This window comes from Erythrolamprus reginae, chromosome 2 (assembly GCF_031021105.1).
Source record: "Erythrolamprus reginae isolate rEryReg1 chromosome 2, rEryReg1.hap1, whole genome shotgun sequence".
Lineage (NCBI taxonomy): Eukaryota > Metazoa > Chordata > Lepidosauria > Squamata > Dipsadidae > Erythrolamprus > Erythrolamprus reginae.
The window spans coordinates 183,587,275-183,797,653 of record NC_091951.1 but is presented as its reverse complement, the minus strand read 5'-3'; the positions used below and the strand labels follow the sequence as shown (position 1 = coordinate 183,797,653).

The following is a 210,379-nucleotide window of genomic DNA, read 5'->3' as shown; positions in this document are numbered from 1 at the left end:
AAGCATGGCACCCTGGCATATTTTCCACCGTTGGCATATTTACTACGTCACATTTTCCATTCCATTGTTATGTGCAACCCAGATTAGCACCTTAAGTCAATCAATACAATATAATATATATGACAAATCAATACTGATTTGAATTATCATGAAGATTAGATTGATCAATGAGCTGACACTTTGAAATCTATCCTGGTTTCCATTCATGATAAAAAGGGGCTGAGTATACAATACCACAACAACCTATCACCGAACAACAAAACGTCCGTATGCATAGGTGTCATATGTAGGCAGAGCGATAAATTATAGACTGCCTATCATAATTCTTGCAGTATGCAATATACATGTAAAGCAATACAAATACAAATAATGCAAAATGCAGACATCCAGAAATATAACACAGAATCCTCACAAAGCAACTATAGGTAGTCCTTGACTTATAGCAGTTCATTTAGTGACCATTCAAAGTGATAACAGCACTGAAAAATGTGACTTACGGCCATTTTCCACAACCTTTGCAGCATCTCCATATTCCTATGATCAAAATTCAGATGCTTGGCAACTGCTTCACAGGATTTATAAGAGGATAATGATATTAATTGAAATATAAAATAACAGAATAACATAGTGGGAAGGGACCTTATTCTGCCCCAGCACCAAGCACCAAGCACCAGCACCAAATAATTACACAATAAGTTGTCTTGGGTGACATCTTTGAAAAAAAATCAGGCGCTCAGGCATGAAAATGTATCTATCTATCTATCTATCTATCTATCTATCTATCTATCTATCTATCTATCTATCTATCTATCTATTTAGACTTCTATGCCACCCAGTCCCGAAGGGACTTCCACTCAGACATTATACTTTTCTGCCCACACCGGAAAAAAATTAGAGCGAGCATTGGTCCCAGTATGTTTTTGCTTCTGCACATGCACAGGGAGCAAAGTTTCATGAGGAGATGCATGCACGCATGAGATTTTGTCAATTTTTTGCTTCTGCGTATGCATGGAAGCAAAAAAAAAAGGCTGAAATCTCACGCATGGACGCATCCCCTCGCGAGATTTTGCTTCCTGTGCATGCATAGAAGCAAAAACATGCTGGAATGCATGCGCAGGCCAGAGATTTGACTCTGTGTGTGAAGCGCACCAGTAGCAGCAGTAACTGCAATCCACCCCTGCCCTATACCCGTGATGGTGAACTTATAGCATGCGTCCCAGAGGTGACATGCAAAGCCCTCTGTCAGCACATGCGCTATCACTGGTTGCTCTTCTGGTTTCCGGCATGTGCATGCATGCCAGACAGCTGATCTTTATAGAGCCCCAGAAACCCGAAGACCAGTGCACACACATGCACACTAGTTTTCAGGTTTCCAGTGCTCCAACACACATGAAGATCAGCAGGCCAGCAAGCATACATGTGCTGGAAATCTGAAGACTAGCTGGCCTGCGCACATACGCATGCCGGAAACTACCGTTTTCCCGAAAATAAGACATACCCCGAAAGTAAGGCATGTCAGAGTTTTTGCAGAATTTGCTAATATAAGGCACCCCCCGAAAATAAGGCGTAGTCAAGTTTACATACAGTACGGTGGAAAAACATACGGTACCATTCAAAGCTGTTCATAGCAGTACCGTAATAATGTGGCGTCCCCTGCTGGCCCCTTCCATCGCTTTGTACCGTCCAGTACAGCAGACACAGTCTGCTGCGGTCTCACCGCCATTACAGTCTCCACTACAGTGCGTAGACTGTAGTTCCTCTGGTGGCCGGAAGCTGCAATAGCGGGAGTATACTGTTGTACCATATAAGTGCCGTCGTTTGTGTGTGTGGGTGCCATACTGGCAGGTACCGTACAGTAATCAGTGTACCGTATGGTACACTTTCTTTGGGGGTGTCAGCTTTTCTGCCTGTGAATTTTTCTTATTTGAGAAATATAAGGCACCCCCCGAAAATAAGACGTAGCACAACTTTTGGAGCAAAAATTAATATAAGACAGTGTCTTATTTTCGGGGAAACACGGTAGGTGGCTAATGCGTGCATATGCACCAACCACTTGCTCTTTGGGTTTCTAGCGCTCCTACATGGATACATTCCGGTTTGGACACTCGGTGCCAGAAAGATTTGCCATTATTGCCCTATGGCCTACACACCATTTCAGACAGGTGATTGTCATGTCTCTTCTTAAAAACATTCAGTGTTGGTGCATCCACAGCTTCTTCAGGAAAGCCATTCCACTGGTTAATTGTTCTCACTGTTAGGAAGTTTCTCCTTAGTGTTTAAACAGAAACTACAAAACTATTATTAAAGAAATTATAGGCATAAAATAATAAAACAGATAAGGTAGCCCCAATCAAAAAAACTGCATGGGTAGACCATGCTGTAATCCACGGTTAACTCAGCTGAATCCTCATTGACTGAATCAATATTACAGCCTTGATTTGCACAGCACAGCTGAATCAAAAATTAACTATACTCAATTAGGGTGGAGATGTTACCAAGGAATAAATAGAAGTAAATTCTTAGGAGTAGCAGTACCTTTGAATTGAACCTTAAACTGTAATATTTATTTTTCATGCTGATGTTAGCTAATTTGTTATATAAATTAGTGACATAGTGGTTTTTATTTTTATTTTTTACAACTAAGCTAAAAAAATTACTATTATAAAAGAGGGAACACCGAGACAAGGAAGTAAGATTTTCCTTCAGACTCTGACTCAGCAATTCTTGCAATTTCAGCAGTCATGAAACTAAAACATAGAACCACCCCAATTGACCCCAACATTTCTGTGGTTAAGCAAGGCAGTCCTTAAGTGAGTTTTAGCCCATTTTACCACCTTTCTTGCCGCAATTACTACAAGTGAATCACTGCAGTTGTTAAGTTAGTAACACGATTGTTATCTGAATGCATAGTTCCCTCTAAGCTGAGCAGTGAGCAATCGCTCACTTAAAAATCATCATCAACTCAGAGTTTTTCAAACCTGCCCAGAAGCTGAGAGGGGAAGAGTGAGAGGGAAGGAGAGAGAGAGGAAGAGAGGAAGAGAGAGAAAACGATAGAAAAAAGAGAGGAAGGAAAAGAGAAAGAAAAAGAATGGGAGTAAGGAAGAGAGAAAGAAAATCAAAATCTAGTTTGAAACTAGCTCAACTATTTAAGTGGCATTTTGATATTGATAGAGTTGCCCTATTATGAGCTCACTGTTATAGACACACAGTATAGTATTTTATTTTGAAATTCTCTGAGGCAAAACAGGGTGGGTTTTTTATTTGTTTGTTTGTTTGTTTGTTTGTTTGTTTATTATTTCTGTGCCGCCCAGTCCCGAAGGGACTGCCGCTCAGACACTATACTTTTACGCCCACCCCAAAAAAAATTTAGAGGGAACACTGTCTGAATGTGCCTTCCGTTGTTGACTTCGCTTGTCAGAAAAGGTGATCACATGAGTCTGGGACACTGCAACCATCATAAATAAGTACCAGTTGCCAATCATCTGAATTTTGATCATGTGACCATGATAATGTTACAACAGTCAAAAGGGCGAAACAAATTCTCTTAAGTCACTTTTTTTTAGTGCCATGTAACTTTGAATGGTCACTAAACAATTGGTTTTAAGTCAATGACTTCCTATGTACATGAACATGAGTTTGTGCTCTATCAGAGAGCAGACTAAAGGCTGCAGCATTTTCTGCAGCTTCGATTCATTTCACTAGGTTTAATGCAACCATTTTTGCATAAAGAATGGGACAGACATTTTGGGAGGGTGCTGAACATGCCATGACTTGTGTGCTGGCAATCTATGGTTGAATTATAGTAATTTTCTCTTTGTAGGCCCTCGAGGAATGTGCGGAAATTGCAGAATGCCCTCCCACCTCTCAAAATCATGGACTTCACTAGCTACAAAATGTTTCTTTGTTCTAACCCAGTGGTTCTCAACCTGGGGGCCGGGACCCCTTGGGGGGCCAAATGACCCTTTCAAAGGGGTTGCCTAAGAAGACCATGGGAAAAGACAAATTTCTCATGGTGTTAGGAACTAAAGCTTCTATTCTGGCGCCTTGGAACATATTTCTACAATCCAACCAATCAGGTGTTTACAGTGGGGGGTGTCCCTCTGACCTTCCTGCCAATCAGCTTAAAGCTCTGTTGGGAGAATTGGGGCTAGACTTATGGTTGGGGGTCACCACACCATGAGGAACTGAATTAAGAGGTCGCAGCATTAGAAAGGTTGAGAACCACTGTTCTAACCGTTCAAGTGAGTATGGATTCTATTATCTCGTCTTTATTGGCCCTGTTCCCACTCATTGCCATTCATCTGATTTCCTTCCAATGTAATAGGTAAGAGAGAGGAACAGATTTTACCTATCTAGAAACCGCCCTTGAATGATGTTGGAATATGAAAGAAAATACAATTTTAATACTGGAACGGCTGGGAACGGCTTAAGCTTGATTCACTCGAGGGGCTGCGGCAAAGATAAGGAGCTCAAACTATTTTCCAAACCACCTGAAGGCAAGAATAAGAAACAATGGATGGAAATTAATCAAGGAGAGAAGCGACTTAAAGCTAAAGAGAAATTCCTTAATGTTGAGAACAATCAACCAACGAAATGGCTTGCCTTCAGAAATTGTGGGTGACCCAATACTGGAAACTTTCAAGAAGAGACTGGACAATCATTTGTCTGAAATGGTATAAGGCAGTGATGACAAACCTTTTTTTGCTCAGGTGCCAAAAGGGTGCGCATGCCACACCCATAACCAGTAGTGGGTTGCTACCAGTACTGTAGAGGATGGCGCACTAGTAGCACACAGTGCACTGCGCATGTAACTTCGGTTCTCGTGTGTGTGCATGCACAGAAGCAAAAAAATGCTGGGATGGGCACACACGCACACAAGAGAACCAAAGCTGTGCATGCAGCACACTGGTGGTAATGGCAATCCGCCCCTGCCCATAATGCAATGCCATCCATCCCACACATGCACACACAAACTCTCTCCATGCTTCCCCACCCCACTGCACATGCCTCCAGACTTCTGGTAGGCCCACTAGGCTGTTTTACACCCTCCTCAGGCTTCAGGAAAGCCTCTGGAGCCTGTGGATGGTGAAAAACAAGCCCAATGGGCCTATCCACTGTCCTGAAGCCTGGGGAGAGTGAAAAAGGCCTCCTCCACCATCCAGGTGGTTGAAAATCAGTTGGCCAGCACACTGAGCAGACACAGGGCAACGCCTCAGGTGCCCTCAGATATGGCTTCACGGGGCACCTGTGGCACACATGCATAGGTTTGCCATCATAGGTATAGGGCCTCCTCCTCAAGCAGGGGGTTGGACTAGATGACCTCCAAGGTCCCTTCCAACCCTGTTATGTTGTTTTCTGTTAAGGAATTTAAATTTAATGGAAGGAGAGAAAGGAAAGAAAAGGGGAGGGAGGGAGAGAGAGACAGAGAAAGAAAGAAAGAAAGAAAGAAAGAAAGAAAGAAAGAAAGAAAGAAAGAAAGAAAGAAGTCAGTCAGTCAGTCAGTCAGTCAGTCAGTCAGTCAATCAGTCAGTCAGTCAATTTGGGTTGCGTGGCATCTTGCGTTCACGATGCCGAGAGGGCACATGGTTCCTTTCTCTTTCCGTAGCCGCTTCTTCTTCCGCCCGGAGTTGTCACGTGAGCTACCCGGGTGGCCGAGAACAGCTGCCCCGGAAGACCTTTCCTGTCTTTCGGCGGGCATGGCGGCGCCAATTCTGCTGCTGTCTGCCCGGGGTTGTTGCTGCCGCCCTGGCGGCTGCGGCGGCTTGCGTTTAGGACTTCGCCGACCTCCCGTACCCGTTGCATCCCTTCACCGGGCTTTACGCCCACCAGAGCCTCCCCCGAGGCCGGCCCTAAGGTGAGAATCTGGGCTGGGAGGCACGCCGGCTTCTGATACCGGGGAGGGAGAGCGAGAGCGGGAGGCATGGGGGCAGCCGCCGTTTGCATTCCCTTCCTTGCAGGTCTCCGTGTCTCTTCCCGGACTTCCACGCCCGGGGGTGGGGAGCTGCGGGAGCAGCCCTTTAGTGCTGGAGGCGAGGGGAGAGAATAGCCCTTGGAATGAACCCTTGCAGAAATAACCCGATTAAGTTCTCAGCCGGAGACAGTGGGTGGAAATGGTTCTGCTCCGCATCGCTTAATCTCCGCCTGGAGAAATTCGGCCCCGATTATCCTTTAAGGGGTTTCAAGAAAGAAGGAGGAGGGGGGTTGGAGGAGGAGGAGGGCAAGCCAGGGTGACCCTACGCAGAGCGAGAGTTAGTGGCTGTGCAGGTGCAGCCTGAAGGTAAGGTGGCTAAGGTGGCAGCCCATCACATCCTTGGGAGAGTCTTGATTGGGAGGAGTACAGGTAGTCCTCAACTTGGAACAGTTCGCTTAGTGACGGTTCCAAGTTGGAACGACACTGAGAAAATGTGATGGGGGACTGTCACTGCTACCACCTTTGCAGCATCCTTGTGTGATCACGTGATCAAAGTTCAGAGGCTTGGCAACTGGCTCGTATTCAGTGAAGGGCTACCAAAATTTTTACTACCACACTGTGTGCGTGGCTTATGCAGGACGCCCTGCATTTTCTTTCAACATTTTTCAGTGCAAATTGGGTGCTCTGGGGTGGAGCTCCATTTTTGCTACCCCACTGCATTCCCCCAGTCCGGGCAGTAGCCCACCCCGGCTCCTATTTATGGCTGTTGCTGTGTCTCAGGCTCATGTGATCTCTTTTTGTGGATTTTCCAATGAGCAAAGTCAACGGGGCAGCTCGATTCACTTTACAACCTGGTTGCTAACTTATCAACTGCGGTGACAAACAGTGGGGGCAAGGAAGATCATAAAATCAGGCAAACCTCAATTAACGGATGTCTTGCTTAGCAACAGAAATTTTGAGTTCAACAGTGATCGTAAGTCGAGGACTACTTATACTGTACAACATACAGAATTTTAAAGGAATTAAGTTGATTGTATGTTGAGAACTACTTATACAACATACAAAATTTAAAGGAGTTAAGTTAGAGGAAGGGAGATTCTGCTTGAACGTTGACGATGATTACTATCCAACAGGGGAAACAAATTCTTAGAAGGGAGGTGGGCTCCCTTTTTCTTGATGTGTTCAAAACAAAGGTTATGCAGTTTGGGTAGTTTCCGAAGTAATTTCTAGGACTGAGAGATGGTGACTGGCCCAAGGTCTCCCAGTTGACTTTGTGCCTAGGCAGAATTAAAACTCACTCTTCCAATCTATAGCCTGATTCCTTAATCGTTATACAGTACATCAAGTTCGTTCTTAGGCAGCTATTTTGGGATATTTTAATTTAGAGTTCTTCAGTTAGCACTGGGTTAAGGATGCTAACAGCCCCTTGCAAGTCTTGGATTCTATGAATATGCTGGTAGATGTAGTCCAGTCCACCTGGAAGACAAGTGTTAAAAGAAAGATGTTTGAACTATATGAACTCAAAACAGTCCAAAGTAAATACACCCTGGGTGAGCTATACATTTTGTTATGTCATGTTTTCTTTAACAGTTGTTTATTTAATATGTCATAATGACTGGATTTTTACCACATGCTATTTTCAAATTAAGCCAAGCCAAGTAAACACAATCTCTGCCTTCCCCTTCAGAACTCTGATTACTTCTTTAGTAGCAGTTAACCAAAAATAAGGTTTTATTTGGGGACATTTCAGATGGAGAGAATGTCAGTTTTGAATGCTTCATTTCACTGATGTGATTTTTGCCAGGAAAAGGAAAACATTTCTAAAATTGAAATGTTACTTATAACTAAGGATACTTTCACATTTTCTTTGTGATAACATGATAAGTTTTCCATGTTCAGAGATTTAAGGCAAAAGAAGATGGTTTTATATTTGCCTTGTATGTTACCTGCAGATAAAGTGCAACATTTCATGTCATTTTGCATAGTTATAAAATATCAACATATATTTACAATTTCGCTTTGGAAAGAATGCTTGATCTCTTACTTGGAAGAAAATCTGTTCTTCCTGCCAAGATTGCTTTAAGTACAAAATGTCTGTCTTGTTCCAAGGTTAGCTGAAAGTAGAATGGTTAGCATTGATTCTCTCATTGTTCTAGCACTTGTCACAAACATTTTTTAAAAGGAGGTTTACCACACTAGCCAATGACAGTAAAACTAATTGTTACCGGGTTGTTTTTTGGTAGCTGGACATGGTTTAGAATGATTTTTTTAATTTGAATTTTTTCCTGATAGCAAAATATTAAAACCATATTTAATGAACCACAGCATCTGAGTAACAAGATACACGTTTTGCATTTTTGTTGAACATAGATCTTAACCTTTGCAACTACATTTCAGTGTTATTTTGCTTTGGTAATAAAAATAGGTACATAAAACTAGGTATGTATAATTATGTATAAGTTCTATGAAAAGGTGTTGCAACCTTTTTTCATTGTGGGCATAAAGTACTAATATTAAGCTGTACTGTTTGAAACATCAGTCAGAGATAGTTGTTCTCCGTTATTCTGTTATAAGTCCTATATGAAAGTTGTTTCTATGTGAGCTAAACTGCATAAAAAGAGATACATGACAGTACAAGTGCTGAACTCGGATCTCCTTTCAGACTTCCAGTGTGCCATTTTTCTTCAAAAGCAAATTCAAACAAGATTACCTCTGCTTTGGTTTCAAAATTCAAATACCTGAATCAGAAGTATGAAAGTTGTTTGGAAAGGAAATTCCCACGTTTCTATCAGCTATATTCAACATTTTTAAAAGGTGGGTTTTCATTTAAAAGTATGGTTTATAATTTCAGTCAAAAGACAACCCAGGAACATGTCTTAATTTTGGTAGTATGTAAAATGTTTTAAATTAAAATTATCCTGTTTTGGGTTTGAAATGAATTGCACTGATGGAAATGTATCTAACAGAATTGTTTTGAAATGAGATGGGCGGCAAATAAATTTAATAATAAAAAGTTTTTTAAAGCTTTTTTTGAAGAATCTCAAAACTTAATTGAAATAATTTTTTGTATGTAAAACAACCATTTCAAACTGAAATTGGAGTGTTTCTGCATATTATTCTGTACACAAACAAGTGCGTATATTAATTATAACAATTGATCACATATGCGGAATTCCAGATAAATGTACCCAATTCTAGTATAATGAAAGGTCCTCATGCTTGTTCCTCCCCGTCCCAGTTCTTTTAAATTTACAAGGAAAATATTAAAAATGCATCCTTCCAATTTAAGTGGAATAGTTCATTATAATGTTTCAAGAGCCTTACAATTTGATCCTTACATGTTTAGGCTCAGAAGTCTTAGGTAATTGATGTTTGTTAATTCATAGAGGTAAGAACAATAGTTAATTGTTATTTATTAATTCCTAGAGGAAGAGGGAAATAGAGAAGAAAGAATAAATCCGTGGTTGATAAATCCACAGTAACTGAATTTAAACATGCCTGGGATAAACATATATCCATCCTAAGATAAAATACAGGAAATAGTATAAGGGCAGACTAGATGGATCATGAGGTCTTTTTCTGCTGTCAATCTTTTATGTTTCTATGTAATAAGTGAGTTTAAGGCTCCCAACAGTTTGTTCTTTTTTTTTTAATAAAGAAGTGTTTTCCATTAAATCTGAATTAGTCCAGAGTTTGATCTGAGGAGGAAGAGATTAACAAATGGGCTATATGCTGACATTCTGAATGAAGTTGTCTCTGTGTGTGTGTGTGTGTGTGTGTGTGTAAATCCCTTTTATGAAACCAGTGGATTTTGCAGAATGGTAAAAAGAAAAGGAAAAAAAACATGTATAGGAATAGGCAGCATAGCTGAATGTCTGCTTATTTCTCAACAGTTTTCTCCCATTCCCCCTAAGAGGGGCTGAAGAAGCTTATACTATGAAGACTGTTATCAATGCTACTATTCTATGGCATGCCATTTAATCAGGAGGGAAACAATTACATGACCAAGATTGTTTAGAAATTGGGCAAGACGGTCAAAGTGGGCCCTGAAATCAATGAACACAAGGAACTGTATGTCTTTGCTGATTCTCAGTCATCCAGGTCATGGTTGTCTCAAAGGTGCTTTTTTAAAAGGCAACTGGACTGTTTTGTTTTGTTTTTTTCCTTGAGGAAGTAGAAGAAACCATCCAAGAAGCTTCTAACGGATGAAGCTTCCCGGATGAAATGTGAAACATTTTCTTCTTTATCCTCAAGGGAAAAAACCCCTCAGTCCAGTTGCCTTTTGAAAAAGCACCTTTGGGACAAGGAACTGTAATTGAGAAGGGTAGTGGGTAGTGATATTTTCAGATGCACAATAAAAAAGTGGAAATGAAATCTGAAAATAATTATATGTTCTGTTCAGGCTTACAGGTTTTCTTTTCAGAAGCAAAAGAAATAAGAAGAATAAAGGCAGACATGTCAAATAAAAATATCCAGTTCCATCAACTTCCTTACAGGGAAATGGAGAGACTAAGACAGGTGGGTTTATATTCCATGCTCTCTCTTTCCTGTTGACTTTCTGAAGCTTAAATTGTGCTAGATGTTGAAATTAACAGGTTAATTTTAGGCAGTATCTAGTTCCTGTACATACACGAGGAATTATCTTACATATTACGGTACATACCGTTTTGCTTCTACGTTCAAGGATTTTAACAAAAATGATCTACTTGAGGTAATGAGAAATACATCTACGCTGGAAATATGTTTGTAGTTTGATACAATGTTGTTTTACGGATGATCCTCTTTGAAATGATCAGAAATGAGCATCCCTCCCCCTACATCTTTCTTCTTCTTCTTTTTTTTAATAAATTTTTTTATTGATTTTCAAAAGGGCAGACAAAGACAGACAACATTAAACATTTAAGGAGCTACCATTGCTCCGCTTATCATAGAAGTCTAACTATTACAGAATTATAAAAAACCTAACTGTAATCAGATCAAAGCAGAAATACCACACATGTACATTACATTCTTATTGAATTCAACTCTATTTTTATAATATTAAACTTATTATTTAAATTTCTTTATATTTTAAGATATTCTATACTTAAACAAAAAGAAGTTGTTAATAATACAGAAAAAAAGGAAAAATGAAAGAATATACATTTCTAAGTTAGTTATACTATATACTAATTCATTCTATCTTACAATTAACTATTAATACCATTTTTAAAATTCCACCAGTCATATACTTTATTCCATATCTTATAAAATTCTGTTTCAGTTTGATTATTTAAATGTTTAGTCATCATATCTAGTTCTGCACATTCTATAATTTTTTTAAATACTTCAGTATCTTTTGGTATTGTCTTTTCTTTCCATTTCTGTGCAAATACTATTCTTGCCGCAACCAATATATGTATTATTAAATAATAAATTTCTTTTTTATACTTTGTGTTTGAAATACCCATCCATCTTTCTAAGGCTTCATTCATTCAGCAATAATCTAGAGTTTGTTTTATGTTTAGAGGAAATGACAAGCAGGAGATGGGGCTAGAGTTAAAACAAATATAAAGCCACCCATTTTTCTAACAGTTATTTCCTGACACAATGTCACACTTTTCCAAAGCTGGGGGGAAATAACTGGCAATTCTTATCAGAGGCCTGGACTGATTTTTTTGCACAGAATTTTGAAATTAGGGCAAGGAATTCATGACCTACGGCCTCAGGGCTGACCTAGATTCTTGGCATAACCATCAGGCATAAAACTTTGACTTAGAACCCCACAGTGATTTACATTCACACAATGCACCAAGTGAAAATCCAGCCTACCATATAATCTTGTGTCCTAATCACCATTCGGATCATATATAGTGGAGCATATCTGTCATAAAATGTACAATGACCCTATCACCAGTGGTAACATTATTGCGATCTGGGTGCTTGGTAACCTGTTTGCACTTAAGTGCAAATGGAGAGGAGTTGAGCTCTTTTACTCCATGGGTTTAACAACCCAGGAGATCACTTGATGACTATAACTGGGAGTGCCGTGATTGCAGACATTGAGTGAAACAGTCATCTGGGCATCTCAATGTCCTCATCGTTGAACAATCGAGATTCCAGTCCCAATTGTCATTAACTTCCTGTATTGTGTGAATCCAAATATTTATGGCTTTTAAAATAAATCTTGGTTAAATTAATGATTTATTGTAATGAGTGAATAATTATGTGCCATGGACAATACTCATATACAGTGATCCCCCGGTTATTGCGTTCCCGACCATTGCGAACAGGCTAATTTGCGATTTTTCAACCCGGAAGTCAAAACACCATCTGCGCATGCGTGCCCTTTTTTCTATGGGCACGCATGCGTAGATGGCGCCGGGCAAATCAGCTGCTGGGCGGCTTCCCTGGGTCTTCCCCCTCTTGCTGGCGGGAGGGCGAAGCCCCCCCCAGCACCCGCTCGCCCGCCGTTCGCCCGGACACCCGCCGCTCGCCCGCCCTTCGCCCGGCCACCCGCCGTTTGCCCGCCGCTCGCCCGCCCTTCGCCCTTCGCCCGGGAAGTTCGCCAGGAGTCAGCGGAGAAGCCGCGCGCCTGTTTGAAAACGATCGGACTCGGCCTGGGGGGGCTTTCCAGCAACCCCCGAGCCCCCAACCCGGGCTCGGGGGTTGCTGGAAAGCCCCCCAGGCCGGCTGCGACGTTTTAAAACACGCGCGCCGCTTCGCAGCTGTCTCCTTAAGCCGAACGCTAACTTCCGCGTTCGGCTTCAGGAGACAGCTGCGAAGCGGCGCGCGTGTTTTAAAACGTCGCAGCCGGCCTGGAGGGCTCGGGGGCTTGTTGGAAAGCCCCCCCAGGCCGGCTCCGATCGTTTTAAAACAGGTGCGCCGCTTCTCCGCTGACTCCTAAAGCGGGGAAGTTCGCCAGGAGTCAGCGGAGAAGCCTCGCTGCTGCGGCGGAAGTAAAAACACCATCTGCACATGCGCAGATGGTGTTTTTACTTCCGCAGCGCTACTTCGCGAAAACCCGCTCGTTGCGGGGGGTCCTGGAACGGAACCCTCGCAATGATCGGGGGATCACTGTACAGTGGTACCTCTACTTAAGACCAGGTTGTTAAGTAGAAAAGTTTGTAAATAGAAGCAATTTTTCCTATAGGAATCAATGTAAAAGCAAATAATGTGTGCAAACCCATTAAGAAAGAAAGAAAAGCTTGGAATTTGGGTGGGAGGAAGAAGAGGAGGAGGACGCTGCTGAAGGAAGAAGGTGAGGTGAGGGGAATAAAAAAATCCAAAACTTTAAGTCTTAAAAAAAAAAGAGGGACTCTGAGGTGGCGAGGAGGAGCACCCACCTCCCATACACTCGGCGTGAGGCTGCCTCCCATACACTGTGCCAGAGAGAGAAACCCAGGCGGGCAAGAGGGGGGGGACCTCCCGCTCCTTTGACTGAAAGGCAGCTGCTGCTACCTGCTTCCTCTTCCTTCCCATACTGAAGGGCTTCCCTCTTCTCTTGCTCTCTCGCTTTGTAGCCTGTGCCTTTCCTTCACTGTGGTGACTCCTTGGTTTGGCTGAAGCCTAGTTGATCCGGCTGGGGCGAAGCACCTTTTGCCTTTTTTCCCACGAGGGAGGCAACTTCGTGCCGGGTATATGGGAGGCAGTGCGAAGGAGTCACCACAGCAAAGTGGTTTATTACCTCTGCTGCCCAGAACGAAAGGAGCATTTCTTTTCTCTGGGCGCTGGCAGAGGTTTATTCCCTCTCCAAGCGCCCAGAGAAAGGAAAATGCTTCATTCGCTCTGGACTGCCAAAGCCTTCTTAAGCGCCACCGAAAGGCTCCTCTGGCAGCCCAGAAAAGCCCAAGGTAGCCAGGGTTAAAGGGAGAATGGCAGGAAACTGGCCAAGCCTTCGTGCTGCTCTCAAATTTCCTGGGAAATTTTTCTGGGCTCAGGTTCCTAAGTAGAAAATGGTTCTTAAGAAGAGGCAAAAAAATATTGAACACCGGCTGAGGTTACAAGCGACGATCACATGACTCCCAGGGCGACTCTCATAAAATGCATTCCAGTTGCCAAGTGCCCAGATTTTGATTACGTGATTAATGAGTTTGCGGACTGCTAGCCTGTATGCTAAAAGAATTGACTGAAATTTGAGCTTTAACCGAAACTATATAACATCATGATATCAAGACTACTAAGAGTATGTTTTGAAAGACAAAAGTGAATATAACAGAGATAATTGGGGTAAAATTGTAGAATTTATGAAGTTAAAGTAGCTATTATGAAATACAAAATCACTGTCACTAAAATCTACAGGTAAGCTAATATCAATACTGTAACTATAGCCACTATAAGTGTAGTATAAAGTTTGTAAGGAATTATAACAACTTTAAAATGCTAAAGAACCAAAAATGACCAATTGTAATAAGTAGTTTCCTGCATTAAGGGGAAATTAATAATAATAGTAACTATGCATTGTTCCTCTAGTTTCGCAGGGACGTTATTAAAGCCATTCCTGTTGGGATTCTCTCTCTCCCACCCTTCGCCAACTATTTGGTTCTTTTGCTTATGTAAGTAGAAGTTTGGTCTTTATCTAGATCTTAAAGATTTACTGGAATACAGCCTTTTTGCCCTCTCTTGTCTTCCAATGTAATTGCTAAATGCCTTTAAAATGCTCACTTTTTTTAAAAAAAGGATAAATTTAAAGATTGGGAAATGTTTAACAGGGGGGGAAAAGTTGTGTGCGCAAAAACACTTATTTCAATTGGCATTTCTCCTGTCCTGTTTCTATAATAAAAGAAGGATAAAGAAGCATGAGTAAGGTGAATTTGTTCTTATTTTTACCGGCCCAATATTTCTGGATGGCAGAGCAGCTTGGCCTTGCCAAAACATTGTGGTTTTTCATTTCAGAAAAGGAAACAGGATATAAGGCCGATTAGCTATAGCAAATTTGAACTAAAATATGATTAAAGGCCACTCTTGTCTACTGATAAAGCCTGTGACTGCCAGCATAGAATATGGTATATATTGCACAAGAACAGAACTGGTGTATTTATTAAACCTTCTGCCCACTTTTCATGGGTGCAAGATGGCTTACAAAAAATATTAAAAGAAATGCATTGGAAAACAAACAGTAATAAAACTACAAAGAAGAAGAAGAGACAAATAAGAATCACATTTGCTATTAATGGAATCATCAAGGTAAATCTGGCCGGGCTCCTAAATTATGGCATCTGGGAAAAGAATTCCAAAGGCTAGAATTTTCCAAGACTGAAGAGCTAGATCTCAGAAGGTTATATGTATTTCCAGGTCAGATATTTTTTTTGACAGTATACATTTTATTAGATATATTGACAATATAAGTTATCATGTTTCTTTTTCTTAAGTACATTTTCAGCAGTCGTATGAAGATTGGCTTTTAACAAGACCTGGTTTAATTTCCAAAAGAATAAATCCATAGGATTTCAGGATGTCAGGGCCATGGTTACAATTGCCAGACTGCTGTTTTCTTCTTCCCTGAGTGGAAATTATCTTAAGTAAAAGCTTTCACCGTGGGTGGAAGCTGTAAAATCCATTTCCTCTTGCAACGTTTAGTTTTCCTTGGACAAAATTTGATTGTAAATGTATAATACAGTGATAACCTTGTCTTACAAACTTAATTGGTTCCAGGACGAGATTCTTAAGGTGAAAAGTTTGTAAGATGAAACAATGTTTCCCATAGGAATCAATGGAAAAGCGATTAATGCGTGCAAGACCAAAATTCACTCCTTTTGCCAGCTGAAGTGCCCATTTTTGCGCTGCTGGGATTCCCCTGAGGCTCCCCTCCATGGGAAACTCCACCTCCGGACTTCTGTGTTTTTGCGATGCTGCAGGGGAATCCCAGCAGGGGCATCCCAGCATCGCAAAAACAAGCGCTTCGCTGGCAACGGAATTCTGGAGGTGGGGTTTCCCAGAGAAGGGAGCATCAGTGAAATTGCAGCATTGCAAAAACACCGAAGTCCTCGAATCCCCACCTCCGGACCTCTGTGTTTTTGCGATGTTGCGATTTCACTGAGGCTCCCCTCACTGGGAAACCCCACCTCCGGACTTCCGTTGCCAGCAAAGCGCCCATTTTTGCGCTGCTGGATTCCCCTGCTGGGATTCCCCTGCAGCATCACAAAAACATGGAAGTCCGGAGGTGGGGTTTCCCATGGAGGGGAGCCTCAGGGGAATCCCAGCAGCGCAAAAACGGGTGCTTCGCTGGCAACAGAAGTCCAGAGGCGGGGCATCCCGGCAGCGGCGGTGGGTTTGTAAGGTGAAAATAGTTTGTAAGAAGAGGCAAAAAAATCTTAAACTCCGGGTTTGTATCTCGAAAAGTTTGTATGATGAGGCGTTTGTAAGACGAGGTATCACTGTATACGTATTCCTAAATTTGTGTTTGTTAGTTGTCTTGGTTTAGAAGTAAGTCATTTCTTCCAAACAATTTCTCCTTCCCAAGGTATTTATTCCCAAGACAGCTCTTAATACGCCACTTCTGGACTGCTAAACAACAAGCTGAGTTTCTGAACACGTATCACAATATGAGGAGAGAAGTATATACTGAAGTGATTGATGGTCTAATACATCTATCTCACTTCCCACATGAGCCTCAGCTTCACCAACGGATGCTACACCTCTGCAAAAAGGTACCTCTTTCTCCAATGACAAAGAAGCAATCCTGGATATTTTAAAACGTTATTCTTAAAAAAAAAAGACTTTTTGTTTTTTGCGAGCTACCTCTTAAAAGAAGTTTAACTTTAATTCTTTTTCTTGTCCTAGCTTAATTCACATACACTAAGCCACTCTTTCATATAAAATAGAGTAGTAATTTAGTAAAACATAAATCAGTTCTATTAAATTACAACTCTATAGTGCAATAACAGGTTGTCCTCGACTTACGCAAAATTTGTCTTTCTAAGTGAGGCCGTTAAGTGAGTTTTGTCCTGGTCTACTACCCTTTTGCCACAGTTGTTAAGCGAATCATGTGGTCATTAAGAGAATCTGGCTTCTCCATTAATTTTGTCGGAAGCCGGCTGAGGTTACAAGTGACGATCACATGACTCCCAGACAGGGCGACTCTCATAAAATGCATTCCAGTTCAATTCAATTCAATTAAATGTATTAGATTTGTATGCCGCCCCTCTCCGAAGACACGGGGCGGTTCACAACAATAATAAAAACAGTATAATAATGGAACAAATCTAATAATAAAATTATATTAAAAAACCCCAACAATTTAAAAACCATACAACACATACATACCAAACATAAAATACTGTATAAGAAAGCCTGGGGGAGATGTCTTAATTCCCCCATGCCTGGTGATATAGGTGGGTCTTGAGTAACTTGCAAAAGACAAGGAGGGTGGGGGCCGTTCTAATCTCCGGGGGGAGTTGATTCCAGAGGGCCGGGGCCGCCACAGAGAAGTCTCTTCCCCTGGGGCCCGCCAAACAACATTGTTTGGTCGACGGGACCCGGAGAAGGCCAACTCTGTGGGACCTTATCGGCTGCTGGGATTCGTGCGGTAGAAGGTGGTTCCGGAGGTATTCTGGTCCAATGCCATGAAGGGCTTTAAAGGTCATTACCAACACTTTGCATTGTGACCAGAAACCGATCGGCAGCCAGTTGTCAAGTGCCCAGATTTTGATCACGTGACTGTAGAGATTTGTTTAAATGCCATTCTAACTTGAAATGGTCATTAAACAAATAATTGAAAGTTGATGATTACTGTACCATCTTGCAATAGTTCGGTTCAGAAATTAGGAACATGTAGACCACATCTTGTACAATATATGAACAAAACTGGAGAATCAATGCTTGGCATCCTTTCTAAAGTAAGCTAATAAACACTTCCAGAAATTGCTGTTATATATGATACATTTTCCCATTAATATTCATGCAGGCGAGTCTATGATCAAGTTGCATAGAAAATCCTATATACTGTACTTTGTTTCCTCTAGGCAAAAGTGTAAGAATGTTTGTTCTTTAGTGGCTTGACACTGTTGAAAAGTCACTATGAAGATGTACTTATAATGCTTTATAAAATAATGTCAGCATACGTTATAATGGAAAGAAACAAATAAGCAAATCCTGGTAGCATGTAGGCTTACATACAAGGTACCAATTGACTGTTGTAGCAAGGTGTTGGGAAGACATTAATTTGACATTTTCTGATGCAGTAAGGTAAAATTTGGCATAAAGTAAAGAAAAGTCTGGTGGGAGAATGTATTAAACATTTGTGGTAGTTGCCTTAGTTTTGCAGGGGATCAGGTCCTACTTTATACTTGGGGAAAATTGCTTTTCTTTTTCTTCATCTTCAAGGTTCAGGAAGGATTTCATCCAGATGTAATGGAGCTTAAAGCTGTGAGGAGTTTATTTGTGGGGAACCCCTTTGGTATTCAACAGCTCACAGTTCAGCATGTGGTAGGTGCCTTTTTAGGAATAAAATTGGCTTTCATCAAAGAAAAGAATACATCTAACTTCGTTTGTACTTAGAAAGCATTTCTAAATTTTGTGCTTGAGACAGGAAAAAAAAACTTTGACTTTGGAATTTGCCAATTAGATAAATTTATTGGGTTTTTCCAAGTTTTTTATTTTATTTTACATATACATAAATGAGTGAACAGTGTGGCACCTGAATGTCATACATTTTAATATGGATAAAACTAGTAATAGTAATCATAGTTGTTACATTCATCCTGCTTATACAGTAATACCTTGTCTTACAAACCTAATTGGTTCCCGGAGGAGGTTCGTAAGGCGAAAAGTTCGTAAGACGAAACATTGTTTCCCATAGGAAACAATGTAAAATGAATTAATGCGTGCAGCAAAAAACCCGCCGCTGTCCGGCTGTCACCTTTTGAAACAGCCGTGCGCTTCTCAGCTTTCTCCCAATGCCGAACCCAGAAGTTCGCCAAAAGTTCGGGGTCGGCATTCAGGTTCAGGAGGACGCTGAGAAGCCCCGCCGCCCGGCTGTTAGCTTTTCAAAAGAGCCACGGAGCTGTCGGGCCGGTTAGGAGGCGGGAAAGGAGGTGGGGAATCCCAATAGGGAATTCCATGGGCGGAGCTTTGACGTCACAAAGACTTCCTTCCTGGCCGGCCATGTTATATTAAGTTATAGTGTCTTGTTATTAAATTATGCCATATTTTAATATATTGTCCTATTGCCAATTACCATATTGTTTAAACATACATAATACCACCATTCAATTTCTAAACTTCCCTTTTGTTATTGCTTTTATTTTATTTACATAAAATGTGTATACTAATATTGTTCCGTTCTTTTATTTCTGTCTCCATTCTGGCTTTCAATCATGTCAACCTGTTCTGCCAGCATGTCTCAACCGCCTGTAATTACAGGATAATTAGTCCAGAAGGACACACACCACACGATAGAAGGAAAACCCAAAAGTCTTTATCAACAGAAAAACAGAAACAGCTCCCTTTTTAAACGTCAAAGGGATTTTCTGGTACACACAAGGCACATGTTAAATGCAATCCAAATGCTCACCCAATAACTGGGAAATTGAGTCCAATTCTAAAGTCCAGAAAGTCCACACACAATCTTGAACAGCAAAAACCACGATCCTGATGAAACTATGAATCAGATAAACTTCCATGAGGCTAAAACAGCAGGCTGCTCTTTTATCTGTATCACTGATTACAGCAGCCCCACCCAACCACAGGTGGCCTCATTTATCTCCTATAATAATCCTTCAGTTGTTTTCTCCTATGCATCACTCTACGCATGCGTGGATGTGTCATACATTCTTGTTCCGAATCCAGGGATGATAAGGATGATTGATCTCCTCCTTGGCTGCCTGCCAAACTCCCCTCTTCCAAGTCACCCCCACCTTCTTCTTCTTCCGAGGAAACTTCACTCCCTGACTCTGTCGGCAATAAAACAGGCCTATGACATGTTGATGTTTCCCCTGCATCCACCTCCACATTCCTTGGGGCAGGAGCTGGGCCAGAGCCAACCACAACACCACCTTATATTAAAAGACGTTTTCTTGCTATCCAACATCTCTCTTTGGTGCTTTCAATCATGTTCATTTTTAACTTATGTCCCATATTTCACTCTTTGCATCTATTTGTATTAAGATCATGTCCCCCCCTTCCCTTCTGTCCTCCAGACTATACAGATTGAGTTCATTAAGTCTTTCCTGATACGTTTTATGCTTAAGAACTTCCACCATTTTTGTAGCCCGTCTTTGGACCCGTTCAATTTTATCAATATCTTTTTGTAGGTGAGTTCTCCAGAACTGAACACAGTATTCCAAACGTGGTCTCACCAGCGCTCTATACAGTGGGATCACAATCTCCCTCTTCCTGCTTGTATTACCTCTAGCTATGCAGCCAAGCATTCTCCTTTCTTTCCCTACTGCCTGACTGCGCTGTTCACCCATTTTGAGACTGTCAGAAATCATTACCCCTAAACCCTTCTCTTCTGAAGTTTTTGCTATCACAGAACTGCCAATACAATACTCATATTGAGAATTCCTTTTCCCCAAGTGCATTATTTTACATTTGGAAACATTAAACTGCAGTTTCCATTGCTTTGACCACTCATTTAGCAAAGCTAAATCATTTATCATATTACAGACGCCTCCAGGAATATCAACCCTATTGCACACTTTAGAGTCATCGGCAAATAGGCGAACCTTCCCTACCAAACCTTCCCCTATGTCACTCACAAACATATTAAAAAGAATAGAACCCAGAACAGACCCTTGTGGCACACCGCTTGTAACCAGGCTCTGCTCAGAATACTTTCCATTAACAACAACCCTCTGATATTTACGCTTCAGCCAGCTGCAAATCCATGATGGTACTTAAGAATACCATCATTCAGTCTCTAGTTTTCCCATTTTATTGTTTTTGTTTCATTATATAAACGTAGGTATACCAAATGAGGGAACATTGGTATACCTAACTTCTAATTGGTATACGTAACTTCTAATCATACACATTCTAAAAAAGAAGGGAAAGAAAAACAAAACAATACAACAAAAGAAACATTTTCCTTTCTATCCATTGTCTCTTGTCTGCTTCAGTACTTTGATTCTTATTCTTATTTTTGACTTGCCTCCCATATTTCTCTCTTGGATCTTTATCTCTATCCTGGCTATTCAAACTAAGTATTTCTCCCATCACTACCCTAATCCACTGTCTAACTTTCAAAATAGCTGCCCGATATTTGGGGTTCAGGCAGCTAGCAGAGGCTGTAATGTTTTTATTCTATTGCACTGAAAAGAGTTGGAAATTAATTCTTTTTTTTGGGGGGGGGGTCCTTAATCCCCACTTTTCTCTCTTCTTCCCCTTCTCTATTTTCCTATATTTTCACTTGTATATTTTTATAACTGTAATAAAATTATAATTAAAGGCATGAAATTGGATCACTGCTTAAAAGCCTTCTTTGTCTATGATGAATCTGTTAATTGACATTTCCTGTTTCTGCTCATGTGCTTTGTCTAAAAGGATTGGGGGGGGGGAACTAATTTCTTCCTACTTGCAAATCTTAAAACTCCATATTCAACAATGGGTTGGATTTAAATCAGGATGTGATTGCATCTGCCATCATTGTTCTTCCCTACTGCCTTGTCCATAGGCTAAAATGTTTCAGAAATGGAGATTCACAGTAAAGCATTTTGGTCTGAAAGCCTTTGGGCGCTTTACTGTTATCTTTGCCTTGTTTTCTTCAGAAAGTTCTCAGTCGTGTTTTGTTCCTGACGCCGCGCTTGCCCTCTTTCTTCCTGAGAAATCGCTTGAGGAGCCATCTCTCTGAGCTGCATTATCTGGACCAGGCAATGGTGAAACTCGGAGTAAGTCAACTGACGGATGAAGAGGTGCAAGTGGTAAGATAAATTCGTATGAAGGGGGATTATTGGGCCTTGTGGTTGACCCTGAACTAATTATTATTCATCTTCTGCCTTAACCCTCATAAGCGGTGGGCAGTTTACAAACACGTACTGTATTTTTCAGAATATAAGACGCATTTTTCAGAATATAAGTTCTGGGGAAGGAAAAAAAAAATTTCAGGGGGAATGTACCTACCAGTTATTCATCTGGCTAGCGTCCTTAGTCTGGTCAGCTTCAGCATATTATTTTACCCCCTGGTTAGAGCTGAAAAAGCCTTTTTCGGAAGGAGTAGGAATGAAAGAAAGCCTGCAAAGACTTAGGGCATGGAAAAAACCTACTTTGGAGGGAATAGGAATTAAAAAAAAAAAATCAGCAAGCCAGGAAGATCGTTACCACCGTGGTAGGGCTGAAAAGCACCATTTTTTCAAGGGGAGTAGGAATGAAAGCAAGCCTGCAAAGATTTAGGGCTTGAAAAAACCATATTTGGAGGGAATAGGAAGTCAGGAAGATCCTTAGCACCTAGTTAAGGCTGGGGGGAAAAGCTTCGAAAAAGTTACATATGCAGTATAAGACACACCCAAGTTTCCAGCCTCTTTTTGGGAAGAAAAAGATGCATCTTATACTCCGAAAAATACAGTAATAGTCAGAGCTACCAGTCTCGAAACTGATACAGACTTTCTATCACCTATAACAGTGATGGCGAATCTTTTTTGATTCGCCTGCCAAAATGGGGGGTGTCTGGGTGTGCTAGCGTGCGTGGCATGTGTCCACCCCCTTCCATCACTCCGCCTGTGTACCCCCCCAGGCTGCACATGGGCACAATTCTCCTCTGTCCCTGCGCATGCACACAGGCTTGGGATGGTGAAAAAAATGGGGAAATGGGCAAACCGGAAGTTTGGAAAATGCACTTCCGGTTTGCCCGTTGTACTGTTTTTTGCACTCTGGATGGTTCAGGAAAGCTTCCTGAAGCCCAAGTGCAAAAAACAGCCAATGGGCAAACCGGAAGCCCGTTTTCCAAAGTTCCAGTTTGCCCACTGGCTGGGGGGTTTTTTTGCACTTCCCTGAAGCATCCGGAGGGCGAAATGTCCTTCCCTAAGGCCAAATGTTAGCTGGCCAGTGTGCAAACAGGAATGTCTCGCGTGCCCTGATATGGCTCCATGTTCCACCTGTGGCACACGTGCCATAGGTTTGCCATCATGGACCTATAATGTGGTGACTTGTTCAACAAACCAGGTATAAATTAGTTTAGCATAGTGTGGGCAAAAGTTGGACAATTGTGTGCACTTACCTTGCTCCCCGTTGTACAGGAATGCTGTGGAATGGAGGGGGTGCCTCCCTATCTGTTTTTGAAGCTGAGAGGGGATACATTAATGCTCTAGATCAGGGGTAGGCAAAGTTGGCTCTTCTATGACATGTGGACTTCAACTCCCAGAATTCCTGAGCTAGCATGATTGGCTCAGGAATTCTGGGAGTTGAAGTCCACAAGTCATAGAAGAGCCAACTTTGCCTACTCCTGTTCTACACAAATACAAACATATAGAGGAATTAGCTCCTTTTCCCAATGGCCCTAAATGTATTGATTTTTAGCTCAATACCAGTAAAATTCAAAATGCTAAAGCCAATGCTCCAAATATTTGGGGCTGTTTGCAACTGCGGGTTATATGTCTCTTATATGTAACATCAAAACAGCTGTTTCTTGGATTTGATGATTCTTTGTGACACGAAGGCATCTTGCTGCATTCCAAGGGGGTCCTCTGATTTTTGCAGGCGTGCTATACCCGTGGCTTGAATTCCGTTCATCTTGATCCAGCTGATTGTAGGCTCTGGTTGAACCAGTGGCTATCACTCTCCTGTTCACTAAGAGGTAAGATTGGCTGAACTAATGGAAGGAGGATTAGTATTATAACTCTTCTCACATCAAAATGTATACCCACCCTTCTCTGCCTAACTGTCTGTAGAAATAAAACCTAAAACCGAGTTAACCATAGATAAGTGAAGAATATTAAAGCAGAATCTCTTAATAATTAAAATGATGAGCCGGGGTGGCGCAGTGGTTAGAGTGCAGCATTGCAGGCCACTTCAGCTAACTTCTAGCTGTAGTTCAGCCATTCAAATCTCACCACCGGCTCAAGGTTGACTCAGCCTTCCACCCTTCAGAGGTGGGTAAAATGAGGATCCAGATTTTGGGGGGCAGTAGGCTGATTCTGCAAACAGAGAGGGCTGTAAAAGCACTAGGAAGCAGTATATAAGACTAAATGCTGTTGTTAAAAAGTATTATTGCTAGGGTGAGTTATTGTGTCACAAACTGTACTGGTCATAAGCCATATGGTAGTTCTCAACAATGATACTTGAGATGGGAATATCCTTCTCTAAGTGATGTCATAAAGCAATGTCAGGTGACCACATTGCTTAACAGAGGCAATCCCAGCAATTCTGTTGGCATTAAGCAAGGACCTTCTCACAACCTCATGTGGGTTTCCAGCAACCAAAGTCAGTGGGAAAGCTGACAGGAAGTTCCAAGTAGGTTCACAAACAGTCCACTGGGCAGCTAAGTGGCAGCTGGGGAAGGTTGTGTGGGTGGCAAAAGTGGCTGCTGCCATGTGGAGAAGGAGTTGGCGCATGGGTGACCAGTAGAGTGCCAAACCAGGGCGGCTGGCTGCTGCCGAATCGGGGAGACTTATCCTGACAACTTGCAATCTTCCCTTCATTGACTTTGCTTGTGGGAAGCCACAGGGAAGGTTGCAAATGATCATGTGACCAGGGGTGCTACAACTATCATTAACATGGGATAGTTGCCAGCACCAAGTTTATAGTGAGAAGGTGCAGAGGTGCTGGGACAGCCAAAATACTGACAGGTTGTAAACTGACTCATTTCAGCACTTTTGTAACTTGGAATGGTTGCTGAATTAGTGGTTTTTAACCTGTAGAAAAAGCTTTAAGTAGAATTGTATGCCACACAGCAGAAGAGAATTCCTTTAGGATATTAACTTGGTAATATCTGGGATAGAAACCTTAATTTAAAGTCAGGAAAAACTACTCTGCAGTGGTAAATGTCAGGCATTGAACAAGCAACTCCGAAGGAAGTTGGAAAATCGTAGTGGAAAATGGGGATTCTCTTCTAACAATCCACAAATGTATAATTCTATAGGTAATGCAGGTAGTCCTTGATTTACAGCTACAACAGAGCCCACAGCTTTGGTTGCTAAGCATGAAAGTTGAATTGTGCCCTGTTTCATGACCTTTGTTTTGCCGTAGTTGTTAAGCAAATCACCTGGTCCTTAAGTGAATCTGGCTCCTTCCCCCAAATGACTTGTCTGTAGCCAGTTGGAAAAATGACAAATGATGACATGACCACAGCAGTTGTCAAGCACTTGAATTTTGATCGTGTGGTTGTGGGGGATGCTACAGCAGTCATGTGAAAACCGCTCATAAATCACTTTTTTCAGTGCCGCCATAACTTCAAATCATATCTGAATGAGTGGCTGTAAGTTTGAGGACTATTTGCATCCATATATACTATCAGATGAGTTCTTGGACTGCTTTATCACGTCTCCATTTAACTCTGTCAAATTTGTGTGTATAATATTTTAGGATGGATCACTGTAACATTTAGCTCTGGCTAGGTGATGTCCTGCACTTTTGAGTGCTCTTGCTGCTTTAGTTTATTAATGACACAAAATGAATATCTGTTTCCATTTTTAATAAAGGTTTTTAAGGCTTTTGGCCAGATGAAAGACTTCAAAGATCAAAATCCCAAGTGAAGAACCCACTTAAGCATTTCAGGGTCTTCTTATGCCCCTCCTTTCTCACTAATATGTTCTCTGATCATTTGTCCCTGATCTTTATTTTTCTCCATGTCTCATTTAAACTTATAATAGTGATTTTTTTTTTTAAAGGAAACTCAATATATTAAATAAATTAAATGTTTGAGTAGGTGATACCTCATGTGGCAAAACAAACTCGAAAAAGAGATGAATTCCAGTCATTTACAATTTTAAGGTTAATAAAGGGAAGGACTATACAAAACAAAAAATAAACGTTGGCTGAAAAATACACAACTGATACTTCTGTACGCTTAGTTATGCAGAGGATTGAAACGTGTCACATTTTAATTCTTGAAATACACTGTCCACAGCTACCTTGGGGCAACATGGGCCATTTCTCTGTGTATCGAGGATCAAATTGTGGGAATTTGTCATGTCAGAAGCTGTGACATTGCTACAAAAAGTTAATGGAAACAAGCAGACAGGTGCATTGCAAGGAGGGGCCACAGAGAAGATGGCTATAAATAGAAAAATGCTTAGACTGCAATACCAGGAAAGATTAGTGTTCTACCTGTAAAAATAATAAAGTTCTTAGCTAGAAAACCATAGCAAAAATAAAATTTGTGTTTAACCTTCTGAACCTGAAATAATTTATTTTTAAAATGAATGATTTATTGATGTGTAAGCCAGTGTTTTCCAAACTTGGCAATTTAAAGAGATCTGGACTTCAACTTCCAGAATTCCCCAGCCAGCATTTGCTGGCTGGGGAATTCTGGGAGTTGAAGTCCAGACCCCTTCAAATTGCCAAGTTTGGGAAACACTGCTGTAAGCGAATCAGGTAAGTCTTGTTCTTCCTAATCTTTCAGAAGGGATCAAGAATTGTCTCCTTCCTATTTCTGTATGTCAGAAAAAGCTCTTTGCAATCAAAGTCAATGTTAAAATGTTAGCAAATATAATCCATTGAAATAAAAAGGTGTTATCTTTTCAGACTCTGAGATTTCACTCTTGGCACACGCGATGGTCTTACTTTCTATCAACTTCACTCGTTCTTCTAAGAGCTAACCGAAAACAGCCCCTTCTGGATTATTGAATATATGATATATATTGACTGAAGAGTGAACCAGAAAAAGTGGTTCGGTTAGGAGGCAAGAATCCAGCAGAAGAAACGTCAGTGAATGTGTTAGTGTAGAGTTGGCACTAGATGAAGAGTTGCAATACGAATAAAATTCTCCCACTGGCTGTTTTGAGTGAAGACAATTGCTAAGACAGCACAACAAAATACCTCTGCTGTATATTTCACCAACTTTGCATTTAAGCCTGGTTCAGTTATGACCTCACAGGCCCTTTTCTTGGATCATCAGGGTATAACGGATGTCTGTTCAAACTTGTCAGTCCAAAGTCTTGCTAATAATGCTTGAGATGAATTCTTTTGTTGGAAAGATATTCTACTCCTTCAAATGGCTACAATGAAGTTTGTTTCATATTGGTCAGGAAGTGGTCCAAATGTATTTTCAAAAAATGAACAATTGCAGAAAACACATTGGTACAATGCGGCTTTTTTTTTTTTTTTTTACTAAATATACAGTCAGAGTCACATACCACTTTATGTGATTTCAGTCTTGCCAGATAAAGCTGTGTGTGGGTGAGTGAGAGAAAGATCCACATGTCTTAATATTTCTTTCATCCCATTTGTCTTGAAATGTTTTAGGGACTGTATTTCTCTCCAGCTGCAATTGTTAGCAGGTCTAGGATGGAAATGTTAGGTCAGTATTGAAGCTAAAGCCCTTCTCAAGACCCAAGGCACAGCTGAGATAGCACTTGTCTCTCTTATCTAGAGGGAAGAGTCAATCTTGGTCTCTCAGGAGCCATAAGATTTGCAGGAATTTTATTATTAAGTATAGCACACTTGAAAAACCCTTTAGTGGTGAGAAAAGAGGGGGATTAAATAGACTGCATGTGGTATACCAGAAGCTGGAATTCTGGACGGCATGTGTAAGTTGAAGTCTATATTTGAGCTAATCATAAAATGTGTGAGAAATGTATATATTGTATGTATTTTACTTGAAAGATAAATGTTTACCATTAAAGATGGCAAAATGGCTAACAAAAATGCATTGATCTTTTAATTGTGGAGTTTTGAATTAAGTATGTTAACATGTCACTATTGTGATTCCCCTTGAGTATCTGAGCGTGAGTCATAAATTACTGAGAACACTCAAACTATGAATAGTAGTTTCCTCCTATAGAATAACCAGTGAATACTAAGTTCATGACCCAAGTCTTTCTTGTGTGCGCCTTAGTCCAAGTAATATGATCAGTCTTTCTGAAATAAAATCTATGCAAGGGAATAAAAACCCTGGATGAGTGAAAAGTTTTTTCCCCATAAGGTTTCACTGTGAGATAAATTGAGAGGCTTGTCACAATTGAGCCAAACTGCAAAAACTACCCTGGAAGGTGATATCTACAATGATCCAATGCAGAATCTCTCCATTATGAAACATTGTACATACTTTGATATGGCTTCGTTCCTTTACACCAGGGGTAGGCAAAGTTGGGTCTTCTATGACTTGTGGACTTCAACTCCCAGAATTCCTGAGCCAATCATGCTAGCTCAGGAATTCTGGGAGTTGAAGTCCACATGTCATAGAAGAGCTAACTTTGCCTACCCCTGCTTTAGACAGAAAGGATTGTTTCACAAATGCGGACTCTGCAAGTATTAATCATATGTTGCACTTTGCTTAAAAGCACCTGTGAAAAATAACCAGAAAACATGCGCGCACGTTAGGTCTGTAACTGAATAGAAGGCAGCTGCCATTTTGAGAACAAAATTCGCTTCATGTAAGTTTATGCATTTATTTGCTTTTACACTTAAATATCCTCTTTAAATACAGCATTATCACAATGAAAAGAACATAAAGGCAAAACAAAATGTAAAGGACCTGACAAGCTTTGGATTCACATTGAAAATGCCACCTGTGTATTTCCTGCAGGAAAGCAGAGTTATGAAGTTATCAGTTGCAAGTGACAAAGAGGACAGGGCTAATACCAATTATGTCAGACCAGGGCTTCTGTTAATAGAAGTCTCTTCCAGGTAGTAAAAGGGCTGTCCTGTAAACAGTTCAGTAGCACCAAAAGAAGGGAAGGAGAAAGGGAAAACAGGCAAATGTACCACCACATCAGAGTAAAAAAGAGAGTTTTGTTATTAATAACAAAAGGGAGACAGTCAAGAGACTAGGCCTTTTTGCATTAAAGAACATTCTTTAAAACAAAAGCTTTCTAAGAAGCCTAGGCTCTAATGTGGGATTTAAACAGAAAATTCTGTCATTTGAGATCAGTGGCCTTTCTTTTTTCATAATGCTCAGGAGTGTTTCTCCCCCCCCCCCCCCAGATAGCTGTTGTTGTTTTTACAAATAGCTATTTAAGGTTGTCTTTTTCTGTCATAACTAAGCACTCTCGTGGAAAAGAAAGCCAGTGTAATATTTAATAGTTCAGGTGGCTATGTCGAGTTTGTTTTCTTCCCTGTTATCTACACCTTTGGGTAAGAATATAGTATTTTAGTACTTGGTTTCTACCAAGCCATTACATTAATCATTGCATTACGGAATGTCAGTCACGTGAATTGTTTCTGCAGTATAAAAATGGAATCCTGGTATTTTAAGTGTGAAGCTGCTTCCATTTTCAGAGAGTGTATTCCACCAAAGGATCTGAGAGCATTGGCAGGTGGCCAAGGGGTGCAACAGCTTAAGCACTCAACAGGAGATTCTTATACTGCCAGATCTGCAAGAATTGAGGAAAGCCCCATTGAAAAATCATGAGTCTAGGGCTGATTGTGCCCAATCCCCAGAATAACACCAATGCCATTAAAGGCAGCAGAGTCTCTGGCTTCAGTCATTACTTTAGAGCAGACCTACAACACAATGGTTGCCAATTCAGGGCTATAAAGACTATAGCTGGAACAAGAGAGGAATAATATAGGAAAAAGACAAGTGCATCTTGTCCTGAAACAAATCTACAGTTGCCCACAATTATGTTAGTGTAATTGTGTAAAAAAGCATTTACCGGTCAGTATTATAAATAGCCACAGTGCTTTCAAAGATTGAAAATATTTCTTTAACAGATGCCTTCGCTTTGACCTAGATACCTACAAAGCTATGCATTTGATGTAGGAGGAAAATTTTTCTATTCTGTTTGATTCAGATGTGAAGAGCACTAAACACATTTGCTACTGTGAAAGCTGCATCTGGGATCAGCTGCCTTGAAAATAAATCTAGCTTGTTATAGCACCACTTGTTTTGTAAACTACAAATGTTTAAAAGATTCCTCCTAAAGACATCAATGGAATGGACCCTCAAACCCAACAGTAGCCTGGGGATAAAACAGCGTGGAATAAAAGCCTAAACACCCCCGCAGGAATGAGACTAGTGTTTATATTTTAGTGTGTGTATGTCATGCAACATGTGTAGCTTTTTAAAGACAGGACAGTGGACATTTTTAAGGCTGCACCTTCATCCTGTTACATTTTAAAATGTACAAAGGAGACATTTGCCCACTGAACATAGCATTGCTCCTAAGCAATCCCCAGAAAGAGGTGGTGTGAAAGCAATTAAGTAGCTAGTAATCTGGCAAAAGTACAGGAACCCTGGCTGTATACTATATGCTAATCGGCACAAGGAGAGCTTGGGTGAAATAAGGTTTAAAAAAATTAAGAAAGTAATTTCGTATTGGAGTCTTTGCCTCTTATTCTGAAGCCTGGAATGGGTTGGAAGGATGTTATATGTCAATAGTTCTAGCCAGTTTTTCTCCACTGCCGCCTACACAGCATTTGCTTGTGTTTATCTTAGAGTGTGTCACTTTCAGGAGAATAGGCTTTTCTGGATGCACTAGCAGTGCCGATTGCTCATCACTGATGGTTAACAGCCAAGAATTAAGTTAGATTTGGCTACCCAGATTTCCCTTGTTCTGTCTACTCCCAAGCAGCTTTGCAATTAAAAGGCAAGCCTGTTAAATCTTTCCAGACTCAGCATCTACAAACATACGTGGCCCAGCATTTGCACAGATCTAGCGATAAGCCTGAAAAACACAAAACACCCACTTAAGTTCTGATGGTGCCTGTATTGTTTCTCAGCTGGGAGGTAGATTTTAATGAGGATACGTATCTTTGCAAAGCTACTTAAATCCCACCCTCTCTTACGCATAAGGAGTTATGGGTAACTGAATACCCAGTGTACCTTTCGTGCAACTCTTGAGCAGTCTGAAAAAAGAAGGATTCATAAATATAGGGAAACCAGTTCTTGCTAAGCCCCAGACCTTACACCACAGGGCTGTAACATGAGCTGGGTCAGAGCAGGTGATGACAGAGCAAGGCAATGATTATCTCTTGTTTACTACAAGGTAGATGGAGGAGGAAAGGAAGCTGGAAAGGGAAAAGTGCTTTTGTTATCCTAGAGTGGTCATAGAGGTGAGTGGCAGCTTTATAAAGGCGTCCTTTCTCCCTTTATTCCAAGACCAATTGGAACAATGTACACACTTCACCGGGAGGGGAATTGCAGGTGCCACCTTATTGCACATTTACTGACCCCTAAATGCTTGGGACCCAGCAGGTTGCAGTTTTACTGCACACAGACTCTGCGCCCTTTCAAGTCATCCAGAAGGCTAGGTTGCTAAGCAAGGAGCAAGGGGACAGAAAGCTTTCAATATCGTCTCCAAATTCTTGTGCAATCAGAATGGAAAAGACAAGAGACAATGAAAGGGAAAATTGATTCATAAAACTATGGGGCAAAGGGCTAATTTGTCAAATTCTCTGCCCACCCAAACTGACAGTTCTTTTCGGAAGGTGGATCCTACCCAATCCTAGGGTGTTCTGTGTTTACAGAATCAGATCCCCAAAGGGGCCCTAGCTGGAGGTGAAGCTCAGCATTAGAGTCAGTGACAAGTCTTGAGTCACATCATGTGCGTAAACATTTAGCGTTTTTTAAAAAGTTAATTTAAACTTAATCAGTCCCAGCAAAGGCCAGTCAGCAAAACGGGCCATGAACATGTTTGGGTGAAGCTATTGGCGGGGGCAGGACAGAAGCTCCAGGATGAAAATTATTATTTTTTTACGACAGTTGCATGCCAAACTGTAGGTGTAAGCTAGTCATGATCAAAGTTAATTCATAGTGAATTTAAAAAATATATGGGATTCTTCCAGGGAACGAAGGGCAGTAAATGTCACATAAATAAGAGGCTGCAGAGCTTAAGCTGTGTAACTGGTTAGAGCAGTTCAAGCAAGTAAGGTCACCGTTACCAAGACACAGCACTGAAAAGTAACAGAAAGGGACGGGTGGCGGTGGCGGCGGTGACGGCAGCTTCGCTTGGGATCAGCAACCGGAGGGGGAGATTCCACCACGCAGAGAGACTGATTGACGTCGTGAAGTAGCGACCGGCATTCCGTTCCACCTGCCCTCCAACCCATCCAGCGCATTAGAAAAGGCAGCTTTGCTCTATTGCTTCCGTGAGACACATTCACATTTGGTCCTTGTAGGATGGAGTCAAGGCCTCCCCTACAAAGTTCCATCGGCCTATGGGTCCAACCTCTTCAGAACCGGGAGGCCGCCCAACTAGTAGACACATCCTTTCCTCCTCTGAGGCAGCTATAAGTGCTCGTTTTAGGCCCTCATACGGTGGGGCCCACACAAAGCAGCCCCCCTCTTCTCTCTTCCCTCCCACACCCCAATATTAAACAATTCCCAATGGCCGTGGCCATTTGATAAAAACCTTTGTCAATAAATAAACCTCAAGGTGAAGGGCTGGGAACCGTCACACGGTCAGAGAAGGGCCCAAAGAGCATTCCTCAGAAGAGGGGAGCTCGCAGGCCCTCTCTGGAGACGACGGCGGCACCACACTCTGGGGCCGCAAACTGTCTTGTGGCACGTCTGTGTGGAGTGGCAAGCTTGGCAGAGGAACCTCAGGCTGGCAGCTCTCAGAAGACAGGGGCTCGAAAGGTGCCGCCGCCTTCTCTGTTTCTACACCGTTGGTGGCTGTGGCTCTGCCGCAAGTCACCAGTGAAGTCACAGGGACAGAGTAGATGCTCAGCTCCTTTTCCTCTGGGTAACGAGGGCCCCCCTCAGGCTCCTCTGCTCTATTTTCCCCCTTCACCCCCAGCACTGACCTTTGGTCAACCTGATAGTACACAACAGGCCCATTGTTCAAGTAGGGTTGGCTGCCCTCAGCTGAGCTGGCTTGCTCAGAACTGTCCGTGAAACACAGAACAGAGGAACCTGGCGGCAGCTGAGCTTGAATGAGGATTGGTGTGGCGAGGCTTGGGCACATCCCTTCGGAGACAGAAAGCGGCTCCTCCAAAATGCACACCCCCAAGCTTTCCATGCTGGAGCCGCTGCTAGAGTCTTCCTCCGCCTTCAGCCGCTCCAGCTCCTCGGCGGTCTGAAGATGCATGACGGCCGTTTCGTTCTCCGCCATGAACTCCTGAAAGTCCTGGGTCTCTGGGGACTGGCTTCCCAGCCAGTCACTGCCGGAGCTATGGGGGGCCTCTTCATCCAGAACCTGGGCCCGGCTCACCTGCCGTTTATTCTCTAGCTCTAGTTTCATAATGGTGTGCAGGTAGTGAGTCCTCACCCGGATGGGATTGAATTCAATTCTCCCAGCCATGTTCCCACAACCATCTCTGGAACAGCCGCATGGGAAGGACATTCGGTCCACCTGAGTGGGGGAAGCGAAGGACAATGAAAACTCGGCCTGGGTGAGAACCGAGGAAGTGATTGGAAGGATGGAAGCTTGGCTAAAATGAGAGTAAGCGAACAGATAGGAAATTAAGTCATGTGAAAAATGTGAAATCCATGTAAGCTGTTTATCAAAAAAGCAACCGGCTAGATAGCCCTCAAGCAACCCAGATTCCGTACACACACACACACACACACACACACACACACACACACACACTCAATTATTTCTCCCAGCTAACGAACCTATCAATCTTGTATTTCAAGGAGAAATCAAAAGGAATAAAGAATGGCCTGGAGTATGCCTGATTCGATCTATTGTGAAAGAGAGAATGTGCTCTTTGACACTTCATTTATCAAGCCATCCAATGGTTTCAGGATAAAAGCACTTTCAGGAAAGAGGACCTGGAATCCTTTACCAGAGAGCTAGGCATTTAGTGTGCAAAAGAGGCAGAGAGAGAGAGAATGTCTTTGCCAAGAAATTATTAAGAGCAGAAATACCAATGCACACATTCCACTGGAGGGAGAGGGGGGGCAAAGTGCTACAGATGAGAACAATGCATGAAATTTGGTCCTGGAGAGATTACCCAGCATCTTAGATGTTGGGAATCAAAAAGGAAGCAACTTAAGGCTTCCTGTACTTAAGGCCTCTGGATTCCAAACATCCCTTTCTCTCTTCGCTTTTGTCTATGAAGCATAACAGCATAAATCAAATACTATGAAAATGGGGTTAAAATTGCACAAACACTGCATAACGTTCGATCAGATTCTTTCAAGCACTCATTCCATATAGCGGCCAAGAGAAAGAGAGAAGTAGAAGAATACAGGATTCCCACATGCATAACTACAGTGACCTCACGTCATCCTAGTGCCATTTCCTCAAAGACCTTCTCATCCTTCTAGCTCCCTATCCCAGAGGCCGTCTGCATCTTGTCATTTGTTTTCTCTCCAGAAACTCAAGCAGGATCTTCCCACCTGAATTAAGATTCTTTTTAAAATTTCAGTCTTGGGAGCATCTAAGGCAGTGATGGCGAACCTTTTTTTCCTCGGGTGCTGAAAAAGCATGCATGTGTACCATCGCGCATGCGCGAATGCCCGCACCCATAATTCAATGCCTGGGGAAGATGAAAACAGCTTCTGCCACCCTCTGGAGGCCCTCTGGAAGCTGAAAACAGCCTGTTTCCCAACTTCTGGTGGACCCAGTAGGCTCATGTTTCGCCTTCCCCAGCTTCCCTGGAGCCGGGGGAAGGCAAAAATGACCTCCCACATCCCCCTGGAGGCTGTCTGGAAGCCAAAAACGCCCTTCCAGAGTCTCTGTGTGAGCCAATAATAAGCAAAAATCACACACATGCACATTGGAGCTGAGCTAGGGCAGCGGCTCGTGTGCCAGCAGATATGGCTCCGCGTACCACTTGTGCCATAGGTTTGCCATCACTGATCTAAGGGGACCATACATCCTATCCCCTCTTAAGACTTTGTAGAGGTTGGCCCTTCTTATAAGCTCAGACTCAACACATGAGACAAGGCTTGAGTGGACCCCGCTCCATATCAAAAAGACACGCAGGCAACAGGAGATACAGTTCAGGCCAAAGCCTAGCGGTTTCTTCCCCACTGACCTGGCATTTAATTCCAGCCTGGCTACAGGCACAGGCCTCAGGGTCACAGTACAGCCGGCAGTCGCACCCACATTCTTCTCGCGAGAGGCGGATGGCCCGAAGTTCTTGTTTTTCCTCCGCATCGATGCGATGAACACCAGAGGCGCGAAGTAGAGCTCGCCGCCGCTTGGTGGGCAACGGCTGCAAGAAGAAGTAGTCGTCCACCTCCACGTTCTCTACATCGAGGTCGTCATCAGAGACATCCTCAAGCGTCAAGCCATCAGCCTCTTCGGACTCCACGGTTCCATTCTTGGTCAGCTTAGGGGAGGGTGTGGGAAAGAACAGAGAACACAACAGACACAGACACCAGCAAAGTTAATCTTGAAATTGAAATCCCATCAGTTTTCAGTCTGGAAAAAAAAAGACAAATGATTTCCCTGAGTTTAACTGGGCTGCAAAGGTCACCCGTTTCCTCCAAGTACCGATTCCTCCCAGGCTGTGGGTTTTGACAATGATGTGGTTTTCTGCACTGTCAAAGCTGAAGTCAGCCCAAAAGTTTGCTTGACAGAGAGGGAGCACGTTCTAACAGTGATCTAGCTTTGATGGACAGGCCAGAGCACCGTTAGACCATGTTCTGGGCTTTTCATTCTCCTTTGCTAGCAGAGCCCAACATCCAGAGAGAATGGGGAATAAATTCTGACACTGACTCGCCTTTGCACATGCAGGTCTTTGAGCTACCACACAAGCCATAGCCTTGTTGGAAAAGATTATGGGCTTTGGCCAAACCAGATCTTGGCTTGTGCAGGCAGATCATGATCAATTAAGAGAGAGCAGTTTAGTTCTTTGCACATTCCTAAGCTCCGTTTCCACCCCTTCTGAACCTTTATTCAACCCATCAATCCTTAAAATTTGGCCTCAAACAGAAGGATATTAGAGGGAGATACAATGATACCTCCTCTTACGAACCCCTCTTCATACAAACTTTTTGTGATATGAACCCGGTGCTTAAGATTTTTTTGCAATCACTGAGCACATGTTATATGTTGTGTGTGTGTTTTATATTATAAAAATCAATAAAAATATTAATTTTTTAAAAAGATTTTTTTGCCTCTTCTTCTGAACTATTTTCACCTTATGTACCCAAACCGCCGCCGCTGGGATGCCCCGCCTCTGGACTTCTGTTGCCAGGCCAAAGTGCTGGGATTCTCCTGAGGCTCCCCCTTGCTGGAAAACCCCACCTCCGGACTTCCGTTGCCAGCCCAAACGTTGGGATTTCCCTGAGCCTCCTCTCACTGGGAAACCCCGCCTCTGGACTTCCGTTGCCAGCCCAAACGTTGGGATTTCCCTGAGCCTCCTCTCACTGGGAAACCCCGCCTCTGGACTTCCGTTGCCAGCCGAAGCGCTGGGATTCCCCTGAGGCTCCCCAAACAGAAGACGGATTCCCTTCATTTTTGCCGTCGCTGCTTTGAATCCCAGCGAGGGGAGCCTCAGGGGAATCTCAGCACTTTGGCTGGCAATGGAAGTCCGAAGGCAGGGATTCCCAGTGGCGCAAGGCAAAAGGGGTGACTTTTGGGATGGGGTTGCACGAATTATTTGCTTTTACATTGATTCTTATGGGGAAAATTGCTTCGTCTTACGAACTTTTCATCTTACAAACCTGGTCACGGAATGAATTAAGTTTGTAAGACGAGGTATCACTGTATGTATTTCATTTACCGGATTTTTTGGAGTATAAGACGCACCTTCTCCCACACACACACAAAAGGGGGTGAAATGTGGGTGTGTCTTATGCACTGAATGTAGCCCTGCCCAGCCTCTCAAACGGAGCTTTAAAAGGCTGAAAACAGCCTCTGAAATGGAGCTTTGCAAGGCTGAAAACATATATAGAGAGAGAGTAGCAAATTTTCCAAGCCAAAATTCTATATTTAAATTTGACATTTCTAGATAGTGGTATCTAAAAAGCAAGAATTCTTTCTTATCAGTATTGACCATTATACTCTATATTTTTCACTTTGACAAACTTTGTGTTATGTTATTTATACATAACTGGTCCTTGACTTACAACCATTCCTTTGGCAACCAATGAAAGTTACAATGGAATTGAAAAAAAAGTGACTTATGAACAGTCCTCACATTCATGACTGAAACATCCTATAGTTATGTGATCACATGACTTGGGCAACTAGCATGTATTTATGGCAGTTGCAACATCCCATTTGCGATCTTCTCAGCCAATGTCTGAGAAATCAAGTTGATAGGGGGAAGCAGATTTGCTTAATGACCGCCAGTTTCACTTAACAACTGCAGTGATTCACTGCAATGGCAAAAAAAATTTGTAAAATCAGGTTTATGTTTAGAAATAGAAATTCTGCTCCCGCTTCTAGTTGCTAGTTGAGGACTACCTGTACATTTTAAGAAGAAAAAAAGAAAATAAATACAGTGTCTGTTTTAACTGAGAAGCAAAAAAAGATCTGAACCATGGGCAACATGGAAGCAGTATTCACATCAAGTCAGAAGTTATTCTTTTTTGTAAATATTTCCCTCATTGACTGAAACTCAACCCTGATAAGATGGAGTGGCTGTGGGTTTTGCCTCCCAAGGACAATTCCATCTGTCCGTCCATTATCCTGGGGGGGGAATTATTGACCCCCTCGGAGAGGGTCCGCAACTTGGGCGTCCTCCTCGATCCACAGCTCACATTAGAGAAACACCTTTCGGCTGTGGCGAGGGGGCCGTTTGCCCAGGTCCGCCTGGTGCACCAGTTGCGGCCCTATTTGGACCGGGACTCACTGCTCACAGTCACTCATGCCCTCATCACCTCGAGGCTCGACTACTGTAATGCTCTCTACATGGGGCTACTTTTGAAGAGTGTTCGGAAACTTCAGAATGCAGCTGCGAGAGCTATCATGGGCTTTCCTAAATATGCCCATGTTACACCAACACTCCGCAGTCTGCATTGGTTGCTGATCGCTTTCCGGTCACAATTCAAAGTGTTGGTTATGACCTATAAAGCCCTTCATGGCATCGGGCCAGAATATCTCCAGGACCGTCTTCTGCCGCACGAATCCCTGCGACCAGTTAGGTCCCACAGAGTTGGCCTTCTCCGGATCCCTTCGACTAAACAATGTCATCTGGCGGGGCCCAGGGGAAGAGCCTTCTCTATGGTGGCCCCAACCCTCTGGAACCAACTCCCCCCAGATATCAGAGTTGCCCCCACCCTCCTTGCCTTTCGTAAGCTCCTTAAAACCCACCTGTGTCGTCAGGCATGGGGGAATTGAGATATTCCCTTCCCCCTAGGCTTACAAAAGTTATGCATGGTATGTTTGTATGTATGATTGGTTTCTTAAATTGGGGGGTTTTTTTAAACTACTTTTAATATTAATTTGTTTATATTGTTTTTTACTGTTGTTAGCCGCCCCGAGTCTACAGAGAGGGGCGGCATACAAATCTAATTAAATAAATAAATAAATAAATTGACAGCAGCCCTACATTTTCCCTCTCTTCTCCTATTTTTTTAATGTTTTATTTTGGTTATTACACATTCTTGGTAAAATGCAATAAAATTTTTAAAAAACAACAAAGCTGGTGACAAAAACAAAGCGAGTAGTCGTGTTTCATCAGGGTAGCCATGGTATTACAAAGGACCATTCCTGAGAGACATGATGCAACACAGCTGAGGGCTGAGGTGAGAGCTACACTCTGCTCGAGCTCTGCAATCCGGTCTCCTCCATTTTCTGAGGGAAGCAGCGTGACAGGTGGAGCTTGGATTTGGGAATTCTACAATCTTGGGGGTTGGGGTGGGGGGGGAGAGGGTTTGAGGGTGACCTTGATCCAATCATTACATCACGACTTTGCTGAGACACTAAACACATTGGCGGCTTGATGTTTCTTACACCAAACAGACGACGGACACTACCATTCGCACTGCTGGCCATGTGGAAAGCACAGTTAATATTTCTGCTGGCAGAGACAGCCTGTTCTCAAGGGCAAAAGCAGAAGGTACACTTGGCTGATTTGTGCCTCATACAAAAAAACAACAACAAACACACACACACAACCTCATTGTCTGCTTACAGAGTACAAATTGGTTTCACCTCCAATCTTGGGAGGGGAGAAGATTTGTGTGAGGGAGTTTTTTGGTGGGGGGGCAGAGACTTGGCAGCTAGAGGGGGGAAAACGATGCTGGAGATTGTTGTAAGGTAACAAATAAGCTCCATAAGGTGGCTGAATAAGGATCACGTATATGAGAAAGCAGAATTGACCTTAAAAACGAGAAGGAGTTGCATGACAAATGCAGGAATGAAACCTTTAAAAATGTAGCTGATAGGACCTTCAACATTTCTGTGCCACTAACAGACTTGAAAGGGGAAAACGGATTTTCAGAATGCCAAATTCTCTGTGGAATATACAAAACCCTCATGTATTAGGAAAAGCACTCTGCATGTTTCCCATCAGCTATAAGAGCACCATAGTCCTATTACCAAAGCTGCAACTACTTTTTTGGAGGTGGTAACGACACCAGTTACTCTCTCTCACGGGGTGGTTGTACTGGGGAAAACAGGAGGAGAAAGGTGTTTTAGTTATGTTTGCTGCCTGGAGTTATTTGTAAAAATAATAAAGGTGGGAAATAAATACATAAACAAATAAACAGGCTCCTTTTCAGACATACTCCAATATACAGTGGTACCTCATCTTACGAACGCCTCTTCTAACGAACGTTTCAAGATACGAACCCGGTGTTTAAGATTTTTTTGCCTCTTCTTCCGAACTATTTTCACCTTACGAACCCAAGCAGCTGCTGCTGGGATGAAGGGGTTTCTTTTTTTCCCCTTTTTTGAAGAAAGAAAAGGGAGGGGCTGTTTGGGGGAGGAAAATTTTTGCAGAGAACAGCGTGCTTGCAAAGGCACTGAAAGGGTGTCTTTTGAAGAAAGAAAAGGGAGGGGCGCCCCCTTGCCTTTCTTCCTTCCCACTCACCCTTTAGCCTAGCCTTGCTTCTTCCACCCGCCCCCTTTAGCTGCTCCTCCCTGCCCTCTGTTCGCTCCCTTCTAAAGTTTGGGATTTTCCTGAAGGATGTGCAGGCATTATTTGCTTTTACATTGATTCCTATGGGAAACATTGTTTCATCTTACGAACTTTTCACCTTACGAACCTCCTCCTGGAACCAATTAAGTTCGTATGATGAGGTACCACTGTATAAGGAGGATGGATTGGTATCCAGGACCTGATGGTCATTCCTACAACCGAAAACACCCAAAAACAGCTACCACAGAAAGCTAGCAAGCTAGCTAGCCAGTCACAACCTAGATCCTTCTCCTTTTTTTCACTTTCTGGAGAAGGTGGCATATGTACAAACAAGGATGGATCGTACCAGGACAAACCTGGACCTTGCAGTTCAGAAACTGGTTTTTCCTTTACCAACTATAAGAAGTAGGCCAGAGTTGCAGGACTACAGAGGGAATATTTGTCCTTTTGGCTAAGCTAGTTGTCATGGTAGCAAGAGAATGATTGGACCGTCTATGTTTTTTGACAGAAGTGTTCAATTCAGTAAGGGAAACCCAGTTGCTAGGCAACCTACAGGACACGCCAACCAGGCTGCCAGGAGGCACGATAAGGAGATGGACTGAAGGGGAAGCTTGCTAGAGGAAGCTAACAAGGGGAGGGGGCTTTCGCTGCAATGGCTGAGCCTTCCCATGAATCAAGCTGGCACAAAACGGAGGCTAGAAAACTGGTTGGCATGACTAGCAGTACTTGTCTCTTGGCTCCCAGGGCTCCCCTGCTGCTGGATGTGGGGAAATCCTCAGCTTCTCCTCAGAAAGCTCATCCCTGATCCTCCCTCACCAAGCCCCAGAGGGAAAGCTCCTGTCAACTTCACGTTTGTTCACTTCAAGAAAAAATTCTTCCAAAACTCATTTTCACATTACCAGCTGCAATTCTCATATTCCAATCCCGATGGGAGGGCTATACAGTGTTCCCTCGATTTTCGTGTGTTCGAACTTTGCGAATAGCCTACATTAATTAATTAATTAAAAAATGCTTTGCGGGGTTTTTTCCTATACCACGGTTTTTCCCCACCCGATGACATCATATGTCATCACCAAACTAATAATTTTTGCAAATAAATAACAAAATAAATAATTATTGTTAATAAATAAATTTGTTTATAAATATCAGGATCACTAAGTGTCTTATTCAATGGTGAGTACCAGTAATAATGGTGAGTAAATGGTTGTTAAGGGAATGGGAAATGGTAATTTAGGGGTTCAAAGTGTTATGGGATGGCTTGTGATACTGTCCATAGCCAAAAATGGTGTATTTACTTCCGCATCTCTACTTCGCGGAAATTCGACTTTCGCGAATTTCCATCCCCTGTGGAAATCAAGGGAACACTGTATGTGGTCTATGAAATATGAGGAAATCCAGGGGAAAATAGGCTTCGGTTTGGGGTGCAGAATTAACATAATGGGGTAGACAGGAAAGAAAACCAAAATGCAAATTAATCAGAAGTGAATATTTGAAATTTGGAGACAAATAAAAGAAGCCAGGCAAATGCACCAAAGGACCATATGATCGTCTAGTTCAGGGGTGCCAAACTGGTGTGTCCCACGGGCCAGATGTGCCACACCCACCCCAGCTCTGTGAAGGGAAAAAAGTTGTGATACGTCATGTGACAGTAACCTGATGTGGCAAGTTCGACACCCGTGGTCTAGATCTTCTCTACCACTTCCCACAGGTAGGCCTTTTATGAAGTCACCATATCAAACTGGGCCAAGGATTACAGGTACAGTGGTACCTCATCTTACGAACGCCTCTTCTAACGAACTTTTCAAGATACGAACACGGTGTTTAAGATTTTTTTGCCTCTTCTTCCGAACTATTTTCACCTTACGAACCCAAGCCGCTGCTGCTGGGATGAAGGGGTTTCTTTTTTTCCCCTTTTTTGAAGAAAGAAAAGGGAGGGGCGGCTTGGAGGGGGAAAGACTTTGCAGAGAACAGCATGCTTGCAGGGGCACTGAAAGGGTGTCTTTTGAAGAAAGAAAAGGGAGGGGCGGCTTGTAGGGGGAAAGACTTTGCAGAGAACAGCGTGCTTGCAGGGGCACTGAAAGGGTGTCTTTTGAAGAAAGAAAAGGGAGGGGCGGCTTGGAGGGGGAAAGACTTTGCAGAGAACAGCGTGCTTGCAGGGGCACTGAAAGGGTGTCTTTTGAAGAAAGGGAGAGGCGCCCCCCTTGCCTTTCTTCCTTCCAACTCACCCTGTAGCCTAGCCTTGCTTCTTCCACCCGCCCCCTTTAGCTGCTCCTCCCTGCCCTCTGTTCGCCTCCCTTCTAAAGTTTGGGATTTTCCTGAAGGATTTGCACCCATTATTTGCTTTTACATTGATTCCTATGAGAAACATTGTTTCGTCTTACGAACTTTTCACCTTACGAACCTCCTCCTGGAACTATCATGAGGTACCACTGTATTTAAAATCAATTCTCAACCTTGCTGTATTCTCTACATGTGCATCAAAATAAAGTCAAGCTGCAGCACCAAAATCTCAGCATGTGAGTGACCAGAAAGGACTTTTCGGACTGCCAAAAGCCTACCTTCATTTTCTTGGCGTGAAGCTTCTCCTCCTTCAGGTGTTCTCGAAGGATCTCACGATGATTCACTTCCTGCTCTTGGGCAAATTCGCCAAGGGTATACCTGCGGACGGAGTTATGCCGCTGGGCCATGCCCAGGGAACTTCCCCCTTGGCTAGGGACGCTGGTAAATCCCTGACGCCTTGCAAAGTAGTACACGGTCACCTGGTCGAAGCGCACGTTCTTTCTACGCAGCTGTTTCTGCCTTTTTAAGATGGAGGTTGCTGAGATGTAAAGGAAGCAAAACAGAAACACCGCTTGAAAATGGAAGCAAGGAGGGGTCTCCCGTCAATGCACCCCATTTAATGTTTTCTTCATTGTTACAGTGCACCCGTGGCAAATGTCGTTCGAAGAACGTGTCCTCTGCCATAGAAGCTTTCAAAATTTTTCACACTGACACATATCTGCCACTTAATTCTTAAGCTCTGGACAGGATTCTGAGCATGTTCCAGGATATAAAGAGCACTGGCCGAAGCCTGCAGGATTTTATTGCAGCTCTGAACAACCAAGAGTGGAGTCTGTAAGCTATTTAAAATTCTGGCTGTGTCCCACACAGGCGAATTAATAATGACAGGCAAGCTGTCTTTCCAGAAATCTGGGAAATACTGAGAAATCTTAAGGTTCTGTAGAATCAACGCAGCATCGCAATCTATTTTTTAACTGCCACTAAACAACAGGCATGGCACTGTTTTGTTGAGTCAGGTCCTTATCCAGCAAATCATCTTTTCACATCTAATTTCCTTCTCCAATCAGCAGTGACGTTAACATAGGCAAGTCTATCTGAGTAGGAATCACCAGGGCAGAATGTAAGCTATTTGAACTAACGGCTATTCTACTGAACTAAGACTAAAGTCCTGGAAAGACTAGCCTGATTAATTTCTTATAACTCTTCTTCGTGCTCCAAGAGTGGATAAAAGAGGGTAATCAATATGGTTAGGGAGAACAAGGAGAGCAGATACACGATCCTAGGAAAAAGCACAGCTGCTTCAGGGAATTTATTTATTTGACTAGGCTCATACACTATTCTAATCATGTCTGACTCTGAGCAGCTTACCGAGATCCAGAACGGTAATAAGGTTAAAAGCTAAACAGAAAAATGTAACCACCGTAAGAAATAACACCCAGCTCTGAGGAACAACCATAAAAGCGTGTATTTATTTATATTTCTATAACCGCCTTTCTCACAGGGACAATAGTAAAACTAGTATACTTTTTAAAAAAACACATTACCAATACCCAGACAAGTAAAGAAAGAGATGTTAAAAATAATGCAGCCATCTCCTTGAATCACCATTTCTGTGAGATTCCCCAGGCCTGCTGATAGAGCCATGTTTTGAGGGCCTTCTGGAAGGTTATCAGGACAGGGCCAATATCAACTGGGGGTGGGGTGGGGGGGAGAGATGATATTCCACAGGGCAGGTGCCATGGCAGAAAAGGCCCATCTCCTGGGTTCTGCCCAATATTATTATTATTATTATTATTATTATTATTATTATTATTATTATTATTATTATTATTATTTAGATTTGTATGCCGCCCTTCTCCGCAGACTCGGGGCGGCTCACAGCAACAATAGAAACAATATATTACAAAATAATTAAAAATCATTTAAAAAACCCTTATTAAAAAACAAAACATACACACAAACATACCATGCATAACTTGTATAGGCCTGGGGGAAAAGGAATATCTCAATTCCCCCATGCCTGACAACAGAGGTGGGTTTTAAGGAGCTTGCAAAAGGCAAGGAGGGTGGGAGCAATTCTAATCTCTGGGGGGAGCTGGTTCCAGAGGATCGGGGCTGCCACAGAGAAGGCTCTTCCCTTGGGTCCCGCCAGACAACATTGTTTAGTCGACGGGACCCGAAGGCCAACTCTGTGGGACCTAACCGGTCGCTGGGATTCGTGCGGCAGAAGATGGTCCCAGAGATATTCTGGCCCGATGCCATGAAGGGCTTTATAGGTCATAATCAACACTTTGAATTGTGACCGGAAACTGATCGGCAACCAATGCAGACTGCAGAGTGTTGGTGTAACATGGGCATACCTAGGGAAGCCCATGATTGCTCTCGCAGCTGCATTCTGCATGATCTGAAGTTTCCGAACACTTTTCAGAGGTAGCCCCACGTAGAGAGCGTTACAGTAGTCAAACCTCGAGGTGATGACATATACTGCTCAAGCAAATAAAGGGAACACTCAAATAACATATCCTAAATCTGAATGAATGAAATATTCTCGTTGAATATTTCATTTGCAGAACTATTCCATTTGCACAACAGCATGTGAAAATGACTGTCAATCAGTGTTGCTTCCTAAGTGGACAGTTTGATTTCACAGAAGTTTGATTTACTTGAAGTTACATTCTGTTTTTTAAGTGTTCCCTTAATTTTTTTTTTTTTTTGAGCAGTGTACATTCAGTTAGGGGAGACTGAAGTGGTTCCCTCAAGCCTTGCTGAAATAAGCCAGGTCTGGTAATAAGCTCACTGGATTGGCAGCTATCTGATACCAGGGGAGCACTGCTTCAGAAAAGGGGAGACGGGCAAAGAAGAGAGAGCAGCCTTCTCTTGCACATCTCACAAAAAAAAGCATTTCTCTGCCTTGAATCCTAAGTACTATATGGTCCTGCTAATCAAGGTATTGTGCACAACTGATCCAGTAGTCCTCAACTTTCCTGGGTTGGTGGCAAGGGGTGGGAGGAAAAGGAGTGGTTTTATACAAGCAGTGGGAGTGTGCGTGAGCAGCTCCATTTGTGCAAGTGAAGTAATGGCGTGCCCGCCAATCCCACAAATGGAGCTGCATCCGTGCATGCTTGTGACCTCTGCTCGTGCAAGTGGAGCTCTGTACACACACGCTCACCCACCAACTTCTGCGGCCCAGTTCCGAAAGGGAAGTTGGTCTGGCAATAGATTATTTGCTTAGGCCAAATAGGCCAAAAACAGCAAAAGTGGGGATATATATATTACTAGGATGAGATGAGACGGGGAAGACTACTATGGACACTGTTGTTAGAATTATTAACTCCATAAGATGGAACAGCCTCATAATATCTGCATGTTCATTATATGATCAATTTTAGTTAGATCTGTCCAGCTTATTGGATGGATCTGGATCAAAGAACACTGGCTGAAAGAAATTATAGGCCAGTGATGACAAACCCTTTTTTCCTCGGGTGCTGAAAGAGTGTGTGTGCATGTTATCACTCATCTGCGAGTGCCCACACCCAGTCTTCATACAAATCTAATAATAATAATAATAATAATAATAATAATAATAATAATAATAATAATAATAATAATAATAATAATTATTATTATTATTATTATTATTATTATTATCATCATCATCATCATTATCATCATTGTTCCTGCTTGCTTCTGACAAGCCAAATCAATAAGGGAAGTTGGATTGACTTAGTGACCACTTAATGATTGCGGCAAAAAATTAGGATGACTTAACAAACACATTAATTAGCCACTGAGGTTACGGCCATTGAGGGCCACCTGTACGGAGTTAACCGTCTTTCAAAAACCCTCTTCATGCCAACACTTACGAATGAAGCCCGAGGAGCTTGGAGGATTGACGCTGTCGCAGCTGTCTGCGCTGTCGCTGTTGGAGATCTCATCGTCGGAATTGGAAACGGGCGAGCCCACGTCCACATCGTCAAACTTCCTCTTGAGGCCGGCACTTGCGATGGCATCCATTTGTCCCTGGCTCGCATGGAGAGCCAAAGAGCAGAAGTGAGATTTGGATCAGCTGAAGATTTCTGAATCCAGGCCTACTGATGGGGTTTACCGGGTACCTAGTATGGACAAAGAGAGGGAAGGATTAGTGACTATCTCGGGTCACATCGGATGTTCGGGTATGGTAGTAAGTGAGCTCATACAGGTGCTGTACATTTCTTTCTCCTTAAGCTGCTCCCTATTATTATCCCCTCTCCCCCAGAGATGAATTAAATGGTTTCTAAGAAGAGCCACATATATCAGACTGGTTTCCCTTTCATATATTACAGATACATTATTAGTCCCTCTTCATACAATTGCATGAGCTGCTTTTCATCTGTTCAAAGCTGTCTATTATTGGAGGGCACCAGCAAACAGACAACAGCCTGGGAAGCGGAGCATCAGATGCTCACCTGCAGCTCTCAGAACCTTTTAAGCCAGGAGTGGGCCAAAAGTTGATAACCAAGGAATTGCCACCTTTTCATTATGGCGCGTTCTGCAGCAGCTTTGGAGGTGGCAAGTCTGGTTTAAACTGCTGCATTCTCAACAAACGTTTTCAGGTTTCTACAGGTGGTCTTCACAGCCATTCGTTTAGCAACCATTGAAAGATGCTGAAAACACGGCCAGTGTTCCCACACACGACCGTCGCAGCATCTCCACGGCCACAGGATCAAAATCCGGGCTCCTGGCAATTGGCATGAAACGTATGGCACTTGCTCTGTCCTGGGGTCAAGTGATCACTCTATGTCAGTGATGGCGAACCTATGGCATGTGTATCGCAGGTGGCACACAGAGCCATATCTGCCAGCACATGAGCCGTTGCCCAAGCTCAGCTCCAGCGCACATGTGCACGCCGGCCAGCTGATTTTTGGCTTGCACGGAGGCTCTGGGAGAGCATTTTCAGCTTCTGAAGGGCCTCCATGGGGGCAGGGAGGGCGTTTTTGGCTCCAGGGAATCCTCTGGAGCCTGAGAAGGGCAAAAACAGGCTTACCAGGCCCACCAGAAGTTGGGAAATGGGATGTTTCTGGCCGCTAGAGGGCCTTCAGGGGTTGGGGAGGTCATTGTCGCCTTCCCCAGGCATTGAATTACGGGTGTGGGCACTTGCGCATGCACAATAGTGCGCACACACGCACTTTCGGCACCTGTGGGAAAAAAGGTTCCCCATCACTGCTCTATGTAATCTTCCTAGCTGACTTCCAAGAAGCAAAGTCAATGGGGGAAAGCCAGATTCGCTTAATGACCACATGAGTCACTTAACAACTGCAGTGATTTGCTTAAGGGCAGCAAAAAGAAAATTGCAAAATAGGGAAAGACTCATTTAACAACTGCCTTGCTTAGCAACAGAAATGCTGGCCTCAGTTGTGGTCAGATGTACAGGTACTCCTCAACTTACAACAGTTTGTTTAGTGACCGTTCAAAGTTACAACGGCACTGACAAAAAATGACTTAAGACCATTTTTCACCAATGCAGCCTCCCATGATCATATGATCAGAATTCAGATTGCTTGGCCAATGGTTCATATTTATAACAATTGCCGTGTACCACGATGGTGTGATTTTGCAAACTTCTGACAAGCCAAGTCAATGCAGAAGCCAGAGTCACTTGACAACCCTGTTAGTAACTTAACAACTGCAACGATTAACAACTGTGGCAAGAAAGATTGTAAAAGAGGGCAAAACTCACTTAACAAATGTCTCGCTTATCAACAGAAATGTTGAGCTCAATTATGGTCATAAGTCAAGGACTACCTGGTATAATACTATCTGGTATTTTTATCTGGTATATTCATGCATTAATGAAAAACTCAGACCAGGCTGCTTTCTGCAGATGCCTTCTTGGCATCCAACTATCAAACACAGCTCCTCCCTCCCCAGCGAGCATAAAATGCACTAAAAGTGACTTTTTTCAGGGGAGCAGGGAGGGATGGGATTTTAAATCAGCGTTGATTCCTGGCAACTGCATGGACAAGTTTCTGCTGTTTTTTTGGCAAGATTTTCAGAAAGGATTTGCCAATTTCTTTCTTCCTAAGAACTGCTCAGTCGTTTGGTTTCCAGCCTGACGCCTTAATCATTACACCAAACTGGCTCTCACAAAAGTGGCCCAGCAAACGTATATGCAGAGCCTTGCAGGTCTTCCTCGTACCAAGGACACGTCCACCTTCTTATCCACCTAACAACAAACCTTGGTACGTTTCCTGACTGCCAATGAAGTTAAAACATTTTATATGCAGAGTACAAAAACTGGCTATAGTTTTTTCGTTTTGCAACAATTGCAGGTTTGCAGACTTTTATACAACACACAGGAAGGTATGGTAGGGATTCCGAAGCCAGTAATATCGTACAGCTGGGTTCAAAAATTCAACTTTCAAAATTTCTAAAACTCAGCAGTCTTCCTGCCACGGCTTCTCGAGAGCTGACCTACCTTCAAACCACTACAAAGGTTTATAGACCTCCACACAAGGGAGGGGGAAAGTGCTTAAAATTATGGTGATAACTTCTATCAAATTACCATGAAAGTTTTTTTTTAAAAAAATTGAAATGTGGGTTACCCTCCAGCATCCATAAAGTATCCTCGCTTAGCAACCGCAACTGAGGCCATTAACTCTATTTCTAAATGTTGTGGTTGCTGAGTGGAAAAAAAATCATATGACCACACAATGATTGTCTTATCTCACTTCCCTTTTGGCCATTAAAATACTGTATATATAACGTGACTGCAAGTTGTGTGGGTTTTTTTCATTGTTGTAGCTTTGAACAATTACTAAACAAGTTGGTAAGCAAGGACTATATCTATCTACTTTCTTATAACTACAGAAAAGATTTGCTTCTATTTGCTAGGATCAACCTGGGTCTTTTTTTTCCTTCTAAAAAAGCACATTGGTTTGTCAGGGGAAAAACTGCAAGTGTTGAATTTTGAAATTCTATTTTTCTGCCCCTTGCTTTGTTTACTAACAGCTAAAGGCTAGGCTCTTTGAACCTTAGAGAAGGACTTGATACCAAGAAGGTGGACACCTTGCTATTTTTCTGTTATATCTTTTAGACATAATGCCCATTATGAAATGCTAGCTAGGCATTCTACAATTAAAATTGAAGGCTCTGAAGGTACCAGTTGTTTTCAAATTCCTGACCAGGTTTACAAGTCAGACATGTGTGCTGTGTCTTCCATGTAGTTAAATCTATATTTATTTTCATCAAATAAATATACGTTATTGGAAGGTGCACAAACATTCCTGGTAAAAAGCAACAAGATAATCTGAATTAGCTTCAATACACTAGCAGCCAGTAGGGAAATACAACCATTTTACCATACAATGCACCAAGAGATACTTGTTTATGCCAATTATACTGGGGATAGTTACACAGCTATTTATTCAATAATATAAATATCAACACTGATATCTTTTAAACGTAGTCACTGATTATTATTATTTTTAAATAAAGGCACGACTGTGTCTTGGACCTATTTTGGTGTGATCTGCTGTCTGGCGAAGTCATAGCCAACACAACAGATGTTTCAAAGAAAGGTGTACCAGAAACCCAACGTTAGTCAGAAGCCTGATAATCCCATCTTGTGGCAGTCAAATCCTCATCTCCAACAGTGAGAGATGAAGCTAAGCCTTAGGAGACATGCGCAACAGGGTTTAATTTAGATGCAGCAGACCTGATGACCTATTTTGGCAAGGCTTAGCCTGCATGAGGGCGACGGAAACCGAGGCTCCATGGTGATAGTATTTTTACATACTTTAAAAAGAGTTAATGGGCAGCAAGATAAGCTGGGAAACTTTCATTTTCTGCAATGTGGCTTTTTTCACATTGACAAGCAGGACCCTGATAGAAAAAGAATGTCACACTCTTCCCCAGAAAGAAGCAACCAACAGCTGCCGCCAAAAGAAGGAGAATAAATCCTTCCAGCTGGAGCACAGGCAGCCCTTCCAAAGAAGCCCTTCCTTTTTTGAAACACCTCATTCTCTCCAGAGGGTAACAGCTACTAGCAGGGACTGCTCCAATTGGTTCTCCTGCTCCTAACTCGGGTGTCAAATTCAAGGCAGCTGTCCTGTTCTACTCAATGCAAAGAGGAAAGATTGGGCCAGTGTGGCTTCGGCCTGGTCTATTCAATGTGAAGAGGAAATACACCAGCGATTTGGGGAGTGGCATCAAGCTGGCCACACCCACCCAGTTGGCCATACCCACCGTTACCCAGGTTCCCTCCCCCAATGTCTATCACATGATGTGGCCCACAATAAAATTGAGTTTGACACCTCAGTCCTGAAGGCCAGAAGAGAAATGCTCACAAATGGTGATTGCTTGCTCCTCTAAAGCCCTGTTTGCCAGAAATTAAGGAAAAGAATGTGGAGCTAAATTTATCATACACTGTTGTAATGTTATGTTGTTTGTGTGCTGTCTGTGTGGGTGCCTTCAATTCAGTCTCAACTCCTGGCAACTACCTGACACGTCCCCGCAATTTTCCTGTCAAGATTTTAGAAGTGGTTTCCCTTTACTCCTTTCCTAGGGTTAAGAGAAATTGACTGGTCCCAGGTTACCCGACTAGCTTCATGCCTCAAGAGGGACTAGAATTCAGTGTCGCCCGGTTTCTAACCTGATGCATTAACCACATACCTGACTATACCTGACACATATCAGTCTAAAAAAAACCTAGTTTTAATGGTAGAGGAGATAAAAAAAGGGCAGCTCTATTTCAGAAGACAGCTAGAACACCATGTTGCCACAACTAGAAATATGAAAGAAAAACACCTAAGGTTTAGAGTATTTTGCCTCTAGCTTCTCCAATATATATGCATCTAAAAAGAACAGGAATTCTCTCAAGTATCACCTATATTTCATAGGTTTGTTTGTTATAGAAATGGCTAATTTATAATATAAAAGTAAAAAGTATTATTCTCTTGTACCGAAAGGAGTCGGAAGTCAACACATTTTTTTTCTTTTCCCCTCTATCCTACACTTTTCCTCCTTTCCCTCCCTTATTTTTTCCTTAATTTCTTTTTCCTTTTGTAATTTATTTATTAGTTTAATTTAATTTTATGCTTATACTTTGATAAAGTAATTAAAAAATTGAATTTATAAAGCTTGGCTGATGCCAAAAAGTTAAATAAGATCAGGTTTGGATCATTAGCTGCTTGGAAAGGTGAATAAATAAATAAATAAATAAATAAATAAATAAATAAATACATTATATGTAACTTTAAAAATAGAAACATAGAAGATTGATGGCAGAAAAAGATCTCTGGTCCATCTAGTCTGCCCTTATACTATTTCTTGTATTTTATCTTAGGATGGATCTATGTTTATCCCAGGCATGTTTACATTCAATTACTGTGGATTTACCAACCACGTCTGCTGGAAGTTTGTTCCAAGCATTTTCTACTCTTTCAGTAAAATAATATTTTCTCACGCTACTTCTAATCTTTCCCCCAATTAACCTCAGATTGTACCCCCTTGCTCTTGTGTTCACTTTCCTATTTAAAAAAATCAAAAAGGGGATCGCCTATATTTCTTCTACTCATTCAGACTAAAATATCTGGTCTACATCATCTTGAAAATAATCATATATCATAATAATAGTATATGTACCTACCATATCAAGTAAGGATAATATCAAAACAATTCTAAAGTGGTTCAGCATTGACGGAAAAACCACCTAATATATTTACGACATTTCGAAAAATAGAAGGGATATGAAAGAAGAGGGGAACCCTGAACCATGCTGCGAGTTTCTTTTCCTATCTCCACTTTTCTGCCGCAAGACATTCATTACGGAACAATGGCCTTTCCTTTACTCTGCTGGAAGACAGATTAGTCTGAGCACAGGCCTTGATTTTTAATTTTTTTAAAAAAATGTGCCTGACGACTGGGAACAAGCGAGAAATAATGCCATTTCCAAGAGAGAAAATAACTTTTTAAAAGCTGCCTTTTCCCTGCACAGAATGCTGTGGGAGGGGAAAAAAGGAAACAGCTCTTGGAAGAATCACAGGTCACCCTCAAATGACACGCTAGAGGGAGAATACGTGAAGCGAAAGGAGAAAGGTTCAGAAAATAAGAGCCCCGCAACGTATCAGCCCTGAGAACTGAACTCTGGTGGGAAAACAGCCTTGAAGTTAACACAGCAGCCTAGGAATCCACTGCAGAAACACAAAACCTCATCCATAAAAATCACTGCTTTCAAAGTTTGCACTCTGCAACTCTAACCCGCCGTCTTTTGTGGAATAAAACGCCAGCCTTTCATAAAATAAAAGACTCTGCAGAAGAAGAATTTGGTCAGCAGATCTCATGAATCTACTTCCCACAAACTGTGTGCATGTTGGTGCAACTCCATCACCACCCACCCCGAGCAGCCCTGCCCACTTCTGCCTCGCACTTGGTCTGTTCCCTTCCACATCCTAGCAACTGTCTCCATAGCAACAAAGCTGAACAAATAGGCTTGTGAAAGAAACATGCCAGCCAGATGTGGCATGCAGCAGCAAGATGAGCCCGAATGCCAGTCTCAGGCTTCTTTGGGAGAAAGGAGCTAGCAGATTGTGTCAGACTGACAGACAGACAGCACATACACACACAGGGAGGGAGAGAACAATCCATTCTCCACTGCTGAATGTTCAGCTCTGTTCAAAATCAAGGTTTTATGTTCCCTTCCATTGAGAAACAGGAGGGAATATAACAGCTTGATTTCTGAATCTGCTAAAGGAAAGTGACCGATTCTGGCAACTGAGGCAAATCAGGAAGCCAAGCATAGTAATGTCAACTTGGCAAGTCATTAATTACTCATCGCTGATTTCTCCACCTTTAGGTAGGTCAGCAATTTTGCATGTTTTCTTTTTAATATATTGTAGTTTCTTCTAAATGCTGTAAGTCATGAACTTGAGTTGCATGGCCAGATAGGATGGCCAAATTCAGAAGATGCTGGGACTTTTGGTGGTGTAAACCAATAATGAAGCGAAAGGGTTCCTGACACCACCAATTCCCGTGGAACTAAGTTTGCCACCCGTAAAATCTAGTCCTGGTTGAAATGCATTCACTCTCTTTGAGCATGCAACGCTAATGAAAAGAAAACCACAGCCTCATGTCTTTGCGATGATATGTGCCATTAGATTGAAAAGTTGCACATCTCATTTGGCACCGTTACCACCAACTGCTGTATAACTCTGCCATCATCAGTTTGTTTTTCTCTCTCTCTTTCTGCCCTTTATTAGCTTTCTAAATTCACTCTCTTTGAGGATGCAACGCTCAATGGCATTCGGACCAGGTTATCTGCGAGACCACCTTCTGCCGCACGAATCCCAACGACCGGTTAGGTCCCACAAAGTTGGCCTTCTGCGGGTCCCGTCGACTAAACAATGTCGTTTGGTGGGACCCAGGGGAAGAGCCCTCTCTGTGGCGGCCCCGACCCTTTGGAACCAACTCCCCCCAGATATCAGAGTTGCCCCCACCCTCCTTGCCTTTCGTAAGCTCCTTAAAACCCACCTCTGTCGCCAGGCATGGGGGAATTGAGACTTTCCTTCCCCCCCCCCCCAGGCTTATAAAATTTATGCATGGTATGTCAATATGTATAATTGGTTTCTTAAATTGGTTTTTTTAAAATTAACTTAGATTTGTTTACATTGTATTATTATTGCTGTTAGCCGCCCCGAGTCTACGGAGAGGGGCGGCATACAAATCTGATTAATAAATAAATAAATAAATAAGAGCCTTCTCTGTGGTGGCTCCGACCCTCTGGAACCAGCTCCCCCCAGAGATCAGGATTGCCCCCACCCTCCTTGCCTTTCGTAAACTTCTTAAAACCCACCTCTGCTGTCAGGCATGGGGGAATTGAAACATGTCCCCCTTGCCCATGTAGTTTTTTGTGTATGATTGTGTGTTGTTTTTTATATATATTGGGGTTTCTTTTTGAACTTTTTAATCTAAAACTATAATCTAGATCTTTAAATATTAGATTTGTTACTATGTACTGTTCTTCACCATTGTTGTGAGCCGCCCCGAGTCTGCGGAGAGGGGCGGCATATAAATCCAATAAATCTAATCTAAATCTAATCTAAATTACCGTACTTCCTTCTACTGTGTACAGGAAGCATGTGAAAAAACAAGCATAGTTTAAAGAGTCAAAGTGGTGCCGGCAAAGTGTTGAATTAGGAATGAGGAAGCCCACTGGGTACTTTGAGCACATATACTCAACCTACTTCACAGGACTGCTATTGTGAGGAAAAGAAGAAAGACCATATGTTACGGACACTACCCTGTATGAAGGACAGGATGAAAAATCAAGAAAGTACAAATAAGTACATTTTTGGGTGTCCGCCTTGTACGACGAGATATTTTAATGAAATTGTTGGCAACCTCCTTCTTGTATGGCTTGTTCTGTTTTGTCTGAAAACCATTTTGGACTGATTGTATTCTTGTAGTGGAATCCTGTATTGGGTATCAGATTAATATGTTACTTGGAATTCATTGCAGATTTCTTTCAAAGTTTAAAAGGAACCTTTGTTGAAATATGCACGCTTCTAGAGAAAACCAGATTCTGTTTTTAAAAGTTCACAGTATCAGGAAATCTCAAAACTTGTGGTTAATTCTTCTCAGCAACACATGTTTAACGGGATTGACCTCACCCTTGAAAGAACCTATTGCACTTCACTCTACAAGCTTCCTCCCAAACTTTTTTTTAAAAAAATCAACAGATCCAGAAGCATCCTATTTACTATTACTTGACAGAAGCAAGCTTAACGCTGCTATTTTCTGGATTCGGCAAAATCTTGCAATAACTTAAAAGGTTTTGATGTCCTCACTAAAACAATTGTTAGAACTCTTTATAAAAAAAAAAAGTTGGGGAAAAAACTTGAAGAGACCAAAGCATCAGACTCATGTTTCTTCTCCCCATCTGCCCACTGAACCACCCAGAGCAGCAACATGAAACCTGCTACGTGCAAGTGAGAAGAGCATCATTGATCAAAAGGAGCATCACCTGCTTTTCATTATGGCAAGGAATTCCAAACATCTTGAAAACATCCTACAGACTTTAGGAACGGAGGGGAAAGGCAGCAGGGTCCCCTTGGTGAAAAACCACTAACAAGTCAATTACAAAGGGAGGGGTGGCGGGGAGAACTGAAGGGGAGGGTGAAGGAGGAGGAGGAGGAAAACCTTCAAGGGAATTGTTTAGCTTAGAAAAGGAAGTAACAAGGAATCTGAAAGGAGGAATTCACAAATGGGAACACTCAGCTTCAAAAGGCAAACATCAACGGTGGGCACGAAGCCCAAAATTAGTTTTGCAGGTCTGCAAGTAGAGTCCTATTTGCCAGAGGGAGAGAGAGGATGCAATTTAATTCATTCCCCAGATTCACAAAACGGAAGTTTCATATGACTGGGCCGGCTCTGCTGACTGAACAAGGTTTTCTAATGCTCAGGACTACAGTGCCCAGTATAATGTTTTAATGCTCAGATGGCTTTATGAATGTTCACTCCTCAATCCTCACAGCAACACTGTGCAAATTGAACCTTATGTAAGCTAAAAATTGGGTTCATATTTCACCTTATGCTATATCTTTACTAGGGTTTGCGTGCATAGTTGGTTGAGTTTGTACCTACACTAAACCATGTTGTGATATGTGAACCTAGCCATCATCCTCTTGCCTCAAATACTAGATGGAAATGTAATGGGTTTTCAGAGTTAAAAAGACATAAATCTAACATATTTACTGCAGTACATCTCACTAAAAAGTAGTAGAAAATATAGGAACAGGGCATGGCTGCTAATTGTCTCTCCTTTCTTTCACCTATCTTATATATTCTCTTCCTTTCATATATCCTCTCCTCTAAGTTCACTTTCACCCTCTTTTATATTATCACATGTCTATTTTTCTTCCTATGTATCTGTGTATTGGACAAACGAATAAATAAATAAAATAAATAAATAAATAAATAAATAAATAAAATAATGCTTTATGACATAGTCCTAACTCAGTGTACTTATAGGGTCAATTGGAGTAGGAGAACTATACTGTTTTAGAAATCAAGGCAAGACTGCCTATTGGTGCCAGTTTTTCCTCTGCATGATAACAATTAGGATGTTGGGAGTATGAGGGCTCCCCCCCCTCCATAATTAATCTATTCTCTAAAAAGTAGTTTTTCACTTGAGATTAGGAAGTCACAAACTCAATGGAAAATCTGTGGGCTCTGTCGTGATTGTAGCTGTGGTATTTTTTACCAATGGGGACACTTTCAAAAAGAAACTAGCAATATATCTAATTAAATCTACATCACTCCGCAGATTCTAGCATGCTTTTGAATATTTCAATAATATTATTTACTGCACTGATGTCAAAATATATTTAAAATAAAGAGTATAAGGGTTACATGATAAAATGTTGGGCAGATTCTGCTACTAATAAGTAAACTGCAACATATATACAAAAGTTTTAGTGAAAAAGAATATTTGTGAATCAAACTTGATAATTAATAGAATGGATGGGAAAAATAGAATAGAATTTTATTGGCCAAGTGTGATTGGACACACAAGGAATTTGTCTTGGTGCATATGCTCTCAGCGTACATAAAAGAAAAAGATACATTTGCCAAGAATCATGTGGTACAACACTTAATGATTGTCATAGGGGTCAAATAAGCAATGAAGAAACAATCAATATATAAACAATCAAATACTATAGGAAACTGTGTGTTTGTTTGTTTATAAAATTCATTGGCCACCCATCTTACCATAAGGTAACTCTGGGCTTACAGATATAAAAATAGATCTATACTAAAACTAGATTAAATCAAGATTAAAATCAAACATACATGGGGGAAGGGGATGGAATGAGGGGAGGGGGATTAGTTGTTACTTGATCATCCACCTCCACACTGCTATTCCTCCATTGGGGCCTCAAGCCAACTGGCAGAGTCACGTCTTTAGGTCCTTACAAAAAGATTGGAGGATTGGGGCCTATGACAGCACTTAACAATAGCACTTAGACTTATATATTGCTTCACAGTACTGTACTTTGGCCCTCTCTTAGCGGTTTACAGTGTCAGCATATTGCCCCCAACAATCTGGGTCCTCATTTTACCCACCTCGGAAGGATGGAAGGCTTGAGCCAATCAGGATCGAACTCCTGGCAGTGGACAGAGTTAGGCTGCAATACTGCATTCTAACCACAGTGCAACCACAGCTCTTGTGATAACTTCATAAGAGATATTGTAAGAGTTATATAAACCAAATCCAATACCCATAAAATTTTGTTTCTCGGAAACTGGAATTGAGGGCTCTATTTTCCAGTTTTAGCTGTTTTGCTTCAGCTGCCTGGCACCTAACATCTCTTTATAGACTGCATGGAGGATGCTGAAATCTCACTAATGCTACCCTGTTTCTTAGACCAAAAAAAAAAATCAGTAAAAAGCAAGGCTTTGATGTGATTAACCAACCCCTGCTGGGGGAAAATAAATCACATTTCCCCATTGGAATTCCCTTTCAAACTTCATAAGGACTTTGTGTCTATTGTGTCTCCTCCCCTTCCACTCTCCCTGCCATTTTACTCTCAATTAAGGGATTGTACAGGCATTCTATTCTCAAGGCTGGGGAACATCTGAGTATGGACAATCTTCGGTACCCATCAGGCTTCCGTTCCCCTTGGCATGAATTTATTTTTAGATCCTTTTAAGAAAAATATTAAATGGGTTACCTGGCACACACACCGCAAAGCGAAGTTCCAATTGCAAATATTGGCTTTGTGTAAAAGAATGTCTCTGAGCCCCACAAAGGAGTTCTTAGAAAATAGAAATGGTTAACTGGATGCATCCTACGGCTTTTATCCGTTACTCTGCCAGGTGTCCAGGAAAACACCCAGAACCAAGATCAGATCAAACACGATCAGAGGATGGCTAAAGGGATTAGTGGAGACCAAAGTCAATCAACTTGTCTTCAGATAAACGGGTGTCTGCAACTGGCCAGACTAATCAGCCTAAGCATTTTCTGAACCGGGCAAGCTTTCCCATGGCAACCAATTTAAAATAATGGCTACAATGTACTACTCAAAATACCAAATCAGCTTACTACTGTCAAAAGGTTTCCTCCTCCTCCAAGATCACAAAAGCTAAAAGATGTGACCCACAAGAAGCAGAGAGGCAAGAGAAAAGAAATATGCTAAAGAGAAGGAATACTGAAGAGGCTTAATAATGCCTAAAAAGTAGGGAACTGCAGCCAGCTTTTTAATTAGCTCTTTTTAATGCCCTGGTGTTTGATGCAAGATGAATTCTGCTTTATTGCTAGGCATTAAGTGACCTAGTCGTGGTGGAAGGTAAGAAAATATGCTTGACTTTGGGAAGGGAACACAACATTTTTTTTAAAATAGAGGGGTTATTGAGAATTAAAATACAAATGCAAACAAGATAAAAATAAAAAGGAAAAAAGGTCCTAGTCTTACAACCACAATTGAGCCCAACATTTCGGTTGCTGAGAAAGTTGTAAAGTGAGTTTGCTCCATTTTATGACTTTTCTTTCCACGGTTGTTAAGTGAATCGCTGCAGTTGTTAAATTAGTAACAAGAATTGTAAAGCGAACCTGGTTCCCCACTATCTTTTGTCAGAAGGCCACAAAGTTAAGGGCACCTCAACCGTCATGAATCAGTTAGCACAGAAATTAAAGTAGAATTATTATGAAAGAAGAAAAAGGAGAATGAATGGTGATAGGCCTAGATGACAAAATTAGATTTTGGGGAGGCAGCGTTAGATAAATAGCATATACCCAGAATAAAGAATTGTATGTATGGAAATGGTTTTAAAATAACAAATGTAAGAAGTGCATGGGAATAAGCTATTTGTTAAACATGAGATGAATCAGGATAAGAATCACTCAGGGAAAGATAAAGAAGGAGAAAGAGGAAGTAGAAAGATGAAGGAAGAAGAGAGGGAGTGGAGGGAAGCAGGAAGGGGGAGAGGAAGAGGAAGAAGGTAGAGGGAAGAGATGGAGATAGGGGGAGGGGAGTGTAAAGAAGAAAAAGAGACTGATGAACAGTAATATATACATAGGTGCTAAATAGGATATTGATTTAACAATGATTGGATAAAATATATAATTGGGTATATTATTGATATATATAAAGGGATATATATATTCTTCTATTGATATATATAAAGGTATACAGTGTTCCCTCGATTTCCGCGGGGGATGCGTTCCGAGACCGCCCGCAGAAGTCGAATTTCCGCGAAGTAGAGATGCGGAAGTAAATACACCATTTTTGGCTATGGACAGTATCACAAGCCATCCCTTAACACTTTAAACTCCTAAATTACCATTTCCCATTCCCTTAACAACCATTTACTCACCATTATTACTGGTACTCACCATTGAATAGTGATCCTGATATTTATAAACATAATTATTTATTAACAATAATTATTATTATTTTTATTTATTTGCAAAAATTATTAGTTTGGCAATGACATATGACGTCATCGGATGGAAAAAACCGTGGTATAGGAAAAAAACCGCGAAGTATTTTTTAATTAATATTTTTTGAAAAACCGTGGTATAGGCTATCCGCGAAGGAGAAAAATTATTTAAAAAATGAGTGAGTTGCCAAGCATCTGAATTTTAAAGACATGACCATGGTCATGCAAAGAGCAGTCATAAGTTATTTTTTCCCAATGCTATTGTATTTACTAAACAAAGAGTTGTAAGTCAAAGACTACCTGATGTGAGTTATGACTTTTTCCAGTGCAGAAGAATACAAAAAAGGAACCTTCTTGAACCGAAATCCAAATCTAAGATACCTCACTACTCATCAAAGTGGTCCCCTATTTACATTATGTGCTAATTGGGATGGCTGAATGACTGGTTTTCTAGATCAGTCAAACCTAACTGCAGCCTGCTATTGTAATAAGTTTGGTCTTATCACCCAGCCAGATAGCAACATCTACTCAATCTTGATTTTCTTACAAAAAAATCCAACAACCACCCCAAAACCAACACCTAAGCAAAGATAAGCATGAATAAATATATAGATATAATTTTGCTGGCAGTCTCTATTATAGACTGGGAAATCAAACAAATCAATCAAAGGCGATAGCAAACCCTTTTTCTATTGTTAAGAAAACTGCAGGGTTCAAATTCAATTTGAAATAAATTGTATTTTTAATCTTCTATCATTTATTAGCTTGTTTCCTCCCGATCTCCCTAGCCACCCCAAACGTCCAATATTTGGCTTTGTTCCAACATGTACTTTATTAAGACAGAATTAAATGGAAAGCTACAAGAATATAAATTTGCATTGCCCTCAAGGATTTCCTAATGGGAAGAATTACATATCAAATGAAGAAAGCTGGCTGGGCATGTATGTCTGTGAGCCTGTTTGCAATTATATTACATGCCAGATCCAGCCCAGGGAAACAATTAATTTAGCTTATATTCTGCTCCAATCATGTCTGCTTTTGAGCAACTTACAAAGCAGTTTGTAATTTTCTTTCTTCACAGGAAGTTCCCTAGAATATGGAGCCTTCTCCCAAGCAGACAGACAGGTTACTCCCCTTGCCTTATGCTAATTTCCCCAAAAGCTACATTCATAACTACGGTATGACACCTATATTACAATAAAGTTACACTTCACAGTGGTAGCTACATCTTTTGTTTTCTTATTAGCATATTCTAAGAAATGGTTTTTTAAGGACAATACATCCAAGAGAATACTTATGTTGAGCAGCCAACATAGCAGCCTTGATAAGAGAAGTACAATTCTTTCTCTTGAAAGCTTTTTCACATCCAGTATTGTCTGACTATATAATCATCAATTCACTTCAGTGCAAAGGAAGTTTGCATAATCTTGCATAAATTCAAGAACTTTTAGTTCAAATTTGGCCTAAATGGAAAAAAAAATAGGAGATGTGATAAATATCAGCATTCTTTCCAACAGACTGTCCTACACACAATTGCTTAAGTGCCCCAGCAAATCATAGCACCTAGCCTAGCTTGATTATTGTTGAAAGTAATGTTGGTCCAGAGTTTGCACTTAGATGGGGGAATAACCTGGGAAATCCTAAACTGGGAAGAAGGGAAAAAAACGTTTGAAGTCAGCAAACTGATTCTGTATCTTTGCCAAGAAAACTGACTCTTCAAGAATGAGTTTGAATTAGGAACATCTTTATACTCACTCAACCTTCCAAAGATCAAAAATTACGCCCGTAGTGAGTATACAAAATGCTTAGAAACAAAATTCAGTTGTAGTATGGAAGTGAGAAACACATCAAGACATCTTTGGTCCAAAACAAACTCCGAATCTCATGGATTATTTGGATCTCATGGATCTCATTTTACTTGCTAGAGAGCAAGAAGTACTGTAGTGTCACATGACATTTAAAAGCAGATACAGTATAAGGAAATGAACACATTTTTAAATTCTCAAATTCCCATGTAAGATGTTCATAATTTATAATTTGTGAAGTATTGTGGCAGTCCATGACTGTAATAAAGACTGAAATCGAATATGAAATACATTTCATATTTTTTCCCTTGTGTCATAATTCCATTCACACAGAGATGGGGGAAAACAGGCAATTGAATGGCAGGGATAAAGTGGCAACAGCACAGATAGCCATGTGGGAGTAGCCAGGAATGTAGCGGAAAGGATTGAGCAACAAGTTTCAGCCAATGATTAAAAACAACCATAAGAAAGCAAAAGTTGCAGAGAGAAAAATACTGACTGCCTTTTAATAAGAGGCTTCCTTTAGGCAAGGAATCCTATCAACCGAGATACTTTGGGGAATTGCAGGGATGTAGCCACGATCTGATTCTACATCCCTCCTGACAAGTATCTGGTCCTTCTTTCAGGCAAGAGACAAATGCTCTTCTCTATAGAGCATCTTCTCTGTATTAAAAATAAAGGGAGTTTGGCCGTCCAGAGGGATTTTAACTTCAGTTTTTTCCTACGTTTAAGATGAATTTCAGTCACTTTTGAAAGACAAACTGATGCTAAGGGCACATGTGTATTGTACATCTATCACCCTGATCCTCATCATTGAAAAATCAGACAAATGGTAGATATGTTATGTCTAACACTGGTATTAAAAAAAAAACCTTTTCATACAATTAATCTTTCATGCACACTATTCAGATGCCAGTCAGTATAAGGGACACAATTTCTTGCTAGTAACACAGCTGCCTTTGTTTCTGGCTAAGTAAAGTTTGGTGCTGTGCAATTCAATAAGAACACTTTGTAATTACTGTATATTCAAGGATCTCTATCTCTCTCTTTCTTGCTCTCATTTTTGCACAAACCATACTCATTGTTGCTGCTTTTGTACCTTTGTCCACTGCAGGCTCTGCAGCTTGACTACTAGCCACTTCATTCTATTTTATCCTTTGTTCTTTTTGCTATCATTTGGCCACTGCTACTCCTACCTTGCGTACAAGCTTTTGCCTCTTTAGCAATTTTACAAATGTAACAGTAAGAGAATGGGAAATATTCCAGAAGCAATCATTCTTCTGAGCAGCTAACACCCAATCCACAAAAATATGCTTTCAATGTATCTATCCATGGCAAAATACAGAGTTAATCACAATGCAATAATCAAGGATTTGCATAACAAACTCATTTACTGGCTTCATCTCTTTTATTGTGTGTAGACAATTCGAAATAGTTCCCCAAAATTGTAATCTTTCTGCTAAATGTTCTTATTTGACTTGCGAGTAATTTCCACAGATATTGATAGAGCTAGTTCTCTGCTTACCAACTGCCTTGTTGAGAGACTATTTAATAAAGTTTTTATTTATTTTTATTTATTATTTAGATTTGTATGCCGCCCCTCTCCGCAGACAGTATAAAAAGAGCTTTGCAATCACTACATTTGCAAGAACCATTACACTGTCCCATAGTCACACACAGTTGGTGCGCTTCACAACTGGCTTGCAACAAGCAGAGTTAATTATGAAGACAGAAGCAAAATTGTTCATCAAGGTCACCTGATGTTTTCCTTAGCAACCATTGCACTTAGCAACAGAGTTGCTGTTCCCAATTGCTAAGCTAGAACAGCTTGTACTAGAAGATACTGAAATCATTGTGCTTGTACTCTATTTAGTGACATAAAAAGTTGTTATATAGAGACAAACTTTTGGAAACAATATCTTAACAAAAAATAAAAAAGGAGGAGGGGGGAAGGTGACTTTTAAAAAGAAACATTTGCTCACCAAAGTTGACAATATTAAAACTAAGGAACAAATAAAAATAAATGTGTTGCTCTACTGTAATTGATTTATTAAGAAAAAAAAGTATTTAAACTATGTGGAGGGCTACCTACTATATCTTTATTAGCTTCACTATTCCATTTCACTCTACACTGGAATAGCAGCTGTATGTAATGACTTTACTGTTAAAAAGCAATGATATACAGAACTCGAAAAATTAGAATATCGTGCAAAAGTTCTATTTATGCTATTCATTCTAGATATTCTGATTTTTTGAGTTTTACCTATATATAGCACTCAAATTGATATATCTAGAATATTTAGAATACAGTGTTCCCTCGATTTTCGTGGGTTCGAACTTCGCGAAAAGTCTATACCACGGTTTTTCAAAAATATTAATTAAAAAATAGTTCATGGGTTTTTTCCCTATACGATGGTTTTTCACGCCTGATGATGTCATATGTCATTGCCAAACTTTCATCTGCCTTTAATAAATATTTTTTTAAATAAACTTTAATAAATAAACATGGTGAGTAATAATATAAATGGTTGCTAAGGTAATGGGAAATTGCAATTTAGGGGGGTTTAAAGTGTTAGGGGAAGGCTTGTGATACTGTTCATAGCCAAAAATAGTGTATTTACTTCCGCATCGCTACTTCGCGGAAATTCGACTTTCGCGGGCAGTCTCAGAACGCACCCCCCACGAAAATCGAGGGAACTCTGCATCTTGTTTCTCCCAAACAATACGCTTTATTTGAATCAGTAAGTTCATGTAAATGCAGGTGATGTTTTACTCTGAAGGCAAGTATGCTTATAAATTCTAAACAGAAATCTTTAAAACTGAGTGAAAAGTTCCTTCAATTTTAATTCAGAAAAAAATTGGTTGCCACAGAGATCTTGATGTTCGAGGAACACTTCATTCTGTTGCATAAAAGCCATACCTTCATCAGCAAAATCACCAAACGCACAGCCACAGACGTGTCTGCCTTCCCCAAAAAATCACAGCAATGTGATAAGGTTTGATTTGGGGCTATGAGGCATCTCTAATGCCTTTGGGTAGGAAACAAAGCTGAAACTACAGATAATTCTTACATTAATTTGTCAAGTACAAAATGCTACTTATCTGTTAAAATACAAATAACAGACTATAAGTAGGAGGCACTGGTTCTACAGATCAAGTTCACAATCTATTCTTTCCTTTTTTGGATTGCTATTCTTTTTCAAATCAATAGAAACAGATAAGTGGCTAGGCTGGGCAGCCAATGTGATGTGGAGTTAAGAGTGTTGTACTAGGACAATATTATACAGTACTACGACAAGATATTTAACTCATGTTCCCATCCAGACAGATACCACTTTTAGCTAATTAGAATCTCTTTTTCTGTCAGTCAGACTCTCTGATGAAGTAAAAATAAGTGGGCACATGGAAAGAGAATTGCATGCTATCTTGACCTTCTTAAGTTATCAATGCAGCCTCCCCCCCCCCAAAAAAAACCCCTAGTCCCATGATGGTGAACCTATGGCATATGTGCCACAGGTGGCATGCAGAGCCGTATCTGCCAGCACACGAGCCGTTGCCCCAGCTCAGCTCCAGCGCACCGGGCAGCTGATTTTCGCTCATGGAGAGGCTCTGGGAGGGCATTTTTAGCCTCTGGAGGGTCTCTGGGGATGCAGAGAAGGCAGTTTTCTTCTTCTCCAGGCTCCAGGGAAACCTCTGGAGCCTGGGGAGAGCGAAAAATGGCCTACTGGGCCCACTGGAAGTCAGGAAATGGAGAGCGGGGATGGTGGAAGTTGTGTATGCATGCACAAGGGCGGAGACTGCGAAGGGAGGATCACACACATTATTATTATTATTATTATTATTATTATTATTATTATTATTATTATTTATTAGATTTGTATGCCCATCTCCGTAGATTCGAGACGGCTCACAGCAACAATAAAACAATGTAAAACAAATCTAATAATTTAAAAAACACTACAAACCACATTTTTTAAAGCAAACATACACACATATGTGCAGGGGATTGGGGCACAGGGGAGATTGAACTATAGGCATGGGCACACATGTACACATGATAGCATGTGTGCGGGCACTTTTGGCACCTGAGGGAAGAAAGGTTCGCCATCACTGCCTCACTTCATTACAGCTAAAATCATAAACTGGAATATTCCTAGCCCAAACCATGATATCAGTGTGGTCAAGCACCATTAATTCAAAGTCCATCTCTTGCATTCATTTATTTTATTAATCAAATGTGTACACTGCCAATTTCATTTCATGAGTTGGAGCAAAATTGCTCAGTTTAGACACATAAGGACTAGAACATAATTCTATATCTACTTGAATCAGATTTTTTTTTCTGAAGCTTTGGGAGAATCAAATTGCAAACAAACTGATCACATGCTGAAAACCTTTGCTTTTATATTCTTCTTATCACTGAAGGGAAGGGAAGGCAGCTAGATATAACATTGTTCCAAATAAAGATAAGAAATTCCCTAGACATAACTCCAGTTTATATCCACTGTAGCAAAATAATCAGGTTACAGAATTATTGAAGAAAATAATTTAACTTAGGCAAAAAATAGAGAACCATTTATTAGTAAAAGTCATCTTAAACCTGGAAATAGGGGACTTTTTAAAGGACTCTTGTTAGGATCCAAGAAAAACTAATTTGGAGGAGAACAGGCCACAGACTTTTGCCATGGTTCTGTGATCTTTTCTTTTAGAATTGTGGATTACCTAATTTTATTAAGTTATTACATACTTGTGAGCAGAAATGATGCATATGGAATGACATGGCACCTTCACTGCAGAGAAGCAAACTGTCCTTGAATAAGATGACATCATTAGAAGACTTAAACATCAGATGGATGCAAATGATCCAAGCCTGATCTTGTTTTTAAAAGGTTCACATCTGTTACATCTAGCATACAACACAGGGCATATTCCAAAACAATGTGTACTACAATGGTTTGAGTGAGTTTGAGTGAGGCCACCAGGATTGAAATAGCTTGGTACAACAGCAAAACTGATGTACTGTACTATCAAATAAGTACTAGCCAATATTTTACAAGAAGAGATCTATTATACCTCTCCACAAATAACACACTTGTTTTGTAAATTAGCATTAGAAAATCTTGTAATCACTTTAGTTTTATATTAGAATTTTTATACAAACAGGAAATACAAAATACATTTATGGACCGTATTGGCAAGAAAGAGTACAATCAAAGGAAAAAGTGTTGTCTGGTCAAATTATCAAAGTTAACTGAGCCAACAAATAGCCAAGAAATGCAACGAAAGAATTGGGATTCTATATAAAAGCTAAGCAATGGCCAATGTTTTCACTGAATAGCCCAACAGAATTTCTGATCAGTCACAGGCAGCTGAAATCTCATTTAATGCATGGGTGATGCCTGATATATAATACACACACATATATTTGATATATACAATTGATATATATCAATCTTGGTATGCCAATATATTTATTTAATTTATACCAAGATTGATCACTTGACTTTTATATTCAACTGCATTTACCATTCTGAAACCCGTGTATCCTATTTGAAGATAATCTTTTAGAGATTTGCACAATCCTTAATTTTACTATCCTGAATAATTTGGTATAATCTGTACTTGTGTCTATCACATTGCTCATGGATATACAAGCAAAACACTGCTCTGGTATCCAGAGGACTCCATTTTGCACACTATCAGTGTGAGAATTGCCTATTTATTCTTGTTTTCCAATTCCTGGTTTTTATTATCTGTCCTCTTAGTCGATGGCAGATGAATTTGCTCAAGAACATTTGGCGAATGACTTCTGTTATAGTGTTTTTTGAAAATCCAATTAGGTAGTATTTATTGGATCATTCTTGTCCACAAGCTTTGCCCATACTATCAAAATTGTCTACAAGGTTAGAGTGCCTTACATTTTAAAAAGCTATGCTCTCTTTTAATAGAGGAAGATCTGATCAATAGCTTACTAGACTCTCGGTCATTTTTAAAAGATTGTAGTCATATTGGCTTTTTTCTAGTGTTCTGTATAGAGGCAGGTATTAAAAATATATATTTTTCATGTTGAACATAAGAACTCTTGAGTATTATTATTATTATTATTATTATTATTATTATTATTATTTATTAGATTTGTATGCCGCCCCTCTCTGTGGTATCATCTGTATACAAAGGTTACTTATATTTGGTCAGGTTATCTTACAACATTACCTTTTACAGGCAGTTCTCACTTAATAACAGTAGTAATAACTTAATAACAGCAACAGGGAAATATTGTCACTAAGCAACAGGTCATGTGATGTTGCACTTTACAATCAAGTCACTTAGTGACAGACATTCTAGTCCACGTCGTTAATCAAACACTACTTATCTTTCTCTTAAAGCAATATTCCAAAATGAGAGCCTGTCCTAGTCTCAAAATTAGTTCCATTTCTAGATTTTCATATTCTCCATCAGCACACCTTAAAGCTCCCACTATCCTAAGATCATTAAGGTCACCTTAATATATTTCGCCATGCCCTCCACAGCATCATTATTTTTCCTTCACTGCTTCTTTGATTATTCTCCTCACTTGGATAAGATTTGCATCTTTGATCCTGCAGGTTAACCAGACTGATTCCCTTCTGGACTCCCATAGATGCTGATCTACTTAGATACCAGTGACCTAAGGCAGTGATTTTCAACCTGGGGGTCCATGATGTCATCACAGGGGGTCCTGCAAAGGCTTGAAGAAATGTCATACTTTAAATTTTGAGTTAAATCTTTGTGGTCCATAGCCACAAAAGATATTTAAAAGGGTGTGTGTGTGTGTACCATGGTGAAGAAAAGGCTGAGAACCACTGATCTAAGTTACCGGTATACATTTTACCTGACACTCTCCATTATAGCTTTCTATCTTCAAATATTGTGGGGACATTGGCTCTCTTTATTACCCTATTCAACTAGCCCCATCTTTATTTTTCAAAAACAAAGCATGACTGTGTACCCTATCCCAGCAACTATCCATTTATATTCACACCAAAGGTTTTGGCAAAATAATTACTTTGTAACTAGCCGAATTAAAAAATTGGGGATGCTATTTAATGTTAAGTCCAGTATCATAGATAGCTCCCTTGTCTAGCTACTCCAAGAAGTAATTATTTAGGGTTTCTAGAAATTAGATTTCCTCATTTACATATACTGTACATATTGTTCGTATTTATTTATTTATTTGATTTGTATGCCACCCCTCTCCGTAGACTCGTATTACAAGCTGTGAGCCGGTCCGGGTCCTCGGAGAAGGGTGGCATACAAGTCTAATAAATTGAATTGAATTTCTAGAACAAGATTTTCAAGTCAAAGTGAAGATAACTGATGTCTCCTACCAGTATTACTACTGTAATGAAACTTTATTTTTACAGACCATTTGAGGGAGGTGCTAGTTGCAGTTAAAGTTATTTCTTAAATATGAAAGCATATTGTTGTGGCAATTTATATCACTTGTGTGTAAGGATGTAAGTAAGAATATCACATAAATCATCACAGATGTTGTGTTAATTGCCTCATCAAGATTACTTTAGATGCAACTGACATCCATTATTCCAGGATCTGTCTCTGATCTGCTGCATCCACCAAAATAAATTAGTCTGTTAAATCAGTTTTTTTTCCATATGCCCTCTTTTCATTTTTCATTCTACAGTTCAATTTTAGTTTCTTGGTTCAAGAGGATAAGAATGATATACTCCTATTAACTTGCTTTTACACAGATAGGGAATCCTCTGTTGTTCGATAGAAAAGTCTGTCTCATTTATGCCTTCTAAATTTTATGGAATTCCATTAGTTCGACACACAAGGCAACTCTGTTCCCAGTATATCCTTCCTGAATGTATTTATAGCCAGAGATAATTGTACTCTATTATGCATCAACACTCAAACTGTTCTTTTGTGGCTTACAGATTTCTAGCATATACAAATAAATACATATGAAGTCTCACCTTGAATTTTCTATGCCATACACCTTTAACCTTGTGATTTTCTTGATGGATTATATTTATTTCCTAGCTATTCCTCACTAAGCAGACACAAAGGTTTATACTCAGGGGCGTTTTCCCTTCTAAACCAGATGTACTTCCCTTCTTGTCAGGTACCAATCTCCTGAGAATCAGTCTCTAGAAACAATGTATGAATAGCAGTACCAGTCTCCTTTATTAAATTTGCTACATTTTCATTTTAACCAAATTTATTCATTTAGATTACAACAGATTACTCCTCAGGTAAAAGGGAAAGATGTCAATCACTGGATTCTTGTGTCATCATATTGTAGGTGTGGTCAGCTATACACACACACACAGTTTGCTGAGTCCATCAATGAAATCAAAGGACAAACTTCAATGTTCTTGTTAGTAATTTAAGCAAGGGCTATCTAAGAAAGGGATTCAACTAAGCTTTGGGTGGCTGGAACATAGATACTGATTTACAGGGTGACCATGGGCCTTAACGAATTTCCACAATGATCATGAAAATAAAGTGGGGAAAGACAACCACGAAAACTATGGTACCATGGTTAGGAAAAAAAACAAGTTTATATAATTTTATGTACATATTTTAAACAGGTCCAATATTTGTTGACTTTAAAAAAAAATATGTATAGCCTCCACCTAATAGTAAGTGAAAGAAAAACAAGGCTTAAATTTACAACTTTAGGTCTGTTCTATGCTTTTGTTTTTATTGTAAAAATGTATCTTATGAATGAATAATTTATTTTGATAATAAAAGAAATTTAACTTTTTTCTATCATACACATCTGACCATAATACAGATACTCCCTACATTAGTAATATCTTGAAAGATAGCATTCTAAAATAGCTACTATTATGATATCACAGCTACTGATCAATATAGATTATACCGCTGGACAAATTGCAAAAGAAATTGCTTTGTTACTTATCTGGGACAATTTAATAAACAATTTAACCCTTATTGTTATACATAAGACAAATTTATAAAAATAAATATAACCCTACATAATACCATTGTTTAAATTATGAGTATACATCAAATTACCTAAAAAGCACAATACAAATCTTTATATGCTATATTTTTTCCTTCTAAGGTTTGACTGCTGAATTTTGAAACAAAATTTTGAGCTGGGTTAAATAATTTTCAAGTAATGAAATCATTTAAAAAGTTGATTATCAAGGGAAACTAGTCCAGCAACCTCCTTTATGCAAAAATAAGAATCTTTCCCACAGTTGTCCATATACAACTGTTATAAGCATGAATAAAGTATTAACTTACTTTAAATCTTTTCAACTCTCTTACCACCATTCCTTCAACTTCCTTACATATTCTAACAGTGATATTATTCCTGTTTCCACAATATGAACATCCTGGCTCTTATTATAAATTCTGGATGATTTGCACATTTTAACTGTTTGAAAAATTATCAGATCTTCCAGTCTCCTGAAATCCTGAACTGACTGACTCCTAGGTACAGGATTTTAAACTTCTATTTTTTTAAAAAAAAATTATTAGGCATGTAGAGGTGGGATGGAATCAAAGTCTTTCCTAGGATCACATGGCTGCTTTCCACAACCGCAGCAGAAAGAGGCATTTGATTTGGTAGCAGGGCTCCTGTGTACTCCCAAAACATATTTTTCTCTTTGAATTTTAAACCTTGCAAAGTCCTAATTCTCCTCTTCCTCCTAGCTTATAAAAATGGAAATCATTAATAATTCTCCTAGACTTTCAATGCTTCAGAAGAAAATTTTGCACTTCCTGAAAATTATCAAATGTAACATAATGCGGAAATAATCAAACCTTTGCTGCAAGAGGTATAAAGTTTGGAGGTACACTATGGCAAAATTGGGTATCTAAATAAGCATCTGCATTCATAATTTGGTTTATATATGAATATTTTAATGAAGTTATGGTTTGTATCTTTGATTTTTTGTTCTCACCATCTTTGGTTTGGAAAATCTCTGAAACTATATATAAATAACCTATTTCCAAGTCTATGTCACATCCATCACAAAATGTCTCTTACAATACACTAACAATTTCATATGAAAAATCCCTGTTTTAACAAAACATAATTACTATTTAAATTATCCTTTTTCAAGTTGGTTTTTATATTTCATTTAAATCTTTTCAGAATGAAGAGAAATTCTTTAGCATTAATAAATCAGTAAGACAAAACATTCATCACCTTATAATATACCGTATGTGCCCTCTAATTCCAAGGCCTAGCCATAAGTACTAGTAAAAGATTTTCTAGAATCTTCCAGAAAATTAAGCTTTTAATAGCATTTATATTTTTGTTAATACTCCTTTAAACACAACCTCAAGACCAAAGTCAATTTAAAATAAGCTATCCTTATCTTAAAATATCAGAGCCCGCTCTTATCCCAATGCATCACTTTCTGCCTATTTTTCAGGATTCTTGTCATACAAGATGATCCCTGATGTAGTAAACATAACTTTGAGTACATCGTAGTGTCTCCCCTGCCAGCTAATTTATAGGACAAATGTGGCAACCTTGTTTATTCCTTTCCCTAATAGTAGCAAACTGACTATAGACCTCACAGTTTATGGATTATAATTTTAGTAGTATTGACTTTGGAGTCTTCGGAGAGGGAGCGGCATACAAATCTAATAAATAATAATAATGTGGATTTTATCATGGATTTTATCTGTTATTTATCATTTTATCCTTCAACTTTTGGTTGTGCATTTACTGAGTGTTTTTATTTGTTTTGGTCTATGACTGTAGTAATAAATTTGATTTAATTAGATCCATGCTAAAATCCAAACAGTAGAGTGGGCAATGTCCCACAAATGTCACCCATATCTGTTTTAGTAAAACTGGTGTTTCACGATTTCACCATAAAGAATGAAACCTGGCAATATAGTTTGCGGTGGGGGAGACCTCTGCTTTTGCAAAAGTATCTATAAAAACCTAATGGGAACATCAACAATTCCCACAAAGTCGAACAACTAGCTAGACTTATCCATAGGTTTTTGTAGGGATACTTGATGCAGCCTCAGATAATGAATCCCCCCTTCAGTTTCGTATCTAAATTATTTGCACAAGGTGCCAGTGAGTGACACTTTGAAAAAATATCCCTCTCCTCTCTCCCCCAACCAAGCCCTCGATTTTAATAATCGCAGCAAGAGATAATTACTGACCTCGCCTTCAGGTAGCTAGCTACACACTTTAAGCATCAAGGGAGGGAGGGAGGGAGGGAAGGAAGGAATTCCAATTGAGGTTAACTGCAATCTCCCAATTTAGGCAAATCTTGAACTCCAGTTGACAGGCGGCCCCAAAGCCCACACACACGGAAGCCCCTCCGACCAGCACTCAAGAGAGGAAGGCAACCAGCTCCCAAATCATCCTTAAAGGGACACACCGTGGGTTCGATCCCGGGGATCGGCTGCGACAAAAAAACAAGACCTGGCCCGGGGATTCAAATGCCAACGCCAAAGGGAAGTTCGTCTCCTTCCATCCTGCAACGTAAAAGGGTGAGGCACGTTTTCCCTCCCCTCGCCCCCACCCTCCTCAAAACCTTATCCTTTGCCTGAACGAGGAGCGCCGCTTCTCCGCTCGCCTTCCGGGGAAGCATCGCCCCCAGCCTTCCGAAAGAAGGGCCACTCCGGGGAGGGGGGGGCCAGCGAGAATCAGCCCCGCCGAGGGAACCCACCCCGGGAGGCGAGGGTCTCCTGCCCTCCCACAACCGCCAATAGAGCCCGTATAGCCTGGCCCCTTCGCAAGGCACGCCCTCCTCCTCCTATTATTCACGCTAGCCGGCCAACACAGCTGAATCCAGCCACTCACCGGGTAGGGGTTCCTCCCGCCCGCCGGTCCCTCCTCCCTTCCCTCTACACAGGCCGGGGCTGCAGGGCAAAGCCCGAGATCCCCTCAAAAGGGGATGGTGCGGAAGTAGCAGCTCCGTGCCTTCGGAGGGGAGGGAGTGGGAAAGAGGCAAGCAAAGGGCGGCAGCGGGCGGCTCTGGCAAGAGGCGGCGGCGGCGGCCCAGACCGGGCAGACCACCAGCCACCAACTTCGTCGGTGATAACAATAGGACTGCCGGCGCAGCGTCGGCTTTTTATAGGGAGGGGGCACGTGACGCGGCGCGCTGCGCCTCCCTCCCGTACGCCGCGCGCCGCACTCGCGCGGTGGTATGGGAAACGTAGTCGCCCTCAGAAAGGCGGCGCTTGCGCAATAGAACGTTGCGGAGGGGGGGGCTAGGAGTGGTGGTGGTGACAGTTTGTCCAGGTAACGGCCGCATCTGAGGTGAGGATGAAGAGAACCACGTAACGCTTGGAACTCTGGGAAATGGAGCCCGTCGGCTTCTTCCAGTGCTTGCTAAAATTAGGTGCCAGAATGCAACCTGGCTGTTTTCGCTAAAAGTATTCCTTAAAGATAAATAAATAAAAGTGATTTTTTTTTAAAAAAAAAATCCGGAGAGGTTACCAACCTGTAAGTTCAAATTGCCATTTTATTCCGAGCGAGTCTAATTTTAAAAGCAAGACAATCTTGTATTCCAGATAGCGGAGGAGCACTTTTTCCTGCTTGAGTTTAGGCGGTTTGTGGGTGCGGAGAGTACTACACTGCTCAAAAAAAATAAAGGGAACACTTAATACAACACAATATAACTCCAAGTAAATGAAACTTCTGTGAAATCAAACTGTCCACTTGGGAAGTAGCATTGTTTGACATTCAATTTCACATGCTGTTGTGCACATTCAACTTTATACAGAACAAAGTATTCAATGAGAATATTTATTTTATTTATTTATTACATTTGTATGCCATCCCTCTCCGCAGACTCGGGGCGGCTCACAACAATAATAAAAAACGATGTATCACAAATCTAATATTAAAAAGTCTCTAAAAATCCCTTATTTAAAAAACAAGACGCACACACAAACATTCCATGCATAAATTATATTGGCCAGGGGGAGATGTCTCAATTCCCCCATGCCTGAGGGCAGAGGTGGGTTTTAAGAAGCTTGCGAAAGACAAGGAGGGTGGGGGCAATCATAATCTGGGGGGGGAGCTGGTTCCAGAGGGTCGGGGCTGCCACAGAGAAGGCTCTTCCCCTAGGTCCTGCCAGACGATATTGTTTAGTTGACGGAATATTTCATTCATTCAGATATAGGATGTATTATTTGAATGTTCCCTTTATTTTTTTTTGAGCAGTATATTTTATCACACTCTGCAATCGTGACACATCTGCAGAACTTGTGGGCCAGTTTCTTTTTTGGATTAACAAAAACAGAAAATAAAAATGTGATATCTGATATCTGAGAGAATCATTATACCAAGTAAACAACTGCAGGACTGTTTCAGGATTTAATAACTCCACTAGGCTAATTATATGTGGCTGTAATTGTAGTCTTAATTTAAAAACAAGTTTAGTTAACTTGATTCTGGTGTTCAGTTATAATAGATTCAGTCAGTATGTTACAACTGATTAGAAGTACTGTATCAGACTTGACACAATGAGAGAAGAATCTGAGTGGAAAATGTAGACACCATATGCATAAGCCTACAAAAAAATTGTATGAGAGAGGCACAGAAAGAGAGATTGGTTTTGTTATAAAACTAGAGGAGATAACATATAATTTAATCATCTCAGGCACACTGATTGTACTGTTTAAAAAATAAAATCAAAAACTGCCATTGTGAAAATAAAACAACCTATAAAAATGTACTGACTCTTTATAAAATATGCAAATTTCTAGACCTCCAAGATGTCCCCCCCCCAATTAATCAAAAAACCAGAAGGCTATATTGAACCATGAAGTCTGTCATTTAGTCATTTTCAAGCCATCCATTGCAACAAGACCATGTAACTTGGGTGATGACAAAAATTACAGTCATTTAAGTACAGTTTGGATTTACACTTTACAATTAACCAAATTTTGTTTTCTTGAGCACTGATTACATTCTTAGCCTGATTCTACAGAAAACACTAGCCCATAAATCATAGATGGATTTATTGTTAAGAAGCCAAGGCCAAAAACTGCATTATGATGGCTTAGCAGACCATGTGAATCCAATCACTGACACTCAAGTCCCATTACATGTTTGTTTTTTTAAAATACTGAATAGGCATTCACACTGAAAATACATTCCTCTTGTTGAAATTATAAATATGGATTCTTTTAACTTCTAAGTGAAAGTATACCATAAAGTTATTTCCTTGGATTCCAGGATAGAAGAAAGAACATTTGTATTACCCTGTAGTTCCATTTTTCAATTTTGATTGGTTCCTTCCACTCCCTTCAACTTAGTCTCAACATTAATGAATACTGCATTTTCATTGTATGCAGTCAGTGCCTAGATTTTAAATACTGCAACACTTTTGCTCACCACTGGATGGAGTGGCATGAAAGGAAAATACCGTACATTTGGAGAAACATGCCTATTGGCAAATTGAACAAGTACAAAATTCAGCCCTACCTCATAGAATAGATACTTGAATGAGAAATACCAATCTATTTCCATGTGGTAGAAAAGATCGGTTTTGGATTTAATAATCTGAGTCACAAATTGCTTTTATTTCGTAACCAACTCTTTTGTACATTACCAGACTTTAGGGTAAAATTAATGCCATCCAATAATAAGTGCACATGTACTTAAACGTGACATAAGATATTAAATCATATTCATGATATGTCAATGGCTTACCAATAGCTTAGGGTAGATGACAAAGTAAGCCACAGTTTGTTTTCTTTTCTGTTTTTAAAATGTCCCTTTTATATTTATCTTATTAAATTTATATGCCACCCGTTTCACCTAGAGGCAACTCTAGATGGGATACAACCAATAAAAGCAACAGGATAAAACATTAAAACAAATATTAACACTAAAATTGATTTAAAAATTAACAAAGATGGCAAGAAAGGAAGGGAGATGCACATGGAAAGGTGGTGAGATCTTATCTCAGTCCATTAACCACCAAGACTTGGCATAGCCAAGACTTCAAGCTCTTTTGAAAGGCTAAAATTATTTGAAAATTACAAAAATAATGAAACCAAGAGCATAACCATAAATTAACAAATAGGAAAACTCAGACTTGGTTTATGTATCATAATCACCATTATGGAGGAATATAAGTATTCCAAACACGCAAAAGTGTCTGTTAGTTTTTTTAAAAAGTGAACCAAAGCAAATCCTCTACAGAAGAATTTGGTTTGTATCACTACTTATTGTTGTCAATATTCTCAGCATAATGTTTGTAACTTCTACTATGTAAATTAATTTGATTCAGCCCAACAGTTCAGTTATGGATACATTAAAAAACTCTCTGGGAAAAAATAGTCTGAAATTAACTTTCAGATGATTGTCAGAAAGTTTAGCAGCAGCAGTATGCATCTTACAATTACAAAGAGTCTAAATTTGAGGTGCTTAATGTTTAAACATAATCAGATTTTGACTAAAAGCTAGGATCAAACTCTAGGTAGCACCATTAATAGATTCTCAATTACCAATTACTGTATACCATCTTCCCCCAATCTACTCTTTCCACAGATGCCAGAATACAACTCTATTCACTCCAAATAAGCATGGCCATGGGAAAGACCACTTTATATTATTTAACTAATTGCCAGCGATGGGCTTTAAGCTGGAACGCTAAATTGGGGGGCCAGTGTGATTTTGCTTCTGCACCTGTGGAGGTAGAAAAATTGCGCATGGAGCTGCAGGTGCGCCCGTGTTTTGGTGATTGTTTTTTGCTTTCGCGCATGCCAAAACATGGGCGCACCTACAGCTCTGTGTGCAATTTTGCTACCTCCACAGGTGCAGAAACAAAATTGCACTGGTCGCGCAAGGATGCACATGGACATTTGACACAGACCTCATATTTTTGACTGAAACTCGTCTAGTAAGCAAATCAGTACCTTTTTGCCAGTAGTATTTTACAATAAAAAAATTATAGCATCTTTTTGGCACTTCAGCAAAATATATTAGGCCTGCCTCTGCACTATAAAGTAATGCATGTATGGCTCAACTATCCCTGGCAGTGACATCCTGTGATATTGCTAAGATTTTAAGGTGTACAGATGCTTTCTATAACCTCCCACAATTGCTCTGTTATGGAACACAAATATAGTGTAATGACTATACAGACATTGTCTCCTAATAGGCAGAGCTCCTGCTGGTCTCATCTATATATTTAATTCAGAATGTTTTCAGGGTGATAAACACATTTTGGGCATAGTTATTTACTACAGTTAAGCGGCTGTGTTTCCACAAATGCTGCAGGTGTTATTTTCATGTTAGAGATTACTACTGCTGGCCTTTATATCTCTTGCTTTTAATTTTGTAACAGCTGATCTATATTTCTACCTCAAGGACTCTCCAGAACAAAATGTCTTCCATGTTAAAAATATTTTTTTTAAAACCAATCATGAAAAAATAAGTTTCTGCTAAAATTGCTAGAATTGTGTTTGCCTTGCTAAAACCATTATGCATCCAAAACGAAGCATTCAGTTATATAAAGGTACTTAAGATCAGTTGTATGTTTTGAAACTGAAATACAGAATGTTTATCATAACATGTTTGCTTCTCTTGCTTTTCCTCGCTTTTATTTTCATCACTATACTCAATGGGTTTTGACTTTTTCCAATGGTTTAGGTAAGCTGTGTTTCTAATCATTGCACACAAAAGCTTTATCCTTCAGAAAACATACCCAGTTTCCCCCAAAATAAGACATTCCCTAGTAATAAGCCCAATTGGGCTTTTGAATGCATGGCAATAAAGCCAAGAGCTTATTTCAGGATGCAAAATAATATAAAATAGGGTCTTATTTTCAGAGAAATACGGTAGTAGTTTAAATATTTGGGAGTTACCTTCCCTGTAATTTCTAAACAGCTTAATTAAGCTTGTAGACAAAAAGCAATATTAAAGAAATCTTAAGAGTACTCTAGGGATAAAAATGAAATGAACCAGTAAAAAACTAAGTATCGGTGCAAATGTGCAGTTCTTGAATTTTGAATCCAAAGTGTACTTTGGAGTGAGAATGTAGTGCCTATAGAAGTCAAAGACACTTAATTCTGAAATGTATTAAATTGTAACAAAAATTTAGAAATGCTAAGCTGGTATATAATTCTTTCATTGCCTTAGTTACCAGAGCAACATCTGGTGACTCAGTAGCTACAATCCTACTTTCTGGAAAACCCAATTTTTAAATAAAGTTTCAGGTGGTGGAAGACCAAATCCTTTCAGCCCATTTTTCCATTTATTTTGGATTTGGGAAGTAGTTTGCCTCAATAATGCTTATATTTCTATCTCTACTCTTAAAAACTGCTCCAAAATTGAGTTGCAGAAAATTGCCATTTGGTCATTGAAGATTCATGATGCAATCTTAATTCTCTGGGCTGGGGTTCTCAAGAGGAATCCAGGTTCTCATACCCCCATTTTAAAACCATGAAGAGAAGTTTATTTATTCTGCTACTAGGTAACTATTCTGTAGAGCAGTTTACTAATGTCCCAAAGAAAACAACTCCTCTCCACCTTCCTTCCCTACAGTCCCAGATCAAAGGAGAGTTTCTTTGCCTGTCAAGAAAATACTGTTCAGACCATATTCAAAAAGTGAAAGAAAACTATGACCAATTGCTCTGATTTACTTTGAAGTAAATGAAAACATGAGGAAAAATGTTCTGAAGAAAGGAATTTTTGACTTCACATGTGCTTTGTACTTGACAGTTAATGTTCCACCCATGTTAATGTAACTTCCAAAAAATCTGATAGATCAGCAAAGCAGTGACTCTGAAAGGTATTAACAAGCAGCTGGGTTGCCACCAGGCAGGCAAGCTGGGTTATTTATTTACCAAGTGTCAGACAAAACAGCAACAAAAAAGGAAAATGGAATTCCTCGTCCTTTATCCACTTTTTTAAAAAAGAAAAGTGTTTGGAGTTTAAGGGTTCTGGGAATGATTGCCTGTATTTATTCCTCACATAATGAACAGTCCCTCTGTATATGGTTATGACCTATAAAGCCCTTCATGGCATTGGACCAGAATACATCCGGGTCCGCCTTCTGCCGCACGAATCCCAGCGACCAGTTAGGTCCCACAGACTTGGTCTTCTTTGGGTCCCGTCAACTAAACAATGTCGTCTGGCGGGACCCAGGGGAAAAGCCTTCTCTGTGGCGGCCCCGACCCTCTGGAACCAGCTCCCCCTGGAGATCAGAATTGCCCCCACCCTCCTTGCCTTTCGTAAGCTCCTCAAAACCCACCTCTGTCGTCAGGCTTGGGGGAACTGAACTACCCTTTTCCCCCTAGGCCTATACAATTTATGCATGGTATGTTTGTGTGTATGTTTGGTTTTAATAAGGGTTTTTAAATTATTTTAAACATTAGATTTGTTACATGCTGTTTATTACTGTTGTTAGCCACCCCAAGTCTATGGAGAGGGGCGGCATACAAATCTAAGAAATAAATAAATAAATAAATAAATAAATAAATAAATAAATGCAAAAACCACTCAACACCATGATTATAAAATCTCCAGAACTGTAAAGCCTATAAACTTGAAATTTGACACATATGTTCCTGTTGGCTTCTAGGTGTTCACTATAGGATTTTTTTTAAATGACCACCAAATCATTAGTATTTCTTATACATTATTATTATTATTATTATTATTATTATTATTATTATTATTATTAACACGCTCTGATGCTAATTAGTTGACGTTCTACTCCCCTTTCCAATTTGAACATAACTGAAGAGGATCGGATAGCATAGGAGAGGCTTCTGTAGGGCAAGCCTAAGGGAGAGAAGGGACTAGAAAGCCTGAGGGATAGAAGGGGAGATAGAGCAATTGTAACTACTCATTAATTTTCAAGCTGCGTTGATTTATCAAGCCTGATCACATAGTTTTGTAGGGAGCATAGATATTCAGCTGGTATGGGTACAATATAATACTTCACCATGGAAGCACATTAGAAGTGAATATGTTCTTGCACACCAGAAACTAAAAGTATAATGAAATAAAGTGTAAAACAGGGATGCCACATTTGTCTCAGTATGTATATTGGTTAGAGAAAACAATAAAAGTACAACACACTCCTCCATACCCTCCTGTGTGTGTATGTGTATTTAGCATGAAGTAGTTCACTGCAGGATGAAAGGCTGAAATATGTTCACTTCAGGCTATGGAGTATAGTTCATCATACTGGACCAGTGCAGGTTGAGAGATATTTTTTGATTTTCCAATCCAAGACTGAGAGAGAATTGGTTGGTGAGGCAGCCCATTTCAGTGTCTAAATGAGGACTAAAATACAGTGTTTCCTCGATGTTCACGGGTTCGAACTTCGCGAATAGCCTATACCACGGTTTTTCAAAAAATATTAATTAAAAAATACTTCACGGGGTTTTTTTTATACCACGGTTTTTCCTCCCGAATGATATCATACGTCATCGCCAAACTAATAATTTTTGCAAATAAATAACAAAATAATAATTATTGTTAATAAATAATTATGTTTATAAATATCAGGATCACTAAGTGTCTTATTCAGCGGTGAGTATCAGTAATAAATGATTGTTAAGGAAATGGGAAATGGTAATTTAGGGGTTTAAAGTATTAAGGGATAGCTTGTGATACTGTCCATAGCCAAAAATGGTGTACAGTATTTACTTCCGCATCTCTACTTTGCGGAAATTTGACTTTCACGGGCGGTCTCGGAACGCATCCCCCACGAAAATCGAGGGAACACTGTACATGGTTTGCCAGCACTTATACACTATGTGGGGGTCTCTCATTCTCATACACAATTTCACTATACAGTGGTCCCTCGATTTTCGCGATCTCAATCTTCGCGAAACGCTATACCGCGATTTTTCAAAAAATAATAAATTAAAAATACGTCCACGGTTCTCTCTCTCTCTTTCCTTCTCTCTCCCCCCCTCCACTTGCCCACGAGAAGAAAAAAAGCAACCTCTGCCGGGCAGCTCCCCTTGTGCCCTCGCTTTGTGCCTGCCTCTTGTCCCTCTCTTTGGGGGATTTTTTTTTCTTTTCTTTTTTCGCCTTTGGTCTCCCATTACTGTAAACCTGCCGCTTGGCCGCCGCCGAGGAGAAGCAGAGGGGGTGGCTGAGGCGGCGGAGGCGGCGGCAGGTGAGCTTGGAGCCTTGCTTCAAGGGGGTCAGACACAGCCTCGGCGAGCCGAAGGTTTCCGCGGCTCTGACCCAGAGCAGGAAGGGCTGGTGGGGGCGGCGAATCCACCTCCCCAGCCACCGGCTCCACCATCTGCGCATGCGCGGCCATGGGGAAAAAGGGCGCGCATGCGCAGATGGTGTTTCCACTATATCGCGAAAAATCGATTATCGCGAGAGGTCTTGGAACGTAACCCTCGCGATAATCGAGAGATCACTGTATTCCCCTAATAGGCCACTTAGATAAAATTTTGTTCTGTCTACTGTGCAGCTTCTTCTTTTTTTACTGGTCTACAATTATCCACAATTTCAATATCCACAACCAAATTTAAAATAAATAATTCCACAGCCAATGTTTTATAGCTCATTGTTTCATTCAGTGGTTTACCAAAAACAAAAACACATAACAAATCATTACAGTTCCAGGAAGAATGTTTGGCAAACACTCTCATACATGCTCTTAGGAAAAAAAATATAACAAAATATCCCCAAGTGATTCAACACAGGCTTGAGAAAGGAAGTAAAAACAAGCTGTCATTTATGGAGTGTATGTACTGCTTGACAGACTGAGTATGAAGGATGATGGTCGGTTTAAAAATCATATCAATTTGATTCTAGTTTTACAGCTTGATATAAAAAGGGCTGAGACAGTTTCCTATGAGGTCTGAAGTGGGAAACTTTGGCTTAAGATGCAAAGCTATTTCCTCTGAAGATGGATACACAATGGAAAAAAGGAGGGACAATAATAAGTGACCAGGTTTGCTCGTGTTCTAATAAGCAACATTTTACTGTACTCAAATCACAAAGCCAGGTTGCTGTCTTATAAACACATACCATACAACTAAGAATACTACCAGCCTTGTCAGGGTGCAAGGCATGTCCTTAAAGACTGATCAGGGGACTCTATCAATCATCTGTTAACTACTATCACTATGCCTATGCACACAATCCATTAGGAAAAATGAACATCTGTAGGTCACCATTAATTTAGCTGTATCATGATATCCAGCCTGCTCAAGTATCCTGATGGACCACATGAGTTTCTGGTACAGAGTTAAAACAAACAACAACCTAATTTAGGTTGGTGATCATCCTGGGAGATGGAACAGGGGATGTGCCATAATATAAATAAGAGCTCCAAGGGCAATCTGAAAAAGCTGGGTTTAAAAAAAAAAAATCAATGCATCATGTATGAACTCTCAGATTCTATTTAAAAACAATAAAGCTACAGATCTCTTTTTAAAGTTTATTTCTCTTTTCTTAACCCAACAGGTGTTTTTTTATGAAACTTGTTTAAAATGAAAAATAACTCAAATAATCTGATATCACTAGGAAATCAATAACTTGGTTTCCATTTAATAAAAATGAAAGCCCTTTTCTCAAACTCTCAGCCTTAGGTTAATGTCAGCCTATATCAGCTTTCTAGCCTTTTGCTTACTGACTAGGCAGAGAACCTAGCTTATGCAAGAACACATTACACTCTGGTATGTGAAGCTTACAGCTCGCAGAGATTTTTCATTTTGCTAGGGGAACTGAAAAGGTTACGGAGAATCTGGCTTTGTTCATTAGACTTGCTGTCCACTTCTATTTTGAGGACAATATTTCCTGTAGCTAAAATAGTTTCCCCTTCTTTCCCTGCAAGACTCAAGAATGCATTCATTCTAAAATTTGAAAAAACTTTTAGTAAGAGACTGGTTGCTGCCCTGGAAACAAACACTCAGGGATTTTGTCACCAAAGCTTTTCAAAAAGGCATTATAAAATTCTTGCTGTATTCTTGGACAGTGAATTCCTGTAGGACAGTGATGGCGAACCTTTTCCCCCTCGGGTGCCAAAAGAGAGGGGATGCGCGCTATCACGCATGTGTGAATACCCACACCTATAATTCAATGCCTGGGGAGGGTGAAAACAGCTTCCCCCACCCCAGAGGAGTCCCTCTGGAGGCTGGAAACAGCCTGTTTCCTAACCTCTGGCGGGCCCAGTAAGCTCATGTTTCGCCCTCCCCAAGCTCCAAAGGTTTCCTTGGAGCCAGGGAGGGTAAAAACGTCTCCCCCATCCCTCCGGAGGCTTTCTAGAAGCCAAAACTGCCCTCCCAGAGCCTCTTGTATGTAGCTGAAAATCAGCTGGCCGGCACACATTCACGTTGGAGCTGAGCTAGGGCAACAGCTCGTGTGCCAGCAGATATGGCTCCGCATACCACCTGTGGCACCCGTGCCATAGGTTCACCATCACTGCTGTAGGATTTCATTCCAAAATATGTATCAGTTCAACATAATCTCAAATAAATCCTTCCAATGCTTTGTTGCTGGTTTTTCTAGCATGGTCTTTCCTCTCTTCCTTGGGAGTTGTGTTCTTTACATAAACAGCAGATAGCTCTGGATATTTAATTATTTTCTTTTGTCTCTGAATCCTCTTTAACAGGAGTGTTAGGTGAAGCCCCAAATAGGTAGTTAATGAATTCACGGCTTTCTCCTAAATTGTACTAGTACGAGAAATCATTCACATACTTATGTATATGAGCACCTTTTGATACACATATCTTTATCTCAAACAACTTCTGAAAAAGTCAGAACAAGAACAGGTTTTTTAAAATCCAGAATTTGCTTAAAATAGGCTTGTCATTATCAACTGAGTGATATAGGCCTTCAGGAGTTTCCCTGGAAGGGATGGACAATTCCTAGGGTGCCCAGATATCCATTACAACAATGTTTCGTCTATTGAAGTCCTAGGATTGTTGTCTGCAAACAGCCTCATACAACCCCTCTTTCTATTACATATAATTACAAAGTCCCATCACTGGATAGTCTGGCAGTTTTAACTAGCAAACAAGTGTAGTAATATTTCTGGACTACAGATAAGCAAATCTGTGCTTATGACTGGTATCTACTACAAGCCAGTAGTGGTAAATTCCACATTGTTTGCCTAATAGGTGACAACATGTTGTGGTAGCAAGATGGGTCTCTGCTGGTGTCCAGTTGCCAAAACTTATAACGAAGCTGTATATGCAGAGCAGATGCAAGAAGGTCAAGTCTTCATCTATTTTAAGATGATGTGGTAGCTATCATTGGTTTCAGCTGTAAAGAAAGCACATAATCAGACTCTGGATGAACAGGAGAAGAATCCCATTATTGTTCCTCACCCATCTCCCATTCTGAAAAGCAGAAGCTTTACAGATAGTACATTAATCTCCATGTTAATTTGATTTTGGTAAACTTGGGAGGGGGGGGCAGAGGTGTTAGGATTTTTAGTTTTTTCAGAAAAAATAAAGAACAGAGAAACATGCATTACTGTGCACTGAATGAATGAGTACCTTTCATTGTGTCCAAGACAAAACATGATTCATCTTGAAAGTTCTGTATCATCTAAAATAGGAATAAAACGTTAAGAACGTGGAAAAACCAGCCCACTATTTATTGTGTCTGTCTTAAGGAGCATATATATTAATGTACCTTGTCAACAGTTGGCATTCATCGTCCCTTGTAGACAAAGTATAAGGAAAGGCAAGCATGTACCCAGAACTATAAACTGACCCTTTTGCAGAGCAGCGTGGTTATAACCAGGGCAGGAAACCTCCATCTACCAATCATCTTAATTTTCATCATCTAAAGTTCAAGTTTTTAAAAAAGAAATGGTCTTTTAAAAGAAATGATCGACTACTGTAACGCTCTCTACATGGGGCTACCTTTGAAAAGTGTTCGGAAACTTCAGATCGTGCAGAATGCAGCTGCGAGAGCAATCATGGGTTTCCTTAAATATGCCCATTTTACATCAACACTCCGCAGTCTGCATTGGTTGCCAATCAGTTTCTGGTCACAATTCAAAGTGTTGGTTATGACCAACGGACCAGAATATCTCCGGGACCGCCTTCTGCCACATGAATCCCAGCGACCAGTTAGGTCCCACAGAATGGGCCTTCTCCGGGTCCCGTCAACTAAACAATGTCGTTTGACGGGACCCAGGGGAAGAGCCTTCTCTGTGGCAGCCCTGGCCCTATGGAACCAGCTCCCCCCAGAGATCAGAATTGCCCCCACCCTCCTCGCCTTTCGTAAGCTCCTTAAAACCCACCTCTGTTGTCAGGCATGGAGGAATTGAGATATTCCTTCCCCCTAGACCTATACAATTTATGAATGGTATGTTTGTGTGTATGTATGTTTGGTTTTTAATAAGGGTTTTTAGTTATTTTAAGTATTAGATTTGTTATATGCTGTTTTGTATTATTGTTGTTAGCTGCCTCGAGTCTACGGAGAGGGGCGGCATACAAATCAAATCAAATCAATCAATAAATAATAAAATAAATAATAAAATAAATAAATAAATTGGCACAGTTCACTTTTGTTCTGGGACAGGGGTTCCAACTTTAACAACTTTAAGACTTGTGGACTTCAATTCCCAGAGATCCTTAGCCAGCAAAGCAAAGCAAAGTCCACAAATCTTAAAGTTGCCAAGGTTGATCTAGGATGATCTAAGATTCCAAACCATCTGGCTTCTTATATCTGCCATGAATTTATTTCCTCTGATTAAAGGACAAAAAAACAAACAAACCAACAACAACCCAGGACTACAAAGCTGTAAAAAAAAAAATCCATTCCTGTTCTGAATATTTATTTATTTATTTATTTATTAGATTTGTATGCCGCCCCTCTCCGTAGACTCGGGGCGGCTATGCAGTGAGAATATGCAGTGAGAGCGTTCTCATATTAAAAATATTGGAGGGTGGGGTAGGGGGAATCATTTACTTAAATAGTGAAAAGCTATAAAAAGGAGTATTAAACAGAAGCAAATAATGATTTGGCAGGGAAGCATATTTCTTGGACCAAGAAAGCAGCGCTGTGTAAAATATCTGCTTTTATTGCATAGTGTTTTTCTAGATACAAGAAATGACAGAAGATGGGGTGCAGGGGGAAAATTGGCTTTTTTCTCGTGTTCAGGTTCCCAATATTGTCCATCCTTCTTTAATTCTTAAAAGTCATTAAGCCAAGAAAAAAGCTGGTATCATATTGAGCAATCCGGTGACTCACAAAAATTGTAATTTGTAAAATGCTGATCTCTGGATACATGCCTAAATGTTGCAGATCTGCATAATATATACATACCTAATTATCAATTAGCAAACATGTGAATTTATAGAATTTTAAAAGTTTGTGTTTTTGTGCACAGTAGATGAGCCGAGGTGGCGCAGCAGGTAGAGTGCTGTACTGCAGGCCACTGAAGCTGACTGTAGATCTATAGGTCAGCAGTTCAAATCTCGTCACCGGCTCAAGGTTGACTCAGCCTTCCATCCTTCCCGGGTGGGTAAAATGAGGACCTGGATTGTGGGGGCAATATGCTGGCTCTGTTAAAAAGTGCTATTGCTAACATGTTGTAAGCTGCCCTGAGTCTAAGAGTCTAACATGTTGTAAGCTGCCCTGAGTTCTTGCGGATTTAAATAGTAAGGATGTTGGAGATGTTAGCAAGGTCCCTCAGGCAGAGAATGAGGGGATGTTCAAAGGGGAAGTTGTCGTAAATGTCACCAAACCATCAAGTACAGTTAGTAGAAATAAAAAGAGGACACATTTTCTTGTGGGTGATTCGACCGTTAGAGGTGTTGATTTGGGACAGAGCAAGGATGTGGTTAAGGTGCTGAGGTGTCTCCCAGGGGCCACTGCCAGCAGGGACAGGAGGCGGATTACAAACATTGTTAAGACTGTGAGTAAAGGTAATAACGTTGATGTGGTGGTGCATCTTGGCACAAATGATTTGTCCCAGAGAAATGTTAATGTAGTAAAAAGAGATTTTCAATGTCTAAGTGTGGAGCTGGGTAAAATAACTGATTCAGTGACTTTCTCAGAGGTGTTACCGGTTTGTGGCCAAGAGGATAAAACAACGTGTATCAGAGAGTTTAATGTGTGGTTAAGGCAGTGGTGTAAAGCTGAAGGTTTTGGCTATGTAAGTCATGATGTCAGTAGGTGGTCTAATAGGGAGTTGTTTAAGAGGGATGGTTTGCATCCATCATACAGAGGTACCCAGGTGCTCGGTGAGGAATTCAGAACTTTTTTGGACAGGCATTTAAACTAGGTAAAGGGGACAGAGATGTAACTGATATGGGTGATTTCTGTCCCCGACCAATGAGGATAAAGCAGTTTTTGGAAGCTTATGAAAAGGGAGCTGCAAATAATATAGATGTAGTTGTTGATGATAAGGGGCAAACTAATAACGAAAATAATGTTCTTCGGGTAATGTGCACAAATGCTCGAAGCTTGAGCAACAAGCTCTGTGAATTAATGGCCATAATATCTAGAGATAATTTGGACCTGGTTGCCATAACTGAGACATGGTTTAAGGATTCTAATGAATGGGAAATATCCATACCAGGATATACACTGTATAGGAAGGATAGAATAGAGAGAAGGGGAGGTGGAGTAGCCATTTATATTAAAGAAAGTCTAAAAACAACACTAATTCAAAATACGTGTCAAGATCTAGAGACTCTCTGGATTTGCATGCAAAATAAAGAAGGTTCTGTCATTAGAATTGGGGTGATCTATAGGCCTCCAGGGCAATCCGAGGAATATGACAACAAGATGGTGGATGAAATTACCCAAATGGCAGTAAAGGGAGATATTGTGGTTATGGGTGATTTCAACATGCCTGATGTTGACTGGAATATCCCCAGTGCCCTTACATGCAAAAGTAAGAATATAGTAGAGGCCTTTACAGGAGCAGCTCTGGCACAGCTGGTTAAGACACCAACTAGAGGGGAGAATATTCTAGATTTAGTTTTTACGAATGGGAATTGGGTTTCAGATGTCAAGGTGGGAGAAAATTTAGGTTGCAGTGACCATCTATGTTTGTGGTTTGATGTAAAAACTCATTGTGAGCAATCCTATAATGCAACCAAAGTATTGGATTTCAGAAAAACAAATTTTAATGCAATGGGAGAATATTTAGATAATGAATTAAAGGGGAGGGATAAAATGGCAGGAGCGAGCATCCAGTGGACTGTATTAAAAAAGGCCATCTTAAAAGCCACTGGACTGTATGTAAGACAAATAACTAAAGGTAAAAGGAAGAAGAAACCGCTATGGTTTAGCAATGATGTAAGGGCTATAGTCAATGAAAAAAAGGCTGCCTATAGGAGGTATAAAGAGTCTGGAAGTATAGCTGATAGGGAGGTATATAAAATGAGACAGAAGGAGGCGAAACAGATAATATATGCTGCTAAAGCCTCAAAAGAGGAAGAAATTGCCAAATCTGTAAAGAAGGGGGATAAAACCTTCTTCAGATATATTAATGATAAGAAGAAGAAAAACTGCGGCATCACGAAGCTTAGTACCGGGAATAATACATGCATTAATGGGAATAAGGAGATCGCTGACCATTTCAATAGCTACTTCTGTTCAGTTTTCTCAAAAGACACCTTACAAAATAATACTATAGAGGGATATAGCATTGCTTCCAGCTGTACGGATTCAGCTCCAGTGATCTTAGAAGCCGATGTCTTAGAAGAACTTGAACGATTAAAGATAAATAAGGCAATGGGTCCAGATGGCATCCACCCCAGAGTTCTTAAAGAACTCAGATCTGTCATTGCTACCCCCCTGACTGATTTGTTTAACCAATCCTTGTTAACAGGAGAAGTTCCTGAGGATTGGAGAATGGCCAGTGTTGTGCCTATTCACAAGAAGGGCAGTAGAGAAGAAGCTGGTAACTACAGGCCAGTTAGCTTGACATCAGTTGTAGTTAAAATGATGGAGACTCTACTCAAAAAGAGGATAAATCAGCACCTAAAAAACAATAACTTATTAGACCCAAATCAGCATGGCTTTACTGAAGGCAAATCATGTCAGACTAATCTCATTGATTTCTTTGACTATGTCACAAAGGTGTTGGATGAAGGTGGTGCCGTGGATATTGCCTACCTGGACTTCAGCAAAGCCTTTGATACGGTTCCACATAAAGAGCTGATAGATAAATTAGTGAAGATTGGACTTAATCCCTGGATAGTTCAATGGATTTGCAGCTGGCTGAAGCGTAGACATCAGAGAGTTATTGTTAATGGCGAGTATTCTGAGCAGAGTCAGGTTACAAGCGGTGTGCCACAAGGATCTGTTCTGGGTCCTATTCTTTTTAATATATTTGTGAGTGACATAGGGGAAGGTTTGGTAGGAAAGGTTTGCCTATTTGCCGATGACTCTAAAGTGTGCAATAGGGTTGATATTCCTGGAGGCGTCTGTAATATGGTAAATGATTTAGCTTTACTAGATAAATGGTCTAAGCAATGGAAACTGCAGTTTAATGTTTCCAAATGTAAAATAATGCACTTGGGGAAAAGGAATCCTCAATCTGAGTATTGTATTGGCAGTTCAGTGTTGGCAAATACTTCAAAAGAAAAGGATTTAGGGGTAGTGATTTCTGACAGTCTCAAAATGGGTGAACAGTGCAGTCAGGCGGTAGGGAAAGCAAGTAGGATGCTTGGCTGCATAGCTAGAGGTATAACAAGCAGGAAGAGGGAGATTATGATCCCACTATATAGAATGCTGGTAAGACCACATTTGGAATACTGTGTTCAGTTCTGGAGACCTCACCTACAAAAAGATATTGACAAAATTGAACGGGTCCAAAGACGGGCTACAAGAATGGTGGAAGGTCTTAAGCATAAAACGTATCAAGAAAGACTTAATGAACTCAATCTGTATAGTCTGGAGGACAGAAGGAAAAGGGGGGACATGATCGAAACATTTAAATATATGAAAGGGTTAAATAAGGTCCAGGAGGGAAGTGTTTTTAATAGGAAAGTGAACACAAGAACAAGGGGACACAATCTGAAGTTAGTTGGGGGAAAGATCAAAAGCAACATGAGAAAATATTATTTTACTGAAAGAGTAGTAGATCCTTGGAACAAACTTCCAGCAGATGTGGTAGATAAATCCACAGTAACTGAATTTAAACATGCCTGGGATAAACATATATCCATCCTAAGATAAAATACAGAAAATAGTATAAGGGCAGACTAGATGGACCATGAGGTCTTTTTCTGCCGTCAGACTTCTATGTTTCTATGTTTCTATGTTTTCTAAGAAGAAGGGCAGCATAAAAATTGAATAAATAAATAAATATTCTAGCCCAAGGTACTGCAATTTCTAATAAAAAGACAGCCTAGATCTACTAGTAGGACTGAGAATGAAAATTCAGAACATGCTTAGTCCATACATCTCAGTGGAAATATTTGCATTGCAATATTCCAAATTCCTTTAAAAATTAGGGAAATATTAATACAAAAGTCCAATAAACAAGAGGAAAAAATGTATATAATTTTTAAAAACCAATGTATACAGAGGAAACTCGTGCGATTCCTCAGAGAGAAAGCAATATCAAAAACTGATTTATCAACAACAGTTGGGACCAGCCACTCCACTCCAATGTAGTATTAAAGTGAAAAATAGTTTGACCACACTCGATGTGCAACACCAAGTGCGACGTCGTATGGCCATGACTTTTAACTTCCTACTGGCCAGCTGTAAAGATTGCAAATAGTGATCACATGACTATGGTTGCCAGTTACCAAGTGCCAGAATTGGAATCATGTGACTTGCAGGGATACTGCAGTGGCAGCAAGTTCATGAAGAGGGCATACTTCTTCTTTTTTTAAGCACCGTTGTGGTTGCTGAACAATCAGTTGGTAAGAGAGAACCACCCGTATATGATTAACATTTTACAAAGCACACGCTCTAAAAAGTTCAGTTTATTTTTCAGTCCAACTTAATCAGGTAAGAGGGCTTAGGGGCAGGTAGTATTTTCCTCAATAATGTCCAAGAAGAATCAACAGACACATGAATAGTAGACTCAAGAGGGTCCTTGAATTCACCCATACATTTGATGAAAACCATAGTTTGCTTTAAAAAGCCCTATTTGTACTCATAAAATATGCTGAGCTACGGGTAGTCAATGAAGCTTCTGTGGACACCCAACGCATATCTTTTAATATCTACCCGGCTCCTCTTGTTTCTATGAGACTTGGGGTGGGGGTTGTCTTCCCTAGCCTTGCTGTTTTATTCACTTGATTTGTTTTTTCAAATTCTTTTTCTAAGCCAACTTGGCTCAATCCCGGCACGGGGCCACCCTAGAAATTTGAAACGAATGTTTTTTAATAGCTTTATCTGTTCACAGCAATGCCTTTAGATCTCACAAACATATTATTGAGAGAACAGAGAGGATTCTGAGAGGAAGACTAGCTTGCATTCTAATAAACAAAGTTTGTTTGTGGCAAAACGAATGACAATCATGTGAGTTGTTTAGTGAATAGATGGGTTTTTCCGTGGCATCAATTTTACTATGTGTGCCCATCATGTGATGTCAAGAATCCAAATGAATACAAACTACATTGTTGCTTACTGCAGTTTATAGTCTGGCAAATAAAGACAATTTCCATATTTTTTAAATAAGAAATCAGAGGGAGCCTGCAACATTATTAAGTCCTAAGCTTCTCCTAAGCAACTTCAGACCACCACTTTACTCTTACCTCATCACTGATGAGTACGTGAATCCCTGTAGGCCCTTGTTTGTAGATTTGGCTGATTTGTTGAGAGGAAATGCTGAAGAGTTGGGCTATTTTTTCTGTCAGCTCTACAGCAGTCAATTCTTCTAAGTAGATTGCATGGTAAACTGCAGAATTAATAAGAATGAATAAGTAGGGATAGTTTTAACTTGACCTTCACTAGGATGGAGGGAGAAAGTGCTTTAAAAAAAAGTAAATGGCAGTACTATCTTACTTTTATTTATCATTTTTCACAGATTTCACAACCAATTTTACTATACTGTAATCTTACTCTGTTGTTCAAAATAAATGTACCCATGTCCTGACTAATAATTAGCTGTTTGAGCATATCTCATCACTTTCAACAGGCATTGTAAATTCTGATATACCAAAGATAGAAAAACCTATATAATTGCAGTGGTATTTTAAAGGCAGTGTGCTCATATTAGAATTAAGCAGATGAATGGAAGTGGGAAATTTTGGAGCAACAGAATAAAAAATGAACTACAACTAAACTGCAACACTGATCACTGATCACTGATATATCTTATACTGTTAATGTATGAGCAGAGTAATACTTGTTTACCAAGGTTGTGCGTACACAGAAACCTTTAGATTGAGATTAGTTGTGAATAACTACTCAGCCACCACAGACATACTAACTTGAATTAAAGTTTACTTTGAGAAATAACATATTCCTATAAACAGTCTAAAGCCATACACATAATAAGTCAGAATAAATATTAACAAGCACATAGTCTTTCTTACCAGTTGTCTTTGTCATAATCAGCAAACAAAAATATCAAGCCTAAACACATTTACCTGATATACAAAACTACAATACAGAGAGATTGCAGAGCTAACGTAACAGTGAGTAGCCATTTAACAATGAGTAGCCAGACAAAGAAAAACAGAGAGTGTGACTCAGAGAAATAAGCTATAAACTCTCCCTCCCTCTTGTGGTAGTCTGCAACACCTGCAGCCAATATATTGCCAACCCAACAGTTATGGACAGAGTCATAACATATATCATTATTCCCATCACTACTGGTCCAACATTTCTTGAAGTGGCAATCCCATTACAAAATACTACAGATCCATCTGGTATATAGAATGCAAACTTTACCTTCCAAATGCCCTTACCGAAAAAAGTACCATTGGCTGCATCCCCATCTTCATGTTTCTGCTGATCTCTCAACTGTTGTGACTCTTGACAAACATAGATGGTCAACCTTGGCCGTACCATCCTACAGGGGGAGGAAAAAACCATGAGCTCTCCAGAATCAGCTGGAGTAAGAGTAATGACTCTTGAATGAAAGAGGGGGAAATTGATGTGTCACCAACTAACTATTTAGCTTCATTTGGACCTCATCTTGCACAAAAACATTTCAGAGGAAGTAATATTGTTAGTTAACTGCCAAAGGTTTAATAAGACGTCATTAAAACCATTAACATCAATAGCAACAAAGGAAACAACATGAAACACACCGCATTCCTTACAATCAGATCAATCATTCCTAAATGCCCAATGAAAGAATAATGTATTTATTTATTTATTGGACTTATATGCTGCCCCTCTCCGTGGACTCGGGACGGCTTACAACAATGCAATAAAAATACAATATATAAAACACTTCTAAATCCAATTAACAGAATAATTAATTTAAAATATTTTAGAAAACTAAACATTTAAAAGTCAAACATTCAAAACACACTACAACATTTACTGGCTAGATAATAAGTTCCACAATAAGATTGGCACCAGGCGAAAGGGAGGAATACGGTAACTGTTGTGAAAGCATTTTGCAGATCATCACAACTGATTAGTTCATACATTTAAGATAAGATAAAATAAGATACAAGGCTTCTCCTAGGATTATGTAAATAATGTAAATAAATATGGTAAATAAATAAATAAAGTTTAGGCAAAATCAACAGAATAATTTCTTACTATATTTCCCTAAATTTCCCTGCCTGATCTCTTGCCCTTCATTTGCAGAATTTATCCATAGAGGCTATTCAAAGTTCAGGGGACGCTGGAAAGATAAATATTAATGTTTTAATGTATTAAATATGAGCACCTACACAAGTTTGGTTCAGAAGATGACATGGTCATAATTTAAGACTAAAAATGGATATTGTATATTTTTCGCTATGGCTCACTAAACAAGCCATAATAGCAGATTTCCCACATTACACAAAGCCAAAATCACAGAGATCACATTATGGTTAATTCAATCTTTAAGTCTAACTAGGGTTGGGGTTTTGTTTTGTTTTTTGGTTCAGTAAAGCAGTGTTTTTCAACCAGTGTGCCGCGGTACACTAGTGTGCCGTCAGACATGGTCAGGTATGCCGTGGCGAAATTAAACATGGGTCCCCAAACTACGGCCCACTTGCCAGATACGGCCCACGGAGGCCATTTATCTGCCCCGCCGCCAGCTGCCTCCATTTGAACATAAACATTCCCCTCACAATCCCTCCAGGTATCAGTGACAGGAAGAGTGGAGGCACATGAAACGCTCACTAACCAATCACCTTCTAATATTCATCCCGACCACTAGCAATGAACCAATAGCAGGCCGCCTCTCATCCATACCCAGGAAGGTCCCCGCTCGGGTTGCCGCGCACTTGTCATTGTGTGGCCATAACGTATAGGCCATAACTATATTATTAACTATATGTATAATATGTATTGTGTTAGAGTGTCATTTTGGTTGGTGGTGTGCCCCAGGATTTTGTAAATGTAAAAAATGTGCCGTGGCTCAAAAAAGGTTGAAAATCACTGCAGTAAAGCATGATGTAGAGCAGTGTTTCTCAACCTTGGCAACTTGAAGATATTTGGACTTCAACTCCCAGAATTCCCCAGCCAGCGAATGCTTCAAGTTGCCAAGGTTGGGAAACATTGATGTAGAGGAATCTTGATTTAGCCTTATGGGCAAATGAAGTCATGTAGTCACTCAGCAGATCCAGATCATTTTGAATAATTGTGGGATAAATATTATTCAAAGATTAATACTTCACTGTACCCACTCCCTCATATAAACATTGTGTGTTTAAGGGCCTTTACTGTTCTATGCAAAAACATTTACCATAGTGATGAGATCCATGAAATAACTCTCCACGTTAAATTGGATGGCTATGATGGCAAAACACAGTCTTCCCCATTTTGCATCATCTTCTAATCACATTTCTGTGGCACAGTGGCATCATTTTTTTCCATTCTGCTGAGGCCCAATTGAGCTGCAGTGTTTACTACCATATTCTACTAAATTCAGTGAAGAGAAATCGGGAGAGGCATGGAAAAAAAACCCCCAAGAAATATAAAGGAAGAAAAATGGATACTAAAATGAGATGCAGAAAGACTGGTAGTAGTCACACAGTACTTCCACTGAATAGAAAGAAAAAAAGAGAAAATATTGTATACAGATGTAAACAGAAAGAGGAAAGACATGCTACTGCTAATTTTCAGCAGTAGACAAGAAATATGCAAATTATGAAAGAAAAATAAAGGCATCATAAAACGGAGAACAAAGAAAAAAGGGAGTTAACAAAATACAAAACTTTTTAGGAAACAAAAAGGGTTGCAAAAATGTCTGTGTGTTCTTAACATAGTGACACAAACTCTTAAGTACTGTAGAAAAATGGCCCATATTGAAATTGTATTGATGCTGTTGTTAATAAGATGCATTTGTAGAGGGGAATATTTCAATACAAGTAGTCTTTGCTTATTTATTTTTTCCAAAAAAGCTGCAAAAAGCAGCAGCTGTTTGAAGTTATTATGGTACTGAATGAGATCTAAAACTGGCCTTTGAAGGTGTGGCTGTGGCAGCATCTTCGTAGTCTCATGATCACCATTTGAGACCTTCACTCACAGCTTCTGACAAGCAAAATTAATGGGGAAGCTGGCAGGAAATTGTGAATAATGACCAGAGGAAGTCATGCGTATCAATCATATGGGATTTGCCAACGGGTGGGTTCTAACTTATGTTGCCACTGGTTTGCTTTCTCCCACGCAGCGTGGCTGTGCACACATGCACAGTGCTGAAAACTCAGTTTCTGTGCATGCGCAGAAGCAAAAAACAAGATGGCGGCACTGTAACTGGTTCAGAAGCATGGCCTGCCGATGATCGCAAGTGACTATTTTCAGTACTGTTTTTAACTTTGAGCAGTCACTAGAGGAACTGTTGTAAGTCAAGGACTATCTGTACTTATTTTTCTATGACTTTCTATCACTTTGAATTATATAAACAAAAACAATTACGTTAGCACAGTGTTTTTCAACCAGTGTGCCGTGAGACATGGTCAGATGTGCCGTGGGGAAATTAAACATGGGTCCCCAAACTACCATTCCTGCCTGGATATCCCTTTTGTGTTCATTGAAACAGGCCCAGATTTCACACTAAGTGAATATAAATATATTTAGAAATTACAGTATATTATTAACTATATGTACAATATGTACTGTGTTAGAGTGTCATTTTGTGTCATTTGGGTTGGTGGTGTACCCCAGGATTTTGTAAATGTAAAAAATGTGCCGTGGCTCAAAAAAGGTTGAAAATCACTGCATTAGCATCATGAAACATGTACATAGAGCAGCAACTGAAAGTTTCTTGCAAGATTTAAGGAAGGCTGTGACACATGACATGGTTAGAGGTCTCCAAGTTTATTTATTTATTTATTTATTTGTATGTTTGTTCATTTGTTTGTTTGTTTGTTTATTTGATTTTTATGCCGCCCTTCTCCTTAGACTCAGGGCAGCTTACAAACACGTTAGCAATAGCACTTTTTAACAGAGCCAGTCTATTGTCCCCACAATCCGAGTCCTCCTTTTACCCACCTCGGAAGGATGGAAGGCTGAGTCAATCTTCTTGCTTGTATTGGACTATTTTATAAGTCGAATCTATCTCCTCTCTCACTTTAACATAGCCGTGGGGAATACCTATTTTTCTCTGCAGCTTTCCTTGATCTTCCCCAAACTTTTACGCCGTTCTTCACTGCATCCTTCACCCTCATTTGCTTGTCTCTTCCTGTCTTTCATGTGCTTTGCACACATTCCCTTAACAGCAAGGGCAGGGAGCTTTCTGATGCAGAAGCAAGCAGTCCAACAATCCAGTGAAAAGCGTATCCATGGAGGGGAGGAAGGGGGAGAAACACATTTGCGTTTCTCTTCTCTTTTTTTGGAGTATTTGCTGTATGAAAGCAACAAAGCCTACAGCATTTCCCCCACCCCACCCCCTACTTTAGCCAGCCCTATCTGAACAATCAGAACTGGTACATTAACTTAGTGGTATGGGGTGATATTAGCAAACCTTTTTTTATTTTTGGCCAGAAGCTGCTATTCACCTGGAATATCTGTTTTTGCTTCACCTGAAGGACAACTAACAGTCCAAGAAACTTGCATAGTATTAAAGCCTGCTCTAGTCACATCTCAAATGTGGTCCGCAGGGAGGATAGCCAAAGTGTATTTTAAAAAGAAGGGAAATTAAGAAGCCCTTCTTTAATGAAAAAGGCATATACAGTAATACCTCGTCTTACGAACCTAATTGGTTCCCGGGGGAGGTTCGTAAGGCGAAAAGTTTGCAAGACGAAACATTGTTTCCCATAGGAAACAATGTAAAATGAATTAATGCGTGAAAGAAAAAAAAACGCAAAAAACCTGCTGCCGCCCGGCTGTCACCTTTTGAAACAGCCATGCGCTTCTTAGCGTTCTTCCAATGCCGAACCCGGAAGTTCGGCAAAAGTTCGGGTTCGGGTGGCCGCCGAGAAGCCCCGCCGCCCGGCTGTCACCTTTTGAAACAGACGGGGGCTTCTCGGCGTCCTCCCGAACCCGAACGCCAAACCCAAACTTTGCCGAACTTCTGGGTTCGGCGTTCGGGAGGCCGCCGAGAAGCCCCACCGCCCGGCTGTTGTCTTTTGAAACAGCCGGGGGGCTTCTCGGCGGCCTCCCGAATGCCGAGCCCGGAAGTTCGGGTTTGGCGTTCGGGTTCAGGAGGACGCTGAGAAGCCCCGCCGCCCGGCTGTTAGCTTTTCAAAAGAGCCACGGAGCTGTAGGGCCGGTCAGGAGGCTGGAAAGGAGGTGGGGAATCCCAATAGGGAATTCCATGGGCGGAGCTTTGACGTCACAAAGACGTCCTTCCTGGAGTCCACGTTTCGGCCAGCCAGGAAGGACGTCTTTGTGACGTCAAAGCTCCGCCCATGTAATTCCCTATTGGGATTCCCCACCTCCTTTCCAGCCTCCTGACTGGCCTGACAGCTCCGCGGCTCTTTTGAAAAGCTAACAGCCGGGTGGCGGGGCTTCTCAGCGTCCTCCCGACTCCGAATGCCGACCCCGAACTTTTGCCAAACTTCCGGGTTCGGCATTCAGGAGAACGCCGAGAAGCCCCCCGGCTGTTCCAAAAGGCGACAGCCAGGCGGCAGAGCTTCTCGGCGGCCTCCCGAACGCCGAACCCAGAAGTTCGGCAAAAGTTCGGGTTTGGCGTTCGGGTTCGGGAGGACGCCGAGAAGCCCCCCGCCTGTTTCAAAAAGCAACAGCCGGGTGGCGGGTTCGTAAGACGGAAAAAGTTCGGAAGAAGAGGCAAAAAATTCCGAACCCCGGGTTCATATCTCGGATTGTTCATATGGCATGGGGTTCGTATCACGAGGTACCACTGTATTATAATTTATTAATCCATTAATCAAATAAATAAATAAATGCTCACATTTGCCTATACTTGGCTACCCAAAGGAATGAAATGAAAATCTACATAATTAGAATTCTAAAATGCCCCCTCTTCCAAAAACATATATTTGTGATTTTCTCTAATTTGCCTCATCCCCTTTGACTACATTGAACATCCTGTAATTATCAAGTTTATTTAGTATCCTAGCATGATTTGTGCTCTCTCCTGTTTCACAGAAGTGCTCTCTAGAAGAGATGCTTTTCTGGAGTAATATATAAATACAGTGATCCCCCGATTATCGCGAGGGTTCCGTTCCAAGACCCCTCGCGATAATCGATATTTCGGGATGTAGTGGTGCGGAAGTAAAAACACCATCTGCGCATGCGCGCCCCTTTTTCCATGGCCGCACATGTGCAGATGGTGGAGTTTGCGTGTGGGTGGCGGGGAAGACCCAGGGAAGGTTCCTTCGGCCGCCCAACAGCTGATCTGCTCCGCAGCGCGGCAGCAGTGAGGAGCCAAAGATGGGGTTTCCCCGTTGCCCAGGCAACGGGGAAACCCCATCTTCGGCTCTTCGCTGCTGCCGCGCTGCGGAGTAGATCAGCTGTTGGGCGGCCGAAGGAACCTTCCCTGGGTCTTCCCGCCGCCCAGGCAAAGGGGAAACCCCAAGATCGCTTGCCGCTTGCCCGTTCGCCCGCCCGCCCAGCTGCTCGCTTGCCGCTCGAGAGCAAGAGGGGGAGAGATAGAGAAAGAGAGAGAAGGAAAGAAAGAGATGAGAGAGGGAGGAAGAGAGTGTGAGAGAGGAAGAAGCAAGATAGAGAAAGAGAGAGAGAAAGAAAGATGAGAAAGGAAGGGAGTGACGTCATCGGGTGGAAAAATCGCGATATAGCCTTTCGCAATGATCGGGATCGCGAAACTCGGGGGATCACTGTACTGATCATAAATAAGCAAAGTGTCACAGTCAAGTGCCAAAAAGAGATTAAAAGACAATTGGAGGGAAAAGGCATGTTTGTTTCAGTACTGCCCAGCACACATAAAGCCTCAACTGTGTAAAGTCCATTTGGCTGACACATACCGTCCTTTCAATGCGTTGAAGAGTCTGATGCCATCTGCAGGACCACATATTTGTATGACATCTTCTCTGGTTAATTTCAGTAAGTCTGACCCTAAGATTTTTTTTTAAATGAAAAGGGATAAGAAGCATTATTACTGTTGTTGTTATCGTTGTTGTTATAATATATTATTATTATTATTATTATTATTATTATTATTATTATTATTATTATTATGCTATTTGTTGACGGTTACAGTCCATTCAGTAAACTCTATGCTGCGCAGATTTTTTTAAAAAGACATAAAAACACCTAAAGGTGTTGAATCAATTGGCAGCCCAGACTAAAATACTCTAAAATACAAAATTCACGAAACAAAAAAAGAACACCAACCCTCAGACCTGAGACCAAAGTCAAATTTTCAAAGCTTTCCATAATCCTAGGAGAGAGGAAAGCTTATCTATGGGAGAGGGAGGTGTGCTTTTGCAGCAAATGGAAGCCACAACAGAGAAGGTCAGATAGGACAGTAATATTTACTTGGCTAGTGAGATGGGTGGCATATAAATTTAATAAATAATGAAGGGGACATAGAGTGCACCCACTCTGCTGGAAAATACTGGGTTGTAAGAAACGATTAGAGACAAGCACTCTTTGATAGCCAAGCTCTGTGTCATAGAGGCCTTTATGGGTAATAATTGCCAACTGAGAAGCCAAATGGCAGGCAATGCGGCTCACACAGAAGCATTAAAACATGGGCACACTGAGATGCATCTATCACTGCTCACACCATTGCATTTTGAGCCAGCTGCACCTTTCATGTGATCTTTAAGGACAGCCCTTGTAGGGAGCATTGCAATAATCCACTGAAAAAACCAGGGCAGGATTGACTATCGAAAGGGCTTCCTTATTGAGGAAAGGGTGCGATCACTGAACAAGATGAAAGTGATTTTAAAATGTTTTAACACAGCCTAACAGGTTATTTCACCCAATTTTCTTCATTAATGGGGGCAACTTAACAACCTACAATGCAAACTTCATTTCTGTTCTCCTTATTGCCAACAATTGCTTATTTTTCTCAATTCATTTATTCATGGCTTTTCTGCCCAAACTAAGGTCAAAACAAATGTACTGAGCTGCAGGCTACTTCAGTATTTTTTTTTAAAAAAAAATCCCTGCCATCTCCCCCTCCCACACACCAACCATATTCAAATGTGGCCATGCCCCCTCCAAACATCCCGCTATCTCGGCTCCTCATCATCTACAGCAGCGTTCCCCAACCGTGGCAACTTGAAGATATTTGGACTTCAACTCCCAGAATTCCCCAGCCAGTGAATGCTGGCTGGGGAATTCTGGGAGTTGAAGTCCAGATATCTTCAAGTTGCCAAGGTTGGGAAACACTGATCAACAGCACCTAAGAAAAAAGCAACAAAAATTATTTCCGCTTCAGAGCCCGCTGCATCTGAATATTAAGTAAAAAGATACATGATGTACAAAAAAGGAGATTACCACCCAGGTCATAAATGATTTATCACTGCTTTTTTGGCAGGGGGATGAAAAAGAGACGAGACCCGGGTCCTTTGCCTGTTTCAAATATGAAGAGATAGGGTACTTTTTTTCCCCAAATCTGAGCAGACTAAATGATGGGGGTTATAAGGTTTCATTTAAGCCTTCTCCCTCCAATCATTTATACAGCAGTATCTGCTCAGAGCACGCAGCTCATTTGTACTGCCATAACCGAAAGCCGACCGAGTTACAAAATGGTGGTCCTGTGTCATTTTGACAGGAAAGGTGGGATAATCCTCAAAGTGGAGAACTATTCTGAAGCATTAGCCTGAAGAGGTGTAGAAATCCAAATCTCAACCAGCAAATGCTCTGTCCTACACTTCGGCAAAAAGAATCAGAACTTCAAATACAAACTTAATAAACAAATTATCACACATAATCCCCACTCAGTCAAGGACCTCGGAATATTAATAACTAAAGATCTAAGTGCCAAAGCCCATTGCAACAACATAGCCAAGAAGGCTTCAAGAGTTGTAAACCTAATCCTACGTAGCTTCTGCTCTGGAAATTTCACACTACTTACCAGAGCTTACAAAACGTTCGCCTGGCCCATTCTCGAATACAGCTCATCTGTTTGGAACCCATATCACATCTCAGACATTAACACTTTGAAAATGTTCAAAGATACTTCACAAGAAGAGCCCTTCATTCCTCCACTCGAAACAGAATACCCTACGAAACTAGACTTACAATCGTGGGTCTTGAAAGCTTAGAACTACGATGCCTTAAACATGATCTAAGTATTGCCCACAAGATCATATGCTGCAATGTCCTGCCTGTCAAAGACTACTTCAGCTTCAACCACAACAACACAAGAGCACACAACAGATTCAAGCTTAACATTAACCACTCCAAACTTGACTGTAAAAAATATGACTTTAGTAATCGGGTTGTTGAAGCGTGGAACTCATTACCGGACTCTGTAGTATCATCCCCTAACCCCCAACATTTTACCCTTAGACTATCCATGATTGACCACTCCAGATTCCTAAGAGTAAGGGGCATATATAACCACACTAGAGTGCCTTCCGTCCCCTGTCCTATAGTCTCTCCTATATCTTGTATTTCTTCTCTACTATATCCTCTATAACCTTCATTGTGTATTATTGTGTATTGGACAAAATAAATAAATAAAAATAAAAATAGAAAGTAATTCTACAGAGAGGAGGTCACGAAGGGAGACGGTTAAAGAGAAGGTGGGAGGGAAACAAAAGGATGCAAATTTGGAAGGCCTCTCCTGGTTTATCAAAGGGTGAGGAGGGGGGAAAGCTTTGGTTTTACCTGAGAAGTTTGTGAAAAGCCGTGAGAAAGCTGAGAAGCGATTCCGGTGCAGCCACTGCTGAGCTTCCTGAGGTGTGGATGTTGGCAAGAGGTTCTAGGGGGGAAAAAAAGAAAGAAACCCAATTGCTTCTCTACAAGAAGGCTGCTTTGAATATCAGGTTGAGGATAGCCCTCCAAAAGTGGATGGAGGCAGGATCCGCCTGCTACCCCACGAATCCCAGCGACCGATAAGGTCCCACAGAGTTGGCCTTCTCTGGGTCCCGTCGACTAAACAATGTCGTTTGGCGGGCCCCAGGGGAAGAGCCTTCTCTGTGACAACCCCGGCCCTCTGGAACCAACTCCCCCCCGGAGATTAGAACTGCCCCCACCCTTCCTGTCTTTCGTAAACTACTCAAGACTCACTTATACCGCTAGGCATGGGGGAGTTGAGACACCTTTCCCCCAGGCTTTTTTTATACTTCATTTTATGTTTGGTATGAATGTGCTGTTTGGTTTTTTAAATAATGATAGGGTTTTATATGTTTTTAATATTAGATTTGTCCCACTGCTATATTGTTTTTATTACTGTTGTGAGCCGCCCCGAGTCTTCGGAGAGGGGCGGCATACAAATCTAATAAATAATAATAATAATAATAATAATAATAATAATAATAATAATAATAATAATCTATTCTAGGAAGGAGGTTCAATAATTTAAAGAAACAAAATAGCTATCATCCAGGAGCATCTGCAGAGTGAGTATAAGGCATCCAATTCCCCCTTAAATCTTCCCACATTTTGGCTCTACCCAGGTAGAAATGGCAGGTGGGCTCCATGATAACCTCAGGCTAATCATTTCTCCACCTTGATGACAAGACTCACATTGCAGCATTTTGCATCAGGAAGAGATAATTCAGGGGAAAGAACCCTTTGGTCAGCTAGATCAGATCATCCCGTGCCCACCTGCAGTCGGCAGCGGGGTAGAGAAGAGAAAGAAGCGGGAAATGTAAATTAAAACGTACATCTGCAATTGGAGCTGGAGGTTCAGGTTGATGGTTTGGAGACCCGTTCCTAGTTATAGAAAAACAAAACAGAAAAGGCCTCTGAATTTTGCTTTTCTCTTGTTGGCATCTTATTTAAATATTCCAAAGATCGACGGGCGTTTAACAGAATCATAGTTAAAAAGAACAACTGAAAAACCATGACCTTTCCACAGACTTTCCTTAAAGCATCACGGAGGTTCAAGCTTTTATCAGAATTAATCTTAATAACAATGATTAAGATGGAAAGTAATGGTAGCCTACACAATCATTAAAGGTTGTGCGAATGTAACCTTTCCCATTTTTTTGTGTTTTGGTTTTGAAGTACAGTGGTACCTCGACATATGAGTTTAATTCGTTCCAGACCCGAGCTCGTAAGTCGATCAACTCGCATCTCGAACGAATGCCTTTAGATTTTGTTTTTCGCGCCGAGATAACTGGAAGCAAGGAGATTCTTGCGCCACCCAGTGGAAACTCGGCTCGTATCCCGAATTTGAGCTTGGGCGTCGAACAGAAATTTTGCTCGTGTCATGGCTCGTAACTTGGAATACTCGCATGTGGAGCAGCTCGTATCTAGAGGTACTACTGTAGATATTTCAGGCTATTTAGTCCAACTCTCTGCTGGATGCAGGAAATCTTAAACTAAAAGATTCCCTGAATTAAGTCTTGGCTCAAAAATCTCCAGCCAACAAGGAAAGTTAGAATTTTGCTCAAAAGCAGATAGAGCAACCACTTTCCTTTCTTCTATTTTTATATGAAGACAGAGTAAAAAGTTATTTTGTGTTTGCTCTTTCTGCTGGTGCTCAAGATTAATCCCCTCCTCATCTTCTACCTGATTTATATAAGTCAGGCAGCCTCAGAGACATTTGGGAAAATAATTTTAAGAAGAAGTAAGTTAGTTTCAGCAGAACCTCTCTCCCTGCAAGGTAATACATCTTCTTCCCAAAAATAGTGAAAAATATCCATTATCTTGGACATTCACCCTTTTTTACCCTACACTTCTTTTATTTTCTTTTTCTTAGAGGAAGGGGTGTACTAATGCAAAGGAATGAGAAGGTGACCAGGGCCACAAAAAACTGCTAAACTCTAGGGCAAAGAAACCAATAAATAGAGACGCCTTTGAAAAAATATATATACAGACAAAATGTATATACGTACCCTTCGCTGATAGAGAAACTGCTGTGAGAACTGCTAAAACCAGGTGATGGCACATTGTTGACATACGTGATTTCTGGCCATGGAGAGCACTGGAAGAAAAAAATATATACAGTATGCCCTTCTAATGTGAATAGTCCACAATGTTTCTGTGACAGATTTTCTAGTGATAAATACGAATGGATCCTGCCTTCCCTGCCCTTTGCTCCTATGGCTTTTCACTTTCTTGATAAAGTGGGATGGGAAGCACATCCAATTCATCGGAGGAAAACTGTACATTTATTCAAAGGGTTTTGTTCATTCTAAGCTAAGCTATTCTAATTTAAAGCTTTTCTTTCGGAAATGCTACAGCAAACAAAGCTTATTTGAGGTTAAAGGTACAACTGAGCTTTCTCTGCAGTTGGCTATGCAGTCTTTGTGTGCTTTTAAGCGAGATTGCTTCTCAAGAGAAACTATGAAAAAATTGTTTATTTTCATACTAGATTATTTGAAAAAGCATCTTTTTACACCAATCCTCATGCTGGTTGGAAGAGAAGACGTAATGCTGAATGTACTCGTATTATTCATATGCATAAGGTATGGATTTTACCCAAATTGTGACTCAGGTTAAGAACTTTTGCTATTTATGAATACAAGAATTGTACCAGTGATTTACAATTTGGGAATCTGATGCAAGGATGTACTAAGACAGAATGAATGCCTGCCAGCAAACTTGCTTAAAAACAACGCAGAGCACACAAAGACTAAATAGCCCACTTAATTCTTTTGTTATTATTCTTTGTATATTCATCTATAGAATATACCCTATAATAGGTCTGGAGATATTTATCGCGTGGCACAATAACCTTCTCTGTGTGAAAGAGCATACTCCTCAGCTGCTTATCTGTGTTGCAACAACTACTTGATCCTGGAAAGGTAAACACAATCAGATTTGCTTAATACTTGAATGGAAGATCCTAGGAAATCCCAGAGCTTTTCGCTAGACTAAGGAAATTTAAAAAAAGAAAGTGACAATGGCAGATTAATGTGTATTCACTGCTGAGAAAGCCATATGGATACATCTGTAAAACCACTAGGAGACACTTGAATCCTAGAGAGACATTATTAGTTTTCCGTCATTGGCGTTATTTTATTTGCTATATAACACTGGTATCTCTTTACTATAGCCCTCAAATTCTAATTTAACTGAGCTTTCATCTTTTCCAAACATCTTATCTTCAAAATAAATAACCATGTTTACTGTAGAAGGGTGTTGTAATTCAAGTGTCTAAGGGCATTAGACTGGAAAAGCCTGATTTATAATGTTACCAGTATCTGATCTAAATTAGTATCTGGTTATTAATACAGCACAGTGAGCATATAAACAACCATCTTACTTAAACCCAAGCTGAAGTGTTTTGTTCACAGATTTCTTATTTTACCTCTGTAAGTATTGTTGTTTCATATGAAGGTTGGTATTTTTCCTTCTCGTGAGGCGTTCGCTTTTCCATTTTCTCTCTGTCGGTCTTCTGTTTTCTATCTGCTCCTTTGGGCTGGAAATGAAACATGTTTATTAAACTAATGTGTAAGATATAGGAAAAGATGAAGCAAATGTTTTCCGCTGGTTGAGGACATCACAGTGTCCACAAACAGAAACTTATTTATATAAATACACTATGACACTGGGCAGTAATAAGGAGTTGTGATTCCTCTGCCATTAACTGCTGGATTGCTGCCTCTGTAGGTTTACATTGTGAGGGATGCAATAATCAGTTTGGTCGCTGTGTGTGTAGACTTTAGCTACTCTGCTAAGACAGAATGTTGGCCAAGGCATATTATCATGTAGTCCATTCATTCATGCATTCATTCATTCATTCATTTATTAGATTTGTATGCCGCCCCTCTCCGAAGACTCTGGGCAGCTAACAACAATAAAGAAAACAATGTAACAAATCTAATATTAAAAAATAATCTAAAAAACCCCAATTTAAGAAACCAATCATACAAACAAGCATACCATGTATAAATTCTATAAGCCTAGGGGGACAGGGAAAAATTTCAATTCCCCCATGCCTGACGACAGAGGTGGGTTTTAAGGAGCTTGCAAAAAAGCAAGGAGGGTGGGGGCAACTCTGATATCTGGGGGGAGCTGGTTCCAGAGGGTCGGGGCCGCCACAGAGAAGGCTCTTCTCCTGAGTCCCGCCAAATGACATTGTTTAGTTGATGGGACCCGGAGAAGGCCAACTCTGTGGGACTTAATTTATGGTTTTATTTTAATATATTATCTCCTATATTGTATTGTTCACATATAATTTCTCCCCCCCCCCCTCCTGATCATACACAGATACTTCACGCCATATGCTAAATAAAAAAAATAAATTGTTGTATTTGAGAGGTGATTGAAAGCAAAACCAAGCAATGCTCTCCCAGGCTTATTCAAGATCCTGCTTTCCTCTCACAATCAGCGCTGACAAAAATTAGATTCATACCGTTGGATAAACCATTCTGCGGTTTATTTTATATTTTATATTACTCCAAAGTTTTGGCCGGGGAAGAACTAGTAGGACTGGCTATATAATTCTGCCATGGTAGAATTCCAACCAAGTACCTGTTAACTTATTCAGAAACTAGTCGGGATATTTTCATCTAGAAGAGGCTAACAAAGCTGTTCTTTATTTGTTTTATTTTATTTTTATGCTACCCATTTTCCCTATAGGGCAACTCTGGACAGCTTGTATATATTATACACATAGATTCTGCCGCAGCAATTGCTTCTTTGGTATTTTTTCCCTCCTGTTGTACTGAAAAAGGCTATGAACTCTGTTCCGAGTCAAACAAGTATTTCAATGGCATACATATAAGAAAGCTGACGTGTCTGCTTAATATTAAAAAAAATTCCATCAATCCCCACAAAGATATAGCACTGTCCAGAAGAGACGGTAACATTCACTTCCCCTACTGGGTGTAAAAGTTCACTCTGAAAATTAATACAAACACGAAAAACCAGTTCCACCGCCTCCCTGCACTTTCTGAAGTCCTGTACTGTAGATGTTTATCTATGCAAGCGTTGTGGAATCTGATTGAATAGTTATAACAGAAGTGCTCACCTTGTACAAGATTATGCACAAGGACTTTTTATTTTTTTAACATCCCAAGAAGTGTGGGTACTATCTGCAGGATCAGCCTGTTAAAATTAAAAATGACCACAGAGGAACAATTTGCTTAACCAGGCCTGCCCCCACCCCCCAGCCGACACAAATGCAAGCCAACTAAATGGGATGTTGTTTTTAGAGCAAAAGAATACAAATCCTTTGCCCACTGGGTATTTTCTCTTTAGGTATACTGTACACTAATTTCTATTTTTTTTTTTTTTAAATGTGCTGGTAGTGGGTGGTGGAATAAAAGCGGTGAAGGTGGGAGGTTGCTTACAACTTCACAAAACCATTTGCTCTCACATATTGACTGATAAGGGACCATAGGGTTGGCCTTCTCTAGGTCCCGTTGGCTAGAAAATGTCAGTTGGCAGGCTACATGGGAGGGCCTTCTCTGTGGCGGCTCCAGCACTCTGGAACCAACTACCCCCGGAGGCCCAGACTGTCCCCACCCTGCAGGCCTTCTGGAAAATCGTTAAAACCTGGCTCTTCCGGCAGGCCTGGAGCCATTGAGTGCGATACCATATAGATCCTGCCGAAGGTATGAATGGTTTTTATTCTTTTGATAAGGTTTTTAAATTATTGTTATATTGTTTTTATATGTTGCACGCCACCCAGAGTCCAGAAGGAGTTGGGTGACCTATAAATAAAATAAAATAAAATTCTGTATTGTGTAAAACTGCCTCAGATATACAGCAAATGTGACTTCCCCACTGCCTAATGTGATTTAGCACAAAAAACCTGTGTTCTGAATTAGATTAAAACCATCATACTTCCCCATTTTAGGATTCTTAGGAAATTAAGAATGCCAAATTTTATTGTAGGAGGTAATCCAATATTGTACACACATATAATTCAGCCTTGTATCTCATCACATTTACATTTTAAAACTAGGAATATTAGAATCCTAGCTTCTGCGGAGAGGGGCGGCATACAAATCCAATAAATTATTATTATTATTATTCTCACTCATAAGTACTTAGGCTGAGTCATACTGCTTCGCTATTGCTGATAAGAGTGAATAGATTCAGTAATTTTAGCAATTGTAAGAGTGATGCTGATCAGAATGGAAACTGCTGATATGGCTTTCCTTGATGATAAAGTTGAAAAGGTAAAAGTAAATTGGAAGGTATCCACAATGAGAGTAAGAGCAGTCCTGAGGAAAGTGCCATTTAAAAGAAGGCATTCCAAAATTAAAGCTAGAAGAATCCTTTCTTATATACAGCACTGGTGAGACCACATTGGGAATATGGTGTTCAGTTCTGGAGACCTCACCTACAAAAAGACATTGACAAAACTGAACGGGTCCAAAGATAGGCTACAAGAATGGTGGAAGGTCTTAAGCATAAAACGTATCAGGAAAGACTTAATGAACTCAATCTGTATAGTCTGGAGGACAGAAGGGAAAGGGGGGACATGATCGAAACATTTAAATATGTTAAAGGGTTAAATAAGGTTCAGGAGGGAAGTGTTTTTAATAGGAAAGTGAACACAAGAACAAGGGGACACAATCTGAAGTTAGTTGGGGGAAAGATCAAAAGCAACATGAGAAAATATTATTTCACTGAAAGAGTAGTAGATGCTTGGAACAAACTTCCAGCAGGCATGGTTGTTAAATCCACAGTGACTGAATTTAAACATGCCTGGGATAAACATAGATCCATCCTAAGATAAAATACAAAAAATACTATAAGGGCAGATTAGATGGATCATGAGGTCTTTTTCTGCCGTCAGTCTTCTATGTTTCTATATTGTTTCCAAGAAACTGTGTAGACATAACTGAAACATGTCTATGGAGATTCTCAGTCAACCAGAACAAAGGTGTTTTTTTCAAGAGTGCAACTGCACTTTCTGTTTTTTCTTCGAGGGCGTTTCACTTCTCATCTTTCCACAGCTGAAGAAGCTTCTTAGATGAAAAGTGAAATATCTTCAAAGACAAATCAGAAAGTCAAATTGCTTCTTGAAAAAAGTGCCTTTGAGATAACAGAAACATTTATAAATCTGGTTGTCATATGGTAAGAGCACCATGTTGAAAAGACCTGCTTGAGTTACTGAGGAAAAACCCTGAATTTGCTGATGGAGACCTGAAATGGCATGATGGGATCCAATCAAAACCACCAGGACCTCTGGTCACTGATGGCACCATCATACTAAAAGGAATTCTTTTTACAAAGACACATGCGATAGGAACATGAAACATTAAAACCACAAATCAACAGAAAATTGAAACCATCAAAAGCAATATTAAACGGAGAGGCGCGGCATATAAGTCCAATTAATTAATAAATAATAAATATAGCATAAGAAGATGAGATGGCCAGAAGCGCTTTACGGGCCTTTCTGAGATGTCATAACGTTATAACTTATTAAAGTTGTTAAATGGCATAAGTCCAGAACTACCAGCGCTATTAATAGATATTTAGAGTGTGAAAGTTGTAAAAATAGAAGAACTTGCAGGATTATCTGGATAGGATAAATGTACTGTACTAGCTTTATTAACATACATAAAAGAATATAAAAGAGAGGAAAAAAGAAATGAGAAAACCAACAGATAAAAAAAAGACCAAAAGCACGTTTCATACAAGAAATTATTCAGCCTAATATTTAAACCCTCCATTAAATCTTAACAGAGTCTTTCCAATACAAAGTCAGAAAATTAATTAAAACCAAATGGGCACACTTTGATAATCTAATTTGATAAATCTGAAATCTTAACAACATCAAACGGTAATTTAAGCAAAGTTACTCTTCAGTGTTGTAACTTTAGCAACAGTAACATACCGTAAGTACGTTTTGATTAAGATCTTCTAATGAAGAATGGAACCATATATAAAGTAAGAAATACCAAACGAAGAGGCAGGTTTAAGAAAAGGCAAAAGGATATGGGATCAGCTAGCCAACATAGAGTGGACAATAGAGCAAGCAGGAGAATCTAATCAAAGTTTCCCTTCTGCTTAATTTTAAACTATAAACAGGCATTTGAACATTAAATCATGCCAGAATTGTGGACTATATTAATGATGAAGGCATGCCAGGAGTAGTTTGCTGAGATGGGTTTTACTTACCTCCCCCACCGGTTTGCATCGTGATGAAAGCGCACATCTTGCGTGCACACATCACTTCCCGGAAATGGCCCTCTGCACATAGGCAGTACTAAAAAATAAAAAAAGCTTTTGCATATGCGCAGAAGCAAAAAACAAGATGGCGCCACCTAGAGAACTGGCTTGGAGGTGTGGCAGGTCTGGGTCACTGGCAGTTCCAGCGACCCAGACTGCTATATTACTACTGGTTCTCCAGAACCGGTCCAAACCAGGAGGAACCGACCTCTGGAAGAGAGTGAAAACAGGGGGGAATATTGCTCACATATATATAAATGTTAATGTCAGTCAGCACTGACTGAACTCACAGCTGACAGCAAAGAAGGAAAGGTAGTAGTTTTGTTTCCTTGGCCTCAACATCTAGGATGGACAGTGTTCTACAAAATAAAAAAAGGGGAGGGGTTGCGGGTGGGAGCAATAAACACTTTTTTAAAAAGATCGTGAAAGATAAGAATACTTCTATGAGAAGAAATATCAGAATAGTGAAGGCAATGGTATTTCCATTAGAAATATGTGTTAGAAAAATGGACATATGAATGGGTAATAGAAAACAGATAAGACATCTTTAAATTATGGATGTGGAAATAATAACTAACAGGACCGCAGCCTGCACTGGTTGCCAATTAGTTTCCAGACACAATTAAAAATGTTGGTAATGACCTATAAAGCCCTAGATGGCATCGGACCAAAATACCTCCGGGACCGCCTTCTGCCGCACAAATCCCAGTGGCCAATTAGGTCCCACAGAGTTGGCCTTCTCCGGGTCCCGTCGACTAAACAATGCCGTCTGGCGGGACCTAGGGGAAGAGCCTTCTCTGTGGCGGCCCCGGCCCTCTGGAATCAGCTCCCCCTGGAGATTCATACTGCCCCTACCCTCCTCGCCTTCCGCAAAACTCTGAAGACCCATTTATGTTGCCAGGTAAATGGGGAGATTAATGCGCCCCCTTCTGACTAGTAAGACTTGAGTATGATCGTGTAGTATCGATTGTTTTTAATGATAGTGGGTTTTTAATTTTAGTTTTAACCATTAGATTTTGTACTATGTTGTTATTGTTGTTGTGAGCCACCCCGAGTCCTCTGAGAGGAGCGGCATACAAATCTAATAAATTATTATTATTTATAGAAACATAGAAACATAGAAGACTGACGGCAGAAAAAGACCTCATGGTCCATCTAGTTTGCCCTTATACTATTTCCTGTATTTTATCTTACAATGGATATATGTTTATCCCAGGCATGTTTAAATTCAGTTACTGTGGATTTACCAACCACGTCTGCTGGAAGTTTGTTCCAAGCATCTACTACTCTTTCAGTAAAATAATATTTTCTCACGTTGCTTTTGATCTTTTCCCCAACTAACTTCAGATTGTGTCCCCTTGTTCTTGTGTTCACTTTCCTATTAAAAACACTTCCCTCCTGAACCTTATTTAACATATTTAAATGTTTTGATCATGTCCCCTCTTTCCCTTCTGTCCTCCAGACTATACAGATTGAGTTCATTAAGTCTTTCCTGATACGTTTTATTATTATTTATTATTTATTATTTATTATTTATTATTATTATTATTATTATTATTATTATTATTATTATTATTATTATTACAAGAATAAGAAATGAATCATTGTTGGGCAAAATAAACAATTGCTCTTGAAGCAATGATCGGCAAATAGAAATATACATACTTTGAGCCTGTGATGATGAGCAATGAACTAGACAAAAATATTTCTATCCATGATTAAGGGCAAACAGAAGGAAACAATTGCTAAGTCAGTTAATTGATCTACCTGTCTAACAAGATAGCCCTGCCACCTTTATTATTCACAGCGAAATCTTAATTTAAGACCTCAAAGGCCTGAGCAAAAACATGGCGAGCAGAAATGCCACAATTCTGTTTTGCCTTTTTATGAAATAATTTAACACCTGCAAGCTTCTTCTTCTTCTTTTTTTAAAGCAACAGGATGCTAAGAAAATCAGGACCCGTGCTCTCCAGTTCTGGTTCCTCTGTCATGTATCTTAAAACACAGGTAATACCTTGAAAACTTTGATCTGGCAACTGGCAGAATGCAAGTGCTCCGTGTATTCCCCATTTTCGTTTTCTTTGAAGGTGTCAATCTGGACTCTGAATGGCACACCTTTCTCGCCACCATGCTTCCTCATAGTGAACTCTGTACTGATGCAATGTACCTGTAAAAGAGAGCCAAAAACATACTCTTGATAACTGCAACAGTGCAAGAGTGATGCTCGTTCAACACAGAGTAATGATTAAACCACTTCGTATGCAACGAAGCCTGAGATTCTATCTGCATAGCAAATCAAGATCGCAGCAGGCACATAAAAGTGTTAATAGTTGCCCTCTTTCTTTTAAACCAATCTTGCAAAATACCAGACCTGATCAACAACAACAACAAAAATGTGTTTAATACACCATATTTGTCATCTGGGCAGAAACCATGTGTGCATGTCCCTCAAAGAGAATGAAGAACAACAATGGGTGAGAACAGGAATCAGACCTGGGGGTACATCAAAACATGTCATTTATTTCTGTTCTAAAACACCCAAGGTGGGGTTTTTGTTTTCGTAAGCTATGCAGTTAAGAAATTACAGATAGTCCTCGACTTACAACAGTTCGTTCAGTGACTATTCAAAGTTAACAATGGCACCTAAAATGATTTATGACACTTTTCCACACCAACCACCATGGCGGCATGGTCACATGATCAAAATTCAGATGCTTGGCAATTGACTTGTAGTTATGACGGTTGCAGTGTCCCGGGATCATGTGATCCCCTTTCATTTAATAACCTTTGCTACTAATTTAACAGCTGAAGTGATTCACTTAACAACCGAGGCAAGAAAGGTCATAAAACAGGGCAAAACTCACTTAACAATTGTCTCACTTAAGAGTCAGAAATGTTGAGCTCAATTGTGGTATTGAGTTGAGGACTACCTGTGCTTCAAATGGATATATTCAATTTGGAGCTCCATTTTCTCTTAAAAGATCTGGAAAATCTCAGGCTGAGATGTACTGTACTTCCTTTCCTCAGCCTTATAGACATAATGATTTATATCTATATCATTATATCAAGTATTTATATCAATACTAGCACCAAGTGCTAGCAATGATATGAAGTCATGACTGGAACCCGGACAGAGCACTATTTTCACTGGAGAAAGAAGAGAAATTGAGCAAGAAAGGAAACAAGCAGCCAATCCAAAGAAAAGAAGATAAAATGTCACTCAATAGACTTAGACATTGTGCTAAGCCAGGGGTAGGCAAAGTTTGCTATTCTGTGACAAGTGGACTTCAACTCCCAGAATTCCTGAGATAGCATGATTGGCTCAGGAATTCTGGGAGTTGAAGTCCACAAGTCATAGAAGAGTCAACTTTGCCTACCCCTGTGCTAAGCCATAGTGATGATCCTTAGTTTCTGGCTTAATGAGATAATCCAATTCATTATTGTGGCTAAGAAATGTGTGTGTCGTTCAGATCACATTAACATACCCTGGTTTAAAATTCTGGGTGTGTATATGTGGATGAACTAAGTTAATATTTTAACTATGATAAAGAAATACGGAAAAGTAATCCACAAAACTGAAAATATTGTTCGTTTGTTTCTTTTGTCAATCACGGATAATATATATAAGTATAAACATGATTTGAATATCCGACATGAATATGAATAAGAGGGAACATTAGGACAGGGAAGGTAGACACGCTGGTGCACTTATGCACACCTTGTTTTAAAGTCCAAGGAAAATAAACTGGGTTATTTTGTTCTTGCTTTGTTCAGAAGCTTCTAATCTTTTTTAAACGAATAATTCTTAGAATTGAAAGTGAAACATTTTCCCCCTGACATAAGATATGTGAACAGTGTAAAATAAAGAAAGCACAAATCACTTAGGACACTGGAAGGTGTGTGTGTGTTTTTGGGTGTGTGTGTGAAATCTACACTTCTCTTTTTACTTTTCCCTTAGTTATTTTTACCCATGAGAACATAAGGGGTCTATGACGAGAAATTCTAACACGGAAAAGACACAGCAGTAACAGCACAAAGGAACATGAATATGAATATGATCAAGGGAATATGAATATGATCAAGGGAATTGCTCTGGGGACACATTATTAGGAGTGGGAGCTTGGATGATGAGTATTAACTTCTGATTCAGAAATAAATTCATTTCACAGTTCACATATGAACTTTGAGATTCCATGCTTCTAATAATTACCCATGTCAACAAGGTATAAAGCAAAGGGAGGCTGCATTATACCTTAGATCAGATATTATATATATCAGTTCTAAATTTTTCAATTGCCTAAATGTAGTATGTCTGTCCTTCTGAAAAGGTCTGATAGTTTCTTTTCGCTTTCTAATATTTGTCCTGTAGATTGGGTTAAATTACAGTAGAACGGCTACTCTCTCAGAATGTCATAAAATCAATGGTAACTTTACCAGTTTTGATAACTGGGTAGCATTATTGTTTAATTTATGAACTTCTCATCAACATTTACTGAACTCCAGGAATTTCCAGAGACCTTCACCATTTGTGATGAAGAAGTTGATCTTAAAACAAAAGCCAATGCTGTCTTGAATTGAAACACAGCAACTATGAATCCTAAATTATATTTAGTCATTCAATGTCCAAAATAACATCAAAGCAAAGAAGGGTGGGAGAAGGTCAATAGGCAAGCTGTGTCTATACGTTGCATTATAGTGAGTTTGGCTTGTGTTTGACTTGTGTTTCCCCAGTTGTATTCCCATAATAAAGATTTTACAAATTCTGATTAAACAAACAATAGCATAGCAGAACCTCTAACTTAAACACCTATATTTAAATACAATAGAAAACCCAACCCAAAAAGTGGGAAAAATAAAGAGACTGTGAATTTATTATTGCGATAGGATATGTATGTAGGTTACATGTTAAGTAGGTTACAATATTTCAGTCAAAACACAAATCAAATTTAATCACACGTGCCCTCTACCACTTGTCCAAGTTCTGTTCGCTTGTACTCCAAGCATTAATACTTTAAGATAATTACTCAAAGCTTGTCATGTTCTTTTGATACGTACCTTTAAAGAGATGTTGTCACATTATATGAATGGTAGAAGAACAAGTTATTCTTATAAAAAAACCCATAAATTTACAAGAATGAGGTAATTAATACTTTGGTTGTTGAAGTGATGGCAAACCTATGGCACAGGTGCCACACGGAGCCATATCTGCTATCACACGATCTGTTGCCCTAGCTCAGCACCAATGTGTATGTGTGTGCCAGCCAGCTGATTTTTGACTCGCACAGAGGCTCTGGGATGGCGTTTTTGGCTTCCAGAGAGCCTCCTGGGGAATGGGGGAGGGCCTTTTTACACTCACCCAGCACCAAGGAAGCCTTTGGAGCCTAGGGAGGGTGAAACACAAGCTTACTGGGCCCATCAGAAGTTGGGAAACAGTCCATTTCCGGCCTCCAGAGGTGGGGGGAGCTGTTTTCGCCCTCTCCAGGTATTGAATTATGGATGTGGACACTTGCACATGCGCGATAGTGCGCAGGCACGCTCTTTCAGCACCCAAGAGAAAAAAGGTTCACCATCACTGGCTTCCTGCATTCTATCTATCTATCTATCTATCTATCTATCTATCTATCTATCTATCTATCTATCATATATCCATCCATCCACTATCTATCTATCTATCTATCTATCTATCTATCTATCTATCTATCTATCTATCTATCTATCTATCTATCTATCTATCATCCATCCACCCACCTATCTATCATCCATCCATCCTCTATCTATCTATCTATCTATCTATCTATCTATCTATCTATCTATCTATCTATCTCCATCTGTCTATCTAATCTATCTATCTATTTATCTATTTATCTATTTATCTATCTATCTATCTATCTATCTATCTATCTATTTATCTATCTATCTCTATCTATCTATCTATCTATCTAATCTATCTATCTATCTATCTATCTATCTATCTCCATCTGTCTATCTTATCTATCTATCTATCTATCTATCTATCTATCTATCTATCTCCATCTGTCTATCTAATCTATCTATCTATTTATCTATCTATCTATCTATCTATCTATCTATCTATCTATCTATCTATTTATCTATCTATCTCTATCTATCTATCTATCTATCTCCATCTGTCTATCTAATCTATCTATCTATCTATCTATCTATCTATCTATCTATCTATCTATCTATCTATCTATCTATTTATCTATCTATCTATCTCTATCTATCTATCTATCTATCTATCTATCTAATCTATCTATCTATCTATCTATCTATCTATCTATCTAATCTATCTATCTATCTATCTAATCTATCTAATCTATCTATCTATCTATCTATCTAATCTATCTATCTATCTATCTATCTATCTATCTAATCTATCTATCTATCTATCTATCTATCTATCTATCTATCTATCTATCTATCACCCACCCACCCACCCATCTATCTATCTATCTATCTATCATCTGTCCATTCATCCATCCATCCACCTACCCACCCACCCACCCACCCATCTATCTCAATCAATCAATCAATATTTATATGGCTATCAATCTCACAAAACATGACTCTTCTTGATTTACCTGAATAAATACAGAAGTTCTCTTTGAAGGATCCCATAGAAACTCTACTGTATTCAACTGTGTTGGATTTGCTCTTGGATCTATTATACCCACAGACATTGGAATATCTAAAGAAAACAAAAATTAGCCACACTTTAGCACAGAGAATAATACTTAACAGATCCATTCCATTCCAAGTAAAATAATGTAACAACTAATGTCAAGACTCTTACAATCAAAATATGAACTGCACCCACAAGCAACAACCTTGCTGAATAGAAAGTACATGATATTCATGTACAACTAAAATAAATTAAGAATGTTGGAATTAGCAAATTTGACCGAATGCAGGCCAAAGGACAAACAAAGGCAAAATAGTTTTCTCAGCTAATTGTATAAATGAGTTAATTGAACTCTAGACATCATCTCTTTGGCCATTCGTGTCTCAGTTCAAGTGAAGAGTTTTGTGAGTGAGTTATAAGAGAACCAGTTTGTTGTTAAGATATGAGACTAGAAATTGGAAGACCATGAGTTGTAGACCTGCCTTAGGCATGAAGCCAGCTGGATCACCTTAGGCCAGTCATTTTCTCTTTCTTTCTCCTAGGAAAGAAACAAGGGCAAACTATTTCCAATAAATCTTGGCAAAAAACTGCAGAGACTAGTTCAGGTAGTTGTCAAGAATCAAAACTAAACTGAAGGCACACAAATTTATAATATAGGATAACTAGCATAAATTAATGGCAAGAGAAGAATGGGTTTATAAGTTGGGAAATAACATGAAAAATGTACATGTGTGCAAAGGCCATATCAAAATATGAGATGTTCCAAGCCAAGTTAAGAAGGAATAGAAAATTCTTCAAATCATTTGAATAAAAATTCTTGTATTTTAAGTGGCCATGATTTGTTTCTTCCAACTTATCAAGGCTTTCTCACATTTCAACTCTCTGATTTCTATCTGTAAGTAAGAACTAGTATTTTTATTTCTTTCTTAATGGAGAGCTAGCAAAGATTCAGCATTACTAGTATACAGAGAGCTTGTAAGGATATTTTCGTCAAGTTACTCTCAAATAAAAACAAAAGCAATTGATTACACATAACACAACTGTGTAGAAATAGGATACAGGGAGAAACTTGTTAAGAATTTTACACAGATCTTAACTTTCTCTAGAAACACTGGAATTCTTTACTCAGAAATTCAATCCATGCCAAAAAATATAGAAACATAGAAGACTGACGGCAGAAAAAGACCTCATGATCCATCTAGTCTGCCCTTATACTATTTTCTGTATTTTATCTTATGTTTATCCCAGGCATGTTTAAATTCAGTTACTGTGGATTTATCAACCACGTCTGCTGGAAGTTTGTTCCAAGGATCTACTACTCTTTCAGTAAAATAATATTTTCTCACGTTGCTTTTGATCTTTCCCCCAACTAACTTCAGATTGTGTCCCCTTGTTCTTGTGTTCACTTTCCTATTAAAAACACTTCCCTCCTGGACCTTATTTAACCCTTTAACATATTTAAATGTTTCAATCATGTTCCCCCTTTTCCTTCTGTCCTCCAGACTATACAGATTGAGTTCATTAAGTTTTTCCTGATATGTTTTATGCTGATACATTTTATGCCGGATTGCTGCTATAATTCCTTACCTATATAGAACACGCTGATTGTTCTTTATAGGTAAGGAATTAAATCAATGGTGAAATCCCCAATTTTTTTTACTACCGGTTCTGTGAGATGGTGTGGTTTGGCTTAGTGGGCATGGCAGGGGAAGGATATTGCAAAATCTCCATTCCCACCCCACTCTGGGGCCAGCCAGAGGTGGTATTTGCTAGTTCTCCGAACTACTCAAAATTTCCACTACAGGTTCTCCGGAACCTGTCAGAACCTGCTAGATTTCACTCCTGAATTAAATAATTAGGGGAAATACACAAATGAAATAAGATATACTTTTCTAATTTAAAGCAGCTTTCAACTCATCAATAGTACAGGAATATGAAGCCAGAAAAACCTAGAAAGATCTCTGATTCTGCAAAGAGGGAATTTTAGCCACAAGCATCCAAACAATGCAAGCCAAGCAATAATGCTGCCTGAACAGAGCACAGAGCAAATCACACAAGGTAGTTTGTCCAATGTTGTTTGAGGCAGGCAAGATTCCCTTGGGTACCATTTGCTGGGGGTCAAGGGAAAAGGAGGGTTTTGTACAATTGGTGGGCCACTGTGTGACAAAGAATGCTGGACTCGATGGGATTTGGCCTGATTCAGCACGGCTCTTCTTATGTTCTTATGTCCAAACAATCAAAAATAAATATTCCATGGGAAAATAATATAGTGATGCAAACCAAGGAGAAAAACTACTTTCCCCAAAGCATTAATGGAAAGTAAGCTGTTAAAAAAAATGCTTTCCAAAACCTGTAGCATAATAGCAGTGCAGATTTCCCGGAGAAAAACTCACCAATATCCAGTATCCTGTCCCCTGGCCTGTTCCACCTCCAGCCCTCCAACTGTTGATGCTCTGTGTACTGCAGCCGCCGATCATGGAACACCACTCTAAATATACTCTAAGAAACAAAAGGACTTCCCATTGAGCATGATTAACACACTGAAATGCAAGTAGGTTTAAAATAAAATTAATCAATGATTGGAGACAAGATGATTCTTGGAAGCGTTGTCCAAAAACATGCTCTCACAAATATCCTCTGCCTTATTTATTAACTTTATGATATATATGCTTTGAATAGCAAGGGCTATCCATCACTGGCTTATGAACATAATTTATCAACCACTAATCTTTCATTTTGCTGCTCAGAAAATTGCCATTTCTAACATCACCAACCAACAAGATTTGTTGGAATGGTGTAAGTGACTACATCACTTTGCATAATTTACTACCATTTATTACCTGGCAGACCTGTTTATGGAAATCTGATTAAGTTTTCCCTCGCATATTTTCGGGGAAGATCATTACTACATACCTTTACAAGCTTCCCATTTAGTTCAGGCAATTCCCCCATTTTCCTGTTATCCAGCATTCTGATTTCATAAGATTGACCTGAAAAAGAAAATATACCGTATATACTCGAGTATAAGCCGACCCGAGTATAAGCCGAGGCACCAATTTTTTGCCACAAAAACTGGGAAAACGTATTGACCCGAGTATAAGCCGAGGTTAGAAAATGCAGTGGCTACTGGTAACTTATAAAAATGGAAAACAATAAAATTACATTAATTGAGACATGTTTTAGAATATTTATTTTAAAGAAAACCAGTAAACTAGCTCTGTAAATTTAAAAGAGGGTAAACAAATTAACAATATTAACAATAAATTAAAAAGTAAAAAAAGTAGCTCGATCAGGAAGCTAAAACCTAAGAGTTAAAATCCTTCAAAACTGGATTCCTTCTCATCATTAATTGGATTTACATTATTGTTCTGTTTTTATATATGCTGTGAGCCACCCTGAGTCCTTGGAGAGGGATTGCATACAAATCCAATTAAATAAATAAACAAACAAACAAACAAACAAATAAGTGTATCCAAAGAAGAGCTTCAGCATTAGCTGCTCTGAGGTTATCAGCATAGAAAACCAAATAGATAGATAGATAGATAGATAGATAGATAGATAGATAGATAGATAGATAGATAGAAATAGATAGATAGATAGATAGATAGATAGAGATAGAAAGATAGACAGACAGACAGACAGACAGAAAAATAGATAGATAGATAGATAGATAGAAATAGATAGATAGATAGATAGATAGATAGATATAGATAGATAGAAAGATAGATAGACAGACAGACAGACAGACAGAAAAATAGATAGATAGATAGATAGATAGAAATAGATACAGATAGATAGATAGATAGATAGAAAGAAAAATAGTTAGATAGAAAAATAGATAGATAGAAATACTGTAGATACAGATAGATGATGGATGGATAGATAGATAGATAGATATAGATAGAAAGATAGACAGACAGACAGATAGAAAAATAGATAGATAGATAGATAGATAGATAGATAGATAGAAAGAAATAGATACAGATAGATAGATAGATAGAAAAATAGATAGATAGAAAAATAGATAGATAGAAAAATAGATAGATAGAAAGATAGAAAAAGAATTCCTGTCTAGCTCTGCCTCATAACACATTATTAGATCCTATCCAAGCAAGGACAGCAACTACCACAAAATACCATTTTTTAAACAGTTTAAATCCTTTCAAAGGAGGGGGAGGAGAATCTGACAGCAGGGGGCCTTTTTAATCCGACTCACCATTGCAAATGGCTGCCTTCTTTGCTTGAGTTAGGGAGAGGAACTACGGCGTGGGAGAAGGGACAAAAGCTGGTGCCTCCTCGCTCTGGCTCAAGCAATGGCGCCCTCGTGTGGTGACTTTGTCAATGACCCGAGTATAAGCCGAGGCTGTGTTTTTCAGCCCATTTTTGGGGCTAAAAAACTCGGCTTATACTCGAGTATATACGGTATTTGCAATTATGCCTTAAACAAAAAAGAATTGGCTGTCTCAGTCAGTAAGAACAAGTAAGCAACTGACTGTCTCAAGAATGTATAAGAAGCAATAAAAAAGGGCCGTTTTGTGTGAAAGTATATCTCTATCACTATATACTCCTGTTAGAATAATCTACGCTTCTCGTTAGGTCTGAATTTGATGAACCACCAATGACTTGAAATTTAATGGTCATTTATGTTCCACTGAATTGTAATTAAACCAAGAGAAATGTAAAAAACAGGGATATCAACGAATCTTTTACCTCTCTAGTTACACTGATCCAATTACAAGATACAGTGATACCTTGTATTATGAACTTAATTGGTTCCAGGACGAGGTTCGTAAGGTGAAAAGTTTGTAAGATGAAATAATGTTTCCCATAGGAATCAATGGAAAAGCGAATAATGCGTGCAAGCCCAAAACTCACCCCTTTTGCCTTACGCCACTGGGAATCCTCACCTTCGGACTTCCATTGCCAGCCGAAGTGCCCGTTTTTGCGCTATTGAGGCTCCCCTCGCAGGAAAACTCCACCTCCGGACTTCCGTGTTTTTGCAATGCTGCAATTTCGCTGAGGCTCCCCTCGCTGGGAAACCCCACCTCCAGACTTCCGTTGCCAGCGAAGCGCCCGTTTTTGCGCTGCTGGGATTCCCCTGAGGCTCCCCTCCCTGGGAAACCCCACCTCCAGACTTCCGTGTTTTTGCGATGCTGCGATTTCGCTGAGACTCCCTTCACTGGGATTCAAAGCAGTGCCGGCAAAAATGAAGGGAATCCCCGCAGCGCAAAAATGGGCACTTCGCTGGCAACGGAAGTCCAGAGGTGGGGTTTCCCAGAGAGGGGAGCCTTCAGCTGGCAACGGAAGTCCAGAGGCGGGGCATCCCAGCAGCGGCGGCTTGGGTTCAAAGGTGAAAATAGTTCGGAAGAAGAGGCAAAAAAAATCTTAAACACCGGGTTCGTATCATGAAAAGTTCGCATGAAGAGGCGTTCGTAAGACAAGGTATCACTGTACTATAAAGTGATGTAGCTCACTTGCAAGTCATGTTAACTGAATGTCACTTCTAATAAAGCCACAAACTTCTAATATTGTTAATATGCCAATGACATTTTTCACCTACCGGAATTATCACCAACCTTTTTCAAACTAGCTGCATAAATATGTGGGGAGTATCAAAAGTTAGATGAATACACAAAGTACCACATAAATTAAGGTTTATCAAAGTTGAGATTCATTTGACAGTAATCAAGGTTAAACTGACTGTGAGATTATAAATTGCACATTGTTAGGCAATTGTCAGTTATTTCCAAGTCCATGAATCACATCAAATACTCATGCCTAGGATTCTTGTGTTTCCAACTATTTTTTTTAAGCTTTACTGTAAAATGTCTTGAGAGTTTTACTGGACAATTGTATATAAGAATTTCAATTCAATTAAAAAAAACCTGTTTGTTGTTTGCCCTTCCTGTTGGAATTTTAGATTTTATTAAAATTAGTTTCAGCAGCCAGCTTACACTAATATGAACCCAGAACTATAAAGCAAAGGAGAAATGTAGCTTACCTTGATTGAGATAGGTGAGGGTTTCATCATGAAGTTTTACAGCAGGAGAAGTGGCAGCACACAATACATACTGAAAGGGCAGAATTTTGTTCTCATTGTCAGTAGGCAAGCTGGATTCTTCTTGCTTAAAGATGGGCAAGGCAAGGACATCGCTACAAAACAAATGCATGGTCAGACTACTTTGTTTTGTTTGTTTTACCGAAAGCCTTTAAAATTACAGTAAGTCTCTTTAGTTGACAATTAAACAAATGATTTAGTACATTAAAAGAAGAATGTCTTAAACGGAATAAAAGAACAAAAGGAATGCCGCATATTGTTACATATCTAGGTTTACCTATCGAATAAATCCTTTCGGGAAGGATGTATGGGTTTTAAAACCCAGGCCATTTTCTGCTTTATCTAAATCAGGTTTTCCTAACTAGAAAGGCTCAGAAGCATTTTTGCTATGAATCCAGAGAAGATATTCATTTAAACAAGGAGACATTCATTCAACCTCTGAGATTTTAATGCTACAGATATGTTGATACTTCATTTCAAATAAACAATACATTTGACAACCTCTCAGGATAAAGTCATTAGTCAAAAGAGGTTTTTTCATAACTCAACTACATGCTGCATATCCAGGAACATTTATGTCTTTATTCTGGGTAAGGCATAGCAACTTAAGAATGATGCCCCAATGTTGATGCTGCAAAAAAAAATGATATAAAATTCTTCCTACCCTTCAGGAAATTAATGCGGATTACTAGGAACTATTTCTTCACCATAGTACTATGGGTGCTTGTGTTCCAAATCTACTTTGAAACAGACCCATCCACAATTTCCCTACTATTAATGCTAATACTACTAATAGTGAAAGAAATCTCCTCAATTTTAGAATCCCAGCACAATACTACAATTTGTTCCAAGCAAATCAGCATCCAGTACAGAAAGTAAGAGATCAAGAAAGCAGAACCATTTTCACAAATACATGTATGAGCAATCCGAATTCAAAAGTACTTATGTTTATACAGATGATCAAGTTATACTAAAACAATGAGTTGGACAAAAAGCAAGCACATGTGCATATTTAGAGTAAAAACTTCTGGGATAACTTCCCACACAAGCTAGAAATCAACACATGGCAAAAACCGGGCATTCACTCCACCAGGAAGCTATAAGGAATGACGTTGAGGGAACAAAATTAAAAACTAACAAAATTAATTATTTTTCCCTGCTCTTTATTCCTTCTCAGTCAAATGCAATAAAGTTTTAAAATGAGTGGTAGAGAGTCACAAAAGACTTACCTAGAAACATTTTCATTTAGTTTTGTAGAAGTAATTTTGGGTAGATCTACTGCAAAACATTAATTTTTCCTAGTATCTAAACCTTCATTAAGACCTACTGTTTATTTTTCATACAACACTCTCTTTCCTTGCTGGCATGTAAAAAGTCTTGGCTCAGTACACACAAAAGCAAGATACCTCCTCCCTGGGCGTTGCCATTCAAGCTACCGGTAAATATAAACATAAAAATCTGTTACTCTCTCAAATGCTATATCCCTGGGACAGAATATTTTGAGGGACAGGATTTGGTTGGTTATGACCTATAAAGCCCTTCATGGCACCGGACCAGACTACCTCAGGGACTGCCTTCTGCTGCACGAATCCCAGTGACCAGTTAGGTCCCACAGAGTGGGTCTTCTCTGGGTCCCGTCAACTAAACAATGTCGCTTGGCCGCACCCAGGGGAAGAGCCTTCTCTGTGGCGGCCCCGGCCCTCTGGAACCAACTCCTCCCAGAGATTAGAATTGCTCCCACCCTCCTTGCCTTTCGTAAGCTTCTTAAAACCCACCTCTGCCGCCAGGCAGGGGGAATTGAGATGCTCTTTCCCCCTAGGCCTTTACAATTTTATGCATGGTATGTCTGTATGTCTGTTGGTTTTACAATAGGGGTTTTTAACTGTTTTAATATTGGATTGTCATATGCTGTTTACTACTGTTGTTAGCCGCCCCGAGTCTACGGAGAGGGGCGGCATACAAATCCAATAAAATCAAATCAAAAATCAAATCAAATCATTTCCTGGAAGAAAAGTAGAGACCTACTTTTTATAGGTCTAATTTCTAAATGAAATGTGCAGGTACATATTTTCCCATTAATCATGATACACATACCTGCCATGTTACTGTTTAAATTGACCAGATGCTTGAAGTTTGAGATGGCGCGTTAAGCTAAACCATAATTTACTCATAGTTTACAAATAAATCACAGTGAGTGTATTAACTCTATAAGAAAACCCATTAAGTAAATACGTTCCCCAAGACATAATGGTTGGACCACGCAATTTTAAGTGACCAGAGTCTATATCTAATCTTTTGAGCATAGTAAAGCTCACTTCCGGTAGGACAATGATACTACTAAGTAGTTAAGACCCTACCAAACAAATAATATGTAGTCTCTTTCTCTTCTTTTTGAGAACTGGAGTACTTCTTGATTTAATTTTAACTATGTTAAGCCTTATATTAAAACTTTTCGAAACAATTGTAAATCAAAGTTTGAGGGTGCATTCGAAGAAACCTTGGAAGTTGTCAAAACAGGATTCAATGTCAACTGTGAGGCTGCTTGTCACCTGATCTAATCCAAAGCTAACAAACGACATGTCTCAAGCTTTTCACATGGAGCTTTAAGGATTGAATCTTGGCTGTTGCCTATATCAGTGTTTCCCAATCTTGGCAACTTGAAGATATCTGGACTTCAACTCCCAGAATTCCCTATCCAGCATTTGCTGGCTGGGGAATTCTGGGAGTTGAAGTCCAGATATCTTCAAGTTGCCACGGTTGGGAAACACTGGCCTATATCTCCCCATCTCTTGTAAAGTACATCAACTTTCCTATCTTAAAAGGAATGCTGTTTTAAAAAGAAATATTGATTTTCTTGAAGAATGAAATGACATATCCAATAATCACAACCTACCATTCTTTCAATAACAAAAATGATACGGTGAACTGCATGACACTTATTTCTGGATGTAGTTGAATTTACATTGGACATCAACCACATCATAGAGCAATGATGCCTTTCTACGAATATCAATAAATAAGTTAGCAGGAGGTCAGTACTATATTATAGCTCTACTTGGTGCACATCTTTATTTCATTTTTAAGAATAATTTTGGAATTGTAACTAGATTATTTGTACAAAATATATACATTGTTAGCATTTAAACTTAGACTTCTATACCACTTCACAGTGCTTTATAGTCCTCTCTAACCAGTTTACAGAGAGTAAGCATATTGCCCCCAACAATCTTGGTCCTCATTTTATTGACTTTGGAAGGATGAGTCAACCTTGAGCCTACTGAGATTTGACCTGCCAAACTGCTGGCAGCTGGTGATCAGCAGAAGTAGCTTGCAGTACTGCACTCTAACTACTGTAACACCAAGGTTCTTTTATATCTTATATTCTATGATATTGCTATGGCCAAACATGAAGGTATTCCTACTAGGTAAATCTCTGCTACTCTCAATTTTCCCCCTTCATCCCAGATACATAATTACTTTAAAATGTGAATTAAAAATTAATCTGGTCAACAATAATCAAGGTAATACCAGTAAATGATATCCAAAGTTCTAAATGTAAAACCAGTTTCTATATACCAGTAGCTCTTTGCCCAGCCCAGCCCTTCCATGGCAAGCAACAGCACAATAATTTGTAGAAAAGGTGATTATAATGAAATATACTGCTAAAATAAATAAATAAATGGAACACTCAAATAACACATCCTAGATATGAATGAAATGTTCTCATTGAATACTTTGTTCTGTACAAAGTTGAATGTGCACAACAGCATGTGAAATTGATTGTCATTCAGTGTTGCTTGTTTGCTTTCACAGAAGTTTGATTTACTTGGAGTTATATTGTGTGGTTTAAGTGTTCCCTTCATTTTTTTGAGCAGTGTATATGAAGATAAGTCCTTTCATTGTAACATTATTCTTTGCTACTGTTCCATGATAGTAATGTGTTAGTACATTATATACCAGTAGTAATATGTAAACAATAAATTGGATCCTTTAAGTGGAGTTCAAACTATTGTATTTTGTATTGTGAATCTAAATTAATAGGCTGTCAACTCATTCAGTCTAAATTATGGATTACAAATAGTTAGAGTTCACAACTTTCTCTCACCGCTATAGATTTCAGGCTCTTTTCATAATTTTGAATTCTTGCTGTGTTTTTAAATTCATAGAATCTTAAGTAGACTATACAACTTACTCTCAACCTACAACCACAACTGAACCCAAAATTTATATTGCTAAGCGAGTCAGTTAAATGAATTTTGACCCATCTTATGACCTTTCCTGCCACAGTTGTTAAGTGAATCACTGCAGTAGCATGGTTGTTAAGTGAATCTGGCTTCCCCATTGACTTTGCTTGTCAGAAGGTCACAAAAGGTGATGACGTGACCCCAGGGCCGCTATAATGGTCATAAGAGTAAAAAATGGTCATAAATCACTTTTTTAAGCAATGTTGTAATTTCCACCAGTCGCTAAATGTACTGTGGTTAAGTCAAAGGTTCTCTGCATCAACATATGAAATTACCTTCCTTTTGCTATAGCTGTCTCCAACCATGAAAAGCATTTGAAATAGCAGCTAAGGGTGCGAATGTTGGTCTTATTAGTTTTATCAAGCTTTGCCTGTTCTTTTTTTATTTTTTATCCTCCTTTGTATCTTTCTACCTTATCTTATTTTGTATCTTCTACCATATAGCTTTTGTGAATGGTATGATTGTATTGTATGGTTCTTATTGATGGGTTTTTTAAATGTTTTGTTTTATTTTTAAACATTAGATTTGTATATTGTTGTGATTGTTGTGAGCTGCTCCAAATCTCCGGAGAGGGGCAGCATACAAATCTAATAAATTATTATTATTATTATTATTAATAATAATAGTCTATGAACTTCATTAACTGAACTAGCACCTTCCAAAATTGCCATTCTGCTGTGTACCAACTCTGTTAATCAAGATAGGCAGACTGCTATAGTATTTTATAATAAAATCCTGACTCTGTAAGGGATGGATGTCAAACTCGGGTGTCACGTTTTCATCACATGACTTTTCCCTTTTTGCTTAAATGGGGGTGGGCGTGGCCAGCACGTGATGCATCTGGCCCGCAAGTTTGACACCTCTGGTTTAAAGTCTTACAAAATTCTTTTGTTTAGAACTTTCCCCACTCCATATCAATTTACTGACTCTATCTTGCCATTCTTCTAAAGTTCTCTTGGAAACTCTGACTAAATAGATCATTTATCTTCAGTAAAACATTCATTTGAATTATTGCAATTAATCTTAACGAAGACAGTTTTAGGTTGTTCCACTTTTCAAGATCTTTTTAAATCTTTTGCTATAATCTGACAGTGTTATTCTAACAAGTTTCTTGATTGTTTCCTATTAAGTGCAAACTAAGTTATTTTGCTGAGTGGGCTAACAACCAGGAAGGGGTTTTTTTTGGGGGGGGGGGGGGGTTGCAAAAAATTCCTTCTTGTGTTAAAAATCTTTAAATTACTTTTGTTTATTGAACCCTAATTTTATATTCCAAATATCCTCCCCATTTATGGATTATGTTCATAAGCTGCTGTTTTGATATTTGTGGTTCTGTAAGAATTAATATTACATTCTCTATATAAATATTTAAGCTTATATTTCAGTCCATGGGTTTTGAGGTTTATTTGTTTGTTACCTGAGATCTTTTTTTCTGCCAGTATTTCTAATGCAAAAATCAAAGAAGAAAATTGACTTCTTTGCCTTGTTCCTGTACTGACATTAAAAAATCTGCTGAGGGCACTCCATGAGCTGTAAATTTTGCTTTTTGCCATTAATATGTACTTTTAACTGAAGCTTGAAATGTTCTCTGGGTTCCATTTTATTCAGAACCCGCTGGCATCAACAAATTATTAAAGGCTTTTTTTGCATCTAAGAAAATTAGGGCAGCATTCTTTTTTTATTTCTTATGTTCTCTGATGTTGATTATGGCTTTTCTGTTATCCTTTATGCTTTTCTTTAGGAATGAAACCAGTTTGGTCAGTCTGTATAGTGCCTGAAATACATTTCTATCAGATAATAGGAAAAACCTATAATCTAATTGTATACATTATATGTAACAAGAAAATTGGCCTACTGAATATGATTGTGGTTTCTCACGGTAATTCCCTTCTTTATATGAGCTCTACCCTGGTCTCCCTGTTGGAGTTATTACCTTTGTTTCTTTAATTTTATTGTATTTGAAAATATTCTGATAGCTCAGTATTATAAAGAATTCAAGGAAGAACTATCAGCCCATGTGAGTCTGCTGTTTTTCACAATTTGTTTTATTGCAGTTTTTGGTTTTTGAACAGCTATAGGTGTACTTAATATTTCCCTACATTGGTCATTGTATTATTTGACGAACCACTTCTTGATATACTGTATTTATTGATAGCAATTCCATCAACATTGCTTTTAGAGCCTAATTATTCTCTGAAGATGTTACCTAGCTTGGTGATGGAACATTTGGAAACCAACTGACAAGCTTGGAGAATGAACCCTCAACCTCATTCTATACCCGAAATCCAGATATTTGCCACTATTGCAAAGTGGTTAATTCTCCTATTATTTCTGGTCTTCAGTTAACAATTTGGGCCCTTTTTAAATTACTAATATTCTTTGAGTTTCTTTTTTTTAGTTAATAAGATAATAATTTCCCAGATTTTATTTACATGTTCAAAATTCTTCAATTTGGCAAATTTTATCTTCTTCTGTAACTCTTCGTCTCTATTAGATTTAATTGCAGTTTAGTTTCTTACAATTCTTTCATTAATTGTCTATTGGTTTTAATGTTTTTGTTAGAATTCTCTTATTCTTGTAGAACAGTAGCCATTTATTAGTCATTGTGCTACATATTAGCTGCCCTCCAGATTTAACTAAAAATGCTGATTATATAATAATAATAATAATATCATCATCATCATCATCATCATCAACAACAGAGTTGGAAGGGACCTTGGAGGTCTTCTAGTCCAACACCCTGCTTAGGCAGGAAACTACACTAGTTCAGACAGGTGGTTATCCAACATCTTAAAAACTTCTTCTATTGCTATGCATAATGTGGCATTGAGATACGGAGTAGTACTTAAGAGTTTGTGAACCTTTTTGAATTTTTAATGTTTCTGCACAAACATGACCTAAAGGTGATTTATTTTCCACAAAGGTCCTATATTAGATAAAGAGAAAATCCAATGTAACCATGGAGTCAAAACACTTACAAATGTGACGCCTTGGATCATTTTCCTCAATAAAGAAATAAACCTTTTTGACTCATTTATTGAAGCAAACTCATTAAATGAGTTAAACTCATTTATTTTTATTCAGTTCAGCTTATTTAGTTTTAGGACTTATGTCGAGAACAGATCATGTTTTAGATTATATTTATGCACAAATATTGAGAATTCAAAACCCTTGAGTACTACTGCATTTGATTTTAACATTTTTGTTACTCTAATACATTTGTTGAAGGGGGAAAAAAGAGCCCAGAACAGGGATGTCAAACTCAATTTCTCTGGCCACATCAAGATTTTATTTGACCTGGGGGGTGGGGGGTGGGGGGGTTGGCCAGCTCGACGGCTCTTGTGTTGGGGGCACCTATGATGGATCATGCAGAGCTGGGGTAATCCTGCAGCCCTCTGCAGGAGCTTCGTTTTCCCTGGCAGAGCCCCTGCAGGTCGATCCTTCGCCATTTCCAGGGTAGCCCCGTGGACCAGATCTAAGCACCCCGTGGGCCAGATTTGGCCCGCGGTCCTTGAGTTTGACACCCCTGGCATAGAAGAAAGAAGCTTCTGTTTGCATGTCCTATGGATGCCTATCTATTCTTTCTGAAGTTAGCATGGAGAAAATAAACCTAACAAAGAAAAATGAAGTTGCACCCTTTTCTTCCGTTTTTGGGCATGATCAAGATCTGTTCCCTGCAATCCCATCAAAATAAAGAACATAAACTTCCTCACCAGCTCATGTATAGCCCAAGGGCAGCACTTTCAAGGAACATGCAACATAGCAATCATTCCATCTTCCATCAACCGATGACTTCAAAATTCCATCTCCTTCACAATGAACTTCTGCTGCCCTTCTGAAAAGGCCCATTTTACCAAACAACAGAACTCATCCCAAAAATCGGCCTAGCTACTCCAAATTAGCTAGCAAAACAGATCCCTGGACTTCCCACCTTGCAGCCCTATAAAGAGCTTTGCTTTTTGTTAGCTATCCAGACTGCATGTTTACAACCAGGTCCTCCATTCAAGCGGGAAAATGGAGGCTGCTGATTGGTTAAGCCATATAACAGCTCCCTAAATAAAGGCTAGCTGTCAGACTGGCTCTCTGCTGGATCTTGTACATAGTTGAAATAAAGAGCTGTTGTCTTAAGTCTCTCTCAAGCCTCTTCAGTCCCAGGACACAACAACTGGAGACGAAGATAAGATTCTGAAGAAGGCTGACCAAAAAGAGCTGAAAGAAGACACCGAAGAGCCAGTCCAAGGGGAATGGCGACCATTTTGCACGGCAAAATTCAAAGCGCATAAGCCAAGATGTCAGCTTTCCACGTGTCAACACCCTTCAAACCGGCAAAGGAGAACTGAGGTCTTACATGGCTTGGTTCAAATGTTTTCTGAAGGCAAACAACCTCAGCGGCCTGACAGACAATAGGAAGAGAGCCCTGTTTCTCAGCTACTGCAGCTGTGAAGTCTTCCATATGGCGAAGTCCCTGTCAGAGCCAACGCCAGGGTAGTCCCTGGCAGGCACTACAGAACATGCTGCAGACTCACTACGCTCTGGTGCCCTCCAAGATGGTCAGACTGCACAAATTCCACCAAATACTATTGAAGGAGGGTGACTCTATTAACCAAGGAAGGCTGCCACCCATTGCACTCAGGAAGGCTGCCACCCATTGCGAGTTCCGATACCACTACTAGATGAACTGATCTGCAGGGTGCAAGACCTGTGCTTACAGCAGTGATTGCTTGCCAAGTCCAACTTGACACTGCAAACAGCCCTGAATGAAACAAGAACCACAGAAGCATCGATATGTTGCATAGGCACACGGTGCCATCATTAGCACCTCAAAAAGCGGCACTGGCTGTACATGAAAATCGGTGCCAGGACAGCCCCCCGATGACAGCGAGGTGGAAGTCTTCCAGATGGAATGATGTCAGGGAGCTGAAAATCAGAGACTCAAGCCATGCTCCAATTGCGGGGGACAACAAGCCAGGGCAACCTGCAAGTACTGGGATGCCATTTGCCACTATTGTGCGTGCCTGGGCACCTGGCAAGAGTTGGGGTTTTCCATTGTCTCTCTTTCTTGTAAACAGGCATCCAATGATTGTTGCTATAAACATGAATCTTCTCAATGCTGTACTCCTCCTTCAGACTGAATCTACAGCATGGCTCTTCCCAGGGAATACACTTCAAAAGACTTTCTTTTACAGTCTAACGACCAGCCTGCACAAGCACATTCTTAAATGGACATACAGACTACTGTAATAAAATCAGACTTTTTCAAAGTCTATGTCCTTCTTGGCAGTGTCATATATATCAGATGGCATAAACCAGTTACACAGGAACGTTTTATGGTTTTTTGGAAGCAGCCTGATTTCTGTTGTAAAACTGCAGATATGCAAGTCCAGGATGGCATCTGTAGATACCACAATGCTTACACCTTCCTTAGTATTTAGGAAACTCCCTTTTTTAGGTTATGTGAGCAGAACTTTCATCTTTATTTTTCCTGGATTCAGTGCAAGTATATTGCATGAAATATCTAATCAACCAGGGTAGATAATGACAACAACCCAAGACTCGACCTTGCAGATGTACAAAAAAAGAGAGATGGAATGTCAGTTTTTCAGAGTTCTAAGTCTACAGCTTATTTTTTGTGACCCAAACATAAATGGATTTATTTAAATAAAAAGTTTTGCTTAACGCAAAAGAACTTTTTGAAAAAGGCACAAACCATGTTCAATTAAATCTAGGAATAAACATGGAACATCCGTTCCCATTCACTAATTGAATTATATTTTTAGGACAATAAAGCAAAATTGGAAATAATGGCTTGTTGTCTTATTGATTTTAGAATTATAATCCAGTATTGTTACTGACTTAACATAAATGGCTTATTCAACCAAACTATATTATGGCTCAACACAATATATGCATCCAACCAATAGAAATAGTTGTGCTCACAGCAGTTTTATTACCAACACACCAACAATCAAAGGGGCATTACGCTTTTGATTCTGTGAAATAAATTAGCACACCATTCTATATTAACACTATTGTGTTTATTATGCTTTTCCTCCTAGGTGTACAGTTAAGGGTTTCACTTCTTTTTTTACTGTTAATATTTTTATATTAACATCCTACTTGACTCTGAAATTGTTTTATCCGTGGAAACGAAGCAAATCCTATAAATATAAACTAAGTGAACAAAAAAATCCTTGACTTACAAGGTTTAAATGTGGATATTACTTCATAAAAAAGAAACTGCTGACATGCTCTCCCTTCTTTAAATAGTTTTGCTCAAACTGATAGCCTGCAGGACTGAAGGTTTCTTCTATTTACAAAAAAGTTAGGGAGCTATATACTAAATTAAATAAAAACTCCTTTAGTTATGAAACATTTTAATTTGGTTATTTACGCAATGAAAGTATGTAGGAAAGAGGAGGTGTACTTTGTTATGTGCTCCATAAAACTTTCACCAGTACACACTTTTAAAGCGAGAGTTTGTTCTATGCACTGTTATGAGGGCATTAAGACACATTGAGGAAAGAAGTGCAAGGTAACCATAATTAAGAAAAAAATATTTGTTTTTCAACCAGATTTATTGCCAATAGGTTGAATTACTTCAAATAGGAGGCTGAACTGAAATCAAGACTAAAATTTCCAAGTTTGTTCATCATATAACATGGTCATTTTTTTCATTTCCTAGAATACCGTATTACAAATTTATACAAACTCCCCAATCCCCGGGCCACAGTCCAGTAATGGTCCACAGGGCCAGGCAAACAGCATCATTTGCTCGCCACTCTCACAAATGGAGCTGCACATACGCACACCTGCCACTTGCACATAAACATTTCCTCTAACATCTCCTCCACCACACTGGTCCACAAAGTTGGAAAAGTTGGGGACCACTTTACTACAAGAAACCCCATCATGCTACAAACACAGCTGGGGTGACGCAACCGGGGTGGCGCAGCAGGTAAATTGCCACTGAAGCTGACAGTAGATCTGCAGGTCAGTGATTCAAATCTCATCACCGGCTCAAGGTTGACTCAGCCTTCCATCCTTCCAAGGTGGGTAAAATGAGGATCCAGATTATGGGGACAATATGCTGGCTCTGTTAAAAAGTGCTATTGCTAACATGTTGTAAGCCGCCCTGAGTCTAAGGAGAAGGGCGGCATAAAAATCGAATAAATTAATAAATAAAATAAACATTTTGGCAGGATCAACTTTGAGGCACATGACTGAACGCAATATGCAACTCACCCACCATTTTAAAGAGCACACAACTATCACTTTCCACCCATCACTACATGGTGCAAACAGGGAATGGCATGGGTTCTACATTTTACAACCAACTAGATCAGATACTCCCCACTTTTGTATAGCCAAGCGTGATCCAGTTGGTTATAGGGTGTAAATGCATATTTGCTCCAACCACACCTCCTCCACGTGATGTCACTCAGAACATTCCCAGCTCCATCTTTTTGGGTGCAGCATTTCCCCATCATGCAAAGCTCTCTGGGAAAAAAAAATAGGCAAAAGCACCTCCTCGACTTACCTCATACTGTACGCACCAGCACCTAGTTCTTGGCCAATGCCAGAAAGGCTGGCATCAAAATCCTGAACGAGGCCTGACTCGATGACCTCATCCGCTAAGGGCAGCTTCAGAGCCCAAGCCATGTTTGAAGACGTTTCAGCAGGTGGCTAGCTAAGGATAGAGAAGCAACTCCTCCGGAGTCTCCCAAGGCACACTAGGATGCCGCCGCCGTCGGGGGTCCGGCCACCATGCCCACTCCAGAACCACCTCTTGGAAGACAAAACACCAAAACCGGTTAAGGTGTGGAAAGCGTGGGAAACCTCTTTTCCTTCACTCACACATGCAGTTCTCTTAGGCGCAACTGCCCCTTATCCCGGTGTTTTAATAATAATAAAATAATAATAATAATTTATTAGATTTGTATGCCACCCCTCTCCGAGGACTCGGAGCGGCTCACATCACTTTTGTGATGATGTTCATCCATCGTGTTCAAAGAGGACCTTGACATCTAACAGGTTGTCATCGAGGCGTCTGTGAGGCCCATACAGGCATAAAATGTTCTGCCACATGTTGGGCAAACATGCGTGGGCACCATTGTGGCAGCATTTGCAACTCTTAGTTTGCAAACTATTAACAACCTCCTTTACTCCGCAAAAACTCTTTTTTTAAAAAAAAAAGTTTTGCAAGGGCTCCTCCTGTTTCCAATAAGGAACGGGGGGGGGGGCAGATTTGCTCCCCGATCGCCCTCCTCCAGATTTCCTGCTTCTCTCGGATTGCCCTCCATAAAGAGACACTATCATCGCCCCCCCCCCCCAAGAAAGCAAAGGCACCGGGACCTCTTTTTGACAACCCTCCCAAAGTCGGGCACCCCGGGCGGGATCTTGTCCCGATTCTACTCAAGAGGAGCCAGACACCGACGAGGGGGTCCCATCGATCCTACGTCCCACAGAAGGTTCCCGGGGATCTGGATTTACCCAGCCGTGTCGGAACTCCCGCAAACGGAGCCTTCCTACTCCCCAGGCCCCCAAAGCCACCCACGCTTCCGGGCAGCGCTATCGCTAGCCATCCGACCCCCGCCTTGGCATGCATGCGTGCACCTATTCTGCCCAGGCGCCTCTAGCGTTCCAGCCCAGGCAGGGGGGAAAAAAGCAAAAAATAAAAGCCCCCGAGCGCAGCAAGATCCCGGTCTGAAGGAGCGCGGAAACAGCCTCCCCATCCAGCCCCCAAAGCGAACTAGGCACCTTCTCTCCCGCAGCCCCGAGATCCACTCAACATGGAGGCAGACGGGGGAAAGGGGAAAAAAAAAAGAGAAGAGGAGGAGGAGGAGGACGCCGCTAACATGCAGCAGCCCAGCCAGCCGGGCTTACCGCGCCGGTCTCCGCCCCCTCCCTCGGCTGCCTCCAGCCAATCGGGGCTCGTCTTCCCCGCCCCTTCTTCCGCTTGGCCAATCGAATCGCGAGACGGAAGCGCCGTCTTTCTCTTCCCCCCGCCCCCTTTCCAGGCCGAGCCGGAGCCTTGAGGGGATGAAGTAAGAGAGAAGGGGCGGGGCTTACCCAGGTTCCTGAGGGGCTGGTTTTAGAAGCCTGGGCTGGGTAGGTGGAAGAGGGCGCGGGTGCGAGTGGGATAGGCGAGGTTGATGGGGCAGCAGGCATCCTGCATTGAGGGGAAGTCAGTCAAAGCAGTCGGATGGAGAGGGTTCGGTGGGACTACCGGTAGTTCCCTAAATTTAGCATAAGATTATGGATGCTCAAGTATATGTACTGTATATGTACCATTAATTAAATGAACGAATGAATGCATGCATGCATAAACAAACAAACAAACACATACATACATAAATAATCTTAAATATATTTAATTAGGCAATCCAAAATACCTTCCTTATCTATTTTATATCCTAGGAATTCAATACTGTTAGTTCCCCAGACACATTTATCAGGCTTGATTCGTAACCCTTTGTCCTGTAGCCTCTTAAGTACTTCCCTTATTCTTTTGTTCACTTGTTCCTGGTTTTCCCCTGCAATTAAGATGTCATCAAAATATGGGATGGCCCCATCTACCCCTGACAATAGGCGTTCCATGATGCTCTGGAATATCCCTGGGGCTATGCTCACCCCAAACTGTAACCTCGTGCATTTGAAAGCCCCCCTGTGCGTTACAATTGTTTGAGCGTTTGCTGTTTGTTCATCGACCGGAAGTTGCTGGTAAGCCTGCGCCAGGTCGATCTTTGCGAACCTTTTCCCTTCCCCCAGGGAGTGTAAGAGTTGTTGCACAACCGGAATGGGGTAGGGGTGGTGTTGGAGTGCCTTATTCAGGGTTGATTTGTAATCAGCGCAAACTCTTAAGGAGCCATCTGGCTTCAGGGGTGTCACTATGGGAGTTTCCCATGGCCCCTGTTCCACAGGGACCAAGATACCTTGACTAATGAGTTTGTCCAGCTGTAAGTCTAGCTTGGGGAGAAGCGGGAGGGGAACCCTGCGAGGTTTCAGTCTAACTGGTGGGACCTTGGGGTCAATAGAGAAAGATATGGGGGTTCCCTTATACGATCCTAAGGTGGGGCTGAACACTTCAGGGAACTCTTTCACAAAGTTAGGCATAATATCACAGTTTACATTACACACACCCGAAATTTCAATCCCCAACGGTTCCATCCATGCTAGCCCTAGCAGGGAGTGTTTGGCCCCCGTCACAATAAGCATGGGAAGGGTACATTTGACATTCTTAAATACAATAGGTACATTTGCAGTTCCCAGGACCGAGATTACCCCCCCTTGGAAGTCTCTGATCACCAAAGAGGTTTGAATTAGGTCAGCCTCAGACACATTAGGCATATATAGCTTAAATTTTTCCCAGGGCATGATGGTATATCTCGAACCCGTATCTAGTTCCATTGAGCAAGGCTGGTTATTTAGCAACAACGAGATAACAATTTTAGCCCCCTTTTTGGTTGCCGTGTTATTCACGGAATATTGAGAGTTACCTCTATTGTAGTCTCGGTTAGCGGTGGGGTAATTCCTTTGACCCGAGTTGCGGAACGGTCTCCTTTCTCGCGATTGGGGGGGGTGGTTTTGGGGTCGCTGGTATTGTTGTGTGGCAAAAGTTTCTTCTGGTGCCGTTGCCCTGCATGCGATGGCGATGTGGCCTCTCCGGTTGCAACGGCGGCAAATGGTGTCGCGGAACGGGCATCGATGGCGCTGGTGATTTCCCCGGCAGCCCGCGCAGGGGGCTGGATGAGTAGCTCTAGGGTGTCTCGGTTGGTCTTGCAGGAGGAGGCAGTCGTCCCCGTTGCTAGTTAGCTGGCCGCGGACGTCTGTTCCCATGGCGCTGGGAGACTCGGCGTCGATTTTGGCAATGGTTTCTCGCCTTCCGTGCTCTTTTAATTCTCTTGCCGCTGCGTCGGCTGCTTCCGCGGTTTGCGCTAATTTGATTACGGTTTGTAGAGTCGGCTCATCTTCGGTGAGGAGTTTACTTCTCACTGTGTGGTTCTTCATGCCGAAAATCAAGGCGTCGGTGAGGCGAGCTTCCGGATCTTGAAACTTGCATTGAGCGAGTACCGTTCGAAGCCGCGTTGTGAATTGGCTTATCGACTCGGTTTCTCTCTGAGCCATCATGTGAAATTGATGCCGGTAAACCACGGCTGGTCTGGTTGGTTTGAAATGGCTCGCTAGTTTCTGTTGAAGGACGTCCCACGCTGTGGCTCTTGCTTGTTCTGGTTCGGTGAGAGTTTGGGCAAGTCTACGGATCTCTGCGCCGCAGTAGTTTAGAAAAATAGCCCGTCTGCGATCGGCTCCGGCGTCCTGCATTCCCGCCGCCTCGAGGAATATCTCGAAGGTGGCCATGTATTCGTCCCAAGTCATTTTCTCGGCATCGAAAAGTTCTGGAGCCTGGCCGATCTGGATTTTGTCCATGTTGCACGCGAAGTTCTTCCGTTCGTTCGTCGCCAGTGAAGTAGACCCAGAGACAGGGTTTGAACAATCGGTACTTTTATTCAGCTCAGAGAATAAGTGACAGCTCAGCAAGGTAAAGTGACAATTCAGCGAGTACCGACTGGCTCTGCAGGGAGAAGCCGCTTCTTTTATACTTTTGCGGTTCCCGCCAAAGCGAGAGCCGGCCGCGTCTGAGCCAATCAGGAGCGACTTCCTGCTTGGGCTCAGACGGCGCTGGAAAAGAGGAACAAACTATTTACAGCGTTACAAGGTAGCCATTTCAGGATACAACACAAAGAAAACTGGAAAGCTAAGTTTCTAATTATTATTCTTACAGTCACTAACCATCACTGTGCGAATCTTCAGCAATGACATCAGCATGGAGTTTGGTTGGATAAGTGCTACAGTGGCTATTATTATTATTATTATTACTACTACTACTACAACAACTACTACTACTACTACTACTACTAAATCTGCACTTCTGTTTCTACTAGTTTTTCTCATCATTCTTATCATCCTTTTCCTCCCACTTAGGACTGTGTGACTGTAACTTGTTGCTTGTATCCTAAGATTTTTATTAATATTGATTGTTTCTTCATTGCTTATTTGACCCCTGTGACAATCATTAAGTGTTGTACCACATGATTCTTGACAAATGTATCTTTTTCTTTTATGTACGCTAAGAGCATATGCAAATTCCTTGTGTGTCCAATCACACTTGGCCAATAAAATTCTATATTATTATTATTATTATTATTATTATTATTATTATTATTATTATTATTTTGTCAAACATGGATAGTAGTAGTTTGTATAACATTTAACCTTAGATTGTCTACAGCCCCTTACAGGTCTGTAAGGAATGTGCATAAGCGCACCATTGTGCCTACTGTTCCTGTCCTTTTTTATCATTACTTTTTACTTAAGTTTATACAAACTACTATTCTATACATGTTTGACAAATAAATAGATAAATAAATAAATAAACAAACAAAGTAAAAATAGTAACAATAAAAGAGGACAATTAGGACAGTACAACAGGGACGGTAGGCACAGTGGTGCGCTTATGCACGCCCCTTACAGACTTCTTAGAAAGGGGGAGAGATCAATTATCGATAATCTAAGGTTAAAGTTTTTTGGGTTTGGGGAAGAAACCACAGAATCAGGTAGTGCATTCCAGGCTTTGATCATTCTATTGCTGAAGTCTTATTTTCTGAAGTTGAGTTTGGAGCGGTTTGCATTGAGTTTGAATCTATTATGTATTTGGTGTATTGCTGCGGTTGAGGGTGAAGTAGTCATTAACAGGAAGGACACTGTGCTAGATCAACTACATTTAAATCAGATCAGAGGCAACGTAGTTGTAAATTGTCTAATCCCAGTGCTTCAAGTCTGGTGGAATAAGGTATTCTGTTGCAAGCGGAGGAGTGAAGGACTCTTCTTGTGAAATATTTGTGGACTCTCTCGACTGAATTAATGTCTGATATGCAGTGCAGGTTCCAGAGGGGTGAGCTGTATTCCAGAATTGGTCCAACACGTACAATATTTTGTAATATTTCCAGAGAAGAAGCTACATAAGATTAGCTTAACAACTCTTAGTGCCTTTTGGGCAATGTTGTTACAGTTGGCTCTAGCACTTAGGTTGTTGGATATGAGTACTCCAAGGTCTTTGACAGAGTGAGGGTATTTTGTATTCTGATTTTTTTTTTTGCCAATGTGTAAGACAGAGCATTTGTTGGTTGAGATTTGAAGCTGTTGTTTCTACCAATACCTGCTATCTTGTACATGTTTGACAAAACAAATACAATGAAAATAAATAAATAAAACCAGAAGACTTGAGTTCTACTTCTGCCGAAGGCATGAAGCCATCTGGGTGATCTTAGTCCAGTCACTTTTTATCAGCCCCTTAGGAAGGAGACAATGGCAAACTATTTTTGAAATCTTGCCTAGAAAACTGCAGCGACTCAACTAGGCTCTTGCCAGGAATCAAGGTTGAAGGGACCATCTCCAAGAATAAAAGCTCATCCTTTGGCATAAGGCTTACAATTTTAGGCACATTTATTTTAGACTAGAGGAAGTTCTATTTAAATTGTGGGGAGGGGTGTTTGTTTGACAAGCAGTATCCATGGGTCGTGTCCATTCATGTGTATCTTGCTTGTTTGGTATATTCATTGGTTGATTTGATTTGCGTTTGAATATTCATTCTGTAATATATAAGGCGAAATCACATTCACCATCATCAGGCTGAAGTTTCCAAGCTTCGGGCAAAACCCGAACTCAGAACAATATACCCGTGAAAATTTACGAAAACAAATATATATATATATATATATATATATATATATATATACATACATACATACATACATACATACATACATACATATATACAGTATATATATTAAGTGAGGAAAAAGGCCTCTGCTTTTGTGAGGTGCAGTTTTCAAAAAGTCATGCCACATTTTTTGCTGCTTTTAAAATGGTTGAAGAGCTCTTCCCCATTTATGCCTAACTAAAGCATTTGTGTTGCGATAAAATCTCTTCTGCCACATCCCCATGGCTCTGCCCTTGTCCCCACCCCACGTCTAGTGCCTTAAGCTGTGTTTAGCTGTACCAGGGTAAAGTTGCATTTGTACGGTTGTTTTGACAACATCCAAACAGCACTCTCCAGATGTACGAAATCTGGCACCTATTACTTGGGAAGGAGGTTCCTTGAATCTTCTCTTAGAGAAGGAGATATAGATCAGCAACAGACTAAACTGATTAAAGGATAGTTAGGGAGAAAGAAATTCAGCTCATAAGTAAGAGGTGTGAGCCAGCCAGGCAGAATTTTGAAATGTTTATTGGAAAGTGTTGCTTTTGTGCTGCTCTTATGTCTGTCTGGAATCCACACTGTATTTTGGACATAAACACTCTAGAAAATGTCCAGAGATACTTTACTGGAAGAGCCCTCCACTCCTCCACTCGCAACAGAATACCCTACGCAACTAGACTTACAATCCTAGGTTTAGGAAGCTTAGAACTACATCATCTTAAACACGATCTAAGCATAGCCCATAAAATCATCTGCTACAATGTCCTTCCTCTCAATGACTACCTCATCTTCAGCCACAACACACGAACACACAACAGATACAAACGTAAAGTAAACCACTTAAATTCGACTGCAGGAAATACGACTTCAGTAACCGAGTAGTTGATGCATGGAACTCACTTCCTGACTCTGTAGTATCATCACCTAACCTCCAAAACTTTACCCTTGGACTATCCACTGTTGACGTCTCCTGATTCCTAAGAGGTCACTAAGTGATAAGTGCACCAGCGTGCCTTCCGTCCCTGTCCTAATGTCTCTCTCTTACTAGTATCATGTATATAAATATTATTATATCTTTGTATACCACCAATACGTACTTGACAAAGCAAACAAATAAAATATAGGAAAGTTCTCTGCAAACGTCCTCCCAGACATACACTCAGATCTTTCCCAACAGCACTGCTGCTTTCAAGTGTTCAAAGCATTTTGCAAACATCAGATAACGTTCGTCCTTGCAAACAATTCCTTGAGTCAAGGAACCAAAATGGAGAGGATTGCTTGCTTGAGGGCATGGAGTTTCTGGCAAGACACTGTTTTCAATTTTATGTTACACCAACTATACTATTATATTGATAACGTCAGTCAGATGAAATGAGAGATAAGTGGCTTGTTTCCAAGTGTGGGTCTTTTGATGGTTTGGCACTTCCTTCATCAATCTTAAACTTGTTCTTCCATGTTCATTGACACAATGCTGCCACCACCAGGTTATAGTGTGGTTCCGTCTTCATTAGTCCTTTGTGAAGGCAAAAGGAGATACACATATATATATATACATATGTACAGTTTTGGGGAAAACCTTGAGAACTGGGTTTCAAACAGTTCCAAATCAAATGCTCATGATAAGCAGAAATGTGGCACTTAATCCTTTATTCTTCCCAGTTGTGAGAGTACATGGTGCTTTGTGCAGTGTTTCAGCAGGAACAACTGCAATCTTGCCATCTTCTTCCCTCTTCACCCAAATACACTTCATTTATTAGCCTTCTCTGGGGTGTTTTATTTTGGTCAAGTTTCACAGGTTACACACCCCTAGGTCGCCCATAGGGATTATGCCAAATATAATCAATAAGAGCATCAGAAAAGCAACATATAGTATAGTACCTGGAAAAAAATGCATTATTGGATCAGAGCAAATAATATTATTTTTTAATAGTGACTAGCAAAAAGAATAGTCCACAGGCATTAATCTCTAATGCAGGCAGTCCTTGACTTCACTTCTGCATGCGTGAGCACATGTCCCAGTGTGGTTTTGCTTCTGTGCATGCCAAGGAAGCAAAAGGGGACACGCATGCACAGAATTAGCCGATTTTCTTTTTGCTTCCACACATGCGCAGAAGCAAAAAATAGCTGAAATCTCACACATGCGCACATCTCCTTGCAGAATTTTGCAAAAACATGTTGGGCTGCACACACGCAGGAGAAGTGAAGTGTGGTGTCCTTACGAGTAGCAATCCAATACTGAATGTATCCAATATTGTAAAAAAAATGCAAGAGGTTAAATATGTTGTGACCAGTAATGGGCAGCCAAAATTTTTACTGCCAATATGGGTGTGGCTTATTTTGCGGGAGTGGCTTAATGGTCATGTGACTCGGTAGGAGTGGCTTGCCGGCCATGTGATCAGGTGGGAGTGGCTTGAACGATCATCATCATTCAAATGAACTGTTAAGTCCTTGACTTACAACCTTACCAGTTTCGCTCGCTGGGGTGACAATTTGCTTTGCGTTTCTCACACTCTTCCTGGGTCGCCCCCCAGTCTCAGGCTGGGTAGTTAGGCAAACGGGTGCTGCCAGAAGCATAAATGTTGCCAGTGCCACTTCCACCCACGCCTTCTGCTTGCACTTTAGGCGGGAGGTGGCCGCATGAGGCTGGAGGGGAGCCGAGCAGGAGAGAGGGAAGCTCATCCGAGGCCAGGAAGGAGGAAAGAGGAAAAAAGCAAGGAGCACAGACGCAGCAGCAGGGAAAAAAAGGAGAGCCCAGATGAGACCGGTAATCCAGGAAGTGACTGCCGCCGGCCAGCTGGAACTGCTGGTGGAACTCTGTTCCACCCCATCCTGCCTGCTGCCCACCCCTGGTTTGGAACTAAGAATAACCTTTCTACTTTATTCTCTTCTTCCCATTTCTAGAATGCCCTTTGGGGAACCAAACCAAATACCTTTTAAATATTTCTTTTTCCTCTTCTGCCACACATGTGACCCTTAGCTTCTATTAGAATAGCAATTGAACTTCCTTTTATATTTTTTTCCTATGCCAAACTTGGTTTCGTTTTGTTATTGCTTTTAAACTACAATGCTTGGCTATTTTTTAAATTAATTGCTAATTAAACCTAGAGCATCCTGTGAAAAAAGCTTGAGTGTTTTTCCTCCTAATGAAATAATTTCCATAAACATTTCCATTAAACCTTTCTTGTACAGTAATAGTGAATGCTTTCTATTAATTATTTAAATGTACCTTTTTGATGACCTCAAACGTATTGCCATTGAGTCGTAAATATTAATACTGTAGTTGTAAATATTGAAATTATTACAAATGAAAGGAAGGGGAAAATGATCCCCCCCCCCCTGCATACCACTCACAGGGAACAGGACTGGTTTTAGAGAATTGCAGAGATGACCTTGGAGAAGGCCTGCAGAGTCAATTAGCAAAACATGACCTCAACCCAGAAAACAAGATAGAGTGAAGAAATGTAAAGTGACCCTGCTCTGACCCATTTTGATATAAAGCTGAAGGAAGGGAAAAACCTTCACAGGGCTCCAAGATTCTGGTATTGTAGCCTTGGTCTATGAAATAGAATCCTAGTAATTTTTGTGCAGCATATATCTTGACCTGACATATTTTGGGGGTTGATAGCAACCTGTCATCTCTCTTCTACCCACCCCATTATAAATCTCCAAAGATTTGATAGCTTCATCTGAAATATGACCATTAAAAATGAGCAATACTGAATCCAGTGGAATTTATTTCACAGGGGACTTTGGGGTGACTGAGCAGAACCACTTTATCTCAAAGTATCTTAAGTATAAAATGTATGAGCTTGAGATCCATAGTACTGTGTACAGTTCTGGTCACCGCACCTGAAGGATATAATGGAACTGGGAAAGGTGCAAAAAAGGGCAACAAGAATGATCAAGGTACTATGGAGCACCTCCCTTATGAAGCCATGTTGCAACGCCTTAGTCTCTTCAGCCTTGAAAGACGGCGTTTAAGGGGTGACTTGATCGAAGTGTATAAAATCATGCATGGGATAGAAAAGGTGGATAGAGAAAAATTCTTTTCTCTATCACACAATATTAGGATGAAGGGGCACTCCCTAAAGCTCATAGGTAAGAGTGAGGACAAATAAAGGGAAATATTTCTTCACCCAGAGGGTCATTGATTTATGGAATTCACTTCCAGAAGAGGTCATGACAGCTGTCAGCCTTGATAGCTTCAAGGCAGGATTAGACAGATTCATAGATGCCAAGTGTATCGGTAGTTATTGAAACAGATGTCCAAGTGCCGCCTCTATGTTGGTTGAGACAGGCAGGATTCCCTTGAGTACCATTTGTTGGGGGTCAAGGAAAAGGGAGGGTCTTGCCTTCTCTTTCTGCTCAAGATCCCCATGGACAATTGGAGGGCCACTGTATGACAGAATGCTGGACTCGATGGGCTTTGGCCTGATTCAACACAGCTCTTCTTATGTTCTTAGATGCAATCCTTTTCCCACTGCCTGATCACCATAGCGGGCGGATCATAGGGAAATGGATCACCAAATTCCTGCTGCCATTTGTGACAAGTGGTGGTGTGTCTGTAGACCAGCTTGCTTATTGCCTGGTAGAGACTGTAATACCGCTGTCTCTTTGCTACTGATAATAGGAACCCAACGATCTGCATCAAATCATTGGTAGGTGGGGAAAATGGTAAAAAGAAAGATGAAGTAGTTTACTTATGGTGTGTGTATGTCTGTGAAAGGATCTTTGTATGGGTTTTTTTTGGTTCCTCGATCATGTTCATACTCTCAGTATATAAAATGGCTGTAGTTCTATAGCCGTGATGGCAAACCTATGGCACGCGGAGCCATATCTGCTGGCATACGAGCTGTTGCCCTAGCTCGGCTCCAATGTGCATGTGTGTGCCAGCCAGCTGGCTTTTGGCTTGCGCAGAGGCTCTGGAAGGACATTTTCAGCCTCCGGGGGTTCAGGGGAGGTAGTTTTTGCCCTGCCCAGATGATTGAAAGACTATCATTGTATTGATCCAATTCATTGGAACAGGTACAAGTGCACTAGAGTGTCTTCCGTCCCCTGTCCTATTGCTCTCCTATATCTCCTATACCTTTCTTCTATTCCTATATCTCTTCTTCTATTCTTTCATTGATATGTTCTATTACTATATCTTCTTTTCTATTCTTTCTTAGATATATTTTACTATGAGTATCTCCTCCATAATCTTCATCATGTATTTTACTATGTGTATATAGATATATACCCACTAAAACCCTCATTGTGTATTATACAAAATAAATAAATAAATAAATAAATAAATCTACAGTAGTTCCATATTTTTTCCAAGAATGTCCTTCCACACTATAAAGCTGCCAGGCACTTTACACATATCAAAGAAATCTAAAACTTGGTTGAAATGTGCTCAAGGTTGAAAAATCTCAAAGATCTACAGGAGGCAAACAAATTTGAGAAAATTTTAAAATATCGCCTTCAAAATTAGATTTTGATCATCCTTTTTAATACTTTACTTTAAAGTATCACTTTTAAGGTAATCAAAACCACAGCTTGCTGAATGCAGCTTTTTACATCCCTTCCCTCACCTTAATATTTATTTATTTATTTATTAGATTTGTATGCCGCCCCTCTCCGTATTCCCAAATTGAGGTGATTTAAATTAAAAACAGAAACAAAAAACAAGTAATTCTTTTTCAGGGAAGAGTGGAGAAGACATATTCCTTTGAGGGAAAAAAAATTAACTTCAGTTCTGGTAGGAAAAAAACCCATGACTTTATTTAATGTAATGTTGAATAAAATAATTTTTGTTTTTCCTTTAACAGACCTCCCCGGACACTTACTTTTTACATGCACAATAAATAATAATACAATTTTTGCATTATTTGTAATGCCACTTCAATTGTGCATGTATTGGAAGGGCATTATGTCACGAATCAGCAGTCTCCCTTTTCTTGATGCAAAATCAATACGAAAAAAGAGGGAAATGATTGTTTCTCCCTAAGAAATGAACTCTGTGCTACAATGTGCAATTCCATTCACGTATTTTTAAAAGTTAAAGGTGAAATTTGCTGAATTGTCTCAAAAACGTTGGGGAGACGGGAAGAGGAACCAGACTGAGGGATTCAACGGGGCAAAATCAACTCAGGTTTTTAAATGCTGTTTTGATTTTTGTTGATGCCTGTGTAGAGAATTGGGTTGGGATGACCTTGAAAGAAATAGGTAAAAACTCTTGCCTAAGCAGAGTGGGCTGAAATATCTTTTTAAGATCTGAGAAATATTAGGAAGTAGCCTCTGATGTACTGGAATATAAGTAGTGCGGTGGGGAGGAAGGTACAACACAATCGGGCTTGCAAGTTTCCATTTATAATAGTCAATTTCAATAAAGTTAATTCTGGTTTTCCTATACAGCTGATTTCCCCATCTGGTCTACCAGGTCAGGCTGGCATAGTCTCCATTTCAAGGACCCAGCCATATTCCTCCCACCCTCTTTAAATCAATAGCTTTACTGTATAGAAGATAGCATTTTTTACGTTCTTTTCAAGGGAGCCCTTCCACGAAGCAAGAACTTCACGTATTGCTGAAAGAAAGCCAGGTATCTGCCGTGACTCCCACCTGTCCTGGTCCTCTAAGCTCTGATTTGTTCCAAATAAGGACCATCTGCTCAAGGGGTTGAACAGCCAATGATCTCTCTGGAGTTTGGAAAGTCATCATCAAAGGGTTCCTTCACTGCCAAGAATGGGCTCGGTGGTAGAATAGTATCCTTATAGAGATTATTCTAGACTTAAAACAGTTCATTTAGTGACCATTCAGTTACAGCAGCGCTGAAAAAAGTGAACTTATGATAGCTTTTCAGTTACGACCTTTCCAGCATCCCCTTAAGCAGTGGTTCTCAACCTGGGGGTCGGGACAAATTTCCCATGGTGTTAGGAACTAAAGCTTCTATTCTGGCACCTTGGAATATATTTTTACAATCCAACCAATCAGGCGTTACAGTGGGAGTGTCCTTCTGACCTTCCTGCCAATCAGCATAAAGCTCTGTTGGGAGGATTGGCGCTAGACCTACGGCTGGGTGTCACAACATGAGGAACTGTATTAAGGGGTCGCGGTATTAGAAAGGTTGAGAACCACTGCCCGTGAGCATGTGATCAAAATTGAGATGCTTGGCAACTGGTTTATACTGTAGTTACGACCGCTGCTGTGTTCCAGGGTCATGTGATCACCTTTTGTGTAATTGTGACAAGCTAAATCGGTGATCCACTAAACAACTGTTTCACTTAGCAACAGAAATTTTGGGCTTAACCCAAGTTGAGAATTACAGTACCTGTATGCAGGTAAGTTCCCAGCTGAATCCCTAGTACAGATAGTCCTTATTTAGTCATGATGGAACCCAGGACTATTTATTTCTTGTGGTGGTACTCTGCTGGCATGAGATTGCCAAGACATATAATATCCCACAATATAAACAATTGCACTTGCCGAAACTTCTCAGCATTCTTCTGCAAGGGAAACTTTAGCTGGCCAATCAGTCTTAAAATAAAAAAAACAACCAGGATACTAAACTTCAAGATCTTGATAGGTGGGGAAAAAAACTTTTCAGTTTAATCGGTGCTCTGTCGTCACAGTAATATTGATATGGAAAGGGAGATATAAATTATGTCACAGTTCTGCTCTAGATACGATTAAGCAGATTTTGTTGCCGGGTAGGAAATTGCTATGAAAAGTGGCTCAAATAAAACAGGGGTTCCCCCATCATTCTTGGTGGGTGCCATGCTGGTGCCAATCCTAACGCCACCTTCGAAAAGGAAAAAAAAGTAAAACACACACAAACTCGGAGAGGGGAACCTTTTTTCCTTTTAACTGACCATGATTTGTCGCACACAGAAGGAAGTTAAACGCCAATAGAGTCCTAAGCCTTCACAGCTCCGTGAAACATCAGGAAGGGCAGGGAGGAAGCAGCAGGCTTGGAGAACAATAAAACACGAGGAGATTTCCCCCTCTTTCATTTCAGTCACTATAAACAGGTGGCAGGGGCAGGGGGGACTTAGCCACAAAGTGCTCAAGGCAGCTAGGTAGGGAAAGAAAGGGAGATATCTCACTATTGAGCTCCAGCCCTCAAGGGATCTGAAAGACGTTGAGTTTGCTGGTGTTTTTGAGTGTCTGTCGCCGGTTGCAGAACCAAACCCGGACCACTTCCCGGTCATAATTGAGCTCTTTGGCGATCTCGGTGATTTCATGGCCGGTGGGGAGGGTGTTCTTCTCAAAATAGGCGTTGAGGGCCTCAATGGCCTGAGGGGTGAAAGAAGTGCGGCGTTTCCGCTTCTTGGAAGGCTCCCCGCCCACAAACTCCATCAGGTTCTGCTGGCCTTCCTGATTCCGAAGCTCAGCTTCGCTCAGCCACCTCTCCAGCACGGGCTTTAGCTTCTGGGCACTCTTGGGGGTGATGTCCAACTTTTCAAATCTGCAAAATCAGCAGCAACCATTGAGGAAAGGCAAGGCGGACTTCTTGTCACTACTATTTGCTACCGAGCCCTGAGGAAATAAACACCTCAATGTTCGGGTTTGATTCATGAGTCATTTAAGGCAGGGCAGAGCTCAAAATGAGTGGGCTCCACATGATCCCTTAGAAGTAACTGCCATCATAACAACAATCAGTTTCCGGTCACAATTCAAAGTGTTGGTTATGACCTATAAAGCCCTTCATGGCATCGGGCCAGAATATCTCCGGGACCGCCTTCTGCTGCACGAATCCCAGCGACCGATTAGGTCCCACAGAGTTGGCCTTCTCTGGGTCCCGTCAACTAAACAATGCCGTTTGGCAGGACCCAGGGGAAGAGCCTTCTCTGTGGCGGCCCCGACCCTCTGGAACCAGCTCCCCCCCCAGAGATTAGAACTGCCCCCACCCTCCTCACCTTTCGTAAACTCCTTAAAACCCACCTTTGTCGTCAGGCATGGGGGAATTGAAACATCTCCCCCGGGCCTATATAGTTATGTATGGTATGCTTGTGTGTATGTTTGCTTTTAATAATGGGGCTTTTAGCATTTCTTTTAAATTATTAGATTTGTTATATATTGTTTATTATTGCTGTGAGCCGCCCCGAGTCTACGGAGTGGGGCGGCATACAAATCTAATAGATAGATAGATAGATAGATAGATAGATAGATAGATAGATAGATAGATAGATAGATAGATAGATAGATAGATAGATAGATAAATCTACGAGGGTGAGTCAAAAATCAATGCCATTTGCTTTATTTCAAGTGAGAATTTTGATAAAAATACCTGATTTTTTTCCCCAGTTATAAATGACTGTGTCGTTTACGTTCTGGAGTATTTTGTTTCTTACTTTTCAGGTTTGCAGACTCACAAGGAAAATTCAAAATGGCTGCCCCCTTAGAGTTGCCTCAAAAACAAAGAGCAGTGATTGAATTCCTTGTTGTTGAGGGGGAAACCCCTGGGAACATTCACAGACGATTACAAAACGTGTTTGAGGACAATACTTAGATTATAGCAATGTATGCAGTGGGTCTGTCATCTGAATGATGAAAAAGTGGGAACTGTGAGTATAGCCAATAAACCTTCAAAGAACAGTGGCTCAAAGAACAGTCAATAAAATTTTATGAGGCGCTCATTCGAAGGTGAAACACTGCTATTGAGAGAAACAGTGACTATGCTGAGAAGTAGGGATGTGATCCACAGAGGACCAGCTTCATTTTGATGTATGGTATACGTTCCTGTGTTGGTAATTATACCTGTCCTGAATAAAACGGCATTACCTTTTGACTCACCCTCGCACTTAATTCAGGACTAGAAACTGCTATGGAACCCTACTGTGATAGAATGTGCACTTAGAGGAGCAGAGGGGGAGAGATTTGGCAACACAGAGCTTTCCCAGAAAGGGGCCCAGACAGAGAGAGAGACCTCACAATTCTGAGGTGGATTTGGGAAGGGTAAGCAGGTTTGATGTAGCCCCCGTCAATATTTTATTTTTTTTAGGGAGAATGTTATAGCTTTAGTTTGGCAAGGTTCTATCCATCGGCAGAACCTTGCCAAAGCAAGTAAAGGATTGAACTCATTTGGACGTCATTGTCTCATCTCTGGGCTTGGGCCTAACACCTATTTAGGGCTATAGTATTCCATTTAGGCTGCAATTATTCAGATATCCACTAGATCAGTGGTTCTCAATCTGGGGTTTGGGACACCTTTGGTGGTCGAATGACTGTTTTACAAGGGTCGCTAAGACCATGGGAAAAGACAAATTTCCTATGGTGTTAGGAACTAAAGCATTCTGGCACCTTGGAACTTATTTTCACAATCCGACCAATCAGGCATTTTCAGTGGGTGTGTCCCTATGACCTTCCTGCCAATCAGCTTAAAGCTCTGTTGGGAGAATTGGCGCTAGACTTATGGTTGGAGGCCACCTCAACATGAGCAACTGTATTAAGGGGTCGCGGCATTAGAAAGGTTGAGAACCACTGCACTAGATGATAATCAAGAGATGCAAACAATTCTCTCTCTTTTGCTACCATGTAGTGGTCATCTGGATTTTGCATCCTAGATACAATAGCCCCATCTTCTTTTCAACCAACTGGGAAAGAGTTGGTTGAGAAGGAGACTGGGCAGGCTGTTTTTGTATAGGGAGCTGCATTCTACCCAGAGTCATCTGCACAGAGAAACAGACTCCGCTTACCTGCATATAGCAGACTGGCTGTATGCAGGTCCTTCAGTGGCCGTTAATGCCTGCCCCACCTGGGTTTGAGTGAGACCCAGAGAGAGACGTCGGATCTTAAAGTTCTTGGCAAACTCTCTGATCTCCTCCAGGTTTATGCCATCTTCATCGTTTCCACTATTTGAAGGTTGAGGCTCTGGTAGGAGAAAGAATGAAAAAGACACCCTTGTTCCATTTTGCAGTTTCTGAATAAATTGCCCTGTGAATCCTTTTCTCCTGCAGCCAAGTGCATCTTTCATGCCACTGGACAGGAAGTAGCTTTGTTTTGTTTTGAATTCCAGAGTAGTTGAGTTGTGATCTGAAAATGGGGGACATTTCCCTCAATCAACTCTAGATCTTCCTGACTGAGTGGTTGGTTCCACAGTCAGTTGAAGAGGTTCAGCCTACACTTACTCCATGCCAGGGTGCCACAGGGCTCAGCTCTTTCTCACTTTATATTTAATATCTACATGAAGCAGCTGAGAGGTGCCCAGACATCTTACTGAACAGGTGGCCTTCATAAATAATGAGTAAAGCAATAAAACCTGGCTCCGGGAAAGAGAATTTGCAAGGTGTCAGATTTTGGCATTCACTCTGTGGATCAGTGTCATTACAGCCTACAGCCTGTAGATTTGTTTATTGATGTTGTGTTGTTCTAATCCTCTGTTTTCTGTGTGTGTTGCTGTTTGTTATTAGAAGTAAAAAAAAAGTAATACTGTACGTGGGGTTTTTTGGGAGAGGGGTTTTTTGGATGCAGGCGTCCCACCACCAGTTTCTTTTTCTCAGCAGCTGGAGAGTGTATGACAATGCCCCTTTAATACAGACCCCAGGCAGTCTGCATTGGTTGCCGATCAGTTTCCGGTCACAATTCAAAGTGTTGGTTATGACCTATAAAGCCCTTCATGGCACCGGACCAGAATATCTTCGGGACCGCCTCCTGCTGCACGAATCCCAGCGACCGGTTAGGTCCCACAGAGTTGGCCTTCTCCAGGTCCCGTCGACTAAACAATGTCGTCTGGCGGGACCCAGGGGAAGAGCCTTCTCTGTGGGGGCCCCGACCCTCTGGAACCAGTTCCCCCCTGAGATTAGGATTGCCCCCACCCTCCCTGCCTTTCGTAAACTCCTTAAGACCCACCTCTGCCGTCAGGCATGGGGGAACTAAAACACCTCCCCCTTGCCCATGTTGTTTTGTTGATTGATTGACTGTGTGCCTGTTTTTTATATATACTGTTTTTATGAGATTACTAATTTTAAATTGTAATTAGATTGGTGGGCATTGGATTTGGTATTATGTACTGTGCTGTTTTTTATTATTGTTGTGAGCCGCCCCGAGTTTGCGGAGAGGGGCGGCATATAAATCCAATAAATCTAATCTAATCTAACTCCTCTACCCTAAATGTTCCATGCACCAGGTCATGAACCAGCCTCCGTTACTGGCAGCTTTCTTTCTTTGCCTACTGTAAGAATCACCGGGATACACAACACGCTTACTTGAAACCAGTTGGCTGACAGTTGGTGTCTCTGAGCAGGTGATGGGAACAGGAGCGGAAGCTAGTTTGGGTGCCGGGGGAGGGCTTGCAATCACTACAGCTGGCTGGGAGAGAGCCGGGGCGGGCTGAATTGGCTGGACCTGGCAATGGAAAAGAAGAAGAAAGCAATATTCAGTCCCAAACAGCTTAATACTGCTTTTGTTGATTTAGCTGGCCTGCCAATTTTCTATTTTTTTAAAATAATATGTTTATTGAATATATACATTAAAAACAGGGTACAGAAAAGTAAAGGGAATATATATAATGTACATTCTAGCAATTATAATTTACTTATATAATACGCGTAAGTGGGGAAGGAGAAAAGAAGAAGGGGAGGGGGTTGGGGAAGAAGGGGAGGAGATACGAGGGGAGGAAGGATAGGAAATTAGAGCAAAGAAGAGTAGTAAGAAGAGTGTAGAGGACCAGCGTTAGAGCTGGGGCTTCAATGCTTTGCGGCCTGTGGTTTAAACATATAGGTGGTGTAGATTTCCCTAAAGTTTTATCCATATGTGTTTGATGTAGTTGCTAGTGCCAACACGTATCAGTGATTTAAGGGGTTTATTCATTCAGTTTCTTTGTAGTTCAAAATTTGTGTTGATCGATGTTTACCGTTTGTCGTTTCAATTTGATATTATGATTCGTGTTGTAGATTGCTAGTTTTAAGCATTGTTTTTGTTGGATATTTTTCTTGATGAATAATTTTTAAGTAATTTCTTTTTTTTAACCAATGTTACCATTTGTCCCAGGCCTTGTAGAAATCTGTCTCATCCCTATTTTGCAGTTCCATTGTTAACTTGGACATTTCTGCACATTCCATTATTTTAATCAAAAGAGATAAAAAGGTTGGTTTTTTTTCCTGTTTTCAGTATTGCGTATATAGAATCCTCGCAGCTGTAATAATGTGAATTATAATATATTTGTTGTCTTTATTAATATTTTGTCTTATGATTCCTAATAGAAATAGTTCATGTTTTGGTTGGATTGTTTGGGAGGTTATCTGATCTAGTATAGTTTTAATTTTATGCCAATATTTTTGGGTGGTTTCACATGTCCATCAGATATGGTAATACAGTAATACCTCATGATACGAACTTAATTGGTGCAAGGAGGAGGTTCGTAAGACGAAAGGTTCGTAAGACGAAACATTGTTTCCCATAGGAAACAATGTAAAGTCAATTAATCCGTGCAACCAAAAAACCCCCCGCAAAAAAACGGCTTTCGGCGACTGCTGGGAAGCCGCGCGGCTGTTTTAAAAGGTGACAGCCGGCCTGGGGGGCTTCCCAGCACCCCCCCGAACCCGGGTTCGGGGTTCGGGGGGGTGCTGGGAAGCCCCCCAGGCCGGCTGCGACCTTTTAAAACAGCCGTGCCGCTTCCCAGCTGTCTCCTGAAGCCGAACACAGAAGTTCGGCTTTGCCGTTCGGCTTCAGGAGACAGATGGGAAGCGGCGCGGCTCTTTTAAAAGGTCGCAGCCGGCCTGGGGGGCTTCCCAGCACCCCCCCGAACCCGGGTCATAGAAGGTGCATTAGCCAATGAGCACTGTGCCAGGTAGGAAATACATTTACCTGTTTATTTTATGTGATTTATGCTGTTTGAATAAAGATAACATATTTTGACTCCCAAGTGCACGCTACAAGAGCACGCACTTCAAGTATCAGTGCCAGCCTTCTCACTTCCCAACTGAAATACCAGCCATCAGATTAGCCAAATAGAATCCCGCTCAGCTGCAGGACACGCCTGTCAGCCCTATAAAGTAATGGTCCATAGGCAACAGCTAGTCTTTGCCAGGCATCACTAGCTTCAGCTACAAAAGGAATTGGATCAGGTTTTCCAGAACTTGGTGCTGGAAATGAAAATGGATTGGAGGAAGGACCAAAGGAAGCACTTCATTGTGCCTACCATCCCTGTCTTACTGTCCTATTGCCTAATTTACCTGTACCTACTTTGCTAATTTAGAATTAGAATTAGAAATATTTTATCGGCCAAGTATGATTGGACACACAAGGAATTTGTCTTTGGTGCATATGCTCTCAGTATACATAAAAGAATAGATTTGTCAAGAATCATGTGGTACAACACTTAATGATTGTCATCATCATAAGCAATAAAGAAACAATCAATATTAATAAAAATCTTAGGATACAAGCAACAAGTTACAGTCATAAGTGGGAGGAAATGAGGATAGGAATCATGAGAAAAAAACTAGTAGTAATAGTAGTGCAGACTTAGTAAATATTTTTACAGTGTTGGGGAAAATATTAGTTTAGTAGAATGATGGGGTTCGGGGGAAAATGTTTACCAATACCTACTATATTGTACATGTTTGACAAACATGATTATTATTATTATTATTATCATCATCATCATCATCACCACTATCATAATCAACAACAACATTTTAGATCTGCTGGTTCTCAAAACACTACTTCTGTTTTCGTCTAGATCCAGGATGGCATTATTTCAACCAGGACTCTCTGCATATATAAATAGAATAACAGAGTTGGAAGGGAACGTGGAGGTCTTCTAGTTCAATCTCCTGCTTAGGCAGAAAACCCTATACCACTTCATGCCTACCGTCCCCGTCCTACTGTCCCCATGTATATTTGTAATTATTTCCTATGTTCATGTCCATGTTTATATTTATACCTGTTATCTTGTACACGTTTGGCAAATAAATATGAATAAATAAATATGAGCCTTAGTTGTTAACTTGAGCACCAGGGTTGCTATATCTAGCATATAAATCCCACTGATCACCCTGACACAGATATAACCTATTTCATGCCTCAAGCGACACTTGACAAGAGGAGTATTTTACACATTCAGCTACCAAGTCATCAAGGATCAGGGCCAAGTCAAAATGTTTTGCAGCCTGAGGCAAAACAGGAAATGCCATTCCTGCTTCTAGCAAATTTTGTAACACCTCAGGCTTGATTAATTAATTTGACAGGTGAGATGCAAAATCCCACCGGCCGATCTGCCTCCTCTTCCTCAGCAGTAAAAAAAAAATAAAGTGCCACATACTGTGCCTTACTTTTTAATATATTTTCATTTTTCATATTAGCTGTTTTATATTTTTATAAGTATTGTATTTATATACTGTATTTATATACTTTCATATACTTTGGAATACTGTGTTCAGTTCTGGAGACCTCACCTACAAAAAGGGTAAAATTGAAAGGGTCCAAAGACGGGCTACAAGAATGGTGGAAGGTCTTAAGCATAAAACGTATCAGGAAAGACTTAATGAACTCAATCTGTATAGTCTGGAGCAGAGGTCCCCAACCTTTTTAGCACCAGGGACCGGCTTTAAGTTAGACGAGTTTTCCACGGCCCGGTGGGGGGGGGGGGCTTTGGTCATATGGGGGTGGGGTTATGGAGGGGTGGAGCTTAGTGACGCAGCCCTCCACACTTCTCCACAGGGCGGGGAGAATCAGGAGGCTCCTTTGGCGGCTGGGGGCTGCCTGGCTTTGTGATTTTGGCTGGGGGGGGGAGTTAGGAAGGTCCTACTTCTCCCCCCCCAGCCAAAAATTCAAAGCCTATCTGCTGGATACGGGCGATGAGTGGGACAGAGTGGCGCGGAAGCCTCTTGCAGCAGCTGCCACAGCCACCGGCTTCGGCGCCGCTCGTCCTGCTCATTGCCCGTGTCTGGCAGAAGCTGCTGCCCGAGTGCTCTTGGCCGGTGGGATTTAAAGTGCTGGGGTGGAGGGTGTCCCAGCGGGAGGCGAAGCACTGGGGTGGGGGGGATGTCAGGACACCCCCCACCCCAGCACTTTGAATCCCGCCGGCCAAGAGCACTCGGGCAGCAGCTTCTGCTGGATACGGGCGATGGGCGGGGCGAGCGGCGCCGAAGCCGGTGGCTGTGGCAGCTGCTGCAAGAGGCTTCCGTGCCGCTCTGTCCCACTCATCGCCCGTATCCAGCAGATAGGCTTTGAATTTTTGGCTGGGGGGGGAGAAGTAGGACCTTCCTAACTCCCTCCCCAGCCAAAATCACAAAGCCAGGCAGCCCCCAGCCGCCAAAGGAGCCTCCTGATTCTCCCCGCCCTGTGGAGAAGTGTGGAGGGCTGCGTCACCGCCCGACGCCCCACCCCGTCCTGCATAATGTTCTCTGCCGGGAGGGCAGCGGCGCCGCGGACCGGCTGAAAACCCCCAACGGCCCGGTCCTGGTCCGCGGACCGGCGGTTGGGGACCTCTGGTCTGGAGGACAGAAGGAAAAGGGGGGACATGATCGAAACATTTAAATATGTTAAAGGTTCAGGAGGGAAGTGTTTTTAATAGGAAAGTGAACACAAGAACAAGGGGACACAATCTGAAGTTAGTTGGGGGAAAGATCAAAAGCAACGTGAGAAAATATTATTTTACTGAAAGAGTAGTAGATCCTTGGAACAAACTTCCAGCAGACGTGGTTGGTAAATCCACAGTAACTGAATTTAAACTTGCCTGGGATAAACATATATCCATTGTAAGATAAAATACAGGAAATAGTATAAGGGCAGACTAGATGGACCATGAGGTCTTTTTCTGCCGTCAGTCTTCTATGTTTCTATGTTTCTACTGTAATTGTTATTCTTATTAAGGTATGCCACCCAGAGTGGCTTTTTGTGAGATCGGCGGCTGTATAAATGTGAATGATAAACTAGTTCATTAATCTAAAGTATACGAAGAATGGTTGAAGGACTTGGGTATGTCTAGTTTAATGAAAAGAAGGACCAGAGGAGACATGATAGCAGTGTTCCAATATCTAAGGGGCTGCCACAAAGAACAGCAGGTCAAGTTATTCTTCAAAGTGCCTGAAGACAGGATAAGAAGCAATGGATGGAAACTAATCAAGGAGAGAACCAACCTAGAACTAAGGAAAACTTTCCTAACAAAACAATTAACCAGTGGAATGGCTTGCCACAGAAATTATGGATGCTCCAATAACGGAATTTTTAAAGAAGAGATTGGATGACCTTTTTGTCTGAAATGATGTAGAGTTTCCTGCTTGAAGAGGGGGCTGGACTAGAAGACCTCCAAGTTCCCTTCCATATCAGTTATACTGTTAAATAAATAATTTGGAACTCTTTCATGACGTCTCCAAGTTCAACAATCTATCAAAAGCAGTAGGCTCCCCATTTTAATTTAATCATCTTTCCTCTCTGGACATCTCAATAATTTTGCTGTTAAGTTTCTCTGGTGACTTTCTCAGCAGTTTTAATAGCTGGACTCACCTCGCTCTTGGCAGGAGATTCTGGGGGGGTTGGTTTCCTGACAGTGGTTGCTGTCTGGATGGTGCTAGCCAACGTTGCAATGACCTGACCTTGGGCATTTAAAAGCAGCTGGGGTGTCACTGCCTGTACTTGTAGATTTTGTGCCGGCAATGTGGCAGGGGCAGGAGCTGCCGTTGCAATTCCGGCTGGGTTCACTACCCATGGGAGAGTTCCAATAACCTGGAGGACAAAGGCAAGGGGAAGCATCAAGGTTGCAGCGTGTAAATCTTTGTCATTTTCCTATCTAAACCACACAGATTTTGTTTTCCCATTAAGATTTCTATACGTTTTTATTACATATTTATTACATTTCGTAAGCTGCTTAAAACCCACCTCTGCTGTCAGGCCTGGGGGAATTGAGACCTTCTTCCCCCTAGGCCTTAACAATTCTATGCATGGTATGTATGTATGTATGTATGTTCGGTTTTTTATATTAATGGGTTTTTAATTGTTTCTAGTATCAGACTACTATTGTACACTGCTTTATTGTTGCTGTTAGCCGCCCTGAGTCTCCGGAGAGGGGCGGCATGCAAATCCAATAAATAAATATTTTTATTTTTATAAATAAATAAATATTTTAATAAAAACACAATTCATTATTGAATTGTTCAATATTTCAATGTATTTCTATGCCAATCACCCTCTTCTACGTTTCATACCTTTTAATACAAATGGAATATTATTAATCATATTTATTAGTTTTAACAAGCTTATATAATTCTAATAATAGTACAAATATTTATGCTAAATTGAAATCTTCCATTATCTGCTTGCTCATCTTACAATCCTTCATTATTTAGTCCATTAAGATTTCTGCAGCAGAGCCAAGCTAGTATAATGTTTAGGGTATAGGACCGGGATCAGGCAGAGTCCCATTGCAGTCCATCCATGGCTATGAAAATTCATTGGATGAGTTTGGTTTAATAATTATCTCTGTGTCCAATCTACATCAAAATAGGAGAAGAAAATGCTTTCTAATGCGCCTTAAGCTTTGGAGGAAGGCTTAATGATTAAATGGCACAGATGTTTTGTTTAGCAACTAAAAAAAACATTTTCTTGTGTCGTTAAAGCACGGCCTATTTACATTAATTCTGTTTCTGGAATGGTGCATCACTTACTTGTCCTTGAGCATTAGTCAGGATTTGTCCAGTTATTCCTTGCACACTAGGAATGGTGCTTGCAATGACAGGCGTGGCAGCTAGTGAACTAAGCAGCTGGGTTGGGGCTCCAAGGGAAGCTGCACTGATCTGCAAGAGATACAAATAAAACAAAACAATAAATAAAAGCAAAGATCCAAAGGTTAGGATCTTTCATTTTCATGCAAAGTGAGATCTTCTCTGCCTTAGCTGCCTCCGTACTTTCTTCCACAAGGCATAATTATATATACATTTGTCACTCTCTGTAGATTATGAAGTGTTTATTTTATTAAGGAGCCTGATCACTCCTGAAGAAGTCAGTTTGCCCCGTGCCAGGTTCTAAATAATAAAATTACCTTTGAAAATATGGAATTGGATTAACCTCGGACCAAGCTAATACATGGATAATGATTGCCATTTTTGGCACCAAGCTTCAAATATGACTAATGAGTGGTTTGTTATTGCAAAGGTCAACGCTTCCTTCAATAAGAGTGGCTGGATTCTTCTTTTTCTTATTTTTTTAGCATTTCTTTCATTTGGTTGCAGCATCTGCTTGTTTTGCACTGCAAACTATAGTCGATACAGCAAAGCTATCAATGCATGATGTAGAGTGAGTTTTTGTTTTTCAGCCACCGTTTTATAGAGCTTGAGGTTAGAGCTGAGAAGGTCACCCAAGCTGACTTCTAACCTGAAGGGAGGACTAGAGCCTTGGGTTTGAGAACCTGCAATATAACCTAGTCTAGCACTTTAACCATCATGGTATGCCATCCTGGTTCTCATTCATATATGCATTAAATGCATACCCGCATTTCCCTGAAAATAAGACTTGGTCTTGTATTAATTTTTGCTCCAAAAGACGCATTAGGACTTATTTTCCAGTTGGGGCTTATTTTCAGGGACATACGAGACTAAACATATCCGTCTGGCTGACGATCTTAACTGGGGTTTATTTTGGGGGCTAGGGCTTATATTATGAGCGTCCTGAAAAATCATGCTAGGGCTTATTTTGGGGGGTTGGTTTTTATTTTTGAAGAAACACCTTAGTGTTTCATACCCTCATTTGAAATGAAGACTGAATATAGAATGTGGTTCAGATTTTATATCAGGGACGTTGAAATCAATTTTTAATGTATCAAAGAAACAGATTCCTCCTTATTGGCGCAGAGGTTTATTCTACACATTTATTAGATTTGTTGAACTTATTCAGTATCGAATTCATCACAGAAATGTACATGAGATTTTTCTTCTTTGGCAAAAGTAGAGAGGATCAAAGTGATGTGGAAGGCCTTGATTTGGATCAGAAATGTATTTATTAGGAGGTTTGTCTGTTCCCAACCCTGCTTTCCATGTAGCTCAAAGGTCTTCTTCAAGGGAAGGGGTTTTTCCAATGTCTTACTATTCCTGCAAATCCTGCCGGTTGAACCATGATCTGTGCTGGAGTTTCCAGTGGTTTGGCGGCAGGTGGAGTGGCCGTTGCAGTTGGCTGTGACAAAAGAGTTGTCTGAATTGGTGGTTGGAACACAGTCTGTGTTTGGATGGATGGCCGGGGCTGGGCTGTCGGCTGTACCTGGAAAGGTTGGGCTGGCTGCAAAGGGGCTTGAACTGCGGTGTTCAGCACTGCAGTGGCTGTGAGAGCAAGACAGAAAGAGACATGTTAAATATTAGGTAGTCATTGTAAAATGTACCATTTTTTAATACATTTTTTAAAAAATTATTATAAACATACATAAACAAACATATTCCAAACATTATAAAAACACTGGACGATGTGTGGCAGTCCTGTTTCTTATTTTCCTTAGTGATATTTCTATATTACCATCATTTAATATTTCTAATACTATATACATTTTATTTTACATAGGTCTTACTTAGGTATCTCTTTTATTCCTATATTCAACCAATCCTATTTCCCTTTCTTTCCTTGTTATTTACCGTAAGTTAGTTGACTATTTAATTGCCTGTCTTTATTTTTTGTTTTTCCTGACTTTCTAACCAAAAGTAAAATCTATTCCAGCTATGGTAGTATTCCAACTCATCTTTATCTTTTATTTCTATTGTTAATTTACCCATTTCTGCATAGATCATAATTTTTTCTGTTGGTATATTTTCACTTTTCCATTGTTGTGCAAAAATTAATCTCGCCGCTCTTATTATGTGCAGAATTAGGTAAGTTTGACATCTTTCGTATCTTTCATGGGTTATTACCAGAAGGAATAATTCTGGTTTTCTTTCAATTTTCTTTTCCAAAAGCAAAATGTACTTTTTGAAGGGGAGGGAGAGTCTCCAGGTATATCACGTAAGTTCTAGGTTTGATCCATGGGAAAGCAATGGCAAGAATGACTTCTCAGCATGTACTCATGGGAATCTAATGACCCAAGAACAAAACCTTAAAGATTAAAATGGGGCAAGAAGGTACAGGTAGCCCTCAATGTACGACCACTACATTGAGGCCAGAATTTTTGTTGCTAAGTGAAACATTTGCTAAATGAGTCTTCCCCCCCCCCCCTCCCCAAAATGTACAACTTTGCTCGTCACGGTTGTTAAAGTGAATCCCTGAAATCAATAAATTAGTTTGGTTTGTTAAGGGAAACTGGCTTCCACATCGATTTTGCTTGTCAGAAAGTTGCAAGAGGTGACCCCAACCAACACTGCAACTGTCACAAGTCTGAATCAGTTGCTAAGCAGCTGAATTTTGATCACATGACTTATAGGGAGGCTGCGATGGTTGCAAGCACGAAAAACGGTCATAAATCACTTTTTTTCAGCGAGGCTACTTTGAACAGTCACTGTTCATGAACTGTTGTGAGTCGAGGGCTACCTGTATTTCATATTCAGAGGAACTGTTGTACCAGCTGGAGTTAAAAGATACACCACAAATGAAGTAATTATATTGAGACAGACAGGGAAGGTTTGGAGTTCTGTTGAACCCATACTAGAAATTCTCTTCTTAATGCAAGATGAAATTAGGGACCACCTCAACAAGCTAGCCAGCAGCTTGGTGGGCTGGGCTCCATCATTGCCGGAACAGCTGTTGCAACTCAGAGTAACCACAGCTACCAGGATACTTTGCATCACTGGCTCCTTGTGTGAATTAACTGCTGGCAAGAAGTGGTGCCTGGGGAATTAATCCTAGTGCTACATTTTTAATTAAGCACTGCTGTCCTAACAGCCTTCAGAAAAATGAAAGTTATTTGCAAAGATTACTGACTGGAACCATGGTTTCCATGGTTTATAAATAAAAGGCCCCCTGAAACCAAACAGCACTGTATTTTCTGCTGTCACGCGGACTAGGAATATAGTGACATTATTTAGCCAAGAAGCTGCTGGTCTGCCAGGGAACATCCTGGGGGCTGGGGGATTGATGCATGCATGAAACTTAGAAAAATGTCCCCATTCATTCCAGAGAAGGAAGCAGACTCTTTCCATCAATGGATCTGGTTCCTGCACTTAAGTTAACGATAGGAAACTGATGCATGCAGTTTTGGATCATAACACTTTGACCTAGAGCAGGAGCCGGCAACCTTAAACACTCAAAGAGCCACAAAAGTCCTAACCAGAAGCTCCCTGTTCAATTATGGAGCATAAGTCCGGTTCCCCCACCATAGAGTCTCCTCCTAGCATGGCATCCTTTTTCCTCCATTGACCAGAAACCCAATTCCCCCACCATAGAGCCTTTTTCCTCTGCCAACTGGAAGTCCATTACCCCCATCATAGAGTCTCCTCCTTGCAGGACACCTTTTCCTTTTACCATCCAGCAATGGAGCTGCAGCAGAAGGATGAAAGAGCCTCATGCGGCTCCAGAGCCGTGGGTTGCTGACCCCTGACCTAGAGCAAAAGAGCTGACTCCTGACCTAGAGCTAACCTCTGACCAAGAGCCCTCCCTCCCTTCAATTCAAATTGAAAAAGGTTATCAGCCTCTCAACACGCTCCCTCCCAGACTAAGGCTGATTCTAGTTAGGTCCCAAGTGCTGAGGACCCTTCCTCCTCCTATGTGCCCTTCCGAGAAACAGTGGTTACCTTGCAAATTGGCTATAGGTGATTTGAAAATTCCCCCAGTAGGAGAGGCAGCCGTCAGTCCTGGGAGGGCAGCCACCGTTGCTGCAGGAAATGTCCACACAGCCAGCCCCTGCTGACTTGCCACTTGACCTGCAATACTGATGGGGATAAGAAGAGGTTGAGTAACTGCCCCTGCTGGAACCATTACGCCTGTCACAACTGTTGCTAAGTTTTCCTGAGTCAAGACCTGCAAAAGCAAACGAGATGTAAAAAAGAAAAAAGGGAAAACAAAATCAACGCCACTGCAGACAGCATCAGTGCAGCAGTCACGTCAGCTAGCCCACCGGAGGCCCAGCCCAGCCACGAGATGCCTGACTTAGATGTGCTGGGTGTGGCTTGTGCCCCCCCCCACACACCCTGTGGCCAGCAGCTGGGTGACCCAGCTCTGTAACACTCCAATGGGGGGAAGGGGCTGGCTCAAAGTCAACCATAAAAGAACCTGGGACATATCTTTTTTTTAAAAAAAAATATTCCCAGGCCTGATCGATTACTCTCTGTTGTCTGTTCACCCAACCCCTTTTGGCTCGAAATGCAAAGTCCAAAGCATAGCACATCAAACCCTGGTTATTTTAGTTTTATTAGTTATCAGGCCAGTTTTTCCCAGGGATATCTTCTTCAGAAAACTGGCCCTCCTTGCCTTACGTAAACTGTTTAAAACCCACCTCTGCAGTCAGGCATGGGGGAACTGAGACATCTCCCCCTTGCCCATGTAGTTTTTGTGTATGATATGATTGTGTGTATGTTTTTATATATTGGGGTTTTTAAAGACTTTTTAATGTAAAATTGTTATTTTTTTATTTTAAATAATAATAATAATAATAATAATAATAATAATAATAATAATTTATTGGATTTGTATGCCGCCCCTCTCCGTAGACTCAGGGCGGCTAACAACCATGATAAAAAGTGCATGTGACAATCCAATAATAAAACAACTAAAAACCCTTATTATAAAACCAAACATACACACAGACATACCATGGCCAAGGGGGAAGGAATATCTCAACTCCCCCATGCCTGGTGGTATAAATGAGTCTTGAGTAGTTTACGAAAGACAGGGAAAGTGGGGGCAATTCTAATCTCCGGGGGGAGTTGGTTCCAGAGGGCCAGGGCCGCCACAGAGAAGGCTGTTCCCCTGGGGCCCGCCAAACGACATTATTTAGTCGATGGGACCCGGAGAAGGCCAACTCTGTGGGATCTTATCGGTCGCTGGGATTCGTGCGGTAGCAGGCGGTTCCGGAGGTAGTCTGGTCCAAAGCTATGTAGAGTTTTAAAGGTCATGACCAACACTTTGAATTGTGACCGGAAACTGATCGGCAGCCAATGCAAGCCACGGAGTGTTGAGGAAACATGGACGAATCTTGGAAGCCCCACAATGGCTTTCACGGCTGCGTTCTGCACAATCTGAAGTTTCCGAACACTTTTCAAAGGTAGCCCCATGTAGAGAGCGTTGCCGTAATCGAACCTCGAGGTGATGAGGGCATGAGTGACTGTGAGCAGTGACTCCCTGTCCAAATAGGGCCGCAACTGGTGCACCAGGCGAACCTGGGCAAAATATTAGATTTGTTACCATGTATTGTTTTTTATCACTGTTGTGAGCCGCCCCGAGTCTACAGAGAGGGGCGGTATACAAATCTAAATAATAATAATAATAATAATAATAATAATAATAATAATAATAATAATAATAATAATAATACTGTGCTACATCTTGGGGTGCATGGCCATCCCACAGGTCAGTATAGGCTACGGGTGCCAAACTCAAGGCCCAGGGGCTAGATTCAGCCCAGGGGGTGTGTGCTTAGATCTGGCCCGTGATGTTGCCCTGGAAACAGCGAAGGACAGACACCCCCTGACCTCCATTTCCACTGACAGAGGACTGCAGGAGGTCGTTGCGGCCAAAAATGGAGCTCCATTTCACTACCAGAGCGCTTGGGCCACTACAGGTGCCCCGACACGAGTGACATGAAACTGGCCATCCTCACCTTGGCCATGCTCACCCCGGCCCCCTGAAATCAAACACAACCCTGATGCGGCCCTCAATGAAATCGTGTTTGATACCCCTGCTGTGGACTAAGGGAGAGGCAGGAATAATTTTCTTGCAATGTTTACAAGCTATCTAAAATACACTGCTCAAAAAAATACAGGGAACACTTAAGCAACACAATATAACTCTAAGTAAATCAATCTTCTGTGAAATCAAACTGTACACTTAGGAAGCAACACTGATTGACGATCAATTTCACATGCTGTTGTGCACATTCAACTTGGTACAGAGCAAAGTATTCAATGGGAATATTTCATTCATTCAGATCTAGGATGGCTTGAGTGTTCCCTTTATTTTTTTGAGCAGTATACATGCTGCAAACAGTACCGGCTTTGTTTCCATTAAAGGTGGGCAGCAGATCTTCCTGCTGGGAAATCATTTCATAATAAAAGCTACAGCCTTCCTTCCTTCCCTCCTGAACTACAAATCCCAGCAGCCTTGGCCAATGAACAGAAAATATGGGTGTTGTTGTTCAGCAATTTCTCAAAGGCCATATGTGCTAGGATGCATTCCAATCTGCTATTTCAGAGAAAAGCTGATAAACTTATTTGACAATGAAAAGGCAATTTCTCTTTGCAGCTGCCAACTGCATTGTAAAATATTTCGACATGAAGAGGCATGAGGAAGGAGAGACCTTCCCATCTTGGCAAGCGGTGCTAGGTTATTTTTAATGTATCATCTGTTGAACTGTGTGCATCACCTCAATGGGGAAACATTCGTTCCCACTGCTTCTGTCCTTAATCTTAATCTCACTGTTGATATCCTGTACATTATTTTTTAAACAACTGAGATTTTCCAGATTAGGGGAAAGGATTACTTTGTATGTAGGGGTGAAATAACAGCGCTTGCATCACAATTAAATGAATCAGAACTCAAAGGCATGTTATCCATTCCTTTAAGTTCCAAAGCCATACAAATAGTATCAAAACCTCCAACTGATAAATGACCTGCCTTGTTCTCCAACAAGGATTAAATGCAGGACAGCGAAGAAGGAGAAAAAAAATCAAAATACCATAGAAAATCAGTTTTATTCTCTATATGTGTCTCAATATGTTCAACCTTTCAGCCCTTTTCTGGGATAATTTTGTTCTGGAGAACCGCAAAATAAGTGAAGAAATTCTACATCCCATTCCAAGAGCTAAAAAAAGGGCATTACCTCATGTATTTGACACTCTTAAATGTGTTATTTTTGAGAATGAAACTAATAGTCTACAGCACATTTGGATATTTTCCTCCTTTGGTTTTTTTTTTTTATATCATTGAACTAAGGCGGTTTTCTTATTTCTAAACTGTGAGGCAATTTACACTAATTTTCTTAAACAGCTGTTGCTCTATGAGAGCTTGTTTGGAATAAAAGGTATGCAGGCTTTATAGAAGCTAAACAAGGCAAGTCTCTCTTTAACGTCTTAGTTTTGTCGGGTGGGGCTCTCATAGAAGGGATTAATCAGATGTCAAATTGCATTTGTGTATCTTGCAACACTCTGAAAAGAAATCACCCAAAGGCCTGCCAAAGAAAACACTGGAAGGGTGGCATTTGATTTTTACAAAGCTTTGTCAACTGCATCCTTTAAAAAACATGAGAGCACATTCCAGAGCACCAAAACTATCTGCAACAGGGGTCTCCAACCTTGGCAACTTTGACATTTGTGGACTTCAACTCCCAGAATTCCTCAGCTACCTTGTCTGGCCAAACTATTCTTGGAGTTGAAGTCTACAAATCTTAGACTTGCCAAGGATTGGAGACCCTTCATCTATAACATCAAGAAGTACCTTAAATGTGAGAACCTCTAAGTTCCATAACACTCTGGGAATGTTGCTGTGGGCTTTTGGTAAAAGTTCTTCTTCTGCCTAAGTATCCTGTCCATATTCAACTGCTCCACCGGGCACTGGGAACTCCCAACTCCAATAGAGAAATTGAATGCACTACAGTATTTCCTTTGTTCATTGAACAAGAGGTACCCTCTTGTTTATTAAAATTACTATAGTAGGATAGTTACCTGTGGCGCTGCTTGCATTGTGACTGGAGTTAAAGTTGGTGTTGGTTGGCTTGTCACTTGACTAAATGGCACAATTCCTGGGATAGGCACGGGTGTTATTTCAGGCAATGCCTTGGCTTCACCTTAAAAAAGAGAAAACATGTTACTCCGTTAACCTCTTCAACTATCATCTTGGATATTGTAGTTACTTTCATCTTGGAAATCAAGTTACTTTCATTGACTGAAGAGGACATCCTGAACATAGGTCAATAGACTGTGTGCATCTCAAATTGGTGAATTGAAGGCAACCGTCTACTACATCTTTCAATACTTGAAGTCTTCCAAGGAAGACGGGGCCAACTCATTTACCAAAGCACCAGGGGGCAGGACAAGAAACAATGGATGGAAACTAATTAAGGAGAGAAGAAACCTAGAATTTGTTCTGTCTCGCATGACAGCCAGCCACTAATTGGCCCCAAATTAAAAATCAAACACGAAAGTTTTGAAATGAACAAGACTCTATTTACAATGGTGTTTGTTGAACTGTACAAACGAAGACCAAAAAAAGTCTTTAAACTGCCAAATTCCAGGCGTAAGGCCAAAATAATAAGAGAAATTCCCAAACAAGTGCTTCTCAAGCCCAAGACTACTTACAAGGATATCAACCCTGTAAATGTCCAATACTACAGCATGGTTTGTCAGGCAAAAACAACTGTTCACATGCTCTTCTCCTCCGGAGGCACAAACATTGGCTTTTTGGGAAGAGCATCTTCCAACTCCTCCCCCTTATATACTCTCTGGGAATGCAGACTATACACAGCTGTGCTCACTTCCTCCTTCTGAGCCTCTGTAACTGCTCTTGCCTCCCCCGCATCCTTCTTACCGTACACCAGATCCCTTATCTCCTCTTCCTCCTCCTCAGACCCTGGCAAATCCCCAGCTGGAGGTTCCATAGCTTCTGCAGGCTCCTCACACCCAGTCTCTCCCTCCACCTTCCTCACTGTCTGACTCCTTCGACAGCCAAACAGGCCGACCATGCTCAGATGGCCCCAGTTTATCAGGCTCAAAGTCCATTGCCAGAGGACCTGGCTGCAAGTCAACCACAATGGAATTAAGAAGAAAATTCCTAACACTAAGCACAATTAATTAGAGGAACGGCTTGCCCTAGGTTGTGAGTGCCCCATCACTGGAGGATTTTAAGAAGAAATTGAATAGCCATTTATCAAAAATAGTATTAGTATTAATATTAGTGTTGTGTTTAGTTTAGTTTAGTTTAGTTGTATTAGTACAGTACAATACAGTACAGTACAGTATAGTCAGTATCGGGTCGCTACCCAGTAAGGGCCACACTGCACACCGGTAGCGAAAATGCAGCTGCATGCATAGCTCCACAACAGGGTGTGCACACACATGTCCCATGCGCAGAACCAAAATCTCACTGGGACACACACATGCGCACGCTGGAGACGGAGGTCCATTTTTGCTACCGGTACGCAGTATGGTCCGTACCAGATAGCAACGATGAGTTTCATATTTTTAATTTTTTTAAATTGTATGTCTCTAAACTATGCATGTGTGTTTGTATGTGTCATGCCTAAGACCATGGGAAAAGACAAACTTCCCATGGTGTTAGGAGCTAAAGCTTCTATTCTGGCGCCTTGGAACATATTTTTACAAATTGACCAATCAGGAGTTTACAGGGGGGGGTCCCTCTGATCTTCCTGCCAATCAGCTTTAAGGTCTGTTGGGAGAACTGGCACTAGACCTATGGTTGGGGGTCACCACAACATAAGGAACTATATTAAGGGGTTGCAGCATTAGAAAGGTTGAGAACTACTGCTGTAACCCTTTTATTGGGGTGGAGTTGTGGTGACTGAATGGAGCTGAGTGTTTACTTGCCTTTCCTGATGCCTCTGTGGAGTGTGCAGCAGATATTTTTTCTTTGTGCCCTGGTAGAGAAATATCTGTTGCTGCCTAGAATTGAACTCTCAACTTCCTGAGTTTGAGGCAGCTGTCTTCCTAGAGTGTCAAGGACTCCAGAAATAAAATTACATCAACTACTCCTTCCCTACTCTCTATTTCCTATCTTAAATTTTGTCTGGAAAATATTTTACCTGTTAAAAAGGAAAGAAAGACCTAATTTTAACGCTCAAATTTCTCAGAGTTATTTGTGATCATGATTTTTTTTCCTATTGCAAACCTGGATAGGTTCTGAACTAGATGGGTTGCTTAAAATAAATCTGATGATGTTTCTCTTTCAGAGAGTGTTAAATGGTTTTTAAGAACATGCGATATTTACACACAAAAGTGGATCACAGAATTTCCAAGGGGACTCTTCTTAAGGCCAGCAGCAGATTAAGGAACATAACACGTGTTAGAGCCACAGATCCTAACACTACATGCAAGACCGATACCCAGGAAGTTGACAGCTCACCCTCCATCTCATATCCATCTGACTTCAGAAGTAGAAACCAGAATTTGGTGCAGTAACTGAACACTTTAATAGAATATTTGTAGCCAAGAAATCACGTCGTGAGATCGCACTCCATCCTCCACTACCCTTTTCTCATCCAAGTAACATTGCCAAAAATGTCACTCCTGCCCAGCGGTGGGCTACTGCCCAGATCGGGGGGAACGCAGTGGGGTAACGAAAATGGAGCTCCATCCCAGAGCACCCAATTTGCACTGAAAATTTGTAGAAAGAAAATGCAGGGCGTCCTGCATAGACCACGCCCACAGTGTGGTAGTAAAACCTTTGGTGGCCCTTCACTGCTCCTGCCTCACTGCCAACCAGCAGTCTTCTTCATTTGCCCACCTATCATATCTTCAACCTCTTGGCTATGCCTGTCAATTGTTTTTTGAGATTTGAAATTTGGACCGTCCAATACTGCAGCTACTAGGCTCTGTCCATTGTTATTTTCTGCACACTTAATACGTGCAAAGGCCTAGAAGTGGGACACCTAAAAGCACAGGCTTTAGGTATACCGTTCTCTATTCATCTTATCTGTATTTTTTCCTGCCTCTCATGATAAAATCTCCGAATTGTTCCAAATGAAGTTTTTATTCTGTAACCTCCCTGCCTCAGTCAGATATATTGTTTTTATTACTGTTGTGAGCCGCTCCGAGTCTTTGGAGAGGGGCGGCATACAAATCTAATAGATAGATAGATAGATAGATAGATAGATAGATAGATAGATAGATAGATAGATAGATAGATAGATAGATAGATAGATAGATAGATAAATAAATTTAAGGTTGAGGAAGAAGACATCCCGATGTCTCGCTGTACAGCCCTTCTGCATTTTTTCATTACTTCTGTCTTGTTGCTAAATAAGAGCTGCAGAATGTTTGCTGATGGTTAGCCACAGAGCCTTCTACAGTGGCACATCTACCTAAGAACGCCTCTGCTTACAAACTTTTCTAGATAAGAACCAAGTGTTCAAGATTTTTTTGCCTCTTCTCAAGAACCATTTTCCACTTACAAACCCGAGCCCCCGAAACTGTAACCGGAAAAGGCAGGGAGAAGCCTCCGTGGGGAATCTCCTTGGAGGAAACAGGGCCGGAAAAGGTGGGGAGAAGCCTCTGTGGGGCCTCTCCAGGAAACTCCTGGGAGGAAACAGGGCCTCTGCCCTCCCTGTGGTTTCCACAATCGCACACATTATTTGTTTTTACATTGGGAAAAAAACCTGGTCACAGAACAAATTAAGTTCTTAAGTAGAGGTAATACTGTATATGAAAGCATCCTTCGCTTATTGGAGAAGAATAAAACAGGGGATTTCATTAGGTGGAAGCAAGACCTAAGGAGACCTCCATGGTTCAGCTTGTGTGTTTTTGAGGTCTACAGAGTCTCCTATTCCAACCTATAATTTTAGCAACCAAAGAGAAGGAGGGTTTTTGTTTTTTCGCTGAATACAGATACACATACCAGTGGTTCTCAATGCCACAACCCCTTAATACAGTTCCTCATGTTGTAGTGACCCCCAACCAGAGCTTTAAACTGATTGGCAGGAAGGTCAAAGGGACACCCCCACTGTAAATGCCTGATTGGTTAGATTGTGAAAATATGTTCCAAGGCACCAGAATAGAAGATTTAGTTCCTAACACCATGGGAAATTTATCTTTTCCCATGGTCTTAGGCAACTCCTGTGAGGTAGACGTTTGACCCCCCAAAGGGGTCCTGACTCCCAGGTTGAGAACCATTACCATAAATGATCCTTGCAAAACTTTGTAGGAGCCTCACAGTCCGGTTCTATGTTGCTTATGAAATTGTCCCATAGGGCTTCTACTTTTATGATTGGGTAACAAGGTGGGGATGGAGAGGACACCCCCCCCCCCCAAAAAAATGGAAACATACAAAGTGCCACTTACCGCTTGACTCTCTGCATGCCTTCTCTGGGTTTTGTTGTACCCTTTCCTGCCCTGTTTTACTTGATTCTGTAGGGCAGTTTGCAGAATCCTCTCCTCCACCTGATGCATCTGTTGCTTTCAGTGTTTTCCCTTCATTTTTTATTGAGACTGGAGCATCTACTCCCACTTCCAGTACTCTAATTGTCTCATGTCCTGACATCACAATCACCTGAGAAAAGATAGCAATGCAAATTGGGACATCATCAATACAATAGGCAAAGGGAAGTTAACTAGGGAGATACGTATAGCATTCTTACACAGGGAAGCCTATAACCCTGACTATGTAGACCAAAACTCCCCGAGAAAGGTTTGGAAAATTTTCTGCCTAAAAACCAGGCTGCAGATCTTGGTTGACGATGATGAACTGTCAGACCATATGTAATGCGGATAAATGTGGTGTTATTATTAACACCCCTCCATCTATTATTTTCATTTTATGTATTACCCCCCCCCCCCCCCGTTTTTAATATTTTTAAAAATAATTTTTATAGAACAGTTTTAGGTAATGATTGATTACTTCTAAAAAAACCTAGATTACTACTAGATTACTGGACTATTGTAACACTACCCACAGGCAGTGGCTATATAAATTTTAGAAACAAAGGAAGGAAGGAAGGAAGGAAGGAAGGAAGGAAGGAAGGAAGGAAGGAAGGAAGGGAGGAAGGGAGACTTTCTACTTTTCTACGTAGGACTCATAAAAATTTTTTAGCAGCCACAAATCTAGCACACGGCTAAACACTCCTTTTGGACACACAATCTCTCTATATAATATGCGAAGATCTCTCACTAAAGCCACAATGAATCAAATCAGTGCCTTTGCTTCATACCCTGCCTTGCTGCAGTTCTTTCCTCCTTTTCTACATCCCTGGAAGGTCTAGGAGACACATACCTGTTCATTAACAGTCAGGGAAGCTTCCTGTGAGGGCGCAGTTTCAGTCTCCATAATTCAGTGCTGAAAAATGGGTGCTACCACTGATGGGTTGCATACTGAAAAGCAACAGAAAAGTTTTTTTGTATGTCAGACTCTCCCTTAGCTCATCTTACTTTCCATGTTTATGAAATTATCCAGCCGTATCAAAAGCATTTTTAAACCCCTTTTATATGGCTCCTTCATCGCCCTCTGATCCTGCTCATCATTACTGTTAAAGGAAGTTCAAAACGTTTTGCTTTCTTAAGAAGTAAGCATACTTCTGAAAGGATGGGCTCTCTACAGTAACAACATAGAAGAACCCAACGAGGCAAATCCACTTCTGATGTAGTTCTTCTTGACATGCTCATCCCACATGGTTGTGTTATCTGCTTTTATATTAGCCCGCTTGGTAGACCAAACCAGAAAATTAACTCCACAGTTAACTTCACAAAAAAAACCTGTTCTTTATTGAAGTAGGCAATAATAACACAATTTTGCAACTCTGATTGTACTTCCCTATCCTTGTTTCTTATATGCCAGTAAATCCGGGAAGTGTTTATCTGAGCCACTTCCTAATATTATCTTGCTTCTAGCTTTTTGCAAGGTGTTTGATAGCTTTCAACCAAAGCTAAATACAGTGGTACCTCATGATACGAACCCCTCGTCTTATGAACAACCTGAGATACGAACCCGGGGTTCAGAAAATTTTTGCCTCTTCTTACGAACTTTTTTCTTCTTACGAACCCGCCGCCACCGCCGCCGAGAAGCCCCGCCGCCCGGCTGTCGCTTTTTGAAACAGTGGGGGGGCTTCCCAGCATCCTCCTGAACCCGAATGCCAAACCCGAACTTCCGGGTTCGGCGTTTGGGAGGCCGCCGAGAAGCCCCCTGGCTGTTTTAAAAGGTGACAGCTGGGCGGCGGGGCTTCCCAACGGCCTCCCGAACGCCGAACCCGGATGTTCGGCAAAAGTTCGGGTTCAGGAGGCCGCTGGGAAGCCCCGCCGCCCGGCTGTCACCTTTTAAAACAGCCGGGGGGCTTCTCGGCGGCCTCCTGAACCCGAACGCCAAACCCGAACTTCTGGGAGAAGCGCTGGGGAGGAGCAGAAGGGCCGGCTTGCCTCCCTCCCCCGCGCTTCTCCCAGGAACACAGGGACGGCGAAGGGGCGAGGGGGAGAGAACGGGAGGCTCAGCACTCCGTCAGGGGCAGCGCTGGCTGGCAACTTTTCTTTTTAGGGCTGGAGAGGAGCAGAAGGGCCGGCTTGCCTCCCTCCCCAGCGCTTCGGCCAGGAAGACAGGGACGGCGAAGGGGCGGGGGGGGGGAGAACGGGAGGCTCAAGACTCCTTTGGCGATGGCGGCCCGGCTTCCGGGTTTCTAAGTTCTGGGCTTGCACGCATTAATCGCTTTTCCATTGATTCCTATGGGAAACATTGTTTCGTCTTACGAACTTTTCACCTTACGAACCTCCTTCTGGAACCAATTAAGTTCGTATCATGAGGTACCACTGTATAGGCAATATGAAATAGTTGTGTATTTATTGAAGAATAATATGGAAAGCTCCTGACTCCTCTGCTTATATATGATACAGAAAGTGACTGGTGACCCCTGCCCCTTTCCCATTGATCTAACTTCTATGAATTGGACGTGTCAAAGAAGAAACTAAAGAGCAGTTTGGCAACTCTTGGTTGCTATAATCCCAACAACTCTCCCAACAGAGTGATGCTATGCATTTCCCAACCTGGACAACTTTGAGACGTTTGGACTTCAGCTCCCATAATACTTAGCTGTGCCCACGTTGGCTTAGGGATTTCTAGTTTAGGGAAGTCCACACATTACAAAGTTGTTTAGGTTTGCAATGTAGCTACACTGCAAAAATTCAGGCCAACTCTACCTGACAAAAGATTTTGATGCCAGCTCTTAATTGTCAAGATATGATCAAATGTGGCTAGAAAAGATGTTGCAATAATGCACAGAGCTGAGACTGGAAATATTCCTGTTGGGTATTTTACCAGAGAAATATAACAAGGAAAATACATGTTTAATTATTCATATAATTAGAGCAGCTAGAATTTTATTTGCAGAGATTTGGAAAGTGTCAAAAGCTCTTTCTGAAGGGGAGATAATCAGGAAAACATTGGATTGTGCGGAGATGAATAGGTTAACAATGATAATTGAAGATAAGGAGGATTCAGAATACAGTGTTCCCTCAATTTTCGCGGGTTTGAACTTTGTGAAAAGTTTATTCCACGGTTTTTCAAAAATATTAATTAAAAAATACTTTGCAGTTTCCCCCCCTATACCACGGTTTTTCCCGCCTGATGACATCATATGTCATCGCCAAACTTTCATCCGCCTTTAATAAATGGTTTTTTTTAATAAACTTTAATAAATAAACATGGTAATAATCTAAATGGTTGCTAAGGGAATGGGAAATTGTAATTTAGGGGTTTAAAGTGTTAAGGGAAGGCTTGTGATACTGTTCATAGCCAAAAATAGTGTATTTACTTCTGCATCTCTACTTCGCAGAAATTCGACTTTCGCAGGCAGTCCCGGAACGCATCCCCTGCGAAAATTGAGGGAACAATGTATTAGAATATTTGGGGAAAATTTTATGATTGGATGAAAAAGGATTATGGGTAGAAGTTAATTCATGAAATGGAGGGAAGGTAATAAGTTAAAGTTTTGAGGCCCCGGCGACAAAACTATTTGATGCAGGGAGGAAAATTATACAGTATTAGCATAAAACTATATCTAAAATGATTAGACACATAGAAGTATTAACAAAGAAGAGAGTTAAGTTATTTTTAGTATTATAAATTATGAAAATTTAGTGAGATAAGCTGCTTCGATGTTACCCATAAAATATACATGAATGGATATACTCTGGAGTGAAATAAGAGGGAGGAAGAGAGGATATGGGAGAGGAGAGAAGGAAGAGAGGAGGTAGGAGATGTATGTTAAAAGGAAAGAGGAAGGAAGGAGGAGAGAGAGGGGAGGAGAGGTTGAGAAAGAAGAGAAAGCTAGAAGAAGGAAGAAGAGGGAAGTAGGAAGAAGGGAGAGAAGGAGAAAGAAGGGAGAGAAAAGGGAGAGAGGTAAAAGAGAGGAGAGTGATATCATTTATAATATATTAATATATATTAATAATATATTAAAGGTTTAAATAAGGTTCAGGAGGGAAGTGTTTTTAATAGGAAAGTGAACACAAGAACAAGGGGACACAATCTGAAGTTAGTTGGGGGAAAGATCAAAAGCAACATGAGAAAATATTATTTTACTGAAAGAGTAGTAGATCCTTGGAACAAACTTCCAGCAGACGTGGTAGATAAATCCACAGTAACTGAATTTAAACATGCCTGGGATAAACATATATCCATCCTAAGATAAAATACAGAAAATAGTATAAGGGCAGACTAGATGGACCATGAGGTCTTTTTCTGCCGTCAGACTTCTATGTTTCTATGTTTCTATTTATTTATTTTATTTATTTATTAGATTTGTATGCTGCCCCTCTCCAAAGACTTCGAAGATAGGGGCAAACAGATGAGCAACTTGGCAATGATATATATGAAATCATTTTGTTTATTTGAAAGTAATATATAAATGTATGTTAATACCTGATAAGATGTTATGGTATATGTAATGATGTATATATGGAGAGTGAAAAAATATTTTTTTAACAAAAAACAATTGTCAAGATATGCTTTGTGCCAGGGTTTCAAATAGCCTCCAAAATTAAATCAGAGTCCAAGGCAAAGTAGGCAAAGTTCCAATTTATTAATAGAGCCATGTTAGCACATATGGGCGAAAGTGGAATCTGAAGTCCTCTGGGTTTCACCACCCAGTTGAAAGTCCTTGCCCCCACAAATCCATCACGTTGTCCAATTTTCTATTGCCATCCTGGCGGAGTTCACCCTTCCGTGCAGGTGCAGAGACAAAGGATGACCTTGGCTTTCTAGAAATAATTTGCTATGGCTACATACTAAGAACCTCCTACAATCCCCCCTCCCGTTTTCCCACAATAGAAAATGCATAGTAGAATAATATAAAGTGTGTCAGGCCTAAGATCCCATTAAAATGGCTTCGGCCTGACACCTTGTTTCATCTTTCAAATTTTCCCTGGCACTGTGACTATTGCAGATTGCAAAATAATTATTTGCATTTCAGCTGCTAACTTTAAGTAACCTGGGTAAACTTGATTTTTTTAGAAGTAAGCAGTTATGGTGAAAGGATTATTTGTGTGCATTGTGCATAGAGGTAGATAGAACCCGTAATCAAAGGCGAGGTTCAAATAATTTAACAACTGATTCTCTGCCTTAATGACCAGCTTAATTTTAACAACCGGTTGCATGAACCAGTCCAAACCAGTGAATGCCACCTCTGCCCACACTGTTGAAAATAAAGGGGAAGAGTTTAAAGAGATTTTTCTTCTTAGCAAATGTTTATCTCATTAAAAAAAAGTTAAAACACAAAACTCCAAGAAATTTAAATTGATTTTAAGAAAACACACAACTCATGCAACACATTAAAAAAAGAAAAAAGAAAAATCCCCAACATATACAGTATTTACATATAATTTTCCCTGGTTGAATACTCATTAATACATTGCTACAATATTAGTTCCCACCCCTTGCGAAACATCTCCCCCCCCAATTTTTTAAACAACTAATAAAGCTATATAAAGCTATTGACCTGTCATCTAAATACTACATGAAAGACAAAATAGTTAACAGGGAGAAGAATAAGAACAAAAAGGACAAAATTAGAGTTTCAAAGCTCTCTGTTAACAAAATGTTACTGTAATCAATTCATAGAAAATTTAGCACAGAATATCCCAAATCTTCCCAAAAGTGAAAAGTAATTCATCCTGCATCAAATATCCACATGTTTTTGATACCTTTTCTTATCAGTTGTTGCATAATTAAATATAATGCATTCAATCTCTACAGCACTATCCAGATAAAAGTGGCTTGCAATTAAGAGTCATAAATCCATTCCCTAATCTCTCCTGTCCTGCTAAGAAAAAGCAATTTGTCACTTTTCTGTGCCAGGCTTCTGCTATTGTAAATAAATACAGATTTGAAGTTCAGATAGATGTATGGAATCAACTTAGCTCCCCATCTATACAGTTGATATCTCTCTGGTCTACACTACAGCTTCCAAATCAAATTTCTCCAAAGCTAGATGCCTCCGGATATTTTTCAAGATTATTATCACACCATCAAACTTTTTAAAAAAAGCTTTCAATTAAAAGCTCATGTTGCCAAAAGATCTTTTCTCAGATTTCTGGCACTGCTTGTCTGTACCCTGAAACATTGTTGCTCTATGAAGCTCAACCAGAGAATAAGGAGCCTGAAGAAGAAGGAAACAGGAAAGGTGGCGGGACCCAGGGGAAGAGCCTTCTCTGTGGCGGCCCCGGCCCTTTGGAACCAACTCCCCCCAGAGATTAGAATTGCCCCCACCCTCCTCGCCTTTCGTAAGCTTCTTAAAACCCACCTCTGCCATCAGGCATGGGGGAACTGAAATATTCTTTCCCCCTAGGCCTTTACAATTTATGCATGGTATGTTTGTATATGTTTGGTTTTATAATAAGGTGTTTTTTTAGTTATTTTAGTATTGGATTGTTACATGCTGTTTTTTATCACTGTTGTTAGCCGCCCCGAGTCTACGGAGAGGGGGGGCATACAAATCCAATAAACAAATAAACAAATAAAGGTATTTTCTGGATATTAAAATAAAAATTAAAAAGGAATAAACTCAAAATATTTTGTAAATTAAAAAGATGAAAAAAAATTGTCCAATGTAAAGCCGATGAAAAATACTTCATCATCCACAAGCATGCCCTGTTTCCATACAGAAAACGAAAGTTATAAATCAAAGGAAAAAAGAAAGCAGTGGAAGACCAACAGAGGGTTGAAATACATCAGCATTCAGCCAGCTGGACTACTGAAACAAACTGAAACAGTTTGAAAGCGCTCTGTAGGTCACTTAACTCAGTTTGTAATACAGGTAATCCAGAATGGGAGCATCCATAAGAGATGCATATTGGCCATCTATGGAAGTCCTCTACTGAAGATTAACTTGATCCCTTGGGCAGCCATTGTACAGTTAAATTAATTCAGGGTAAGCATATTACGTGAATACATCCTGTAATGCCGGCTGGGAAATTATGGGAGTTGAAGTCCGCATATCTTAAAGTTATCAAGGTTGAATAACATTGATCTGCACTGATCTTCAAATTCTTCTGCAGAATTTTAAACTCTTCAAGTTACTGTCTACAGCAGTGTTCCCCAACCTTGGCAACTTGAAGAAATTTGGACTTCAACTCCTAGAATTCCCCAGCCAGCATTTGCTGGCTGGGGAATTCTGGGAGTTGAAGTCCAAATTTCTTCAAGTTGCCAAGGTTGGGAAACACTGGTCTAGAGGACAACTCAACATCTCCTTTCTCATCATCTACCTTTCTTCCAAAAGCTCAAATTGTATTATTTCTATTTGTGTCAGGCTCTGTATCTATTTACTTGTTTTGGACTGAGAACTCCATTGCAAATGTTTTAACAACCTCACATACAGTCCCTATACTGCCTTGTGGAAAGGTAATTGTCTTTATAAAAAGACTTGATTCATTTTTTATAAGGAGTATAAAAATGCACGTATTTAGTTTGTCTGGATGGCATTCAACTCCTTGATGCATGGAGGTGGATTTTTTTAAAAAAAAAATACAGCTATATAGGAGGTCTTAAATTCCAATTTCCAAGCTTCACGGTTCTTGAAAAAATTTGAAACAGAGATGCTAACTTAGGTTTATGAGAGCAGAGCTACCTACCCAGAAGATTTCTAAGACTTACAGCTTCTGTTTCTCCCATTTTCCAAAGTCCCGAGACTTGTGTTAAGTCATTTTTCAGACTTATGGTCATTTCCTGAGTTAATTTAACCTCAGATTTTTTTTTATCAACTAAGATGCTATTTTCATTGTTTCCCAGTCACATCTACTTCTACCTACTTATGCTATAAGTGCAGAAAATCTGCCACTGTCTGCAGTTTGAAATCTTATAATGCAGAAAAGAAAATATCATCCTGTCTTTAAAAAAACAAAAAACAAAACTGGGATATGGCCGAGAGCTTTATGTAAAACTTGAATGTATTAAAACTGCAGAGCCCCTCCATATTCACTTAGGCCAACCTACAACCCCTCAATGCAAACTATATATACGTATATATAAACCACATGCCAGCTCTTTGCTGTCCCTTTTCCTATGTTCCATTTCTTGCTCTGCCTTTGATATCTCTTTGGTGTCATCTTCCTTAAGTGGATTTCAGATGAAGAAAAAGAACGGGAAAAGATTAATGCAGAGAGATAATTATCCTGTAAGCTCTGCTTTACATGAAAGGAGAATTCAAACCATTAGTTAACTTAGAACAATGTCCTTATTTTAATTAGATTTTCTACACAGATACTGGTAGACAGGCCTACATACTTACTATTACGACTACAGTGATACCTCATCTTACGAACTTAATTGGTTCCAGGAGGAGGTTCGTAAGGTTAAAAATTCGTAAGACGAAACAATGTTTCCCATAGGAAACAATGTAAAACCGATTAATGCGTGCAAGCAAAAAAAAATTAAAATCACAAAAACGGCGCTCCACTGGGCACCGCCGCCCGGCTGTCACCTTATGAAACAGATGGGCGCTTCTCAGCGTTCTCCTGAACGCTGAACCCGAAAGGTTCGGCAAAAGTTCGGGTTCAGGAGAATGCCGAGAAGAGCCACTGCCCGTCTGTCACCTTCCGAAACAGCCAGGGGGCTTCTCAGCGTTCTCCTGAATGCAGAAGTTCGGCAAAAGTTCGGGTTCGGGTGAACGCCGAGAAGCACCGCCGCCCGGCTGTCACCTTCGCAGAAGAGCAGTAGATCTGTCGGCCGGTCAGGAGGCTCAAACGGAGGTGGGAATCCCAATAGGGAATTCCAGGGGTGGAGCTTTGACATCACGAAGATGTCCTTCCTGGAGTCCACGTATTGCAAAATCTCCATTCCCACACTAATTTGGTGCCAGCAAGAAATGGTATTTGTTGGTTCTCCAAACTAAAAATGTCCGCTAGTGGTTCTCTGAACTACTCAAAATTTCCTCTGCCAGTTCTCCAGAACCTGCTAGATTTTGCCCGTTAGTGACTGTCTGAAAAAAGGTCTTATGACCCAAATTCAAAATTCCGACAGTTGGGCCCCCTCCATGGTCATGTGACAAAACTGTGAGTGCTTGGCAAAACATTTACAGCCATTTATAATACCCCATGGTCATATTTTGTGATGACTTTGTCAAAACCTGGCAGTAACTTCGTATGTTCATCAAAACCACACCCCTAGCAAACCATTCACTTAACAACCATTCTAGGACCACTGCATTCGCTTAACAGCTGCTGCAAAAAAAAATGGGGTCAGTTATGACCGTCACGACATACCATCATAATGGGCAGGCTTGGTTATAGTTGTATATCAAGAACTATCTGTGTAAGCATATATTTTGGTAATGGAACAACAGAAGTTGAATCCAAATTGAGGGAATCTTTAAAAACCTGGGGATGATGGATTCCGGTCCATTCTGCTCAGTATGAACAGAAGAAATTGCAACCCACAGTATCGCTTGAATCTAGAAATAATTCAGTTTGTTGTCTACTTCGTTTTCTTTCTTCTAAAGATAAGAAGTCCATCAAGAGAATGGACTAGAAATCCTTTCAACTGAGGAAGATGAGGCAGCTTTTAAGGCTTGTCTCATACCATAAAGTTTGTAACTCCTCACCAAGTGCCAGTCTTGTACTATTGAACAGGAGCTAAGCACGATTTGCAACCAGATGTGGTACTCAGAGCCACTCCAGAACTTGCTTCCAAAGTGTAATCTTTAATATGATAACAAGGGGATCATTAAATATATGAGGAAGAGATAATGAAATTGCATGTGCAATAATTAATTAAACTAACAAATGAAATAAAAAACAAGATTGGTATCCATTTACTTCTAGCAACTCTAGAGTGAAGTCTAGATCTCTTTAGCACGGCCTGGTGATCAATGCAATTGCTTTAGTATAGATCAGTATAACTAGAAGTTGGTAAGAGTTCCTTCCAAAGTAAATGATTGTATTGCAAACATGGAGGGAGACATGGCCCAAGTGGGAATAAAAGCATACATCTGTCTCCTTACAATAAGAGCCCCTCAGAAACTTATGAGCAGGTAGCCTCCCCTAAACACTGGGAGAATCAAACAAGAGGAAAGCATTGAAAGGCCTTCAATCATTCTGCTGTTAAGGTCAATAAGCATTCAGATATGTCTTCATTTCCTCTCCAGAGGGAAAAAATTGCTGGAAGGTGTGAAGGCCTCAGAGGAGTTACAGTATATGTGTGCATAACAGGGGCGGGTTCCTCCCAGTTTGGACTGGTTCACTTGAATCGATAGCGATCGCTAGTAATGTCACTGACCCTATTTGGTTGGTGCTGGTCCATGGGCGCCACAATCTTTTTTTGGAAGTTTTTAAAAAATATTGTCTTCTGAGCATGTGCAGAAGCCAAGTTTCTGGCAGTGTGCATGCCGTCACCATCATGTTTACAGCTTTCCCCCCCCCCCTGGATTTTTTGGCACTGCACATGAGCACGCAGGAGGAAGAAAACTGGTAGCAAGGTGAGTTAGAATCCAGCCCTGGTGCATAAGTGCATGTGTAGTTTCCACATGAAAGTTTCAGGTGATGGTGGTAGTGTTTGAAGATCCTCTTTCCCTGGCTTACAAAAGGGTTCATTACACAAAGCTGTGGTGACAACAAGTCAAATCAAAGTATTACTTTTAGACTCTTTGCATGCAAAAATGATGAAAAATCTGAAGCCAGCCGTGGTAGGATATTTATCATTTGCAAAGAAACTCAGATCTTCTCAGGTCCTCCCAGTGGGACACAGTCAAGCAGAGAGCTATTTTTTTTTGATGCCGTGCAGAGACCAATTAGCAAGAGACGCTATTAAAATAGACATTTCATAATGTCAAGCTCTGTGCATGTTCACAAGTGGGCTGGATTTCATTTAGCCGATATTCCACTAACATGTCGTAGCATTTTGCTTTTCCATACATTTCTGCAATTGATGGGGCAATTGTTTTTGCCCAGATGGCCATGTTATGTGTGCACTGCAAAACAACAACAACAAAAACCACAGCCATTTCACGGCAGATGGTGACAAAGAATTGAAAATGTGCAAAATTAAAAGAGAGACGAAGAGGATGGATTTGCAACACTCCAAATCTCATGGTGAACATAATTACCAAGTTTAATTACAAGTGCTGATGAGTCAGACACGAAACTGTCCCAGATAGCATCCCAGGGAGAATCTTATCTTTATTCTACCACAGATAAGAAATATATTATTGGAAAACTGTCCTAGTGTCCTAGTTCTCTAATCCTAAAAGAACTGGCCTGTAGGCAGATTGCAGATTATCCCTATACAGAAATGGTTCTCCAATTTGGAAGCGTATGAAGCAAGATTGGATGGTGATTTTGGTTGCACATTTATTTACACATTATGTTTTCAGAAACAAGGAAAAACAACAGAGCAGTAGAGCCCAAGGTCTCGGAAACATATTTGTGAAAAAAATGTGGGGAATGTGCTCTGTAGGGGAGGTACAGAAAGGATCTCTTTTCAAGTTTAGATTAAATTGCAAGTGAAGATATTTTTAGACAGGCAGTTTAGTCTAGCAATTTAGACAGTGGACTAGAAAGAAAGAGGCCATGAGTTCAAGTCCCACCTTGGCCATGAAAACCAGCTGGGTGATGTTGGACCAGTCAATTCTTTCTCAGCCCAACTCACATCATAGGATTGTGGTTGTTGTGGGGAAAACAGGAAGAAGAAGCTGTGCTGGAGATGTTCACTGTCTTGAGTTATTTGTAAAAATAATAAAAATAGGAAATAAATAACAAATGTTCCTTGCGTTTGTTCCCTTGGTTTTTCTGTGCAACTGATATCCAGGAAATCTTGAAAGTTCTAATTAATATCCTTTTTTTTTTCTGGCGGGCCAAGACTGACGTCTACAGCATTTATATATAAATTGGGTAACATCCCAATTTCATGCTGAGCAAGGTCCCAGCTTCAAGCATAGATGTGGACAAAACTGTATTATAACTACAGTACATTTAAATACTTTGTTTTCCTCCCCTTCCCCCTCCAGCATCTTGGGCTCTAATGGGGATTCTCCACAGAGAAGTGTTTGGGGCCTTTCAAATGATATTGACCGTAATTTCTCTGCCTCCTCCAAACTGGATGGTAATATTTATAGTTCCAATGGAACTAAAAGGCCTGCAGCAGGGAAAACCACCACAGAGGCTCTTAATTCTTCAGTTGTCCTCATTCTTGTTTTACTACTTGTTCACCTGAGACCAGAAACACTCACAGAGCAAGGGAGAAAGAGTATACTTGTTTAACACTCCTCCTTAATGGTTAGGCAAGTGGAAAATAGTGGCAATGTGTAGAGAAAGAGGGAGACAATGCAGAGGGCATTTTTCTCGAGACTATGCAGTTTCACCCAGATAAGACCAAAAAATCAAAAACAAAAATGCAACAACCCTTTGTGGGTATTGACTACAAAGGGCTGCAACCTTTAAACAGCTTGATTGGTTTTATGTGATAATCAGCAGCTTTAATATTTAATCAGAAAAGCTGAGATCAGAAAGCTGACGTATCCATTTCTGAAATTCTCCATTTGCAAGTGCCCTAAATCTTGCTTTTCTTGTATTTTAAAATATTGGCAGGTACTCCCCAGCAGGCTTTTGGGAGAGATAGCTGGAAGGATTATTTTAAAACCTACATTTATCCTGTAAACGTGCTCTGCACAGCATACCAGATACTGTGCATTTCATGCTTGGAATCCAGAATGTGAGTGGAAAAAATAAACAAACGAAGAAATAAGGGGGTGGGGGGAATGACCTCATGCTTGTTATAGGTGATTTTAAAATCCCTGAAAACAATGAGAAATGTAGTGACTCCTGCTGATGCAGCTTTTTGATCACATCTGATGCTCTCAATATCCCAATTTTCCATAATTATTTAAGGTGACTCATTCTTATCCTTGGAAAGACTGTGCTGGGATATCCAGCTTAGAAGAGCTTTTACTGGTGGAGTCTCTAACAATACATTTACAAAATACACAGGCAGCAGAGAATTTGCTTAAAACTGTTGGGAGGGCATGGGGTGGGTGGGAGGAATATCATCCCAAACTATAAATATGTCATCTCAGCTAGAGACTTAGTTCAATTACACTGTTCCTAAAAGAAAACTAAGTTACTAATGACAGCCACACACTGGACCATACATCTAAACTAGATAATTTAAGCTGCAGTCAGCAAAATGTTCCTAAATAAAAATAGGATGCAGCATCTTACTGGTCTCCTAGTGAAGCATGATGATCTATGGCAGTGATGGCGAACCTATTGCATGGGTGCCACAGGTGGCACGCGGAGCCATATTTGCTGGCACGCGAGCTGTTTCCTTAGCTCAGTTCCAATGTGCATGTCTGTGCCAGTCAGCTGATTTTTGGCTCGCACAGAGGCTCTGAGAGGGCATTTTTGGCTTCCTGAGAGCCTCTTGGGTGATGGGGGAGGGTGCTTTTACCCTCCCCCGGCCTCAGAGAAGCCTTTGGGACCTGGAGACGGCGAAACACACGCTTACTGGGCCCACCAGAAGTTGGGAAACAGGCCATTTCCGACCTCTGGAGGAGCTCTAGGTGGCAGGGGAAGCTGTTTTCACCCTGCTCAGGCATTGAATTATGGGCATCAGCATTCACGCATGAGCAATAGCGCGCACACACACTATTTCGGCACCCGAGGAAAAAAAGGTTCGCCATCACTGATCTATGGCAATAACCCAATATGTTCGCACTCAAAATGCAAATAAATTGCAGTAGGCAAATGGTTCCAATGTGCAGGTATGTCATGAGCTAGAAGAAAACACATCTGTTTCAAATCCTAGCTTCAAAACATTATCTGTACACGTGATGCGGCAGTTTCACATACATAACACTAAGCAATAGTTTTCTTAACCATGATTTGCATATTTGGAATAAATTGGAATAAACTGGATTTGCCAACACTTATAAGCCATTGTAGATTTCTTTGCATAAAACATTAAACTAAAATCAAACCAATCATGTTATGTTTACATTTAAGCCAGTTTTTCAGTTATTTTCTGTTACACCCCCCCAGGAAGAAATAAACATTCCCCCCCCACTGCACTCTCCACTGGGACGATTGCTTGCAATATTCAGCACGTTTTCGTTGTAAAAACTCAAGCAGCGTGATTGGGGTGTAATATGTTTAAGTAACACCTTAATTTATTTGGCTTCATGCTATCTTCTGCCAACATTTTTAGACACAGTAAACATACCGTCTTTCCTTGTCTCCCACCCTAGTCACAGTGAAGCCAAGAGCTACATATGTTTCATCATATTTCCTCGGCTTAGCTTTCGGGAGGCTTACGTTTGTTTCATTATTTCTGTCTCTTTCCTACTTTCTTTTTATCCCTGTTAAATATTTTTCCATGGTGTCTCTTAAGGGTTTATCTGCATATCTCCTGCTCTGTGCTGTGTGCTATTGTTCGGTGCAAAAAGCCCCCCTACTCCCTGCAGCAAGAAAAAGCACATTCCCTGGGGTCACGCGCCCTTCCACGTCCTTCCAAGGGGGCCTGCCCCACTATTTGAGAAACACTATGTTAGGCTAATGATTGATTCCAATTATTTTATTACTATTTTTGACTTCTTGAGATCCAGAGCAAATCAGTCCAACTACCAAAATATGAACCTACTGTATCAGGTGGAATTAAGTGATTCCACTTAATTTAAAATTGGATTGCCATCCTGTTATGAGAGACAGAGGTAGGGGATTCCAATTAAAGTTAAATATACTGTATTTATACAGCATAAAATTATTGTTTTATTCTACATTGCAATAGGAAAATAATGTTCTATATAAGAGGTAAAATTATTCTGCCAGAAATAATGAAATATTATGAATGCTATATCTGGAGATTGTCATAAACATGACTCACATTTAGTCAAAAACAGAAGAAACGTCCTGCACCAAAATAAAACTGCCATTTTATTGTGTACATTTGTTTAATAGGATGTAACACTGCATCCCTTTGATGTAAAGCATAAACATCATCTACTTTAGTAGATATTTATTACTTTGCTTCCTTCTGGTTCAACAAATAGCAAAAATTACCATTTCAGAAGTTTCCTGTAATTATTGTTTCACAGTTAGCACAAGTGGTGGTGGTGGAAGATAAAATGGTCCTGTACAAGCAGCGTGCGTGTGTGCTCGCCCATTGCTTGTGAAAATGGAGTTTTTCCCACTCATCCGCCACTTGCATGACCCAGTTCCCAACAGGGGTTGGGGACCCCATGTTACACAATAGCATTTATATATATACTTACTATATCTCATCACTTCATTATGGAGTCTCTTATAGACCAGAAATGTACTGTCTATCACCAGCTATCTGAGCATGTGTGAACATCTATTGCACAAACAGTGCCTCTCAAATCCCATTAAGAGGACTGTGGATAGAATAATTCAGCAGGCACTAAAGCAATGCTGCCACATCTCTTCATTTCCTGCTCAATAGGATTATTTTTAGAACAGTTATCACATAAAATTTGAAAATGATTAGCTCTAATTATCACATTTTGTTGCTATGTTGGTCCATGACCAAAATAAAGATTTTGGTTTGAAATATTTGTTATGAATAGTTCATGGATGAAGACAAGAAACTGTCATAATCAACAATAACTCAATGATTCATCCAAATTTCCTATATAGGACACCTCCAGCTACACCGGTATTACCTGATCTTATTTTATAGAGTTTTCTATACCTAATGCTTTAGATAGCAGATACCTGTCAAAATGTATACACGTTTAACCCATGCTCATGTAACAATCCTTTTCAAGCATTCTTTTTTACAATCTTTTAGTCCAGTTCTTAATCAGAGGATCGTGTCTTCCTTGTACTTCTTGAGATTATAGGCGGGCACTCACAAAATTATAAATAATACAGGAGAACCGGTATTTCAGAGGGAAGGTTATTGGAGGTTTCTCTCCAAATCTGGATTGCTATGCAACACAATGTTTAGAGTGAAGCTGTTGAGGACAGTATGGATAGAAACAATATGGATCATATTTTGCTTTTACATTTAACGTTTAACATTCAGGTCATTAGTTTGTTGATAAGTCTGTAAAATGTAGAGGAATCAGGGAGGCAAAGGGTGTTGAGAAGCTGTTGTGGAATTTGTGCCCTTTGGCCTTGATCTCCTCATTCCTTAATTTCAGATTTCACAGCAATGATTTCAAGGCTAACCATTATGTGACTGAATGAAAGATCTACATTCTACAGCTTTCAAAGATTTTTAGGCATTAGTAGGTGAAGGGATAAACACGGGAGCAGACATATCTGATTATTTGCTGCAAACGTGTATCATCTGATAAAAGCTACTACTTACTGTATTAGCAACAGACTGGAGAGAAAAAAGGAAATAAAATATGGAGCAGTTACCCTTTATTTTTTTTGCCCCAGTGCTACAATTGAAAAACATCACCAGATGTCACTTTTCAATCCCCCCCTACCCTCTGTCTTCCCCCCTCCTACAGCCCTGATGCTTTGAAGGCTACAATCACATAGCTATGGCCCCCATTGCAAGTCGATGGGGCTTCCTGAATAGACAGATGCACCGCTGCTCCTCTGTTATAGCTAATAAAACATTTGGGAGCTCGGATTCTAAATTTATAAATAGCCCAAGGGAAAACACACAGACTTTTTTCCTAAACTAGAAACAGGGCTAGGACACCTTTGCTTTTCTAACTATTTTGGTCTCCATATCTATCTGTCTGTCTGTCTTTTCTCTCTCCTCTCCCTCACTGTATCTGTCTCTCTGTGTGTCTGCCTGTCTGCCTACCTACCTATGCCCTGTAATGACCATCAATCCATCTGCACAAGACCCTCCAAGGGGGTCGGATTTTAAAGATATGAGTCCCAATAAATGGATTCACCTTTGCCTTCACACAGGGAGCAGGTCTCGGTTTTGCTGGCAGTTTTTCGCTTTTCTCGAATTTTCTCGTATTCTGTGTTTAGGGCGCTGAATAGAAAGTACAAAGTACAAGTGCACTAGAGTGCCTTCCGTCCCCTATCCTATTGCTCTCCTATACCCTTCTTCTATTCCTATATCTCTTCTTCTATTCTTTCATAGATATATTTTACTATGAGTATCTCCTATATAACTATGTATATATACCCACTAAAACTCTCATTGTGTATTGGAATAAATAAATTAATTAATTAATTAATAAAATAATAAAAGAAAATAAAATAAAAAGCTCCAGCTTCGCTCGGGCTCCGACGAGTTTCTTCTTTCCCGCGCAGTTCGCGCCGAGCCCTCACGAAACTCCCTGAATTTCTCCTCTTTGTGGTTCGCCGCCCGCCCCTCCACCCCATCCGCAGCCCGGCTCAGCCTCGCTCTCCTTTCTCGTTTGGGGAGGAAGTCCCGTTCTTTTCCCCCCCACCTGCCTCAACGTCAGCGCACCCCCACCACACACAGACACTTCGGGCTGCGAAACCCCCGTTTCGCATCTCCTTACCCCGCCCGGGTCAAGCCCTCGCCCAACACAGCCTTTTGCCCACCCATTTCCCCCCGGCAATCGTCCCCAACGCTCAACTCTCCCAACTCCCAGGGGAAGCTAGGGGAGGGGAAAAACACGCGCCCTTCAGGCGAACAGCCCTTCATCCCGCGCCTCAGGATGGCACGACCTTCCCTCAAGTGGTCCCCCCCCCGACCCACATCCTGACAGGGAGGCACGATCCAGTTCCCGCTCACTCCCCACCGAAGGCTTCCCCCCCACGCCTCCCCATTCGTCCCAACTAACCCTCCCCCCCAAAAAACGGGTCGTTTTCCCCGACGGTTCCGTTTTTTCTGAATACCCAGAAACGGCGCCTTTTCTTTCCTCCCCCCCGCCCCATTCGCGCCCACTGCCTCCCCTACAGCCCGTTGCCATCCTCCCCTGGCAGACTAACCCAGTTCCTTTCCCTCAGGTTCCCCACCGTTCCCAAGCCTTCCTCCAACACCTCCCTCGCTTAAAAGCAGCCCGTCCCGGTCCCGCCAGGCTCCGTTGCTTATCGTCCTTCGGAGCTCGATTTCAAAACCGCCCCCACCCCATTTATTTGGGTGGGGAAGACGCCCCCTCCTCCCACCTACCCCCCGCAAGACCCACTTCTGTCTGAGCACCAACTTCCCAAATATCCCGTTCAATCCATCGGACTCCCTCGGCTTAAGTCCCCTCCATTAAGCCCCCCTCCCCAATCGGGAACCCTCCCCCCAAAAAATTAATCTTTCCACAGATGACATAACGTTGTCCCAACCCCCGTCTTCCTCGTTCCCTGTTTTCTCTCACTCTCTCTTTATCATAAATATATAAATTATGCTAATTAAGACCATTGCATATTCACCGAACCGGGTTCCCCCCCTCCCGCCTCCCGGTGCACGCTACACCGGCCCGCGGCACCCCCCCACTCACCGCTGTGCCGCCGGGAGAGAGAAGACTTGCCCCCCAGCCCGGGCTGGGGCTCCGCCGAGCCGATCTTCCCCCCCCTCCCCACACGTTTTTTCCCTCTCCTTTCCTTGGAAATGATTAAAAATTCATCTCACAGCAGTTGGAGCGAAGGTTGCTGCATACACACAGGAAAAAAAGGGAGGGAGGGGGGCAGCGCTCCCTCCCAGGCCCAGCCGGCCTCAAATCCTACTTGGAAGCGCAGCCCCCGAAGATTTGCAATCAGGGATGCCCCCTCCCCATCTCCAGGTAGAGCCAGAGAAGCTGTTGCCCCGCCTGGGGGTGGGGGAGGCTGGAAGGCAGGGGCAGATTTTGATACTCGGGATTTTTTTAGCTGCTGCGTCATGAACATAATTTATGCAAAGGCCTTTGCCGCATCCTGCATACCCCCGAGGCTGCCGCTAGGGGGAGCGGAGAGCCCCCTCCCCTTTTCAGCCGGCTTCCCCTCCCGCCCGTCCCATTTCCCCACCCACAACTCTTCAATGCGAGGGAGGCTTCATGTGCATATATAATATATTTCTTCTTCTTTTTTTCTCTCCCTCCCTTTCCCCCCTCTTAATTTCGTATCAAATCATAGAAAGTGGGTGGGTGGTGGAAGGTGCCCAAAGTGAAGGTGTTTCAGGAATGTGTGGTTTTTCTAAAAAATATTCTTTTTTTAAGATAACACAAAACAGAAACAAACAGAATGTACACTGCACAAAAAAAATAAAGGGAACACTTAAAACAACACTGTGCCTTCCGTCCCGTCCTAAAGTTTCTTTTTCATTTTTACTAGTGCGTATATTAATATTCTTATATCTAATGTTTATTTTTATTTTTTTCTAGTATCATGTATATGAATATTATTATATATCTACATATCTCCAATATGTACTTGACAAAACAAATAAATAAAATAAAATAAAAATAAACACAATATAATCCCAAGTAAATCAAACTTCTGTGAAATCAAACTGTCCACTTAGGAAGCAACACTGATTGACAATCAATTTCACATGCTGTTGTGCACATTCAACTTTGTACCGAACAAAGTATTCAATGAGAATATTTCATTTATTCAGATCTGGGATGTGTTATTTGAGTGTTCCCTTTATTTTTTGAGCAGTATATATAGGGGTGCTATACAGCCCTGCTCTTATAAGAAGTTGTTTCTGGAGCTAAATGCATTAACAAAAACTTAAATATTTACAACCTTTCTTTAACATTTCTAACATATCTTACTAATATTTTATATAATTCTCTATACTAAAATTTTTGTACTGTTCACTGTTTACATATTTATGTTGTTACGTGTCATTTACATTGTTACTTCAGTTTTTAAATTGCTTTTTGTTTCTATATTATTAAATTTTGTATGTTTCTCTTTGCTAACCATTTGTAGAGTTGGTCTCATTTTATAGTGTGTGTTTTTAATGCTGTCTAAATCACTTTTCCCTCAGCTTTAGACTGAAATGTACTTATAAAGGCAGGTCTGATCCCCCCCCCCCCCCCCCCCAATCCTGCCAAATGCTTTTGGAGGTGGTCTGGTTGATTTTTTTTTTTTAAGTTCAACTTTGTCAGTCCGCCTGACAAAAGACAGGTAAAACAAACTGCAATGATCTAGAACAGGGGTAGACAAAGTTGGCTCTTCTATGACTTGAGGACTTCAACTCCCAGAATTCCTGAGCCATTCATGCTAGCTCAGGAATTCTGGGAGTTGAAGTCCACATGCATATAAATCTAATGAATTAATGAATAAATAAATGAATAAACGAATGAATGAATGAATAAATAAATAAATAAATAAAATGTCATAGAAGAGCCAACTTTGCCTACCCCGACCTAGAGAATTAAAGCAGAAATCCAGTAGTGGTGTAGGGTAGTCTAGTCTAAAAGTATCTCCCATTCTGTAGGAGGGTTAAAAAAAAAAGAATGCAGATAGTATGCTGCCAGGATTCATTCTCCAGCAAAGGTTTGTATCTTAAGCAAAATTCAGTTCTTCCATGCCTGAGCATTTCCACTGCTACAGATACACTACATGATTGATTTACATTGAGAGATGGTTGGCAATTCAGTACAAAAAAAAATGCCTATAGGTTCAGTGTTGTGGTTGGCTCTGGGCCAGCTCCTGCAAGGGGGAATTTGGACGTTGGTTTAGGGCAGGGGTCTCCAACCGCCGGTCCGCGGACCGGCACCGGGCCGTTGGGGGTTTTCAGCCGGTCCGCGGCGCCAGGGCCCCCTCGGCCTTTCCGCGCTGCCCACCGCCCGCCCGATTTGCCCCCTCTGCTCCTCTGCCACCTCCTGCCTTTCACCGCAGCTCCTCCCGCACCCGGAACGCACGCCCTGCCCGCCTCACATTTGCCGAGAGGACTTTCGCCCCGGGCTCTCAGCAAGGGGACTGCATGAGAGGCGGGGCCGGCGGAAGGTGATATTCAATGTCGGGGGCGCACGGGCGGTTTTGTGCGCGCTCCCTATCTCCCTGCTAGCCCACTCGGAATACTGTATTCAAAATAAGAAAAGCCTTCGCCGGCAAAGGCTTTTCTTATTTTGAATACGTATTCCGAGTGGGCTAGCAGGGAGATAGGGAGCGTGCGCAAAACCGCCCGTGCGCCCCCGACATTGAATATCACCTTCCGCCGGCCCCGCCTCTCATGCAAACCCCCTTGCTGAGAGCCCGGGGCGAAAGTCCTCTCGGCAAATGTGAGGCGGGCAGGGCGTGCGCGCGTCACCGCTGAGAAGAACGGAGAGAGAACGAGAGTGAGTGAAAGCAACAGACAGCAAGATAGAGAGAAAGTGAGAAAGAGAGAGTGAGAGAAAGGGGGGGAGAGAAAGAGATAGCAAGAGAGAGAGAACAAGAGAGAGAAAGAGCGTGAGAAACAAAACAAGAGAGAAAGAGAGAGAGAGAGAAAGCAAAAGAGACAGAAAGAAAACAAGAGAGAGAAAGTGAGAAGAAGAGAGAGAAAGAGGGGGAGAGAGAGAGAAAGAGAGAGGGGGGAGAGAGAGAAAGAGAGGGAGAAAGAGAGGGAAAGGGGGGAGAGATAGCAAGAGAGGGAGAGAGAAAGAGAGAGGGAAAGGGGGAGAGAGGGGGGAGAGAAAGAGGAGATAAAGGAATAGGAGAGAGAGAAAGGAAGAGAAAGAAAGAGGGATAGAAAGAGAGAGAGAGTGAGAGATGCTCAGTGAGCCTTTCTTTGAAGTTGCCTTTCTTTCTTTCTTTCTTTCTTTCTCTTTCTTTCTTTCTTTCTTTCTTGCTCTTTTTCTTTCTCTCTTTTACCTTTCCTTCCTCTATTTCTTTTCTTTCTCCTTCCTACCTTCTTCCCTCCCTCCCTCCAGTCCTTCCTCTCTTACTCTCCCCTTTCATAAGTTTCCTTGCTTCCTTCCTCTGTTCCTGTACCTTCCCTCTTTCCTTCTTTCTTCCTTCCTTCCTTCCTTTCCTCCCTTCCTTTCCTCCCTCCATTTCTTGCTTTCCTTTTCCTTCCTCCCTTCTTTCCTCCCTCATTCCCTTCTTTCACTCCTTCCTCTCTTACTCTCCCCTTTCACACCTTTCTTTGCTTCTTTGCACCCTTCTTCTGTTCCTGTACCTTCCCTCTTTCCTTCCTTCCTTCCCACCCTCCGTCCATTCATTCACCCATTCCTCTCTTGATCGCCACTTTTACGGCGCCGCTGACAGCTAGCTCCCCCCCCCCACCGGGCCATGGAAAACTGGTCTAGCTGAAAGCCGGTCCCTGGTGCAAAAAAGGTTGGGGACCTCTGGTTTAGGGGAATCCTCAGGTTCACAACAGCGTCTGATAGTGAAGATTCATTGCCAAGGTCAGACGATGGAGAAGCAGAATCAGACGGAGAGATGGGTGCAGCCACCCCATTAGTTAATGGCCCCATTAGTGAGACGTCAGACTCGAAGGAGGATTGGTGGATAGAGGCCCATATGCACAGGCTCATGGCTAGAAGGGACCAACTGCGCAGGTATCGTTGGAGATAAGGGAGAACACCTGTTGCTGAGGCAATTAGATTAATGGGGTTGATGATAAATTATGGGCATTGGGAAGTGCGCATGTGGGCGTTTATTCATTTGGAGAAGGATCATTGCCAAGGTTTGGACTATTCCAGGAATTCTGTTGACTATTTGGACAATTCACAGTTAACTCTTGTGGACTCAAAGAAAGGGGAGCTGTGCAGAATCACAGCTGCCTTAATTGCTATCTTTTGTTCCTGCTTTTGACTGCATTCCAGGACTGGTATCTGGGTGAGAGAAATTTGACTCTGCTTAAACGTGTGTGCTTTTAACACTTTCAGATAAACTACTTTTATTTCTTCTGAGCCAGCGTGTGTGTGTTTGACTTTGCATTCCTCTTTCACTGGGGGCTGTTAACGAAAAGCCCAGCCTAACAATTCAGTAAAAGAGAAGAGGAAAAAAAGGGAAGGGAGGGAGGGAGGAAGGAAAGAAGGAGAGAGAGAGAGAAAGAAAAAAAAAGACAGGCAAACAGATCAGTATAGGACTGCCTTGAAGTTTGCTTGATAAAAGTAGATAATTCTGGTGTCTCGGGGAAACAATAATCTGTCTTTTTCAATGGCAAATTGTCTTTTACATGACATATCAGCCCTTCAAGGCAGTCCAAATCAAGGGACAGATTTGCCAGTGATTCCAAGAATGTGCTTTATAGGTAGTCCTTGACTTACAACTAATTTCTGGTGTTAAGCGAAACAATTATTAAATGAATTTTGCCCTATTTTGTGACTTTCCTTGCCACAATTGTTAAGTAAATCTGGCTTTCCCTTGTCAGACAGTTGCAAAAGGTGATCACATGACTCTGGAAACACTGCAGCCATCCTAAATATGAATTATTTGCCAAGCGCTCAAATTTTGATGAATTGATCTGCTACAATGGTTGTAAGCATGAAAAATGGCCATAAGTCATTTTTTCAGTGCTTTTGTAATTTTGAATGGTCACTAAATGTACTGTTGTAAATCGAGGATTACCAGTATAACAATGGGGTAGAACAACAGAAGTTTAAAAGTCCTTCAGAGATTTCCTCTTGCCCACTTTATATTGAACAAAATCAAGGCAGGGTTATTTTGAGTGTCTTCCTCATGCTTTCCTCTCTCTCAGAATGGAGTCAGATTTTCTCCAAAATCCCTCAAGGGTTGGCTCATTTCTTCCTCATTCCCAAGATCAGGTCTACATTCCTTCACATTTCTACCCACAGAAACCACCACTCAGGTTATTTTTTTATACTGCTTATCTATCTGTCATTCTGCGATTCTAAAGGACTTAAATCATAAACTTTATTTTGGAATTTAGTGGCAAGAAAAGATGATTGCCTCAATTTTTGTAAGTCAGCAAAAGAAACAATGTATGATAACTTGCAGGAAAAACTTGATTAGGATTTTGTATTCCAGATATGACTCAGAAACAGGTCGTCGTGGGAGGGCTAGCTTAACAGAGAACCATTCAAGCTTTCTCAGGATAGAGAAATAAATGAATAAAAGTATTTGCATATTCAAATAGTCCTCCACTTATGACCTACAACTATTCCTTTAGTGACCATTCAAAGGCACAGTGGAACTGAAAAAAGTGACTTATGACCAGTCCTTTATTTATTTATTTATTTATTTATTAGATTTGTATGCCGCCCCTCTCCGTAGACTCCTTGTATTTATGACCATTGCAACATCCCCATGGCAGGGGTGGATTCTATCTTACCTTGCCGTCGATTTGCTTCCCACACCGCGTGGGCGTGTATGCATGCGCAGTGCCCCAAAGCGCAGAAGCAATAAACAGCTTCTATGTGCGCGTAGAAGCCAAAAACAAGATGGCAGCGTGCCTACAGCATCGCCACTAGAGCCGGTTCCGGGGTACGGCCAACTGGTGATTGTTCCCAGTTCGGTGAGTGCGGGGAAATTCCCACTACCGGTTCTATAGAACTGGTATGAACCAGGAGCAACCTACCTCTGCCCCGTGGGTCCTTGGCACATGGCATGCATTTATCATGGTGGCAGCATCCCAAGATCTTGTGACGACTTTCCTAGCCAGCTTCAGAGAAGCAAAGTCAATGAACGAAGCCTCTTTCACTTAACAGGCACAAGATTCTCTTTAACAATTACACTGATTCACTTCACTATTAGTGGGGGAGAAAGATCATAAAATTGAGCCCAACTCATTTAACAACAGCACTGAGCAACGGAAATTCTGGTCCAATTGTGGTCATAAATTAAGGATATTGGTAATTTAAGTCATCATTTTCTTCATCTAATTCAGTACTGTACTATAACTGCTTAGTGGCAGTATCTATTCCGAGATTAAATTGGGGACCTTTGCAAAACATCAAGTTGCGGGCTTCATTCTGTCAAAGAAATGGCAGCAATGTACATTGGTCAACCTCTAAAAATTATAATGTACTTTGGCATATGAGAGTACAAATCATTGTTGAGTTCTTTGAGCCAAAGAGTATTTAATAAATAATAAGAGTATTTATCTATTTATTACATATATAATAAAGTATTATAAATAATAAAATATTTATTACATGTTAGCAATAGCACTTTTTAACAGAGCCAGAATATTGCCCCCACAATCCAGGTCCTCATTTTACCCACCTTGGAAGGATGGAAGGTTGAGTCAACCTTGAGCTGGTAATGAGATTTGAACGGCTGACCTGCAGATCTACCAGTCAGCTTTAGTGACCTGCAGTACTGTACTCTACCCACTTCACCACCTCAGCTCTTACATGTTTTACATTGGACAAGCACACCAGATCAAAGCTGTGCTCTGAGTAAATGAATGAAGAAAGGAGATGAGCATTTAATAGAAACAAGTTATGGCAATAACAGAGCTGAATGTATAACTTCCAGAAATTTAGTCTCGTTTGCCATTTGTAGCCAGCTATTGCTTTTTTAAACATGAAACTAAGCCACATTTTCCATCAAAGCAAATGTTTAGGGGGGGAAATGGTTGTCTGCATCCAGATCCATGAAGCACATGAACATTAATATTATTCATGTCCCTTTTCTGTAATGTATAGTCAAGTAACATTGTCAACATTTTCAGTAACAACTGAATCCATTATGGTAAAATGCCTCTACTCTGATACAGCTGGTTTTCAGACATCATATTGCAATTCAGATAAGAACTTAGTTTGCATAGGCTGCCTGGTGATTATGAATATTTAAATACATCCATCTCACTGAATTTAGGCTCATTTACATACATTGGCATACTATTAATATAAATACATTCAGAAAAATAGAGCACATTAATTTTTTAGCTCAATCAAGAGATCAGCAGAAATTCTTTCTAAAGCAACATTTTAGAAAGGAGAAAAATATCCTTAAAATATCCTTTTAAAAAGCTGTTTTTATTGATGTTGTGAAATGCACTACATAGAAACCTTCATAGATCTTTAGTTCTTTTGCAATAAATCTGTATTTATTGAGGTTATTGTAGCTAGAGATTGCTGCTCTAGCTGCTCTCAAAATTCCCTTTTATACATTCTCTGTGCATTCTGTGCCAGGTATTCCTTAACTGCTGCAATTTTTTATAATCTGCATGCACATTTTGAAACTTCCTGATGCTATTACTAATCTACACTTACATATGTTCCATAGTAAAGCTAAATTTCCCCTAAAATATCTGTTCATTTAGATATTGCATAAATACTAAAAGTAGCAAAAAATGCCAGAGTTTAATTATAGATCTTTTGCAAGGTGAAAATAGTGCTTTACATAAAAATATAAGGGACTATAAATCTACCAGTAGTGTAAAAGTATGTAGTATACGTGTATGTCAAATGTGTGTCTGTCTGTCTGTCTGTCTGTCTGTCTGTCTGTCTGTCTGTCTGTCTGTCTATCCTGTAGATTAATTAGATAATCATGCTGCAGCTTTATTCTAAAGTTGTCGAATTTCATTTTTCTCTCATTAATCTATACTCAATACCTCATAATAACAAAATGAAAACAGAATTTTAGAAATATGTGTAAATTTATTTTTTTTTTAAACCTGAAATATCACATTGGCATAGGTATTCAGACCCTTTGCAACAACATTGATTATTGCTGCCATGTTTTCACACCTGATTGGAATCTACCAGTGGTAAATTAAATTGATTGGGCATGATTTGGAAAGGCATATACCTCTCTATAGAAGGCCTCACATCTGACAATGCATACTGTAGCAGAGCGAAAGCCACAATGTCAAAGGAACTGCCTGCAGAGCTCAAAGACAGGATTATTGCAAGGCACCGATCAAGGGAAAGCTACAATAAAATTCCTTCTGCATTGCACAGGAGCCTCCGTAATTCCCAAATGGAAGACGTTTGGCACTCTTCCAAGTGCTGGTGGTCTGGTCAAACAAAATGGGGGAGAAGGGCCTTAGTAAAAGAGGTGAACCTGATGTCACTCTGACTGAGCTCCAAAGATCCTGCATGGAGATGGGGCAGACTTCCAGAAGGACAGTCATCATTGCAGCCCTCTGCCAATTGGCAGAATGGCTAGACGGAAGCACAAAATACATGAAAGCCCACTTGTAATTTCAGGACAGCTTGGCTTTCATCAATACAGTGTACAAAACATTTGATGCAGGTGACTTCCTACCGGTTCTAACTGGTTCTTTAGATCCGTTAGTGAACCGGTGGTTACGTCATGGAGCCAGTTCTGTCAGTGCCAGTTCGTGGGCACCGCCATCTTGTTTTTGGCTTCTGATACGCGCAGAAGCTGAGTTTTCAGTAATGAGTATGTGCATGCACCCACAAAGCAGGTGTGTACACATACAGCGGAAGAAAACCGCTGGCGAGGTAAGTTAGAACTCACCCCTGATTTGAGGTACACCAGATTGAGGAAGACTATACTGTACAGAGGATGTTACAAGAAGTTATGTTGTTTTCTCTTATACAGTATTGCCTCCCTTTGAAAGCCTCTGCTCACAATTTCCAATTTAGGGGTGAAATGGAGAAGGTTTTTTCTTCGGGTCCCATGTAACTGAAAAACTGAAAGACAAGGAGATGAGAGATTTTCACAGTAAAAAAACTGGATATTCACACACCTCCATCAGCCAACTGGTTTTTAGTGTCTGATTCAGTATGAAGTATTTACTTTTTTAATTTTATTTATTCATTTGTCCAATACACAATACATATTGAAGAGAACATAATATGTAAAAATAGAGGAGAAGATATATGAAAGGAAGAAAATATATATGATATATGAGATAAAGGAAAGACAATTGGAACGGGGACAAAAGGCACACTAGTGCACTTATGTACGCCCCTTACCTCTTAGGAACCTGGAGAGGTCAATCGTGGATAGTCTAAGGGAGAAATGTTGGGGGTTAGGGGTTGACACTACTGAGTCCGGTAATGAGTTCCACGCTTCGACAACTCAATTGTTAAAGTCATATTTCTTACAGTCAAGTTTGGAGCGGTTCATATTAAGTTTGAATCTGTTGTGTGCTCTTGTGTTGTTGCGGTTGAAGCTGAAGTAGTCATTGACCGGTAGGATGTTGCAGCATATGATCTTGTGGGCAATACTTAAATCGTGTTTTAGGCGCCGTAGTTCTAAACTTTCTAGACCCAGGATTGTTAGTCTGTTTTCGTAGAGTATTCTGTTTCGAGTGGAGGAGTGAAGGGCTCTTCTGGTGAAATATCTTTGGACGTTTTCAAGGGTGTTGATGTCCGAGATGGGGTATGGGGGGTGGTTAGACTAGATCAATGTTTTTGAACCACTGTGCCGCGGCACATTAGTGTGCCGTGAAACATAGTCAGGTGTGCCATGGGGAAATTAAACATGGGTCCCCAAACTACGGCCCGTGTGCCAGATTCAGCCCACAAAGGCCATTTATCCGGCCCACCACCAACCACCTCCATCTGAACATAAATATTCCCCTCACAATCCTTCCAGCTATCAGTGACAGGAAGAGTTGAGGCATAGGGAACGCTCATTGACCAATCATATTCTAGGATTCATCCCAACCACTAGCGATGAACCAATAGCAGGCCACCTCTCATCCACACCCAGGAAGGTCCCTGCTTAGGCTGCTGAGCACTTGTTATTGTGTGGCCATGGTGAGTAGTTGAAGCTGCTACTCCTCCCCATGGTCCTGATTTCTAATCCTGGTCAGGACTGGAGGTAAATGTTGCCACCACTAGACGAAGCCTCAGCCTCAGCTGCTTATGTCTATCCTGATGGTGTATATTGTTAACTATATGTATAATATGTACTGTGTTAGAGTGTCATTTTGTGTCATTTTGGTTAGTGGTGTGCCCCAGGATTTTGTAAATGTAAAAAATGTGCTGCGGCTCAAAAAAGGTTGAAAATCACTGGACTAGATTACCTACAAGGTTCCTTCTAACTCTGTTATTCTGTTTACTATAAGAATCCCCTATTAATCATAAGAATATTCCTGTCCTTTGAGGAAGTAAATGCGTTTTCTCCCCCTACTTATCAAATAGGACTGGTAATGGCTAAAAATACAGGAGATGTATTCAGCGTCACCTCTCATAGCAAAAAATATTGTAGATCTTTTCTGCCTTTGCTTCAAATTTTTGTGCATAAAGAGGAAAAAAGAAAATGCTAGGGAAATGCAGATGGTTTCAATGGGAAGAGAATCATCTGGAATCCATTTCTCTCTACCCGGGAAAATCCAGAGAACAAGACAATGTTTATCTCTGACAACGTAGTTCTTGCTTTCAAACTGTTTCTCCTTTTAAGTGAGCAGCCGTAATGAATTTGCAGTGAGCCTGGCTTTATTCTATATTTATCCAGGACACTTTCCCACCTTTTAAAATAAGAATATTTTTCTACTCATGAATTATTTAAGCTTTGTGTGCCTAACAATTCGTTCTGCACATTCATGAGTCTACAAGAGTTGCAGTTATATAGCAAGGAAATAGAAACATAGAAACATAGAAGTCTGACGGCAGAAAAAGTCCTCATGGTCCATCTAGTCTGCCCTTATACTATTTTCTGTATTTTGTCTTAGGATGGATATATGTTTATCCCAGGCATATTTAAATTCAGTTACTGTGGATTTACCAACCACGTCTGCTGGAAGTTTGTTCCAAGGATCTACTACTCTTTCAGTAAAATAATATTTACTCATGTTGCTTTTGATCTTTCCCCCAACTAACTTCAGATTGTGTCGCCTTGTTCTTGTGTTCACTTTCTTATTAAAACACTTCTCTCCTGGACCTTATTTAACCCTTTAACATATTTAAATGTTTCGATCATGTCCCCCCTTTTCCTTCTGTCCTCCAAACTATATAGATTGAGTTCATTAAGTCTTTCCTGATATGTTTTATGCTTAAGACCTTCCACCATTCTTGTAGCCCGTCTTTGGACCCGTTCAATTTTAGAGTGTTGATCCAGGGTAGATTCCACTTACCTTTGTCATTGGTTCGGATTGCGATGTTTTGCACTTGCATGCTCGCTCCATTGTATGAGTTCACTTTTGCACATGCTCAGAAGGTGGTTTCAGACCACAACGCAGCTTAGGAGCTGCTCAGCTGTGCTTCGGGTAAAGATATAAAGGCCAGTATTAACCCAGGGGCAGATGGGAGGGCATTTTTCAAAGCAGAGGACGAAAAGAAGTCAACCAAACACAAAAAGTATCGCCACAAATTCCGAAAAAAAATATGACAGTGTGCATGGACCAACACAGAAAGAACTGGATCCATGACATCATCTTCACATCACCGGCAGGTCACTAACCGTTTGGGCGATCCGGTATGAACTGTGAAGAACTCACCCTGTGTTGATCAGAAAGCTTAAGACTGTCTAAAGCAGAGGAGAAGCCTTTGGTTCTCTAGATCAGTGATTTTCAACCTTTTTTGAGCCGCGGCACATTTTTTACATTTACAAAATCCTGGGGCACACCACCAACCAAAATGACACCCTATCACACTCTCCTCTCTTTTTCCATCCCTGTCTCCTCCCCTCCTTGTGTGTGTGAGTATACACACTCTTGAACCATTTCCAAAAACAGGTGAGGGCTGGGTTTTTCTCTCTCTTATTCTTTGGGTGCTTTTTATCATATGCTTTAAATCAAGAGTCACTTCTCTCTCTTTTGTTTCTCTTTCCTCTCATTCTCTGTCTCAATCATTTTCTCATTTCTCTTTTTTCCTCCCCTTTTTGCTCGTTTCTCTCTCTCTCCCTTCCTCTCCTTTTCTCTCTCTCTCTCTCTTTCTTTCTTTCTCTCTCTCTTGCTTTCTTTCTCTCTCATGCTTTCTTTCTCTCTCTTTCTCTCTTTCTTTCTCGCTCTCTTTCTCACTCTCACTCTCTCAGCAAAAAGTTGCGAGACCAGAACCTGAGCTTTCTTCTTCGCGGCACACCTGACCATGTCTCGCGGCACACTAGTGTGCCACGGCACACTGGTTGAAAAACACTGCTCTAGATCAGGGCTGGGCAATTAATTTTTCTAAGAAACCAGGCTAAACAGTAGAGACATTCAAATTTCTAGGTCCTATCATATCTCAAGACCTAAAATGGTCACCTAACATCAAAAACATCATCAAAAAAGCACAACAAAGAATGTTCTTTCTGCGCCAGCTCAGGAAGCTCAAACTGCCCAAGGAGCTGCTGATACAGTTCTACAGAGGAATCATTGAGTCTGTCATCTGCACCTCTATAACTGTCTGGTTTGGTGCTGCAACCCAACAGGACCGACACAGACTTCAGAGGACAATCAGAACTGCAGAAAAAGCAATTGCTGCCAACCTGCCTTCCATTGAGGACCTGTATACTGCACGAGTCAAGAAGAGGGCGGGGAAAATATTTACTGACCCCTCATATCCTGGACACAAACTATGTGGAGTTCGCGGAGAGGGGCGGCATACAAATCTAAATAATAAATAAATAAATAAATAAATAAATAAATATTTCAACCCCTACCCTCAAAACGTCGCTACAGAGCACTGCACACCAAGACAACTAGACACAAGAACAGTTTTTTTCCGAACGCCATCACTCTACTAAACAAATAATTCTCTCAACACTGTCAGACTTTCTACTAAATCTGCACTTCTATTCTACTAGTTTTTCTCATCATTCCTATCACCCATTTCCTCACATGTTGACTGTATGACTGTAACTTGTTGCTTATATCCTAGGATTTTTATTAATATTGCTTCTTCATTGCTTATTTGACCCCTATGACAATCATTAAGTGTCATACCACATGATTCTTGACAAATGTATATTTTATTTTATGTACGCTGAGAGCATATGCACCAAGACAAATTCCTTGTGTGTCCAATCACACTTGGCCAATAAAATTCTATTCTATTCTAAACTGATGCACTTGTTTACATTTAATTTCTAATTTCTGATTGATGTCACCTCGCATGAGCCAGACAGAGACAACTGAATGGTCGGATGTAACCTGGGGATGTAAAATGCCCATGTCTGTTCTAGACATTGCTAAAAAGACTTACCACTAATCATGCTGAGTTTGACACAGCCACCCTACTACAAAATTCTAGATGCTCCTTAAAAGAGATAACATGGCAAGGTGAGTTGACTTGACTTATGACCATAACGGACCTTTTTTTTTTTTTCCAGCAGTAGTTGTTAAGGCAATCTCCATAATTGTTAAATGAACATGGCAGTTGTTGTTTAGCAAACCCATTGTTAGCTATGGGTGTTTTCATGGACAACCACAAGTTAACAGTAAATAAATCACAGTTATGATGTGATCAAATAACCATAAACACTGCAAATAGTCATGAATGGAATTTGACTGCCAAGTGTCCAAAATGTGGTCTGGAGTGGGTCTGCCATCGGCACTTCAGAACATGGATATAAAGGGAGGTGAGTCTGTCATAACTTCTAACGGTCAATAAATGACCAGTTGTAAGTTGAGGACTACCTGGTAATGGTGTTTTTCCCCCTTGTATTCTAGTGCAGTGTTTCCCAACCTTGTCCACTTGAAGATATTTGGACTTCAACTCCCAGAATTCCCCAGCCAGCGAATTCTGGGAATTGAAGTCCAGATATCTTCAAGTGGACAAGGTTGGGAAACACTGTTCTAGTGCAATGAATCCCCATTCCTTTTATGTCGGAAGCACCGTTCAATGTGCTTTCCAGTTGGAAGGATTAGGCGGCGACATCACCGTTGATTGGCCGATGCCCATGGGGGCTCTTTCCATGTCCCCCGTCAAAGAGCTGGAGCAAGTGACAGAAGTCACCCTGCCATGCCACGTCATTTGAGTTTTGAACGCGGGCTTGCTAACGTCCAACCCAGCATCCTACCGAGAGCTACCTTGCCCTGAGTGCAATGAATGAAGAGTAAAAATATTAATATCTGCTTAATAATTGAGTCCAAGGAAAATCAGCTACATATGTAAATGCTGTGTAACGCATAATACTATAATTACTATACTATACTATACTATAAAGTAACCTCAGTTAGGTTACAGTGCAGTACACACTTATTGTCATACAAAACTGAGTAATTTGTTTAGGTTTATGCTATGAGCCGGAGTCTGCAGTAAAAATCAGAATGGATCAAAGTGTTTGGGGGAGATCTTACCTACTTGTTTGTTTTATTTTAAAGTGAGGAAAATGTTTCAAATCTCCCCTCAATAAAGCTATCAAGGTGACATGCAGCAAAATATAAAACATTTCTTTAAAAAAATATCAATGAAAAATCAATAGGGAACCAGGCTAACAATTCTGATGAAATTTTTTAAAATGTCTTCTCTAGATAATTCTAGAACAGTGTTTCTCAACCTCAACTAATTTCAACTGTGTGGACTTCAATTCCCAGAATTCCCCAGCCAGTTTTGATGAAAAGAATTCTGGGAGTTGAAGTCCACAGAGCTGAAGTTCGCTGAGGTTGAGATACACTGTTCTAGAATCATATCATGCATGCTACTTTGAGGAGAACATTCCATCTCTGAGTAACCAGGAGGAGGGGGAACCACCTCTTTTTACTAGACCTAAATATTTTAAATATTTGAAGGTGTCAGAGAGGTGAACAGAACGTCTCTATGGTGAACAGAACATTTGGGCAGATGAATCTTGAGTTTTATAGTTCGGCACCATGCTTGAAAACAGCGGAGTAAACTAGACTGGAAGACAATGGCATTGGTGAAAAACTGGTGAAAGAACTCCATACTATATACTTACTCCTATGTATCTGCTACAGTAAGTATTACTGTAGCAGATACATAGTACTTCTAGCATATACATGGTACTGCATAGTACAGTACTGTAATATGTTTCAAAAGCTGCTCTATGTGTAATACATTACAGAAATCTAATTTCATTCTTCTAGAAAACAAATGGCACGCACCTATTATTATTTTAAATGAAAAACTCATACCACAGTTACCAACTTCAAATTATGGCTATTGAAACTTCCTTTTGTTAGTGTACATTTCTGGGGTTTTAAACATTGAATGAAGCTGGAATTGCACGAATTCACAGCACTGGGAAACTCAGTATAGCCATCTGGTGGATGAGAGAAGCCGAGGTGGATAGAAAACATCAAGTGGGTTTTGAAAAGAAATGGAATGAATATGAAGGGCTGCTTGGACTGAAAAAAGCTGATAATTGTTCTGAGGGTAAGTACTTTGCAGGAAAATCTTGCAGGTAACCAGAAACCTTGGAATAAGCCTGACTATCTCTAGGGAGCAGTCAAGAGCATGAATAACTTTTCAGCTATGATAAAATCAGTGAGTTTAGCCTTTAAAGTAACTATCATTATTAGCAGATGCTGCTGATGCTAAAACAGCAGTGTGAGAAAGCATGTTTTTGATGTTAAAGAACAGGACTCTCTAGTGCAAATTAAAAGCTTTCTGGCTTAATTAAACTTGAAACCTATGTGCAAGGTCTTCCATTGATCTCATATGCACGGATTTGGACACGTATGCAAGTTCTCCAACTGGGAAAGTAACTCCTGAGAATTTCCTATTTGATTTTTATCTCCCAGAGAATTGTTATTTTTGCAAACAAAAGGAGAGAGAACCAAATTGATTTGTATTAATCAATATATGAAAATAGCTTCTTAATGTATAATGTATTGCCAAGAGGCCACCCAGAGTCAATATAACACCAAGATCTATTTTTTACATCATAATAAGCCATAATGTGATTTACTGGATTTTGGCTTAGCACAATATAAGAAATATACCATTGTGGCTCTTTCAGCAAACTGAGATTAAATTAAACAAAGTCTCATGGGAATGTGCTGATTTGCACTTGTAATTTTGCCCTACTAAAGCATATCTTGGCCAGAGGTGGGTTCCTGCCAGTTCTAAAGAACTGGTAGTGGGAATTTCCCCCCGCTCGGCGAATTGGCAGTGAGGGCTGGCTGGCCGCACCCCTGAACTGGCTTTCTCGTAAGTTCTTGCGGGGCCAGCGCAATTTTGCTGCTGCACCTGTGGAGGTAGCAAAATCACGCACAGAGCCACAGGTGCGCCCGTGTTTGGGCATGTGCGGAAGGAAAAAAAACTCATTGAAACACAGGCGCACCTGCAGCTCCGTGTGCGATTTTGCTACCTCCACAGGTGCAGCAGCAAAATCGTGCTGGCTCCGCAAGAACTTATGAGCCGCGGCGGCGAGTGCAATTTAGCGTTTTGGCTTGTAGTGCACCGCTGCCTAAAGGTGCCAGGTAAAAGAAGTCTGTTGCAATATAGATAATTGTGCAATATTTTGAAAGTAAAGTATTTTCTGATCTTGGGAAACTGTACCTATGGTGGCCACAAAAGATCTGTCATATTTCTTCCTCATTCTTGGTAGGAGACATACCGTAAGTTGGTAATCATTAATAACCGTTTATCCTTCACCTTCAGGTCTTAGTATGAGAACTTTCCAGGTTTCTTTGCAAACTGCAAACTGCTTTCAAATGAATTATGTACAGCTATTTCTTGGAAGGCAGTCCTTAAGACCAATCCATTTAGCAACTGCTTGAAGTTAAAATAGCCCTGAAAAAAGTGACTTGCAACCTGTCCTTGCACTTGTAAGAGCCATGGTGGTGCAGTGGTTAGAATGCAGCATTGCAAGCTAACTCACTGGTCTCTCCAGAAGTTCAATCCTGATTGGCTCAAGGTTGATCCAGCCTTCAATCCTTCTGAGGTGGGTAAAATGAGGACCCAGGTTGTTGTGGGGCAATATGCTGACTCTGTAAATCACTTATAGAGCACTAAGAAGTCAAAATGCTACTGCAAAGTCAAAGTGCTACTGCATTTATGACTGTCGCAACAGCTCCACGGTCATGTGAGCAAAATTTGGATCCTTAGCAACCAGGATGTATTTATAGCAGTTGCAGCATTTCGGGGTCATGTGATCATCATTTGCTACTTTTCCAGATGGCTTCTGACAACATTAATGGGGAAGCTGGATTTGCTTAATGATTCACTTAACAACTTCAGTGATCCACTTAGCGACCATGGCAAAAAATATGCTGCAAAATTGGGCATGACTTACTTCAGCTTTTTTAGCAGTGGAAATTCTTATTACTATTGTTGTCATGAGTCCCAGCAAACCATTAAGTCCCACAGAGTTGGCCTTCTCCGGGTCCCGTCAATTAGATAATGTTGTTTGGCAGGACCTAGGGGAAGAGCCTTCTCTGTGGGGGCTTCTGGAATCAGCTCCCCCACAAAGATTTGCACTGCCCCCACCCTCCTCGCCTTCTCCCTTCTCACCTTTCCACTCCTCGCCTTCTTCCTCCTCGCCTTCGTCCGCCTCCCCCACCCTCCTCGCCTTCCGTAAAAATGTAAAGACCTATCTATGCCACCAGGCTTGGGGCCGTTTAGAGCCTAGCCTCCTGGCCAATGAGTGTAGTATGTCTTGCTGTTTGAATAGGAATCAATGATTTTAAATGTTATTAGAGTTTTTAAAGTTTTTTAGCTATATTAATTGGATTTTTAAGATATGTATACTGTATTGTTTATTGTTTTGATATGTTGTGAGCTGACCCGAGTCCTCGGAGAGGGGCGGCATACAAATAAAATAAAATAAAATAAATAAAATAAATAAAATAAATAAAATAAATAAAATAAATAAAATAAATAAAATAAATAAAATAAATAAAATAAATAAAATAAATAAAATAAATAAAATAAATAAAATAAATAAAATAAATAAAATAAATAAAATAAATAAAATCAAGTCAAGTCAAGTCAAATCAAATCAAATCGAATCAAATTAAATCAAAAAGTCGAGGAGTAAATGTATGAATGGTGCCTCTATTTTGAAATGTATGAATGGTGCCTCTATTTTCATTTAACTGATATCTTGCAGAATTAGAAAGGGAGGCATGTTTAATTGTTCCTTGCTGGGTGCAGGCGTTTGCACACCATCTGTTGGACAAACTCATTTACAATCATTCCAAGTTGGATGCCAACTTTGATACAGGTCCACAGGAGATGATGAGGTACAGTCTTGATTACTTATCTGGGAACAGTTTGATCCTGCTGGATCTGAGGAAATGGATCAGGTACTTAGAACAGTGAACTAACTACCTGCTACTTAGATCCATGATCTCATGCTAGTTAAAGCTGCCTGTATGTTTGTATCTTAGTATGGTTCATTCTTCCTTGAAAAGAGGGGGTTGGAACAAAGCATCATTGGCTCCCCCCACTTCTCAAAAACTCATCACTGAATCTGACCACAATGGACATTTTTTGTCCAGTATTGTGGAGAAGGTAGTTGCAAAGCATCTTTAGAGCCCCAGATGAAGTAAATTATCTGGACACCTTTCAGTCTAGTTTTAGGCCTGGACTTGGGGTGCACTTGGGAAATTTTAGCTTCAATCTTGGTTCTCAGGCAAGGACTATGCTCTATAATAGACTGTATGAAGAGCTGCCCTTGAAGGATATTTGAAAGCGTCAGCTGGTGGAGAATGTGGCTGCACAGATATGTGTGTCCCTAAGAGGGCACACATTTATTTATTTTATTTATCAATTAGATTTCTATGCCGTCCTTTTCAAGGCAATATGATACCTCAGTTCCACGGTTTGCTTCCAAGTGCAGTTCAAGGTCCTGTTTTTTGGCCTTTAGAGTCTTACATGTCACGGGGCCAGAGTATTTGAGGGATCATCTTTTCCCACTTGCAAGAGCCTCGGTGATACAATGGTTAGAGTGCAGTAGTGCAAGCTAATTCTGCTGAACTTGGGCTGCCA

General features: G+C 40.7%; 4 protein-coding genes across 5 annotated transcripts; 1 reads left to right on the top strand and 3 right to left on the bottom strand.

The window, feature by feature from the left end:
* Positions 1 to 5,562: 5,562 nt before the first annotated feature.
* On the top strand, positions 5,563 to 27,628 carry LETMD1 (LETM1 domain containing 1). The gene is made up of 9 exons (XM_070740718.1): positions 5,563 to 5,854; positions 8,574 to 8,725; positions 10,314 to 10,429; positions 14,363 to 14,445; positions 16,353 to 16,539; positions 18,215 to 18,316; positions 21,598 to 21,750; positions 23,522 to 23,618; positions 26,507 to 27,628. The coding sequence occupies exons 1-9, from the start codon at positions 5,568 to 5,570 to the stop codon at positions 26,578 to 26,580; spliced, it is 1,251 nt and encodes a 416-aa protein (XP_070596819.1). The 5' UTR covers positions 5,563 to 5,567; the 3' UTR covers positions 26,581 to 27,628.
* Positions 27,629 to 28,357: 729 nt separating this feature from the next.
* CSRNP2 (cysteine and serine rich nuclear protein 2) lies at positions 28,358 to 73,420 on the bottom strand. The gene is made up of 5 exons (XM_070740717.1): positions 73,169 to 73,420; positions 45,997 to 46,245; positions 42,412 to 42,671; positions 34,853 to 35,149; positions 28,358 to 33,216 (listed from the first exon to the last, which is right to left on the bottom strand). Exons 2-5 carry the CDS (start codon positions 46,145 to 46,147, stop codon positions 32,317 to 32,319), a joined length of 1,608 nt encoding a protein of 535 aa, XP_070596818.1. The 5' UTR covers positions 46,148 to 46,245; positions 73,169 to 73,420; the 3' UTR covers positions 28,358 to 32,316.
* Positions 73,421 to 81,857: 8,437 nt separating this feature from the next.
* TFCP2 (transcription factor CP2) lies at positions 81,858 to 136,843 on the bottom strand. The gene is made up of 16 exons (XM_070740715.1): positions 136,686 to 136,843; positions 135,466 to 135,713; positions 123,631 to 123,782; positions 120,543 to 120,619; positions 120,023 to 120,128; positions 117,589 to 117,695; positions 113,001 to 113,153; positions 106,161 to 106,271; positions 104,743 to 104,831; positions 103,567 to 103,615; positions 102,566 to 102,659; positions 99,745 to 99,835; positions 93,157 to 93,260; positions 91,999 to 92,141; positions 84,811 to 84,862; positions 81,858 to 84,574 (listed from the first exon to the last, which is right to left on the bottom strand). The coding sequence occupies exons 2-16, from the start codon at positions 135,585 to 135,587 to the stop codon at positions 84,537 to 84,539; spliced, it is 1,488 nt and encodes a 495-aa protein (XP_070596816.1). The 5' UTR covers positions 135,588 to 135,713; positions 136,686 to 136,843; the 3' UTR covers positions 81,858 to 84,536.
* Positions 136,844 to 149,235: 12,392 nt separating this feature from the next.
* POU6F1 (POU class 6 homeobox 1) lies at positions 149,236 to 191,634 on the bottom strand. 2 transcript variants are annotated; one of them, XM_070740713.1, is made up of 11 exons: positions 191,258 to 191,348; positions 173,668 to 173,765; positions 172,740 to 172,947; positions 168,393 to 168,514; positions 164,310 to 164,535; positions 161,689 to 161,918; positions 160,275 to 160,403; positions 159,118 to 159,336; positions 153,873 to 154,011; positions 152,364 to 152,538; positions 149,236 to 150,133 (listed from the first exon to the last, which is right to left on the bottom strand). In XM_070740713.1, exons 2-11 carry the CDS (start codon positions 173,719 to 173,721, stop codon positions 149,788 to 149,790), a joined length of 1,848 nt encoding a protein of 615 aa, XP_070596814.1. In that variant the 5' UTR covers positions 173,722 to 173,765; positions 191,258 to 191,348; the 3' UTR covers positions 149,236 to 149,787. The 2 variants fall into 2 exon arrangements, with proteins under 2 accessions (XP_070596814.1, XP_070596815.1); XM_070740714.1 differs by lacking the exon at positions 173,668 to 173,765 and having other exon boundaries at positions 191,258 to 191,634.
* Between the last annotated feature and the right edge of the window lie 18,745 nt (positions 191,635 to 210,379).

What these genes read in the sequence shown, in the direction of transcription:
- TFCP2 (XM_070740715.1), bottom strand. Translation starts at nt 135,587, where the DNA reads ATGGCTTGGGCTCTGAAGCTGCCCTTAGCGGATGAGGTCATCGAGTCA. An exon ending in CCTCACCTATCTCAATCAAG is followed by an intron (nt 120,620 to 123,630) that starts GTAAGCTACATT and finishes TTTCTTTTTCAG; the next exon opens with GTCAATCTTATGAAATCAGA. An exon ending in TGTCTTGGACACAATGAAAG is followed by an intron (nt 84,575 to 84,810) that starts GTACTCATTCAT and finishes CTTTCTTTACAG; the next exon opens with CTGAAACCAATGATAGCTAC.
- CSRNP2 (XM_070740717.1), bottom strand. Translation starts at nt 46,147, where the DNA reads ATGGATGCCATCGCAAGTGCCGGCCTCAAGAGGAAGTTTGACGATGTG. An exon ending in AAGCTCCTCGGGCTTCATTC is followed by an intron (nt 42,672 to 45,996) that starts GTAAGTGTTGGC and finishes TTTACATCTCAG; the next exon opens with CAACCTCCATCTTAAAAAGG. An exon ending in AGGCTGGAATTAAATGCCAG is followed by an intron (nt 33,217 to 34,852) that starts GTCAGTGGGGAA and finishes TCCCCCACTCAG; the next exon opens with GTGGACCGAATGTCCTTCCC.
- LETMD1 (XM_070740718.1), top strand. Translation starts at nt 5,568, where the DNA reads ATGCCGAGAGGGCACATGGTTCCTTTCTCTTTCCGTAGCCGCTTCTTC. An exon ending in TGCTACACCTCTGCAAAAAG is followed by an intron (nt 16,540 to 18,214) that starts GTACCTCTTTCT and finishes TTCATCTTCAAG; the next exon opens with GTTCAGGAAGGATTTCATCC. An exon ending in CGGATGAAGAGGTGCAAGTG is followed by an intron (nt 21,751 to 23,521) that starts GTAAGATAAATT and finishes TGATTTTTGCAG; the next exon opens with GCGTGCTATACCCGTGGCTT.
- POU6F1 (XM_070740713.1), bottom strand. Translation starts at nt 173,721, where the DNA reads ATGGAGACTGAAACTGCGCCCTCACAGGAAGCTTCCCTGACTGTTAAT. An exon ending in CGGCAGGATTTGCAGGAATA is followed by an intron (nt 160,404 to 161,688) that starts GTAAGACATTGG and finishes TATCTCTTGCAG; the next exon opens with ATCAGTGCAGCTTCCCTTGG. An exon ending in AGCCAGTCTGCTATATGCAG is followed by an intron (nt 150,134 to 152,363) that starts GTAAGCGGAGTC and finishes CTGATTTTGCAG; the next exon opens with ATTTGAAAAGTTGGACATCA.